This window comes from Rhinopithecus roxellana, chromosome 8, assembly GCF_007565055.1.
Source record: "Rhinopithecus roxellana isolate Shanxi Qingling chromosome 8, ASM756505v1, whole genome shotgun sequence".
NCBI lineage: Eukaryota > Metazoa > Chordata > Mammalia > Primates > Cercopithecidae > Rhinopithecus > Rhinopithecus roxellana.
In genome coordinates this window covers 91,664,153-91,949,561 of record NC_044556.1, presented here as the reverse complement: position 1 = coordinate 91,949,561, position 285,409 = coordinate 91,664,153, and the positions used below count along the sequence as shown (strand labels likewise).

The 285,409-nt window shown below is 51.6% G+C and overlaps 5 protein-coding genes across 13 annotated transcripts; 2 read left to right on the top strand and 3 right to left on the bottom strand.

Moving 5' to 3' along the window:
- Nucleotides 1-5,624: 5,624 nt before the first annotated feature.
- Nucleotides 5,625-12,815, top strand: TRIM17 (tripartite motif containing 17). Its single transcript, XM_030935914.1, has 6 exons — nucleotides 5,625-6,445; nucleotides 7,191-7,286; nucleotides 9,858-10,088; nucleotides 11,616-11,638; nucleotides 11,744-11,847; nucleotides 12,265-12,815. The coding sequence occupies exons 1-6, from the start codon at nucleotides 6,017-6,019 to the stop codon at nucleotides 12,813-12,815; spliced, it is 1,434 nt and encodes a 477-aa protein (XP_030791774.1). The 5' UTR covers nucleotides 5,625-6,016.
- Nucleotides 12,816-14,014: 1,199 nt separating this feature from the next.
- TRIM11 (tripartite motif containing 11) lies at nucleotides 14,015-27,393 on the top strand. Of its 2 annotated transcripts, none has more exons than XM_030935913.1 (6): nucleotides 14,015-14,872; nucleotides 18,865-18,960; nucleotides 19,848-20,075; nucleotides 24,010-24,032; nucleotides 24,122-24,222; nucleotides 25,820-27,393. In XM_030935913.1, the coding sequence occupies exons 1-6, from the start codon at nucleotides 14,465-14,467 to the stop codon at nucleotides 26,365-26,367; spliced, it is 1,404 nt and encodes a 467-aa protein (XP_030791773.1). In that variant the 5' UTR covers nucleotides 14,015-14,464; the 3' UTR covers nucleotides 26,368-27,393. The 2 variants fall into 2 exon arrangements, with proteins under 2 accessions (XP_030791773.1, XP_010367162.1); XM_010368860.2 differs by having other exon boundaries at nucleotides 14,019-14,872; nucleotides 19,845-20,075.
- Nucleotides 27,394-53,935: 26,542 nt separating this feature from the next.
- OBSCN (obscurin, cytoskeletal calmodulin and titin-interacting RhoGEF) lies at nucleotides 53,936-232,217 on the bottom strand. Of its 4 annotated transcripts, XM_030935730.1 has the most exons (112): nucleotides 232,087-232,217; nucleotides 227,488-228,493; nucleotides 226,544-226,813; nucleotides 225,852-226,112; nucleotides 225,187-225,495; nucleotides 224,456-224,722; nucleotides 223,581-223,862; nucleotides 222,996-223,271; nucleotides 220,753-221,028; nucleotides 215,657-215,932; nucleotides 181,761-182,036; nucleotides 178,344-178,619; nucleotides 171,676-171,951; nucleotides 164,533-164,808; nucleotides 159,820-160,095; nucleotides 157,020-157,295; nucleotides 155,704-155,979; nucleotides 155,200-155,478; nucleotides 154,811-155,077; nucleotides 154,414-154,683; nucleotides 153,231-153,497; nucleotides 152,516-152,782; nucleotides 152,183-152,295; nucleotides 151,913-152,066; nucleotides 151,560-151,721; nucleotides 151,368-151,472; nucleotides 150,242-150,508; nucleotides 149,754-150,023; nucleotides 149,138-149,404; nucleotides 148,780-149,046; nucleotides 148,428-148,694; nucleotides 147,060-147,332; nucleotides 145,981-146,247; nucleotides 145,497-145,763; nucleotides 142,991-143,263; nucleotides 142,304-142,570; nucleotides 141,387-141,653; nucleotides 141,023-141,286; nucleotides 140,459-140,722; nucleotides 135,859-136,122; nucleotides 135,060-135,323; nucleotides 134,432-134,695; nucleotides 130,806-131,069; nucleotides 130,013-130,276; nucleotides 129,393-129,656; nucleotides 125,614-125,877; nucleotides 124,986-125,249; nucleotides 124,176-124,439; nucleotides 122,934-123,200; nucleotides 122,486-122,752; nucleotides 122,122-122,394; nucleotides 121,262-121,534; nucleotides 120,331-120,527; nucleotides 120,067-120,142; nucleotides 115,746-116,018; nucleotides 114,552-114,818; nucleotides 113,522-113,794; nucleotides 112,617-112,892; nucleotides 111,752-112,039; nucleotides 111,330-111,611; nucleotides 110,246-110,619; nucleotides 107,033-107,909; nucleotides 105,352-105,630; nucleotides 100,852-100,930; nucleotides 100,473-100,597; nucleotides 100,006-100,203; nucleotides 99,258-99,290; nucleotides 98,889-98,987; nucleotides 98,504-98,722; nucleotides 97,954-98,014; nucleotides 97,535-97,605; nucleotides 96,692-96,814; nucleotides 96,435-96,574; nucleotides 95,688-95,888; nucleotides 95,461-95,543; nucleotides 94,799-94,972; nucleotides 93,721-93,880; nucleotides 93,203-93,319; nucleotides 92,937-93,101; nucleotides 92,572-92,730; nucleotides 92,211-92,388; nucleotides 91,562-91,675; nucleotides 83,812-83,979; nucleotides 82,944-83,046; nucleotides 82,432-82,561; nucleotides 80,100-80,211; nucleotides 70,360-70,539; nucleotides 67,462-67,561; nucleotides 66,983-67,107; nucleotides 66,357-66,469; nucleotides 65,974-66,142; nucleotides 65,670-65,751; nucleotides 65,384-65,584; nucleotides 64,609-64,669; nucleotides 64,129-64,206; nucleotides 63,648-63,820; nucleotides 63,380-63,406; nucleotides 62,558-62,710; nucleotides 62,413-62,458; nucleotides 61,895-61,972; nucleotides 59,604-61,629; nucleotides 58,679-58,759; nucleotides 58,255-58,365; nucleotides 57,934-58,101; nucleotides 56,908-57,030; nucleotides 56,554-56,724; nucleotides 55,854-55,935; nucleotides 55,436-55,675; nucleotides 55,028-55,251; nucleotides 54,754-54,829; nucleotides 54,377-54,526; nucleotides 53,936-54,196 (listed from the first exon to the last, which is right to left on the bottom strand). In XM_030935730.1, exons 2-112 carry the CDS (start codon nucleotides 228,473-228,475, stop codon nucleotides 54,019-54,021), a joined length of 25,647 nt encoding a protein of 8,548 aa, XP_030791590.1. In that variant the 5' UTR covers nucleotides 228,476-228,493; nucleotides 232,087-232,217; the 3' UTR covers nucleotides 53,936-54,018. The 4 variants fall into 4 exon arrangements, with proteins under 4 accessions (XP_030791590.1, XP_030791591.1, XP_030791592.1 ...); XM_030935731.1 differs by lacking the exon at nucleotides 171,676-171,951; XM_030935732.1 differs by lacking the exons at nucleotides 164,533-164,808; nucleotides 171,676-171,951.
- Nucleotides 232,218-242,407: 10,190 nt separating this feature from the next.
- IBA57 (iron-sulfur cluster assembly factor IBA57) lies at nucleotides 242,408-275,655 on the bottom strand. Of its 5 annotated transcripts, none has more exons than XR_004058670.1 (5): nucleotides 275,193-275,648; nucleotides 260,663-261,003; nucleotides 260,402-260,570; nucleotides 248,021-248,102; nucleotides 242,408-242,748 (listed from the first exon to the last, which is right to left on the bottom strand). XR_004058670.1 is itself a non-coding variant. In XM_030935337.1 (5 exons), the coding sequence occupies exons 1-5, from the start codon at nucleotides 275,531-275,533 to the stop codon at nucleotides 242,721-242,723; spliced, it is 969 nt and encodes a 322-aa protein (XP_030791197.1). In that variant the 5' UTR covers nucleotides 275,534-275,655; the 3' UTR covers nucleotides 242,408-242,720. The 5 variants fall into 5 exon arrangements, 4 of the variants coding, with proteins under 4 accessions (XP_030791197.1, XP_030791196.1, XP_030791198.1 ...); XM_030935337.1 differs by lacking the exon at nucleotides 248,021-248,102 and adding an exon at nucleotides 250,388-250,477 and having other exon boundaries at nucleotides 275,193-275,655; XM_030935336.1 differs by lacking the exon at nucleotides 248,021-248,102 and having other exon boundaries at nucleotides 260,328-260,570; nucleotides 275,193-275,647.
- Nucleotides 275,656-281,507: 5,852 nt separating this feature from the next.
- Nucleotides 281,508-283,780, bottom strand: GJC2 (gap junction protein gamma 2). Its single transcript, XM_010380492.2, has one exon. The coding sequence runs from the start codon at nucleotides 283,599-283,601 to the stop codon at nucleotides 282,270-282,272; it is 1,332 nt and encodes a 443-aa protein (XP_010378794.2). The 5' UTR covers nucleotides 283,602-283,780; the 3' UTR covers nucleotides 281,508-282,269.
- Between the last annotated feature and the right edge of the window lie 1,629 nt (nucleotides 283,781-285,409).

The window sequence follows — 285,409 nt, the reverse complement described above, 5'->3', positions numbered from 1 at the left end:
AGTTGCAGACCAGCCTGGCCAACATGAAACCCCATATCTACTAAAAAAAAAAAAAAAAAAAAAAAAAAAAAAAAATCAGCTGGGTGTGGTGGTGCGCACCTGTAGTCCCAGCTACTTGGGAGGCTGAGGCAGAAGAATTGCTTGAACCCAGGAGATGGAGGTTGCAGTGAGCCACGATCACACCACTGCACTCCAGGCTGGGTGACAGAGTGAGACTCTGCCTCAAACAAACAAACAAAAATAGCTCTTACCTTCCTCCAGCCTCCCCGGGTATTCCAGTTGCTGTCTCATAATTACTACCCTTTGTCCATCCAGTGGATAAGCACTTAGGCCTAACTGCTCCTGAGGTCTTCATTTTGCTGTGAAGGCTCCCATATACATGTAAAAGTAAAATGTATATGCTTTCTCCCGTTAATCTGTCTTCTTTCATTTTAGTCTATGCAGGCTGCTATAACAAAATGCTATGGGCTTGGTGGTTTATAAGTGACAGGAATTTATTGTTCACAGATCTGGTGGCTGGCAAGTCCAAGGTCAAGGTGCCAACAGATTCAGCTTCTGGTGAGATCCTGCTTTCTGGTTCACAGACAGGGCCTTCTCACTGTGACCTCATGTGTGCAAGGGGTAAGGGGAAAATAAATCTCTGGAAGGGCACCAATCCTATTCATGAAGGCTCCACCCTTATGGCATAATTACTTTCCAAAGAACCCCATCTCCTAACACCATCACCTTGGAGGTGAGGATTTCAAAATATGAATTTTGGAGACAAACATGCAGTTCATAACAATCTGGATTTGTTTTTCTGTGGCCCAGTGGACTCTTCTGTTGAGGAGTCTGAATTGAAGACATAAAGAGGCCATGGCTCTCTCACCCTATTTTCAGGAGCCCCTCTTCTTTTCTGTTTCATTCAGCACATTTTAACTTACATGAGCACTTAAATTTTGCTCTCTAATCTTTTCTACAATGTTAATAACTTAGTGGGGGCTGCATTCAATAAGGGCAAAAGATATTTACCTTGTAACAGTGTAAGACTTGTGTTTAAAGACTGACATTGCTGATCCTTTGCTTTTTTTTTTTTTTTTTTGAGACGGAGTCTTGCTCTGTCACCCAGGCTGGAGTGCAGTGGCCGGATCTCAGCTCACTGCAAGCTCCACCTACCGGGTTTACACCATTCTCCTGCCTCAGCTTCCTGAGTAGCTGGGACTACAGGCGCCCGCCACCTCGCCCAGCTAGTTTTTTGTATTTTTAGTAGAGACAGGGTTTCACCATGTTAGCCAGGATGGTCTCGAACTCCTGACCTCGTGATCCACCCGTCTCAGCCCCCCAAAGTGCTGGGATTACAGGCTTGAGCCACCGCGCCCGGCCCTCCTTTGCTTAAATAATTAAAAAAAAAAAAAAAAAGACAATCCATAGCAGTGGTATACAATTTAAGAATTCCAAAAGGATATATAGTGAAAATTGAGTCTCCCTCAATTAGAGGGTTCCTCAGTCCTTAATTTCCCTCATCAGATGGAGTTTCTTGTTTTTCAAGAGATATATTTACAATAATTGTTTACCTAAATAGTAGCAAACTACATATATTCTATATCCTGCCTTTTATTAAACCTAACAATTTATCAGGACATGTAACTGCTATCTGATTTTTTTCTTAATGACTTGAGGATATGAAGGTTGTTCCAATTGTTTTATCATGATGATAGATGTCTCACCCCAATAACTAGGTGAGCCTAAAGGAGCACTAATAATGAGCATCTTGGGCTGATGCCACATTTTAACAAGTATTTGTTGAATTCCCCCACATCATGCTGGTATAGGGGGAAGACTGTGAATTAAACTGACCAAAGACAGACAGGAGAAAGGCATCCACATTGTATTGACCTTAATATTTTTATGTGCATGGGGTGTACAGGAAAGAAGTAAAAACCCAAAGAAGTTGTTAGGCTCAGCTGCTTGTAACCCATTTGTAACGAAGGGTGACAAATTGTCAGCAGGTGACTAGGGCATGTGTGGTGCTATGCAAGAGAGAGAGAGATATATATATATATTCAATTTTCCCCCTAATTCTGTGATTCTGTTTTCCCAATTGAAGGAAACCTGCAGCTCACAATCCCCTCACTGATGCAAATGACAGGCAGAGGATTGGGTAGGGGTGGAGGGTGTGAAAGGAGAATAAATCTTGGGCCCCAAAATCACTAACTAAAAGGAAAAGTCAAGCTGGGAACTGCTTAGAGCAAACCTGCCTCCCATTCTATTCAAAGTCATCCCTCTGCTCACTGAAATAAATGTAAATCTGATGGCCTCTTTTGGAAAGGCTAATCAGAAACTCAAAAGAATGCAACCATTTGTGTCTTATCTACCTATGACCTGGAAGCCCTCTCCCCACTTCCAGTTGTCCTGCCTTTCTGGATGGAACCAATGTTCATCTTATATATATTGATCGATGTCTCATGTCTCCCTAAAATGTATAAAACCAAGCTGTGCTTGGACCACCTTGGGCACATGGCTGTGTCATGGGCGTGCGTCCTTAACTTTGGCAAAATAAACTTCCTAATTGAAAGTAGTCTCAGATATTCGGGGTTCACAAGGGTAATTCACTTAATCACCTAGTGTCCACAGTCAGCCCGCACCTGTCAGCACATAGACCCCTTTGTGTGTGCGAGTGATGAGAGACCACAGAAGAAACACTCTACCAAGTGAGCCCAGGGAAAGCCAGCCATCTATGCCTGTGGCCAGCTGTCTACACCTGCACACCCAGGAGACTGCAGAACGGTGCCTCTTAGCCTTCGAGGCCCTGTTTTCCTGTCTGCCTGCATCCCCTGTGTGGGCCAAACCTTAGTTTCTTCATCTGTTCTCTCTCCCCAATCCCAGGACTCTGACTCGGGGCACACAGGCCTCTGGTCCCTTTTCCTGAAAGCAGGAGATGAACCCTACATGTGAAAGGTGCATCCCTCTACTGGAGGATGAAGCATCATGAGTAGGCATGGGGACTCAAGGCCAGGAGAAATGGCCACCATCCAGGACCTGGGCAGGGCTGGGGGCGGCATTTTGGCTGAAACAGTAAGAGACTTTTAAACCAGAGCGACTCCATCTTGTATAGAGGCTGGGTAAGATAAGCCTGAGAGCTGCTGGGCTGCATTCCCCAGAAGTTAGACATTCCAAGTCACAGGATGGGATAGGAGGTTGGCACAAGATACACATCATAAAGACCTTGCTGATGAAACAGCATGTGATGAAGAGGCCAGCAAAACCAAGATGGCGACCAGAATAACCTCTGGTCATCATGACTGCTCATTATACGCTAATTATAATACATGAGCATGCTAAGAGATACCCTCACCAGTGCCACAACAGTTTACAGATACCAAGACAAGGTCACACTTACCCTATATGGTCTAACAAGGGGAGGAACCCTCAGTTTCTAGAATTGCCCATCCTTTTCCTGGGAAACTCATGAATATCCCACCCCTTATTTAGCATATAATAAATAAATAGCCATAAAAATGGGCAACCTGCAGCCCTCCAGACTGGTCTGCCCATGGAGTAGCCACTCTTTATTCCTTTACTTTCTTAATAAACTTGCTTTCACTTTACTCTATGGATTTGCCCCGAATTCTTTCTTGCCCAAGATCCAAAACCCTCTCTCAGGGTCTGGATCAGGACCTGTTTCTGGTAACAAAACCACCTGGGAGTGTCGGCAAGACCCACCCTGTCCCCCCTCGCCCCAGGTGACCTGACCTGCCAGGTGGTCCCTCCAAACCGCTCTGCCCACAGGATTGGGACGCCCCTCTCTGGACCCTCAGCCTGATGCTGACTGCCCACCATGTGGGCAGACCTGGGGGCTGGCTGCTCCTGGGGACCTCCTTCATAGCTTCTCAACCGGCACTCGCTCCTGCTGCCTCACCCCCACCCCAGCCCCCACAAACTCCTCTCCATCCCCTACCCCGACCAACTTAGCCCCCACCTAACCCTCCAGCCTGGGGCTCGTGAGCCCTCCCGCAGCCCCAACCCCAGGTTGAGAAGCCTCTTCCAATCCCACTCCCCGGACCCTGACGCTCGCATGGCTGCCCCTTGCCCCACCAGCTGTCCCCATTCCACTCCTAACCCCCAAGTAACCCCCCAACTCCCACCCCCCTCCACACTCCCTTAACCTCCCCTAAAAGTCCCACCCCAGGACAACAAGACTTCTCCCTTCGCTGGGCTGTGAACCACATCCTCCCCACCGCCCACTAAGCTCCCCGCTGCGCCGTCCCCTGGCCGGTCCTGAGCCTCACACCCCCTGCCGCCTTCCATCCCCAAGTCACCCCCAACCTCTCCTAAGAGGCGCCGCCCCCATCCCGGCCGACGCTCTCTCCCTTGCCCAGCACTCCCCTTCCCCGGCTCCCACCGCCCCACCGCCCCACCGCTGACGCCACAAAGCCCCTCGGCCGCCCGACCCCACGCCCCCACGCCCCGGGCCGGGCCGCGGGCCCCTGGGCTTCGTAGGGGCAGACCCAGCCTTTCCCCGCAGCGAGCGCTCGGCCGGGTGCGTTAGGCGCTGTGCAAGGCCCCCCCGCGGTGAGTACCCGCCCCCCGCCTAGGCCACCCTCCTGTGGTGCCTGGGCCACGACTTAAGCCTAACCCGGTCCTCCTCGCCCTCCAACGCCAAGGCCTTCCCGCCTCAGCCGGCCGCCGCGTCCCTGCAGGGGCTAGCGCGCTTGGACAAGGTAACTCCACCGGGACCCTAGCGGACCAGAGCGGGAAGGACGGCCATCCCAGCAGCCAGAGCCAGAGCCCCACGCCGGCTGACGCTGCCCCTGCCCGGCTTCGGTCCGGGTGGACTGGGTGCCTCAGTTAGGGCTCTTGGGGGAAAGGAGGAGGCTGGCGCCGGGTGGTTGGCGTGCAGAAAGCTCCGAGAAAATGTAAGTGGGACACAGCCGGGGAAGTCTGAGACCCCTAGACACCTTCGCTTTAGGGGATGGCAGAACGGAAGGGGAGACTCGTGTTTGCAGTGTAGACGCGATTTTCAATTCCCTTTGCCACTGGGTTCCCATAGCAACCCCGTGGCGTAGGCGGAAGGCTGTGACTCTCCACTGCCCGGGGTCGCGAGTGTTCAAATTGCAGGGGGCGTCCGTGTGCACGCTCGTGTGTCTGTGCGTGTGTACGCGCACGTACCTGTGTGTACATGCATGCATGTGTACAGATATGTGCATCTGTGCCTGTGTGTGCTGTTTGTGGATGCGTGTTTCTGTGGATGCACGTTTCTGTATGTTTGTACGTATTTGTGTGGTGTGTATGCGTGGGTGTGCGTGTGTACACATGCACGTTTGTATACATGCGTGGGTATGTGTATGGGTGTGTGTTCGTCTGTGCGTGTATGCACGTGTTTGTGCGTGTGGGCACGTGTATGCACACGCATGGTTTTTCTGAACCTCACCTCACTAAAAGGAAGAGAGCTTTTTTCCTCTGATAGCCCATCCCTTTTTCCTTTGGTGAAGGGGGTTTTGTTAAAGAAAAAATTATTCTGACACTTTAAAGGCTCTTTAGTCAGGTTACTTGCAAGGGGAGTGTTGGCCAGCAAAGACCATTGGGGATGTATGTGGTAATGGGAATGGGGATCTGGGGGTGGTTAGTGGTTGGAAAGTGATTAAGGGAAGGCTCCAAGGGTAGGGACTTCTCCCTAAGCTGACCTAGCAGGCTGCTCCAGAAAGGCAGGTTGAAGGCCTAGAGGAGGAACTGATCAGATGTGGAGCTAGGGGTAGCCAGCAGCAGGCAGAAGTGGTCCAGGCCCAGTGGAGAGGAGAGGCAGAGGGGCCTGGCAAGCATTGGTCAGGGAGGGTCTGTGTAGTTTCTGGGGAGGCATCTGTGTCTGTTATTGACAAGGCTAAAAATGATGACTCTGGACCGCAGTCCTAGCCCTCCTCTGTAAAGGGAGGCTGTACAGGAAGGTTGCACACTGCCAGCGCCCAGAGCATCGGCCCGCTTCCTCCCACCTCTCCACAGTCCCTCAACTTGGGAAACTGCCTCGTGTCTCCCAGGAGCCATGGAGGCTGTGGAACTTGCCAGAAAGCTGCAGGAGGAAGCTACGTGCTCCATCTGTCTGGACTACTTCACAGACCCTGTGATGACTGCCTGTGGCCACAACTTCTGCCGCGCGTGCATCCAGCTGAGCTGGGAGAAGGTGCGGGGCAAGAAGGGGAGGCGGAAGCAAAAGGGCTCCTTCCCCTGCCCCGAGTGCAGAGCGATGTCCCCGCAGAGGAACCTGCTGCCCAACCGGCTGCTGACCAAGGTGGCCGAGATGGCGCGGCAGCATCCTGGCCTGCAGAAGCAAGACGTGTGCCAGGAGCACCAGGAGCCCCTCAAGCTTTTCTGCCAGGAGGACCAGAGCCCCATCTGTGTGGTGTGCAGGGAGTCCCGGGAGCACCGACTGCACAGGGTGCTGCCCGCCGAGGAGGCGGTGCAGGGGTACAAGGTGGGCCACATCGGGGCCCAGGTCAAGGGGAGGAGGCATCCAGGGGGAGGTGACCCAGATCATGGGGGAGGGAGAAGGTGTCCAGGGACAAAGTGGCCCAAGTCAGGGGCTGGGGAGGTGGCGTCCAGGGAACAAGGTGGCCTGGGGCTGGGGAGGAGTGTCCGTGGAGACAATGTGGGCCTACACTGTATGATGCAGGCATTGCAAAATCTTAACCTCTCCTCTCTTATAGTATTTTGGGTGGCTCTGAGAACCAAACTGATTTGAGACAGATGAGCAGAAGCAAAACACTGAATTTCATTCCCTATAAGCTTTCCATGACCCGGGAGTCCCTCCTGAGGAGCCGGAGGCCCATGGAAGCATGTTAGAGCCAAACACATACCTGAGGAGGATGAGGGTTAGCTTAGCAGGGTCCCTTTTGCACAGATTTCTCTGGTTTCAGCTTTCCTGCCCTTGGTAAGAACATGGCTTTCCTCCTGGCCTAGGGCAGGCCTATCCGGCATGGTAGCCTGTGCCTTCTGCTCTTAGGAAGGCCGAGGATCACAGCAATTCTTACACCTGCCCTTTTTAAAGTGCTTTTAGCTCAAAATAATCCAAGGTGGCACATTTTGGGTGATGTATTTTGATCCCCTGCCCCTTCTGAGGAGGGTCTCTGGGGTGGGTGCAGTTTCAGCAAGCACAACTGTACTCTAGGCAGGAGGTGGGCAGATCACTGATCCCAAATCCTGCGGTTTGTGTCCCACAGTTGAAGCTGGAGGAAGACACGGAGTACCTTCGGGAGCAGATCACCAGGACAGGGAATCTGCAGGCCAAGGAGGAACAGAGCTTAGCCGAGTGGCAGGTGGGTGCCTGGGGCTGTCCAGTCCCTTTCCTGCTGCTGCTCCATCTTCCTGTGTTTACATGTCTGTGTCTGCCTGTGGGGATATGCTGCCTCAGTGGCAGGAAAAGAAAAAAGCTGCCTCCACCCTTCTAGGTTCTATGGCTGGCCTCAGAATGAAAATGACTTAAGACAGATGAACAGCAGAGAAAAAGATAAAAAGGCAATTTTAAATTACAGATGCACACATAGGGTGGAGAGAAGGGACCTCAAAAATCAGACTTAAAGAGGCAGCCAGAGGGTTGGGGCTCAGTACCACAAAGGAGGCAGCCAGAGGGTGGGGGCTCAGTATCACAAAGGAGGCAGCCAGAGGGTGGGGGCTCAGTACCACAAAGTAGGCAGCCAGAGGGTGGGGGCTCAGTACCACAAAGGAGGCAGCCAGAGGGTAGGGGCATAGGTCGGCACCACAAAGGAACAGGGCTTGGGGCCTCTGGGCTGGGGAGGCAGATAATGTTGGTTAAGTATTTAAGCAAGTGTCTCAGGTGAAGAGTTGTTTTTGGAAATCTCTTCCTGATGTAGATGCCTTGACCACTGGAAATTTCCTTCATGAAAGGGCACTTTTTTATTTTTATTTTTTTGAGATGGAGTTTCACTCTTGCTGCCCAGGCTAGAGTGCAATGGTGTGGTGTTGGCTCACTGCAACCTCTGCCTCCCAGGTCCAAGCAGTTCTCCTGCCTCAGCCTCCCAAGCAGCTGGGACTACAGGTGCCTGCCACCATGCCCGACTAACTTTCGTATTTTTAGTAGAGACGGGGTTTCACCATGTTGGTCAGGCTGGTCTCAAACTCCTGACCTCAGATGATCTGACCGCCTCGGCCTCCCAAAGTGCTGGGATTACAGGCATGAGCCATCGCGCCAGGCCAGGCACTTTATTTTTTTAGGCAGCTAATGGGGGAGGCAAACAGGTTTTCCTGCTTCTGCAGGTTCTCAATGGCCTTTAGTTCACCCTAATCCTAATGCCTGTCAAAACACAAAATCAAAACAGATTTAGAGATGTGGAGCGCAGTGATGCGATCATTGCTCACTGCAGCCTCAAACTCCTGCACTCAAGTGATCCTCCTGCTTCAACTTCCTGAGTAGCTGGGACTACAGGCACTTGCCACCAAGATCGGCCTTTTTTTTTTTTTTGTAGCGACATGGTCTTGCTATTGCCCAGACTGGCCTTGAACTCCTGAGCTCAAACTATCTTCCCGCCTCAGTCTCCCAAAGCACTGGGATTATAGGTGTGAGCCACTGCATCCAGTTAAGAGGAAAGATTTATTTGTAAGGCCACCAAGTGGGGAGGGAGAACAGCTCTTAAATTTGCCTCCCGAGTGATACAGCTTAGGAGTCTTTATGAGCTAGGGAGGCAGGGTGGTCCAGCAGGCCCATTCTGTGCAGGTGTCTCTGGGGTGCATGGCATTTCACAGGACACAGGTACCAGAAATGGCAGCCTTAGCATGATCTGAGGTTGGAAGTTTTGGCCCTCTGACATCAAAAGGCCACCTCGGGCACTGGGACAGGTCCACTTGAAGGGCAGATGGTCTCAACCAGTTTCAGCTGGACAGGAGCTGCCCCACGTTCCTGAAGCAACCAGTCCCATGGGTGACCTATGAATATTATCTATAAAGCAGCCAGTGAAGGTTGGTCAGCATTCAGAGGCACGGCCTTCAGCTTCATGGAAATAGGAAAAATAAAGTAACAAAAAGCAATCAGGGCAGGCTGACCTGATCAATGAACCCCTTGGTTTCATTAGCACCAGTGACTCCATTCTGGTTGGGTCTGGTCTTCTGGGACCTAGCACAGGAGCCTAGTTCAAAATAGTGGCCCCTGAGGATCACTTGAGCCCAGGAGTCCGAGACAGCAGTGAACCACGATCATGCCACTGAACCCCAGCCTGGGCAACATAGCAAGACCCTGTCTCTAAAAAAAAATTAAAAATTAGCTTGGCATGGTGGTAGTGACACATGTCTGTAGTCCCACTTACTTGGAAGGCTGAGGTGGGAGGGTCACTTGAGGCCAGGAGGTCAAAGTTGCAGTGAGTTGTGGTTGTGTCACTGCACTCCAGCCTGGGCAACAGAGCAAGACCCTGTCCCTACACAAAATTTAAAAACTAGCTGGATGTGGTGGTGCATGCCTGTGGTCCCAGTTACTCAGATAACTTGAGCCCAGGAGGTCGAGGTTGCAGTAAGTGCCACTGTACTCCAGCCTGGGCAACTGAGCGAGACCCTGTCTCAAACAAAACAAAAAACAATGGCCACCCATAAATTTTGTTTAACATGCCCAAGAGGCTTATTTGGGGGTGAACATTCTGAACCTCCTCAGAGCAAGGGTGCATGGGTGTTTGGATGTGTGGAAGTTGCAGTTTGGGGCTCAGAGGGTTACACTCAGTGTATCACAGGATAGCAGGGGTGGCGGCCTCTGTCACAGTTCCTGATCCCCAACTAAAGCTCAGGTTGCTGGTGATCTGTGGGTCACCAGGGCCCTGGGGAGAGGTGCCAGCATCCCTGGAGCCAAGCCACCTGCTGGCGACATGCCGGGCTTCTCCACCCTGCAGGGCAAGGTGAAGGAGCGGAGAGAACGTATTGTGCTGGAGTTTGAGAAGATGAACCTCTACTTGGTAGAAGAAGAGCAGAGGCTCCTCCGGGCTCTGGAGAGGGAAGAGGAGGAGACTGCCAGCAGACTCCGGGAGAGCGTGGCCTGCCTGGACCGGCAGGGTCACTCCCTGGAGCTGCTGCTGCTGCAGCTGGAGGAGCGGAGTACACATGGGCCCCTCCAGATGCTGCAGGTGAGCTGGTGGGCTTGGCAGGCAGGGGGGAATGTGAGCTCTGGCAGGCATGGGCAGCGGGGGCTGAGCTTGGGGAAGAGGCAGCCAATAGGAAAGGGCTGTTAGCTCCCCAGTCTCCTAGTCCTGGAGGCTGGGTGGCTGAGGCCAAGGTGTGGGCAGGCCTGGTTCCTCCTGAGCCTCTCTCCTGGACCTGAAGATGCTGTCTCCTCCTCATGTCCTCAGAGCATCATCTCTCTATGCATGGCTGTGTCCTAATCATCTCCTTCTATAAAGACACCAGTCAGACTGGATTAGGGCCCACCCCAGTGACTTCAACTCCCTCCTTAAAGATGCTGTCTCCAAACACAGTCACATTCTGAGGTCCTGAGAGTTCAGGCTTCAACCTGTGAATTTGTGGGGACACAAGTCAGCCCCTTACAGGTTCCAACCTGAGACAGTGTCCCCATTTCCTTCCAAGTCCAGAGAAGTGGCTTGGGACACCTAGCAGCCAGGTGCGGCTTTGGGACAGCGACTCCATGTCTCAGTGTGGGGGAGGCACACCGTCCCAGGAGTGAGTTGTGTGGCAATGGCAGTGGGGAGGTGAAGCAGCCAGCCTGCCTGCCGGGACCAGCCTGTGTGCCATGGCCCTGGAGAGGGGGCTTGATTACGGCTGACGAGACGCCATCTCTACAAAAACTTAAAAATATTAGCAGGGCATGGTGACATGTGCCTGTGGTCCCAGGATTCAGGAGGCTGAGGCAGGAAGATTGCTCGAGCCCGTGAGTTCAAGGCTGCAGTGAGCTATTGCACCACTGCACTCCAGCCTGGGTGATGGTGAGATCACATCTAGGAAAAAAAAAAGAAAGGAAAAGGGAAAACAAAGCGGCCTGTTCACAACTCACTACATTGGTTTGCTGACCAACTGAGGGGAAAAGCCCCTGCAGCTGGTAGAAGAGTGCTCCTATGAACAGAGGGCCAAGCGCATCACCTGCGTGAGAGTCCCTGCCAAGAGTTAGGGTCACACTCTGGAAACTAGAAATATGGCCTTTGGAAAACAAGTCCCTTATAGCTTCCAGGCCAGAGAAGTGAACAGTGATCTCTTTAGGGAACTCAATCCCTAAAGAGGCTACAGAAAATCCCCAGGTGGCTCAGTCTGTTACCCGCCCCCCTCCCTCCCCAAACCGCACCCAATTGCACCCTGACCCCATTCCTGCTGGGTGGGCCACAACCACCTGAAATGGGAGAGGAGGGTCAGTGTCGAGTGGCCACTTGCCCAGAAGGGCTCCCTCCACCTCTTCTGAGTTGCGGGACCTCAGGTGTGTGGCTGACAGGGTAGCTCAGCTTAGGTGAGGCACTGGGGGCTTTGGTAGTAGTGGGAACTAGGGCAGTGGGGAAGGCTCAGGAATTCCATGAAGCTCAGTTGTGGGAAGGGAATGCCCAGGGGACAGGACGGGTCTTGCCCTAAGACACGGACAAGAAGGGAGCAGGGACATTGAGGTGAGCCAGGAGCTTGGCTCACTCCCTGCCCTCTGTCCCCGTCTTTTGCAGGACATGAAGGAACCCCTGAGCAGGTATGTGGTCCCCTCAGGCGGGGGCGGGGGCAGTGGCAGCGGTGGGCCAGAGGGGACAATAAGATTGTGGGACCAGGGGAGTCAATAAGACTGTGCCCACTGGAGGAAGAACAACGTGAGTGTGCAGTGCCCAGAGGTTGCCCCTCCAACCAGACCCAGGACTGTGTGCAGGGTTCCTGGACAGATTGAAGTGCTAAGAGGCTTTCTAGGTAAGTGGGTACCCAGGGCCGGGACCTCTGACCCAGGATCTCTTGGCGATGCCCCACTGCACCCCCCAGCCTTGGAAGCCATCAGTGGGGGGGGTCTGCAAGTGCACTGCCTGATGACGGTGACTGGCTATTCACTGTGCCTTTGTAGGGTGGCATTACCGGTGGTTCTAATTCATGGGCTGAAGCTTGTTGAGTTCCCAGTGGTCCTTCCGCCCAGCCCCCTGTACCTTATTGCCACCAATACCCACACACAGTTGGGGTGTGGAAGCATCAAGTAACCCCAGATTCACAGCAAGGGAGGCCTCTGAGTTAGGGGACCATTTGGCCACATCCACCACTAGGGCCCGGGCGCTCCCACCGTTGACCCTGAATGCCCCACACCTTTCCCCATCTCTCCGCTGCCACGCCCATCTACAGAGGATGTGGTGCCTGATGCCACCTCCGCATACCCCTACCTTCTCCTGTACGAGAGCCGCCAGAGGCGCTACCTCGGCTCTTCGCTGGAGGGCAGCAGGTTCTGCAGCAAGGACCGATTCATGGCTTACCCCTGTGCTGTGGGCCAGACAACCTTCTTCTCTGGGAGGCACTACTGGGAGGTGGGCATGAACATCACCGGGGACGCGCTGTGGGCCCTGGGTGTGTGCAGAGACAACGTGAGCAGGAAAGACAGGGTCCCCAAGTGCCCCGAAAACGGCTTCTGGGTGGTACAGCTGTCCAAGGGAACCAAGTACTTATCCGCCTTGTCTGCCCCAATCCCGGTTATGCTGATGGAGCCTCCCAGCCATGTGGGCGTCTTCCTGGACTTCGAGGCCGGGGAGGTGTCATTCTACAGCGTGAGTGATGGATCCCACCTGCACACCTACTCCCAGGCCACCTTCCCGGGCCCCCTGCAGCCTTTCTTCTGCCTAGGGGCTCCGAAGTCTGGTCAGATGGTAATCTCCACAGTGACCATGTGGGTGAAGGGATAGAGATGAAGGCCGGGAAACTCGGGCATTGCCCCTGGCTCTGCAGAAGGTGTGCGCCTTCTGCTTACTGCAGGCCACCTGCCAGGGTTCTCTGGCATCAGGCTGGCAGCCATTAGACATGCAGGGGGGTTTCTCAAAGTCTAAATATAATTGCGATTAAAACTGTCAAACATTAAGAGGGTATATATTGACAGATGCTTCCTAGAGGAAACTTTTGAAAGCCCCTGCATTCTGAGTGGACCATTTCTAAATCCATATCTATACACCAGGAACAGCATGGTCATGTTTTCTTTAGCCATGCCCCCACCCCCACTTTGGAATGGCACAAATCTGTGGCTCCCAGCCGCCCCCAGGGGTTTAGGTTACTCTGTCAAAGAAGCAGAAACATCCTATGGCGGGGAGGAGCGGGGTTGGTTAGGTTGCTCTGTCAGGAATGGTCCCAGGTTGCCCATGGAAATGTCCTATGCATCCTATTGGGTCCTACGAAGGGGGAAAATGGGAAAGGCTGAACCCCTAAAAAGCCTCAGAGCTGCCCACCGCCATCCCTTTCGACCCCCGAAGCTGCACGAGCAGGGGCAAAATCCCAAAGAGGTTAGGATTTATGTAGGGGCCTCCTTTCCACAACGCCCTTCCCTTTTCCAAGGAACCCCCCACCCACCCCTGCAGGGTCAAGCACTAGCGCGGCAGAATTCCGGAGTCAGCGTACTCCTACCTCGACAAAGCCGGAGTGTCTGCGCGAGGGGCTGCCTGGAACAGCGTGTCCCTTCGGAGTGGTTCCCGCAGAGAGAATGTGGGCCTCCTGGAGGTCCTGGAGGGATGCCCCCGTCGCATCCCCCAACTCCAGTCATTCTGACCTTGGCCTGCCAAGGCTGTGAGGGCCGGGCCTTCCGAGGATACCCGCCCTGGGAAGCACGGGCTGAGGGTTGAGGACGCACTAGGGGTATGGCGAGGGGTTCCAATGCCCCAGGCTGCGGGCTCCCTTAGTCCTTGCAGTTGCTTCCGTGTGCCCCGCCCTGAGCCCCCATCCTTCCTAGCTCCGCCCCCTGTCCCATCTCTCCCCGGTAGCCCATTCTGTGTGCCCTATCCCTCCTCCTTGCCCCGCCCCCTGCTCATCCCTCCCCTGCGCCCCGCCCCCTGCCCCTATCCGCCCTGTATCCCCATCTCTCCCCTGCGCCTCATTCCTCCCCAGGGCAGGGGTAAAGACCTTGCCACAGGAACCGGAGCGGTGGGGACGCCAGGTCAGCAAGTGAACGCTCTCCAATTCCGTCCCGCCTGCGGGCCGCGTGACGGGCAGCGGCCAATCGGAGGCAAAAGCGGGTTGTTCCAAAAAAAAAAAAAAAAAAAAAACAAAAAACCCACCCAGTCGCTTCCTGCTTCCGCCTCGGCTCCTCTTCCTGCCGGCGTCCGGTATCCCTACGTCCCGCGTCCCCCGAGCACCCGGAGCTTACGCGCCCAGCGCTACTTAAATCCAGAGTCCTGCGCCCTGGAGTCCCCGTGCCCCGGAGCCGGAGCACCCGGGAGTCCCAAGCCTCGCGTCCCGGAGTGCCCGCGCCTGCGCCACCGCACCCGGATACCCCGCGTCTCCGCGAGCTCCCGAGTCTCCCCGCCGCCGCCCCGCGGACAGTACCGCCTTCCTCCCTTCGGTCCGCACCATGGCCGCCCCCGACCTGTCCACCAACCTCCAGGAGGAGGCCACCTGCGCCATTTGCCTCGACTACTTCACAGATCCGGTGATGACCGACTGCGGCCACAACTTCTGCCGCGAGTGCATCCGGCGCTGCTGGGGCCAGCCCGAGGGCCCGTACGCGTGTCCCGAGTGCCGCGAGCTGTCCCCGCAGAGGAACCTGCGGCCCAACCGCCCGCTTGCCAAGATGGCCGAGATGGCGCGGCGCCTGCACCCGCCGTCGCCGGTTCCGCAGGGCGTGTGTCCCGCGCACCGCGAGCCACTGGCCGCCTTCTGTGGGGACGAGCTGCGCCTCCTGTGCGCGGCCTGCGAGCGGTCAGGGGAGCACTGGGCGCACCGCGTGCGGCCGCTGCAGGACGCGGCCGAAGACCTCAAGGTGCGCCTGGGCGGGGGTGTCGCGCAGGGGCATTGGGGAGCCGGGGACTGGGGAGGCCTGGGCGGGTGGGAGGTTTGGGGACTGCTCCGGGCGTAATCTGTCTCTGTCTAGGGCGGGGAGCTCAGGATGCAGCCTGCCCTGGGCCGGTGAGGGGGGTATCGTGCAAGGCAGCTGTGGGGTATCGCGCAAGGCAGCTGTGGGGGCTCATGACAGCCTGTCTCAAGCAGACCCCTTGAGGCTGGAGCCATGGCCGCCAATGAGACCCTGCTCTCGGGGGTGAGGGGCGTACCTCCCATAGATAGAGGCTAAGAGAGGAAGGTGGAAGATGGTGGAGTAGGGGCAAGGAAAATGTGGCCATACACTGGCCAGAAAGGAGCCGGGATCAGAGGAAAGTGGGAAAACCTTAGAGGTGGCCGATCCTAGATGGACTCCTTGCAGGGACTGTGTTATCAGGTCAGTACTTAAGTCCTGGGAAAGCCCCAGACTGAGCAGGATGAGGGGGACACAGTCGTTTCCTCTCTAACCTCCCCTCCAGGGCTGCCCTGCATTTCGGGGTGGGGTACTGGGAGCCATCTCTGCCATCTGAGATGCCAGCGCTCAGCCCGCCTCTTCTTCCCTTATCTTGCTGCTTAAAACCCAAACAAACCCCAAGCTGAAGGGCCTGAGGCACACGTTCTCCTGGCCTGCGCTCCCTCCCGCGGTCGTCTTTCCTGGCTGACCTGCTGCAGGTGTGCTCCTGGGAGCCCACGTGTGGGGTAGATGGCAGCATCTTTGGAGCTTTCTTGATTGCACTTTGTGTGTTGCATCATGGTCACTTGTGTGTGCCAGATTAGCAGTTAAGCCAGTGTTAGAATCAGTACTGAGCTTGGTCTATCCCTATCACAGAGAAAACTTCTGGGATACTAGAATAAATCTGAATCTGTCCCCTTCTGCTTTGGATTTTAGTAGAAAGGTGGTTTAAAGCCATATCTGTGGGCTTGTCCAAACACAGATTCTTGTGGGTTTTCTTTTCGTTCTTTGCCCATGCAGGAATGTCTACACCTCAAACATGTTAGCCCAGCAGAATTACCCTTCTGATACCAATTATCCCAATGGGTGCAGAGAGTGCCCAGTAGCTCCGTAGAGCTGATCCGATATAGTCTCATGGGATAGCACTTAACCGTTTCTTTTGCAGGTGAAGAAAAACATTTCCCTCTACCCTGTTAGGTTCAGTGGCTGGGGGCTGCAAATTAAACTGGCACAAGACAAATTAACAGGAAAAAAAATCATACAGTTTGATTAATATTTTAAGTTTTACATGCACAAGAACTTCATAGAAAAGTGTATTTCAGCAAAGGTTTGTAAATTGTGGAGAAGTGACTGGACACAGAGACGGGATTCGGCGTCTAGGACTGATAAATTGTGGGAAAGTGACTAGGAAATAGATGGGAAGAACTAACACAAGATAATGGTCATTGTAGTAAGGTCTGTTTAGGCAGAATATCTCCCGGGATTAGAGTGCTCTCCTCTTCCTGGTGGAGGGAGGGTGCCTTTCTCATGGGGAATGAATACCCTACTTTTAGGCAGATAGGAGTACAGAGAGCTCTTCCTGCATCTGCTTTTACTCAGAATAATACTTATACCACAGCGGTATATTTGGGGATGACATATCCTGTTCCTCTTCACTGCCTTAGGGCCTATGCTGTGTTAACCACAGGAAACTGGTTTTACCTGCCCCCATAGGCCTAGAAAGCTCAGTCCCACCTATGGGGCTGTGTGTCCACTTGCCAGAGTTGGGGCCCATTAGCTCCATGATAAGTTCACTCCTTGCCTGGCCCTGACCTGGGGTCATGACAGATGAACAAGCCCCAGTCCGGGTTGCCCCGAGGTGGTAAACAGGAAAGTCCCAGTAAGATCCAGTTCCAGGAAGCAGCATCATAGGAAAGAGAAGACGGCCCCCAGATCCCTCTGGGTTGTATATCAGATGGCACTTGGGTGGGGAGGGGCTTTGCCACAGGAAGGAGAAGGCCAGGGAAGATCCCAGGCCTGCACCAAGCCCCAGCGTCCCAGTTCTGACTACATACAGGGTAAGAGGTTTCTGTTCTAATCTGGCCAGAGACGCAAAGATGCAAGTACCTGAAATGCAAGATCTTTGCCATGCAAGTACCTTGTGCTCCTTTACAGCCCATTCCATCTGATCAAATGCTGTTTGTAACTTTAGTGTTGAAAACTGAAAATGTTGGCTAGGTGTGGTGGCTCATGCCTGTAATCCTCCCAGCAATTTGGGAGGCCGAGGTGGGCGGATCACCTGAGGTCAGGAGTTTGAGACCATGCTGGCCAACATGGCAAAATCCCGTCTCTAAAAAAAATACAAAAATTAACTGGGTGTGGTGGCGGGCACCTGTAATCCCAGCTACTCAGGAGGCTGAGACAGAAGAATCACTTGAACGCAGGAGGCAGAGGTTGCAGTGAGCAGAGCAAGACTGCATCTCAAAAACAAAAACAAAAACCGAAAATGTCATGTAGGGACTGAGGCATTGAGGGAGAAGTTGAGAGGCGCTGGGCCAAGTGTTTGAGGTAGGGTTGGGGGTCACAGGGGCCAGGTGTGAGTTTTCTGGAACAGGCCGGTAGCAGTGAAGAGAGAGGCGGGGGGACAGGGACCCCCATTTGGGGTTCTTGTAGCTCACATGAAAGCTAGGCCTAGGCAGAGACAATAAAGCAGTTGGACATGTCCTTGGTGCTCCGGAGGTGCCAGTCGTCCCGAATCGCAGGGCCAGGTGGTGAACCAAAGTGAGCACCTGGAGCCAGGCAGCTGGGCCCATGTCCTGGCTCTGCTACCTGGGCAGACTTGTGGATCCTCCCAGCACCTCCATCCTTCCAGAGCATGGATAGAGAGAGATGAGAGCCAAGACTTGGGGTGGCTGAGAAGCAAAGAGGTGTGACCAGCACAGGGCCTGTTGCTGATAAGGGTGTCAGATGGGGTGGAAGTGAGCAGACCCTTCACGAAGTGGGTTCAGGGCATCCCGAGCACACACAGTAAAGCGAGCTTGTGTATAGGATTCTCACTGCTTCCTGGTATGCACCGCATGAGGAACCATGCGAATGAGAATTAAGGACCAAGAAAGCAGAATGCAAGTGTACCCGTCCTGGGGCTTATTACAGTGACAGCTGATGAAGCTGAAAATGCACAAAATCCCAGGTAGCTTGGAGAAAAGATGGGGTGGGCAGCCAGGCATCTCTGTCCGTGCTGACTGTCCTACCAAAACACCATGGCTTACACATGGCAGATGTATACTACTCATAGCTCTGGAGGCTAGAAGCCTAAGATCAAGCCCTGGCAGGTTTGGTGTCTGGTGAGGGTGCTTCCTGGTTCACAAACAATGCCCTCTCACTGTGTCTTCACATGGTCAAAGGGGCGAGGGTTCCTTTATAACACTAATCCCATCGTGGTGGCACTGCCCTCCTGACCTAGTCACCTCCCAAAACCCCTGTCTCCTAATGTCATCACCCTGGGAGTTGGGATTTCAGCCTATGAAATTATGGGGACATGGGGCAGAATTTTTGGACCCCAGCATAGGCTTAGCCCAAGGCCCTTATGTGAGCTGGCAGGTGAGAAGGAAGAGGAGGAGGAGACACTGGCTTGGGAACAGGAGAGCTCGACACCTTCAGAGCCAGCTTGGGGACAGATGGGGTGGGCAGCCAGAACCCTTGAGGTAGCTTTGCAAAGGGGGGTGAGGCCTGGGGTAGGGTAGCAAGGTCAAGGTCTAGAAACACATCTCATATGAGAGAAAGGAAAGAATGTGGCTGGGGCTGTCAGCCTCTGGCAAGAGGCTGCCCACCTACCATGAGGGCTCACGCTCATTGGAGGGCATTGAGTTCCCTCATTCACCAGGCAGATTTCAGTTTGTCCCCATTGTCTCTGAGGAGGAACTCAGGACAGTGTGTCAGGTGCAAAAGGGCAAGCTTCTGTGACAGGACTGATGTCTCATGGCCCTGCCTGGCCTCTCCCACAGGCGAAGCTGGAGAAGTCACTGGAGCATCTCCGGAAGCAGATGCAGGATGCATTGTTCTTCCAAGCCCAGGCGGATGAGACCTGCGTCTTGTGGCAGGCAGGTGCTGGGGCTCCCAGGGTTCTGGGTGGCAGGGCAGGGAGTGAAGGTCCTGTATAAGAGACCCCAGGGGGCAATGCTGGCCAGGCACACTTGTGCTTGGTGTCCCAGGACCAGTCACTGCTTCAGCCTGGCCCCAGTGAGCCCACTGAAGGGCTGGTCCTTCCCCATGTGCACTTGTCCTGCCAGGTCGCAGGCGTGGGCTCCCATACCGCAAGGGCCCCATCCTAGGGTCCCAGCATGCTTGGGTGGCAACTCTCAGGTGGATTTAGGGTCTGGGCCCTGGAAGTGAATTTGCAGGTTTTGAGGGACTAGGTCATAGTTGTGGGATTCAGCCATCCCGAGGAGTAGATTCAGGATCTGTCCAGTTCTGGGGTAGATTTGGGGTCTACCCAAATCACCTAGGAGGCCCTAGGTGGTGGATTTGGGATCTGGGCAGCCCCAGGGGAGAATTTGGAGGTCAGGAGGGACCTGGGTGGTAGATTTGGGGTCCAGCTGGCCCCAGCTGGTAGATGCGGGGTTCTACCAAGCCAATGGGTGGATTTGGAAGTTGGGGAGGGACTAGGTAGCGGATTTAGGATCTAGCCGGCCCTGGGGTTTAGATTTGGGGTCTAGCCAATACTGCGTGGTAGAATGGGATTTGGCTATCCCTGAGTGGTAGATTTGGGGTTTAGGAGGTGCCACAGGTGGGTTTGGGGTCTGGCCAGCACCAGGTGGTAGGTTTGGGATCCTGCCACACCTGGGACTGTGCTTGGGGTTTAGCAGGCCCCGGAGGGGAGGTTGGGTGTGGCCCGGCCTCGGGGTGGGCTTGGGGTCTGACCGGACTTGGGGTCCAGCTGGGCCTGGGGTCTGGCCTCAGCTATCCTTCTCCCTGGGACCCACAGAAGATGGTGGAGAGCCAGCGGCAGAACGTGCTGGGTGAGTTCGAACGTCTTCGCCGTTTGCTGGCAGAGGAGGAGCAGCAGCTGCTACAGAGGCTGGAGGAGGAGGAGCTGGAGGTGCTGCCCCGGCTGCGGGAGGGTGCAGCCCGCCTAGGCCAGCAGAGCGCCCACCTAGCTGAGCTCATCGCCGAGCTCGAGGGCCGCTGCCAGCTGCCTGCGCTGGGGCTGCTTCAGGTGAGCTGGGCGGGGAGCAGCCTGTGCTGGGGCTGCTGCAGGTGAGCTGGGCGGGGAGCAGCCTGTGCTGGGGCTGCTGCAGGTGAGCTGGGTGGGGAGCAGCCATGGTGGCCACACGGGCATGGCCTGACCACACTGGGGGAGGGAGAACCAGAAAGTGCAAGAAGAAGGGGCAGAGGTTGTCTGGGCTAAGAGGTTAATGGCATGGCTGGATGTGCCTGGCTCTTGCCTGTAAAACGCTGAGTCAGCAGCAGGACAGATGTCCCACCCGTCCTACCCCCAAAATCCATGTGCTGAAAAAGGGAAGATCGATTGTCCTCTGTAGATGTAAACAGGTGGTGTTTCTTAAGTGCTTATGTAAGGTTACTCCATCTCAGCCTGACTGATGCTGCTGCTCCCTGTGGGCACAGCAGAGTGGGCGGCGTGTGATTGCCGGGACCACCTCGGGTCTCCCATAGAACTCCCGCCATGGTGTCCCCAGCAGGAAGTCCACTCCCTTCACTCTGTCTTCGCCCCGCCAGCACACCCCATGCATCTCCGTTATCAGGGGTGGTGTCTCCTGCTCTTCTGCTTCTGGGAGATCTCTCCCCATGTTTGTGCTCTACTACCTGAGCCGGCCCCTTGGGCCTGGGCTTTCCTTGGTGTGCCCCCAAATCAGAACCAGTAGATGCCCTGGCCTCTGGCCTGGCGGCAGGTCAGGCAGCCTGGAGTTAGCTCTCCCCCTTCGGCAAGCGTGCACTGATAAGGACTGACGGCACTCCCATGCTGAGAGGCCCCATGTGGGCTGGGAGTGTCTGCTATCATCTTCCTGTGGGGTTCAGCTGGACATTTGTCCCACAAAATAGAAAACGTGTTCCATGCCCAGCGTGGTGTAGACCCAAGGGACCCCAAGATTCACAGGGAAACAGGCCCCTAGGCAGTTCTGGCTCCCACAGAGGAGAGAAGTCTTGTGTGAGTGAATTCGGCCACTGGTGGGGCAGGGCTGCCAGACTCAGGTGGAGCCCACAATGCTGCTGATGTGGCTAGGCAGCTTTGCACGGGGGATGACCTGCTGCCGGCCTCTGGAGCCCAGCAGAACATCAGTCCAGGCACCAACTCCTGGTTTCATTTGTCATTTCTATCGTAAGCTTTTTCTATATATATATATTTTCTATATATATATATTTTAAAATTATTTTTGTATTTTGTATTTTGTATTTTGTAGATTGAAGGGGTACAAGTGCACTCAGAGTGTAGCCATCCCCATATGGTGCACATTGTACCCAGTAGGTAGTTTCCCCCACCTCCCACCTCCTACCTCTGAGTCTGAGTCTACCTCCACCCCTCCACTCCGTGTGCTGCGTGCACCAGCTTGTACATCAACTGACTTTGAGCCTGGGAAGCGGGAAGGACAGTTGGCTAGTGTCTGTAGGAAGACTGAAGAATAAGGAGAGGGTCCTGTGGTCAGAAAATTGTGGGGTGGGGAGGTACCCAGGAGACTGAGGAGGAGCCCTCAGGGAGAGCAGAGAGGACAGGTGTTGGAGAAGCCAGGAAGGGTTTAGAAGGAAGGTGAGTTGACCTGGAAGTGGGGACCCATAGGGTTTGTGTGAAGATGCGATTTGGGCTTTCGGCTGAGACGTTGTGGCATGTGGGTGGGTGGGTGTTGGGTCTCGTACGCCCACCTGCATTCACCCTGCTGAGTGGCCCACCTGTCCATGCCTTGACCAAGCTCCCTGCTGAGGTTTGGCCTGGCTGCAAGGCTTCAGGGAGGTCCCTCCTGCCCCCTGAACCTGCCGGCACAGAGCTGCCCTGGTCTGCATGCTGTGGGGGTCTGCCCACATGGGAGTTGCAGGAGAGCAGCCCCAGCAGCTGTGTGTTGGTGTGAGCTGTGTGCTGATTTGAGAGGGAGAGGTGGGAGTGGCTTTGCACCCTTGGCCCCCGGTTGGGTTGGGGGACCCAACCCGCGTTCCCAGTACCCAGGCCCAGTGGACAGGGGTTGCAAAGTGGAGGTAAGGGCTTGAGTGACTCCCAGGAATCTACCCACTGGGGGCCTGACTGCTGTGGACTCTGGGGCCCTGGCTGCTGTGGACTCTGGGGCTCTGGCTGCTGTGGACTCTGGGGTCCTAGCTGCACCCTTCAGCAGGCCCTGCTTGTAGCCGCAGAGTGATTTTGTTCAAGTCAGTGCTGCGCCTGGAGGGCCCATGTTCCGTGCAGAGACCAAACTCCCTCGTCGAGGCCAAGGTTCTCCTCCACCCCCAAGCCCTTCTCCTGCTGCCCCTGCACCTGGCCTTGTGACAGCCACTGCCTGTCTCCAAATGACACCAGGGGTGGGCCACCCACCCCAGGTAGAATAACCAAGGTGGAGCTGCTCCTAGCTCACACCGGCACCATCTGCCCTTGCCCTGTGCACACCCCTCCCTCATCCTGCACACTTCCCTTCTGTCTACCAACAAATTCCTCTTGGGCTCCAGAACCCTACCAAGAGTCTCCTCTTTATTTATTTATGAATTATTTATTGAGACAGGGTCTCACTCTGTCACCTAGGCTGGAGTACAGTGATGTGATTATGACTTACTGCAGTCTCGACGTCCTGGGCTCAAGCAATCCTCCCACCTCAGCCTCCTGAGTAGATGGGAAGGTAGACACATACCACCAAGCCCAGCTAATTTTTAAAATTTTTTTTAGAGATGGGATTTTGCTATCTTGCTATGGCTGGTCTTAAACTTCTGGACTCAAGTGATCCACCTGCCTTGGCCTCCCAAAGTGCTGGCCTTTTTAAAAATTTTTTGGGGCCTAGAGTGTGTTGTTGTCCCCCTACACAGAATTAACTACCTGTATATGTGGAAATCTTCCTTTGCCATTTCTCCTACATACAGGGAAACCCTTGTCTGGGATTATGTCTTACTGACTTCTGCATCCTGGCCTGGTAGCTGGTACCACATGTGTTAGAATGAACATGGTGTGGGTCATCTATTTGACAGTGTGGGTTAAATCCCTGCAGTGAACTGAAGGCTGCTCTAAGAGATACAAGACCATGCCTCCTAGGAGCTGATGTTCCAATACTTGGGTGTAGTGGGCTGCCACATTGAGTACCACCTGCCAGGAGGCTTCTCCCGCAGAGACTGATTGTCTCCTAGTCCTGCACACTGAAGGACTGAGGTCAAAGCTTGTTCCCCCTGAGGCCTCTCTCTTGGGCCTATAGATGCCTTTTCTTCCCTGTATCCTCACAGGGTCTCCCCTCTGTGGGTGTCTATGCCCTAGTCACCCCTTCTTATGAGATACAAGTTATGTTGGATTAAAGCCCACCCTCATGGCCTTATTTTACTATGATTTCCTCTTTAAAAGTCCTTTTTTCTAATAGTCAAGTTCTGAGGTCCTGAAGTTTCTGGCTTCAACGTACGGGTTTGGTGGGATAGACACAGTTCGGGCCCTAACACGGAGTGAGATGCTGTCATGTATCAGGCAGTGACACAGGAAGGAGGCACGCCCAGTTGTAGGGCTCAGCAGGGAGCCCGCAGGGCAGGCGGAGCTGGGAGAGGGAGCAATGGGACTGCAGGGTTGGGCTCCGGCTGGGGTGAAGGCGCCCCTACACTGAAGGCTGGGATCTTGCCTGTCCTGTCCTTGGCACCCAGGGGCGTCCACTTGGGGCTCTGGGGGAGTGAGCTGACAGCCAGATGCCCTACATCCAAGTGTTAGGCAGAAGTGGGTCTCGGTCCGCAGGACTGGACTGCACCCCATTGGTAATGCCTCCTGGCACATATGCTGGAGCCTCTGTCCAGCATTCCTGTCTGTGGGCCTTGCTGCGGGTGGTTTATGGCCCCCTGTGTGTGTTTTTGCTGCCTGAGGCTCAAATGTAGGAGAGGGGGATGGGGTGAGGCTCCAGGGGCTGGGAGGGGACTCCGGGAGCAGGCGATGATCACTGACATGGAGTGTGCTGTTTCTCCTCCCCACATAGGACATCAAGGATGCCCTGCGCAGGTACGAGCCCAGCCTTTCCTGGAGGGGGTGGGAGTGGGGTGGGACCCAACTCTTGGCCATGGCGATGATATCTGGGTTGTCCCCTCTAGGGTCCAGGATGTGAAGCTGCAGCCCCCAGAAGTTGTGCCCATGGAGCTGAGGACCGTGTGCAGGGTCCCGGGACTGGTGGAGACACTGCGGAGGTTTCGAGGTGGGTGTGGAGGCCCCAGGTGGGGAGATGACTCCAGGAGGGTACCCCGCCAAGGACCTGGGCAGTTAGCCACGTGTTCTGTGTCCCTCCACTGCAAGCTCCAAACTCACAGTGTCATGGTGGTGGGTTGTTGGGAAAACGTCCTCTGCTCATACTTCTGACATCACTTGTGTGGGTATTTTCACACCAAACAATTCTTCAACTTTTGGAAATGAATTGGGTATCAAAGAATTCCATTCAGCATTGAATGGAACTCACTTCAGATGCCAGTCACAACTTTCAGGGGCTGCCCATACTTCTGTTCCCTCAGCCCCTCTGCAGATGTGAGCATTTGCTAGCACAGCCCATGGAACTCAGGAGAGCATTTCACTTACTGTCATTGGTTTGTTGTGAAGGATACCACTCAGGAAGAGCCAAATGGAAGAGACACATGGACAAAGCCTGGGAAAGAGCACAGAGCTTCCCCACCCTCCCTGTGTGTTCCCAGCACCCCAGTGTGTTCACCAACCTGGAAACTCCCCGAGTCCCAAGAACTGTTTAGGTGTCTTTGTGGAGGTTCCAGTTATCATTGATTAAATCATTGGTCACTGGTGATGGGGCTCAACCTCAGACCCCTTTCCCCTTCCTGAGGTCAGGGGCTAGGGCTGAGCATTCCCACCCTCTACTGACAGGATTGGTCTTTCTGGTGGCTGACCCTATGCTGGGCTCTCTCAGGTCCCTACCTCAGCCACTGCAGTGGCATTCAACTAAGGTGTGATGGAAAGGGGTGTCTTATGATAACACTAGATGCTCCTATCACTCAGGATATTCCCAGGGTTCTATGAGCTCTGCCAGGAACTGGGGACAAAACCCAAATCTGATTCTTGCATCACAGTCACCCAAAGGAAGTACTGTCCTCAGTCCTTGCTAGCAGGTCAGGAGCCTGTTGCGTAGGAACTGTGTGCAGGCCTCCAGAGGCGGATAGATCTGAACTCTGGGAGTGGTCAGGGTTGGGACAGCTGCACTTATTCACATCCTTCATCTGGGGATTGAAAGAAAAAAACGGGCTGGATGCATTGGCTTACCTCTGTAATCCCAGCGATTTGAGAGGCTCAGGCGGGAGGATTGCTTGAGGCCAGCAGTTCAACACCAGCCCGGGAAACATAGCAAGAGTCCCATCTCTACAAATAAAAAACAAAAACATTAGCCAGCCATGGTGGCACATGCCTGTAATCCCAGCAGCTTGGGAGGCTGAGGCAGGAGGATCATTTGAGCCCAGGAGATCAAGGCTGCAGTGAGCCATGATCACACCACTGCACTGCAGCCTGGAGACCCTGCCTCTTTAGAAAACAAACAAAAAAGAAAGCAACCAAGATTCCCTCTTGATTTCTGAAGGCAAAACATGGACCAATTTCTAGGATATTGGACGTGGCTAGGTGGGGAGGGGATGTCCACTTGGAGACAGTTACTCCAGGAGGTTGTGAGGCTGCAGGACCCTGGGGCAGACAGCCAGGCCATCCAACTGGGAGGATCATCATACCCACATGCCCAGGACACAGGCAGGTGGCCCCAGCTTGTCTGTGGCTGTGCCTGGGTGACCTTGGGCCTCTCTCTCCAGGGGATGTGACCTTGGACCCGGATACCGCCAACCCTGAGCTGATCCTGTCTGAAGACAGGCGGAGCGTACAGCGGGGGGACCTGCGGCAGGCCCTGCCGGACAGCCCAGAGCGCTTCGACCCCGGCCCCTGCGTGCTAGGCCAGGAGCGTTTCACCTCAGGCCGCCACTACTGGGAGGTGGAGGTTGGGGACCGCACCAGCTGGGCCCTGGGGGTATGCAGGGAGAATGTGAACAGGAAGGAGAAGGGCGAACTGTCCGCGGGCAATGGCTTCTGGATCCTGGTCTTCCTGGGGAGCTATTACAATTCCTCTGAACGGGCCTTGGCTCCACTCCGGGACCCACCCAGGCGTGTGGGGATCTTTCTGGACTACGAGGCCAGACATCTCTCGTTCTACAGCGCCACCGATGGGTCGCTGCTATTCATCTTCCCTGAGATCCCCTTCTCCGGGACGCTGCGGCCCCTCTTCTCGCCCCTGTCCAGCAGCCCAACCCCGATGACTATCTGCCGGCCGAAAGGTGGGTCCGGGGACACCCTGGCTCCCCAGTGACTCGGGCCTTCCTGGAGTAGTCCTGTTGCCTCTCCTGCCCCTCTAGGCCACTGAGTGTTTTGGGCACTTGGAGGACCTGGGAGGAGGGAGTGTGTCCTTTGAGCAAGAGGAGAAACTCCTAGTGCCTTTCTGAGCCTGTGTGGGAGAACCCCAATTCTAGCACTCCAGGAAACTGCGGGAGGGTATGGGGCAGGCTCTGTCCTCTTTGGGAGACCCCTCCAGCCACCGGGTGCTGCTTAATGCCAACAGCCCTTACCAAAGCTGGGAGCCCCATCACCCCGGCAGCTCTGAACTGTGGTTCCAGAAGCCAAGAAAGCTCCACTGGGGCTTGCAGAATCCACAGTCCGCCTAAGCTGCACAGTTCCTGCAGCTTTGCCAGCCCCCCAAAACTACGGTGCACCCCACCTCTGAAGATGCTGGGGGAGGCAGCCAGGATGGGAGCCAGCCCCATGCCTATCTGTGACCCCATAGTGGGTGAGAGCACGTCACAGTCCAGGGTGTGGCCGCTCTGGAAGAATTAGGAGGCAGCCGTCATAAGTCTTCAGATGATGGGAGGGGCCAGTGAGGACGGGAACCAAGAGTAGATGTCTCAGAATAAAGGGGCTTCTGGGAGGTGCCCGGGCACAGATGTCTGTTCAGCAGGTTTGTGGGCCTAGAGGAGACAGCACAGCCCAGAAATGTCTTCTGCAGGCCCACGTTGTGACTTGAAGCTTTCATGGGCATGTCGCCATTGGGTTTTGCCCTTGCAAAGACTTCCTAGGTCTCCAATGGCCCCTCTGGACCCAGGGTCCCAGCTGCTGCTTGGGGATGTGCACTGCTGGCCACCAGCCTTGCAGTCTCCCTACCCTGGGGAGGAGCAGTGGGTGCCCAGAGCCCAGGGCATATAGCAGAAGACAGGAGTTGATTTTTCTGTTGGGTTTGGGGTTTCTTTGTCCTCAAGGTACTGTTCTGCTTCTCTTTACCCCCTGCTTTATTTATTGTAAGCATTCCCACGTTAAATAAACTTTGGCTATTGTCTACAAGTCATCCTGCTTGTGCCTGCTTAGTCCAGGGACAATAGCGGGTGCCCCACTGTGCCCAGCAGAGGGCAGAGCCCCAGGGAGTCTGTTGATGGGGCAGGCGGGAAGCTCAGGCAGAGTAGGGGCTGGGACGGGCAGCCGCTTCCCACACTCAGGCACAGATGGGTGCTCCGCTTTCTTTGCTCAGTATATATGTTCCTTATGTGGAGCTATTGCAGGAATGTTTTTTTGAGCTATCCTGGTAAATGTTAACTGTGTTCCATTGTGCTTAATGAGTACAGTCTCCTGAATATCATTTATTCAGTCATTCTCCCATTCTTGTATTTTTTTTGGCAGGGGCCTGGGGAGGCATTATGTAATACCATGTTGAACAAGATCAGCAGTTTCATCGGCTGCAACAAAGAGAGGTCTGAGTGGAACCCAGGAGTCTGGGCATTTCTCTGTTTTGGGGTGGGGTTTTGTTTGTTTGTTGTTTTTTGAGACAGGGTCACACAGGCTGGAGTGCAGTGGTGCAACCACGGCTCACTCACTGCAGCCTCGACCTCCCAGGCTCAGGTGGTCCTCACACCTCAGCCTTTCGGGTAGCTGGAACTACAGGTGCACACTACAGATGGGGCCATGCCCAGCTAATTTTTGTAAACATGGGGTTTTGCCATGTTACGCAAACTGGTATTGAACTCCTGGGCTCAAAAGATCCTCCTGTCTCAACCTGCCAAGTAGCTGGCACCAGAGGCGTACACCATCACACCCAGCTATTTTTTTTTTTTTTTTTTTTTTTTTTTGGGAGAGGTGGGAATCTCACTATTGCCCAGGCTAGTCTCAAACTCCTGGGCTCAAGTGATCTACCCGCCTTGGCCTCCAAAGTGGTGGGATTTCAGGCTGAGCCACCAGGCCTGGTGGGGTGAGTATTGCCATAGCCTGTTTCCAGGTGGCTGTATCCAGGGCTTCCCTCCAATTGAAGACTCCAGCTGCTGCGTTTGTGCCTCCTGGAGTGAGGCAGCCACCTCAAAATTGCTGATCTTGTTCAATGTGGTATTGTATAATGCCACCCATCCCCCTACCAAAAAAAGGACAAGAGTGGGAGAGTGACTAAATAAATGATCTTCAGGAGACTGTAATGAAGCACAGTGGAACACAGGAAACATTTACCAGGTTATCTCAAAAAAAAAAAAAAAAAAAAAAAAACAATTCCTTCAGCAGCTCCACATAAGGACCACACACCTGAGCAAAGAAAGCGAAGAGCCCATCTGGTTGGTGGTAACAGCCGGGGACAGCCTTGTGGGTGAGACCACAGGGTGCACCCAGGATAGTTCTGGCCATAGCTTTGAAATAAAGCTGCACACTCCATAAGAGAAGGGCAGACTTCATGACTCATCTTTCCAGATGTCCCCCAGCTGACTGCTGGGGCCCTGTGGGTGTCACCCATGCTTCCAGGCAGTGGAGAGATGACAGAACATGGAGGACCCTGAGCAGGGAGCTGGTCTCTCAGAAGGGGTGACAGTGAATGGCCTGAACAACTGTGTCCTGCACTATCAGGGAGCCCCACTCTGTGCAGCTTGCAGTTGACCAAATATTTAGGTTCCCCCAAATTCATACGTTGAAATCCTCACTGCAAGTTCATGTTATGAGGAGATGGGGCTTTGGGGATGTAATTAGTTCATGAAGGTGATGCCCTCATGAATGAGATTAGGCCCTCTGCAATGGGACCAGCTCTGGGGGTCTGTACAGTACATCGCCAATGCACCATCAAGCATGGTCCAAAGACAGGGTCATTGTGCAGGCCACCCGTTGCATATTATCCACACCTGCCGTGCCCACCTAACAGTAAGTGGCCACCCTCGGAGTGCCCACAATGTCCCGAGAGCTGCGGGACATTGTCATGCTGCAGGCTGCGTGCAGGGTGCCGAGCACCACCTGTGCAGCACCCAACCATCCCGGTGCTCCCTGCGCCCTCGAGCCCCCTGCACCCCAGTGCCCATCTTGCATGCTGCACCCTCCCCATCTCACCCTTGCCCACCACATGCTCCCCCTGTGCGCCCAGTGTACCCCCCGCCCCGCACCTGTAGCCTCCCAGTGAGCTCAGACCCTCCAAGCCCAGTGCCTCCCATGTTAGCAGTGCCCGCAGCCTCTGGTCACCCCACACCCAGCCCCATGCACTCCAGGCACCCAGAGAAGCCCCGCACGCCCAGTTTGCTTCCACGCCCCCCATGTCCTGTCCCTTCCCAGGTGCCCTGTGTTCGCTGGAGCAACCCTGCCATCTGGAGGAAGCAGTGCACAGCCACTCGTGAGCCTGAGGCAGCCTTCCTGGTGCTGGTGTGGAGCTCTGTCCCCACCATACCCTGGACCCCTGTGCTCTCCCTGCCCTACCCTGCCCTCTCCAGCCCAGAGTCACCTCTTCCAACCACTCTGACTTTTTGTAACAACTTAATTGTGGTATAGTTTTCACACAGTAATATTCAGCTATTTCAAGTGTACCATTAAAATGATTTTTACTAAATCCACTGTCATCATGATTCAATTTTAGAACATTTTCGTTACCTCAGAAAGATGTCTCTGGCCTATTTCTAGTCTCCTAATATAGCATATTTCATTACCTGCTTTCCCGCCACTGAACCAGTCTTAGGTTCCTGGGGTAAATCCCACTTGGTCCTTTTACTGTCTTGCTCTATGCAGTTCGCTAATACTTCAAGATTTTTACACCTATACTCGTGAGGGATATTGCTCTGCAGTTTTCTAAAAGGACAGACTCTCACTATGTTGCCCAGTTGTCTTGAACCCCCAGCCTCAAGCGATCCTCCCACCCGCCTCCCTGGTTGCTGGGAGTACAGGCCTGAGCCACCCACTGGGCTGTGGTCCACAGTGTTTTCATTACTGCCTTTGTGTGGCTTTGGTACCAGGGTGATGATAGACTCCTGAGTTAGGAAGCACCCTCCCCCACTGTCCTGAAAGAGTTTGGAGGGAGATTAATGCTCTGTAATCTCCAGTGAAGCCATCTGATCCCAGCCTTTCCCTTGTAGGGGATTTCAAATTACTAGCTCAATTGCTTTAATTGTTATGGGACTGCTCAGATAGTTCATTTATAATGTCAGTTTTGGTAACTTTTGTCTTTCTAGATATTTGCTTATTTTCTCTTGGTCAGTAAAACTAACATTAGGTCACAAATGGATCTTTTTTTTTTTGAAACAGTCTTGCTCTGTTGCCCAGGCTGGAGTGCAGTGTCACAATCTCGGCTCACTGCAACCTCTGCCTCCTGGGTTCAAGTGATTCTTCTTCCTCAGCCTCCCAAGTAGCTGGGACTACAGGCACGTGCCACCATGCCTGGCTAATTTTTGGGTTTTTAGTAGAGACAGGATTTCTCCATATAGCCAGACTGGCCTCGAATTCCTGACCTCATGATCCGCCCACCTTGGCCTCCCAAAGTGCTGGGATTACAGGCGTGAGCCACCACACACAGCCACAACTTTTTATTTCATTTAATATTCTCTATTATGTTTGTTTTTTATTTCAATAATTTCCACCTTCCTCTTTATTGTTTTCTTTCTTTTGCATGCTTTGAGTTTAGTTTGCTCCTCTTTTTTCTGAGATAGCATCTCATTCTGTCGCCCAGGCTGGAGTGCAGTGGCATGATCTCAGCTCACTGCAAGTCTCAATCTGCAGCGGGCTCAAGCAGCCTTCCCACCTCAGCCTCCTAAGTAGCTAGGACTACAGGTACGCACCACCATACCCAGCTAATTTTTAATTTTTTTTTGTAGAGACAGGGTCTCCCTGTGTTGCCCAGGCTAGTCTCAAACTCCTGGACTCAAGTAATCCTCCCTCCTTGACCTCCCGAAATGTTGGCATTACAAGTATGAGCCACTGTGCCCAGCCTCTTTTTTTTTTTTTTTTTGGAGACGGTCTATTTCTGTTGCCCAGGCTGGAGTCTAGCAGCATGATCAAAGCTCACTGCAACTTCTATCTGCTAAGCTCAAGCAATCCTCCCACCTCAGCCTCCCAAAGCACTGGGATTGAAGACAGCCACTGCACCCAGCCTTTTTCTGCTTTCTAAAAATTGAAGCTTAGGCTGGGCATGGTGGCTCATGCCTGTAATCCCAGCACTTTGGGAGGCTAAGGCAAGTGGATCATGAGGTCAGGAGATTGAGACCATCGTGGCCAACATGGTGAAACCTGATCTCTACTGAAATACAAAAAATTAGCCAGGTGTGGTGGCACGTGCCTGTAATCCCAGCTACTCGGGAGGCTGAGGCAGGGGAATCACTTGAACCCGGGAGGTGGAGATTGCAGTGAGCCGAGATCACACCACTGCACTCCAGCCTGGCGACAGAGGGAGACTCCGTATAAAAAAAAAAAAAAAAAAAAAAAAATTGAAGCTTAGGTTATTGATTTCTGATCTTTCATCTTTTCTATTTATTTATTTTTGAGATGGAGTCTCACTCTTGTTGCCCAGGTTGGAGTGCAGTGGCGCAATCTGGGCTCACTGCAACCTCTGCCTTCTGGGTTCAAGTGAGTCTCCTTCCTCAGCCTCCTCAGTAGCTGGGATTACAGGTGTGCACCACCACACCCGGCTAATTTTTGTATTTTTAGTGGAGACAGGGTTTCACCATGTTAGCCAGGCAGGTCTCAAACCCCTGACCTCAAGTGATCCACCCACCTTGGCCTCCCAAAGTGCTGGAATTACAGGTGTAAGCCGCCCGGCCTCTTCTTTTCTAAGGCAGGAATTTATGGCTATACATTTCCCTTTAGGCACTACTTGAGCTGCATCCCATGACTTTTAGTATGTCATTTTCATTTTCATTTGGCCAAAATACTTCCTAATTGTGTTTGAGATTTCTTCTTTGACACACAGTTTATTTTAAAGTGCATTGTTTAATTTTCAAATATTTGTAAATTTTCCAACTTTCCTTCTATTGTTGACTTTAATTAAACTCCATTTTGGTCAGAAAATGTTCTTTGTGTGGTGTCAGTTGAGACCGGTTTTATAGCCTGGCGTATTGCCAGTCCTGAGAAGGCTCCATGTGCATTGGGAAGAACATGCATTCTGCTGTTATCCGTTGGAGGGTTCCATTCTGTCCATGACTATACCCACGAGAGTTTAATTTATGGAGATGACTGAATGACAACAGGGAGAGCCTAATGTTATTAAAAGAAGAATTTATGGCCGGGCGTTATGACTCACACCTGTAATCCCAGCACTTTGGGAGGCTGAGGCAGGCAGATCACTTGAGGTTAGGAGTTTGAGACCAGCCTGGCTAACATGGTGAAACCCTGTCTTTGCTAAAAATACAAAAATTAGCCTGGCATGGTGGCACACACCTGCAATCTCAGCTACTCAGGAAGCAGGAGATCACGCGAACCTGGAAGGCAGAGAGGTTGCAGTGAGCCAAGATTGCACCATGTACTCTAGCCTAGGCGAAAGAGCAAGACTCCATCTCAAAAAGAAAAAAAAAAAAGAAGAATTTATCCCTTATGTTTCCCAAGAGAAGGAGCATGCCAGGACACCAGGGCCACACAAGGAAGCACCAGGGTCAGCCAGGGGGTATAAAGGAGCAGGGGCAAGCCTGGGCCAGAGTCTTTGATGGGATTTCTGTGGGAAAGACAAGGCAGGACAGGGTAACACTTAGGACTGGTGACTTTCTATAATTCTGGTGGGCTTTGGGCACAGAGAGTGTCCCTAGCTGCTGGGTGCCTGGCCCTGGGTTAATTTAGGCATATTGTCTTGTGCTGAGGGTTTGATAAAGGAGCTTGTTGGGATCTGGGCTCTGGATTGGTTAGTCTGGAGGTTAAAGGTATGGTTCTGGGCAAGACCCTTGGCTATCTCTGAGAAATGGCCTGCCCTGGGAGGAGGAGGCTGTCTCTCCCCCGCCATCTAGGCCACATGTTCAGAGCAACAAGAATATGGAAAATAAAAATATATAGTGAATACAGTTGGCACTGTGATGTCAGGTTGCCAAATAGACAAATCCAGAATCTTGGAACACACAGTTGTGGCCAGGCATGATGGCTCACACCTGTAATTCCAGAACTTTGTGAGGCCAAGGCAGACAGATTGCTTGAGCCCAGGAGTTCGAGCCTGACCAACATGGTGAAATCCCATCTCTACTAAATATAAAAAATTAGCCAGGCATGATGGCATGTGCCTGTAATCCCAGCTACCAGGGAGGCTGAGGCAGGAGAATTGCTTGAACCCGGGAGGTGGAGGTTGCAGTGAGCCAAGATCATGCCACTGCACTCTAGCCTGGTCAACAAAAGCGAAACTCCATCTCAAAAAAAAAAAAAAAAAAAGAAAACACAGAACATTTATGGATGTCAGTTTTGCCCAATTGGCTGATAGTGTTTTGTAAGTCTTCTATATTCTTGCTTATTTTTTCTAGTTATTTTGTTCATTATTGAGGAAGTGCTATTGGAATCATTAACCATTATTGCTGAATTGTCCATTTTTCCCTTTAGTTCTGATAGCTTTTGCCTCATTGATTTTGAGACTCTGTTGTCAGGTGTGTGTATGTTTATAAGGCGATTCCAATCTTCGTAAATCTATTAATACTTGTTTTGTGGCCTAATAATGGCTTATCTTGAGAATGTTCCCTATGTGCTTGAGAAGAATGTGTCTTCTGCTGTTGTTAGGTAGAATATTTGTATGTGTCTTTTAGATCCAATTGGTGTATAATGTCATTAAAGTTTTCTGTTTCCTTATTGATCTTCTGTCTGGTTGTTCTATTCATTATTGAAAGTGGGGGGATTGAAATCTCTTACTATTATTGTGTTAGAGTTTCTTCCTTTAGTTCTGTTCATGTTTGCTTGGCTGTTAGGTGGGAAAATGCCATTTAGCATCTCTTGTAAAGAAGGCCTAGTGGTGATGAGCTCCCTCAGCTTTTGTTTGTCTGGGAAAGTCTTCATCTTGCCTTTATTTTCAAATGAAAGCTTTGCTAGGAATAAGATTCTTGGTTAGCAGTATTTTTTTCCTTCAGCACTTTGAAAATATTATCCCACTCTCTTTCAGCCTGCAAGGTTTCTGCTGAGAAGTCCCCCAGTAATCCGATTGGAGCTCCCATGTATGTCACTTTCCTCATGCTGCTTTCAAAATTCTCTTTTTGGGCTCAGAGGGGGGCGGAGCAAGATGGCCGAATAGGAACAGCTCCAGTCTCCAACTCCCAGCGCGAGCGACACAGAAGACCGGTGGTTTCTGCATTTTCAACTGAGGTACTGGGGTCATCTCACTAGGGAGGGCCGGAAAATCGGTGCTGGTCAACTGCTGCAGCCCGACCAGCGAGAGCTGAAGCAGGGCAAGGCAAGGCATCGCCTCACCTGGGAAGCGCAAGGGGGAAGGGAATCCGTTTTCCTAGCCAGGGGAACTGAGACACACAACACCTGGAAAATCGGGTAACTCCCACCCCAATACTGTGCTTTAAGCAAACGGGCACACCAGGAGAATATATCCCACACCTGGCTGGGAGGGTCTCACGCCCACGGAGCCTCCCTCATTGCTAACACAGCAGTCTGCGATCTAACCGCAAGGCAGCAGCGAGGCTGGGGGAGGGGCGCCCACCATTGCTGAGGCTTAAGTAGGTAAACAAAGCCCCTGAGAAGCTCGAACTGGGTGGAGCTCACAGCCGCTCAAGGAAACCTGCCAGTCTCTGTAGACTCCACCTCTGGGGACAGGGCACAGCTAAACAACAACAACAAAAAAGCAGCAGAACCTGTGCAGATGCAAACGACTCTGTCTGACAGCTTTGAAGCGAGCAGTGGATCTCCCAACACGGAGGTTGAGATCTGAGAAGGGACAGACTGCCTGCTCAAGTGGGTCCCTCACCCCTGAATAGCCCAACTGGGAGACATCCCCCACTACGGGCAGTCTGACACCCCACACCTCACAGGGTGGAGTACACCCCTGAGAGGAAGCTTCCAAAGTAAGAATCAGACAGGTACACTCGCTATTCAGCAATATTCTATCTTCTGCAACCTCTGCTGCTGATACCCAGGCAAACAGGGTCTGGAGTGGACCTCAAGCAATCTCCAACAGACCTACACCTGAGGGTCCTGACTGTCAGAAGGAAAACTATCAAACAGGAAGGACACCTATACCAAAACCCCATCAGTACGTCACCATCATCAAAGACCAGAGGCAGATAAAACCACAAAGATGGGGAAAAAGCAGGGCAGAAAAGCTGGAAATTCAAAAAATTAGAGCACATCTCCCCCGGCAAAGGAGCGCAGCCCATCGCCAGCAATGGATCAAAGCTGGTCAGAGAATGACTTTGACGAGATGAGAGAAGAAGGCTTCAGTCCATCAAACTTCTCAGAGCTAAAGGAGGAATTATGTACCCAGCGCAAAGAAACTAAAAATCTGGAAAAAAGAGTGGAAGAATTGACAGCTAGACTAATTAATGCAGAGAAGGTCATAAATGAAATGACAGAGATGAAAACCATGACACGAGAAATACATGACAAATGCACAAGCTTCAGTAACCGACTCGATCAACTGGAAGAAAGAGTATCAGCGATTGAGGATCAAATGAATGAAATGAAGCGAGAAGAGAAACCAAAAGAAAAAAGAAGAAAAAGAAATGAACAAAGCCTGCAAGAAGTATGGGATTATGTAAAAAGACCAAACCTACCTCTGATTGGGTGGCCTGAAAGTGAGGGGGAAAATGGAACCAAGTTGGAAAACACTCTTCAGGATATCATCCAGGAGAACTTCCCCAACCTAGTAGGGCAGGCCAACATTCAAATTCAGGAAATACAGAGAACGCCACAAAGATACTCCTCCAGAAGAGCAACTCCAAGACACATAATTGCCGGATTCACCAAAGTTGAAATGAAGGAAAAAATCTTAAGGGCAGCCAGAGAGAAAGGTCGGGTTACCCACAAAGGGAAGCCCATCAGACTAACAGCAGATCTCTCGGCAGAAACTCTACAAGCCAGAAGAGAGTGGGGGCCAATATTCAACGTTCTTAAGAAAAGAATTTTAAACCCAGAATTTCATATCCAGCCAAACTAAGTTTCATAAGTGAAGGAGAAATAAAATCCTTTACAGATAAGCAAATACTTAGAGATTTTGTCACCACCAGGCCTGCCTTACAAGAGACCCTGAAGGAAGCACTAAACATGGAAAGGAACAACTGGTACCAGCCGTTGCAAAAACATGACAAAATGTAAAGACCATCGAGACTAGGAAGAAACTGCATCAACTAACGAGCAAAATAACCAGTTAATATCATAATGGCAGGATCAAGTTCACACATAACAATATTAACCTTAAATGTAAATGGACTAAATGCTCCAATTAAAAGACACAGACTGGCAAACTGGATAAAGAGTCAAGACCCATCAGTCTGCTGTATTCAGGACACCCATCTCACATGCAGAGACATACATAGGCTCAAAATAAAGGGATGGAGGAAGATCTACCAAGCAAATGGAGAACAAAAAAAAGCAGGGGTTGCAATCCTAGTCTCTGATAAAACAGACTTTAAACCATCAAAGATCAAAAGAGACAAAGAAGGCCATTACATAATGGTAAAGGGATCAATTCAACAGGAAGAGCTAACTATCCTAAATATATATGCACCCAATACAGGAGCACCCAGATTCATAAAGCAAGTCCTTAGAGACTTACAAAGACACTTAGACTCCCATACAATAATAATGGGAGACTTCAACACTCCACTGTCAACATTAGACAGATCAACGAGACAGAAAGTTCACAAGGATATCCAGGAATTGAACTCATCTCTGCACCAAGCGGACCTAATAGACATCTATAGAACTCTCCACCCCAAATCAACAGAATATACATTTTTCTCAGCACCACATCGCACTTATTCCAAAATTGACCACATAATTGGAAGTAAAGCACTCCTCAGCAAATGTACAAGAACAGAAATTATAACAAACTGTCTCTCAGACCACAGTGCAATCAAACTAGAACTCAGGACTAAGAAACTCACTCAAAACCGCTCAACTACATGGAAACTGAACAACCTGCTCCTGAATGACTACTGGGTACATAACGAAATGAAGGCAGAAATAAAGATGTTCTTTGAAACCAATGAGAACAAAGATACAACATACCAGAATCTCTGGGACACATTTAAAGCAGTGTGTAGAGGGAAATTTATAGCACTAAATGCCCACAAGAGAAAGCAGGAAAGATCTAAAATTGACACTCTAACACCACAATTAAAAGAACTAGAGTGGCAAGAGCAAACACATTCAAAAGCTAGCAGAAGGCAAGAAATAACTAAGATCAGAGCAGAACTGAAGGAGATAGAGACACAAAAAACCCTCCAAAAAATCAATGAATTCAGGAGTTGGTTTTTTGAAAAGATCAACAAAATTGACAGACCGCTAGCAAGACTAATAAAGAAGAAAAGAGAGAAGAATCAAATAGACACAATAAAAAATGATAAAGGGGATAGCACCACCGACCCCACAGAAATACAAACTACCATCAGAGAATACTATAAACACCTCTACGCAAATCAACTAGAAAATCTAGAAGAAATGGATAATTTCCTGGACACTTACACTCTTCCAAGACTAAACCAGGAAGAAGTTGAATCCCTGAATAGACCAACAGCAGGCTCTGAAATTGAGGCAATAATTAATAGCCTACCAACCAAAAAAAGTCCAGGACCAGATGGATTCACAGCTGAATTCTACCAGAGGTACAAGGAGGAGCTGGTACCATTCCTTCTGAAACTATTCCAATCAATAGAAAAAGAGGGAATCCTCCCTAACTCATTTTATGAGGCCAACATCATCCTGATACCAAAGCCTGGCAGAGACACAACAAAAAAGGAGAATTTTAGACCAATATTCCTGATGAACATCGACACAAAAATCCTCAATAAAATACTGGCAAACCGGATTCAGCAGCACATCAAAAAGCTTATCCACCATGATCAAGTGGGCTTCATCCCTGGGATGCAAGGCTGGTTCAACATTCACAAATCAATAAACGTAATCCAGCATATAAACAGAACCAAAGACAAGAACCACATGATTATCTCAATAGATGCAGAAAAGGCTTTTGACAAAATTCAACAGCCCTTCATGCTAAAAATGCTCAATAAATTCGGTATTGATGGAACGTACCTCAAAATAATAAGAGCTATTTATGACAAACCCACAGCCAATATCATACTGAATGGGCGAAAACTGGAAAAATTCCCTTTGAAAACTGGCACAAGACAGGGATGCCCTCTCTCCCCACTCCTATTCAACATAGTGTTGGAAGTTCTGACTGCGGCGATCAGGCAAGAGAAAGAAATCAAGGGTATTCAGTTAGGAAAAGAGTAAGTCAAATTGTCCCTGTTTGCAGATGACATGATTGTATATTTAGAAAACCCCATTGTCTCAGTCCAAAATCTCCTTAAGCTGATAAGCAACTTCGGCAAAGTCTCAGGATACAAAATTAATGTGCAAAAATCACAAGCATTCTTATACACCAGTAACAGACAAACAGAGAGCCAAATCAGGAATGAACTTCCATTCACAATTGCTTCAAAGAGAATAAAATACCTAGGAATCCAACTTACAAGGGATGTAAAGGACCTCTTCAAGGAGAACTACAAACCACTGCTCAGTGAAATAAAAGAGGACACAAACAAATGGAAGAACATACCATGCTCATGGATAGGAAGAATCAATATCGTGAAAATGGCCATACTGCCCAAGGTTATTTATAGATTCAATGCCATTCCCATCAAGCTACCAATGAGTTTCTTCACAGAATTTGGAAAAACTGCTTTAAAGTTCATATGGAACCAAAAAAGAGCCCGCATTGCCAAGACAATCCTAAGTCAAAAGGACAAAACTGGAGGCGTCACGCTACCTGACTTCAAACTATACTACAAGGCTACAGTAACCAAAACAGCATGGTACTGGTACCAAAACAGAGATATAGACCAATGGAACAGAACAGAGTCCTCAGAAATAATACCACACATCTACAGCCATCTGATCTTTGACAAACCTGAGAGAAACAAGAAATGGGGAAAGGATTCCCTATTTAATAAATGGTGCTGGGAAATTTGGCTAGCCATAAGTAGAAAGCTGAAACTGGATCCTTTCCTTACCCCTTATACAAAGATTAATTCAAGATGGATTAGAGACTTAAATGTTAGACCTAATACCATAAAAACCCTAGAAGAAAACCTAGGTAGTACCATTCAGGACATAGGCATGGGCAAGGACTTCATGTCTAAAACACCAAAAGCAATGGCAGCAAAAGCCAAAATTGACAAATGGGATCTAATTAAACTAAAGAGCTTCTGCACAGCAAAAGAAACTACCATCAGAGTGAACAGGCAACCTACAGAATGGGAGAAAATTTTTGTAATCTACTCATCTGACAAAGGGCTGATATCCAGAATCTACAAAGAACTCAAACAAATATACAAGAAAAAAACAAACAACCCCATCAGAAAGTGGGCAAAGGATATGAACAGACATTTCTCAAAAGAAGACATTCATACAGCCAACAGACACATGACAAAATGCTCATCATCACTGGGCATCAGAGAAATGCAAATCAAAACCACAATGAGATACCATCTCACACCAGTTAGAATGGCAATCATTAAAAAGTCAGGAAACAACAGGTGCTGGAGAGGATGTGGAGAAATAGGAACACTTTTACACTGTTGGTGGGATTGTGAACTAGTTCAACCATTATGGAAAACAGTATGGCAATTCCTCAAGGATCTAGAACTAGATGTACCATATGACCCAGCCATCCCACTACTGGGTATATACCCAAAGGATTATAAATCATGCTGCTATAAAGACACATGCACACGTATGTTTATTGCGGCACTATTCACAATAGCAAAGACTTGGAATCAACCCAAATGTCCGTCTGTGACAGACTGGATTAAGAAAATGTGGCATATATACACCATGGAATACTATGCAGCCTTAAAAAAGGATGAGTTTGCGTCCTTTGTAGGGACATGGATGCAGCTGGAAACCATCATTCTGAGCAAACTATCACAAGAACAGAAAACCAAACACCGCATGTTCTCACTCATAGGTGGGAACTGAACAATGAGATCACTTGGACTCGGGAAGGGGAACATCACACACTGGGGCCTATCATGGGGAGGGGGAGGGGGGAGGGATTGCATTGGGAGTTATACCTGATATAAATGATGGATTGATGGGTGCTGACGAGTTGATGGGTGCAGCACACCAACATGGCACAAGTATACATATGTAACAAACCTGCACGTTATGCACATGTACCCTAGAACTTAAGTATAATAAAAAATAATAATAATAAATAAAAAAAATTCTCTCTTTGTCTTTGACTTTGGCAATCTGATTATAAGGTGTCTTAGTGCAGACTTCTTTGGTTTATCATATTGGGGGCCATTTAGACTTCACAAATCTAGATGTTCATTTGCCTCCCCAGATTTGGGGAGTTTTAAGGCATTATTTCTTTTTTGTTCTGTAGGGCATTATTTCTTTAAATAAGCATTCTTCCCCTTTCTCTCTCTGTTCTAGGATTCCCTTAGGTTTTCTTTATTCCTTTTTATTATTATTTTTTTGCTTCTCTAACTGGATAATTTTAAATGACATGTTTTTGAATTTGCTGACTCTTCTGTTTGGTCAAGTCTACTCTTGAATTCTTCTAGTGACTTTTTCAGTCCACTTATTGTATTCTTCAGCTGAATTCCTGTTTGATTCATTTTTGTATCCTACAAATTTTGACATATTTTGTTTCCATTCTCATTCGGTCTCCTTTGTCATTTCTTCTCTGACTCATGGATTACTTGGAAGTGTATTTATGTCAAACACTTTGAGATTTTTCAGATATATTTAACTGGTTACTGGTTTTCAATTTAATCCTGTTATGGGCAGAGAACATATTCTAAATTATACAATAGCTTTAAATGTATGTATCTAACTATCTATCTTTGTATATCTATCTCTATATCTCTATCTTCTATATCTCTGTATATCTATCATGTCTATCTATTCTATTACATCTACGTATCATGTAACTATCGCTATCTTCTATCTGTAGTATTTATATCCATCCATCCATATCTCTATCTAGCATATCTATCTACCTATCTGTGTCTATCTTCTATCTCAATCAATCCATTTATCTATATCTGTAGATATCTATCTTCTATAGCTCTATTATCTGGTTTTCAATATATCTTTGTCTCTATCTCTACCTATATCATCTATTTATCTTCTCTGTCTTCTAGATCTCTATCATATCCATCTATCATTTCTATATTTATCTGCCTCCATCTTTATATCTTTTTATCTCTATCATATATTTATATCTGTGCATATCTATGTACCTATCTTATCTTTTAGCCCAGTTGCCCAAGGCACCAGTATCCTTATCTGCAGGTGAGCATGTGGACATCTGTGTTGAAGACACATCAACCTTTGGATACAGAATGCAGGGTCTCAGGATATAAGCCAATTATTTGCATTCTGAATGCTATTTGTTTCTGTACCATATAGTAGTAAAAATTTCCATGGTATTTTAAAAACTTGAATTTTTAATTTAATGTTCTAGGTTCTGTAGTAATCTCATTTTCATGTTATCAAAGGAAACCTGTTATGACCAGAATAAATAATTTTCCCAACATTGAACTAAGAATTCCTAGAGCTGGGGAAATAAAGGAATGTCTTTTGCTGCCAGCCTCCTTCCTTCCTCCTTAGGATACCTCTTTAAAATTAATTATTAGTTTAGTTTTCCCATTTAATGGAGAAATTATTTAGGATGTTTTCTAAAATGTCCAAGTGGCTAGCTATAACTTGCTGTTTATTCTTTCATTGACAGGGACTAATGTCATTTCACAGAGGCCAGGAAATGTGGGCTGTATGATCTCCACTTTGAGAGGATTTTGACCCAATGCCTGGTCATTTATGTGGATGGCCTCTGGATATCTGAAAGTAATATGAATCCTTCATTTGCTGGTTTCAAAGTACTGTCTTCCTGTCTATCATGTAAGTGTTTCCAGTGATGCCATCAATAGTTACAGAAATTTATTTTTTTTATATATATAACCTATTGATTTCTAAACACAGTATATTAAAATCTTCTACTATGATTACCAATGCACCAGTTATCAATTTTGCCTTTTATTGCCATAGCTCTTTCCTAGATACTAAGTTATTGTGATTATATATATATGTATGTGTGTGTGTGTATATATATATATATATTTTTTTTTTTTTCACCCACAGTTACTGGCTCATAACTCATAAAATCCTTGGGAGCACCAGAGTGTTTTCTTTAGAATGCCTTTTGTCTGATAGGTTCCAGGGTGGGGCTGGTCCTTGGAAAGATAAAGGCAAGAGTAGAGAGTTGGGACTTTCAGCCCCACACCCAATCTCCAGGGAGGGGATAGGGGCTGAAGGTCAAGTTGTTCACCAGTGGCCAATGGTTTAATCAATCATGCCTATGTAATGAAGCCTCCATAACCCAAAAGGACTGGGTTCAGAGAGCTTCCAGATAGCTGAACATGTGCAGGTTCCTGGGAAACAGTACGCCCAAAGAGGGCAGAGTGGTTCCGCGCTTCTTCCTTCATACTTCGCCCTATGCGTCTGTATCCTTTGTAACATCCTTCTTAATAAAGCAGTAAACCTAAGTAAGTGTTTCACTGAGTTCTGTGAGCCACTCTAGCATATTAATGGAACACAAACAGGGGTTTGTGGGAACCCCAACTTGAAGCCAGTTGGTCAGATGTTCCAAAGGCCTGGATTTTTGACTGGTGTCTGTGTGGGGGGCAGTCTTGGGAAGGGAGCCCCAATCCTGTGGGGTCTGACACTACCTCCAGGTAGCTAGTGTTGGAATTGGACTGAGGACACCCAGCTGATGTCCGCTGCTTGGTGGTGAGGAGAAACCTCAAAAGTTTGGCCACAGAATCTTCTTCTGTGCTGATTGCTGCTGTGGCGTGAGAGCAGAGGAGAAACGCCATTTAAGAGAGTTTTCCCTTGTACGGTTTTGATATATTAGGATAATATGAGTAATTTCCCTGCAGTAATGCCTAAAGCATAACAGGTGCTATAAATGGTGTTAAGCCCTGTTGTTAGTGTTAATTGTTACTATTTACCATCATTTTGGTTGGTTGGTGCCCAGGCTGTGTTGTATTTGTCCTTACTGGAAAGTTACTTGGGACAAGAGACACAGTCCTAATCCATCCTATGTGGCCAGTGTTCTGGTCCTTGAGGGGTTTCAGATTCAGACCATGTTTATTTCACACATAACTCTCTGAGCGGACAGTCCAGCAACTCCTGTGGTGACTCATGCTCATTCCTACGGTTCTTGCTCTGGTTCAGACACATTTTGTCCTTCCCCCTATCCACTGTGATTTTCTGACTCCCCCAAGATGAGTGAGACCTGTGAACAATAAAACAGCCCTGAGAACTATTCGGGAACTCCTGATCGGTCTGAATGTTGGCATTGCACAGCCTAGTCTCTCAGTCAAACAAAACCACCATGGATGAACCTGGAAGACACTATGCTAAGTGAGATAAGCCAGTCACAGAAGGAAAATACCACAGCACTCTACTTATGTGAGGAAATGTAGCAGGACGAGCCGCAGACAAAACCTCTCAGACACTGAGTTGTAGAAGGAAATGCTTTATTCAGCTGGGAGCGTTGGCAAGCTACTGCCTTAAAATCCGAGCTCCCCAAGTGCACAATTTCTGTCCCTTTTAAGGGCTCACAACACTAAAGATTTCACATGAAAGGGTCATGATTGATTTGAGCAAGCAGGGGGTACGTGACAGGGGCTGCATGCACCGGTGGTCAGCGTGAAACAGAACAGGGCAGGGAGTTTCACAATGTTCTTCTATACAATGTCTGAAATCTATGAATAACATCGGTTTCTAAGTTATGAGTTGATTTTTAACTACTGGATTTAGGCCAGGCAGGCCCAGGCCTGGTTTTGGGCCTGGCACCAGGCTGCCTGTCTTTGGTTTTACTTCCTTGTTTTTTCTTAAAACAGGTACTGAGTATAAAACAATATGAGAGGGTCTCTCTCTTTCCTCATTTCCCCCCTTTGAGACTTTCACTTTTTATTAGTGGGAGTTCTCACTCTTATTTTTGCTACTTATGTCTTTTTGTGCAAGGGATTGATAGTGATTTATATATATAGTACACTTGTGCTGAAGCATTTGGTGAACTAAGGTAGCGATGAAGCTTTTTATCATTTGAAGAAGTACAGGTAGCAAACAAGGGAGCAGTAAGCAGGTTCTTATTACTATTATAACTTTTATTATAAGAGTTTTAAATCTTCTCGGTGCTGGGAACTAATTTTCAAACATGGTTTCCGGATTAAGTCCGTGCCACACTTGCATGGGTACATGTGCCAGTTTTGTCACATTTTTAACTATGTCTTTACTTGCCTTTGATTATCTATGTGTAGACAGTAATTAGTAAGGTTACATTTCTTATAGACCTTTCTTTCAGCTGCTAGCAGGTAGTCGAGAGCCAATCTATTTTGATAGATAGCATTTCTTATCTGAGTTTCTTGCTGGGCCAGAATAGTCAAGGCTTGACCGGTTTTCTTAGTAATAATTTCTAAAACAGCTTGTAACCATATGATTTGGTTGAGCATGTAGATGGGGGTCCGATATCCCCATGAACCATCTTGTGCCCAAGTGTTGGGTCCATAGTATTGTATGATTCTTTCAGGGGACCATTCACCATCTTTCTAATTACTTATGGCTATGCTTTGTTTTTCGCGGGAAGCATAGACTGGGAAGCCCAGAAGTTCACCTGTTATTATGGGCAGTAAGAAGAAAGATGGTTTAATAGTGCCAATAACACAACCACCTGTCCACTGGTCAGGCAGCTTAGCGTAGGCTCTATGTCTACATATCCAGTATAACCCGGTGTGGGCAGTCTAGTCCTGGTGGAATTCTGGGTGGGCCCAGACAGTCTGCAACCTTGGAAATTTACTGAATGGATTTCTTTCTGTATAATTGGAACTCCACCATGTAACTGTTTTTGCGGTGCTATTATACAGCTTTTGCCCAAAACAACTAAGCCGCCCTACAGAATGAGTGAATCCTTTTCCTTCTCTAGCTATGCAATACTATCTGATAACTGAGACTTTTAGAACCCAAAAATTGTCAAGGTGGTTCTTTTGGGCCAGGAATTCATCTGGAACTGGGTCTGTAGGAACTAATTCTCAGGCTACCCATGGCCATTGATCTCCTGTTATGGTTCCTCAACAAACATAACATGAAGTGACTTTTAGAGACCAGGCTACATGTTCGGCTAACTGCAAAAACAAAGTTTTAGATTTTCCTGGAATCTCAGGTACTGGCACATTGAGTTCGTCATAGAAAGTCTGAAATACTGGTTCTGAAGAGTGTCTTTGAACCTCTCCTTTTATTAGGATGCTTACGCTAGGATCTAGTCCTTTTCCATCAATGCCTAATGTTACATATTTTTTAAAATTCCATTTTGGGTCTGAGGGGTTTGTGATTACCAATTCTAAAGGGTTGCAGCTCCCACTGGTGCAGGAGGCACTGACTTTTTCTTTTTTTTTTTCTTTTTTTTTTTTTTGAGGAGTCTTGCTCTGTCGCCCAAACTGGAGTGCAGTGGCCAGATCTCGGCTCACTGCAAGCTCCGCCTTTCGGGTTCACGCCATTCTGCTGCCTCAGCCTCCCGAGTAGCTGGGACTACAGGCGCCCGCCACCTCGCCCAGCTAGTTTTTTGTATTTTTTAGTAGAGACGGGGTTTCACCAGGTTAGCCAGGATGGTCTCGATCTCCTGACCTTGTGATTCGCCCGTCTCGGCCTCCCAAAGTGCTGGGATTACAGGCTTGAGCCACCGCGCCCAGCCTGACTTTTTCTTTTTGGAGCCAAACAGGATCTTTTTTATTTTTATTTTTTTTAAGTAGCACAAATGACACAAGACCAGTATTGATACATCTCACCTAAATATGATTCGTGACAGATATACTTATTTTCTGCTGTGTAACTTTTTTCCCAATCTAGAGAACCACATCCCATCTCATGCTGCTTACTATTAATAGCAGCACAGGCGTCAAATTTTAAGGTTACATTTTTGGGGACCCCCTCTTTCTTCTGTTCTAGCTATTACTTTATTTGTGTCGCTTAGAAAAGGACCAGCCCTTAATTATATTTTAAAAACTGTGATCATGGGAGGTTCAGAGGGGCCATAGCACACATAGGGCTGGTCACTTCCTGGATTACATACTTTGTACTGGGTGTCATTATACAAACAAGTTTCTTTTAGAGTCCTGGTACACTTAAAATAACCATAAAATAATAGGACTGTAGCAATCTTTTGTCCTACCTTAGTGACTTCATGTATATACTGGGAACAGCCCTCAGTCTGAGGAAGGTCAGTTGAAGTCCTTACTGTACAAGTCCAAATTTTAAGGAAAATGAGTCCCATGATGAGTTTCCTCGTGCTTTGGCCCTGCGTGGACTAGTCAGCTTCCAGGTGTGACTGGAGCAGGGCTTGTCGTCTTTTTCAGAGTCACTTTGCAGGGTTTAGCAAAGCTGCTCCCATCCATGTACAGCTCCCAGTCTACTGATGTTTAAGGATGGTCTTGGAGGTTGGGCCCACTAGAATAAACTGAGTCCAATACTTATACACAGTTATGTTTAACCGGGTTCTCTGATACCAGGAGCAAGGTGGCAGAGTTTAGGGTGTTGCAAACTTCAATGGTTATGTGGGAATTTTCACAGAGCAAGCTTTGGTATCTGGTTAGTCTAGCATTTATTAGCTAATGGTGTCCTTTGGTATTTATTAAAATCACCACAGCACGGGGGGACTTTATGTTTAGGTTTTGCCTAAGAGTTAGCTTATCTGCTTCTTGTGCTAACAGGGCCATTGCTGCCAGGGCCCTTGGACATGTGGGCCAGACTTTGGAAACCCTGTCTAGTTGTTTTGAGAGCCAGGCCACTGGCCTTGGCCAGGGCCCTACAGTCTGGGTTAAAACTCCAACTGCCTTTTTTTTTTTTTTTTTTTTCTTGACACATAGAGTGTAAAGAGTTTTGTCAGGTCAGGTAGCCTCAGGGCTGGGGCCGACATGAGTTTTTCTTTTTAACTCATGAAAAACTCGTTGCTATTGGTTGTAATAGATGTAATTTATTTAATCTACATTTTTATTGACTGTCATCTACCAAAATATTGACTTAAATCCTGTAACTATTTGATTTCAAGCTTTAAATTGACCTGGTGTTCCTTGCGGGGCTCCAATTGCATCTAAATAGATGTGAGAGTTCAAAGACCTATAAGGGGCTCCTCTCACTTTATGATGTCATTATTATTATTATTATTATTATTATTATTTTCTTCCTCTGGTGATGAAATGCCAGGGTGAAAGGGATAGCCAAATGGACTAAAGCACAAGTGCCACTCTAGTTACTTGGCAGAGTGCCCAGTAAAGGTCCACCACAATACCACCACACATCCACTCAGGGATGAACAAGGGCTGACTGATTGATAAGCTCTTGAAAATTCTTAAGCTCACTGCATCCTTTCAGGTCTCCAAAGAATGCTAAGTCTCCTCCCTCCCATGAGAGATACAAAGTGAACTTAGTGTTGGGAGATGGAAGCCAGATGCCCCTCGGGGGCTGCCCCACAGGGACTTTGGGATATAGCAGAAAGAGCTTGGCATGACTTACTATTCCAGGCTGTAGAATCCTGGAAAAGAGCTACCATGCAGCCCATGCCTGGTCGACTGGAGGACCACCTTAGTGGAAGGGGGACAGTCAGGGCCTCTGGCCTGCCATGTGCACAAGCATAACAATTGCTTTTGTTTAATGTGCAGATGGAATATTTGATCCATTTCAATCAGGCATTTGCATCTTGGTATGCTGTCTTAATTGCCAAAGTTTAAGTCTTTAACTTCTATGATCTTCTAGTAAAATGAATGTTTCCTTTAGCACCTATTTTTATTAGTTTTTAGACCAAAAAAACCCACCATTTTATATTTAATAATGCTTTTTGTATGAGTTTTATATCAGATAAGCTAAATTTTACCTTTATATTAGTGTGTTATTAATGTTAAACTTAATTTTAATAGAACCTTGTAGACATATTTATCCAATTTTTCATGTTTGACCATCAGATAAGATTTTATAGATTATTTTTAACCTTTTATAATATTTGTTAAAGAGCAGGTTGATGCTTTAAGAAAAACCTGTTGCATTTTTACTTTAATGTCCAGTTCACAGAAAAACTGGATGATACCTTTTTAACTTTAGCTAATATGTTTACACACAGATTTTTCTTTATAATTAACATTTTAAAACTTGCTTAAATTTTTAAAACAATCATTTCTTTAACCTTTTAATGTAGGCAAAAATCCACATTCTTATGTCTCCTTATAATCTTTACTAAAGGTATATTTTACTTTTTTTTATACACCTTGCACATAAACTGTTTTTTCAGTAGTACTCAGGAGGCCTTATTACTTTTAAATTATATAACATTTTTTGCATACAAATTTTTTATAACTTTTTTCTTTCACAACTTTTTCAATTTTTTGACATGTCTCAACTTTCTTACTTATTACAAACTTTTTTTTATTTTCAAAAAACCAGTTAATTTATTTCAGGACAAGAATTTACTACATAACATGCTTTTTATATAAATTCTGCCTCCCCTCTTTTTTTTTTCCTTTTTGAAATTTTTCAACATAGTTCCTAGTAGGGTGGGCTTATTTGTGCCTGACCCATGCTTCTTCGAGACAAAACACCACACTCACACAACACGCACACCTCCAAACAAAAAACAGGTAAAAAGAGCACACACACACTTCTGCAGTTGACACCAAACCAAAATCAAAACCAAAATCAGAGTATCCAGAAATCCAAGCCAGCTCAACACCAAAACCAAAGTATCAAGCAATCTAAGTCAAGTCAAAAACAAAAACCAAAGTGCCGGTACAGGCACACCATGGGCGATCAGGCCACGCTTCTACTCAAATGGAGTAGGCAAGTTTGTAAGACCAGTCCTGTCAAGCAATTCAAACCAAGTCAAAACCAAAACCAACACCAAAGTGCCAATAAAGGCACGCCATGGGTGATCAGGCCACGCTCCCACTCAAATGGAGTGGGCAAGTTCCAAAGACTAGTCTTACCAAGTTTCAGATCTCCGGACTCCAAATGCCAGTTCCTTCCCGGTGTTCAGCCACTGTGTTAAATCCTCCGCGGTGGCCTGCTACGCACTGCTCTGGCAAGGTGTTCCACCCGGGGAATTGCCTACCCTGGATCATGTCACTTGGGCTGGCCAGAGTCCCCCACAGAGATGCTCCACAGGGAAGGCCTAAGCCGCCTAAGGGGCTGCCTCAGCCTCCGTCAGTTACCTCGCGTCCTGGTCAGGGAACAAAGAAATGTAGCAGGACGAGCCGCAGACAAAACGTCTCAGACACTGAGTTGTAGAAGGAAACGCTTTATTCAGCTGGGAGTATCGGCAAGCTACTGCCTTAAAATCCGAGCTCCCCGAGTGCGCAACTTCTGTCCCTTTTAAGGGCTCACAACACTAAAGATTTCACATGAAAGGGTCATGACTGATTTGAGCAAGCAGTGGGTACGTGACAGGGGCTGCATGCACCGGTGGTCAGAGTGAAACCGAACAGGGCAGGGAGTTTCACAATGTTCTTCTATACAATGTCTGAAATCTATGAATAACATCGGTTTCTAAGTTATGAGTTGATTTTTAACTACTGGGTTTAGGCCAGGCAGGCCCAGGCCTGGTTTTGGGTCTGGCGCCAGGCTGCCTGTCTTTGGTTTTGCTTCCTTATGTTTTCTTAAAACAGGTACTGAGTATAAAATAATACAAAACAATATGAGAGGGTCTCTCTCTTTCCTCAGTATCAAAGGAAATCAAGTTCATAATGACAGAAAGTAGAATGGGGGCTACCAGGGCCTGGGAGGAGGGAGAATGGGTTTTAATGAGGACAGAGTTTCAGTTTTGCAAGATGAAGAGTTCTGGAGATGGATGATGGTGATGGTTGCACCACATATGAATATAATTAACAATACAGAACTGTACACTTGGCTGGGCATGGTGGCTCATGCCTGTAATCCCAGCATTTTGGAAGGCTGAGGGGGGCGGATCACCTGAGGTCAGGAGTTTGAGAACAACCTGGCCAACACGATGAAATCCCGTCTCTACTAAAAATACAAAAAATTAGCCGGGTTTGATGGCACATGCCTGTAGTCCCAGCTATTTGGGAGGCTGAGGCAGGAGAATTGCTTGAACCCAGGAGGCGGAGGTTGCAGTGAGCTGAGATTGTGCCACTGCACTCCAGCCTGGGCAACAGAGCAAGACTCTGTCTCAAAAAAAAAAAAAAAACTGTACACTTGAAAATGGTTGAGTGATAAACGTTATGTGTATTTTATCACAGCTTAAAACTTTTTAAATTTAACAACTTTTGCTTTGTGAAAGACCCTGTTAAGGTGAGGTAGCTCACGCCTGTAATCCCAGCACTTTGGGAGGCTGAGGCGAGAAAATCTCTTGAGCCCAGGAGTTTGAGACCAGCCTGGGCAACAGACAGTGAGATCTCATCTCTAAAAAAAAGATAAATAAAGTAAATTAGCCAGGTGTGATGGCATACACCTTTAGTTCCAGCTACTCAGGAGGCTGAGGTGGGAGGATTTCTTGAGCCCAAGAATTCAAGACTGCAATGAGCCATGGTTGTGCCACTGCACTCCAGCCTGGGCAACAGACTGAGATGCTGCCTCAAAAAAGAAAAGTCTCTGTTAGGAGGAAGAAAAGACAAGCCCAAAAGTGGGAGAACGTATTTGAAAACCACATATATGGCAAATGGCTGGTCTCCAGAATATACACAGAACTCTTCATCCTCAACATTAAGTAAACAAACCATCCAGTTGGAAAATGGGCAAAAGACATGAATGGATATTTCACCCACAAGGATACAAAACTGGCCAATGAAATGACAACACAACACAGCCGTTGTATTCTTGGGCATTTATCCCAGAGTAATGAAGACTTACAGTCACACAGCAACCTGTACATGAATGATTATAGCAGCTTTATTTGTAATCGCCCAACACTGGGAATGACCCAAATGTCCTTCAATGGATAAGTGGTTAAAGAAACAGTGGTGCATCCATAATATGGAATATTCTGCAGCAATAAAAAGGAATGAACTATTGACACATGCAGCAGCCTTCATGAATTTCCAGAGATGCCAGGCAAAATATACCATATATAGGATTATTCCATGTATAGAATGTTCCTAAAATGACAAAGTTATATTAGTGCAGAACAAATTGTTGGGCACCAGGGTTAAGGAGTGTTGCCGTGGGAGGAAAGTGGGTGTGGTTATTTTTATTCCTTTTTGGGCAGCATAAGGGATTTCTCGAGATGGAAATGTTCTCTGTCCTGACTGTACCAGTCTTAATGGTCGTCATATTGTACTACAGTTTTGTGAGATGTCAGTGATGGGGCTTAGAATGTAATACCCCAAAATATGGCACCTTGACATGCTGAGTATCTCATGCTGAAGGAAATTGTCTCTCTCTGACCTTCTCCTGCCTTTCTTCCTTGAAGGAAGCCATAAGAGAATTATCTGACCTACCTCCCCCAAAAGCAGGTCATAGGATCCTCATTCCAGAGGCCAAGAAGAATCTGAACAAACAGGCCTTGGCAAGTTGCCCCCAGTTTATTACCATTAAGTTACACCTGCTTTTTTTCTAAGCGTATTTTTACATGACTGTTCGTTCTTCATCAAACCCAAGCATAAAAAATAGACAGATTTGCCTGTTTCTTTGGGTTTTTGTTTCTGAAGGCTCACTTGTCACATAAAACCTTTTGTTAAATAGATGTGTGTCATGCTTTATCTTGTTAACCTGTCTTTGTGATTGGGGCCATATATGCAAGGTTCATCCATATGCCTTGCAATGGGTGAGGAAAAGATACTACCTTCTCCCCCACCCCACCCTGACATCAGCATCATGGGAAAGTGAGTGCACAGTGCCTGTGCCCTTTGTGATGCATTGAGTGGTGACACGCTGACTCTCAGGAGGTCGTAAAGGAGGAGGAAGGTAAAGTCAGAGGCAGTGTGGGAGCAGAGGGAGTGAGGGCAGTCAGTTCAAGTTAGAAGATGTTTGGATTTGTTTTCTTTTTAGAGACAGGGTCTTGCTCTGTGGTCCAGGCTGGAGTGCACAGGCACAATCACAGCTCACTGCAGCCTTGACCTCTGGGCTCACCTCCCGAGTAGCTGGTACCACAGGCATGCACCACCACGCCAAGCTAATTTTTTATTTTTTGTAGAGACAAGGGTCGTTGCCCAGGCTGGTCTTGAACTCCTGGACTCCAGTGATCCTCCTACCTCAGCCTCCCAAAGTGCTGGGATTATAGGTGTAAGCCTGTAATCCCAGGCTTGCCTGGCTGATGCTTGGATTTTAATTCAAAGTGTCCTGGGCTTAGTAAGATTTCAGGGGAGGTGTTCAGCATTTGGACACTGCAGAATGAACCCATCAGCATTGGGCCCCTGAGATGAGCTAAGAATCAGGAGGGTAGAGACTGCGGTCTACACCCTGCAGCCCCAGCCCCCCAGAAACGAAGCTGTTGTCCAACAAGTTGGCCTTATTGCTGGGGACAGTGGAGAACATATCCCCACCCCGGGAACCCTGGGGCTGCTCTAGAAGAGGATGCTATGAAGAGCTGAATGTTTTGGTGATTAAAAGGAGTATAAAACAACGGGGCCTCATTCTGGGTTGCATGCTGTCAGAGAGAGCCAGGACAACTCTATCACTGGATGTCTCCATAAATCTAAGCTGGCCAGGAATCACCATGACTCATTTTAGCCAAGAGTGGTCGGTTAGCCTTCTCTCCACCTGTGCTCAGACATAGGTATGAGCGGCCTGGCCTTGTGTCTGAGGGACCTCTGCAAAAGGTTTTATGTGCAAGAGGAGAAGGCCCTCCCTGCCAGCTCCCAGGTCTCCTGGGCTGCACCTATCTCAAGTTCCCTTTCCCACGTCAAAGAAGAATAGGAGAAAGGACGTTCAGGAGCGTTTGAACGACAATGCGCACACCCCACGGCCCTGGCTTCCTGCACTCCTGGCAAGGGGCAGGGCGGGGCTCGGCCAGCACAGTCATTGCCCCTGGAATCTCAAACACTGGGTTGCTTTTCACCGAGGCCACGCGCCAGCGACTCTGAAGCCTCCTCTCCGCCAGTGGATCGTGGCCTGCGGCTCCCCGCCCTCGCTTGCACGCTTTGCCCAAGAACTTTTCCTGGGGCAGAGAAGTTCTGGAAACAAGCGGCTGGCCCGACGGCGAAGAAAGCGGGCTGCGGGGCTGGAGGTCAGCGTGATGGAAGAGAGGAAGGCGCACGGCGGGTGGAATAAACGCGCACGGGTGTGAGGATGGAGACGCCCCGCGGGGCTGAATGCGCGGAGCATGGGAGTGAGGGAGCGACCCCTAAGGACGCCTTCTAAGGGGCTCGCAGGCCCAGACACAGCGGGGCAGCCTGATCAGCGTCCCAGCCAGAAAGGCGGGGACAGAGCCCTCACTCCCTCCCCTTCCCAAAAGAAAATAATGCAAAGAGACGGAAGACTTCTCGCCCGGTTGTGCGTTTTTATTGGCGCGTCTGCAGCGAGCCCTAGCGGGGAGACCGAGAGGTGCGGCCCAGAGCGACCCTCAGCGCACCTGGGCCAGGTTGTGCCTCTTGTACAGCAGCGCCCGTCTCTTCTGGCGATCGCGCACGAAGACGCGCAGTCGCGCGGTAGGGAAGGTCACGGGCGCGGGCCGCGAACACGCCGGGCCCTCCTCTGTCAGCCACGGGCACTGCAGGCAGCTGGACGCGCAGGGCCGGCCCCTGGGACCGACAAACGCTCAGCGCGTGGCCCAGCGGCTGGAGGGGTGTGGGGAAGGGGAGTAGAAAAGGGGAGAGGGACAGGGGGAGGGGAGAGGACGGAGGGGAAAGGGAGTAGCGGGGCGGGGCGGGACGGAAGGAGGAGGGGGAGGGGAGAAGAAGGAGGAGAGGGGCGCGCCTTACCAGGGCTGGGCGCACAGAGTGCTGCGCAGGAAAGCCACGGCGCCCCCGGACAGCCCCGCGTAGCAGCGGCTCAGCCGGACCAGCCCCTTGCGCAGTCCTCTCTGCAGGTCGCGTGCACCCTCGCTGCTCACCGGGTACTCGGCGCTCAGCCTGCACAGGTGGCAGGTGCACGGGCCCTGAGGTCACCCTCCTCGGGTAGACCAGGGCGGAGAGGGAGGGGATGCAGGAGCACGGAGGTCACCCACGGGTGGCCGGTGCAGGGGCCGTGAGGTCACCCTCGGGTGGACGGGGGTGCAGGGGCCGTGAGGGCACCCTCGGGTGGAGGGAGGAGACTACCCCGCCCACCTAGTAACCCCCAGACAGGCTGGAGGACTCACATGATGAAGGCTGTCACACCGATGGCCCAGATGTCTGTCTGCGGAAGAGCCCCCTGGCCCTCCAGGAGCTCTGGAGCTGGGAGGGGCACATGTGGTTGGGCTCAGGTGGAGGGGCACAGGTGGGACAGGTGGAGGCACAGGTGTGTGGGCCAGGTGTGCGGCTGAGTGGGTGGCAGTGGAGCTGGGAGAGGGGACAGCACTGGAGGAGAGGGGGCTTCTTCCTGCCCCCTGCCCCCCGCCCCAGGTGAGTTCCCCCAACTGTCCACACACGTACCCATGGTCTCTAGGTAGTCCTTGAACTTCTCTGAGGGCAGCACCTTCTCCTGGCTGAGGCTCTGTGCATTGCCCAGGTCCACGACCTTGAGCAGGTTGTATTCCGTGATGATCATGTTCTCAGACCTCAGGTCCAGGTGCAGGATGTGCTGGGCGTGCAGGTACTGGGTGGCGCTCAGCATCTGCCACAGGTAGTCCTTCACCTCCGATTCTGAGTAGGAGGCCCTGGGGGACAGAAGCTGCTCAGCCCAGGCTCCAGGGTGGGGGCCACCGGGGCCAGGGCTGAGACACTCCCCGTGGACTGGAAGGGGCACTGGCTGTGCAGAGGGGCCTGGTTCTCCAGCCCCACCCCAGAGGCCTGTGTCCATCAGTACATCAGCTCAACCATGCCACCCCAGGCCACCTTCACCTCTCAGCCAGGCAGGGGAGCAGCTCGGGCCCAGAGCACAGCTCCAAGATGAGCACCAGGTGCCGGGGGCTGAGGTAGGCTGCATGCAACTGGGCCAGGTGCGGGTGGCGCAGGCCCTTGAGGGCCTCGTATTCACGCAGCACTGCCATCTTGTCCTTGGGGCGGTAGGGGATGATCTTGGCCGCCAGCGCCCGCCTGCTGGCCTTCTCCCAGCACTGCCGCACCACACTGAAGCGGCCCCTGCTCAAGGGGACAGCGGTCGGGCTGGTGGGTGATCCCCTCCCATTCCCCGATTCCCAAAACTCAGAACAGCAGGAGCCCAGCTTAGCGAGAAGGTGGGTGTGGGGGCATGGGTGGCCAGCAAGCGGGGGGTCCAGGCCCTGGCCCCACCCGCCTACAGCCCCCGAGGCCCCTGCACCTCCGGATCTGTGTCTGGAATGCGAAGGTCTTTGTGCTGGTCAGGGGTTGGGCTGGCCGCCCCTGGCTCTCCTCCTCAGAGGCTGTGGGAGGAGGGGCAGGCCATAAGATGGGGTGAAGAGGGCGTCCCCACAGCCCCAGCTCTCCCCACCTCTCCCATCACCCTTTCCCAGGTACCCTGACAACTGGGGCTTTGAGCTCCTACATACTCCCACCTTTTGTTCCTCAGGTTATAGGGAGGGGGTACAACAAACAGTGAGAGCCAACCTGAGTGAGGGTGTGTATGAGGGCTGCAGGGGCATTTGAGAATGGACCACCCATAGCAATCATGCCCTCTCTGCCTGTCTTGATCCCAGGACAGACATTACTAATCAACCCCAGCATTCCTCCACCAAAGCTAGAGGCAGCAAGGGGCAGCCACTACCAACACTCACTACCAACACTCACTACCAACATTCAGCATGAAGCAGAATGGACATGTGGGCTCGCCAACAAGTGTATGGAAGTGTAGGTGAGTGAAGGGGGGGGGCTTGGGAGTGAGGTAGCCCCTAAAGTGTGTAGGCCTCGAATGCCAAGCCCAGGAGCAGCTCTCTCCCCAGAAGGAAGTGGACAGCTATGGAGACCCTGCACAGGAGGGAGCATAATCCGGGTCTTCTAGCTGCTGTTCCCACCCTCCAAGCCCTGAGTGTGGTGTGGCTCACCCAGGTGGCTGGGCCCTCCCAGGAGGACTTGCTCCGAGGGGCTGCTGTAGGGGCCCATTCCTGCCTTGCTGACACATGCCGTGCGGAAGGTGTAGGTCCTGCCCCGGGAGAGCTTGCTGGTCAGGTAGCAGCAGTCAAAGATGTCGGAGGCCAGTGTGGTCCAACTGCCGCCTGGCCACATAGGAGCACGTGAGGGGCCACTGAGGCCTCCGCACACCACATCAGTGGGGGTGGAGAAACCCTTCCCTGAGGCCAGCCATGGGCACAGAGCAGGCCAGGCACTTCCCCAAGGGCCCCTCGACATGGCCCCCATGAAGGGTGGCCGGAGCCTTGGGTGCAGGGGCCACCTCATACCTTCTAGGCTGCACTGCACAATGTAGGTCACAGGGCCGTAGGATTCCACGGGCTTCCAGACCAGCAGCACCCCATCCGCGTACACCTCCCCAATATCCGGGCATGGCGAGGATGAGGGGCGCTCTGCAAGGCACTGCCCAATGGTCAGTGACTCCAGGGTGGGCACCCAGCCGCCAGGGGGCAATATCTGGCTGGTCCCTGCCTCACCCTGGCAGCTACCAGGGCTCTGGAGCCCACCTTCCCTGGTCCTGTTCATTCAGGGTCCAATCACAGTGAGGAATGGTAGGAGGGGCCTCTCCTGGCGAGGGGCTGGGGAGGTGTCTGCCCTGCCAGAACCCGCTCCTGGGCTGGCCCATTCACCGCGGTGTGACCAGAACCCTGTGCAGGGGCCCAGGCTCTGGTCAGAGGGGCCCTGGTGGGGCTGCCGGGCTTCACTGGGTTGCCCTACACAGGTTCAGGCAGGCTGGCCCACTCTGGTCATTGGGCCAGGGGTCCCAGAGCTAGGCCTGTAACTTAGTTGTGCTTGGAACTCAACTTTGATTGAGATATGGAACCGGAAGCAGCCCACTCTGCATGGGCTGGAGGGATGGGCATGGAAGGAACGTGGGAAGATGATGCGATGGGTCATGTGCCCAAGAAACTCAGTTCTCCTAGCAAGTGGCCAATGGGATGGGCTTTCTCCCTAGCAGGGAGCGTGGATGAACAGGCTTCCTTCTGAGCCCTGTAACGTCAGCAACTGCATCCGGCCGTCCTTCCCAAGGCTGGTTCCTTCTGCTGGAACCAGCTCAGGACCTCCCGCCAGCCCAGGGCAGCCCATGTGGTCAGAACTCTGTTGACCTTGGCCTCCTACAGCCCTGGCCATGTGCGGTGCCTGGCCCCATAGGGATGTGGGCTGCTCAGTGTCGGGGAGCGGCCGCCTCAGCGGCCAATGCATGGGCCCGGAAGGATTCCATGGAGGATGAAGCTTCCCAGCAGCCCTGGCCCAGCCTCCCTGGCCTGGAGGGACCCCCAGTGTGGCCCACGCACCTGCCTTCCGGAGGACACCCGTGGTGGTCGCTGTCCCCAGCGCATTGCTCGCGCTGCAGGTGTACACACCCAGGTCCTCAGCTGCCACCACCAGGATGGTCAGAAGCTGGAAGTTCTTGAGGGTAGTGGAGATGAGGACACGGCTGCTGCTCTCCAGGGGGGCTCCATCTGCAAAAGTACAGAGCAAGCCTCATGCCACAGCCAGGCCTCACACCTCTCCCTGGGCCTCAGTTTCCCTCCTGACAGCGAGGCATCCTGTGGGGCTGGCGATGGCCACTCACCCGATTTCACCAGCCCCCAGCCCCTGGAACAGCTTCTTACCTTTGCTCCAGGTGGCCTGGGCAGCTGGCTGGGCCGACACCTGGCAGGCCAGTGTCACTGACTGGCCCAGGACCACAGTCTCATCTGATAGCTCCCTTAGGAATGTTGGCGCTGAGGAGGGAGGATGAGATCAGCCTTCAGGGGTGACCTCCAGGCCCCAGAGCATGGCCTGGACCCTGCAGTGGGGACACCAGGAGGAGCCCTGCCCCACCACCCCTGACTCCCCACTCCCCAGACTGGCCCATCTGCACCACCACCTCCTCCTCCAGGAAGTCCTCCAAGACTGCTCAGCTCACCACACCCACCAGGACCCCTCATCGGTTCCCGCACCCCTGTGAGTGAAAGCCTGCTCCCCACCAGTCTGGCCATGCTGGTGGGACCCTGAGAGGCAATGGGGCCCGGTCTCTGTGTTGGGCCTGCTCACCTCGGTCCCAGCTCTTCAGACCTGACGGCCGGAAGGAAGCAAGGCCTGGCTCCTTCCTGGGGGGCCCCTCCTTCTCCAGACCTGCAGGAGGAAGGGGGCCGATGAAGGTCATGGTAGGAGGCCTGGCCCCTCTGGGTAGCACCAGCTGCCTCTGGCTGCAAGGACCCGGAGCAGCTGGGACAGGAAGCAACTGGGGTCGGCTGGCCCGCTGCCCACTCCCCAGACTTCCAGGCCACAGAGGAAACACGAATATCAGGCACCCTCCCCACCTCTAGGCACAGGGTCAGGAGGGTCCAGGACCAGGGAGGACTATGTGGTTGGGGAGAACTATGGGGCTGTGAAGGGTTTTGGGGTTGGGAAGGGTTTTGGGGTCAGGGAGGGCCTGAGGTCAGGAGAGTCTGGGGTCAGGTAGGGTATGGAGTTGGGGAGAGTCTGGGGTTAGGTAGGGTCTGGGATCAGAGAGGACTATGGGGTCAAGGAGGACTCAGGAGGATCTGGGGTTAGGACGGTCTGCAGTCAGGCAGGATCTGGGGTTGGAAGAGTACAGCGTTGGGGTGTCTGGGGTCAGGGAGGGTCTGGGGCCGGTCGGGAGGACTCTGGGGTCAGGAAGGATTCTGGTTGAGGAAGACTCTGGCCCCTTCAAATGCTTTCCCCAGGGGCATACCACCTACAGCCTCCCCAGGCCTCCTCAGCTATGTTAGGTCCCAGGGCTGGGTCTCAGCTGCCCCGTGGGGAGGGTTGTCAGGGCTGGAGAGGTGACCCCAAGATTCAGAGACCTGAGGCAGGGACAGGAGGTGTGGGCAGCACCTGGACACCGGCGGGGGTGCCCCGGGGGCCTCCTGCCATCACCTGGAGTGCAGTAACCCCAGGTACAGAATGGGGGCCCCTGGACGTGCAGGATGCCTGGGGTGGGGTGGGGGTTCACCTTCCGGCCTGCCCTTCAGGATCCGGGAGATGTGCTCCATGGAGGCCTTCACTCTCTCACGCAGCCCCCGCTCCGCAGGCTCATCCAGTGGCAGGTACCTCCCAGGGAAGTGGAAGAGGCTGCGTGACGGTGAGGACCACTTGCACTTCCTGCCCACTGCAGCCTCCGCCAGCAGCGCATCCACGTCCTCTGGCTCCTCTGTGATCTCCAGGCCTGCGTGGGGGCCCATTTCACCTTGCCAGGGCCTCATGGGTCCCGGGAACTCGGCCAGCTCCTCCTCAGCCATGGGGGAGGGTGGCTCTGGCTGAGTGGGCTTGGGGACTTTCCTGAAGATCATAAACTCGAATGGGAGGTACTTGATGTCGTACAGGTCCGAGAGGTTGAGGTAGGCGGGGTCCACCTCGGAAATGTCCAGGGATATTGTGTCAGCCGCCTCTGCATCACCTAACAGGTCCTGGATCTGTACCAGGGAGACCTGCCCAACGTCCTCCCATGGGGTGGGCTCTGGAGAGCTCCTAGAGGGAGCTCTGCTGACCTCAGGCACAGGCCTTGCACTGATCTGAGGCAGTGGGCTCTCAGCCCTGGCCTCCTCCTGCTCCTCTGAGGACTGGGACACAGCCCAGGCTATCCTGGACCACATGGGTCCCTGCCCCAGCATGCCCCCCGCATCTCCACCAAAGGCAAAGGCGCCATAGCCAGCCACACCTGCGTAGCCCCCGCGACATCCCAGGGAGAACTTCCGCGTGGTCACCTGTTCCTGAGGCCGCTGCAGGGTGGGTGTGGAGTCAGACAGATCCTCAGCCTCCTGGGACCAGCCCTCAGCATCGAGGGAGGGGCTAGGCTCTGTGCCCACCCGGGAGGAGCCCACCCTGAGGGAGCTCACTTGGGAAGAGCTCGCCTGGGAGGCTGACCCTGGGGAACTGCAGGGGCCAGGTTTTGGCCTCCCAGGAAGAGAGATGTCTCCAGGCCCCATCTTAGAGTCTAGTGGGGGGCTTGCTTTGGCAGGGGCAGGGGGTACCTGGGGCTGTCCCAAGAAGGGGCTTGAGGGTACTAAGGGGGTCTCTTTGCAAGATCCTAGAGGGAAGGAGCCAGGAGGGCATGGGGCAACTGCTGAGTGGGGGCTGCAGCCCTCCTGGGGGGCAGAACCCTGCTTGGCATGACAGAAAGGGGCTGGCTGCCCCCAAGGGTGGTCCAGGGATGGACTCTCTGGCTGAGCAGTGCCTGGGTGGCCACCAGTGGATGGAGGTTGCTTGTAGCCCTGAGGGTGCCCCATGTCCCTCACAGGGGCTCCCCCAGAGGGGGCTGAAGGCAGTCGCTGTGCCTCACAGCAGGCCTCTGGGGAGCGGCGTGGGGTGCTCGGAGGGTCATGTTCCGTGTCCAGGGAGCGGCTGTGGCCAGGGGCCAAGTGGGTGCCAGACGCAGGCAGCCGGAGGGCAGTCTCAAAGGAGGGGGCTTTGGTCAGGAGGGTGGCCTGCTCCTCCCTGGCAGCTTCCTCCTCCAGCATGCAGTGCTCCATCAGTGGCTCGCGCAGGCCAGGCAGCGCCCCCGCAATGTACCCGCCCTTCAGCAGGTGCCGCCGCCGGGCCAGGTGCCGCCTGCTCCCCGGGGCCAGGGCCCCATGCTCAGGGCTCTCACCCGCCTGCTGGTAGAACAGGCTGTGGATGACGCTGTGCCGGGGTACACAGCCCTGGGCAGCTGGTGGCCCAGCACCCTCAGGAGATGCAGGCAGAGCTGAGGCCTCGGCGGAGGGCACAGTGGCCTCGGCCTCCTCAGGCAGGCTGGCCGAGGGCCGCAGGAAGCCCCGGGGGTGCAGCAGTGGCGAGTGTGTAACCGGGGAGGGTGGCAGTGACTTAGCCCGGGCGAATGGGGCGAGCTCATTGTCAGAGGAGGAGGAGGAACTGGAGGAGCCACCAGTGTCCCTGCAGAGGTGCCGGGCCACACCGAGGGAGGGGCTGTCAGGAGGGCCCCGCAGCAGCTCAGGGATGGAGCGCATCACCAGGATGGACTTGTAGCTCATCAGGGAACGCTGGAACCGCATGGAGGCAGCAGGCATCAGGTGGGGAGACCCAGGAACTCTGGGGTCCTCTGCCCCCAGGGCACAGTCATTCCGCCCTCCTGCACCATGGGACTCTGTGCACCCATCCCCACTGTGCCCAGCAGATGATTCCCATCTCCTTTCAGCATGCTCAAAGGAGCCCAGCCCCACTTCCCTGCACTCCTAGGTGTGCAGCTGGCCCTGTGGGGCCTCAGTTTCCCCTTCACTGGTCCCTACTCAGATGGTCATGGCTCACCTGCCAGCGACTTCGGGCCAGGAGGAACTTGAGCTGCTTGGTGTTGATGAAGTGGGCCTCCTCCGCAGGCATGGATTTCTGGGAGACCGAGGTGGGCAGCCACATGGCAGGGAGACCATGGTACCCTGATAGGGGCCCCTCCCATGATGGAAGCCCTGCTGGGCAGCCCCAGTCCTGGGATCCCCTGGGTCCAGGACACCACAGCCCTCACCCAAGATGTCCAGGTGGGGCAGACGGCAAAGACCAGAGGTCAGAGGTGACAGCGACCCCCTGTCCCTGAGCTCCTCGCAGTTCTCCCTGCCTCCTGCTGGGGGTTGGGGGCTGGGGCACTGAAACGTGGTTCCAGCTTGAGGTTCCCACAGCCCTCTCACTAATGTACAGGGACAAACGTCCTCTGGGCTGGGCAGAGTCCGGGCCACAGCCACAGTTCTGTGCTCACACGCCCTGTTGCCCAGAGGCCCTGCCCCTGTTGGCCTCAGGCTCCGCCTGCATAGTGTGGGGCTGACCCCGATACTCACCAGGAACCAGGGGTGGGAGAGGCACTGGGCTGCACTAGGCCGGGCCCTGCAGGGAGAGGTAGGCTCAGGAGGGGTCAGGTGGTCAGTTGCCCTCTGGGGCAGGGCTGACTGGCCCCGGGCAGGAGAAGCCTGGGGGCGCACTCACTGAGAGGCTCTCTGCAGCGTAGCCTTGATGAAGTCTTTGGCGTCTTCGCTGAGGTGGGCAGCCATGGGGCTGCTCCATGACACACGACCCTCCAGGATGTTCAGGAGGGTGGCACGGTCACTCTCGCCGGCAAATGGGGATGAGCAGGTCAGGCTGAAGGCAGAGGGAGGGTCCAGCCCTCAGATGAGGCCCTGACTGCGGATGGGCTCTTAGTCCCACTCCCATCTAGCTCTGAGAATCCCAGCAAGTTTCTCTGATTTGCCCAGAGAGATCCAGGCTCAGCTTGGAACAGGGACCCAGACCAAGCCTGGGATATCTGGGCAGAAGGGATATAGGGTCAGCTTGGGTGTGCACCAGCCTTAGTCTGAGATAGGGATACAGGCTCAGGCTGGGACAGGGATGTAGGGTCAGCCTGGCTGGGCACCAGCCTTAGTCTGAAATAGGGATCCAGTCTGGGGCAGGCATCAAGATCAGCCTGAATTAGGAATTAAGGATCAACTTGCTGAGGAGGTCCAGGCTATCTATACCACCGTCATCCTCAGGGCAGCAGTGGCTGTTATGAGTGACTGCTGGACAACCCCCAGTTCTCCAGGGCAGTGGCTTGGCTGCCTCGTGACCTGGCACAGCCCTCTGATGACAGGGTGTTTGTGAGACCCTCTGGGCAGGAACCTCTTATCAGGGTTGGCTGACCGCCTGTTCCCAAGATAGTTGGCCCTTGGGTCTCGGGTCTCTGATCTGGGGAGCAGCCAGCGGTGCACATGCCCTCGGTGGGCCTACAAGGGAGGGGTCTTAAGTCAGCTGATGGGGCAGGGCTCTGCTCACCTGAGGTAGGAGATGACACCCATGGCCCTGCAAGACAAAACCACACATTGTGCGTCGCCCCAGGCCTGGCCCTCAGGTAAGAGGCACGCATACACGGAAGTGGGGAGCCCAGGTCTGTAGGAGGAGACGGGTTCAGGGAGGACCCCTTGGCTGACCAGTAGGCTGCCTGCTGCCTCCCTGGGGCAGAGGAGAGGGCCCAGCCATCTGTGGGGACCGGCTTCCCAGAGAAGCTGCAGACCCAGACCCATTGGCCCAGCCACCGACTCACCAGATGTCGGAGGCCTCGCTCACAGGGTTCTGCTGGATGATCTCGGGGGAGACAAACTCAGGGGAGCCGTACTGGCTGAACTGCAGCTCTGCTGGGGTGATGTTCTGGGCAAAGCCGAAGTCGCAGATTTTAATGTCTTCCCGGGCAGGATGCACCATCAGGATGTTAGAGGGCTGTCGGGGAGAGTTGAGAGTGAGTGAGAGCCGTGCCCTAAGGGGGTGACTCCTGGGGCTGGTGGGCCTGGTGAGGACACCCAGAAGCCCGGGGGCAGGGTGGGACAGTGGGGAGCACCTGGTGCAGCCATTTGGGGACAGCCTCTGCTCCACCAGAGCCACACCCCACTCGAAAGGGCTGCCTGGAGGTGGTGAGCTCCCCATCCCTGGAGGCAAGCAAGCCCTCTCAGTGAAGCTGGGAGTGGTGAGCCTGCCCCACTGGCCTGCAGGTCCCAGGCTCTGGGGTGCAGCGATAAGGACATACGAACCTTTATGTCCAGGTGGAGAATGCCGTGGCTGTGTAGGTAGTGCAGCCCCTCCACCAGCTGCTGGATGTAGACCTTGACCTGTAGCAAGGGCTGCTGTTCAGGTGGGAGCCCAGCCCCAGCCTCCCTCTCCACTTCAAGTCCAGCCTCCTCCTGACTTCGGCAGCTGATATGCAAAGCCATCCTGGGTCCTGTGTGCCCCTAAGCCAGGAGATCCCTCAAAGGTGGGGAGGATACGATGGACTTGTGAACCTCAGTGGGGGAGGGGCGGGCTGCGCTGGTCAGCTGGCCAGGTGAGGCGGAGTGGCAGGCCGTGTAGAGCCTGACTGAGGGGTCAACATGCCCTGGAGGCCCTAGGGAGCCCCAGAGCCCCCTGAGCTAGAGAGGGCTGTGGCTGGGACTGTATCTGCAGGGACCTGGTGTCTGAGAGGGGCCTGGGGTAGGGTGCATGGCTGGGGCAGTGGCAGGCGGCGGCCCAGTCACCTCGGCCTCTGTCACCACGCCCTTCCTGAACAGGCGGTCCAGCAGCTCCTCGGATGAGCACCTGGGATCCCATCAAGGAAAAGCAGGCTTGGGAGGCTGAAACCTGCCTGCCCCCAGAAACCCACACTCACAATGAGGTGGCCAGGACTATGGGCACATCTGATCTCTGGGGGCAGCAGGGGGTGATGCTCAGGGTTGAGGAGAGTGGAACGGGGACCCCTCTGAACCCCAGATGGCATGCAGCCCTGAAAAGGGAGGGGCTGCAGGCTGAGGCTGGGGACTGAGGTCAGTCACTGCACTGGCACAGTGGAAGGGGGCATCCTGTCCCCTCTGTACAGAGGCCATCCAGCACCCTCTCCCTGCAAAGAGGACAACAACTTGGGGCAGTGGGGCATGTGTCCGGCTGACACCCTGTTAAAAGCACCGGAGGACAGAGGAGACCTCCAAGACAAGGCCACGTGGGTGGCAGGGTGTGCCCCAGAGTAGCCAGGCCAAGCAGCTCCTTCCTCTCTAAGAGGCTATCTACAGAGTGGGAGCGGACCACCACCATCCCTGCTGAGGGCATCAGGTCATCAGGGCCAGCTAGCCACCAGTACCCCCTGGGGACTCCAGTCACTGCCCCGTGGAACAGAAGACTCCCCACCCAAATTCCCGGCTGGATGGCTGTCGCCACCACCCAGCCAGGCAGGGGACACCAAGCACATGGCTCCTCTGAGCCCTGGCCTGGCCCTGCATGCCCCTCCTCAAGCCCTCTCAGGGGCTGAGGGCAGGATACAGCTCCAGGATGAGGATGAGGGTCTTGCGGGTCTCAAACTGGTCCAGCAGCCCCGTGACCAGTGGGTGGCTCAGCGTGGCCAGGATGTCTCGCTCCCTGTATGCCTGGGCCCGAGTTCTGCTCCGCAGGGGGATGAACTTGGCAGCGCACAAGATCTTGTTTCCTTTGTGCTGCACTCTTTTCACGAAGCCAAACACACCCCTAGGAAAGAGGGAGTGAGGGGAGCCCAGGTGGCCTGGGGAAAGGAGCCATCTGGCAGTCCAGGGGAAAGGGGGCTGGGTGCTACCTTCCAATCTCCTCCTTGACCTCATAGAAGGAGTGCAGCTTCCTCCGGTGGCTTTGCTTCTCTGAGTCCGGCTCATTGTCCCCTAAAGAGTAGGAAGCGGCTGGTATGGGCAAAGGTGACCACCCTGATCCCCACGGAACCCAGTGCTGTGGTGTTAATGGGAGCTGCTTCCTGGACCCAAGACTATGGGACCACACCCACCCAGGGACCACCCATGGGAAGAGAGGTTGCCCCATGGAGACAAGACCTGTACCTGGCCAGCCCAGCTGCAGAGCCTGGGCCCAGGAGGGGTCGACCAACTCACCCCCAAGCACCAACAGGTCTGCCTTGCAGAGCACCTGGCCACCAGCGTTTTGGGCCAGGCAGGTGTAAACACCGGCATCCTTCGAGGCCACATGCCTCAGCACCAGGGAGTATGTGGTGCCTTCTTGCTGCTGGCTAAGCCGGGTGCTGTCCACCAGCTGGACGCTGTCCTGGAGGCACAGGATCGGCAGGGCTGCCATCAGCCCACTCTGGGGGACCCCATCACCCCACCCTTCACTGAGCAGTGCTTCCGACACCTGCTGTGTGTCCAGTCTGGAGGGGATGTGGGAGGAAGTGCACAGTGTGGACTGCACCCATCTCCCGTGGGTCCCCCAGATCCTGGGGCCATCCCTGAATCTCGCCCACCTGGACCTGCACACCTACCTTGTACCAGGTCACTGAGGGCTGTGGGTCGCCCTCAATGACAGCCTCGAATTGGGCCGTTGTGCCTGTCTGTGCCTGCACATCCTCGATGGTTACCTGCATGGATGGGGGCCCTGGGAGGGCAGGGAGGGAACCATGGAAACCACCTCCCCAGCCACACAACCCTGGGTGCCAGCCACAGCCCACCATGCCTGGGTGGTTGTTGAGGCCCTGAGATACACTGTGGGCAACTGAACGCCCCCCACAGCCCAAGCAACAGCACCCCATCTTGACTGCCCAGGCTTCTGACAGTTAGGGGTGCTCCTTCAGTGGAACCACTGCCTCTCCCACTCTGACCTCAGCTGGCCAGGTGATCAGGAGGAGTTGGTGGGGCCAGCAGAGCTCACTAACTTGGCTGCCGTTCTCAGGGACAAGGTCCTATGAACACCAAGTTCACTGCCACTTGCGTCTCCCCAGTGGAGGGTTCTGGCCCCTCTGAGGGGACACAGTGAGTAGAATGTGGGCATCCCAGGCTGAGGCAGGGCTGAGACAGGCTGGGTGGCCTCTGCAGATGTGCAAATGCCCCCCAGCCCTGGGCAGGGGGTATGGGGATCACACTTATAACCCAGCTGGGCCCAACCCCGTACTTGCGGTGTGTGTGTGGATGGCCTGGTATGTGTAGGTCCTCTCTGTGGTCTCCGTGACCACGTGGCTGTGGACATCCCAGAGCAGCTCCCCTGTGCCTGCCCCAGGCCTGGCTGCACCCTCCATCCTGGGGTTAGGAAGTGGGGTGAGGCTCTGCCGGGCCCCCACACATTCTGAGCAGCCAGGCCTCCCGATGAGATAGGGTATCCCTGCTCATCACCACTCGGAAGGGGCTGCAGCAAAGCCTCTCTGGGATGAGATGTACAGACGGGGGCCCAGCCTTTAGTGTGGAGGGGGCCCCCCAACACCTCTCATCCCAAGGGTGGCCTCTCCTCCCAGACCTGCCATGCCTGGGGTGGCTGCTGGCAAAGAGTGGAGGGCTGTGAGGACACCGCGGTAACTCGTGCCCTACCCTGCCTGCCCGGAGATGTCCCCTGGGGGTTGGTCCCCACTGCAGGACCCAGCAGTCTGGGGCGGTTACCGAATGGGCACAGTCCATTCCTGGGCTCTGGCAATGGCCTCCGGCTCCTGCTCTGGGCCTTCGTGGAGGAGGGGCTGTGGCACCCTCTGGGGCACGGCTGCTGGGAGATGAGGGCCTCATGAGATGGAGCCCAGGTGGTACCTGCAGCAGGTCCCCACATTCCCAGGCTAGGAAAGCCCAGGCAGAGCTTTGGGTTCCTGGGGCCCTGGGCCGTGGGTGAGATCCTGGCAAGGTCCTAGGCCTCAAACCCAGTACCCAGCCCACAGCTCAAGCATGTGCAGTTAGCCACCCTGCAGAGCCCAGGTGCCAAGCACCCTCCATATCTGACCTGGTGCCACCAGCCCCGAGGGTCCCCTGCCTACCCGCCAGGCTAACAACTGGATGCGGTGGCCTCTGCCCTCTAGAACACTCCCTGACAGCCAGACAGGGCAGGCAGCTCTGTCTCAGCACCGTGTGTGCCAGGAGCATTCAACAGTTCCTAGCATGCAAGCAATGGTGGGCAGGATCCAGAGGGCCATGGCATCACCCCATGGGGCTGCCCAGAGGTCACAGGTAGGGCCCTTGACACTGCTCCACCCAGCTGTGAGGGGGAGGACAGGAGAGACCCAGGGCAGACTGGGTAGAGGAGTGGGGCTCGGGACAGCCCCGGCCGGCGGCACAGGCAGCGCAGGCAGGGCAGGTGGCTGTGAGAGTACACTTGAGCTTCAAGCAGGTGGACAAGTGGGAAGGGTGTCCGCCACAGGCAGGGCGGGTGGGGTCATGGCCAGAGCAGGCCAACCCATGCCCACTCTGCAGAAGCATCGGGGCAGAGTGAATGAGCATCAGGCCCGTGAAGGAGCCCACGATCTGCTCCAGATGGGCCAAGCGGCACCTGGTTCGGGTTTGTCTACTCAACCACTGTGGCCCTGGCACACATCCCATTGGATGTGGCAGGGTGCACTCCACCCACAAGGCAGAGTTCAAGTGAGGGCCAGGGCTAGTCCTCCCAGACCCCTGCCCCAGCCTCTGCCTGTCCTTCCCTTACGGACACCCGCCTTCGGTCACTGCATGGGGAAGAGTGACAGGCAGAAGAATGAGAAGAGACCATTTCCCAGGGTGACAGGGATGCCGTGCTCCTTCTCCTGGGCCAGGCCTTGTGCCCAGCCAGCCCCGTGATAGGCAAACGGAGCAAATGTACACCAAGTTGGGGCCTAGAGAGACGCCCCTTGGCCCTAGGTGGCTCCAGGGTGCCCAGGCAGCTAGAGGGAGGAGCCTGCGCTCACTGAAGGCCTGGGGGCTTGCGTGCCTCTTGTAGGGAAGCAGACCTGAGGGGCTGGCCCTCTCATCTCATTGGGGAAGGCGGCTTGCTTGCCCTGAACCCTATGCCACCTAGCCCTGCGGGAGGCCACAGAAGCAGCATAGGGACTGTGGGACTGTTGGAGCATGTGTTCAGGGGATTAAGCGTGAGACCATGGTGGGGGACTGTCCTGTGCTGTCCTTGGGGAGGGCACTGAGCCCTGGAGGTCTCATCCTGTTTGGCTCCAGCCTGATGGCCTTTCTCCAAGGTGATGGAACCAGGTAGGGGTGGCCAGGGAGGCTGCATCAGGGAAGGCCCTGCAAGATGGTGTGGGGTGACCAGAGTGGGTAGGCACACAGGATGCAAGGCCGTGATGTTCTTTTGTGTGAAGACAACCAAGGCTGGGGCTGGGCCAAATGAGAAGGAGAAGGGCATGGACCCGAGAAGCCCACAGAAGCAAGATGCAGAGGACGTTGGACGGGGCAGGGGAGGAGCCCGGCTGCCATCCTGCCCCAGCTCTGGCCTCGCTTCAGCCCTGTCCTCATGGCTCTCTGGACGCCTGACTCCAGGCCCCCATCTACCTGCGGTGAGCACCAGGGACTTGGATGAGATTCCACCAACCCAGGCCTCAGTTTCCCCAGATGCACTATCTGTCCCTTTAGGAAAAGTTCCTTGATCGGGGACCTGAGGACCGGGCTGGAGTGAGGCCAGGGCTCGGGCATGTTGGCAGCCAGGCTCACACCCGTAATCCCAGCACTTTGGGAAGCTGAGGCAGGAGAATGGCTTGAACCCAGGAGTTTGAGAGCAGCCTGGGCAGCACAGCAAGACCCCATCTCTACCCCAAAATAAAAAAAATTAGCTGGGCATGCTGGCATGCACCTGTAGTCCCAGCTACTTGGGAGGCTGAGGTGAGAGAATCACTTAAACCCAGGAGGTTGGGGCTGCAGTGAGCTGTGGTCGCACCCCTGCACACTGCAATCCAGCCTAGGTGACAGAGCAAGACCCCATCCGAAAGACAAAAAAAGAAGAAGCGGTTAAAGTGCTTCATAACAGGAGAACCCCAACACCTGGGGGAAGGGGCTTGGGTGATCATAACACCTGGGGGAAGGGGCTTGAGTGACCCACAGAGCTGGCTCTTGTAGCAGCCAGTCTGGTCTGGTCTGTTTTGGGTACTGGTTGCTTCTGCCCCTCCCTCCTCCACCTCCTCCTCCTTTCCTGTCTTCTGCCCCCTCCATCCCCTTCCTCCTCTCCCTCTTCTCCCCTGTCTCCTCCTCCCCTTTCTCACTCTCTGCTCCCCCTCCTCCCTGTCCACTGAGGAGCACAGGGCACCTGAATTTGCCATCATAGGCTAACTATGGGAAGCCTCTGGCTCCTGGAACAGATTCAGAGCAGGAGGAACCTTCCAGAACCCATTCTGTGCCTAGATTCAGATGGGGAAACTGAGGCCAAGCAAGAGGTAGGCTTGGCCCAGGACCCCCAGTGCATGGAGCCACTGGGATTCCAAATCGGAGTCACTGGGGCCTAGCCAGTTCATGCCCATGTGATGGGTACCCTTCACGTTGCACAGCCAGGTTGGGGTCAATCCCTGGGGGTCTTATTGTCAGCATGCGTCTGGGCCTCACCGGGTGCCTCCGAAAATCTGGTGACTGGAGGTTGGGAGCCGGTTTCCTGGAGTGCAGGTGCCCACCCGGGGCAGGGGCCGGGGCCAGTGAGGTCCCCTGTGAAGGGGCCTGGCACCCTGGGGCCCAGCAGTCTCTCCAGGACGGATGTGATCTCCTGGTCCACTCGCTCCAGGGTGGTGTCTGTAGAAGAGGCAGATGAGTGCAGAGCAGGTGAGACCCAGGGGTCTGGGATAGCTGCAGCCTCCAGAGGGGTCTCCAGGAACCCCGTCCCCCTCCTCAGAGACTGCCCAGGTGGTCCAACACTGGGCTCCTCCCCACCCACTCCCCTCTCAGGAGACTGCCTGGAGGTGGAGGCCTGGGACACAGAGAGGAAAAAAACCACAGACCCATGCTGCAGGCAGGCACTTCCTCCTAGACTCCCTGCGAGCTCAGGCCCATCCTCCCCGGGAACCTTCGGGAGAGTGTCACCACTTCTAGGGAGCAGCCGGGCCTGGATACCCGCCCCAGGCCCTGGTTCTGCCAGTGATCGCAACCCCCCACCAGGGCTGGCCTCTCCTCAAACCTGGGCACAGCCTGGTGCCAAGGCGAGAACCAGAGGAAGCTTGGGTTCAGTGGGTGTCCAGGTGGCCATGACCGTGGACCCCTCTCTGGGGATGGGCCCTCCCTCCCAGGGCAGCCCCTGCCTGAACTCGCCTGTCAGGGGCTTTCTCTCCACCTGTTACCCAAATCTGCCCTCCCTTCCGCCTGCAACCCCAGCCCCGGCTGCCCCACCTGGCCCCTTGCTGGCTGCAAGAGACTCCTCTAGAGCCCTGCTGGGCATGGTCCCCACTGGCAGCTCCCCCTCAGCAGCCTCCCTGTCCACCTGGCCATCAGCCAGGCACCTCGCACAAGGGTCCAGCAGGTCACCTGCCCCAAGCCTCCCGCCTTGTTTGTGTCTTCAAGCCCTTGCTGAGGGCCCTTGCTGCATCCCCAGTCGCCAGCCTGGAGAGGAGACCTGGGCTGCTCTCTACATTGCCAGGGCACCCTCCTCTCTACCTTCCTCACTCCAATGCAGTCAGCAGGACCCCTGGGCCAGCCTCGGAGCTGGAGGGCTTGGGGTTGTCCTCTAATGGTGCTGGAATCGTCCGGCCAGAGACAATGAAGGATCCCTGATGCTGAGATCCTGAGCCCCACGGGGTCACCACATCCCCACGTCTGCCATGACAACAGTCCCAGCTGCCCAGGGCTGGGGAAGGCCTGTCTGGTACCCAGCATGCTAGGAAGGAGCATGATTGGCTATTCTGGCCATGCCGTGTGCCCCTGTGAGTGGCCCCTCCATGATGGGAACCAGCTGTCGCAGGTCCACTCAGGGACCCCAGGGTGGGCCAGGACTCCACAGGCAGTGGCCAGCCAGGGGACCTCACAGTCAAGGGCAGATGAGGGTATGGGCTCCCCTGAGGGCTGCAGGTGGAGGGGACCCAGGGCTGCCCAGTGGAGAGGCAAGGAGAGTCAGAGAGGTGTGCAGGAAGCTACTTTATTCTTGCTGAGAGACAGGCTGCTGCCCACACACAGACCCCATGTTCACCCTGCAGAGAAGGCCAGGAGGGCCTGCAGAGCTGGGAAGCACCCACCCAAGGGTCTCAGTCACCAAGACTGCAGAAGAGGCAAGGCCATGCCAGGCCTGGCAGCTGTGGCCAGGAGGGATGGACCAGGCCCATGTGGAACAGGACAAATGCCCAAGGCCATATCCTTCGTCCACAGTCCTGAGGCTCCTGCCAGGCTGAGGAAACAGCCCAGAGCTCAGGTCTTTGAGCCAGTCATTCTGACGTTACAAGCGCCACCCAGTCCTCCAGGCTGAAGTTGAGTGAGGTAAGAAGGGCCCGGGACCAGTGACAGGGAGGCCCTCAGGAGGCTCCTAGGGGCTGCTGCTGAGGCTGGGCAGCATCCTAGGCCTCAAGGGCATGCCCCTCTCCCTGCTGCCCCAAGCTACCACGGCAGCAGCATCAGGGCTGTGCCCCCTCATCCCCATCCTTGTCTGGGCAGATGTGAAGGGTGACCGTCTCCCCCACTGTCCCAAAGTTGACGGTCTGGGTGGAAAGTTCTGTGGTGAAGCTGCTCTGACCATTGTCCACAGAACGCCGGATGCGAGTGCAGAAAGACTGCGTCCAGGGAGCACTGCCCACAGGTCGAGCCGGGGCCTCCCGCAAGAGGAAGGAGGTGCCCTCAAGGCTACGGAGCTGGGGTCCTGGTGGTGATGCCCCACGGAGCTCAGGTCTAAAGAGGCCAAGAGGGCCTCGGGGACCCAGTGCATGCCCCACACTGAGCAGCACAGGCTGCCCCACCGTGGGCTCCCCGATCTCTCTCTGGATCACCGAGACCTCGCAGGGAGGGTCATCAGGGGCGCTGGGCCCAGGGCCACCACAGCAGAAGGTCTCCCCTTCCCCAGGCACGTAATCTTCCAGGTCAGCCAGTGTCAGCACGCGGCCATTGTGCGTGAGGATCTTGGGGTCACGATCCCCAAGGCTGTGTGTGTCCTGGGACTCCTCCGTCACAAAGGCATCTCCGTCTTCCCCCTCTTCCTCTCCCACCTCCTCCATGGTGCACTCCTCCTCCAGGGTGACGCCGGTCTCCTCCAGCTCCAGGCTGCCCACGTCAGAAGCAGCCCAGTCCACACTGCCTCTGGCATCCATGCCGAAGACGAAGGGCTCTCTGACGCTGACCATGGCTGTGCCCTGGTCCCAGGCCTCCTGGGCCAGCAGTTTGTTGTTGGAGTTGTTGGAATTGGGGTGCCCTCTGGGGGTCGCACGGGGCAGCGTGAAGAGATGCCCTGATGAGCTCCTGGGCACCTCCCTGGTGGGAGACACACCCTGCGGGCCCATCTTCTTCACCCGGACTTCAATGGTCTCCTCCACCTCCACCCACTTGGGCTGGGACCCCGAGAGTCTGGGCAGAGCTGGAGAGTGGGCCTCGGCCTCTGTCACGTACAGTGTGGGCACCACGGGTTTCTGGCCTGGCTCTGCCTCAGGCCTGCGGGGCTGGCCAGCCCCTGGCAGGTACAGCAGGTCAGGGGCCAGTAGGCCCGGACTCAGCGGGCTGGCAGAGCAGCGGGAAGGTGAGCGGGAGGGGGACTTGCTGGGGGACCGTCGTTGGCCATGTGGGCTCTTCACCACAGTGGTGATGGTCTCTTCTCTGGGGGAAGGAGGAGAGGGCCCGAGAAAAGATGGGCTGTTACACCAGGGCAGCGTAAGAGCTCAGGTTATTGTACCAGCAAGTGAGCGGTGAGAGTGCGCAAAGAACTCTTACACATGCATGTGAGCCCAACCTGTAGAGTCCCCCACCCCCTGCCATAGAACCAAAGAAACAAAGCACAAGATCCCATGTGGCCAACCTCAGTCTCTGGTGTGCAGATCTGAAAACAAGAGGTGAGGTACGTGGGGAGGCCCGTGCCGCACTGCAAAGGCAAGTGCCTCCAAAAACTGGGTCACATCCTGAGTGCAGTGGCCCCAGTGACAGTCTCCCCTCCAGGTCCATCCCACCAGCAGGCTTTGTGCTTTGTATCATGGGGGACGGTGAGTGGCCAACTCTAAGAGGGCAGGGACTGCACACCCTGAAAATCCTCAGCCAGGGATGCGCTGGACAGCTCATGCCGCGGGGGCGGGGTGGGGGCTGAGCTCAGACCTTTTCTCCTAGCCTTTGGGTCTGAGAGTGTGAGGCCTTGAAAGGCTTTAGGTAGGCCAAGAAAGAAACCTGGCTGGATACCTGGCCCCCAGACTTGGCTTGGCCGTGATGAACCATGTGCCATCAGACAAGCCCTTCCTCCTGCCTGGTTCCATCTCCCAAAATGGGACTGGGGTGGAGTGATGGAGGCAGAATGCAAGGTCGGCTGTATGTGGCTGTGCATGGAGCACTTTGCAAGTTCTCTTGTCTGACTCTGCAGTAACCTGGGAGAGGGTCTGATCCCACTTTATAGGGGACAGAGAGGCTCAAAGAGGCTCAAAATCTGCCTGGGGCCAAGAGGGAGAAGTGCAGCAGTCAGCCCAGGTCCTCCTCTGGTGCCCGGTGTCCCTGACCTTGCTGAGCACTGAGAGCAAACTGAGTAACAGGAAGGGAAGCAGAACGTGCTGAGTAACACACAACACATATCAGTTCCCTGCCTATTACTCATTTTTCCCTCAGCCCTGCACTTCCCTCAAGCTCAGGACAAGGAATGTGGCATGTATGAGGTGACAAAGTTGTCACCAAGTGAGCTACTGCCAGCTGTCTTCTTTGTCCAAGGTACTGCCTCTCTCTTGTTTAGCTTTGCTTTTGTCTAATTCAGGGCTCCATCTGGAAGCAGTTGCTCCCAGGGATGAGCCCAGAGATGTGTGACCACCCCTTGGGGTGCACAGCAATGACAGGTCTTGCCTCCTCCAGCCCTCAGCTATTAAGGAGGGAGTGATGTATTCCACTTAACTGATGGGGAAGCTGAGGCTCAGAGATGTGGCCCACTCATGCCCACAGGCTGCTTTCCTGCCTCACACCCAGGCTCTAGGGCAGTACGCTTGTTGCTGACAGCCTGGACCAGGCCCCATCTGCTCACCTCACATTGCCCAATCTGCTGATGCAGGGTGGTAAGTTGAGTGCAGCCCAACAGGTGGATGGGGATGGGGACTCCTAAATATCCCCCCAAATGCTGGACTCACTGCTACCCCAAGGACACATGGGCATCCTGTACTGATACTGCAAGCACAGCACATGGGGTCTGCCTCCAAGCCCTGTTTCCTTCTCGGGTCTACTGCCTCCCTGGTGCCTCTCCCCGTGTGGTCCACCCTTGGGTTCAGCACTATGCCTATGCAGTTGGCTCCCTCCATTCCTCAAGCTGAGTGGGTAAATTATTCTTGCATGGTGAGGGTTCCCACCTTCCTAAGCCTGGAACAGAGTGGACTTGTATGCTTGTAAATCACCTGGTCCTCCCTTCCCTAGGCATGAGTCGCCTCTGAAGCTTTGCCAGTGGGGCATTCTGGCTCCATCTCTGCTCCTCCATTTTCTTATCCATAAAATGTAGATAATAATAGTGCTCCCAAAGGGACAAAATGTAGAACTAATCTATGTGAGGCTCTGGCACCGTTGCATACCTCTAGGAGTGGGGTGCTCACGAGCATCCAGGCAGTCCCATCTATTGTGGGGTGGCATCATAGGAGCAACTTGCTTTAGGGAAGGAGGGAGAAAGCCAAGGAAGGGTTAACCCAGGATCTCAACAAATGTCTGGCAATGGGATTTTCCTATAATAGGGCCAACTGAAGGCCCCTTTTGGAGGTTGTAGGCCCCTTGAGAACTAAGAGTTTTCCCATGCTGGAGCTTCTCAGCCATCTGGCCTTAGGAAACCACAGTTTTTCCTGCCTCCTGGCTTTTGCAAGCTCTTCCATCACTCCCACCTGCACACACCTTCTATTGGAAGTCCTCTCAGATTATTCAGGTCAAAACCAACCCTACATTTATGGGTTCACCCAGTTCTGGTCCTCTTGTGTTACTTCAGCAGCAGCAGCATGTGTGATTCTGCTAAATCCTTGAGGCACTGAAGGATGAAGAAAGGGACGGTGGGCGTGGCACTGGGGAAGTGGGATCTCCGCTGGCTTCCAATCATTAGCCACCTGGAGCTAACCTCCTCTCTTCCCTGAACTTCAGTTTCTCCATCTTCCAAATGTGAAAATCAGGCTTAGGGGACCTCTAAGGGCCCTAAGGCTGTGCTGTCCACTATGAGTATACTATGTAAATTAAATTCAAATGAACAAAAATTAAAATTTAAAATTTGTCCTTCAATCACACTAGACACATTCCAGATGCTTCAAAAGACGCATGTAGCTAGTGGCTACTGTAGTGGACAGGGGAGATATAGAACATTTCTTTTTATTTTTTTTCGAGACAGAGCTTGCTCTATTACCCACGCTGGAGTGAGGTGGCGTGATCTTGGCTCACTGCAACTTCTGCCTCCCGGGTTCAAGCAATTCTCCTGCCTCAGCCTCCCGAGTAGCTGGGATTACAAGGGCCCGCCACCACACACAGCTAATTTTTGTATTTTTAGTAGAGACAGGGTTTCACCATGTTGGCCAGGCTGGTCTCGAACTCCTGACCTCAGGTGATCCACCCACCTTGGCCTCCTAAAGTGCTGGGATTACAGGCGTGCACCACTGTGCCCAGCCGATATAGAACATTTCTATCATCACAGAAAGTTCTGTTGGACAACACTGTTGTAAATCCCAGGGTGCGGAGGATTAGAATTCTGTCTCTCGCCCACTGAGGAAAGCAGCTCTCAGGCCTAGCACCTGATGAATCCCTGGATGAACCACTGTGAAGTGTGTGGAATAAGTCTACTCTGCTGAAACAGTGGGACCATGGAGTGTATTGAGGCCCTGGAAGAGAGAGCTGTGAAGTGTGGAGGTAATCGAGGCCCCAGGGGAAGGCGCCTATGCAAGGTAACTGCAAGTACCTGTAAGGTGCTGGCAGTCAGAGGGTGAATGTTATGTGAGCAGACAGGCGGCAAGCAGGTAGCTAGGCCACACAGGCATGATCCAGGCAGGTCAGTGGCATGCAGGAGGCACTGCAGTCAGAAGGAAGGTTAGGAACACGCCTGCACTTACATGATGACGGTTTTCTTGGGGACTTTAGTCTCTTGCTCAGTGACTACAAAGAAAACAGTCGGAATAGCGAGGGTTACAGACCAGCCAGTGCCGGGGGCTGAGCTATCTGAGTGGCACAGCATTATAGTCACCTGCTAAGCTGCCCCTGGGCAGGCTGTCTACTCAGAGCCCCAGTTCTCTGGTCTCTGACATGGAGGTGACGATGCCTGTCCTGAGTGGCTGTGGAATGAGGGCTGAGGACAATGTGTTCCCTCGTGAAGGCAGGACCCACTGTCCCTCTCGAGGGTCTTGCAGGGTCTTGAGGGTCTGGGAGGAGAATGAAGACCCTACCTATGCTCCCAGCACAGAAATCCCAGTTTCTCCTTCAACCCATGTGCCAAGGGAGCCCTGTGAATTTGTCAGACCTACAATCCCACTTCTCAGACACAGAAACCAAGTCCTAGAAGGGAATACATGGCCTGTGGCTGCATAGGGAGCCAGCAGCTACACTGAGACTGAGGTAGCTGGGGCCTCTGTTACAAAAAGTCCTCAAGAGAGAGGGACTCTGGAGTCCTGAAAGTGGCACACCTGAGCTTTGTGGCACAAAGCCACATAAGTCCTGCCAAGAACAGCCCCAGGGGATGCCTGGGCAGGGTGCTGAGCTCCGAGTGAGCGTCAGCCCAAATCTCCCTATAGGAGCATCCTCAGTCCACATACTCTATGGTCTCTCCTGGTTTTCCTAGCTGCCTTCCTCCCCAGAGCCAGCAGGATGGGGCCTGTGGTTCCAGATATGGGGTGGGACGCATCTGGGATCAGGCAGTTCCTCCTTCCAGTTCACCTCAAGGACTCCTCCTCTGCAGCTCCCGGGCAGAATCATCAGGACACAAAGATGGCCCTCTCCCAGCCCTAGCCAGCTGGCCAGTGGGCAGTCCACAGGCCACTAGCACCTTCACATCTCAGTGACCCTTCCCAGCACCCTGAGGGAAAAAACAAGCAGGAGGCCCAGAAAAGTCAAGTAACGTAGTAACTTAACTGTGAGGCACACGGCCTCACAGCTCTGGGTCAGGGGTGGGACACCATCTGCTTTGCTAGACTGCCATGTGGAGAAAGGCTTTACACCTGTCTCAGATGAGAAGCACATGAATTTCAGGGACTACCTGCATCTATATGTACACTTGCAAGCCACACGTACTGTGCATTTCTGGGCACATACATGTGCAAGTGTGTGTATGTGCACAGATGTATGTGCATGCACATGTATACATATGTGTAAGTGTGTATTTCACAGGCTCCCCCTGGAGAGAGGAGTGCCCATGGGAGGAGAGAATGAAATCTAACCAAAAGGCTCTGTGTGTTTAGACTAAGCTGACCTCAGAGAAAGCCAAGGTGTCCACCACCTGCAGGCCAGTGATGGAAACTGCAGAGTGATGGGAAAATCCAGGGCCTCCCTACTCATCCTCCCTGTACTTGGGGCTGACAGCCAGGCACCTCTGGGCCCATATACTCTCTGGCACCTTCATTCATGTACCTAAACTGCCACCTGATCGGCTGTGGGCCAGAGTGAGTATTTGCGACCATGGGAGGAGTGCAGCCGTGCGCAGCGTGATCCACAAGCAAGGGGGCAGCGCCCACCCCGCAGAGGCCTGCCAGGGCCTGTTCGGGCTGCAGAGCTGCTGGGTTAAAGATGAAGCAGCAGGATAGGAGTTAGAAGCGGGGAGGTGTTGGCTCCAGCTTCAGGCTCTTCAAGGACCTGCGTTCTCACCTCACCGAGGCGCCAACACCCTGTCCAGCACTGGTGGCCTCTCTCCCCTGCCACCCCCTCCTCCAGACCCAGAGAGAGACTTGTGACAGCCAAGTGAACGACTGTGGAGGACACTCCTGTCACCAGCAACAGGCAGTCCTGGGTGTCCCAGTGTCCCAGCTGGGCACCTCCCTGGTCGTGAGACACAAGACTCATGGGAGGCTGAGGTGCTGGCAGCTCCAGAAGCAGTTGTGTGTGGTGCTGTGGCCACCAGTTGTGGGGCTGACGGAGGTCACAGGGCCCCCAGAGACATGTCAGACATGGGCACTGGCAGTCAGGGGTTGGCCAGTGCCTGTGGCACTGTGTGGGCTGAGGAACAAGGACATTTGCCCAGCAAGGGAGGGGTCTCCCTGAGGGTCATGGAGGGCATCAAAGATGGCCCAGCTCTGTGGGGTCCAGATGGGCAACTGGCTTTCAGGCACTGGGCACTGGGAGAGACAGTTGAGGTGGGGTTGCAGGAGCCAATGTTTAAGACTTGGAGGACACATATTCCAACCCACAGTGGGAGTTGCAGCTCCGCCAGGTGTTGAACCAGCCTCCACTTGCATGTCCCCAGGGATGGGAGGCTCAAAACCTGTCCAGACGGGCAGCCCAACTGGGAGCCCAAGACGGATGCCCGATGACCCCCTTCCCATCCTGGCTGTCCCTGCCCTGAATAAAGCATCTGGGAGCCTGGAGGAATGAGGTGATGTGTCCCACCTCTCCCCCGGCCCATCACCTTCCATCCCTAGTGAGGTCATTCTGCAGCCCAAGGCCCTCCCAGGAACCCAGGAGCAGTCCCAGACGAGGCCAGGTCTCTCCACAACCAGCCCTACCCTCAATGGAGGGGCCAGGCCCCTGACACTTGCCCCTTCTCCTGGGAGCCAAGCTGGGGCCCAGCGGCCTGGCCCTCTGCAGAGACATCCTTCCTACTGTTCCTGCCACAACCTCCCCACTGCCTCCTGCCCACTGCCTCCTGTCCACCACCGGCGAGCTGCCCTGGGTGTAGGCCTGGCCTCTGTGCACAGGCTTTCCCTCTCTGGACCGCAGCAGGGCTTTGGGAACCCCGCTCACCCAGAGTGACCTCTCCAGCCTCCACTCAGGCTCTGGGCTCAGGGCCCACCCTCCACCAGCCCACACAGGTGCGGCCTCCAGCCAGGGGCTGGGACCTGTGCCTGGCCCGCAGCAGCCTCCTCATCTCCCATTTTTGGTCTCCCTGCCCCAAAATGCAAGCCCAGCCCTCCTCCAGTGTCCTCCAGGCAGCAGACCCTGACTGGGAAGGGTGAGAGTCTTGTCCCCCCAGACATGGCCAGGCCTGTGAGGGTCCAGCCTGGGTCTGAGCCGTGGGGAGCTGCCTTGGTGGCGAGGACAGGGGTGGGACTTACCTTCCACTGCCCCCGCGAGCTGCTCCCTGTGGCACTGCTCCCGGGCCTGCAGCGTGGGGTTCTGAATGTGCAGCTCTGCACTAGCTCGTGTGGAGCCCAGCCGGTTCACCAGCTGCAAGGACAGCAGGGCTGGCTCAGAGCCCAAGGCTTCTCACAGGCAGGGCCCTCTCCCTGTGGCCATGTTGGGAGCATGGGCAGCCTCCATCCTGGTGTGTCCCCCACAAGGGGAAGGGCCCCAGCCCAGCCACAGCATCCCTGGGGGACCCACATGGCCCTAGGGTCCCCTGCAGTGATGAGGATGCTCTCCATCTGCCCTGTCCACGTGCAGCTCTGAGCATGGGACATGGGGCCAGAGCAGCCAGGGAACCTAATCTTTAACTGAACTTAACTTCATTTTATGTATGTTTTAAAGCTGGGTCTCACTCTGTGACCCAGGTTGGAGTGCAATGGCACGATCTCAGCTCACTGCAGCCTTCAACTCTTGGGCTCAAGGGATCCTCCCACCTCAACCTTCCGAGTAGCTGGGACTACAAGTGTGCACCATTGTGTCTGAGTAATTTTTTAGTTTTTTTTTTGCCTATGCATTTTCTTTTATTTATTTATTTTTATTATACTTTAAGTTCCAGGGTACATGTGCACAACATGCAGGTTTGTTACATATGTATACATGTGCCATGTTGGTGTGCTGCACCCATTAACTCGTCATTTACATTAGGTATATCTCCTAATGCTATCCCTCCCCCCTCCCCTCTCCCCACAATAGGACCCGGTGTGTGATGTTTCCCTTCCTGTGTCCAAGTGATCTCATTGTTCAATTCCCACCTATGACTGAGAACATGCAGTATTTGGTTTTCTGTTCTTGCGATAGTTTGCTGAGAATGATGGTTTCCAACTGCATCCATGTCTTTACAAAGGACACGAACTCATCCTTTTTTATGGCTGCATAGTATTCCGTGGTGTATATGTGCCATATTTTCTTAATCCAGTCTGTCACTGATGGACATTTGGGTTGATTCCAAGTCTTTGCTATTGTGAAAAGTGCCACAATAAACATACGTGTGCATGTGTCTTTATAGCAGTATGACTTATAATCCTTTGGGTATATCCCCAGTAATAGGATGGCTGGGTCAAATGTTATTTCTAGTTCTAGATCCTTGAGGAATCGCCACCCTGTTTTCCACAATGGTTGAACTAGTTTACAGTCCCACCAACAGTGTAAAAGTGTTCCTATATCTCCACATCCTCTCCAGCACCTGTTGTTTCCTGATTTTTTAATGATTGTCATTCTAACTGGTGTGAGATGACACACCAGTTAGACAAACATAAACCCTGTTTAAGAGACAGGGTTTCAATATGTTGCCCAGGCTGGTCTCAAACTCATGAACTCAAGGGATTTTCCTGCCTTGGCTTCCCAAATTGTTGAGATTACTGGCGTGAGCCACAGCACCTAGCTTTGGATTTAACTTTAGTTGATTTAAATTTAAATTTAAATCCCCATGCGTGGCTAGTGAAGGTATTAGTGCAAATCAAGAGCTCACTTGGGTCTCTGGCTTCCCCAGCCACAGCGGTGTGGGGCAGGCTCCCCACAGGCTCACAGCAGCAGCTACATGGTGGGGGGTGGTGGCTGGACAAGTGCCCCTGGAGGAGCTGGACAGAGGCCAGTGCCTGGGGTCTGGGGCACCTACAGTTGGCACACAGCCACCATGACCACCACAACCACTGCAACCACTGCAGGCTTTGAAGGGCCGGAGGACTGGGACTGGGCCCCACCCTGGGGAGCCCCTGCCCCAGCCCTGCAGACACAGTGGCTGGAGCAGAAGGCAGCTCTGTCCACCTGTAGGCTGGACATCTTCACAGGTAAAAGGTACCTGAGCAGGGCCAGGCTACACTGGATGACTGACACTCCATTTGACATGAATGACAAAATTCATGAGGCCATGCCGGGTCCCCCAAAGGCAAAAACCAAGTGGCATCCTTGAAATGGCCAGGGAAGCCAAGGAAGGCATCCAGATGGACATGGGAGCCGAGGAGAGGCTTCGGGGCAGAGGAAGAATAAGGCCAGGGCATGGGGCAGTAGTGTGGCCAGGGATGACAGTGACAGTGGCATGGTGGCCCCCGCCTGTGACGGGGGGGTGAGAGTGGTATGGTGGCCTCTGGCCTGTCATCAAGGAAAGGTGTAGCAGTGGGTATGGTGTCCCCTGGCCTCTGCCAAGAGCCCTCCACTTTGAGGACAGGGCCTGGGCTCTTAAGCCCCTCCACAATCAGACCCCAGAGGATGGCCGGCACGGATGGCCTGGGCCCCGAGGCAGGTCCTGACTCCTGCAACCCTCACCTCACACTCGTAGAGCCCCAGGTCCTCCTTGCCAGCCGCCTGGATCACCAGCACTAGCAGGCCACTGCGAGGCTCACTCAGTGTCTGGAACTTGCTGCCAGGGGTCAGCAGGGCTCCGTCCTTGTACCACCTGGAATCCACCCGGAGGGCACGTGAGGCAGGCAGGACTCGGGCCATGCTCTACCCCACCGGCGACATCCTCCTATGTCCTGTCTCAGGGCCAAACCTGGCTATGCTACCTGTGCTCACGACCCAGCTGCCCTGCCTTCAGACCCCAGGGGTCCTCAGAGAGCCCACCCTTCCAGAAGCCAAGACACAGCCTGGCCGTGTCCTCCCGGCTGAGGGGTGTCCCACATCCAGAATGAACCAGAGCCCCATGAAGCCCATTCTCAGCTGAAGGCCAGCGGCCATGTCCAGCCCAGCCCTGACACGGGAACACATGGTCCGTGCCCCATGCTCCAGGTGGGAGCCGGCCCCCTCATGCCCCATCCCCAGGCAGGCCTGGGCCCCACCTGATCTGCGGGTATGGGGCGCCTTCGATGGTGCAGGTGAACTGGGCATCCTCTCCCTCCACAAAGGGCGAGGCCCGGACCTGGTTCATGAACCGTGGTGGGACTGTGGGGTTGTGGAGGGAAGAGACAGAGAGAGAGAGACAGATAGAAACATAGAGACAGAGAGACAGAGACAGATATAGAGATAGAGATAGAGACAGAGACAGAAAGACTTACAAAGAAAGAGACACAGAGACAGAAAGATAGAGATGGAGAAACAGAGAGAGATAAAGATACAGAGGAGAGACAGAGAAAGAAATACAGACAGAAAAGTAGAGATAGAGAGATAGACAAAGAGATAGAGATGGAAAAACAGACAGAAAGAGACAGAGAAAGAGAAATTGAGACAGAGATAGAGACAGAAAGAGAGAGAGACATAGACATCGAGACCAGAGATAAAGAAACAGAGACAGAGAGACAGATGGAGAAACAGAGACAGAAAGATAGAGAGACAGAGAGACACATAGATAGAGACAGACAAACAGAGACAGAAGGACAGAAACAGAAAAAAGACATACAGAGACAGGGTGACAGAGACAGAGATCAAAGGACAGAGATAGAGACATACAGATATGGACAGACAAAGACAGAAATAGACACAGTGCATCAGATACAGAGAGACATAGAGATGCCATGACGGAGCTGAGGCTGATGCCAGGGAAGGGGCTGCAGGGTCCCCACCCCTCCCAGTGCCCTCTATGAGCCCCCAGTGATCCCCTCAGAACATGGTTGGATGTCCACCCCACTGTCCCACCACCCCGCCGCAGCTGGGCCTGCCATGGTGGGAGGGTCAGGGTGGCTCCTCCCCCAGGAAGGCCTCCGGGCTAACCTTGCACCAGGATCTTGCCCAGGGTACTGCAGTTGCCAGCGGCGCTGGCCGCGAAGCACATGTACTGACCAGAGTCTACACCGGTCAGGCTGTCCAGGATGAGGGCACATGAGCCATCAGGGTCTTCAATGAGGATGTGGTGGGGGTCCACCTGCACTGGTTTCCCATCTGGAAAGTACAAGCAGGGGCCATCACTCAGGTGGAGACCCAGGGGCTCACTCCATTAGCGGGGAGAAGCTGGGCCTGGCCTGGGGGCTGCAGTCATGGTCGGGGAGGGGACGGAGGGGCCACACTTGCAGCACAAGGGCCAGGCACGGGCTCCCTGCCGGGTCCAGCTTCCAGGTTGACCTGTAACCCTGGAGGGAGAGGCTGACACGAGCTCCCATTCTCTCTGTGTCTGCCTCTCTGTCTCCATCTTTCTTTGTCTGTCTCGGACTCAGCTTCTTTCTTTGTCTCTATCTCTGTGCCTGTTTCTATTTTCTGTCTCTGTCTCTCTTTCTGTCTCCCTGTTGTCTCTGCCTTTGTGTCTGTCTCTGACTCCACGTCTCTGTCTTTATCTGTTTTTCTGTCTGTGCCTTTTGCGCCTTTCTATCTCTCTGTGTCTCTGTGTCTCTGTCTCTCACTCTGTCTCTTTCTCTGTCCACCTTGGACACTAGCTAGAGGCAGGGGGCAGGCCAGGGGATGTGAGCCCCACAGAGGACATCCTCTATGGGCAGCTGAGTCCTTGGTCACCCCAGCTCTCAGCAGTCCTGCAATGTTCCAAGGACCTCTAATGCACTGACTGCACCCCAGCTCACAGCACCTTGATCCCCTCTTCACCCCTGCCTGCCCAGTCTAGGGCCTGCAGCCCCTTCTCTAAATCACTGCCCACAGCCCTCCATGCCTTCTCTCCCTGCAGCTGCTCCTGTGGAGAACACGGCAGCCCAAAGTCTCACCCCCAGCTCCACTCTCCTCTCCCAGGCCACATCCTCATGCCTCCAAATGCACAGCCTTCTAATACGAATATCTGAAGACTGAAGAATGTGAAGTAAATCACCTTGGTATGAACACACAACTGACTACACCTCTCTGGCCAAGGCATGCTTCCTCCTCAGGTGAGGGACCGGAAGGCACAGCCTCTCACTGTGGAGAACTCCTTCCCACATAACGTCTAAATATATAAAACAGCATCGATTCACATTCCAATAGTGTCGGGTGTGCCCCACAGATTGCTTAAATCACAAAGGTCACAACCAGCACTGACTTATGATTTGTATAGCACTATAAGAGATATATATTATATATACACACACATATATACATTATACACACACACATACACACGCACACACATACACATATATATTTGTAGAGATGGAGTCTTGCTCTGTTGCCCAGGCTGGAGTGCAGTGGGGCGATCACAGCTCACTGCAGCCTCGACCTTCTGGGCGCAAGTGATTCTCCCGCCTCAGGTGCGCCACCATGCCTGGCTAATTTTTTTTAACTTTTTGTAGCGACAGGGCCTCACTCTGTTGCCCATGCTGGTCTCAAACTTCTGGGCTCAAGCGATCCTCCCCCCATTGGCTTCCTGAGTAGCTGGGACTATAGGTGTGAGCGACCCCACCCAGCTCAGAAATAATCTTAAATAATTTTTTTCAAAAACCTTCTAGTTACCACCTCAGATCTCTGCACCCCTTTATGGCAACTCCAGAAAGGAGCTGTGCTCACACCCTCCAGGACATCTCTTCCCATCCCCACTAAGCCCATCCCCTGGGCTCCATTTCTCTCCCCCAAAGCTACTGTCAGGTCCGCCATGCTACCAGCAGCTCTGTCCTCATCTTGCTGTGAGAAAACAATTCTCCCTGGAATTCAGATTCCACATTTCAGCCCTCTGAGCAAAGGCACTCACAGCCAGGTTTAGAATAGAAGAAGAAGAGAATAGAGTAGAAAGTAAGGAGAGTGAAGCAGAAGATGCCCGTCTGCCTGGCTGTGTTCCAGGGCAACAGAGACAAAACCCTTCCATTCCTTTCCTGGGAGACATCTCTGCATCCCAGGGTAGGAAGTCATCCACTATCTCTGGAGTGAAGCATGGGCAGATGTACCAGCAGCCCCATAAAAAGAGCTCCAAGCTCCTAAGATTCAGGATTTCTCTCTCGTGGGGCAACCCCTGCATGCAACTAACACCTGGTTCCATCGCCTCCTCACAGAAACGGGTGGGGGCAATGATGAGAGACACTGAGGCACTGCTGGTAAAAAGTCTTTGTCTCTGACCCATGAGTCTTGTGTCTTTTGTCTACATCTGGCTGGCAGGCTGGCTTGCAAGATTGCAAGTGGGGTAAAATTTTGGGCCCTTCACAGTTTTTGATTTATAATTCTGGGGACAGGGAAGTGACACTGTCAGAGGCATGGCCTTCTGGAAGGAAAAGAAGAAGTGGCCCTATGGATCTCTTTCTCTACTTTGTTGTCCTGCTAAGGAGAGAAACTAGGCAGGTAGTTGCAGTCTGAGAACTGAGGAGTGGGTTCAAACACAGACACCTGGGCGGTGCCTTGGTTGGCGCTCTTTCTCCAATCCCTGCCAGGGACTTTGCTGGTTCAGCCTCAGTTCAGCCACTTCACAATAAATGCCAGAGCCAGCGCTGGATCTGAAGAAGATTCCGACCCTGTTCAGACCACAGCCACGGACACTCATGCCTGAACTGAGTGCTCGGGTAGGGCCACCAGCAGCCATGATGGGCGAGGCAGGAGAGGGCTCAGCCCATCTAGCTCCGGCTGGTTCAGAGGGGAAAGGATGGGCACCAAGCCCGCACTCAGGAAGAATGGCCACAGCTTAGGCGTCTTGTGGAGCAGCCTCCTGCATCCAGCATGCTGGCCTTCCATTCTTCTGGGGGTGACAGTGTTTGCGGTAGAGACAGGGTCCTACCTGCATGGTTGGCTGAGCCACGGAGGTGTGTCTTGTTCCGTCATTGTCCTCTAACCCCTTCCATCCCCTCTATACCACAGATCCTTTCCTGGCTCAAGCAACTTCCCTGAGACGAAAGACTCCCCCAAGGGAAGGCAGAGGGGACACAGCAGGGAGTGCATGGACTCCTCCTGCCACAGCGTGCCAAGCAGCCAAAATCACAGGCATGTGACACCATGCCAGGCTCAGAGATAATTTTAAATAGGCTGGCAGGTTAAAGACACCTCTTCCTGGGGCAATGAAGAATGAAGTGAATCAAGGCTGCTGATGGGGACACCCTGGCCAGACTGCCAAGGCTCCTGTGTAGAGCCCCCAGGACACCACATCACTGAGCCCCACCCCAGGCAGGGTACAAACACAGAATCCACATCACATGTCAGACTGAGGACATCCTGGAGAGACATTCTCAAGCCTACAGGAGAGGAGAACACATTGTACGTGGTGAACCCACTCTCCATCCTGGCAGACTGCTCCTATGAACACAGTGTTGGGGCTCAGAAAACAAGACCCCAAAATGAGGGCCTCCCAAGCAGCCTCAGAAGCAAAATTCTCTCTCTGACTTTCTCCTCCCTCCTGTCTCTAGCTCCTCATTCTCCTCCCAGGCTGCCATAGAAACTAGAATCCCTCTTCCCCAAGGCGGGTCATAGAAACCAGAACACCTTTTTCTCTAAAGTCAGCCACAAAGCCTAAAAATAGGACTCCAATTTTCTCTCCATGTTTCTGTGTAAAACTTGGCCATGAAGAAATGATCGGACCTACCTTGTTTGGCTGTAGATCCAAGACCCCCATACCAGCCAGGGTCCTGCTTCTCACTCAGAAGGAAAGGACACTGCTCAGAAGGCCAGGAAGAATCCAGACACACAGGCCTAGCAGGATGTCCCCACTCAGTCTGTTCTCACTAGATCCAACCCTATTTGCCCAATCCTATTTCGGCACAGTTGTCCATACTTTATGGAACCTAAGCATTAAAATAGACAGCTTCTTCTGGGTCTTTGGTCTTCATTCTGAAGGATCCAGTGTCTACACATTCAATAAATGTGTGTGCCTTTCCTCCTATCTGTTTGTCTTTTGCAAGCTGATTGTTCAGCGAACCTGCGGAGGGCCGAGGGGAATGCTCTCCATGGCCCCTAGGCCAGCTGTCCCTCTCCAGGCTCTCTGTGGAGGCCTACCTGCTGTGAGGCTGCTTTGGGTCTCCAGCCACACCATGAAGGCATGTGCCACGCACACCTCCTGCAGTTTGATGTCCTATGATATCTACCACAAGAGCCACTCAGCAAGGGGACGGCAGTCTGACTGCGCCCACCTCCTCTTGGCCTATGGACCTTTGGAAGGCAGTCCAGTCACCAAGGGCAGCTGTCCCCAGAGACGAGCTCTCTCGTGCAAGCTGCCTACTGGTGGTTAGGAAGCAAGGGAAAGGGGAGGGCCTCCATCCACAGGGAAACCCAGGCTCTGCCATGACCAACCCTCGGTGGCAGCCTGGTCCAAAGGGACCGGGGCTCAGGGCATTCAACTGGCTTCTGGCAGGCTTTGATAAAAAAGATTTTGTTCCTCTTGAACCTAACCTCCCGGAGGAGAGGTCTGGACAGGTGGCAGGAGGGAAGCTCCTAAGACCCCAGGGAGCAGGCGTTAACGACCCATCCGAGCCTTCCTCCGGAAGTATCCCAGGGCAGCCCTCCAAGCCACTGTGTTCATCAGCTCTCACCAGTGGACACTGGGATGGCCCCTCCCAACACACCCAGGCAAAACTCCCTGGAGTCCTTCCTCTCAAGCCCCGTCCTCAGTCATAGGCAGACCCGTGGGCCCAGCTGCTGTGGACAGTGAGAACAGGAAGGGCTGAGTGCCTGGATGGTGTCTGCAACACCAGGACAGCACTAGGTTATAAGGACTGAACTGGGGGCTTGGAGGCCGGTTGAGGTTAACCTGACAGCCCAGGTGACCCCCTGGGGGGTCATCTGGGAGGTACCATCAATCAGTACTGATGTGTGCCTTCCTAGGAGTCCCCAAATTGTAAACAATAACTGTGTTCTCAAGACTTCCTGTGTGGGAGCCACACACATGGTGGCTGCTGTCTTGGGGTGGTCCAGGGCAGTCCCACAGGTTGGCATCTCCCCTGCTGAGAGGCTTGATTAAATGCAGCCTGAGTTAGACTGGAAGGATGGCATACCAGCCAGCGTCAGTCAGATTAGCCAGGATGGCTGAGGGCTGGGCACAAGTGTGGGAAAATCCCCGAGGGGCTGGAGCCTGTGGAAATAGGGTGGAGCTGGGTCTCTTGGGGCACAATGCCCCACGGTTGGCCAGCTCCTGCAGCCCAGATGCTCCAGACAGCAGTGCTCACACAAGGAGACATTCCAGGACAGTGGAACAGAGATGCCTCCCTCCCTGGAGACACCCAAGGTGATGAGATGCAGCCCCTGAAATCCATGGTGCAGCACATGCATGTGCAGGTTTCTCCCACACTACCCCTGAGAGCTGTGGCAAGAGCCTGTTCTGGCTGCTGCCTCATGTTGAGTGATGAATCATTTCTGTCTTGGATGTCTTGTGTCTTCTGTGTGTGTGCAAATAACTATACATGTATATATGTGTATATGTAGCATTTGTGCATGTTTACATGCAGATATGTGTGTACCTATGTGTATGGTGGATCTATGTGTATATATGTGTACTGTGTATGTATGCATGCAGACGAGTGTGTAGTATTTATGAATATAAATGTGTGGTGTCTATGTGTGTAGCATATCTGTGCATGTGTATTGTGTATGGTATGTGGCTGTGTATATATGTGTATGTGTGCAGTATTATCTACGTGTGCACATATGTGTGGTCTCTAATATGTATATTTATATATGTGTACAGTGTGTACATACATGTACGTGTAGCTGTGTATAGTGTGTGTGCATATGTAAAGTATGTACTTGTGTGTGTAATGTGCATGTATCTGTGTATGTGTATAGTGCATGTTTGCATGTATCTGTGTATATATGTAGTTGTATAGGTACATGTAGTGTGCACTTGTGCATCATGCATGTGCATGTGGTGTGTGTGCATGTATGTGTACCTGTATGTGTATCTATGTACATATTCATGTGTATGGTATGTATTTGTGTATATGTATTGTATACCATGCATGTATGTGTAGTATCTGTATGTGTGGTGTACATCTATGTATATTACACATATAGTGTTAATGTATATGTGTGTGTAATGCATATATATGTGGTGTGTATGTACATATGAATGAGTGTGTAGCATGTATCTCTGTGTCTCTATGTACGTGTGTGTACAAGTGTGTGTAATGTGTATGTGTGTAAACTGTGACAGGCTGACTTGCACGTGTGTGAAGGGTAGAATGGGAGGTTCCACAGTTCTGGGGACCCTGGCAGCCCTGGATGCCCCTGCCCACTCCCCGTTGGCCTCTCCCTGGCTGGCTTCCTGGGCCCCCACTTCCCTGGCCGCTTCTTCCCCTGGGTTCGCGTCCCCTCATTTCTGCAGACTCTGGAAGTGGGGGCTCTCAAGCCTGGGTGCTTGGGCCTCACCCCCTCCACATGCACTCTGCGTCTGCATCGACTGGCAGGTCAGATGCTCTGTGAGCTGACAACGTCCCATTCGTCGCCTCCGGCCACATCCCTCTTCTGAGCCTTACTTGTACTTCTCCAACCACCCCTCGGCCCCTCTGCCAGCATCACTGCAGGCACCTCGACTCTGCAGTCCTCCCAGGCCTGGTGCTTCTTCCTCCCACCCAGCCCTGTGTGCACACCACTGTGCCTCTCCCCAGCCTTCTACCTTTGCAAACAGAACCACCCTGGTGGATGTCCAGCCCCAACTGTGTGCACATCTGGATGCCAAGCTCTTTCCACATAGCCAGCCACTCTATCAGCAAATCGGGCCAGCTCAGCCTTCAACACGCCCCTGGAATCCACAGCCATCCCTGAGCCCGGGTCCCCAGCTCCAGCACGGTGACTCCCAGGCTGGTGTCCCAGGTCCCCTCTTGGCCCTCCCCAGCAGGTTCCTGGCATTACAGCCAAGGTGACAGATGACAGAGCCAAACTGTGTCCCTCTGCTGCTCAAACCCGACATGGCTCCAGCACAGGGGAGGATCGATGCTCCCCAGGGAGAGGTCCCCAGTTCCTGGGAGGTGATCTCAGGCCTTTAGGATATCCTGCCTGGTAAAAGCATCTGTTCTCCTTGGGATCCCTGGGCCACATGGGATCATCTATGCTGGCCGTGAGATTTCTGAGATTCCTGGGGGTCCCTGGGCCACACAGCATCAGCTTGGCTTCCAGAAGGGCTGGAGCCCAAGGCCCACCACAGAGCAGTGAGCCACGATTCCATGGCTGAGCCTGCAAAACCCTGGACACAATGGCCAGGGAAGCACCTGGTTGGCACCACCCTGTGCATGTCGTCACATGCTGTCACTGGGAGAAATGATGCCCCCGGTAGGGGACAACTGGAAGTTCATGCCTAGTGCCACCTGGACCTTTCCCTAGGTGGCTCTCCCAGCAGCTACTTTAACCTAGGCCCATTGGCCGCAATCAGCCCTGACTATGGGACTAGCAGCTTTGCAGAGCCGAGTCCCCCCACTGAACTCCCTCCTCTCCACGTCTCGGCATCTCCGTGTCCCCAACCATGCTGGCTTTGATTTGGAAGGCAGGTGGCAAGTGAACATATGAGGCCTGTCCCTCATGCCCCAGACTCCCGGCCAAATCCCATACTGGGTCCCCAGCCCTCACAGCCTGTTTCTCTTGGGAGGCTCTTTTCTGTTGCAGGGCCAGCATCTTGGACAGGAAGGCCACAGACCCCGGCCCCGGGGTTTACCTTTGTACCAGCTGATGACAGGCTTGGGTGTGCCCGTCACGCGGCAGGCCAGCTTGACTGTCTCACCCAGCTCGGCTGTGCAGTCGGCCAGCTCCTCTTCAAAGTCTGGGGGCCCTGAGGACACACGTGGCCCTGAGTGCTCTGTGGGGGGACACTGGGCTGCGGCACCCCCAGGTGCATCTGGCAGGTCACCTGCCCTGCACCACGAGCCCCACATCCAATGGTGTGGCCACTATGGGGACTGTCCCCTGTCACCCCTCATCCAAGGTCCCCATCCAGAGTCAGGTGAGTGAGGCAGGCGTGTGTTAAACAGAGAGCAGTGGGGGCTCCGGGGAAGATTCTGTTCTGGTTGAGGAAGCGGACCCTGGGCTGCCAGACCCTTCACAGCCCCTGACATGATCTGGGTGGGTGCCTTGAGCTTGGGGCCCCCATGGTATCCCCGACCTTGGGTCAGGGCCAATCAACACCTAGCCCAGGGGCTCCCCATGAGGCTGTAGTCGTCACATGCCACAGGCTGGTTGAGCCGTCTGTCCTAGGAACGAGCCCACCCCCACACCCACCCAGGTAGGGACTTGTGCGGCTGCAGGAACAGGCTTGGGTGCCCCATCCCGGCTCAGCCACCTGGGCCCCCAGGGAGGTGGACACTCACGCCACACAGGCAGGGCCAGACGCTGCTGGATGCCACAGATCTCCTTCACCCACGAGTTCTTGATAATGGCTGTCCGTGCCTGCAGCAGGTACTTGCGCACCGAGTCCTCTCGCTCCTGCCACACCTCAAAGGCACGGTCATCCCCCTCCACCTGGTCATTCAGGTCGATGCTGCTCAGCTGTGGGTAGGGGAGGGTGTCAGCACAGGGATGGGGACACGGGCTGACCATCCTCAACAGATGTGCGACTCGATGAGGAAACATTCAGGCCACCCTGGACCAGCGGCTGCAGGCGTGGCCACCGGCATCCACCCCGGAGCTGAGGGACAGGGAGCCCCGCCCAGCAGCCCGGAGCCCACATACCTTCATCATGTTCCGGAACACGTAGCTGAAGGTATCGGTGCGGGAGTCTCGCCGGGGCTTGCAGATTACCAGGTGGTTGCGGAAGAGGAACACGTGACGGTTGTGGCCCTTCCAGGGCATTCGGGCCCCTGGCGCACCCTCCCACACGATGAAGTGGCCCTGGGGGAGGGTGTGGACTGCGGTCAGCCTGTGTTGGGCCAGACTGCCCAGAGGTGCGGACCCCACAGCCACCCAAGTACCCAGTGTCCTGCCCAACTCATGCACACACCCCTACTTCCTGGCAGCCCCAGATGCAAGCCCCCAACACCCCAATATCCACCCACCTCACACGCATCTCCCGGCCCCGGCCCCTGCCCCTCCCCAACCTGGCGGATGGGCTCGCCCAGGGCCTCCAGGGTGCCCGGGTACTTCTCCATGAGGGACACGTGCAGCTGGTTCTCGGCGCGCTGCGGCAGGGCAGACACCACGGCATAGGCCTGCTCCAGCAGCGCGCAGTTCTGTCTGTTCCGCGCCTTGTTGCGGATCAGCTCCTGGGGCCGGGACGAAGGTCAGGGTTCAGACTGCTCCACCGGCTGGACCCCAAAAGACCCAGCCTGGGCAGAGAAGGTGGGGCAGGGGAGGTGGTGCCCACCTTCAGCAAGGCCTGGTATCGCTGCACCCGCTCCACCGGCTGCTCCAGGTAGTGTTGTAGAGGTGGCGGTGGGGGCTGAGAGGGGTCCCCTGTTGACAGGGCCTCCTCTGCATATTTCTGTGGGAACCACGAGGGTGGGTTTTAGGGCAGGAATGCAAGGCCCCCTGATGGCTGTGTCCCTGAGAGCTGGAGGGTGGGTTCCCAGAGTGCACACACAAACTGCACCCCAGGTGACAGCCGCCATCACCTACTGACAGGTGACAAGCACAGGACTTGGGCTGCTGAAATGGCCTGCCCAGGAGCACAGGGCTGCAGAAGGAGCTCCACCCGCATTTCTGAACTGAGGCCCAAGGGGACCGCAGGGAGGCTGTGGGCAGTGGCAAGGTCAGGGATGAACGTAGGTTCTGATGTGGGCAGGCCAGGATGAACCTTGGAGGATGCCTGGGCTCAGTGAGCCTTCAGAGGGAGCCAAGGGCAGGCACTGAGGTTCAGGAGTCCATGAGCTCAGGCATAGGCACCTTGTAGAACTCCTGGATGGCCGTGCTGACGACCACCGACTCAGCCTGCACGCGCCCCACCAGGAACTCCAGGTATTGCTCAAAGGCTGCCTGGTTCTTGATGAAGCACATGGCCACGTCGTCGTCCGTGTCACATTGCTGCAGCTCCTGCAGGAAGCTGCTGTGAAGGGGGATGGCATCAGGACTCAGCCAGAGCTCCATAGCCTGGCCCTGAGCCCTCACCTCTGGGAGGAAGCTGGCCCTGCACAAGGGCTGGGGCCTGTGGCTCCTGGGGGTTTGTGAGAGTATGCATGCAGACATGTGTGGACATGCAAAGAAGTGCTTGTGTGCCGTGTATGAAAGCTCATATGAATATTACATGTGTACATGTATGTGGACATGCACATTTGTGGAGGCATGTAAATGTGTATGAGCACATGTGGCTGCATACACAGGCAGGTGGTGGGGGAAGGAGATGCTGTGTGTTATATGCATGTGTGCATGTATTCAAGTATTCAGATGAAAGGGTGGGCATGTACATGCTGGGTGTGCACATGTGTGCAGAAATGCACATGCATAGGTGTGCAAAAATAGTGTGGAGACATACATATGTGTGTCCATGTGTATAACATGTATACATATACACAGGCATATATGTGTATGCACATGTCTATAGGTATGCACTGTGGGCACACAGGTGATGTACACATGTATATGGGTGTATGTGTGTACTGTGTGCATGTGTGTGCATTTACCGATGTGCACATGTGCCATGCGCATGGGTATATGCTGTTAAAGGCTACACCTGTACACATGTGTTCATTTGTGCACAAGTGTGAGGGTGTGCATGCACGTGGGCTTGTGCACATGCCAGTTAGCTGTTGGTGCACCGCAGGGCTTCCCACGAGTAAGCCAGGTACACATGTCTGGGTTTCTGAGGGGAGGTGCGCTGAGGGATAAATCAAGTCAGTACAGGTTCTCTCCCTCCTTGGCTCCAACCCACCTGCAGGAGGCCTGGCCCTACAGTGCGTCTATGCATGGACGTGTGTGTGTGTGTGTGTGTGTGTGTGTGTGTGTGTGTGTGGCCCCACCCACCCACCTGCTGTGAAAGAGGCCGATGTCCCGCACATTGCGGAAGATGACTGCCTTCTGGCCGGCCACAGCTGCGGGCACGTGGGGGCAGTGCTCCAGGTACTGTAGGTGGTGGCTCTGTAGGAACTGCAGCTCCTCCACGAAGGCCTGCTCAGAACTCAGTAGCTCCTGGATCACAGAGCTGGGCAGGAGGGGGCCGCCATAAGGGACCACGGAGTTCCTGCTTCCCATGCAGGGACTGCGGGCCACGAGGCTCCCAATCCCTCAGATGCTAAATGGGAGCGCCTCCTGCTGCGCAGCCTGTCGCCTGCTCATAGGAAGTGGGAGAGCAGGTGGAGAGAGGCTCCCTCTTGGACAACACCAGGAAGCCGGTCCCAACACCAGGAAGCAACCCAGATGGGTCCTGCCAGTGCAAGACTGGGAGGGCAGCTGTGGGAACCCAGGCAGCTCTGGGCCTGCTCTGCTGTCCTTGGCCCCTACCTGTCCCTGACAGGCTCACACAGGAGCACTGTTTCAGAGGCCCCTGCAGAGGAATCAGCATGGCCATGACCCCAAGACCTCCAGGGTTAGGGCCTGGACCCAGAGCCAGGGCAAGCGGCCAGCTCCTTTGGGAGACTGTCCAGTCGGTGGGATGCCAGTGCCACCACCTCCGGCCCAGCAGCCACTCACCTCAGCCTTGACTTGTATTCATCTTCAGACACGGCCTCCCCAGGGAACTCAGGGGCCTCAGCAGGCCCCCACTCAGGTGACAGCTGGTGAGGGACAGGAGTATTTGGTCGGGGTGCTGAACTCTGGCCCTGCCCTGTGCGGATTGGGCTCTCGCCCCTCAAATTGGGACGCCCCTCCTAGGGGCCTCCAGGACCCCGAGGACCCCTCCTGCCTGGCCATTCAGGTACCTTGAGCCTCCTGTCCAGGTAGGCTGGTGACACCCAGCCCTGCCGTGAGGGGCTGGACTTGGTGGGCTTGGTGCGGACGAGCCAGCGCAGTGGGTGGGCTGCATCCAGAACCTCCACGTACTGGCCTTCCCGCAGTGCGATGGCATCCTGCTCAGCCCCCAGGGGCAGGTAATCGGCGGTGACCACGTAGATGTCAAAGATCTGAGAGGGGGGTGAGGGTGCTAAAGTGGTGAGACCCGGGAGGTGCCAGCTGGGCCTGCCGAGATCCCAAGCCACAGGGCAGGGATCCCCAGTCAGCATGCACACGCCTGGTTCCTGTCCCACGCAGAACAGCAGGAATGTGAGAGACCTCCCCTGCCCCATCCCCAACCCTAGAGGTCACCACAGCCCTGGCGTCTCCAGGCCTGGACTGCCTACACTCAGTTACTTGTTTACCTTCTCCCCGTTTCCACACCCACCCCAAGCCCTAACAGGGTGCCTGGTATACTGGAGGTCTGAGACACATTCTCCTTTGAAGGAATGAAGGAGTGAATGAACCAAACAAATGGCTCTCCAGGAAGGCAAATCTCCGCAGGACACCGTGTGGAGAAGATCCTGTTCTCACCAGTTCCTGCAACTTGCTGGGGTCCCACCTCCCTAAAGTCCCATGGGAGTCCTGCCTCCTGAGCCCCTCTCCACCCTTCACCTTCTCTTCAGGAAGGTCAGGGCCTCTCCCTGCCCTGCTCCCAGAGGATTCCAGCTGCCCACCTCGCCTCGGGCGTCGCCATCCTCTGACTCTGAGGAAGACTCCTGGATGCTGGAGGATGGCCGTGATCGGCCATGGCGGGGGGATGCAGATGGTGTCTTGGAGTCATCATCGCTGTCACCTCCAGGCACCTGCAGCTTGGCTGGGGGTGTAAGGATCATGACACCCTGGCCTGCCTCTGGCTCTCCAGGGCTCAGGGGAAGGGCAAACACCCCGGACACATCCCAGTGACCCTGGGACATGGGCCACTGCCCCTCACCCTGCGTGATCTTGGCCGATACCATCTCGGTGATCTGGGAGGTCAGTTTCTGCAGGAACTCCTCTGTGCCCACCTCAGCAAGGGACAGGTGTCTGAGGGCCTCCTTGGCAGCCAGAGGCTCTCCTGGGGATACAAACACTCTGCTCAGGTTGCTGCATGCCCCTCAGATGTGTACCAAGCACCCCATGCTGTAGGCCCATCTTGGGCCCTGGGAGCCAATGGTGAACAAACAGCCAAGCCTCCCCCGCATGGTGCTGATGTCTAGCAGGGAGATGATGAGACTCAGTGGCTGGCAGGGCGGGAGGCCGGTGGCAACTGGCCAGGATGAGGAGTCACTCTGGCTCATTAGTGTCAAGCCGAGGCATGACCAGGGGGCTGAGAATGTCCAGAGACAGAGGGCACAGTGGGGACTGAGAGTGGACAGTGGATGAGGGGCATTGGGGACAGAGTCAGCAGAGGCCAGACTTGGGCATCAGGCTGCAGAAGGGGCCATGGGTCCAAAGCGGGGCTGTGTTGCCTCTGTTCTCAGTGCCCAGCACTAGGAGTTCTACCCAGACCCTGGTATCTACACAGCCCGCTGGATGTGAGCTCTGTGCCCAGGGCTGGCCCAGGGACCCCGCAGGCTCCCAGATCCATGGGGATCAGACATGGTTCTGACACTAATCAAGCCTGAAGTCCAGGCATGGGTTGGTCCTGGCTGTGTTAGCAGGTGTCTCAGTGCTGTGCTGCTCAGGAGGGGCCTCTGAGGCCTGGAGCCACCCCCGGCCAGCCTCCTCCTTGATCCCAGCATCAGGGGATCAGCCACCCTGGCCCCTCACAGGCATGCACCCACCCTGACTGTACCTTTCCTCTGTCCACCAAGGTCAGCAAAACTCGCAGTTTCCAACCCCTGTGCTGAGACGGCTTGTGTGGTCCTAAACGGGCAAAGGGGGTGTCCTGAGAGGCCTGGGCTGGACCCCACCACCCTCTGTCCTTATGCAGAAGCTCCTGACAAAAAGAGGGTCTGGGGACAACAGACCAAGATACTAGAGAAAGGGGCTCCATACCAGAGAGGCCCAACAGAAGCCCTCGCTTTACAATGGGGAAACTGAGGTGCAGAGAAGGAAGAGAGCTGGCCCAAACCACACGGCCTGCATGGGGCAGAGCCAGGACATGCTCTGGGACAGGTGTTCTCCCCAGGGTCAGCGCCGTCCCATCCCCCACTCCTAGAGCATCCTCCCTGGCCCTGACCGGAACAGCCTCCAGGGGCAACCCTCACTTACCCCTGCAGGAAAGTGGAAATCAGTGCTTCCTTCACTTTCTCCTGCTCCTCCACCTTAGACACTGTCAGGAGGACCAGGCAACCCATCAGGACGGTGCTCCCAACCCCAGCATGTCTGATTCCAGATCTGGACTGGGTCCCTCCGAAGCCCTGAGCAAGGGCTGTGCCCAAGCTCACCTCCCCATCCCATTCTTGGCCTGTGGTCACCCCAACAGTGATGGGAGGAGAACAGGGGTTCTCCTGTCCTCAGAGGGGCTGAGCAAGGCCCAGGATGCAGGGGGCTTCAGGAAAAGTCCCTGGAGCCAGCAGTGCAGAACCTCCGGGGCCTGGGCCCAGAGGGGACTCTGAGGCTCAAAACCACCAGCACCACCAGGGCCTGACTCGTCTTGGGGTCTCCCTGGTGCTGTCAAAGAATGAGAAGAGGAAGGAGGGGGTCGCACAGGGTCCCAGCGCAGATGGTGGTGATGGGCAGTGTGCCCCAAGGAGACTCCAAAGCTACCCAGTGCCCACCTCCCATGTCCCAGCCCTCCACCTCCCCGCCCCCCACTCACGGCCCGAGACGCGCAGGCTGGCAGAGCAGAGGGCTTGGCCGGCAGCGTTGCTGGCGATGCACGTGTAGGTGCCCTGGTGCTGCCGGCCCACGTCCAGCAGGACCAGGCTGTGCTGCTGTGCAGAGCTGGCCATGGTGTAGCCTGGCGTGTCAGGGCCAATCCACAGGACACCCCTCTCAGCCTCCTCCCTGAGCCAGTGCACGGTGGGCGCTGGGCGTCCTAGGGGCGGGTAGGAGGTGGTGAGTGCACCCCGCCAGGAGCGGGGCCTCTGGAGGTGGAGCCCTGCCTGTGGCCCTCCCTCAGGATGATCTGAGTTGGGAGGGGGCACCTCTGTCCCATCCCCCAGGGGTGATCTTTCCACAGCAGGGGACAGGAAATGCCTTACCTTCTACCTTCACGGAGAAGGTGATGCTGGAGCCTTTCTTCACTTTCTTGGGGGTGAACCTCTCCAGCATTCGGGGTGGCACCAGCTGCTCATGCACATCTAGGGGGCACAGGGTGGCTGGCAGAGACCTTGGCACAGCCCCCACTGCCTGCCTCCTGGCCCCCGATGATGTCTGCAGGCCCCCAGGTGGCTCTCCACAGCCAGCACCTGGACAGCACCACGCTGTCCTCTCGGCCGGGCTGTCTCTTAGGTGCGCCCTCCCTGAGCCAGCCTATGGCCACCCACACCTCCACTGCGGCCAGCCCTAGGGTCAGGCCCTCGGCACCCATGGCCACCTGGCCTCTCCCTGACTGTCTGGGGATGCCTCACCTGATGCAGGCTTCTCTTCTGGCTCATCGGGGCCTGAAAGAGGCACTAGAGTCAGACACCCAGCACACACAGGCCCCCGCCGTGGCTCCTACCCAGCGCTGTGCGGGAGCCCAGCAGTTCTACCCCCTGCAGTGAGGGAACCCAAGGGCAGCGCTGCTCCCTAAGCAAACGTCCTAACCCCTGCCTGAAACCTGGGCCATGGAGCCCTGCAACTTACACACTCTGGTGACAGAGGCAACAGGCCGCATGGACCAGACCCAATGCCCTACCACCCACCCTCACCCTGCCACGGACTCTGTGGCCCCACACTGGAACCAGCACACAACCAAATAATGCTGCCCAGAGCAGCAGAGGACTCACACCTGGGGATGTTGGGGAAAGCTGCAGCAGTGGCGGGACGGGTTTGAGTGAAACTTGGAATGAACTCTCAGTGCTCAGAACTTTTTGAACAATAAGAAAGTAGGGTCCTCTAGTCCCAAGCTACACCGGCTCTGGCTGTGCCTGGATTTACCTAGAGCCTCAGTGTTTACCCACTTTCTTGGGTCAACTTCAACCTCCAGCCTGCCCATCAGTCAGGACAGAGGGCTGCACACCCGCTCCTTGAAGGGCCAACTTCTGGCCACCTGTGCCACTTTGTACCAGTGACTCCCACTGAGGGCCTGATATGGCAAGGTGTGCAGGGGATGTCAGTCCTGCCCAGGATGCTGCCCAGGGCCCAAGTCTCTGCCTGGCCCCTCGGAGCACCCACCTCGGACCAGCAGCCGAGCAGATGAGTAGGCGGCACCCATGGCATTGCTGATGTAGGCCGCATACTGGCCAGAGTCCTCCCGGGTGACTGAGATGATCTCCAGGGTGTGCAGGGTCTTTTTGTCAGTCATGCGGATGTGGGCAGATGCGGTCAGGGGCTGGCCATCTTTGAACCAGTATAATCTGGGAGCAGGGTAGCCTGGGCCACAGGAGGGGGAGTGGTCAGCCTGGGCTACCACCCACGGGCACTGTGTCCTCCAGATGGGAGACAGATGAAGGCCTGGAGAGAGGGTCCCTCAAAGACCCCCACACCACCAGTGATGGAGTGTCGGCCTCCAGTACCCAGGCAGCAGGGAGAGTGACTGCCTGACCCTGTTGCTGGGGTCTCCTTTCAATTGTAGCTGATGGGGCACGGCTCCTTGGCCTCCATCCTGCCATGACCGTGTCCCCACTCCCTCTCCCTCTCACCTTTCACCTTGAGCTGGAACTTGGCCAGGTGTGTGCCAGGGGCCACCTGGAGGTCTCTCAGTTCCTCCACCACCTGGGGCAGCTGGCCCTCATCAGTGGTGGACTCTGTTCCCTCCTGCTCCCGGCTGACAGGAGAACAGAAAAGGGATCAGCCATAAAGTAGGGCAGTGAGGGGAGCAGGGCGGGAGGGGTGCTGAGGGGCTTGGGCATGGATGACGTTGGAAGCCCCTGTTTGCTGACAGAGACTGCCAGGGCTTGGAGGAAGGCTCCAGGATTGGACGCTGTCAGACCAAGCCCTGCCCTCACCCAGCAGCATCACTCCTCAAGAGGCCCTGCAACGTCAGTCCGTGGGGCACAGCTCACCTCTGGCAGCTCCTACCTGGACAAGTAGCCTTGGGCACTGAAGTAGGATGAGGTCTCCGTGGCATCCGCTGCAGTGTCATAGTCTGTGCTTGTCACTGGGGAAGGAAGAAGGGAACTGGAGCAAGGCCTGCCATCCCGTCTGCCCCAGCACGAGCTCCTGCACCAGGATGGCCTCGGCCCTCAGAGGTCCTGACTACAGAGCCTTGCCTGGAAGCCACTTAGACTTGGGAGCTAGGAAGTCATAGGGGGAATAGTGACATTGTAGTCTCTCCACCCCTAGCTATTACCAGCCCCATACTTCAAGGCCTATAACTAACTACAAGCCTCTTTGATACGACAAACTAATAACGAATGATCCAGAGGCCTCAGAAGAAACAGTGATAGTGGTAGAACCTTCCAGTTCCATCCTACTAGGGAATAATGGGATGAAAAGATACAGGCCTCAAACAGCTAGGACTTGTGTTTCTAGTCAAGATGGAGTGACTGAGGTTGGACTTACCCTCTTTTATGGACTAAATGTTGAGATGCCCCCCAAAGACCATATGCTGAAATATTAACCCCCTATGGATGAAGAGATGGGCCCTTGGGAGGTGATTAGGTGATGAGGGTGGAACTTCCATGAATGGGATTACTGCCCTTATGGAAGGGACCCCAGAGACCTCCCTCATCCTCTTTCTATCATGTCCTTGAATGATGTATTTTTTTCTTCTGTAATATATATATATGTATATTTTTGAGACGGAGTCTTGCTCTGTCACCCAGGCTGGAATGCAGAGGCACGATCTCAGCTCACTGCAAGCTCCACCTCCTGGGTTCACGCCATTACCTCAGCCTCCTGAGTAGCTGGGACTACAGGCGCCTGCCACCACGCCAGCTAATTTTTTGTATATTTAGTAGAGACGGGGTTTCACCGTGTTAGTCAGGATGCTCTCGATCTCTTGACCTCATGATCCGCCCGCCTCGGCCTCCCAAAGTGCTGGGATTACAGGCGTGAGCCACCACGCCCGCCCTCTTCTGTAATAAATTTATAATTTTCTTCTCTACCTGCTATTAATCCTATCCATTGGATTTTTTATCTCTGGAAGTTCTACTTGGGTTTTAAAAATATATTCTGTCTCAACATTACTAATCATCAGGGAAATGCAAATCAAAACCACAATGTGATACCACCTAACTTCTACAAGGATGGAAATTTAAAAATTTAATTTAAAATTTTTAAAATTATTTAAAATAATTTAAAAATTTAAAAAACAGTAGATGTTGGTGTGGTTGCAGTGGTCAGGAAACACTTCTACACTACTGGTGGGAATGTAAACTAGTACAGCCACTATGGAACAGTGTGGAGATTCCTTAAAGGACTAAAGGTAGAACTACCATTTCTTCCAGCAATCCCACTACTGGGTATCTACCCAGAGGAAAATAAGTCATTATTTCAAAAAGACACTTGCATACGCATGTTTATAGCAGCACAATTCACAACTGCAAAATCATGGAACCAACCGAGTGGATAAAGTAACTGTGGTATATATATATAGGATGGAATACTACACAACCATAAAAAGGAATGGATTAACAGCATTTGCAGTGACTTGGATGAGATTGGAGACTATCATTCTAAGTGAGGTAACTCAGCAATGGAAAACCAAACATCATATGTTCTCACTGATATGTGGGAGCCAAGCTATGAGGATGCAAAGGCATAAGAATGATACAATGGACTTTGGGGACTTGAGGGGAAGTGTGGGAGTGGGGGCGAGGGATGAAAGACTACAAACAAGGTGCAGTGTATACTGCTCAGGTGATGGGTGCATCAAAATCTCGCCAATCACCACTAAAGAACTTACTCATGTAACCAAATACCACCTGTACCCCAATAACTTAATGGAAAAAGTAAAGAACTGAAAAATAAATCTTGAGAGATAAAAAAATAAATAAATAAAATATATTCTATGTCTCTACTTTTCTTTTCTTTTCTTTTTTTTTTTTTTTTTTTTTTTTTTTTGAGACACAGCCTCACTCTGTCACCCAGGCTGGAGTACAGTGGTGTAATCACAGCTCACTGCAGCCTCAACCTCCCAGGCTCAAGCGATCCTCTTGCCTTAGCTTCCCAAGTAGCTGGGACTATAGATGTACAGCACCACGCCTGGCTAATTTTTTTTGTATTTTTTTTTGTAGAGACAGGGTCTCACTGTGTTGCCCAGGCTAGTCATGAACTTCTAGGCTCAAGTGATCCTCCTGCCTAAGCCTTCCAAAATGCTGGGATTACAGTCATGAGCCAAAGTGTACCAGGCCAGGACAGCGATTTCTTAAACATGGGAAACAAAGATGAGCCCTATGATTGCTCCAGTTTCCTGCCTTGAATTTGTAGACTCAGGGAAGGGAAACTGAGGTAGGGCCCAGCAGACTCCTTGAGATGAGAAGATGGAGCTCAGAGTCCTGGGAGACTAAGGCAGCTAGAGTTTACAGACAAAGTACTGGAGAAAAGAAAGCAGTACAGAGAAAGGACCTGCCTCAAGGACTCAGCAGAATACTGATTAGCATTTGCATGTGAGGAAAGACCCACTTGAAAGGATTAGGGGAAACAGTACCAGGAATAGCTCCTGGTTCTACCAGTCAGACTAGAAAAATTCCTAACTCAAAGGGCATTGAGTAGAGTACTCAGGAAAGTTCTTGCCTCAGCAGTGGGAAATAATTAGCCCTAGACTGAGCACTGCTCTGGAGCCACCAAAGAAATCATAAAAGCTAGGCCCCAAAGAATAAAATTGCATCCAAGTATCTTCACTGTATCCCAGAACAAAGCTCAAGAAGATCGGCAGAAATACAAAATATCCTAACAGGGTAAAGTTTACAATGTCAGGCACTCAATCAAAGATCACCAGACATACCAAGAGACAGGAAAAGATGACCCATAAAGTAGAAAATAATCAACTGAACCCAACCCAGAACTGATGCAGATGTTAGAACTGGTAGAGGAGACATGAAAACAGATATTAAAATTGTATTCTCTGCATTCAAAAGGTTAAGTAGAGATGTAGAATATATTTTAAAAAACTCAAGTAGAACTTATAGAGACAAATAATAAAATGAATGAGATTCATAGAATGGATATTACAGAAGAAAAGACAGTGGACGTAAAGGCATGAATAAAAACTATGCAAAATGAAAGATACAGGAATTTTTAAAAGTGAAAAGAGCATTAGTGAACTGTACACACTCCATGTGACTTAATATACAGGTAAATGAAGAAAAGAATATTTGAAGCAATAATAATAATATGTCTTAATGTATATGTAATTGAAGAAAAGAATATTTGAAGCAATAATGGTCACAGAAATTCCAAACTTAATGAAAACTCTAAACCCACAGTTCTAAGAGAGTCAACAAAGTCCAACCTCAACAAACATGAAGAAAAGTACACCAAAGAACATCGTAATCAAATTACTCATAACCAGTTATTTTTTAAAAAATCTTTAAAAATACTTAGAGAATTTTTGTGAAGAAAGAGATAAGCTGATCCTAAAATTCATATGAAAATGCAAGGCACCCAGAATAGGCAAAACAATCTTGAAAAAGAAGGAAGTTGGAGGACTTACCCTCCCAATTTCAAAACCCACTACAGAGCTACTGTAATCAGGATAGTGTAGTGTTAGCATAATGAAAGACATTTAGATGAATGAAACAGAATTTAGAGTCCATAAATAAACCCACACATTTAGAGAAAATCAAATTTTGACAAGAATTCCAAGACAATTCAATGGGGAAATAGTCTTTTCAACAAATGGTGCTGAGACAACTGGGTATCCACATTAAAAGAACAAACTTGGGCCCTTACTTCGTATCATATACAAAAAAAAACAAACAAAAAAACAAAACAAAAAAACCTCAAAATGGACCAAAGACCTAAATACATGAGTTACTACAGGCACAGGTGTTTAACTCTTTATAACCTTGGATTAGGCAATAATTTCTTAGAAATGACAACTAAAGCACAAGCAACCAAAGAACAAGTAGATAAATTGTATTTTATTAAAATTTAAAACCTTTGTTGAGGCCAGGAGTTTGAGGTTACAGTGAGCTATGATTATACCACTGCCCTCCAGTCACAGTGCCATGAACCACTCACCATGCCCCTGAACTTCTCCTGAGAGGCTTCCTGATCAAGCCATCTGACAGCCTTCAAAAGGGACCTCAAGGGAGTGGTTGGGGTAGGCTGGACTCACCCTTCTTGACCCCCTCACCTTACTCCATGAGGTCCACTTCCAAACCTTCCTGGGCTTCTGTTCCAGCCAGGATGCCTCTCACAGAGATGAGATCCCTCAACCCCTTACCCCAAGGGGCTCCAGACTGGGGGCCTGTCTTGGCCTTAGCTCCCAGAGAGCTTTCCATCAGCCACAAGACTCTAAGGCCCCAAATCCTGCCTGGCCTGAGACGAATGCTCTCTGAATCATCCTCAAGACCAACTCAGGAGCCCCTACACCACCCACCCTGGAGACACCAAACCAGACGCAGTACTCACAGTCCACACGGAGCTCAGCCTTGGTGGAGGAGACACCCATGCTGTTCTCAGCCAGGCAGCGGTAGACACCCATGTCTGCTGGCACCACGGCTGTGATGATGAGCTGATGGCCACCCTGTTGGTCTTCATTAATCATGTAGTGGTCATCCTCCTCCAACAACTTCCCATCCTTGAACCAGCGCACACTGGGCATGGGCTGACCTCTCACCACGCAGTCAAAGCTCACAGGATACCCATCCTGTACTTCCTGGTTCTGCAACTCGGTCAGGAACACTGGGGCTGGGATAGATGGGTGATTTAGCCCCAGGGAACAATGATCACGTCTGGCTGCCACATACATGCAAGTTGCCACCAGATGAATGGTTTGACAAATATGATGTACAGAGCAATCATTCATATGGGAGCGTTCATAGACCCTGACAGCTTAACAGAAGGGTATCTTTGCCTGCTAAGGTTCTCTCTCTTTCTTGTTCTCTAAGAATTCTGTTTGCCAGCTTGGTTCGCAGGCTGCTCTGAGGCAAAAGCGATAAAGGGCTGGAAACAGGGAGGAAAAGGGAGGTAAAGCAAAGATAAAGACTGTGTGGCCTGTAAGTCCAGGAGGAGCAGGTGAGGGATTTGAAGCAAGACAGAGGCTCAAAATTGGAGAGAAGTTTCAAGAAATAACACTGTGGGTCATTCATCATACCCTCTTTAACATTCCTAGAGAGATACAAGTAAATAAGTAAATGGCTTTTTAATTACTCCTAGATGCTGGAATGGGAAACGGTAGCAGACTGGACCATGAGGAGTGCAGCATTTTATACAGGTTTCAGAGTCTCATTTTTTTTTTTTTTTTTGAGACGGAATCTGGCTCTGTCGCCCAGGCTGGAGTGCAGTGGCCAGATCTCAGCTCACTGCAAGCTCCGCCTCCCAGGTTCACTCCATTCTCCTGCCTCAGCCTCCCGAGTAGCTGGGACTACAGGCGCCCACCACCTCACCCGGCTAGTTTTTTGTATTTTTTAGTTGAGACGGGGTTTCACCGTGTTAGCCAGGATGGCCTCGATCTCCTGACCTCGTGATCCACCCATCTCGGCCTCCCAAAGTGCTGGGATTACAGGCTTGAGCCACCGCGCCCAGCCTCAGAGTCTCATTTTTAAAAAATTCTAGAGAGTGAATACAAATGACCTTTGAACAACATGCATTTGAACTGCATGGGTCCACTTATGTGTGGATATTTTTCAACCAAAGTGGATTAAAAAATACAGCATCTGTGGGATGCAAAACCCTGTATAGGGAGGGCTGACTTTTCATATATATAGGTTCTGCAGGGCTGATTTGGGGACTTGAGTATGTGTGGATTTGGGTACACATAAGGGTTCTAAAATCCATCCTCTGTGTATACCAAGGTAGAACTGCATTCCCATTCTCATTTCACAGATGTGAAAGATGAGGTACAAAGATGCTAAGCAGCTTCCCCCAAAGCACATAGTTAGTAAGAGACAGGGTTGGAGCTCAAATTCAGCTCTATTTAACTTCAAAGTCAGGGCTTTTCACACCTCAGTGGGCTGCACCTACAAAGAACCCAATAGTGGGCACGGGTAACCCCTTAAGCTTGCAGCAGACTCTGGATCCTTCTCCCCTGCCTCTCCCTGCCTCTGCACCCTGGTTCGTGACCCCAGACCGAGGCTGTGTGCAGACTCACCAGCATCAGAAGTCAGCAGGCTGGGCAATGGCTCTGGAGGCACCACAGGGGCGGGGGCCTCTTTGCTGATGCGCATCTCTACCCTCCGAGGCCCCTCCTCCACCAGGTTGATCTCCACCCCGATGCCCAGTGTGGCAAACATCTCCTGGAAGCGAGTTACTGCCTGGCGGGCCTCAGTGAGTGCCTCAAAACGGATGCAAATGAAATGCTCATCTTCACGGTATGTCTGCCAGTCCACGGGCTCCTCTGGCTCTGCAGGGCCCTCATCTGCACTCAGGAAGAGCTCCTCGTCTGAAACCTCAGCCGGGCTTTTGGTGCGGAAGAGCCGGTGCAGCCGCCGGGCAGCCCGGCGGAAGGCATCGTCCAGCTCACCCCCAGAGGAGCTCTCGGCCTCACTCTCTGTCCCACTGACCACCACGCAGGCACTGTGGGCCACCTGGCCAAACTTGTTGCTCACCTGACAGGTGTAGTGGCCAGCATCAGCATGGTCCAGGCCAGTGATCAGCAGAGAACAGGTGCCATCCCCAAGCTGGTCGATGTGATGGTGCCGCCCGTCGGTCAGCTCCACACCATCCTTCAGCCAGCAGGCTCGCACATCTGCCTTGCTGGCCACGACACACTCCAGCCGCAGGGCATCCCCTACCTGTGCCTCAGTGTCCCCAAATGCGTGGGAGAACATAGGCCCTTCCTGCTGCTTCATCTCCTTCCGGACCTTGTAGCCCTTAAAGGCAGCCTGGATCTTCACAGCTGCCTTGTCCATTGAGGGATCAATGGACACCAGGTCTTTGGTGCTCAGGTCTCCCAGCGGTGGGCGCACAGCAGCCAGCGGCTCCTGCTGCTGCTGTGGCTTCACAGAGGGGGCTGCTGGGGCCCCAACCTGTGGGCACAGAGCCTGTCGTCATGGTGAGATAGGGAATTTGAGGCCAGGAACAGGGCATGACTGGTGTGGAATGCATGGCAGGGGCAGCTCCAGGTCTTGCTCCAGTATGCCCTTTTTCCTCCTACCGATTGGACCAACACTAGCTTCAATTTGACCTAGATGTCTGACAGCACCTTCCATAAAGCAAGCCCACTTCCTGGAAATCACTTTACACAATCACTCAGACCACGATGAACAGGGTTGTGAAGAACACCATGAAGAGACCAGTTCCAACTCTTCAGGCAAAAGTTTTAATGGTCAGATGTGTATATGAATGGATGGATGCAGGGTGGATGGAGAGATACATTGATTAATGGATGGTTGAATGGGAGAACAGGTGTATGGATGGATGGATAGATGGATGGGTGGGTGGGTAGCTGGTGGATGAGTGAATGGTTACACAGATGGTAGTATGGGTAGATGAGTGGGTAAACAGGCTGACAGACAAACAGACAAACAGGTGAACAAGTACAGGAATAGATTATGGACAAATGGTGGATGGATGGGTGAAACAGTAGGTGCATGGATGATAAACAGCAGATGGATGGAGTTGTATGGTTGTATAGGTGGGTAAACAGGCTGACAGACAAATGAATGAACAGGTGAACAGGTGCAGGAGTGGCAGATGGATAGTAGATGGATGGATGAATGGAATGGAATGGAATGGAATGGAAGGATGGTGGGTGGATGGTAGATGGATGGATGAATAACAGGATGGTGAGTAGATACATGAATGGATAGTGGGTAGATGGGTGCATATCAGATAGGAGAATGGGTGAATAGATGAAAAGAAGGAAGGATGGAAGTATACATGGGTGGACAAATGGAAGGATGGTAGATGGATGAATGGATACATGCATAGATGGAAGGATTATGGAAAGATGATGAATGGACAGATGGTAAGATGGTGAACAGATGATAGACGGATGAGTATATAGATGGCAGATGGGTGAATGCATGACTAGATGGAAGGAAGAATGTGTGCATGGATGGATAGATGGTGGATGAATAGATGGAACAAAGGAAAGAAAGATGAACATATGAATAGATGGCAGATGAAGGAATAGATGAAAGGAAAGAAAGATGGACACATAAATAGATGGGTAGATGAAAGAAAGAATGAATGCATGAATGGATGAATGAATGAAAGGAAGAATGGATACATGGATGGATGGATAGAAGGAAGAATAGACAGACGCATGGATTGAAGGATGGATGGTGGACAGACAGAAGAGAATAAATGCATGCATTGATGGATGGATCGTGTATGGAGGGATGAATAGATGGATGGATGGTAGATGGATGATCCATAAACAGATGAAAGTAAGGAAAGACAGATGTATGAATGGATGGATTAGGTAGAAGGATGGAAGGACGGAAAAACGGATGCCTGAATAGATGGATGGGAGTTGGATTGAATAGATGGATGGCAGCTGGATGAATGAAAGGATGGGTGGATGCATGGATGGATAGATGCATAGATGGATGAATGGTGGATGGGTGGATGGAAGGAAGGATGGATGGATCGATGGATGCACAGATGGGTGGATGAGTGGTTTAGATGGATGGATGCATGAATGAATGGATGAATGGTGGATGGATGCATAGATGGGTGGATGAATGGTGTATGGATGAATGTATGCATGAATGAATGGATGAATGGTGGATGTATGCATGTATGGATGGATGGATGAATGGTGGATGGATGGATGCATGGATGGGTGGATGAATGGTGGATGGGTGCATGAATGGATGGATAGATGAATGGTGGATGGATAGAGGAATGGTGGATGGATTGATGCATGGATGGCTGAATGAACGGTAGATGGATGCATGGATGGATGGATGGATAGATGAATGGTGGATGGTTGGATGAATGATGGATAGAAAAATGCATGCATGGATGGATGAATGGTGGATGGATGGATGCATGGATGGGTGGATGAATGGTGGATGGATGCATGGATGGAGATAGATGAATGGTGTATGGATGAATGGATGGATAGAAAGATGCATGGATGGATACATGGAAGGAAGGAAGGAAAGATGGATGAATGGATGCATGGAAGGAAGGAAGGAAAGATGGATGAATGGATGCATGGAAGGAAGGAAGGAAAGATGGATGAATGGCACATGAGTGATGAATGGAAGATGGATAGATGAGTAGATGCATAGATGGGTGGATGAATGGCGAATGGATGAATAGTGGGTGGATGGATGGATGGATGGATGGATGGATGGATGGATGGTGAAGGTCTCAGACCTCTCCTTGCAGGCCAAGTTGGGGGGCTCACCTTGCTGGCCAGTGGTGAAGTGCCTTGCCTCCCAGCCTTCTTGAGGTAGGTGACCAGGGAAGGGGTGCCTGCCCGGGACTCATCATCAGAGCTGGTGTGTGAGAGGTCAGCCTCTCCAGTGCGTGCCAGCTCATCAGCCGTGGAGTAGCCTTCGGAGAGATCAGGTGCCACCTCCTCTGCCTCCTGTGGCAGGTGCTGTGAGCGGCCATCCTCCTCAGGCAGCTCGCTAATGGAGTCTAGCGTGGGCTCACGGCTCATGCGACGTTTTCGAGCCAGGGCCTCCCACAGTTGGTGCAGGTCGCCCTCCTGGGCTGCCTCGAGGGGCAGGCTGGGCTGAGGAGGGGCCTCATCCACAGAGGCTGGGCTCAGTGCCACTGAGGAAGGGAAAAGACTGGTCAGTGGGCTAGTTCAGAGCCGTCAGCCCAGACCTCAGTTGCTTATCAGTATGTAGCTGGGCTGTGGCCTTGCTAGGCCTCTACCCCCACCTGGCACTAGCTACTTCAGATGGCACAATCTTTGCAAGTCTCAGAGCCCCTGAGCCTTGGCTCCCCGACTTTGAGTGAGGCCACAGTCTACCTCCCTGCACAGGGTATGTGATGACCGGAACAGGAAAGGACTCTGCAAAAGCAAATTGGGCTGATTTGAGCCTTTCTGGTCCTGCTTCTGGGATAGAGTGCCTAGACTCATGGGGGTGCTGGCTGCCATGCAGGGAGGATCAGGCTCAGAGTTCAGGGGACAGGCCTCAGAGTGTGGGAGGGCTCGGAGCACTGGGGTTTTCAGGGGGTTCAGAGTACAGGGGATGTCTGTGTGCAGGGGCCCAGAAGCTTAAAGGGACCAGAATAGGAGAACCAAGGGCTGTACCACCCAGGACCTGCTCAGGGACAGGCAGGCTGGCCTAGGCCATCAAGACTCTGCAACATGGGGTTTACCACATCTCCCTATGCAGCCTCAGTCTCTCCTATGTGATGGGATCCTCAAAAGGACCCTCAGCCCTTCCCTAAGAGAGCCTGTGAGAGGAAGGCCAAGCTGCACCCCCACACCAAAGCCCCCCACCCTGGAACCTGGAAGGACAGGGATGACACACCCTGGAAGGTGGCAGCCGTGGGGCAGGCGGAGCCCTGGGCTGGGCCACAGTGGTACTCGCCCTGGTCTTCTGCCGTGAAGCCCCTGATCACCAGCATCTGTCGCCGACCCTGGGAGACCACCTCGAACCGCCCACTGGGCTGGATGCTCTCCGTGCCCTTGTGCCAGATGACCTCGCCAGCCTCAGCTGCCACCTCAAGCTCCAGACAGACATCCTCACCAGCTGCCACCTGCCGGCTCTCAGGGGCAGAGGGCTGGGGAGGCACAGGCTTCGGTGGCTCTGCTGGGGAACAACATTCATGGACAGAAGACAGGCTCCATCAGCAAAGATGCACCCAGGGTGCAGGCCCCACCCCTGGGGAACCCTCCCTCCTCCAGCTTGTGGGGGCTGTGAACTCCCCAGGCCCCAGTGAAGCAACTCACCAAGCCGCACAGTCTGGGGCAGGTGAACCGGTTCCCCAGCACCCACTGGGCCCACAGCTGCCACACGGAAGCGGTAGGTCTCCCCGGGGGCCAGGCCATCCACCACACACTCGGGTCCAGGCACCAGCTCATGGCACAGCTGCCACTGGCCCGTGGCCCCCTCCTTCACTTCCACGCGGTAGCCACAGAGACCACCGCCTCCATCACTCATGGGAGCTGCCCAAGACAGTGTCACAGTGTGGCTGCTGCGAGCCACCACTTCAGCATCCTCTGGGGGGTCAGGGAGGCCTGGGGAAAAGGGGAACCAGTCAGGGGGGTGGCTCCCTGTGGGCACTAACAGCCCCTCTGGAAGCCACTGGGCTCTGCTACTGGCTGCAGGTGGTGTGGCTGCACCCGAAGGCAGCGTGCTGCTGTACCCAGTGGCCTAGCCCATCTCAGGGAGGGATGCTGTCCAGGCCCCGTGGTGGTGCACTTGCGTGTCACATGGAGACTATATGTGCCCAGAGCCCACCCAGTGTGGAGAGCCCCTGGCGGTCTCTGCACCTCCTGTCTCCCCAGAGCTGGGCTCAGATCTGCATTAGGAGTTGAGGGAGCTGAGGGGGAGGTGGAGCAGAATGAGGGGACTTTGGCCTTATGAACCCACAAGGTGGTAGACTCATGCATCGTTATGCCTGGCCAAGGGCAGCCTCCCAGACTCCCACGGTCAGGCCCACATCTGCAGGCAGTCAACCCCAGGCTCTGCAGTGGGCAGATACTGCAGAATCCAGCCCGGGATGGTCACCTACGGACCCGCAAGCTCTGGAAGCCGGGCGGGCCCCAGACCCGACCTGCAGGGGAGGGAGAAGGGAGTCCGCCCACCACCCACCCAGGACGGTGAGTCGCGCAGAAGACACGGCGTCGCGGCAAGCGAAGGTGACCTCCCCGGCGTGGAGGAGCTGGGCGCTGCGCAGCAGTAGGGTGTGGTGACTGCCGTCGGCGGTGACAGTCCAGTCGGCGTCATGCGGCTGCACCGCCGCACCATTGATGTACCAAGACGCCTCTCCGACGGGCACCACCTCGCTGAGCGTGCAGGTGAAGAGGGCCTGCGCGCCGGCCCGGACCGCCGCATTTTTCAGCGGCTCCAGGATCTCCAGGCGCCAGCCTGTGGGTGTGCCCGAGGAAGGGGTGTGAGGGCAAGGGCCGGAGCAGGGCCTGGACTTCAGACCCTCGCTTCATCCCACCTGCGTGGGTGGGAGGGGTCTGGGAGACCGAAGCTCCCCACTTGCGGCCCCAGCAAATCCTTCTCCCAAAGTCAGCCCAGCCTCTCGCGGGAGACACCTCTCATCTGGCCCCCAGTCATGCCTGCCTTCAACCCAGCCTCCTGTGGGTCCCAGAGACTAACACGTCCCCCTCCTGGCTCTCGGCGCACGGCGAACACACCGTGCACCCCTCCTGAGCCTCGGGTCCCTGGGCTTCTACCCACTGCGGAGCGGGTGGCTCCCAGCCTCAGGTGGGAGGGGCCGGCCCCTGGCTAACCCTGCCCCTTGTGCCGCTCCCTTCCCCGGCCCTGCCAGCAGCACCAGGGCCTCAGCGTCTCTGCAGCGCGGGCGGCCCAGCTTCCTGCAGGAGGGTCTTGGAGACTGATGTCCCCTCTGCAGCCGCAGCCCCCCAGCCCCGCCCCCTCTGCCACCCCGCCCGCACCGCCCGCCCCACCCCCCACCCCCACCCCCCCCACCCCCCGCAGCCTCTAGTGGGATCTGGCCCCGCCCGGCACTGGCACAGCGCAGTCACCTCGGACCGTGAGGAACGCGGAGGTCACCATATCCCCAGCCAGGAAGGTCACCCGGCAGCTGTCTTGCGGCTGCAAGTTTTTGAGCAGCAGCAGGTGGCGCAGGCCGTTCTCGAAGTAGACCACCTCGGCGTTCTCCGAGGTACGCACGGGTTCGTCGTCCAGCAGCCAGGTGTGGGCAGCCACCTCAGGCTGAGACAGCTGGCACTCGAACAGCGCCTCGCCGCCCTCCAGCGCCTCCACGTTCTCCAGCCCCCGCACCACCGTGTTCTTGGCTGCCGGAAGAGGGAGGCTCAGACCATGCCTGTGCTTCCAGGATCCCCACATCCCTTGGGAGTGTCCTGAAAACTACAAAAAGTCAAACAAAATGCCCCCTCCCCAGAAGCTATGTGGAGGGAGGCACTCAGTGTCCAGGGTGGAGCCACCATGCCTGCCTCTGTAGTCACCCAGGCCCCCCCCACCATGCCCTGCCCACTTTGGCACTGGGTTCCTGACCTCACAGGTGAGAAACCTCACAGGTGTTCACGAGACTAGAAACTCGCCAACTGCAAAACTGGGCTTAAACACAGCCATGAGGCTCAGAGCCATGCTTTACCTGCCATGGCCCCACTGCAGCTTCAGTGTCTGGAAACATCCCCCTTTCTCTGCACCCCCAAAAAGAGCTACTAGACCTGCTGTCTAGCCCCTAGGATGCCATGCTCAGACTCACAACAACCAGAGACCTCCTCCCTAATCCACTGCCCTCCGCTCTCCCCTCCCTTTCTAATTCTCTTGTGGGTTCACGTGTAGGAGTCTCGAATTTGGCCACACATTCTTCATGGAAGCCACAAGTGCAGCAGCTGTGCATGCCCTGCCTACCCACAGCTCAGCTCCTGGTGCAGCGAGCTTGCCACCTATGTGGCCTGTTCCCACCTGTCCAAGCCACCTGTGTCCCAGCGCCACCAGACACTGCCTGCCATTCCACTATCACTGCACAGCCAAAGCTGTGCCAAAGCTGCCCCGGGCCTGGGGCTGCCCACCAGGCGGCCTCACCTTGCACTTGCAGCAGGGCCACTACACGGGTGCCTGCAGCCTCACAAGAATAGATGCCACTGTCACAGGGCAAGGCCGGCCTGAAGGTCAGCCTGGCCACGTTCCAGTCCTGCTCTATGATGACACGGTGCCCATCCGTGCGCACCTCCCGCTCGTCCATCTTCCATGTGGCCTGCACGGGCCGTGAGTACTGGCAGAGGAGCTCAGCTGAGCTACCCTCCTCCACGGCCAAATCCTGCATGGCACTGACCACCTCCACCACGGGATCTGTCGGCCAACATGCCGGACACATATCAGTCCCTGGAGCTGAGCCACCGCAGCCATCCCACCCTCTGCTGTCAGCATTAGAGGCTTCAGCGGCAGCAAGTGCACAGCTGTGGCAGGAAATGGCAGAGCAGTGACCGCCTGGCACACAGCCCAGGGAAGGGGGCCCACCACAACAGCCCAGGGCTATCCACTGCAGACACACCTCACCCCCACCCATGGGAGACAGCACTGTCGGGCTTGGTATCTTTCCAGGGGGACCCCTCCTGGTCCCCTTTGCCTCTACCTCCCTCTGGCCCTGGGCACACTGCCCCAACAGGGACACAAACCCTCCAAAGTCCCCCCACCCCATGCCCTCTGGCCCTGGCTCAGAAGCCAGAGCCCCAGCCCAGCTCGCCCCTTCTGCAAGGACTCTGCCATCTTTCTTGGGGTCTCTGTCCCATCTCCACTGTACAAATCCTGCTCCACAAATGGTTGTTTGCCCCGGGACCCAGGTGAACCTTCCACATTTTCTTTGAGGACACACAGGGGGCAAAGCCACCATGTAAGTCACTGGGAGGGGACTCCCATATGGCCAGCTCTTTCCCAGAAGGGCATAAACCCAGCCTAAGCCCACAGCGGAGGAAGCAGGTGACAGCAGGGGTAGACTCGGCAGGGGCTGCTTTTGGCTACACAAGGGACTGGGTTTCATGGCTCGGCACGTGCGGCCAGCAAGGTGATAGCCAGTAGGGCATGGGTTGGTGTCCAGCTACACCGCTCCCTAAGCCCAGACTTCTCATCCACCCTCCATGCCCACCTATGCCACTGTAGGCAGACAGCATGCATAGAGTGGTGCCTACTCTGTGGCCCTGGGGGCCAATCCCTAATCCCAGGAGCCCGCAGGAAGCATACCAAAGTGCCAGCATGGCAGGGGTTGCCATCGGCCAATACCTTTCATCAACAACTTAGCCGTGGAGACCAGGGGCCCTGCGCGGAAGGTGACAGTGCCGGAGTCGGCCACCCCCAGGCCTGAGAGCGTGAGGGAGTGAAAGATCCCGTCTCGCACAGTGATGGCACTCTGGGGGCCATCCTGTAGCAGGGTCCCATCCAGCCACCAGCAGGCCTCCGGCCCACCCGCGTGAGACACCTCACAGGAGAACGTGGCCACCTCCCCCGCGAAGACATCCACATTCTGCAAGCCACGTACCAGGCACGGTGCTGCCTCTGCACAAGAGGGTAAGAAGGAGGGCAAGGCTGGGACACCTGGGAATCCACAGGACCGGGCCACTTTAGGGTTCACTGGTGTGGGGGTGTGGCACAAGAATAGATTGTGTCTCTGCTCCTAAAGCCCTCAGAAGTTCCCAAGTGTTCATAATGTACTCCTTTGACTACACCTGAGTTTATGCTAATGAGGTGGCTCAGGTAGGGGTCCTGGACAACATCAGAATGGACCTCTAGAAAGGCCAAGTGTTTAGAGGGTTGGAACTTTCCTACCCTCCCACCTCTAGGAAAGGGAGAGGGGAACAGAGATTATGCTCTATAAAAGCTCTTGAATGAGATTTGATGAGTTCCCAGGTTGATGAAGACACGGAGGTGCTAGGAGCATGGCACACCCAGAAAAGACATGGAAGGTCTATGCCCACCCCCACCCCCATCCTTTGCCCTTCAAATCTTTTCCACATGGCTATTCCTGAGCTGTATCCTTTATAATAGCTGCTCAATACAAGTGTTTCTATGAATTCTGGGAGCCGTCCTAGCAAGTTAATCAAACTCAAGGAGGAGAAGTGGGAACCCCATTTCATAGCTGTTTAGTCAGAAGTGTGGGTGGCGTGGGACTTCCCACTTGCATCTAAAGTGGGGCAGTCTTGTGGGACTGAGCCCTTAATCTATGAAATCTGACTCTCACTCCAAGTAGAAAGTATCAGAATTGAAGTGTAGACAGCCAGTTGCTGTCTGCTAGAGAATCGCTTAGTGTATGGCCCCCACACATCTGGTCACAGAGTGTTCTGTGCTATGAGAGTATAATAGGAGAAAAACAGTGAGTGTGTTGTTCTGTAGAATTGGCGTCAGAAGTGGGACTTGGCCAGGCACAGTAGCTCATGTCTGCAATCCCAGCACTTTGGGAGGTCAAGGTGGGAGGACTGTTTGAGCCCAGGAGTTCAAGACTAGCCTGGGAAACATAGTGAGACCCCATGGAGGCATGTGCCTGTAATCCCAGCTACTCACCAAGTTGAGGTGGGAGGATTGCTTGGGCCCAGGGGGGTTAAGGCTACACTAAACTATGTTCACATCACTGCATTCCAGCCTGGGCAACAGGAGACCCTGTCCCCTCACCCCCACCAAAAGTGGGACTTGCTAGAACAGCCTTGGGGCTAGTAACTGGTACTGGGGCCACCCTGGGGTCTGCCAGAGCAGGTATCACCCAGACCAGGAGAGTGACCTAGGATTATGGAATAGAAATCCACCCAGGCAAGCTGGCCCACCCTGATCACAAAGGGAGACACAGAGGCCACCCAGAGTGAGCCCGTGGAGAGTGGTTCAGCCTCAGCTCATAGACCTGCACCCCCACACACCCCTTCAGAACATGCCTGGTTTCACCAACAGGAGGCTGATGACAGGCACACATGCCCTTTTCAGAAGGCAGAATGGACAAGCTCCAAGCCCCATGGCTGGGGTTTTCTGGCATTTGGTGCTTTATCTGACCCAATGTGGATTGGGTAGGAGAAGCCACAGGGCCTCCTACTGTGAGCAGATGGGAGTTGGCCTCAGAAAGTGAGTTCCCTGTCCCTGGGGGTGTGGAAGCAGATGCTTCTCCCATCCCAAGAGGGCATTTTGTCCAGATGTCCTCCAAGGCCCCTTCAGCCCAGAATTCCAGGGCCCTTATGTGGAGTGGCAACTGCTCCCTGCCTGATCACACAGCAGGGCCCAAACTCAAGGAGCTGCCCAGACATGTTTGTGGTCACTGCCTGGCCTGTGCCTTCCACACTCTCCTCCTCCCTCCCATCCACCTCTCAGATGGAAACTCAGGGCGGTCATGGCAGATAGGAGAACTTGCCCAGGCTACTGCTGCCCACACAGTTGAACTCCACACCACACAGGCAAGGGAGGAAGACAGAACCAAAGGCTTATTCCACCACCTGCTGCCTGAAATTGGGCAACGGAGATGTCGCCCTCCATCCTTGCTTGCCCCTGAGTAACTTCCCGAGACTATCCTGTGAGCCTCCTCACAAAGAGAGAGAAACTGCAGTTGGCAAAGCCCAGACAAGAGACTTCCATCCCATGGGGTGAGGAAGTGTGGGTGGGGAGAACTTACAGAGATACTAGCCACCCACCAGGACAACACCAGGCAAATCAGCCCCTGTGCCCACCCAAGCAGGCCCTCCGCTGGAAGCCTCTCCATGCTCTTCCTCATGTGTACCACTGACACCCCACCACCAGCTCTAGGTCTTCCCTTGACTGTCTTCCCCAAGTGCACATCTGACCACCTCCTCATCTTGCCCCACCAACTCTTCATTCTTGTCTCCAGCAAGTTCCCAAGCTCTTCCACCACGCCACCTAAAACCTACCTAGGTCTGAGATGGGCACCCATTTACACACCTGTGCCAGGGCCCTCACCACAAGGTCACAGCCAGATGTCTGTGAGTCAGCTCACCCAGGCTGAGAATACCTCACCTAGAGAGGGGCCAAAGCACAGCCCAGCTCCATGCTGCTCCATACAGTTGCCCACTCTGATGAACATACCAGGCCCCTGCTATCCTGCCCCTGCTCAGGACACCTGGGAAACTTCCTGTCTTCATCATTCAATTTGAGGGTACTGGCATCTGGAACCTTTCCCAAACCCACAGGTGACAGAACTGACTGCATCTGTCTCCTTTTAAAGACTTGGGAGTGGTAGGTGGCACCTAGGATGAAGGACACTCTATCTCCATGTCCAACTCCTCCAACAGATTGGGGATCCCCTGAAGGCAGACTGCATCTGGCCCATCATGAGGTTCAGGACTTGCTAAAGGGTAGGAGCTTAGAGGGTATATTCTATGGTGAATGAATGGATAGCAGGTGGATTGTGAATGTATGATGGGTGGTGGATAGATGGTGGATGAATGGAAAGATAGCTGAATAGTGGATGAGTGAGTGATGAATACATGAGTGGATGGGGAAAGGGTAGATGGATGGTAGACAGGTGAATGGATGGATGGATGGGTGGATGGTAGATGAATGGAAGGATGGGTGAATGGATAGTGGATGGATAGATGGATAGTAAATGGACGGATAGCAGATGGATCAGTGGGTGGGTGGATGGATGGTGGGTGTGTGAATGGATAATGAAGAGACGAATGGAGGATGTATAAATGATGTATGGATGGTGAATGGGCAGATGGATGGATGAATGGAGGAACAGCGGGATGGATAGATGAATAGTAAATGGATGGATGGTGGATGGGTGGATGGTGAATGGATGGACGGTGGATGGTGAATGGATGGATGGTAGCTGTATGGATGATAAATGGATGAATGGATGGATTATGAATGGACTGATGGACAGATGATAGAAGGATGGATGACAGATGAATGGACAGATGATGGATGGATGGTGGATAGCAGATGGATGGAAGGTGGATAGGTAAATGGATAAATGGATGAACAGATGGATGATGAGTACACAGATGGGACTTATTTGAGACCTAAAGGCAGGACAGTAGGGGAAGAACACTCAAGGACAAGCACTCAGGGAGGACCAGCTCTGGGGGCAAAGTATGACCCAGGCTGAAGGTTCCTAAAATCTTGTTTGCATGCTTGCCCAAATCCATACACTTGTCATAGGCATGCTTTTGTATCTGCACCTTTGAGCCTGTCAGGCATGCAGATGTGTGTAAACATAGATGCGCTGGCATGTGTGTGCATCCGTATTATAGGAGTAGGCTTTCGGAGGATGGAAGTCAGGAAGGTCCTGCCTCCACCGTAGGGCCCAAGCCTATGGCAGCTGGGCCCCCATCTCCCTCCCGCAGGTGGCATTAATCCTGGACAGGGACCCCCAACACACCCTGGAATTTCTCAAGACTACCTTCACCAGCCTACTCGCCAGTGACCTCTCTGGTCCTTGGCTTCAGTGGCCAGGGGTTGGAAAATTGCCAGCCCCAAGACAAGATCACTGTAGGAAGTCTTGGGTTTCTGCCCCCTGCCCGCTGACAGCTGCCAATGGGTAGGACATTCTGGTGCCCAGGAAGCTGGGCATCTGCAGGCAGAGTGACCGGTGTGGAAAGGGGCTGCCCACCTGTGACTTTCAGCTGGGCCTCAGAGCTACACGTGCCCACGTGGAAACTGACAGTTCCAGCATCTTCAAGGGTCACCTAGGAAGCAGGGAGAGGCATGCTTGGCCCTGAGAGCCCCCATCCCGACCAGAAGGAGCCCAGCCAGTTTGCCAGACCTCAATGACAGGGGGTCATCACTTCCCCAACACAACCCCCTGGTGGAAGACCTTCCTGAATGGAGTTGGAAGCATTCCTGTCCTGGTACACTCAGGTCCGGGAAGCCTCACCTTGTGCAGGGTAAGCAGGTGGAGTGTGCCCTGCTCCACAGCGATGTCATTCATCTCGTTGACCTGCAGGGGCACCCCTCCTAAAGCCCAGCAGGCTTCCTGGCCTGAAGCTCTGGATAGCCGGCACTGGAAGCTGGCATCCTGGCCCTCACTGAGCTGTACGTCCTGCAGGGGCTCCAGGATGGTCACCTCAGGAGCTAGACACAGGGGAGGCATGGGTATCAGGCTCAGCGTCTGGGGTGTCAGCCTCAGCGTCTGAGGTGCCCCCTCAATCAGCACGGTCTCATCGTCCTGGGAGTCCATCCCTGGGTATCCTCCCCCACGCACAAAGACATGCACATGGGGGCCTGTTCTCAGCTCCCCACTCCAGTTGCAGGCAGAGTCTGCTCTAATGGACAGTGGATGGGTGAATGGAACAATGGAGGAATGAATGGATGGATAATGGGTGGATGGATGGATGGCTGATCAATGGATAAATAGATGGATTGTGGATGGATCGATGGATAATGGATGGATGATGGATGTATGGATAGTGAATGGGTGGATGGATGGGTGAATGGATAAATGGATGAATGAAAGGATGGATGATGGGTGGGTAAATGGGACTAGTGTCAGAACTAGAGGAGATGGTGCAGATGACTGAGGGCTGGGAGTGGGCTATGGTTTGCAGTGGCCCCGCCACGAGGGCCAAGACGCAAACTCCAACACTGTGTCAGCCTATTGGAAGCCCACAACCACCTGCCTCACCAGCCTGACTCAGCCCACTCTCCTCTGATATCCTGGGGCCACCCTGAAATGTCAGCTCACAGGTCCACCTCCCTGCCAGGCCCCAGCCTCCAAAGGCAGAAACCTTTGCTGTCTGGCTCCGTACCCAGCAGGGCCCAGACATTCTAACCCCGTGCAGTCACTGGTGGGGCCTGCCTGTGGCTACCTCTGATGGTGAGCTGGGCGGAGGAAGCATGGTTGCCCAAATGGAAGGAGACAGTGCCAGCATCCTCAGGTGTCACACCCTTCAGTCGCAGTGTGTGGATGCGGCCATCCCGCACAGTCACTTCTGTCACCTCATTGCTTTGCAGTGGCAGGCCTTGTAGGCACCACTGCATGCCTGTGGCTCCAGCCCTGGACACCTCGCAGCTGAACTCAACATCCTCATTGGCCGCCACCTCTGCATCAACCAGCCCCCGTACAATGGTCACCTCAGGCTCTGAGGGGTGGGGCGAGATGGTTCCCTTTACCAGCCAGGTAAAAGAGCCTAGGCCAAGCTCCCATGCCTCCTCCTCCAGGAAGCCTTCCTAGGCACCCTCACACTCTTCTGCCATGGCCCATCTGTCCCACATGGCTTTTGTTTCCTGATGTGCTCACAAGCACAGATCCCGCCATGACACTGAGCTCTTTGGGGACAGAACCTGGGCTGGAAGTGTGGGCCAAGAGGGCAGCTGTGTCTGAGGAATGGGAAGGGGTTGTGGGACACCCGACTGCCTGTCAACTCCCACAACGCAGCCAGCCCCACCCTGGCTAGCACAGCAGGGAGGCAAGGCTTGCAGGAGAAATAGGTGGGGGCTCAGCAGCGCACCCTCACACTGGCCTCAGGGGTGGGCTTGAGGGGCTGCAGCCTGTTTCCTTGCTGCCCAGGTTCTCTCAGAGAGCCCTGACAGGGACACTGGGAGGTGCGGGGGTGAGCAGGAAGACAGCGTGAGAGCAGGGGACTCAGGTGCACCCAGAAGGCAACGATAAGTGGGTGGGATGGCAGGGAAGGGCTCACCCTCTCCTCTGGGAGGCCCCACAGCTCACCTGTGACCCTGAGGGAGGCAGTGGTTTTCTGGCTGCCTGTCACGCAGGCATACTCGCCCGTGTCCTTGGCCTCCAGTTGGTGGATCAGCAGCTCCCGCATGGCCCCCTGGCTCCGCATTTCGTACTTGGGGCCTGCATGCAGCTCCACACCCTCCTTGAGCCATTGCACCGTGGCCCCCGACTCTGCATCGCTCAGCTGACAGCACAGCCTGGCTATGTCACCTGTCTCCTGCTCCAGGCTCTGCAGCCGGGTCTTGAACTTGGGCCTGGGGACTGCGGGGGATGCAGGAAGGGATGCTTAACACTCCTTGCCTCTGACCAAGAGTGAGGGGCTGTGGGAGGCAGGGGCTGGTGAGCAGCTCACCACGGACAGAGAGGCTGGCCATGCTGTGTGTGTGGCCCGTGTCGCACATGTAGTCACCCGCATCCTCCTGCTCCACTCCGCGTACCAGCAGCTCCGCAGCTGCACCATCCTGCACCATCTGGTACTTGGCACAAGGGAAGAGCTGCAGGGAGCCCTTGCGCCACTCCACGCTTGCATCTGCCCGGCTCAGCTCACAGCGTAAGTGTGCTGTGCCTCCCTCATCCACCTCCTGGGGCTGCAGCTCTTGGAGGAACCGCACAGGGGCAGCTGCAGGGAAGGGAGCAGGGCGTGAGGGCAGGTCCCTGAGGAGCTATAAGGGGGAACGAACAAGTGTGATACGGTGCAAAGTGGGGAGGGGGAACCGCACCAGAGCAGCTTCCAGGAAGGAGGCAGGCCCAAAGCACTGGAACTGCGCTATATCCTGGGCCAGGCCAGCCTGGGTTCCCACCTGTGACAGTGAGGGTGGCACTGGTGGCCTGGGAGCCACAGGTGCAAGTGTATTCTCCAGTGTCTTCACGTCGTAGGCCCCATAACACCAGCTCCGCAGTGCAGCCCTGAAGCCGTGGCTCCCGGCGTCCATTGGCCTGCAGCTGCAGGCCACCCTTGCTCCAGACCACTGTAGCAGTGGGCTCAGACAGCTCACACTGCAGGGTGGCTATGGAGCCCTCCTCTGCCTGCAGATTCTGCAGCGGCTCCCGGAACACTGGCTGTGGGGCTGCAAGGGGCAGGGGGCAGGGTCAGCTCCAGATCTATACCAGGCATCGCTCTCCAGGCTGGCAGATGAGGGCCTGGGCTCCTCCCAGCTCCCTGGCCTGGCTCCACAGGCGGTGCTGCCTCAGATGGTACCACCAGTCTGTGATTCAGGAGTGAGGAGGCAGCGTGGTGGGAAAGCAGGGAAGGGCTAGATCTACCCAGGGCTTAGGAGGCTGTCCTCTCACCCAGGACCCCACTCCCAACCCCCGCAGAGCCACACCCCCCAGAGCTCAGGGCAAGGATGTGTACTTCAGAACCCAAGGTGAGGCCCTGCACCCCATACCCAAGGGCAGAGCTGAGTCCCCCAGATCCCAGGGCGAGGCCAGGGCCCAGGGCTATAGGTTCCACCTCCCCTCCGTGGGCACCCAAATCCCAGGGCAAGGATGTGTATTCAGACTCCAGAGTGAGGCCATGTCTTCCAGACCCCGGGACAGGTCCATGTCCCCCAGACTCCAGGGCAGGGACCGGGTTCCCTTAGACACTCAGGTGTCATGGGGGCTGTTTGCCCCACAAGGCTACACTGAGAACCAGGGCCAGCCTGCAGGGCCCAGGTCTCTAGGTCCTGCCTCCCTTTCCTGGGCACCAAAGGCCTCCCTCCGAGAAGGACATGAGACCCTGTGGCTAAAAGACTTCAGGTCTCAAATGAAGGATGGCAGAAAGTTGGATTGATTAGGTAGTGATGGGAGGCAGGGGGAGAGAGACAAGGTGGGAATTCCTTCCCTACAACCATGACTGGTACACAAGGTCACATGGCTGAAGCTCAGTATAGATACCAGGGCACGGGATAACGTTGGAACCCATGAGCAGAGGGGACAGAGGAAACAGCAGGAGGAAGTGGAAAGGAGCATCCACAAGGAGAAGGTGTGCTGTCCCTGGGACTGCACATGGAGGAAAGCACACACCCACATCAGTCCATGTGGCCACATGTGGTCATTACCCTTGACAATGAGAGTGGCCAACGTCTTCTCCTGCCCACATACACACGAGTACTCCCCAGTGTCTGCCACGGACAGGCCATGAATCTGCAGCTCACATCTGGTCCCGTCCTGCCTCAGGCTATATCTGTCCCCATCTCTGAGGGTTTCAGGTCCCTTCCTCCACTCAACAGGGGCCGCCTTGCTCAGCTCACATTGCAGCATAGCTGTGGCCCCTTCTGTGGCCTCTTCATTCTTCAGACCCTTTGTGAACTTGGCAGGCAAGGCTGGGGAGGTCAGAAGATAAGGACACAATCATGCCTCTGAGCCCACAGAAGAGACAGGACATGGATGACAGAAAAGACACAGAAACCAAATGGACACGAGCCACATCGGGATGTGCTGAGCACAGGCTGTGCACTGTGGCTTCCCTCAGTCCAGGCTGTACAACACATGACCATGGCCCCTTCTGTGGCCTCCTCACGCCTAGGTCTTTGTACTACTCTGGCACATACAGAGCTGGAGACAGACACACATGAAAATCAGATCATCTGGAGCACTTTGGTGGACACAATATGAGAGAATGGAGGACAAGACATAGAACCCAACAGGGCAACATGACTGAACCCATGCTGGTACACAGGTGGGAGCTGGCTGGAGATGCTGTTTTCCCCTGGTTTCTGCAACAGCCCAGGAGGCTGGAAGGGATTCTGTGGAATTATGGGAACAGGATGACATGAACACAGGGAGATGACATGGAGAGGAGACGGAGAACATGAAATCAGTACTGGCACACCAGAACATGGCTTTGCTTGGCCACATGTGATCTTTACCCCTGATGGTGAGTGTGGCTGAGGTCCTCTCCTGCCCACAAATGCACGAGTACTCCCCAGCATCTGCCGCAGCCAGGCCATGAATCTGCAGCTCACACCTGGTCCCATCCTGCCTCAGGCTGTGTCTGTCTCCATCTCGGAGGGTTTCAGGTCCCTTCCTCCACTCCACTGGGGCCGCCTTGCTCAGTTCACACTGCAGTGTGGCTGTGGCCCCTTCTCTGGCCTCCTGGTTTGTCATGTTGTCTATGAATCTGGCTGGCAGGGCTGGGAAGGACCAAACAGTCACTGAGATCATCAGACTATCTGGACAACTCTGTGGACAGGACACAGACACACACAAGGAGCCACACAAACCACCAAAGGACCATGGCAGAATGAGCAAACGAATGTACGGAAGGCGAGAAAGCACCTGGCCCAAGAGGAACAGAGAACATGCAGGGATGGGGATGAACAGGAGGACATCACCTGATGAAGAGAAGGGGAGGCAGGAGATGCCCAGAGGACCCCAGTTAGAGGACAGACAACTTCAGGGTTCCCACAGGGATGCCACATTTGGAAGTAGAAAGTGGTGACACAGAGACACATAGATCCCAAGCCGCAAGTCCATGTGACCACACGGGATCTTTACCCCTGACGGTGAGTATAGCTGAGGTCCTCTCCTGCCCGCATACACACAAATACTCTCCAGTATCCTCCACAGCCAGGCCACGAATCTGCAGCTCACACCTCGTTCCGTCCTGCCTCAGACTGTATCTGTCCCCATCTCTGAGGGTCTCAGACCCCTTCTGCCACTCCACAGGGGCCACCTTGCTCAGCTCACACTGCAGCACAGCCGTGGCCCCTTCTGTGGCCTCGTGATTTCTCACATCTTCTATGAATCTGGCCGGGAGGGCTGGGAAGGACCAAGCAGTCACTGAGATCATCAGAATAACTAGATGACTCTGTGGACAGGACACAGACACACACAAGGAGGCACACAAACCACCACAGGACCATGGCAGAATGAGCAAATGAATGTACAGAGGGTGAGAAAGCACATGACCCAGGAGGAACAGAGAACACAGTCCCCATCTCTGAGGGTCTCAGGTCCCTCCTTCCATTCCACAGGGACCACCTTGCTCAGCTAACACTGCAGTGTGACTGTGGCCCCTTCTGAGGCCTCCTTGGTCTTCAGATCTTGTGTGAATTGGGCAGGCAGGGGTACGAAGGGTCACATGGACAGAAGCCATCAAGCCCTCGGGAGGATCTGAGGGACACACCTGAACATCCAGGAAGAAAACAGAAGCAGGAAAGCTGGAGGGACTTGGGATGAGGTGGACCAAAGTGCATCTGACAGTGAGGACTTCCTACATTCTGCCTGTGAGGTGCAGATTGGGTGGGAGATGGGCTCCATCCTGGGTCTCTTCTCAGAGGGCATCTTGTCCTACCTGTGAACTTTCATCATGGGGAAGCAAGACAGGCTCCTCCAACTTGCAACCCACATATGCAATAATGTGATGGACATCTCTCTATGATGACATAGGAGGCACCTTCAGGTCCCAACATCCACTGCTCCCTTGTCATCCCTCACACAAGAGACAGCCTGACCAGACAGGCCTTCCATCCAGCACTGCCCATGCTTAGATCTACCTCAGCTCACTGTACAACATCCCAGCCCACACAATGCCCTGCTACCTCCATCTAACATGCTCTTGGACTGACTCTACGAATCCACATTCCTATATATTACCCTGATTCATATCACCTAGATCATGAAGACACCAGATGTGGCCTCAAACCACACCTCTGAAGCTACAATCTACCATTCTCTCTTGCCTCCTGACTCCAGGCAGGGGGCTCACAAGTTAGCAGAGCAGAGCCTAACCCAATTACATAGCCATAGCCTGCTATGGGTTGTGTTTCTACAGACGTCAAATGTTGAAGTCGTAACTTCCACTATTTCAGAATATGACTGTTTTTGAGATAGGGCCTTCAAAGAGCTGATTAATGCTAAATGGGATCACAAGGGTGGCATCTAATCCAATATAAATGCTGTCCTCATAAGAAAAGGAGATTAGGACACAAACACAGAAGGACCAGTGAAGACACAGAGAAAATGGCTGCCTACAAGCCAAGGAGAGAGGCCTCAGAAGGAGCCAACCCTACTGACACCTGGAACTCAAACCATCTAGCCTCCAGAATGGTGAGGAAATACATTTCTATTATTTATACCACCCAGTCTATGATACTTTCTTTATGGCAACCCAAGCAAACAAATTCAGACTTTGGTACCAGGAGTGGGGTGCCAAAGGAACAAATACCTATAAATGTGGACGGGGCTTTAGAACTTCGTAATAGGAGGTAGCTGAAAGATATTTCAGGCGCATGTCAAAAAACTGTGTTTGCAGGCAGCAATTGTTGGTGAAAATATGGGTGTCAAAAGTGATTCTGGTCAAGCCTCAGATGACAATGGGAGACATTATTATTAAAAACTGGAGAAAGACTATCATTGTTATACAGTGGCCAAAAACCTGGTCAAATTTTATTCTAGTGTTCTGTGGAAGGTAGGACTTGCAAACAACAAAATTGGATATATTTACCTGAGGAAGTTTCTAAGCAAAGAATTGAAACCATAGCCTGGTTTCTGTCTAATATTAAAATGTGAGAGGAGAGAGATAAATTCAAAAAGGATTTGTTAAGCAAAAAGGAACCAGAACTTGAAGATACAGAAGAATTTTCAGGCTATACGTACTATGGAAAAAAAAAATTGAGAAAGCATTTTTCTGGGAGAGTATCAATGCTGGACAACCATTTGCTAAACAGATCAGGTGTGTGGTTTATGGATCCATTCAGCTCTCTCAGCAGAAGCCAGTAATAAAAATGATGTCATCAAGGAAAGATCTGTGGAAAACTTTTGTCTGGTGGCTTTGACCCACACGGATCACATGAGACAAAGTTTTTTTGAGACCTTTATACCAGAGGAAATGCTGTGCTAGCTTGAATTGATTGGAACAGAGATGGGACAAAATGAACAAAGGATGTCAGACTTCTGAGAATCCACAGGATAGGCCAATAGAGCTACATGGATATAAACATGATATTCTGCAAGAAAAAGGAATAATGACCCCAAAATTGGTTCAGGGGTTGACAGGAATGGCACTATAACCAGGGGGTAGAGGGCACAGGCTCCGGAAGTAAGGCGCTGTCTCCTCCTCAGTTACAGAGAGCCAGACACCTCCACTCAGGGCTGAGTGGGTAGAGTTGCAATCCTATTGGGTCCAGAGGAGAGGGCATTAATCCAAAGCCTTAAAACCTAATGATATTTGTCCTGCTAGGGTTACATCTTGCTTGGGACCCATGACCCACTTCTCCTTTCCAGTTTTTCCCTGATTAAGAATGTCCATCCTATGCCTGTCCCACCATTGTGACTTCAAAGCAAATAACTTGTCTGATTTCTCAGCCTCACAGATGAAGAAAAATTTTGCCTCTGGATGAGTCACACTTTGTCTCCCTCATAGTTGACTCAGATTATATTTAGAGGTGAATTGGAATAGTTGATACTGAAATGGGCTAAGATTTGGGACTGTCAGGAAGAAGTAAACATATTTCGCATGTGAGAAAGGCCATGAATTTTGAGAATCCACATGGTGGAGTGTTATGGTCTGAATTGCACCTCAGAAAAAATGCGTATGCTGAAGTCCTAACCCCCAGTACACTTCAGAATGTCACTGTATTTAAAGACAATCATTGAAAGGTAAAATGAGGTTGTTAGGGTGGTTCCAAATCCAGTATGACTGGTGCTCTTATAAAAAGAGGTTAGGACACACATATGCACACAAAGGGATAACCATATGAAGACACGGGGAGAAGACAGCAGTCTACAAGAAGAGAGGAGTTGACACCTTGATCTTGAGATTTCAGCCCACTTCTGAGAAAATAAATTCTGTTATTTGAGCCATACTGTCTGCAGTGCTTTGTTATGTTAGCCTGAACAGATGAAGACAATACTCCTTTAGAAGCTTGGAATGACCACAAGGATCAATCAAAACACTCTCCAGACTGAAGAGGGGCCTGGCCTAAGCCATCGCTATGTCTGTCAAAGGACATACATTTCCTGACCTTCGTGCCTGGGGCCCAAGAGCTGGTGGACATCCACAGGCCCTTGCAAGATGGCAGGGGCCCCAGATAGCTCTCCTGGACCCTGACACCTGTCTGCTGCTCTCCCTGTCCTGACCCCTGGGGTCTGTATGCCCAGGCCTTAGATTAGGCCATCCAAGTGGGTTCTCAGTGTGCATTTGTGGGACAGAACACACAGATGAGTGACTGAATAAAATGTCAACGACATTGAGAGACACCGGGAGAGCACAGACCATGTGGGTTAAGTTGGGGAAGACAAAAGTCATTCAGGTGGTCACATGTGGTCTTTACCCGTGATGGTGAGCGTGGCCGAGGTCCTCTCCTGCTCACATATGCACGAGTATTCTCCAGCATCTGCTATGACGAGGCCACGAATCTGCAGCTGACACCTGGTCCCATCCTGCTTCAGGCTATATCTGTCCCCATCTTTGAGGGTGTTGGGCCCCTTTCTCCACTCCACGGGGGCCGCCTTTCTTAGCTTACATTGCAGTGTGACTGTAGTCCCTTCTGTGGCCTTCTGACTTCTCATATTCTCTATGAATCTGGCAGGCAGGGCTGAGAAGTACCAAATAGTCACTGATATCATCAGACTGTCTGGAGGATTCTTTGGACAGAATATGGACACCAATAAGGAGCCACACAAACCACCAAAGGACCACAGCAAGATGAGCAATATACAAACAATGAGAAGGCAAATGGTCCAGGAGGCACAGAGAACACAGAGGGACGTGCATGAGCAGGACATCTCCTGATGAGAAGGGGAGGCAGGAGAAACCCAGAGGGCCCCAGTTAGAGGACAGACAATCACAGGGTTTCCACAGAAGCTCTGCCACATTTGAAGGCAGAAGGTGGTGACACAGAGAGGTGTATACACCAAGCCACAAGCCCACATGGCCACAGAGGATCTTTACCCCTGACAGTGAGTGTAGCTGAGGTCCTCTCCTGCCCACACACACATGAGTACACCCCGGTATCTGCCATAGCCAGGCCATGAATCTGCAGCTCACACACAGCCCCTTCTTGTCTTAGGCTGTATTTGTCCCCATCTCTGAGAGCCTTGAGGCCTTTCCTCCACTCCACAGGGGCTGCCTTGCTCAGCTCACATTGCAGTGTGGCTGTGGCCCCTTCCATGGTCTCTTCATTCCTCAGACCCTCTGTGAACTTGGCGGGCAGGGCTGGTGGAGGGATCAGAAAGACATGGACACAATTATACTGAGCACATGAAAAAGACAGGACATGGATGGCACAGAGAAGACACAAACCCCAACTGGACACAGACCACAAGCAGGGTATGCCAAGCACAGGCTGTAGATTCCCTCTGTTCAGCCTGGTAACATCACAGTCATGGCCCCTTCGTGGGCTCCTCAGGTCTCAGAGATAACGTGAATCTGGCATGCAGGGCCAGAGAGAGTCAGAAAACACAGAGAACATTAAACTCCTTGGAAAGTGCTGGTAGACAGGACATGACAAGATGAAAGACAAGACACAATCCAACAGGACAGGGCCCACAGTATCACAGGAGTGGGAATCTGGATGTAGATGAGTTTCTTCTGGTTCCTTCAGCAGCCCAGGAAGCTGGAAGGGATAGTGTGGCATGATGTGAAGAGTGTGGCAGTCTGGGGGAGACCATGCAATGGGCAGAGATTGATGGCAGGAAGTGAACAACTGGACATCAGAACGCAGATCTGGACACATGGACTTTACCCCTGATGGTGAGTGTGACCGAGGTCCTCTCTTGTCCACACACGCATGAGTATTCCCCAGCATCTGCCACAGACAGGTCATGGATCTGCAGCTCACACTTCGTCCCATCCTGCTTCAGGCTGTATCTGCCCCCATCTCTGAGGATCTCAGGACCCTTCTTCCATTCCACAGGGGCCACCTTGCTCAGCTCACACTGCAGTGTAGCTGTGGCCCCTTCTGGGGCCTCCTTGGTCTTCAGATCTTGAGTGAATCGTGCAGGCAGGGCTAGGAAGGGTCACATGGACAGAAGCCATCAAATCCTCTGGAGGATCTGAGGGACACAACCTGATTATCCAGGAAGGAAACAGAAGCAGATCTCGAGGATATGGGATAAGGTGGACCAAAGACTGTGCGAGACTGAGGTCTTCCTGTGTTCTGCCTGTGAGGTGCAGATTGACTGGGAGATGGGCTCCATTCTGGATCTATTCTCAAAGGACATCTTGTCCTACCCATGTCCTATCATTACTAGGAAGCAAGACAGGCTACTCCAACTTCCACATATGCAATAATGTGACGCATCTCCCTCTTCTCTCTCTCCAGTCTCACAGGAGGCACCTCCTTATCCTGACACCTGCTTCCCCATTCTCATACAGGAGATACCCATCCCAGGCAGGGCTTCCATCAAGCACTACTCATGCATGGGCATACCTCGGCTCACTGCCAACCATACCAGCCCACACAAGGACCTGCTGTCTCCACCTCACTGCTCCTGTCCTGACTTTACTGGATACACATTGCCTTGGCTCAATCACCAAAACCCCCAACAGACTCCAGATATGGCTTCTACACCACACCTCTGACCCTTCAACCTGCTGTCCTCTCTTGCTTCCTGACTCTAGGCAGAGTGAGAGCTCACAAAGTACAATGGAGCAAGCCCCACCCTGGTTACCCCCTGTTATGGTCTGACTGTGTCCCCCCAAATTCATATGTTCAAACCTAACCTCTGGAACCTCAGATCGTGACTGTATTAAAGATAGGGCCTTTAAAATGGTAACTAAGGTTAAATGAGGTTGTTAGGGTGTGCCCAAATCCAATATGACTGGCGTCCTTATAAAAAGAGGATATTAGGACACAGAGACACACTGAGGGGTGACCACGTGAAAAAACAGAAGACTGCATCAACAAGCCAAGGAGAGAAGCCTCAGAGGAAGTCAACCTAATAACACTTCACCTCAGACTTCTAGTCAGAAATCTAACAGAAATATTGGTACCAGGAGTAGGGTGCCATTGTAACAATTATCTAAAAATGTGGAAGTGGAAATCTAGATTGCTGTGAACAATGTGTTCATGTAAAGATGGACATTAAAAATGCTTCTGGTCAGACCTTAGATGGAAATAAAGAACATGTTATTGGAAAGTGGAGGAAAGGTGATCCTTGTTATTACGTGGCAAAGAACTTGTCCAAATTGTGTTGTTGTGTGTGGAAGGTAGGACTAAGAAACAATAAAATTTTGCATGTTTAATTGAGGAAATTTCTAAGTAAAGTGTTGAAGGTGCAACCTGTTTTCTCTTTGCTGCTTATTGTAAAGTGCAAGAGGAGGGAAACAAATTGAAGAAGGAATTGTAAATAAAAAAGGAACCAATACTTGAAGCTTTGGAAATTTTTCAGCCTAACCACATGGTAAAAAATGAGAAACTGTGTTCTGAAGAGAACATTAAGGGTGTGGCTAGACAACCATTTGCTAAAGCACCAGGTGTGCAATTTATGGATCCAATTAGTCATCTCAACAGAAGCCAGGAATAGAGATCCAGTTATCTGGAAAAGCCTCTTGTCTGATGGTGTGGACCTCCATGAACTGCATGGGAGGCCAACTCAGTTTTTGATAATCTTATACCAGCAGATTGGAGTGAACTGGACTGAGGTGGGATAAAATGAAGGAAGACTATCAGACTTCTGGAATTCACCAGGATGAGCTATTATCACTATATGGCTGCAAACATGTCTTATCCTTCAAAATAAAAGAATGGCCCCAAAGGCATCAGCAGGGCTGTCACTGCCATTAGAGGTCCAGGGATCAGGACCACCTCTTCCCAGAACAGAGGGGGAAGTGGTTGTTACCCAAGGATGACTGGATAAGATATTACCCAGGTCTGACAGATTGGGGACAACACTCTGGTTGGCATGCAGGACTGGAATTAAGTCAAAGAGAATTATTTTTCAGGCTTTAAAAAAAAAAGTAAAGATGGGGTCTCACTGTCACCCAGGCTGGAGTGCAGTACAATTATAGCTCACTGCAGCCTCAAACTCCCAGGCTCAAGTGATCTTCAAGCCTCAGCCTCCCCAGTAACTGGAACCCCAGGTGTGCACCACCACATCTAATCCTTTTTTTTTTAGAAAAAGGGTCTTGCTATATTTTCCAGACTGGTCTAGAACACCTGGCCTCAAGTAATTCTCCTGCCTCGGCTACCCAACGTGCTAGGATTATAGACGTGAGCCACTGTACTAAGTTACCAGCCTTAAAATCTAGTGAAATTTGCTCTGCTAGGTTCAGACCTGCATAAGATCCATGACCCATTTTTTCTTTCCAACTTCCTCTCTTTTGAACATGAACGTCTATCCAATGCCTGCACCACCATTGAATTTTTCAAGCACAAAACTTGTCTGGTTTCATGTTTCACAACTGAAGAAGAATTTTGCCTCAGAATGAGTCATACTTCACCTCCCTCATGCTTGAGTTAGATGACATTCAGATGAGATTTTGATTTTGAGTTGATGCTGGAACGGGTTAAGATTACGGGCTGTTAGGAAGGAGTAAATGTATTTTGCATGTTAGAAGGTAATTAATTGTGGGAAGCCAGAGAGCAGAATGTCATGGTTTGAATTGAGTCCCCTCCCCAAATCTGTATGTTGAAATCCTAACCCCTAGTACTTTACAATGTCATGGTATTGAAATAGGATCTTTGACAGGTAATGAGGTTGTTACGGTGGGCCCAAACCTATATGACCAGAGAGTATCTACAAGCCAAGAAAAGAGGCCTAAGGAGAAACCAACTGAATGACTCCTTGATCTTGGAATTTCAGACTCCAGAAGTCTGAGAAAATAAGTATCTGCTGTGAAGTTACCCAGATGTAGTGCTCTGCTGTGTCCACCGAGCAGACAAAGGCAGCAGTCCTTCAGGAGCCTAGCATGACCACAAGAACCACTCAAACACTCTCAGCAGATTTAGTGGAGCCTGGCCTGACCACCTCCTCAGTAAGCCCCCAACCCTACTGTGCATGTCCATCAGCAGAAACACAGGCCCTCACCTCTAGGCCTGGGTCCCCAGAGCCCGCGCACATGTGCGAGACCCAGCAAGATGCCAGTGGCCTCAGACGGTTCTCCTGGACCCTGACGTCTGTCTGTGGAGCTCTCCTTTGGGTCCCTGCCCTATTCACTCTTGAAGTCCATATTCCCAGGCCCTAGATTACGTCATTCAAGTGGGTTCCATGTGCATTTGTGGGATGTATCACACAGGGGAGTGACTGAATGAGTCACTTGAGGCATTGTCTTGAGGCAATGACATCAAGAGGCATTGGGAGAGCACAGAACATATGGGTGAGGCAGGAGGAGACAGGAATCACTCAGGTGGCCACATGTGGTCTTTACCCCTGATGGTGAGCATGGCCGAGGTCCTCTCCTGCCCACATACACACGAATACTCCCCAGTGTCTGCCACGGACAGGCCACGAATCTGCAGCTCACATCTGGTCCCGTCCTGCCTCAGGCTGTATCTGTCCCCATCTCTCAGGGTCTCAGACCCCTTCCTCCACTCCACGGGGTCCGCCTTGCTCAGCTCACACTGCAGCACGGCTGTGGCCCCTTCTCTGGCCTCCTGGTTTTTCACATTTTCTATGAATCTGGCAGGCAGGGCTGGGAAGGACCAAGCAGTCATTGAGATTATCAGACTGTCTGGAGGACTCTGTGGACAAGACATAGACACCCACAAGGAGCCACACAAACCATCAAAGGACCACACGTGAAAGAGCAAACAAACATACGCATGGGGAGGAGGCAAATGGCCCCGGAGGAACAGAGAACACACAAGCAGAAGGCTATGAGCATGAGGACACCTCCTGGGTAAGAAAGGAGGCGGGAGATGCCCAGAAGACCCCAGTTAGAGGACAGACAACCATGGGGTTGCCACAGAACCATGCCACATTTGAAGGCAGAAGGTGGTGACACAGAGATGTGGAGACAGTAAGCCATGGTCCACATAGCTACACACGATCTTTACCCCTGACAGTGAGTGTGGCTGAGGTCCTCTCCTGCCCACACACACACGAGTACTCCCCGGCATCCACCACAGCCAGGCCACGGATCTGCAGCTCACACCTGGACCCAACCTGCTTCAGGCTGTGTCTGTCCCCATCTCTGAGGCAGTCATGCCCTTTCCTCCACTCCACCGGGGCCACCTTGCTCAGCTCACACCACAGTATGGCCGTGGCCCCTTCTGTGGCCTCTTCATTCCTCAGACCCTCTATGAACTTGGAAGGCAGGGCTGAGGAGGTCAAAAGACACAGATATAATCACATTCTCTGAGCACATGGAAGAGATAGGAATGACACGGATGGCACAGACAAGACACAGAACCCAACTAGGCACAGGCTGCATGGGGGTGTGCTGAGCATAGGCTGTGGACTGGGACTTCTCTCAGTACAGGCTCTACAGCACATGGCCACGGCCCCTCCTGTGGCCTCCTCACATCTCAGCCTTTATAGGAATCTCTGGCACCCAGACCCAGAGAGGGTCAGAAACACATGAAGAACATCAGGGGACAGAATGTGACAGGATGGAAGACACAGAATCCAATGTAACAATGTTGACAGAGTCCTCAGAGGCACATAGTGGGAGCCGGCTAGAGAGGCTGCTTCCTCCTGCTTCCTACAACAGCCCTGGAGGCTGGAAGAAGCTTGTGCAGTTACACAGGCAGGCACAGACATGGGGAGAGAACGCAGCATGGGCAGAGACAGATGGCGTCAAGTCAACACGTGGACACCACAGCATGGCGCTGCTTGGCCACGTGTGGCCTTTACCCCTGACGGTGAGCATGGCTGAGGTCCTCTCCTTCCCGCACATGCACAGGTACTCCCCAGCGTCCTCTGCCACCAGGCCGCGGATCTGCAGCTCACACCTGGCCCCATCCTGCATCAGGCTATGTCTGTCTCCATCTCGGAGGGTCTCATGCCCCTTCCACCACTCCACAGGGGCCACCTTGCTCAGCTCACACCGCAGCGTGGCCGTTGCCCCTTCTGTGGCCTCTTCATTCCTCAGACCCTCTGTGAACTTGACGGGTAGAGCTGGAGGAGGATCAGAATATATGAACACAATCATGCTCTCTGAGCACATGGAAGATACAAAACATGGATGGCAAAGAGAAGACACAGAACCCATTTGGACACAGGCCACATGCGGGGTGTGCTCAGCACAGGCTGTGGACTGGGGTTTCCCATGCTCCAGCCTGTCAGCACTGTAGCTGTGACTCCTTCCATGGCCTCCTGAGTCCTCACACTTTATGTAACTCTGGCTGCCAGAGCCAGAGTATGTCAGACACACACAAGGACCATGAGAGCCACTGGAGCACTCTGGGGGTGAGGACAGGACAGCATGAAGGGCAAGGTACAGAAGCCAACAGGACAACATGATGGAGCCCATCCTTGTAGGCACATGGGGTGGAAGCTGGCTACAAGGCTGGTTTCTCCTGGTTCCCACAATAGCTTTGGAGGCTGGAGGAGACCCTGCAGAGTGATGGGAACAGGGTGGCGCAGATGCAGGGAGAGCACATGGGGTGAGTACAGACGGCATGACATCAATACATGGACACCAGAATATGGCTCTCCTTGGCCACATGTGGCCTTTACCCCTGACGGTGAGCATGGCCAAGGTCCTCTCCTGCCCCCACACACACAAGTACTCCCCAGTGTCTGCCATGGACAGGCCACGAATCTGCAGTTCACATTTGGTCCCATCCTGCCTCAGGCTGTATCTGTCCCCATCTCTGAGGGTCTCAGACCCCTTCCTTCACTCCACAGGAGCTGCATTGTTCAGCTCACACTGCAGCATGACGGTGGTCCCTTCTCTGGCCTCCTGGTTTTTCACATCTTCTATGAACCTGGCAGGCAGAGCTGGGAAGGACCAAGCAGTCACTGAGATCATCAGACTGTCTGGAAGATTCTGTGGACGGGACATGGACACCCACAAGGAGCCACACAAACCACCAAAGGACCACACGTGAAGAAGCAAATAAACATTCACATGGGGAGGAAGCAAATGGCCTGGGAAGAACAGAGAACACAAACGGATGAGCATGAGCATGAGGACACCTCCTGGACAAGAAAGGTAGGCGGGAGACAACTGGAGGACCTCACTTGGAGAAGAGACAACCCCAGGTTGCCACAGGGGCTGTGCCACATTGGAAGATGAGAATGACACGGTGACATGTAGATACCAAGCCACAGGTCCACAAGGCCACACATGATCTTTACCCCTGATGGTGAGCATGGCTGAGGTCCTCTCCTGCCCACACACACACAAGTACTCCCCGGCATCCGCCATGGCCAGGCCACAGATCTGCAGCTCACATCTGGTCCCCTCCTGCCTCAGGATGTATCTGTCCCCATCTCTGAGGTTCTTGGGCCCCTTCCTCCACTCCACAGGGGCCACTTCACTCAGTTCACACCACAGCATGGCTGTGGCCCCTTCCACAGCCTCTTCATTCCTCAGACCCTCTGTGAACTTGGCCAGCAGGGCTGGGGGATCAGAAAGAGATGGCCACAATCACACCCTCTGAGCCCACAGAAGAGACAGGACATGGACAACACAGAGAAGACAGGGAAGCCATCTGAACACGGGCCACTCCTGGGGTGTGCTGAGTACAGGCTGTGCACTGCGGCTTCCCACGGTCCAGCCCGTTAGCATCACGGTGTGGCCCCTTCTGAGGTGTCCTCAGGCCTCATACTTTCTATGAACCTGGCTGGTAGGGCTGGAGAGGACACAAAGACCATGAGGCCCTCTGGAGACACCTTGGGACACTCAGCAAGGACACACTCCAACTATGGAGGAAACTAGGAATTAAAGCATAGACACGTGGATGTGAAACAGTGCCCTGGGAGCAGAGAACAGATTGGCCATGGACACGCAGAGGAAAGCTGCCCAGGACACAGAGGAGCTGGAATCCTAGTGGGAACCCCAAGATGATGGCAGACACATGCAGTGGCCACAAGACCCATGAGATGGAGAGGAAGAGATAGAACCAAACAGGATCTCCTCATCCCCAAGGTCTTCTGCAGCCCATCCTGGCTCAGAATGAATCTGTCATCACGCTCAAGGGCCCAAGACCAGCCTGGTGGCTCAGTTACACTATACTGTGGCCCAGGCCCCATTCTGTGGCTCCCTATTTTATAGCTCCTTCATAATTTTTTTTTCTTTTTCAGACAGGGTCTCAGTGTTGCCTAGGCTGGAGTGCAGTGGTGCCATCGCAGCTCACTGCAGCCTCAAACTTGTGGCCTCAACCAATCCTCCCACCTCAGCCTCCTGAGTAGCTGGGACCACAGGTATACACCACCACAACCAGCTAATTTTCATATTTTTTGTAGAGATAGGGTCTCCCTGGGTTGCCCAGGTGGGGCCTGGAACTCTTGAGCTCAAATGACCCTCCTGACTCAGTCTCCCAAAGTGCTGGGATTACAGGTGTGAGCCCAGCCTCATGATCTTGATGAATAGCTGGAGGAAAAAGACACAAAATCAGCTGCCTAAAAATCTCCCACAAAATCATCCAGGCTCCTGCTTCTCATCAGTTCCTGCTGCTCCTGTGGCCAGAGCCCAGGGCAGACAGGGAATAAAAAGCCTGCTGCTGGGAGAAAGGAGGGTGCTGCCCTCCACCTTGACTGTCACCCTGTGTTCATGATGCAAGCAGGAACCCCACGCAGCAGGTGCCTTGGTGCATGGGTCCAGCAGATAAGAAATGACCAACCGAATACATGAAGGAACCATCCACCCAGACATGCCCTGCATGCAGGAGATGGCCATGGATCACAGGGACAGACGAGGGCCACTGTCTCCTGTGCACTGAAGCTGGGTGGCTTCCCAGCCCACCAGATGGAGACTGGAGCCTCAGAGTGCCCAGCTGCATCCCCTGGACACCCCCAGGGAACTGCAGCTCAGAGCATCCTTGGGGCTTCGGGGTCCAGTGGAAATTTCCAGCATGCCAGGGTGCCCTCTAAGGAGGCACAAGAGGGGGTCCAGCAGGGAACCCACCACCTGAAGCTTTTCTGGAACTCGCCCACTTCTGGAAGCAACTGCCTCAGGCAGCCGGCAGGGGTCCACTCTGGTCATCTGCTCTTCAGCCACCGGTCTGAGGAGGCACTGGCATCCAGACAGCCATGCCTGGCCCCCAGAACCTGCCCCTTCACCAGCCTTCACCACCCCTTGCAGTGTGAGGGGAGCCCACCAGAGTCCTGGGCAAGAAAGTCCTCAAGCTTGGGAGAGTCCTTCCCTGCATTCCCTCTAAGGTGCTCGGGCCCTCCACCCGGGCAGGCTTTATCCCATGTGCTTTCCCTGACAGAATCGAGCCAGGCCAAGGCCCCGAGCACCTGCACACGTCGCACCACACCACCAGCCACACTGGGCCATGGGTCCCAGCTCCACAGACACAAGAGGCCAGGCCTGCAGGGCTCTGTCCCTTCTGCTAACACTGGTGGCTTGAGGCTGGAATCCTCTCCTTGCTGTGACTGAGAGGTTCAGGGCCCAGGGTGAGTTCTGCAGCCTCATGTCCCTAGGGGACCCAGCCATGGCTGAGATCCACTCCCACCCCCCACACATGACGACACCCTAGATCTACCGCAGGCAGGCCACAGGGCTCTGGATGTCTTGTCCTGGTCAAAGCCCCCATCTTGGATCGTCTTGGGCCCCTTCCTCCACTCCACACAGATGCTCTGCTTGGCTGACACACGAAGAGTCACTGTGGCTGCTCCTCCCCACAGTGACCCCCATCATCTTCTCCCCACAGTCATCCCCACCACCTCCTCCCCACAGTCATCCCCACCACCTCCTCCCCACAGTCACCCCCATCACCTTCTCCCCACAGTCACCCCGTCACCTCCTCCCCACAGTCACCCCCATCACCTCCTCCCCACAGTCACCCCCATCACTTCCTCCCCACAGTCACCCCCATCACTTCCTCCCCACAGTCACCCCATCACCTCCTCCCCACAGTCACCTTGCCTCTCGCCTCCTCACAATGGACCCTCCCCTCCCTGGCTGTGCACTCCAGCCCACGTGCCATCTCCCCACTCCTTTCTGTGTTCCATTCCTGGGGCTCCTCCTGATTGCCTTCCTGCCTTCCTGGTGTTAACCCTGGAGAAGATCTATGATCTCACTTTTGTAATGATTTGGTTCTCCCCATATCCTCTGTCTCTGCCTACAACCCCACAGGGCTCAAACAGCCCTCTCTTCTCTGCTGTCTTACTGCTCCTAAGACAGGTAATACGCAGCAGGTGTGAGGAATCCCTACCGAAGGAATGAAGGAACCACATGCAGAAACAGGGAAGGCCATAGCGCAGACATGGGCACAGGGCAGGAATACGCACACCCACTCGGACACAGCCACCCATGCACGTGGCCAGAGGCAGTCATTACCCTTCACGGTGAGAGTGGCGGAGGTCCTCTCCTCCCCACACACACAGGAGTACTCCCCAGCATCTGCCACGGCCAGGCCACAGATCTGCAGCTCACACACAGCCCCATCCTGCCTTAGTCTGTGTCTGTCCCCATCTCTGAGGCTCTCACGGCCCTTCCTCCACTCCACGGGGGCCGCCTTGCTCAGCTCACACCGCAGCGTGGCTGTGGCTCCTTCTGTGCTCTCTTGGTGTCTCAGTCTTCCTATGAAGTGGGCAGGCATGGCTGGGGAGGGATGGACAGACAGACATGCAGATCAGACTCTGGGAAGCACAGGGGGACAGGCCATGGCGAGATGGAGGATAAGACAGACTCCCACAGGACAGGTCCCAGGGTGCCTCGAGGGTGGGAGTCTGGCTGCAAATGCCAGGTTCTCCTGGTTCCTTCAACAGTCCAGAGAGCTGGAAGGGACTCCATGATGTGCTGGGAAGAGCATGGCACAGTTGGGGGAGACTGGAATTGGTGCAACTGACAGCAGAGGTAAAGAACTGGACACCGGACACAACTCTGGACACATGGTCTTACCCCTGATAGTGAGTGAGGCCGAGGTCCTTTCCTCTCCACACACACACGAGTACTCCCCAGCATCCACCATGGCCAGGCCACGAATCTGCAGCTCACACATGGCCCCGTCCTGCCTCAGGCAGTATCTGTCCCCATCTCTGATGGTCTCGGACCCCTTTCTCCACTCCACGGGGGCTGCCTTGCTCAGCTCACACCTCAGTGTGGCCGTGGCCCCTTCTGTGGCCTCCTTGTTTCTCAGTTTCCCGATGAACTGGGCAGGCAGGGCTGCAGGAAGGTCAGACACAGAGAGCATCGTCTTTGCTCCCCTGCATTGGAGGAAGTGGCATCTTTGGGCCACATGGGCAGGGTGAACAGAGACGCTTACCAGTCACCGTGAGGGTGGCAGAAGTAGTCTGGTCCCCGAAGGAGCATGAGTACCGCCCGCTGTCCTGCGGCCGGAGGTCGCGGACCACCAGCTCCAACACAGCACCCTCCTGGCGTAGGCTGTATTTGTCACCTGGCCTCAGGACATTGTCTCCACAGCACCATTCCACGGGCGCAGCCACAGACGACAGCACACAGCGCAGTGTGGCAGCACCACCCTCTCGCACCTCCAGGTCCTTCAGGGCCTCCTGGAACCGCACTGGCCGGGCTGCAGACAGGCACAGGCTCAGCTCGCCCTCCCCTGACTGGTCCACTAGGGGTCCCCTAAGGTGGTGGAGGGCTGGGGACATCAGCTGCAGGGTCCCCCTTCTCCTTTGGGGCCTGTGGCAGGGACCTCGAGACTTCTGGAAAGGGGCAGCTCTGAGGGTGAGGGATAGAAAGGGTGAACCAAGCAGGAGAACAGAAGGGTGGGGTGTCAGGGACCTGTGCCCCCAAATTCACAGTTGGAGGCCCTAGCCCAGACCTCAAAGCATGGCTGTGATGAGGGAAGTAAGGTCAAATGAGGTCACGGTGGGCCCTAAGCCACTGTGGCTGGCGCCTCCTAAGATGGGAGGTCAGGGACACAGGCATGCACAGAGGGACAGCTCTTCAGGGACGCAGGGGAGACAGCTCTGCAGGGCGGCTCCTGTGGTGTGGCAGAGGCCAGAGCGGAAGCCAAGCAGGGTGGATGAGGTGCCAGGGAGAGCCAGGAAGGACACAGGGAGCCGTGGGCACCCCATACAGGATGCACGGGAGCCTGGGTCCTCCCACCTTGGACTCTTTGTGGGCGCACATGCCCTGCCCTGAAAACGGTGCTGCCTGAGAAGAGAGCTGTAGGCACCTGGCCTGTGGCTGGGCTTTGGGGCTGCTGGGGCTCACCGTGCACCCTGACAATGGAGCTGCTGCAGGCGCCCCTAGTCTCACACTTGTAGCGTCCGCTGTCCTGCAGGGTGGCCCCAGTGATGAGCAACTGGGCCCGGTGGCCCTCATGGCTCAGCTGATACCGGGCAGATCCCCGCAGGGTCTTCCCATCCTTGGTCCAGCACACAGGGCTGTCGCAGGCACTGGTCTCGCACACCAGGGTCAAGTCCTCACCCTCTGTGATGGTGGCATCTGTGAGCTCCCGGGAGAAGACACTTGGCTTACCTGGGGGACAGAGAGAGAAGCAGGAGCATGTGGGATCCTGTCGTGCTGCTGCTGGAGGGGCCAACAGGGACAAACCCTGGGTCTCACTGCGGACCAGGCAACACCCTGGCTCCGCACCCACCAGTCACCCTCACGCTGGGGCCACATAACAGGCTGTGGAGGGAACAGGGAAGGCTCCGTGCGGCTCCTGCCCCAGTGGGGATGCAGCCTGGCCAGCGCCACACCAAGAACAGTTCTGCAAACCATGCAGAAGCATTCATCCCGAAAGCCCAATTCAGCCTTCCGAGCCCCCACCCCACAGTCAGCCAATGGTGCTTTCTCTGTGTGCCCAGGGATACTAGGCACATGGCTGAGCTGCCATCTGCCTCTCCACCTGTCTGCAGCTCTGAGCAACATATGCAACGTGGGCATGTGACCCACCAGTGACCCGCAGGGCGGCCGAGGCCCGCTGGTCACCCGCCTCGAAGTAGATGGTGCCCGAGTCCTTGAGCGCCAGCTGCCGCAGGGTCAGCACGTGGTAGCCCCCAGGCTGGGCCTCGATCTCATTGAGCTCGTTGGTATGCAGGGGTGTCTTATCCAGGAACCAGTGCACAGGCTCGTAATTGGCCGGGGAGATCCGGCAACGGAAGGTGGCCGAGGAGCCCTCCTGCACATCCACGTCCTCCAGGTCCTCGATGATGTGCACTCTCAGGCCTGCAAAGGCACAGCGTCCTGGGCAGGCTCAGCTAGCAGTGCTCCCCAGGACAGACACTTCCCAGGACAGAGCACGGTGGCTGTGTTTTAACAAGTTTGCAGGGACAGAACTCCGAAAACAGTAAGTGGCTCAGAGTTTGAACGGTCCAAAGATACTTGTTTGAGGGCACCTTGGAGGTCCTTCTGCAAGGCTTGCTGGGGGAGTCTGCAGCCTGCTGAGAACCCAGGAGAGCACACTTCTGCCCCCTATCCAAGCTGTGCTCCCAAGAGCGGTTGGCTCCCAAACCTGCTTACACAGCTGTGTGTATCATTACAATTGTGCCATGAAATTAACTCTTGTAGTAACAGATGAAAGAGGAGTGTGAAAAAAAATGGCTATAGTTATGCTGAAATTGAAATCAAATGCTTGGAAGATAGGAAATGTGAATTCCTAGAAACGAGGTTTTTTGGCTGCTGAATTAGGGATGGTAAGAGATGAGCATTTATGAATATTGAGACAGGTCCTGCATTCAGATTCCTTCTGCATGCACGAGTGTCCTGCAGGCATAGCTCCACCTCAAAGAAGGCGACCCCAACCTGGGCAATCCACATGGATGAAGAGCTCTCATCAGTGGATGGCACACAAGGAAATGGCTTGGGCCCCTGACATCCTCATACGTTAAACTTATTTTATTTTTTTAGAGATGGAGTCTCACTGTCTCCCAGGCTGGAGTGCAGTGGCACGATCTTGGCTCACTGCAACCTCCGCCTCCCGGGTTCAAGCAACGCTCCTGCCTCTCAGCCTCCTGAGTAGCTGAGATTACAGGCATGTACCACCATGCCTGGCTAACTTTTGTATTTTTAGTAGAAATGGGGTTTCACCATGTTGGCCAGGCTGGTCTAGAACTCCTGACCTCGTGATCCAACTGCCTCAGCCTCCCAAAGTGCTGGGATTACAGGCGTGAGCCACCACGTCCAGCCATGCTAAACTTTTAAAGAGCATCTTTTGTTATCTTATGACTCTCACTCTTGATGGCTTTTAAAAAAAATTAACTATGGGTACCAACTTTATTAGATCATGGGGCTTTACTGTGTTAACAGAATGCTTTCACCAGGGTCACCAAATCCATTGGAGAGGAAAAATCAGTGATGATTCCTGCTTTACATTACTTCTGATGATCATAACTGGGGCCTTTCAAATACTGAACCCTGTGAACACCCGGTGGTCAGACCCCAGTAAGGACCCCCTGCAAACTCAGCTCTGGACACACCAGCCTGGGACTTCAGAGCCAAGTGAAGGCTGCGGTGAAGGGGCTGGGCCTCTCCTGCTCTGATCCCAATGTGTCTGATGACCTTGCCCTGGCCATGGACCCACTAAAGCTTCAGTTTTCTTATCTACAGAGTGGGGAGAATGACAGCTATCACTCTGCCTGCCACTCAAATGTGGAGCCAAACAGTAAGATCAAACAGCCACCTGCTATGATCTGAATGTCCCCTTGGAAACTCATATTGAAACTTAATCCCAATGTGGTAATATTAAGAGGTGGAGCCTTTAAGAGGGGATTGGGTCCAAGGTGGGAATGGGTTAATCCATTCATGGATCAGTGGGTTAACACGTTAATGTGTTAAAGTGCTTTCATGCGAGTGGTGGCTTTAAAAGAAGATGAAGAGAGGCCTGAGTTAGCACACTCAGTCCCCTCCCCATGAGATGCCCTATGCCACCCCCTGGGGACTCGGCAGAGAGTCCCTGCCAGCAAGAGGGCTCTGGCTCTCACCAGATGTGGCCCCTCGACCTTGAGCCTCCAGAGCTGTAAGAAGTAACTTTATTTCCTTTATAAAGTACCCAGTTTCAGGTATTCTGTTGTAAACAAGAAAAAGACTAAAATGCCACTGTAACTCTCAATGACAACCCTAATGACCATCAGTTCTTCCCTGGGAGCACCTGAGGCTGCCCGGCACAGCTGAGTCAGGCTGTCCCTCTGGGATAAGGGTGACACATTGTATGTACAGATACACACTGAGCTCACGCATGGGGGCCAGGCACACAGGGCATGTGGGAGAAATACACAGTGACCAAATCAACACACAAGTAAGTGAGCACCAGCAGCTCATTCACAGCCATGCTGGGGAGCCTCAGTGACCACCCAGCGTGCACCCCTCTACCCTTATGATAACAAACTGAGGCTGGGCCTGTCCACCTCCAAGTCTCCAGTGCCGTTCAAAGCCTAGACCCGGGCACACTTGGCTGCCTCACCTTGCACTAGGAGCTGGGCCTGGGACTGGGCCTGGCCAATGTCGCAGGTGTAGGTGTCGCTGTCTGCCTTCTCCAGGGCACTGATGGTGAGCTGCAGGGCCAGGCCATCCTGGCTGGGCTGGTGCTTCCTTGAGGCCTGTAGCTCCAAGAGGCCCTTGCGCCAGGTCACTGTGGCCGCGGGGCGCTCCGTCTTGCACGTGAACACAGCTGTGCCTTTCTCCTCCACCTGCAGGTTGGTCAGCTCCTCTGTGAAGCAGTTTGCTTTTTCTGGGGCAGGGAGATGGAGGCAGAATAGGTGGGGCATGAGGCCTGCACAGACCCCAGGCCGGCCCTGTTATATTCCAGGCCTGGCTGGGGAAGCTCTGGGACCTGGGTGAGCCCTTTCACCTGGGACAGAGGAGCTCAGGTTCCACGGGTGGCCCCGTGCCCCGCTAGGGTAGAGACGCCACTCCAGGGCCATGCGTGGGGCTCCTGCAGCATTTACCTTCCACACAGAGGCTGGCTGTGCTCTTGGAAGCCTCCGCCTCACACGTGTACTCGCCCACGTCCTTGAGCGAGGCCCCGCGGATGACCAGCACAGCCATCGTGCCCTCACAGACCACATCGTACTTCTGGCTCTTGCAGATGGCCTTTCCATCCTTCAGCCAGCGCACAGGCGTGCCCGCCCGTGACAGCTCACAGCGCAGCTCCACGTCCTCCCCTGGCGCCACCCGCTGGTCTTCCAGGGGCTTCATGATGGCCGCCGGCCTCTCTGAAGAGAGCAGAGACAGCTGCCCTTGAAGCACAGCCACAGCCATGGAGCCAGCCACAGATGACTGCAGTCACGGCCCCAGCCACCATCCTGACTACAGCCATAGCTCTACGCACAGACCCAGCCAAAACCCTACCACCTTCACCATGACCAGGATTGGGGCAAGGACAAGTATTTGAGAACATTGACTCTCTGGTGACCAAGACAACAGAACCTGCAACCCCCAAACTCTGGGACCTCGGCCCTCAGGAGCTTCAGAGTCCTGAAATGTTAGTGTCCCCACTGTCACCAGGGTGGGACTCAGGAGGCAGGAAGATCAACAACTACAGAATTTTATCCTCTGGCATCTTTCAGGCCCACGCCGGCATCCTCTGAGTGTGCCCCACCGAACTGCACCAAGTGTGCTCGTCAGGGGCGCGAACTCGGGCGCTGCCGGTGATGTCAGCGGAGCAGGTGGCTGGGCCCTCAGGCCAGTGCTGCCAGACTGGCCCTGTGAGCCACAGTTCTGGGAGCTACCAAGTGCTCAGGGTACTCAGAACAGAGATTGGAAAAGAATCCAGGCCTGTATCAGAGCTCAGAGAAGAGTGCAACCCCACTTCCACACGAGAACCACCCCCAGCATCCAGCAGGTGCCTCAGGCCCTGTGGCTCCTAGAAGGGGTGCTCTGCAGCAGCTGGGGGAGGCAGGCCCCAAAAGCACCCCCACCGGCTTCTGCAGTCACTGGGGCCCAGCTCCTGGACTCCTGGGGACAGGCCCAGGGTCCCCACTCCTCAGCCCAGGTGATAAGCCCCCGTCCGGCAGGCCCTGCCCACCTTTGACAATGAGTGAGGCCTTGGAGGTGAGGCCCCGCACAGAGAAGACCACTTCCCCAGCATCACTCGGCGCAGCCTCCCGGACCACTAGGATGTATTTTCGGCCCTGACGTGTGGCCTGGAAGCGGCTGGAGCTGCCCACCGTCTTCCCACCGACTGTCCACATGGCTGGGTCGCTGGCACTCTCATGGGACAGGATGCACTCGAAGCTGCAGCTCTCCCCCTCCAGCACCTCCACTGTCTTCAGCCTCTTGGTGATGCCCACGTGCAGATCTGCGAGCCATCGGAGACTGTCAGGCCAGGCGAGAGGACAGCACTGCCCTGGGCCAGACCTAGGAAGGGCCAGACCCTGGGAGGGATCAGAGCCCAAGGGACCAGACCCTGGAAGGGATCAGAGCCCACAGGGATCAGACCCCAGGAGGAGCTGGATCCCTTAGAGGGACCAGACCCCACAGGGATCAAACCCTGGGAGGTGTCAGACCCTGGGAGAGGCCAGGCCCTGTGGGGGCAGGGTGCCACACTGCACCAGCCATTGAGTAGACACCCCTCTGCTGGAGCTGGCTGTCCCCTGGCATTTGCATAACCAACAACTCTGAGCTCCAATCAGGGTAGCAGGGAGAGGGAGGACCCATGGTCATCACAGGGAGGAGAGGAGGCACAGGACCCCGTAGTCCCAGCTCCAGGACAAAATCGCCATGCCTCCTGCCCCTTCCCCATCTCGTTACAAGACTGTCAAGGACCAGCAAACAGGCTGGTTATGCCGTCTGTCACCCACACCAGGATGCCACTGGGACTGGGCAAACACACACAGGGGGCCAGGTAGCCACCCTGCAGTTGAGGGAACTGCCCCTGAAAAGCAGGACAGACTCCAGGGCACGCACACCCCCAGTGCTGCAGGGCTGGGTTCAGGGATGGCTCCACCCTGTCAGCCCAGTGGCCCTGGGGCCTTGCTGGGGCCCCATGAAGGACAGAGACATGGCCTACTCACAGCCCCTGCCTGGCATCTCGGCTTCTCCCTGGCCATCCCCATTGGTGTCCCCACGCGGGCCTGGTGGCTTCTTTGCACACATCCCCTGGTACAGGGCAACATCCCGGGGCTACGTCGGGACCACCAGGCAGGGACAGCACAGCCTCCAATCCTGACTCCGGGACCCATCGTCCCCAGGTCCACCTGCCTGCACCCAGGCCTCACAGGACCATGTCAAGTCATGGCTCCTCTAGAAGGCTCCCCTGACCTCCCCAGCTCAGCAGGGCAGCCCTTCAATCTCAGAGAATGACGTGGGCCACCCAGGTAGTGACCAGCCCCACATCCATGCCCATCCAGCACACCTCCCTTCCCCGAGCTCCGCCATGCCCACAGCCACACACCGTGCACCCTGACCCGGGCTCGGGTCTCCTCGGAGCCCACGTGGCAGGTGTACAGGCCGGCGTCCTCGGGGCTCAGGTCATGCACCACGAGCCCCCGCGTGCCCACCGTGTGCAGGAAGTCATACTTGTCGCTGGGGCCCAGCTGCACGCCATCTTTGTGCCACACCACATGGGCCTCGGGGTCAGAGACCTCACACTGCAGGGCCAGGGTGCTGTGCTCCTCTGCGGACAGGTCATCCAGCGCCTTCAAGAACACCACCGGCTTCACTGCAGGAGGAGTAGGAGGGTGAGGGGAGCCGAGCACCAGTCCCATCCCTAGTGGGGAGCCCCGAAGACTGGTGGGATGGCTCACCTCGGACCTCCAGGTGGGCAGAGGTTGACACCTTGGGGGAAGAGGCGCATACTATGCCTGCATCAGTCCGCCGGACGCTCTTCAGTACCAGCGTGTGGCGCCGGCCCCTGTGCGAGATCTCATGGAAGCTGTCGTTGTACAGGGGCATCCCGTTGAGCGACCACTCGACCTCCTCGTCCTCATGGGACAGCTCACAGGAAAAGCTGGCCCGGCCCTCCTCCATGGCCTCTGCATCCTGCAGCGGCCCTGTCACTGTCACCTCCCGCGCTGCAAGGGACACACCGGGCCTCAGTGCCCACATCACCAGGCAACCCCTCCCCAAAACCCTCTCAGTAGCCCCGTGCCCCTCATGTCCCACCTTCCACAGTGACCTCAGTACTGCTGTAGGCGCTGCCCGCCTGGCACCGGTAGACACCAGCATCGGCAGGCATGAGCCGGAGGACCCGCAGCTCGGCCATCTGACCCTCCAGGCTCATCTTAAACTTCTCAGAGGGAGACAGGGGCGTGTCATCCTTGTACCACTGCACAGCCTTGGGGGCTGGCCGGAAGTCGCAGGACAGGACCACTGACTGCAGCTCACGCCCTGTCTTGGGCTCCAACGGCCGTGTGAGGACTACGGGGATGTCTGCAAGGAGTGGAGACAGGCTGGGCCACGGGGCCACAGGAACCAATCACCCTGTCCTGCCTGCCAAGCCCTGAGCCTGCTCACCTATGGCCCTGAACTGTGTCCTCCCCTGGCCCTGAGCCATGTCCACTGTTCCCTGAACTATGCCTTCTCCTGGCCCTGAGCTGTGTCCTCTGTGGTCCTGAACTGTGTCCTCCCCTGGTCCTGAGCGACACCCATCTGTGGCCCTGAACTGTGTCCCGTCACTGCACTGAGCCTTCTTCTCCCATGACCCTGCCCTGTACCCACCCACAGCCTTGTCCTTTTGTGTCTCTGCCTCGTGTCCACCCACCGGGACAGGAGTGCTCACCTGAGACCACCAGGCGGGCAGAGGAGCGAGACTTGCCGATGGTGAAGTGCACGGGCCCGGTCATGGTGGAGCAGGTCCGCCGCAGCATCAGCCGGTGCACCGTGCCCTCCTGCTCCAGGCCCACGTTCCCCCCAGCCTGCAACACTGTCTTCCCCAGGAGCCACTTAGGTGGCCGCACTGAGGGGATGGAAGTCTCACACTCAAACCAGGCAGGAGCGGGCTCCATCACCGTCACGTCCTGCAGACCCCGCACAATGGTGATGGATTGCTCTGTTGGGGAGAAGCAGTTGCTGGCGGATCCCATGGATAGGACAAGTTGCCCCTCTGGCAGGGTTCCTTCCTGGGAACAAGCCCTGCCCCACTAGATGCATGTTAGCATCCTCCTGAGCTACCCAGACCCAGCATCTCCAGGAGTGTAGGGCAAACCATGGACCTAGGAGACTCCCCCCAACAAAAGCAACCTGCAGAGCTGCCCTCCCTGCCTGCACCTTCCACAAAGAACTGTGCACTAGTCTTGACATCGCCGGCGTCGCAGGTGTAGGTGTCCTCGTCCTCTGCCTGGACGTCACTGATGATCAGCTTGCGGTAGAGGCCATCACTGACCAGCTCGTACTTGGGCCCGGGCCACAGCTCCTGAATGCCCTTGAACCACCGCACCTGGGCGCTGGCCCGGGACACCTGACACTCCAATACACCGCGGTGCTTCTCCATGGCAATCTTGTCCCGCAGAGGACGCACGAGGGTCACTGGCAGCTCTGTGAGCGTGGTTGGGGCACGGGGTGGATCAGAGATAGTGCTCCAGGCTCCCAGGCCCAGGCTCCAAAAAGGCACTGGGTGTTTTGGGCGACCAAGGGCCCGGACCCCACTAGGCCCCAACAGCCCATGTCTGCCCGGCAGGGGACAGCAGGTGGTGAGGCCGAGTATCCCCCTTGGAGCTGTGCTAGGACCTGCTCCACAGAGCAGACCACCAGCAAGGGGAGTGTGCCTGCCTCTGCCTACCCTGCCCTCCCATATCCCACACTCCCACTTCCACCGCCCAGGTCCTGCCCGCTGTCCCGGCCCACCAAGAGCAGGGTAGGCTCTGCCCCATGTAGCCCCACCCTCTGCAGTCATCTCCCCAAGCCCCCACTTCGGAACCATAACCACATACCCTAGTCCAGTCCCAGGAACTCATGTCCCCTCCCCGCACACCACTGACTTAGCCCTACTGGCCCGTCCCCACTCCACCTGTCTGCAGAGCCTCTCCCTCTGCCGCCCCAGCACCACTCTCCCTGATCCTCCTCCTCACTGCCACCAGGTAGAACTCTCCGCCCCCGACAAGCCTCGCCCCCACAAGCCCCCCTGCCAACAGGGCCTCACGCCTGGCCTCTGCAGCAGGTGCTGCAGCCAGAGGGAGGATTCATCAGGATCTCGGTTTTAAGGAAGGGAGAAGCCCCTCATGGCCGCTTCTCTGGCCTCTATCTTCCTGCCAAGGAGGTGACAATCCCTTCCCTCCTCGTGAGTCCCTGCTGTCCTGGTCCTGAGAGCGGGCCTGGGGTGTCCGGGCCTGTGCTGACCCAGCTGGCCACACATGCACACTGTCCAGCCTTGCCCTCCCCTCAGCCCCCACCTCACCCTTCACTCGGAGCTGGGCGCGCGATTCTGCATTTTCAGCTACAAATTTGATCTCTCCTGCATCTTCCGCCAGGACCCTCCGGTAGATGAGAGTGTATGTCCTTCCTGGGGACAAAGGTGGCTCAGTATGGGCGGGGACAGAGGAGGACCTGGGGGTTGGGCCATGCCCACCATAGCCGCTTGTCCTCGCACCTTCCTGGCGGATGCGCACGTTGTCACTGGGCCGCAGTTTGCTGCCCTCCCGGAACCACTGGCCAGACACTTCGTCGTGGGAGACCTCACAGGAGAAGGTGGCACCGTCCTTCTCCATCACTTCCACATCCTCCAGGGACCTCACGATCTGGATATTGCGGCCTGGGGTGGCAAGGGAGGCCCTGCCACACCTGGACGCACAGAGCCACCCCCAGCACCCCCCACCCAGTGCCCCAGTGTGCCAAGGGTTGTGAAGGTGAAACCAGAGTGGCCAAGCCCCTGGCTGGGGGACATGGAAGACAGGAGGAGGTGCCCACACTTGCCATGCCCCACGTGCCCCACGAAGCCCTCACCTTGCACCTTCACAGAGGCAGAGCTCTGGGCGTCATGGGCATCACACACATACATGCCCTGATCCGCGAACTCGCACCGGTAAATGGTGAGGCTCCTGCAGGTGCCCTGGGCCGCGACGCCCACCGTCTTGCCTGCCCGCAGCTCCACACCATCCTGTGGAGCGCAGAAGCCCGGTCAGGCATACAGGTGGTTCAGCCCTGGGGTTCCACTTGGGCCTGCCCCCATGAGAGGAGGGAAGGAGGCAACGGAGTGGGGTCAGGGGGAGGCACCTTTAGCCAGCGCACATCCACATTAGGACGCGACAGCTCACACTCCAGGGTAACCTTCTCCTTCTCGGTGGTCACCACATCCTGCAGCGGGCGGCTGAAGTTCACAGGCAGCTCTGGGGAGGAGGAAGTAGGAGGTGGGAGGAGAAAAAGGGCTTGGAGGAGCCTTCAGGGTGGGGACAGGGACAGGGACGAGGGTGGGGCAGTGCCCGAGCTGGACAGAGTTATACGGAGCTGGCTCATCCAGGTCCCCAGAGTCCCCACCAACCTCCCCGGGGCTCCCTCGGGACAGGTAGGCATGGTCTGTGCTGTGCCCTGCCGGCCCCCCCAACGCACCGGTGACCACGAGCAGTGCCGACGTGTGCACTCCTTCAGCCTTAAAGACTATAAGGCCACTGTCCTCTGGCCTCAGCCGGGAGAGCGTGAGGGTGTGTGTGGGGCCCCGCACAGCCAGGTGACACGTGGGCCCCTGATGGAGCCGCAGGCCGTCGCAAGTCCAGCTGCCCTCCACGTCCGCATGCGACAGATGCACCTCCATGGTAGCCGTGCCCTGCTCCTGTGCCTCCACTGCCTGCAGGCCCCTGACCAGCCGTACCTGGCGCACTGCGGTGCACATGCGGGGTCACGGGTCAGCTGCTGCTCTGAGACCACCGCCTTAGAACCCTGGGGTACAGCCAGCTTCCCCAGGAGCTCAGGGAGGGCCGCAGAAGCCACCCCACGCCCACCCCCAGGGCTAGCCCCTCCAGCGGGAGACCTGCCCCTCCCCCAGCCCTAGGCCCCGTACAGAGGGCCCGACCCTCCCCTCAGTGTACCGCCTGGCTCCTCCCTCCTCCCCTCAGTGCTCCGCCTGGCTCCTCCCTCCTCCCCTCCGTGCTCCACATCCCTCCTCCATCCTCCCCTCAGTGCCCCACCTCCTTCCTCTTTCTTCCTCTCAGTGCCCCTCCTCCCTCCTCCCCTTAGTACCCCGCCTACGTCCTCACTCCTCCTCAATTCCCCGCCTCCCTCCTCCCTTCTCCTCCTCAATGCCCCTCCCTTCCCGCCCGTGGCTCACTCTCCACGGTGAGTTTGGCCTGTGTCTTGTCATCCGGAGTCTCGCAGCCAAAGAAGCCACGGTCGGCAAAACCTACGTTGTGCAGAACCAGGCGGTGGCGGGCGCCCTCGGCGTGGATCTCCACGTTCTTTCCCGGTGCCAGGGCCGCTGCGTTCCGTGTCCACCTCAGCTCCGGCCACGGCCGCGTCAGCTCCACCTCCAGGGTCACTGAGCTCCGCTCCTCCACTGTCTGCGGCTCCAGCTTCTTTTTGAACAGCACGGGCGCCTCTGGGGTCACAGGAGAGGGGAGGTCATGGCGGCCCTCGCCCTCCTCCACAGGCAAGCCAAGGTACAGAGGGCCCGCCCAGCCCAGGCGCCTGCCCTGAGCCGCGCCCAGGCAGAGCTGCCCGCACCACGCCCGGAGATCCGAATCCAAATGGCGGCGCGGCCCTGGCCACACGTGGGCCGGGCCGCAGCTGCGCACCCGGGACTTTAAGCGAGGAAACCGGGAAGCTTCCTTAATCCCCGCTTCTACCTCCAGCTCCCCTGTTCTGAACAAGAGGCCAGGCCCTCGTGTCTCGAAATCCTAGGCGTAATCCCCACTAGTAGCACTGGCGGGAACTGCAAAGGCGGGAAGACAGAGCTCCCCCCGGTGCAACGGCGGTTTAGCAAAGCCCAGGAGTCCTGTGCAGGTTGAGGAAGAGGCGCTGGCGGGCCTCTGCCTTAGGCCACCCGTGAACTCCGCATAAGGTGAATCTACTGCATCACTCCCTTACTCCAGAACCTGCCATGACTCCCACTTCCCTTCAGGGAAAGTTCTGGCTTCTGGCTTCAGCAGCATGGGAAGCCCATGTCACTGCCTGCACTGGTGCTAACCCCACTCACTCTTCCCTGCCATCCATCAGGCTAAGTATGCACCCACCTACTCCAGAAAGCCTCCCTGGATTGCCTCAACCTCCACCCATTCCCCACCAGGTGCATCTGCAGGATTGCATCTTCTTTACACCAAGAGAAGGCAACTGACCCATCCAGCCTACCCCAATCTCCTCTCTGCAGTCCACACACCCTGTGTCTCCTGAGATCAGCCAGACCAGCCGTAACAGGACAGCAGTTCCAGGTGCCCACTCAGAACCAGCCCACAGGGGAGGTGCCTGTGCAAAGAGCCCTGGCCAGCCAGGCAAGTCCTGCTGCCCCCTACACTCACCTCGGACCCTCAGGACAGCAGAGGATGAGACGCCCTCAGCCTCCACAGTGATCTGGCCTGCGTCCTCCAGCACCAGGCCCGAGATAGTCAGGCTGTGACTGGTGCCACTCTGTGATATGGCAAACTTCTCGCTGGGCTGTAGCAGGGCACCGTCCCGGAACCACACGACTGCTGCATCACTGGGGGACACCACACACTGGAAGGTGGCCTTGCAGCCCTCCTCTGCGACCACGGCACTCAGCCCAGACATAAACTTCACCACTCGGGGTACTGCAGACAGGAGCACTGCTTAAGAGGCTGGAGCGCAGGACCAGCAGAGCCCCCACACTGCAGGAGTGCCAAAGGCCACCTCCTCCAGGAAGTTGCCCTGGATAGGAACACCCGACCCCTTACATACCACTGACAGTGAGCTGCGCACTGGTGTGGTCATCACGGCTCTCACATACGTACTCTCCCGCGTCCTCTGCACGCAGCTCCAACACAGTGAGCAAGCGCACAGGCCCCTCGGCCACCATCTGGAAGCGCTTGCCCACCTGAAGCTGCGTGCTGCCACAGCGCCACACCACCTCTGCACACGCTGAGCTCAGCTCACAGGCCAGTGTCACTGTGCCGCCCAGCTCACCGCACACAGGCTCCAGCGGCCGGCAGAACTTGGCAGCCACCTCTGTGGGCACGAAGGGGACATCAGCCAGGTTCCTAACAGATCAGACTTGAGCCCCAGCTTTGCCCCTGCCCAGCACTGGGACAGAGGGGTCTGGAGGAGTCCCCGCCCCGTGCCCAGCTCACCTTCCACCTGCACTGGGAAGTCCTGCCCCTCTGTGCCCACACGGCAGCTGTAGACGGCACTGTCCAGCACCTGAGCGCCATGCACAGTCAGGGTGTGGGTGTCCCCCTGGCTGGCTGTCTTGTGCCGCTTGCTGCGGCGAATCTCCACACCATCCTTAAGCCAGGTCACCGTGGCCACAGAGGGTGTGGCCAGCGTGGCAGTCAGGACGATGTCTTCATGCTCCTTGACCACCAGAGGCTCCCTGCGGTAGGGTCTCTCTGAAATTTGGGGCTCCGGCCCTGGGTAGAGGTCAGTTGGCATGAGAGGGACCCTGGCATCCCTGGACCGGCCCCGCTCCCCTTCAGGGCCACCCTAATGCCACCTGGCACCCCTGATACCCATTGCTCTTCAAGGATGGCCCAGTGCAGTCCTGAGCACCATCAACCACCATCCAGAATCCCAGGGGCCATACAGTGTGGCCATCAGCTCCAGGTGAAGCGGATTTGCCACCCCAAAGCACTGACCTGCCACGTGCAGGTGGAAGGAGAGCATCTGGCCCCCCGCCTCACAGCTGTACTCCCCAGCGTCTGCCTGGTCCGCCTGCTGCACCACTAGCCTCCGTGTGCAGCCCTCGGCCTCCACGTGCACTTTCGAGCTGGAGCTCAGCTTCTTCCCATCCTTGTACCACGTCACCTCCATCTGGCCCTGGGCCACCACACAGCTCAGTGTGGCACTGGCCCCCGCCTCCGCCTGCACTACCCTGCATGCCGGCTGTTCCTTGGCAAACACCACCTTGGGCTCTGGGGATAGACGAGGAGGGATGTAGGGTTAGAGGCTCCAGAGCAGACGCAGCCCATGTGTTAGACCAGCGACAGCCAGGCGGGGCTGTCCATCATTGAGCAGTGCACCGTGACATACAGAGCCCCCCCACCCGGCACTACCAGAGCCAAAGGTCTAAGAGTGTCCATCATGTCCCTTGGGAACAGGATGTGGTCCCTTCCCTGCCCCGGTCTTCCAGGGCCCTGGGGCCCTCACCCATCGCCAGCCCTCCCCACCACATGGGGCCACAGGCAGCAGGACATGAAGGGTCAGGAGGGATGGACCAGCAACCTGGGCTGGCCCAGAGGCAGCAGAGTGTCGGGCAGGGCCACCGGAAAGAGGGTGCCAAGCTGAGTGTGGTCTGTTGTCCCTGGCTCAGGGACAGGGTGGAAGGGGTTGGATGTCAGAAAGACAGGTGGACACATGGTGATGACCAAGGGGCCCAGCACAGGCTTGCAGACATCTAGGGCCCAGAGCACAGAGACAAGCCCCCCACCACCCAGGACACGCTCTCCAGTCACTGCAGGGCCCTCCCATAGCCCAGCACCCACAGAGGAGTCAGCAGATCACATTAGACCAACCCAGACCCCAGACCCCCACCCCAAGGACATCACACCACTGTCCCCACCACCCAGACAGAGGTCATCACATCTGACTACACCTGGACCCCAGACCCCTGAGGACATCACACTACCGTCCCTACCACCCAGACAGGGGTCCTCACATGAGACCAGACCCCAGACCCCCACCCCAAGGACATCATGCTACTGTCCCTACCACCCCCAGCTCAGCCACTGCAGGGCACACACCATGGTCAACTCAGTCCATGGGCCTGCTCTGGTCTCATGATATAAGGACACTGGCCTGAGAACCGCTGGGGAGAGCTGGGGACACAGATTCTAAGGCCTACAGAGAGGGAAGGTGCCAGGGCCCACAGCACCTTGGGCCACCCAAACATGTCCTTGTAGTTTCACACCTGACACTTAGGATCACCTCTATTTCACCTAACCCTGGCACCCACCAGCCACATGTAGGTGGAAGGAGAGCCGCTGGCCCCCAGCCTCGCAGCTGTACTCCCCGGCATCCGCCTGGTCTGCCTCCTGCACCACCAGCCTCCGTGTGCAGCCCACGGCCTCCACACGCACTTTCGAGCTGGAGCTCAGCTTCTTCCTGTCCTTGTACCACATCACCTCCGTCTGGGCTTGGGCCACCTCGCAGCTCAGCATGGTGCTGGTCCCTGCCTCAGCCTGCACCTCCCTGTGTGCCAGCTGCTCCTTGGCAAACACCACCTTGGGCTCTGGGGATGGACAAGGAAGGATACATGAGGTCAAAGATACAGCCTAGGTCAGGAAGACCACCCTAGGGTAGGAGGGCCCGGATGAGGAAGTAAGAGAAACATAACCTTCCTCAGGCTCTGCACTGGCTGTGTGGCTGGGAGAAGCCCTGTGGCCTCGCCTCACAAGAATCACAGTTTGTCTATCCACTGTGCATGGCGCCATAGGCTATCACAGGTGGGGCAGCTATGACAAACCCTCCATGCATAAGCACCTCCAGGGCAGGGACTGGGGTGTCTACACATGTGGCTCTTCTTCAAGCATGTATGGGGCTTTAAATCCACTTGTCATTTTTCAACCTCGCATCCTCCAAAACCACATTTGTTTGGATTTTGACTGAGACTGAATAACTTTCATTCTTCCATGACTTTTATCCACTTTAGATCTTTACTGTCTCTCAGAAGTGTTTCACAGCTTCCCCCCCAGAGCCTCTGGACATCTTTTATTAGACTGGAATCATAAACATGATGCCTTTGAGGCGTCTGTCAATCTTTTACGTTTTCGTTTTCCAACTGCTTGCTGCTAGTCTACATGTATGGAAGTTTCTTCACATAGATCTTGCAAGGGTTGATCTTTCTCAACTCTCTAATAATTTATCTTCTGGGTAAACCATATATTCTGTCAGTTCACCTTTTTCTAAGTTTTACACCTTTTGTTTTACTTTCCTCCTGTGTGTCCAATGTTGGATGGAAGTGCTGACCACTGGCTTCCTCATGCTGTCCCTGGCTCAGAGGCAAAGCTTACACAGTCTCCCTTTGTGATTTTTGTGTAATACCCTGTGTCAAATTAAGAAAAAAAAATTTTTATTTATACTTTGTTAAGAATTTTATGGCACGATGGATGCTAAATTTTGCCAGACATTTCTTCTGAATGTATGAGGTTAAATTTTTATCAAATATGGTACTTTATTCAGAGTTTAAGATAATTACATTGTTTTAAAATTTCAATCACATAATACCATGATTTTCAAATGTTTTAACATGAAAACAGCCCTCATTCCTAGACTATGAATTTCATCATAGTGTATGATCGTCTTGATGTATTGCTGAATTCAGTTTACCAATATTTTGTTTAAAAAATTGGCCATGATATCCATAATTGTTTGATCTACAATATGCAAACTTCCTATTTTCTGGCCAGATTTTAGTCATGGCATTAAGCTATCTGCATATAATGAATTAGAGGGTATATCTTCCTTTTTCCATTCTCCAGAAGAATTTCCATGAACATAGAAGAATTTCTGGCCAGAATGTTTGGAAGAATTTCTCAATAGGGCCACATGGTTTAGATATTGTTTGATAAGAAGATTTTTTGCTACCGGTTCTAGTTTTTACTAGGTTGTAGTAACTGCAGATAACTTCGGTAACGGTAGATAACTGCATATAGGTTATCTGTTTCTTAAGTCTGTTTTTGGTTTCTAGAAATTATATAATTTAACACTTTTCAAATTTACTTGCAGTGAGTACTTTTGGTATCTACACATCTGTAAGCCATTTTAGACATACATAACACCAACTGTTATGTGGCAGCACTCAGGGCTCAGGGTTGGAGTTTGAAGTTAAATTCTCCTAACAAACAACAGGAAAGTAAAGATCGTTCTCAGACTTCCTATGAATCAGCCAGAGAGGGCAGGCACAGGACTTGTCAAGGAAACAGGATGATGTAAATATGGCTTCCCCAGTCAGCAGCTGCTACCACCGTAACTTAATTCTACCAGTGTGTGACTGTGCCATAAGCTACTTATTCCTATCACTTTTAAATCTATCCGGCCGGGCGCGGTGGCTCAAGCCTGTAATCCCAGCACTTTGGGAGGCCAAGACGGGTGGATCGCGAGGTCAGGAGATCGAGACCAACCTAGCTAACACGGCGAAACCCCGTCTCTACTAAAAAATACAAAAAACTAGCCGGGCGAGTGGCGGGCGCCTGTAGTCCCAGCTACTTGGGAGGCTAAGGCAGGAGAATGGTGTAAACCCGAGAGGAGGAGCTTGCAGTGAGCTGAGATCCGGCCACTGCACTCCAGCCTGGGCGACAGAGCGAGACTCCGTCTCAAAAAAAAAAAAAAAAAAAAAAAATCTATCCAAAGGGGAATTTGGACACAGAACATTTTAACATAATGCAAAAGGAAATCCTGCAGGATCATCCCCGAGGGAGGGATGTCTGGCCTACCACCAGCTCATGCATTAGATAGGACCAGAGTCCTGGACACTTCGGGACATCAGTGGTTTGGAGAAGGTACTGGGAAAATGTGACCCAGCATGTCTGCATGGAAACACCACCCAACATGGACAAGGAGGGCTGTGACCCTTCTGTTCACCCCCTTCCCACTAGGCAGCCCAGCTCCACCACAGGCATAAAAGTAGGAGGTGAGAGGATGGGAGAAGTTGAGGGATGGAGTCTAATGGAAAGCACACTGAGTCAGCAGTGGTTCTACTCCAGTCACAGCAGCAGCTCCAAACAGGGCTCACTCAGCATCCCCAAAGTACTGACCTGTCACATGCAGGTGGAAGGAGAGCCGCTGACCCCCAGCCTCGCAGCTGTATTCCCCAGCCTCTGTCTGGCCCACCTGCTGCACCACCAGCCTCCGTGTGCAGCCCACGGCTTCCACGCGCACTTTTGAGCTGGAGCTCAGCTTCTTCCCGTCCTTGTACCATGTCACCTCCGTCTGGGCCTGGGCCACCTCGCAGCTCAGGGTGGCACTGGCCCCCACCTCAGCCTGCAGCTCCCTGTGTGCCGGCTGCTCCTTGGCAAACACCACCTTGGGCTCTGGGGACGGACAAGGAGCGACACACAAGGTCAAAGATACTGCCCAGGTCAGGAAGACCACCCTAGGGTAGGAGGGTCTGGATGAGAAAGTAGGAGAAACAGAACCTTCCCAAGCTCTGCACTGGCAATGTGGCCAGGAGAAATCCCACCACCTCCCAGCACAAGAATCACACTTTCTCCATCCACTCTGCACGGTGCCATGGGCTGTCCCAGGCAGGACAGCAGTGACAGACTCCGTGCACGAGCTCCTCCAGTGCAGGGACTGGGGTCCTGATGCCTGCACAGCTCGCTTCACGGATATACCAGCGTTTCCCCACGGGACTGCAGGGCATGTCCTCACCGCAGGGCCCCAGAATACTGAGGTTCCCAGTCCTGCCACTGTCAGGAGGGTCAGCGTTGGCCTCTGCGGGGAAGGCCTGGGCTTTGTCATGCATTGCCTGGTGACATGCAAGGTGGAGCCCTTTCCACCACTTCTGGTCGTTACATCAGCTCTTCTGGGGTGTCACTCTTCAGGCTTCTGTCCAATTTTCAATAGCCTTTTCTGTCTTTTCCTTCCTTATTTTTAGGAACTCTTTATATATTTTAAATGCTAGCAAATGATAACTGTGTATTTGTAAACATCTTACCCATGTCCTTGACCTGCCTTTTCACTCTCAAATGATGTCTTGACAAATTAAAGTTGTAGTTTTAATGTAGTTAAATATACCATTGTTCCACTCTGTAGTTTTAAGAAATCTTTCCTTTCCCTGAAGTTTTCAGCAATCTATGTTATCATCTAGGGGTTTTATGGTTTTACCTTTTATACTCTGTGGCCTCTAACCTCCCTGGAACTTACTTTTTAGTGTGAAATAAGTTACTAGTCTAGATTTTTATAAGGTTAAAAAATCAAAGAACCATTTTTTTTTTCAGAAGATCATCATTTCTCCACTGCCTGTGCAGGTGTGAAGGTTAAAAAAAAACACACACACAAAACACAAAAACAAAAAAACAAGAAACAATAGGCCAGGCGGGGTGGCTCAAGCCTGTAATCCCAGCACTTTGGGAGGCCGAGACGGGCGGATCACGAGGTTAGGAGATCGAGACCATCCTGGCTAACACAGTGAAACCCCGTCTCTACTAAAAAATACAAAAAACTAGCCGGGCGAGGTGGCGGGCGCCTGTAGTCCCAGCTACTCGGGAGGCTAAGGCAGGAGAATGGCGTGAACCCGGGAGGCGGAGCTTGCAGTGAGCTGAGATCGGGCCACTGCACTCCAGCCCCGGCAACAGAGACTCCGTCTCACAAAAAAAAAAAAAAACAAAAAAAACAAAAAAAAAACAAGAAACAATAAAAGGGAGAATCCAGGTATTTGGGTCTGATCATGAGCTCACAATTCTGTCCCTTTGGTCTGACAACTGTCCTTGTGTTGTGCCTGGCTGTCTCCATTCCTGCAGCTGATTGGTTCTTAATATCTGGTAGACAAATGCTCACAAGTGGCTCTTCAAGAGTGTGTTACTCCACTTGGCCTTCAGAATCTGCTTCTCAACCTTCACCTCCCCAAAGAAAAACATTTGCTTGGGTTTTGACTGGGTGTGAACATATTTGAGTCTTCCATGGGTTTCTATCAATTTATTTAGGTCTTCTTACTGTCTGCCAAAAATGTTTCACAATGGCCAGGCACAGTGGCTCACACCTGTAATCCCAGCACTTTGGGAGGCTGAGGTGGGAGGATTGCTTGAGTTTGAGCCCAAACTGGGCAAAATAGTGAGACCCTGTCGCTACCAAAAAAATTTCCTAAAAAATTAGCTGGACATGGTGGTGCATGGCCTATAGTCTCATCAAGTCAGGAGGCCAAGGTGGGAGGATCTCTTGAGCCCACCCAGGAGGTCGAGGCTGCAGTGAGCCATGATTGTACCACTGAACTCCACTCTGGGTGACAGAGTGAGATCCTGACTCAAAAACAAAAATGTTTGACAATTTTCCTCCACTGAGATATTAAACATCTTTACTATACTTGATGCTTTTCATGCTCTTGTAAATCTTTTAAAATTTCACAACTGTGTTGCTAGTGTGTGTGTGTATGTGTACATACATACATATATACGTGTATTCTGCATGTTGAATTTCTATGTGATGTTTCTCAACTCTCATATTATTTGTTATTACTTATTATTTATCTCTCTATCTTTTGGATTTTCTGAATTGACACTCATATCATCTGTGAATCCCACTTAGGTTTTTCTCCAAGTGTTATACCTTTTCTTTTCCTTTCCTCCTTCCTCTGCTGTACAGTGCTGAATGGAAGTGGGGATGGTTGGTTTCCACGTGCTGATTCCTATCTCAAAGGCAAAGCTTTCAAGGTGCTCTTTAAATATGCAGTTACCTGGTGTTTTCTGCAGTACCATTGACCAAATTAAAGAAGGACACTGTATAATTTGTTAAAAATTTCATGGCATGAATTGATGCTGAATTTTATCAAATATTACTTCTAAACTTTAATATTAAATTTAATCAAACACTGTACTCTGTATTTATTAAGATCACATAACTTTTTCATTGCATCCAATTACATCATCCTTTATATAGATTTGCATGTTTCTAAAACTAAACCAGCCTTGCATTCTGGGACTACATCCTTCCTTAGAGGGTCTTGAGAGATAGCTAAATTCAGTTTGCTAATATTTTTTCTTGATATCCATAATGGATTGGTCTAAAATTTTAATTCTTGTTAACATTCCTTGTCATATTTTGATATCCATATTGTATTTCTTATTTTTCTTTTTTTTCTTTTTTGAGACAAGAGTCTCAATCTGCTGACCTAGCTGGACTGCAGTGGCGCCATTATAGTTCACTGTAACTTCAACCTCCTGGGCTCAAGCAGTCCTCCCACCTCAGCCTCCCAAGCAGCTAGGACTTACAGGCACCCACTACAACACCCAGCTAATTTTTAAATTGTTTTTCAGAGACAGGGTTTTGCTGTGTTGCCCAGGCTGATCTCGAACTCCTGAGCTCAAGTGATCCTTCTACCTTGGCCTCCCAAAGTGTTGAGATTACAGGCATGAGCCACTGCCCTAGGCTATATCATGTTTCTACAAGACTATCTGGAGAGTATATCTGCTTTTCTGTTCCCTAGTAGAAGAATCTGTATGAACATAGAATAATTTATTTCCTAAATATTTAGTATAATTTAGCAGTAAAGCCACCAGGCTTATGTCTTTTACTATGAGCAGATGGTTTTCATGGTTCCATTTTTTTAAGTTTCTAGGACTACTAGAGTTATCTATTTCTCTTTGTGTCACTTTTGATATATTTCTAGGAACTGGCCAAATTGTCAATATTTTTCAAATTTATTACTACAAAATTTATTACCACAAATGTATTTCTATAAAATAATTTGTCATATTCTCTTAAAATCTGACAAACATACAGAGTGAGGTTTTGGGTGTATATACAACCCCCAAACCACTCTATGCTGATGCAGTAACAAACTGTTATATGGTGGCACCTAGAGGTCAGTGTAGGATCTACAGCCGGGGTTACTAAGACTATCTTAGTGAAAGGAAAATAAATTTGTTTCTCAGACTTCTCTATGAAGCAGCCATGGAGGCTCAAACACAGTAACCATTAGGAAATTCTATAAAATAAATACACATAACAAACAGAGGCTGCTACGAAGGGAACTCGCCTTTGACAAAGTGTGGTGGTGTCGCCTACTCTACTTATTCTTTTCTATTTCTGAATCAAACTACAAGGAGAACACTGACACCAAATACTCCAACTGAGGACAAAAAGAAAACATGCTTTGTCTTAGAAACAGTATTCTAAGCCCATGGATGCACTGCACAGGCACGTCTCCACTGGGGCACCACTCCTTACGATTCACACAATCATAGCAAGTCAGGGATCTACATTTTGTAACATATGGGAAGAGGGAAGAGTGTCTCTCCTCCTCTAAAACTATGATAAGCCAAATTTTAGTTTTGGGAAAATTCCAAGGACAATCTGGTGACTGAAAACTCCCATTATCTTGTTTGAATGAAATGGAGGCAGCTCCCCTTCCCCTGGTGAGAGCCCTACACTCTGTGGGGTGAGGATGCGGGAGCTGCCAGACATCCAACAACAGCACATTCACCTCTGTGCATGTGACAGACGCCGGGTTCACCTCAACCCCCAGCTCCAGGGGCAGTGAGACTCCTTGGACACCAAGAAAACCAGGAAGGTGCCCGCAGGTGTGACTGAGAACTACCAAGTACAAACACGTCTCCCGTTTTGCAGGAATAGGCCCTCTCCCACCCAGGCACACCCCTCCCTTGGCCCAGCCACAGGGGTGGAGATGGGAGTGGGAGGATGGGTAGCCCAAGACATGAAGGCTGAAGGAAAGTGCACAGAGATATGCTAGGACTATGAGCCAGAACCACCATCACCTCTAAAGAGGCTCCTAAGGCCCCCAAAGCACTGACCTGCCACGTGCAGGCGGAAGGAGAGCCGCTGACCCCCAGCCTCGCAGCTGTACTCCCCAGCGTCTGCCTGGCCCGCCTGGTGTACCACCAGCCTCCGTGTGCAGCCCACGGCCTCCATTCGCACTTTCGAGCTGGAGCTCAGTTTCTTCCCATCCTTGTACCACGTCACCTCTGTCTGGGCTTGGGCCATCTCGCAGCTCAGCGTGGCACTGGTCCCCAAGTCGGCCTGCACCTCTCTGCGCACTGGCTGCTCCTTGGCAAACACTGCCTTGGGCTCTGGGGAAGGCAGGGATGCACAGGGTGACCACCACCATCTAGATCAGGAAGGCAGCACTGGGGAGAGAAGGCCTGGACAGGGAGGTGGGAGGGAGACAACTTCCCCAGCCTCAGGTTCTGCACTGGCCGTGTGGTCGGGAGAAGCCCCACCACCTCCCAGCACAAGCAACACAGTTTCTCCTTCCATTCTGCACTGCACCATGGGCTGTCCGGCAGGGCTGCCATGACAGATCCTCCAGGGCAGGGACTAGGGTCCTGACACCTGCACAGCTCCCCTCATGGATGTGCCATGGTCTCCCCAGGGGACTGTGCAGGGCATGTCCTCACCCCGGGGCCCCAGAGTCTAAGACTCCCACTCCTGCCACTGTCAGGAGGGTGAGCTCTAGCCGCTGAAGAGAGGGCCTGGGCCTCCTGTGGCTTCCTGGGTCCCTGTCAGGAGGACTGTCAAGCTGAGTGCCTTCTGATGGTTTGGGGATGGAGTCTTCGCTCTTCTGTGGTGTCACTGTTAAAGGGTCTTGCCCAATTTTCTTTTCTTTTTTGAGACAGGGTCTCACTCTGTCACCCTTGCTGGAGTGCATTGGTGTGATCATAGCCCACTGCAGGTTCAATCCTTAGGCTCAAGACATCCTCCCACCTCGGCCTCCCAAGGAGCCTGAGACTACAGACATGCATCACTATGCCTAGCTCTTTTATTTTTTATTTTCTAGAGGCAGGGTCTTGCTATGTTGCCCAGACTGTTCTCAAATTCCAGGGCTCAAGCAATCCTCCTGCCTTGGCCTCCCAAAGCGTTTGGGTTACAGGCATGAGCCACCACGCCCAACCCCAATTTTCAGTAGCACTGTCTTTTACATATTTATTTTTAGGAACTTCATATACTTATAAGCTATGTATGTTACAAACATCTTCTCCATCTCTGTGCCTTGCCCTTTCACTCCTGTATGAAGGTTCTCTGATGAAATAAAGTGATCAGTTTTATTGCAGGCAAATAATCATTCATCCTGTGTGGCTAGTGCATTCATGTTCTGTTCAAAACATCTTCTATTACCCAGAGGTCACCAGATAATCTATATTATCTATATTATCTGGTAAGAGCTGTTCTACCCACACATTGAGTTGATTTCTTGTATGGGAAGGTAGACATTCAATTTTATTTTATTTTTGCGAACAGTTAATTGTCTTAGCACCATTTGTGAGAAGATCACCCTTCCTCTACACCTCCTCCTAGCACCAGGGTAAAAAATAAAGAAAGGGAGGAGGAATCTGGTTCCATCAAAGCTGTTTGGAGCTCAGTATTCAATTATTTTGGTCTGTTGATCTCTTTCTGCCTTTGGGTCCAGGTATCTGGATCACCACTGCTTTAGAGGACACCCTGCTGTCTGGTACAGCAAAGGCCCTCACACTGTGTTCTTCAAGGGTAGCTTGGCTCTGCTTTGGCCTTTGCTATGCGCTTGTCAGTATTCTCTCACCCAACAGAACTACGGTTGACTGGGATTTATACTTTCAGGTCTTCCACAGCCTTCTAACCATTTATTGAGATATTTTTTACTGTCTCTCAACAATGTTTAATAATTTCCCCCCCACAAACCATCTAAAGATCTTTTGTTAGGCTTGCAATTGGTAACTACAAGACTTTGGATGGTACTGGAAATCTCTTAAAACATTATTTTCCATCTACTTGTTTCTGGTACATGGATCTAGAAGTGTTTTCTGTATATTGATTTTTTTATGTGATAACCATTCCCAAATGTCTTACTAATAATTAGGGTTTTTTTTGACTTTCTAAATTAATAACCATATCGTCTGTGAGGTGCATGTTTTATTTTCCAAGTTTTACACCTTGTACTTTCTTCCTCCTCTGTCTGCTATACAGTGTTGGAAGAAGTGGTGATGGATGGAGTCCTTGTCCTGTTTCCAATCTCAAAGGCGACACTTTCAAGGTTTCATGTTTGTGTAATGTTAGCTTGTTTTCTTTATACTATTGCTTATGAAATTAAGGAAAAATGTTTTTATTTAGAGTTTGTTAAGAATTGTATGACATGAATTGATGCTAAATTTTTCCAAATATTTTTTGCATATTTATGATGTTATATTTTATCCAATGCTTTTAGTCTCCTTATTGCGGTAATCACATTCGTTTTTCTTTCAATCTATTAATGTCACATTTTGTACTGATTTTCAAATGTTTCTCATGTTAAACCAGTCTTGCATTACTGGACTATGACTTTTGTCATTGTGTGTTATCCTCTTGATAAATTGCTGAATTCAGGGTGCTAATATTTAGTTTAAGATAATGAGCTTTGATACTGATAAGAAATTGGCCAATTTTAATTCTTCATATTCACCCTGTCAGAGTTTGGTATTAATGATATTTACCTACATAAAACGAGATAGAGCACTGAGGTCCTTTTTCAATACTCTAGAGGAATGTCTATGAACATGGAATAATTTCTTTCTATAATATTTGGTACAGTTTACAGTAGAGCACTGGGGTAATCTTCTATGAGAAGATTATTTGTTGCATTTCTATAAAAGGTTATAGGACTGTTCAACTTATCTATTTCTACTTTTGATACAGTTTTGAAGAAATTGATCAATTTGCCAAAACTTTTCAAATTTACTTGCATAAATAATAGGGCCGGGCATGGTGACTCACCCCTGTAATTAGAGCACTTTGGGAGGCCGAGGCAGGTGGATCACCTGAGGTCAGGAGCTCAACATAATGGTCAACATAATGAAACCTTGTTTTTGCTAAAAATACAAAAAAATTAGCCAGGCATGGTGGTACGTGCCTGTAGTCCCAGCTACTCTGGAGGCTAAGGCAGGAGAATCACTCGAACCCAGGAGGCGGAGGTTACAGTGAGCCAAGATCACACCACTGCACTCCAGCTGGGGTGACAGAGCGAGACTCCATCTCAAAATAATAATGGCATGTTCTCACATAACAACATTTCAAGTACCTACAAAGTGGGGTTTCTGGCATCTATACACCCCCACAAACTCCTAGATGCTGATGTGACATCAGTGTTAAGTGTCAGTACCTATGAACAAGTATGTGACTGCACTCCATCTCCATCCAACAAAAGACTCTCTTACTAAAGGAAAATAAAGCTGGTTCTCAGATTTCTCTATCAACTAGCTATGAATTATTAGAACGGTATGAAACACATACTGCTTTATCTGTCAGTGGCTGCTGTGTAGTAATTCATCTTTAAAATGTGTGTTGATGTAGCTTGATTTGTTTATTCCTCTTCAGTTTTAAATATACGAAATTAAACTAAGGGAAGTTCAGTCACAGAATGTTCTGACATAAGAGCAAATGAAAACAATATACACTTTCAGAAGATACTTCCAAACCTCACAGTGGTGTATCGCAGTCCAGATCCACCAATTCCCAGCTCTGTATTTATTCTGTAGGCAGTATAATAAAAACAAGCCGGGTGTAGTGACTCATACCCGTAATCCCAACAGTTTGAGAGGCCAAGGCAGGTGGATTGCTTGAAGCCAGAAATTTGAGACCAGCCTGACCAGCATGATGAAACCCCATTTCCACTGAAAATACAAAAATTAGCCAGGTGTGGTGGCAGACGCCTGTAATCTCGGCTACTTGGGAGGCTCAGGCAGGAGAATTGCTTGAACCCAGGAGGCAGAGGTTTCAGTGAGCTGAGATCGTGCCACTGTACTCCAGCCTGGGTGACAGACTCTGTCTCAAAAACAACAACAACAACAATAAAACAAAAAAACCCAGGATATAGATTTTGCCACATGTGGGTGCACAGAGATCTTTTATGCCCATAAGAAAGATGAGAAGAGGGTCCCCGAACACCTAAAACTTGGATAATCCAAAGTTCAAATCATGAGATAATTTCAAGAATGATTGTGTGGCTGAAATTTGCCCTTATCCTGGTTCAATGGAATTCAACCATCTCTCCATAGGGAGAGCCCTCAGGTCGTGCTGATGAGGCTGGGTGCAAGCTCTCAGATGGCCTCAGGTGAGAGACATCTGGTCTACTTCAGCCTCCTGTAGCAGCCTCCTCAGTTCCATTGAGCCAAAGGGCTGGACACCTGGGAGCACCTGTGGGTTCTGACTGGGTGCTGGGAATATGTGAACAGCATTACTGCCTGGAAACACAACTCACAGTGTCTCCTGTACACGCTCATCCCTTCTGGCCAACTTCGGGCCAGCCATGGGTAGGAAAACGGCAGCTAGGATTATGAGAGACTTCCAGAGATGAACTCTAATGGAAAGAGTACTACGATCTATCAGCCAATCTCATCATCACCTCCACACAAGGTAACTCAGCATCCCCAAAGCATTGACCTGCCATGTGCAGGCTGAAGGAGAGCTGCTGGCCCCCAGCCTCACAGCTGTACTCTCTGGCATCTGCTTGGCCTGCCTGCTGCACCACCAGCCTCCGTGTGCAGTCTGCAACCTCCACATGCACTTTCGAGCTGGAGCTCAGCTTCTTCCTGCCCTTGTACCACGTCACCTCTGTCTCGGCCTGGGCCACCTCACAGCTCAGTGTGGCACTAGCCCCTGCTTCAGCCTGCACCTCCCTGTGCGCTGGCTGCTCCTTGGCAAACACTGCCTTGGGCTCTGGGGAAGGCAGGGATGCACAGGGTGACTACCACCATCTAGGTCAGGAAGGCAGCACTGGGGAGAGAAGGCCTGGAAGGTGAGGTGCGAGGGACAGATGCTCTCCAGGCTCTACACCACCGCCTACCAGCACAAGGAACGCAGTTTCTCCATTCATTCTGCATGGAGGATCTGTCATACCCCCAGGGCACCCTGCAGAACAGTAGCATGTTCCTGTCGTCCCTGCTGCTTGGGAGGCTGGTCTCGAATGCCTGAGCTCAAGCCATCCTTATGCCTGGCTCAGCCTCTCAAAGTGCTGGGATTACAGGTATGAGTCACTGTGCCAGGCCTGATGCTAAATTTTATCAAAGAGCTGTTCAGAATTTATGATGTTAAATTTTATCAAACTTTTCTTCTGCATTTATTCAGATAATCATATTGTTTTTCTCTGTCAATCTGTTTGACATTTTCTGATGTTTTGAATATTGAACCAGTATAGCATTTCTAAATTATGCCTTTTATCATAGTGCATTTTCCTTTTGACATACTGATCATACCACTTTGAAAATATATTGTTGAAGCATTGGCCTGCATATCCATAATGATTGGCCTGTAATTTCAAATCTTTATACTGTTCTTATCATAATTGGTATCTATGTTATGCCATCCACATAAAACAGATTCAAGAGTGTATCTTCTCATTCTATTCTCTGAAAGGATCTCTAAGAACATGAAATAATTTGTTTTGAGGATATCTGGTATAATTTATCAGTAGATCCACTGGGCTTAGATCTTTTATAAAAATATTTGTATCACTGGTTCCACTTAATTAAAAGCTACAGGACTATCTGAGTTGTCTGTTTCTTCCCGTGTAACTTTTTCATATAGTTTTCTCTAAGAAATTGGCAATTCTCCAAAACTTATAAAATGTATTACCATTAATTTATCACACTCTCTTAACACAATATTTTAGAAAGATACATAGTGGGCTTTTTTGGTATCTATACACAACTACAAATGACTATATACTGATAGAATGCCAAGCTCTCAAGGGTTGGCATTTGGGAGTCAATGTAGTACCACAATCTTTTTCTCTCTGATATTTAGCCTGGTTTTTTTGTTGTTGTTGTTTTTGTTTTTATTTTTTTTTTCCAGAACAGGGTCTCACTCTGTCGCCCAGGCTGGAGTGCAGTGGTGTGATCATGGCACACTGCAGCCTGGAATTCCTGGGCCCAAGTGATCCTCCTGCCTCAGCCTCCTGAATAGCTAGGACTACAGGCATGTGCCACTTCATCCAGCTAATTTTTGTATTTTTTTGTAGAGACGAGGTCTTGCTATAGCGCCTAATTTGGTCTCAAACTGCTGGGATCAGGCAATCCTCCTGCCTCGACCTCCCAAAGTGCTGGGACTACAACAGTCTTGAGCCACTATGCCCAGGCCAGACTCTCTTAACAAAATATATACATATCTTAGGTGTGCTGAGATAGCTTAAGCTCTTTCTTCCTTTCCACTGCTAAATTCATAAATCAGACTCCAAGGGGGAATTCTGACTCAGAACGCTGTAACTAGAGACAAAAGGAAAGCCAGATTACCCTTAAGAAGAGCACTTGGAATCTGCAATTGTATCCCAGGGGCACAGTCACCAGCCCTCTGGGCTGGGATTTTTTGCACAGACACTGCAAGAAAACAAGGACCGAGATTTTGCTACATATGGGTTCACAGTGAGCTTCTAAAGCTTCTAGGTCCATGAAAAAAAAAGGAAAGAGTCTCTGGGGACACCAAAAGCTTTGATGCTCCAAAGTTCAGTCTGGAAAGAATTCCAAGTGGGACTGCTTGGGCAGAATTTCCCCTTATGTGGTTCATATGAATTCAAAATGTCTCTCATGGGCTAGAAGCCCCACATGGTGCTGAAGGGAGGCAGGCGGAAGATACTGGATGATAGAAAGGACACCCCACTTTCCCAAGGGAGGTACCTGGTCCACCTCAGACCACAGGGCCAGACAGCACCAGGGGCCTGGACACCAAAGAGCATGGGGGTTTGGGGTAGGGGCTCAGTGTGATGAGGCTGCACTGCATGGGAACGCCGCTCCAAGTGCACCACAGGGCCTGGCCCTCCCTGTACCCTCCCATCCGGCCAAGCCTGGCCCAGCCACGGGCATGAAACTGGGAAGTGAGGGCATGGAGAAGTGGAGAGGTGGAGTCTCATGGAAAAGGCACTGGGGGTCGTGAAGTCCATCAGCCAGTCTCATCATCACCTCCACACAAGGTCACTCTCCATCCCCCAGAGTACTGACCTGCCACGTGTAGGTGGAAGGACAGCCGCTGGCTCCCTGCCTCGCAGCTGTACTCCCCAGCATCTGCCTGACCCGCCTGCTGCACCACCAGCCTCCGTGTGCAGCCCACGGCCTCCACATGCACTTTCGAGCTGGAGCTCAGCTTCCTCCCGTCCTTGTACCACGTCACCTCCGTCTGGGCCTGGGCCACCTCGCAGTTGAGTGTGGCGCTGGCCCCTGCCTGGGCCTGCACCTCCCTGTGTGCCAGCTGCTCCTTGGCAAACACCGCCTTGGGCTCTGGGGAAGGCAAGATGCACAGGGTGACCACCACCATCTAGGTCAGGAAGGCAGAACTGGGGAGAGAAGGCCTGGAAGGGGAGGTGCGAGGGACAAGATGCTCTCCAGGCTGCACCACCACCTCCCAGCACAAGGAAGCTTCTCCATCCATTCTGTACAGTGCCACAGGCTGTCCTTGGTGGGGTGGCTGTGACAGATCTTGCATGCACGAGTTCATCTGGGGCAGGGATTGGTGTCCTGATGCCTGCACCCTTCCCCTCATGAATGGAGCAAGGGTCTCCCCATGCGACTGTGCAGGGCGTGCCTTCACCACAGAACCCCAGTCCTGAGGCTCCCGCTCCTGCTACTGTCAGGACGGTCAGCTTTGGCCTCAGTGGGGTGTGTCACTGTGGCTTTCTTCACTGTTCTATGGCTCACAGGGCTGAGCATCTTTCTAGAGGATTGGCCATTCCTGTTTACTCCTCTGTAGTGTCACTACTCAATTCTATCCCATTATTAACAGCACTGTCTTGTCTTTATTCACTTTAAGGCAGCAGTCCCCAACATTTTTGGCAGCGGGGACCAGTTTCATGGAAGACAATTTTTCCACAGATGGAGGTCTGGGGGACAGTTTCGGGATGAAACTGTTACACTTCAGATCATCAGGCATTAGATTCTCATAAGGAGCACAACCTAGATCCCTCCCATGCACAGTTCACAATAGGGTTCATGCTCCTATAAGAATCTAGTGCTGCTGCTGATCTGACAGGAGGCAGAGCTCAGGCAGGAATGCTCACCTGCCACTCACCTCCTGCTGTGTGGCCCAGTTCCTAACAGGCCACAGAACACTACTGGTCCACAGATTAGGGGGTGGGGACCCCGGCTTTAAGGTCTTCTTTATATATTTAAATGTTAGAGAGGTCAGAATTATGTACTTTGTATCTTCCCTACCTGTGTGACTTGGGTTTTCATCTTTTATGGCTTCTTCTGATGAATCATACATTTTAGTTTTAATTTACTCAAATACATCGATCTTGTCCATTGTGGTTAGGGCATTCGTGTACTATTTAAACACTTCCTTAAACCCTAAATTCTATAGATAGCCTATGCTTACCGTCTTGGGGTTTATGGTTTTACCTTTTACCCTGAGGTCTCTAACCCACCAGGAGCTGACTCTCACACATGCTATGAATTACCAATATGCTTTAATTCTTCCCATATGTTTAAATGGTCCACACACTAGTTATGAAAACACTATCCTTGGCCAGGTGCAGTGGTTCACACCTGTAATCCCAGCACTTTGGGAGGCCAAGGTGGGCAGATCACGAGGTCAGGAGATCAAGACCATCCTGGTTAACATGGTGAAACCCCGTCTCTACTAAAAATACAAAAAAATCAGCCAGGCGTGGTGGCAGATGCCTGTATTTCCAGCTACTCGGGAGGCTGAGGCAGGAGAATGGCGTGAACCCAGGAGGCGGAGCTTGCAGTGAGCCCAGATTGCACCACTGCACTCCAGCCTGGGTAACAGAGCTAGACTCCATCTCAAAAAAAAAAAAAAGAAAAGAAAAGAAAAAAGAAAACACTACCCTTTCTCTATTTCTTGCACAGATGCCATGGTTGAAAAAAAAAAAAAGGGGGGGGGGGATGTCCAGAGATCATCGATGCATGGGACTCTCTGAGTTCACTATTCCATTTCTTTGTTCTGATACCTAACCATTCGTTGAAATCCATTGTCTTAATTACTGTAAGTTTATAATAATTTTCGACATCTGGTAGAGTCATGTTCATACTTTGATTTTCTTTTCATTCCCCCACAAAAAAAATTGTTTGGATCCTGATTGTTAATGAACATATTTTAATTTTTTCATGAATTTCTATCCATTTAATTAGATTTCTTAATTGTCTTGTAAAACATACAATAATTTCCTAGCCCCTCCCCAGGCTTTAAACATCTTTATTAGACTTTGAATTAGAAACATTGTAATTTTGATGCTACTGTCTTTTCCAATTTCATTTTGCAAACTGTTTAATGCTGTATATAGATACAGAAGTGTTTTCTGTGTGTTGATTTTTTTTTTTTTTTTACAGGATAATCATTCTCAACAATGTTACTTAGTCTACTAAGTTCTCTATTGGATTTTCCAAGTGGATGGTCATATCATCAGTAAATTTCACTTTTACTTTTTCCAAGTGCTATGCCTTTTGCTTTATCTTCCTCCTTACCCTTATGTACAATGTTGGATACAAGTGGTGACACCGCCCTGTCTCCTCTGAATCAAACCTTTCAAGGTTCACTCTGAGTGGGATCCTAGTGGTGCTTCTGCAGTATCATTTATCAAATTAAGGAAGAACACTTCTATAAAGTTTGTTAAGAATCCTATGATAGCGCTAAATTTTCTCAAATATATCTTCTAGATTTTATCAAATACTTTTAATCTGCATTTATTGAGATAACTACATCATTTTTCATTCAATCTGTTAAGGTCAAGCTTATTATACTGACCTAATGCTTCTAAAGCCAAACTAGCCTTGCATTCTGGGACCAAGATCTTCAACAGAGTGCATTGTCTTCTTGATACGTTGCTGAATTCCATTTGCTAATACTTTGTTTATGATTGTGTTCTTGATATCGATAATGACAAATCAATACAGATTGGTCTACAATTTAGTTCTTCCTACTTCCTTTGTCAGATTTTGGTATTAATGTTACACTATCTACATAAAATGATGGCCTGGACGTGGTGGCTCACACCTGTAATCCCAGCATTGTGGGAGGCCAAGGCAGGTGGATAGCTTGAACCTAGAAGTTTGAGACTATCCTGGGCAACATGGCAAAACCCCGTCTCTACTGAAAAAAAATACAAAAAAATAGCCGGCACACATGCTATTTTTGTGCTGGTGGTGCATGCCTGTAATTCCAGCTTCTTGGGAGGCTGAGGTGGGAAAATCACTTGAACCCAGGAGGCAGAGGCTGCAATGAGCCAAGATTGTGCCACTGCACTCCAGCCTGGACAATAGAGTGAGGGCCTGTCTAAAAAAAAAAATAAAAATAAAAAATACATAAAATGGCATATGGAGTCAATCTCCTTTTACTATTCTCCAGAACAATATTCATGAATATGGAATAACTGCTTTCCAGAATATTTGAAACAGTTTACTAGAAAATTCTTGGATTTAAAATATTTTTTTACTACTGCCTCCATCTATTTAAAACTTATAGGACTATTTAAGTTTTCTGTATCCTCTTATGTGAGTTTTCATGTAATTTACTAGGAATTATCCAAATTGTCCCAACTTTTCAAATTTATTACATGAAATATCTTGTCATATTCTCCGAAAATAACTTCACAAATATATACAGTGGGATTTCTGTTATCTATACACATCCACATAACATTGATGCTGATGTAATACCAAACTTATGTGTTAGCACCCAGAGGTCACCATGGGACTTCAGCCCACCCCTATTTGGCATCAATACTCTCCCTTTTTTTTTCTGAAAGAAAATTAATTGTATTTATCAGGCTTCCCTATGTACCAGCCAAGGGAACACAGACATACACAGCAGCAAACACACTGGACTTACTGGTGAGACATTTGCATTTCAGAGGATGGGAAATAAATCTGACTAAAATTCAGGGACCTTCTACCTCAGTAAAATGTCTAGAGGTCCAGTGGTGTGGGGTCTGTCAAGATAGTCCTTCTAAGGTGAAGGATAAGTTGCTGCATTTGGCCCCTCCTACAACCAAGAAAGAGGCACAATGCCTATTTGGATTTTGGAGGCAATACATTCCTCATCTGGGTGTGTTACTCTGGACCATTTATCAAGTGACCCAAAAGGCTGCCAGTTTTGAGTGGGGTCCAGAACAGGAGAAGGGTCTGCAACAGGTCCAGGCTGCTGTGCAAGCTGCTTTGCCACCTGGGCCATATGACCCAGCAGATCCAGTGGTGCTTGAGGTGCCAGTGGCAGATATGGATGCTGTTTGGAGCCTTTAGCAGGCCCTCACAGGTGAATCAGAGTGGAGGCCTCTAGGATTTTGGAGCAACACCCTGCCATCTTCTGCAGGTAACTACTCCCGTTTTGAGAGACAGCTCTTGGCCTGTTAATGGGCTTTGGTGGAAACTGAACAATTGACTACGGATCATCAAGTCACCATGTGACTTGAACTGACTGTCATAACTTGGGTGCTTTCTGATCCATGTAGCCATAAAGTTGGGCATGCACAGTAGCATTCTATCATCAAATGGAAGTGGTATATACATGATAGGGCTAGAGTAGATCCTGAAGGCCCATGTAAGTTACATGAGGAAGTGGCTCAAGTGCCCATGGTCCCCACTCCTGCCACCCTGCCTTCTCTCCCCCAGCCTGCCCCAGTGGCCTCATGGGGAGTCCCCTATGATCAACTGACAGAGAAAGAGAAGACTAGGGCCTGATTCACAGATGGTTCTGCATGATATGCCGGCACCACCCAAAAGTGGACAGCTGCAGCACTACAGCCTCTTTCTAGGACATCCCTGAAGAACAGTGGCTAAGGGAAATCTTCCCAGTGGGCAGAACTTCAAGCAGTGCACCTCGTTGTGCACTTTGCTTCAAGGAGAAATGGCCAGATGAGCGATTATACACTGATTCATGGGCTGTAGACAATGGTTTGGCTGGATGGTCAGGGACCTGGAAGAAGCGTGATTGGAAAATTGAGGAAGAGATATGTGGATGCACCTCTCTGAGTGGTCACAAATTGTGAAGATATCTGTATCTCATGCGAGTGCTCACCAAAGGGTGACCTCAGCAGAGGAGGATTTTAATAATCAAGTGAATAGGATGACTCGTTCTGTGGACACCACTCAGCCTCCTTCCCCAGCCATCCCTGTCATTACCCATGAACAAAGCGGCCATGGTGGCAGGGATGGAGGTTACACGTGTGCTCAGCAGCATGGACTTCCACTCACCAAGGCGGACCTGACTAAGGCCACTGCTGAGTCCTCAATTTGCTAGCAGCAGAGACCAACAATGAGCCCTTGATATGGCACCATTCCTCAGGGTGATCAGACATCTGCTTGATGGCAGGTTGATTATATTGGACCTCTTCCATCATGGAAAGGACAATGGTTTGTCCTCACCAGAATAGACACTTACTCCAGATACGAGTTTGTCTATCCTGCACACAACACTTTGGTCAAGACTACCATCCATAGATTCACAGAACGCCTTATCCACCGTCATGGTATTCCACACAGCATTGCTTCTGACCAAGGCACTCTATGGTTAAAGAAGTGTGGCAGTGGGCTCATGCTCATGGAATTCACTGGTCTTACCATGTTCCCCATCATCCTGAAGCAGGTGGACTGACAGAACAGTGGAATGGCCTTTTGAAGTCACAATTCCAAAGCCAGCTAGGTGACAATGCTTTTCAGGGCTGGGGCAAAGTTCTCCAGAAGCTGCGTATGCTCTGAATCGGTGTCCAATATATGGTGCTGTTTCTCCCATAGCCAGGATTCACGAGTCCGGGAATCAAAGGATGGAAGTGGAAGTGGCACCACTCACCATCACCCCTAGTGACCCACTAGCAAAATTTTTGCTTCCTGTTCTCATGACATTACCTTCTGCTGGCTTAGAGATCTTAGTTCCGGAAGGAGGAATGCTGCCACCAGGAGACACAACAACAATCCCATTAAACTGGAAGTTAAGAATGCCACCTGGCCACTTTGGGCTCCTCCTACCTTTAAGTCAACAGGCTAAGGGAGTTACATTGTTGGTTAGGGTGACTGACCCAAACTATTAAGATGAAATCAGTCTACTACTTCACAATGAAGGTAAGGAGGCATGTGTGTGGAATATAGGCAATTCCTTCGGGCGTGTCTCAGTATTACCATGCCCTGTGATTAAGGTCAGTGGGAAACTACAACAGCCCAATCCAGGCAGGACTACAAATGACCCAAACCCTTCAGGAATGAAGGTTTGGGTCACTCCACCAGGAAAAAAATTAAAATATCTCTCGCTGACCAGAACCCAGTATGTGCTGCTGGGTGAGGGCATATGGTAGCTGCCAGAGCATATACTGAGAGGATATTCACAGAACCCCAGGAGAGAGACGCCTGGTCAACCTCAGAACCCAAGACAAGGGACATCGAGAGTCCCAGATGTCAAGGAGCACCAGAAAGGTTCTGGGCAGGTGCTGGGAACAAGTGACTGAGCATTAAAAAGTGCAAACATGCCTCTGGGTTTGCAGATACAGCCCCTCTGCCTCCCATGTACACCCCTCTCTCGCCCCAGCCACAGGGATGGAAATGGAAGCAGGAGGATGGGAAGCCCGAGACGTGAAGGCTGAAGGAAAGTGCACAGAGATATGCTGGGGCTATGAGTCAGAACCACCATCACCTCTGAAGAGGCTCCTCGGTGCCCCCAAAGCACTGACCTGCCACGTGCAGGCGGAAGGAGAGCCGCTTGCCCCCGGCCTCGGAGCTGTACTCCCCGGCGTCCGCCTGGCCCGCCTGCTGCACCACCAGCCTCCGTGTGCAGCCCACGGCCTCCATTCGCACTTTCGAGCTGGAGCTCAGTTTCTTCCCATCCTTGTACCATGTCACCTCTGTCTGGGCCTGGGCCACCTCGCAGCTTAGCGTGGCACTGGCCCCCGCCTCGGTCTGCACCTCCCTGTGTGCTGGCTGCTCCTTTGCAAACACCACCTTGGGCTCTGGGGAAGGCAGAGATGCACAGGGTGACCACCACCATCTAGATCAGGAAGGCAGCACTGCGGAGAGAAGGCCTGGACAGGGAGGCGGGAGGGAGAGAACCTTCCCCAGCCTCAGGCTCTGCACTGGCTGTGTGGTCGTGAGAAGCCCCACCACCTCCCAGCACAAGGAACAGTTTCTCCATCCATTCTGCACGGTGCCATGGGCTGTCCCAGGCAGGGCTGCCATGACAGATCCTCCAGGGCAGGGACTGGAGTCTTGACGCCTGCACAGCTCCCCTCACAGATGTGCCAGGTTCTCCCCAGGCGACTGTGCAGGGTGCGTCCTCACCCCAGGGCCCCAGAGTCTGAGGCTCCCGCTCCTGCCACTGTCAGCAGGGTCAGCTCTGGCCTTGGCGGGGAGGGCCTGGGCCTCCCGTGGCTTCCTGGGGCCCCGTCAGGAGGACTGTAAGCTGGGTGCCTTCTGATGGTCTGGGGATGGAGTCTTCACTCTTCTGTGGTGTCACTGTGCAAGTGCTTTGTCTGACTTTCAATAGCACTGTCTTTCTTTTACACTTCATTTTAAGATCTCTTTTTACATTGAAATACTAGAGCAGTGACCATTAGCATGTTAGAAATATCTTCCTTTTCTGTGTAGCTTGCCTTTTCATTCTCTTATGGTATCTTCCAAAGAATCAAAAATTTTAATTTTAATGTATTCAAATATATCAAATGTGTTTCATTGTGATCAGGGCATGTATGTTCTGTTTAGGAAATCATGCTTTATTGTGAAGTCACCAGAAACATCTCTGTTTTCCTCTAAGACTTGTATGGGTTTCCCCGGGATTCTGACATCTCTAACCAACTGGAGTTGACTTTGTGTGTGGTTGAGATCCTGGTCTGATTTATTTCCCATATGGTTTACTGGTCCAAAATCTTTTTTTTTTTTCCTTTTATTTTCTGAGACAAGGTCTCACTCTGTCACCCAGAGTGGAGTGCAGTGATGCAATCATAGCTAACCGCAGCTTCAGTCTCCTGAGTTCAAGCCATCCTCCCACCTCAGCTTCCCAAGTAGCTGGGACTACAGGTACATGCCACCACAGCCAGCTACTTTTTTTTCAATTTCTTTAGAGATGGGATCTTGCTTTGTTGCCCAGGCAGGAAAGCAGTGGCGTGATCATAGCTAACTGCAGCCTCCAACTCCTGGGCTCAAATGATCCTCCTGCCTCAGCCTCCCAAGTAGCAGGGACTTACAGGTGCACACCACCATGCCTGGGTAATACGACTTTCTTCATAGCATACTATTCTCTTAGTATATTGCTAAATATATATTAATAATATGTTGTTTAAGATTTTGTCCTTGCTATCCATAATAGGTTGGCCTATTTTTAATTCTTCCTACTTTGTATCAACATCATGCTATCTACATGAAACAAATCAGAGAGTGCATCTCTTCATTGTATTCTCTAGAAGAATCTCCATGAACATGGAATAATTTATTTGCAGATTGTTTGGTACAATTTACTGTACAGTTATTAGATATTGCTTAGAAATTTCTTGGTGAAAACATTTTTTGTTACTAGTCCCATTTATTTAAAAGTTATAGGACTATCTGAGTTGTCTATTTCTTCTTATGTTACTTTTTATATACTTTTTAAGCAATTTAACAATTTGTTGAACCTGTTCATATTTATTACCAGTAAATAATTTGTCATACTCTCCTAAAATAGCACTTTAGAAAGACACATAGTGGGTTTACTGGCATCTATAACCACCCACAAACTACTGCCCAGTGGTAATACCAGACTGTCATGTGTTGGCCCCCAGGCATCAACATGGGGCTGCAGCCCACAGATCTCTGATGTGAAGATTCTCTTAATGAAAAGAAAATAAATGTAGTTTCAGAATTCTCTATGACCCAGTCAGGAAAAGCCACAACATAATTACTGGGAAATGCCACTGAATAAATACTTCTTTTGTCAGTCAGGGCCTGCTTGATATGGTTTGCCTCTGTGTCCCCACCCAAATCTCACCTTGAATAGTAATAATCACCACGCTGCAATGGTGGGACCAGGTGGGGGTAATTGAATCATGGGGGCAGTTTCCCTCATGCTGTTCTCATAATACTGAGTGACTACTACCAAGATCTGATGGTTTTATAAGGAGCTCCCTTCTTCACTTGGCACTCATTCTTTCTCCTGAAGCCCTGTGAAGAGGTGCCTTCCACCATGATTGTAAGTTTCCTAAGGCCTTGCAAGTTTCCTGAGGCCTTCCCAGCCATGCAGAACTGTGAGTCAATTAAACCTCTTTCCTTACCCACTCTCGGGTATGTCTTTATTAGCAGTGTGAGAACAGACTAATATATGCTACTATTGCATCTCAGTTGTATCAGTGCCTGGTGATGTCATATAAGCTACTTATTCCTTTCCAATTCTCAATTTAAAAATCAAGCTCCAAGGAGAATCTGACATGTTCTAACTAAAAACAAAGGAAAACAAGAGTTGTTTTTGGAAGAGAATTCCAGACCTCATGGGTGCATATCACAGGCTCGTATGTACCAATCCATGCTGCTGTTTTACTTGACACAGACATTGCAACAAACATGGATCTAGGTTTTGCTACCTGTGGGTGCACAGGCAACTTCCAGGTTCATGCAAAAGAAGGGAGAAGGTCCCAGGACATCGAAATTCAGATAATCCACAGTGTGATATTGAGATAATTCCATGTATGGCTGTGTGGCTGAAATTCCCCTTTCTCCCAGCTGAGTTAAATTCAAACATCTGTCACTAGGGAGAACAAGCATGCGGGCATGTGGGAGCTGCCAGACATCCAACAGAGGGAAATTCACATATCCCCAGGTGGAGACACCGGGTCTAACTTGACCACAGGGCCTGGTAGAGACAAGACGAAACACCCAAGGTTCTAGGCAGATGATGGGAACATATGGTCGAGTATTACTGCATATAAACACCATTCCAGGTATGCAGCAACAGCCCCTGTCCCTACACACATACCCTTCCCATCTGGCCTCGTTTGAACACACCAGTTATGAAATAGGAATTGGGAGGATAGGAAACCACAGAGGTAAAGGCTAATGGGAAGAGCACCAGAGTATATCAACCAGTATCATAACCTCTACAAAGTTAGTACCCCTAAAGCACTGACCTGAAACATCCAGGTGGAAGGAGAGCCGCTGGTCCCCGGCCTCACAGCTGTACTCCCCAGCATCTGCCTGGCTTGCCTGCTGCACCACCAGCTGCCGCATGCAGCCTGTGGCCTCTACACGCACTTTCGAACTGGAGCTCAGCTTCTTCCCGTCCTTGTACCATGTCACCTCCGTCTGGGCCTGGGCCACCTCACAGCTCAGTGTGGCGCTGGCTCCTGCCTCAGTCTGCACCTCATTATGCACTGATTGCTCCTTGGCAAACACCGCCTTGGGCTCTGAGGGTGGACAGGAGGGGTGCACAGTCAGAAACACAAATCTGGGACCAACCCATTTCACAGGCACTGAAGATTCAGGATTCAGCAACAACAAACAACTAATGAAAGATATAAACCCACAGACTCAAGATGTTCTACAATCCCAACCAGGATAGAGACAAAGGAAACCACACCTACGTTCATAAAAGAAATACTGGGGCGGAGCAAGATGTCCGAATAGGAACAGCTCCAGTCTCCAACTCCCAGCGCCAGCGACACAGAAGACCAGTGATTTCTGCATTTTCAACTGAGGTACTGGGTTCATCTCACTAGGGAGTGCGGGACAATCGGTGCTGGTCAGCTGCTGCAGCCCAACCAGCGAGAGCTGAAGCAGGGCAAGGCATCACCTCACCTGGGAAGCGCAAGGGGGAAGGGAATCCCTTTTCCTAGCCAGGGGAACTGAGACACACAACACCTGGAAAATCGGGTAACTCCCACCCCAATACTGCGCTTTAAGCAAATGGGCACACCAGAGGATTATACCCCACACCTGGCGGGGAGGATCCCACGCCCACGGAGCCTCCCTCATTGCTAGCACAGCAGTCTGCCATCTAACCACAAGGCAGCAGCGAGGCTGGGGGAGGGGCGCCCGCCATTGCTGAGGCTTAAGTAGGTAAACAAAGCCGATGGGAAGATCGAACTGGGTGGAGCTCACAGCAGCTCAAGGAAACCTGCCAGTCTCTGTAGACTCCACCTCTGGGGACAGGGCACGGATAAATAACACCAACAAAAAAGCAGCAGAACCTCTGCAGATGCAAATGACTCTGTCTGACAGCTTTGAAGAGAGCAGTGGATCTCCCAACACGGAGGTTGAGATCTGAGAAGGGACAGACTGCCTGCTCAAGTGGGTCCCTGACCCCTGAGTAGCCTCACTGGGAGATATCCCCCACTACGGGCAGTCTGACACCCCACACCTCACAGGGTGGAGTACACCCCTGAGAGGAAGCTTCCAAAGTAAGAATCAGACAGGTACACTCGCTGATCTATCTTCTGCAACCTCTGCTGCTGATACCCAGGCAAACAGGGTCTGGAGTGGACCTCAAGCAATCTCCAACAGACCTACAGCTGATGTTCCTGACTGTCAGAAGGAAAACTATCAAACAGGAAGGACACCTACACCAAAATCCCATCAGTACGTCACCATCATCAAAGACCAAAGACAGATAAAACCACAAAGATGGGGAAAAAGCAGGGCAGAAAAGCTGGAAATTCAAAAAATAAGAGCGCATCTCCCCCTACAAAGGAGCACAGCCCATTGCCAGCAACGGATCAAAGCTGGTCAGAGAATGACTTTGACAAGATGAGAGAAGAAGGCTTCAGTCCATCAAACTTCTCAGAGCTAAAGGAGGAATTACGTACCCAGTGTAAAGAAACTAAAAATCTTGAAAAAAGAGTGGAAGAATTGACAGCTAGACTAATTAATGCAGAGAAGGTCATAAACGAAATGACAGAGATGAAAACCATGACACAAGAAATACATGACAAATGCACAAGCTTCAGTAACCGACTCGATCAACTGGAAGAAAGAGTATCAGCGATTGAGGATCAAATGAATGAAATGAAGCGAGAAGAGAAACCAAAAGAAAAAAGAAGAAAAAGAAATGAACAAAGCCTGCAAGAAATATGGGATTATGTAAAAAGACCAAATCTGCGTCTGATTGGGGTGCCTGAAAGTGAGGGGGAAAATGGAACCAAGTTGGAAAACACTCTTCAGGATATCATCCAGGAGAACTTCCCCAACCTAGTAGGGCAGGCCAACATTCGAATTCAGGAAATACAGAGAACGCCACAAAGATACTCCTCCAGAAGAGCAACTCTAAGACACATAATTGCCAGATTCACCAAAGTTGAAATGAAGGAAACAATCTTAAGGGCAGCCAGAGAGAAAGGTCGGGTTACCCACAAAGGGAAGCCCATCAGACTAACAGCAGATCTCTCGGCAGAAACGCTACAAGCCAGAAGAGAGTGGGGGCCAATATTCAACGTTCTTAAAGAAAAGAATTTTAAACCCAGAATTTCATATCCAGCCAAACTAACTTTCATAAGTGAAGGAGAAATAAAATCCTTTACAGATAAGCAAATACTTAGAGATTTTGTCACCACCAGGCCTGCCTTACAAGAGACCCTGAAGGAAGCCCTAAACATGGAAAGGAACAACCGGTACCAGCCATTGCAAAAACATGACAAAATGTAAAGACCATCGAGGCTAGGAAGAAACTGCATCAACTAACGAGCAAAATAACCAGTTAATATCATAATGGCAGGATCAAGTTCACACATAACAATATTAACCTTAAATGTAAATGGACTAAATGCTCCAATTAAAAGACACAGACTGGCAAACTGGATAAAGAGTCAAGACCCATCAGTCTGCTGTATTCAGGACACCCATCTCACATGCAGAGACATACATAGGCTCAAAATAAAGGGATGGAGGAAGATCTACCAAGCAAATGGAGAACAAAAAAAAGCAGGGGTTGCAATCCTAGTCTCTGATAAAACAGACTTTAAACCATCAAAGATCAAAAGAGACAAAGAAGGCCATTACATAATGGTAAAGGGATCAATTCAACAGGAAGAGCTAACTATCCTAAATATATATGCACCCAATACAGGAGCACCCAGATTCATAAAGCAAGTCCTTAGAGACTTACAAAGACACTTAGACTCCCATACAATAATAATGGGAGACTTCAACACTCCACTGTCAACATTAGACAGATCAACGAGACAGAAAGTTCACAAGGATATCCAGGAATTGAACTCATCTCTGCACCAAGCGGACCTAATAGACATCTATAGAACTCTCCACCCCAAATCAACAGAATATACATTCTTCTCAGCACCACATCGCACTTATTCCAAAATTGACCACATAATTGGAAGTAAAGCACTCCTCAGCAAATGTACAAGAACAGAAATTATAACAAACTGTCTCTCAGACCACAGTGCAATCAAACTAGAACTCAGGACTAAGAAACTCACTCAAAACCGCTCAACTACATGGAAACTGAACAACCTGCTCCTGAATGACTACTGGGTACATAACGAAATGAAGGCAGAAATAAAGATGTTCTTTGAAACCAACGAGAACAAAGATACAACATACCAGAATCTCTGGGACACATTTAAAGCAGTGTGTAGAGGGAAATTTATAGCACTAAATGCCCACAAGAGAAAGCTGGAAAGATCTAAAATTGACACTCTAACACCACAATTAAAAGAACTAGAGTGGCAAGAGCAAACACATTCAAAAGCTAGCAGAAGGCAAGAAATAATGAAGATCAGAGCAGAACTGAAGGAGATAGAGACACAAAAAACCCTCCAAAAAATCAATGAATTCAGGAGTTGGTTTTTTGAAAAGATCAACAAAATTGACAGACCGCTAGCAAGACTAATAAAGAAGAAAAGAGAGAAGAATCAAATAGATGCAATAAAAAATGATAAAGGGGATAGCACCACCGACCCCACAGAAATACAAACTACCATCAGAGAATACTATAAACACCTCTACGCAAATCAACTAGAAAATCTAGAAGAAATGGATAATTTCCTGGACACTTACACTCTCCCAAGACTAAACCAGGAAGAAGTTGAATCCCTGAATAGACCAATAGCAGGCTCTGAAATTGAGGCAACAATTAATAGCCTACCCACCAAAAAAAGTCCAGGACCAGATGGATTCACAGCTGAATTCTACCAGAGGTACAAGGAGGAACGGGTACCATTCCTTCTGAAACTATTCCAATCAATAGAAAAAGAGGGAATCCTCCCTAACTCATTTTATGAGGCCAACATCATCCTGATACCAAAGCCTGGCAGAGACACAACAAAAAAAGAGAATTTTAGACCAATATTCCTGATGAACATCGACGCAAAAATCCTCAATAAAATACTGGCAAACCGGATTCAGCAGCACATCAAAAAGCTTATCCACCATGATCAAGTGGGCTTCATCCCTGGGATGCAAGGCTGGTTCAACATTCGCAACTCAATAAATGTAATCCAGCATATAAACAGAACCAAAGACAAGAACCACATGATTATCTCAATAGATGCAGAAAAGGCCTTTGACAAAATTCAACAGCCCTTCGTGCTAAAAACGCTCAATAAATTCGGTATTGATGGAACGTACCTCAAAATAATAAGAGCTATTTATGACAAACCCACAGCCAATATCATACTGAATGGGCAAAAACTGGAAAAATTCCCTTTGAAAACTGGCACAAGACAGGGATGCCCTCTTTCACCACTCCTATTCAACATAGTGTTGGAAGTTCTGGCTAGGGCAATCAGGCAAGAGAAAGAAATCAAGGGTATTCAGTTAGGAAAAGGAGAAGTCAAATGGTCCCTGTTTGCAGATGACATGATTGTATATTTAGAAAACCCCATTGTCTCAGCCCAAAATCTCCTTAAGCTGATAAGCAACTTCGGCAAAGTCTCAGGATACAAAATTAATGTGCAAAAATCACAAGCATTCTTATACACCAGTAACAGACAAACAGAGAGCCAAATCAGGAATGAACTTCCATTCACAATTGCTTCAAAGAGAATAAAATACCTAGGAATCCAACTTACAAGGGATGTAAAGGACCTCTTCAAGGAGAACTACAAACCACTGCTCAGTGAAATAAAAGAGGAGACAAATAAATGGAAGAACATACCATGCTCATGGATAGGAAGAATCAATATCGTGAAAATGGCCATACTGCCCAAGGTTATTTATAGATTCAATGCCATCCCCATCAAGCTACCAATGAGTTTCTTCACAGAATTGGAAAAAACTGCTTTAAAGTTCATATGGAACCAAAAAAGAGCCCGCATTGCCAAGACAATCCTAAGTCAAAAGGACAAAGCTGGAGGCGTCACGCTACCTGACTTCAAACTATACTACAAGGCTACAGTAACCAAAACAGCATGGTACTGGTACCAAAACAGAGATATAGACCAATGGAACAGAACAGAGTCCTCAGAAATAATACCACACAGCTACAGCCATCTGATCTTTGACAAACCTGAAACAAGAAATGGGGAAAGGATTCCCTATTTAATAAATGGTGCTGGGAAAATTGGCTAGCCATAAGTAGAAAGCTGAAACTGGATCCTTTCCTTACTCCTTTTATGAAGATTAATTCAAGATGGATTAGAGACTTAAATGTTAGACCTAATACCATCAAAACCCTAGAAGAAAACCTAGGTAGTACCATTCAGGACATAGGCATGGGCAAAGACTTCATGTCTTAAACACCAAAAGCAACGGCAGCAAAAGCCAAAATTGACAAATGGGATCTAATTAAACTAAAGAGCTTCTGCACAGCAAAAGAAACTACCATCAGAGTGAACAGGCAACCTACAGAATGGGAGAAAATTTTTGCAATCTACTCATCTGACAAAGGGCTGATATCCAGAATCTACAAAGAACTCAAACAAATATACAAGAAAAAAACCCCATCAGAAAGTGGGCAAAGGATATGAACAGACATTTCTCCAAAGAAGACATTCATACAGCCAACAGACACATGACAAAATGCTCATCATCACTGGCCATCAGAGAAATGCAAATCAAAACCACAATGAGATACCATCTCACACCAGTTAGAACGGCAATCATTAAAAAGTCAGGAAACAACAGGTGTTGGAGAGGATGTGGAGAAATAGGAACACTTTTACACTGTTGGTGGGATTGTGAACTAGTTCAACCATTATGGAAAACAGTATGGCAATTCCTCAAGGATCTAGAACTAGATGTACCATATGACCCAGCCATCCCACTACTGGGTATATACCCAAAGGATTATAAATTATTCTACTACAAAAACACATGCACACGTATGTTTATTGCGGCACTATTCACAATAGCAAAGACTTGGAATCAACCCAAATGTCCATCTGTGACAGACTCGATTAAGAAAATGTGGCACATATACACCATGGAATACTATGCAGCCATAAAAAAGGATGAGTTTGCGTCCTTTGTAGGGACATGGATGCAGCTGGAAACCATCATTCTTAGCAAACTATCACAAGAAGAGAAAACCAAACACCGCATGTTCTCACTCATAGGTGGGAACTGAACAATGAGATCACTTGGATTCGGGAAGGGGAACATCACACACTGGGGCCTATCATGGGGAGGGGGGAGGGGGGAGGGATTGCATTGGGGAGTTATACATGATATAAATGATGAATTGATGGGTGCTGACGAGTTGATGGGTGCAGCACACCAACATGGCACAAGTATACATATGTAACAAATCTGCACGTTATGCACATGTACCCTAGAACTTAAAGTATAATAAAAAAAAGAAAAAAAAAAAAAAAAAAGAAATACTACCACAAAGCAAAATCAAAAAGAAAATCTTAAAAGCAACAGGATGAAAAAAGGTACATGACCCTTAAAATATCCATAACAAATTTCACAGTTCATATTTCAAAGAAAATATGGACACCAGAAGATAACGGAATGATCTCTTAAAAATGTTAGGGAGTGGGGAGTAGCTGCTAAACTGTAATGTTATACCCAGATAAAACAGCCCTCAGAATCAAAGGGAGAACGAATATGTGTTCACAAAGGAAATAAAAAGTAAGAGAAGGTATATGACCAGCTGACCTGCTAACATCAATACTGAAGACATAGTTCTACAAGAAGAAAAAAGAATAGTAATCCCAGAATATTGGGTCCAAATTCTGACTGCAATTTTCTGGCTTTGTGAACTGTGGTGAGTTACTTCCCTGTGTGTTATTTTAAAATGAGAATAATCAGAGTTCCTCCTCACAAATTGTTTTGAAGTTTAAGCAAGCAGAAAGACAAGAAGCACTTCACAAAATCTAGGTCCTCAGCACACAATTAATACCTGCTAGTTGTTATTATAGGGGAAGCTTTATGAGAAAAAAGGCCCTTGGGTGGGACTTCCATACACACCCTAAGTACACAAAGATTATCCTAAAAGCATAAGAAAGACCTCAAAAACTCACCTGTGACGTGCAGTTGAAAGGAGACCCTCTGGCCCCCAGCATCGCAGCTGTACTCCCCAGCATCTGCTTTGCCCACCTGCTGTACCACCAGCCTCCTTGTGCAGCCCTTGACCTCCATGCGCACTTTTGAGCTAGAGCTCAGCTTCTTCCCATCCTTGTACCACTTCACTTCCATCTGAGCCTGGGCCACCTCACAGCTCAATATGGCACTGGCCCCCACCTCAGCCCACACCTCATTATGCACTGACTGCTCCTTTGCAAACATCATCTTGGGCTCTGAGGGTGGACAAGGAGAGATGCACAGTTAGAGACACAAATCTGGGACCAACCCATTTCACAGGCACTGAAGATTCAGGAGTCAGTAACAGCAAACAGCTGATGAAAGACATAAACCCACAGACTCAAGATGTTCTACAATCCCAACCTGGATTCAGACAAAGGAAACCACAATTAGGTTCATCAAAGAAAAAAAGGCCACGAAGCAAATTCAAAAAGAAAATCTAAAAGCAACAGGATGAAAAAAGATACATGACCCTTAAAATGTCTACAATAAATCTTACAGTTGATATTTCAAAGGAAATATGGAAGCCAGAAGACAATGGAATGACCTCTTTAAAATGTTAGGGAGTAGAGGAATAGCTGATAAACTGTAATGTTATATCCAGATAAAACAGTCCTCAGAATCAAAGGGAGAACAAATATGTTTTCATATGAGAAAAAAAATGATGGAATATATATAACCAGCAGAGCTGCTAACATAAATACTGAAGATAGAACTCTTTAAGAAGAAAAAAAGAATAATAATCCCAGAATACTGGGTTCAAATCTTGACTGCAATTTTCTGGCTTTCTGAACTGTGGTGAGTTACTTCCTTGTGTGTTATCTTAAAATGGGAATAATCAGAGTTCCTCCTCACAGAATTGTTTTGAAGTTTAAGCAAGCAGAAAGACAAGTAGCATTCACAAAATCTATGCTCCTTGGCACAAAATTAATATTTGCTAGTTATTATAGGGGAGGCTTTGTAAGAAAAGAGGCAATTAGGTGGCACCTCCATGCTAATGTCACCAAAAACTATCCTAAGGAACACAAGAAAGATCTCAAGAAACCCACCTGTGATATGCAGGTGGAAGGAGACCCTCTGGCCCCTGGCCTCGCAGCTGTAGTCCCCGGCATCCATCTTGCCCACCTGCTGCACCACCAGCCTCCCTCTGTAGCCCTTGGCCTCCACATGCACTTTCGAGCTAGAGCTCAGCTTCTTCCCATCTTTGTACCACGTCACCTCTGTCTGGGCCTGGGCCACCTTGCAGCTCAGTGTGGCCCTGGCCCCTGCCTCAGCCTGCACCTCACTGTGTGCCACCTGCTCCTTGGCAAACACCACCTTGGGCTCTGGGGACAGTGTGACACACAGGGTCAGACATATTCCAATTACTAGAACTGAATGATCTCAAAACTCTGATGGTTCAGCCACAAGCCTGCCCTCTTCCTGGATTTCTCAACAAAAAGAACTTTATATTTTGAAGATGCACAGGGCAGACGATAGGTTAGTTATCAGAAACTGAAGCCTCCCAGTTAGATAATTTTTAGACTGGTATATGTTGCAATTCAGGCTTTCACATTTATTTACCAGCTGTGATCTCCTAAGTATACAAACAAAGAGAAGCACAATTTGTGACCTACACACCAAAGTATAGGTATTTTCAGAGATAATTCCTTAAGCAATACTGGCAGAATGGGCAGTAGCCCTGACTCACACAAAGGACTGCTATTACAGCCTACAACTTCTAGAGGGCCAATTACCATTGGTATAATCTAATCCTAGGCCTTGGGATTGGATCTTTTCATTATTTCAGTTTCCTCATATCACTACTTCCAGTACCTATTCTGTTACTTTAGATGACGTTTTCCTCTTATGAAGTGTATCTATTGGTAACTCTCTCAGGAAGGTTTTGTGAATGGTAAACTTTGTCAGTCTACTTCCTGAAAATGTCTTTATTTCACACTCGCTTTTGAATGATAGCTTAGCTGGGTGCAGAATTCTAGGTTGACAGTTGTTTTCCTTGCTAATTTGGACATTATGCCATCATTTCATTTCTGGGCTCCTCATTGCTGCTGAGAAATCTATAGGAGGGATAACTGTTGTTCTGTTAATATATTCTTCTGTGTGGTAGTTTTAAGGCTCTCCTCTTGGTTTTTTGGCCTTCTACAATTCACTATGTTATGTCTAGCTGAGAATTTATCTTCTTTACACTTACAATGATTTCTTGTGAATCTATAAATTTTAGGACTCATGTTGTTTATAATTTCTGAAATTTTTCTGCATGACCTCTTTTATTATTGCATCTTCCTCACTCTGTAGTTTATCCTAAAAGTCCTTTTTTAACTTTACAAAAAAGTATACGTTTATTATGAACAATGTGTTTTGAAATATGTATATACTGTGGAATTGCTAAATTGTGCTAGTTTACATATGCATTACCTCATATATTATCATTTTGTGGTGAGAACACTAAAAATCCACTCTCTTAGCAATTTTCAAGAATACAATACATTGTTATTAACTATAGTCACCATGTTGTACTATAGATCTCTTGAACTTATTCCTCCCAACTGAAACTTTGTACAGTTTGACCAACATCTCCATGACCTACCTCCTCCCCAGGACTCTGGTACTCTACTCTCCATTTCTATGAATTCAACATTTTTAGATTCCACATATAAGTGAGATTGTACCGTAACTGTCTTTATGTCTTAATTCACTTAACATAACATCCTCCAGCTTCACCCGTGTTGCTGAGTGGCAGCTGAATAGCATCCCCCTGCATACTATAATATACAACACATATTTTTCATCCATTCATCTGCTGTTGGACACTTAGGTTAGATTTTTTAAAAATTTTTTTAAAACATATTTGTGCCCAATATACAAAAGGTGGTGTTTTTATGTTGTAAACTAATTTTTACAAAGGAAATAATGATGCATTCAGCTGCCTGCCTTTCACTAGCTCATCCTTGTTGACCTGGTGGCTCTGCTAGGGCCGGCAGATGGACAGCAGCAGGTGGTGAGGTTCTGACACCCCCTCATGACACACCAGTAACCAGGGGCCACAGGGGACAGAACCAGCCCTGCATCTTACCCCTCTCTCTCTCTTGCCCTTCAAAGGCTGGCTTGGGGAAACAGCCATAGACACCAGCTGTGTCCACATCCTCATCTCAGATCTGCTCAGTAGCCATGGAGCCGTTGCTCCTGTTAAGGTCAGCTGTGCCCATTGGAGTTGCAGTCCTTCAGCCCTTTCCCCGTCGCTCCTGTTTCACCATGGCATTCACGCCTGCACATCACCTGTGCATCAAAGTCTTCACTGACCCCAAAACACAACTCTCTAGATTCTTCTCCTGCTCCTTTGGGCCTCTTCCTTGGTGGTCTCAGCTACCTCAGTGTTGCCCCAGGGCGAGTCTTGTTATCAGGGTCCCTTGCCCACAGTGTCCCAGTGCACGACATCCTCTCCTGCCATTGACATGCCAACAAATCCCAAAGCTCCCTTGTCAGCTCAGCATCGACCGAGGTCCAACCCAGAGAGCCACTGCCTCCTGGATGTCCCACATAGGCTAATATAATATCTCCCGGCGCCCCCAGCACTTTCTTTATCTGTCCTGACCCACCTGCAACTTTTCCCTTTCAGGCTTGAACCAGATATGGATAAAGGTATTTAGGTTGTTGCTCGAGACTCTGAGAAATCAGCCATCTTGCTAAATACAGAGAAAGCCACCCTGCTTGGCCCTGAGCCAGAGTCCTCAACCCTGAGATAAACTCCATACCCTGATCCCTCATGGCAGACATACCTGGGTGGGACATCTGCCTTCTTGCTGTTTGTTACAAGCATATGCTATGGTCCTCCTCTGTAAACAAGTTCCTCTAATAAAGCTCTGGACTGATCACCCTGGTGTTTGGTGCTTCTTTCTGTGGAATCCTAACCATCCCATTGTGGGATGGTTTGGGGCACTCCCTTGTGGAAACTCCTTTCCACTGCCTTTGTGGCAACTCCAGCTCCAGGTTGGACAGGACGGAACAGCTCCTCACCCGTTTCTCCCTGCACACCTACTCCTTGCCTACTGCCCCATCTCAGATATAGCCCCTGCATCTATGCATCTGCCCAAGCTTGCAGTTCACCTCCCATCTCCTCTGTTCTCAACCCTGAACCCGCCTGGCCACAGCTCCTCTTTTTTTTTTATTTTTCTATTTTTTATTTTTTTGACAGAGTCTCGCTCTGTTGCCCAGGCTGGAGTGCACTGGCGCATTCTTGGCTCACTGCAAGCTCCACCTCCCGGGTTCAGTCATTCTCCTGCCTCAGCCTCCCGAGTAGCTGGGACTACAGGCACCTGCCACCATGCCCGGCTAATTTTTTGTATTTTTAGTAGAGATGGAGTTTCACCATGTTAGCCAGGATGGTCTCGATCTCCTGACCTCGTGATCCACCCGCCTCGGCCTCCCAAAGTGCTGGGATTACAGGTATCAGCCACCGCACCCAGTCTGTGCTCCACCTTCTAAATGGCTCTTGAGCCTATGGCCTCCTCTCCGCCCTCGGGACCTCGGGCCCTCTGCAGGCCCAGCCCTCTTCTCCACCCTCGGGACTGCTGTCCCTCTGCAGGCCCGGCCTTCTCCTCCACCCTCGGGACCGCTGTCCCTCTGCAGGCCCGGCCCTTTCCTCCACCCTCGGGACTGCTGTCCTTCTGTAGGCCCGGCCCTCCCCTCCCTGGACCAGGCAGGGCAGAGCCTCCTGCCTCTGATCCCCCCTCATCCTAATCTAGTCTCCATGGTGCAGTCAGAGTCTAACTGAAACTTCTATGTTTTCATCCCCAGGAATTAAGGACCAAAGTCCACTTTCAAGGTGTGCAGGATGGCCCAAGTGAGTGGACACCAGCTTTCAAATGCACCTCCAAGTCCACACCTGTCTTCAAAACGATCACTAAAAGAGTTGCTGTGTTTTTAAACTGAGTTGACTAAGTGTTACCGCCTCACTGAGCATGCTGAGGAGTCCCAGAGCCGAACCTCTGCAGCCAAATGTTCTCAGGGACCCGGATATCGATACAGGCACTGCGAGTATCTTGCAGGGACCCACATAGCGACCTGTCAGCAACATGTCTTCAGCAGCAGTGCTAGCACTGGGCACATGGCAGACTGGCACCCTGCATGAGCACCTCTAACATGAGCACAGACGCAAATCCAGTCACACAGCCGCAGTGTGTTCAACCCAGCTGGGTAGCTGCATCTGCCACTCATTCCATGGCCCTCGAATCAGCCTGATCACCAAGAAAGGGCTTCCCCAAGCTCTTTGACATTTTTTATGTTTGCTTTACAGAAGGACTCACAAAGTACTTTCAGGGAAACTGGGTCTCTTTGATATGCACTTCACAAAATCACTCACAATCACACTGCGTGTGATGTGTTTGAGAATGGGAATGTGTTTTAATGGGTGTACGTAACATGTACAAGTGTGTGTGTATGTTTAAGTGTGTTTTCATGTATGTGTATGTATGTGTATCATGCATGTATTTGTATGTGTGTATGAGAAGATGAAGCATGTGTATGCACATGTGTTTACATGTTTGTGTACATGTGTGTTTAGATGTCTGTGTGTGCAGGTGTACATGTGTTTGAATGTATGTATATAGTGTAAGTGTGTATGGGGGGATATACGTGTATATGAGTGTATATGAGAGTGAGGTGTCTGTGCATGTATATATGTAGGTAAGTGCATATGTAGGTATTATGTGTGTATTACGTTTAGGTTTGTGTGTGTCTATGTATGTGCGTGTATATGTCTTGTGTGTTGTTTGTGTGTATTTAAATGTATGTATGCATATGTAAATGTGTGGTTGGGGTATGTATGCATGTATGTGCAAGTATGTGTGTGAGTTCATATGTGTGTGTGTTCATATGTATGGGTGGTATACGTGTGAGTGCACGTGTGCATGTGTATGTTGTGCAAATGTGTGTAGGTGCATGTGAGTGCATGTGTGCATATGTGTGTACATTCATATGTGTGACTGCATGTGTGTGTGTAGGTGTGCATGTGAGAATATGTGTGTGCATATGAGTGCATTGTGCACATGTATACGTGCATATGTATGTGTAGATGTGTGTGAGAGTGCAAGTGTGTGTAAGTGCATGTATACGAGTGCATGTGTATGTGTAAGTGCACTGTGTGCATACATGTGTGTGTGAGTGCCCACCTGCAGCTGCACTAGGGAGGAAGCCTGCAGCAGTCTCGGTGGCCCCTCAGTGCAGCTGAGCCACTCCATCAGGTCCCCAGCTACCTACCTGGTGGTTTACCTGCCACATTCGCCTGAATGAGATACAAATACCCTCACAAGGATGCTTAGACTTGTCTCACAAGAAATGCCAAGGTTTGGGTTTATTTGCATATTTATAATAAAACTTGCAGTTTTCAAAAGCACCTACTGGTGGCTCCACTCCTGGAGGTGCAAACCCCCCATCTCACCCGTGAGACCAAGGAGCTGCTATCTGAACACTCAGAAAGGAGAGCAGCAGGTGGATGGGGGCAGCAGAGGAACAGCATTCAAAGTCCCAGCACCCTTCATCCCATGACCTGTGCACCCAAAACCCAGAGGCGGGCATTTGTGCAGACAGAACAGGCTCCCAACGAATCCTGCAGCCTCCCTCAAGGTATAGAAGAGGGAAGCACAACTGCTCAGAGAGGACAGAAGACACCCCTGTTTCTTCTCCTTTCTCTCACACCCCAGACCATGCAGGTGTGAACAACTAAACTGATAAAGGAAACACTCTGTCCAGTCACAGTGGCTCACTCCTGTAATTCCAGCACTTTGGGAGGCCAAGGTGGGTGGATCATTTGAGGTCAGGAGTTCAAGACCAGCCTGGCCACATGGTGAAACCCCACCTCTACTAAAAATACAAAAATTAGCCAGATGTGGCCAGGCACAGTGGCTCACGCCTGTAATACTAGCACTTTGGGAGGCTGAGGCAGATGGATCACCTGAGGTGAGGGGTTCAAGATCAGCCTGGCTAACATGGCAAAACCCAGTCTCTACTAAAAACACAAAAATTAGCCAGGCGTGGTGGTGCATGCCTGTAATCCCAGCTACTTGGGAGGCTGAGACAGGAGAATCACTTGAACCTAGGAGGCGGAGGTTGCAGGGAGCCAAGATCGCGCCGCTGCACTCCAGCCTGGGCAACAGAGTAAGACTCTGTCTCAGTTAAAAAAAAAAAAATTAGCCAAGTGTGGTGGCAGGTGCCTGTAGTCCCAGCTACTTGGGAGGCTGAGGCAGGAGAATCACTTGAACCTGGGAGGTGGCGGATGCAGTGAGCCAAGATGGTGCCACTACGCTACAGCCTGAGTGACAGAGTGAGATTCCATCTCAAAAAAAAGAAAAAAAAAAAGGAAACACTCCTCTTCAATGGAAGGGGTTCTGATCTCAAGAAAGCAGGGTAAGCACTGCTAATTTTTTTTTTCTCTGTCCTCCTGGCGCTCAGCTCTGGCACATACAGTTGCAACCATAAGAAGCAGTATCAGGGCAGCAAACACAAAGCTCCAGTTTTTTGTCTGTAGAACTGAAAAGGAAGCCCCAAGAAAGTAGAAAGTCCTGGAGAGGGTCCTGGAAAGGGAGACGCTTGAGAAATACAACATAAAGTCGTTCAGGAACTCCAGGGCTCCCCCTAGAGGCACACGTCACTGAACTCAGGACAAACCACTGCCCACACATGACCACAGGAGGTGCACAGACAGGACAGATCAAACCGCTCAGGCTTTGAAGACATCAACCCACAGAAGTCAACCAGGCTGATTTCCAGCTTAAAAAAAATCAACATTACCCTACGATGTAAAGAAGACCTGAAGTCAAGTAACATAGTCTTCAAAATACCCAGCACACCATCTGAAATTACTGGGCATAGGAAGAATCAAGTAGCATGCACCTGAAAAGACTACTAACAGATACCACTGTCAAGATGACACCAATACTGGAATTATCTGACGATTTTCAAGCAGCTAATACAAAAATGCTTCAACAAGTAAAAGCAAATACCCTTGAAAGGAATGGGAACATTAAAAAGTCTCAGCAAAGAAACAGAAGATATAAAGAAGAACTGAGTGGAAAGTTTATAAGAAGAAAAGATAGTAATTGAAATAATTCAATGTATAGGCTCAATAACTGAATATGAATAACAGAAGTAAGTTAGTAAAATTGAAGATAGGTCAATAGAAATTATCCAATCCAAACAACAGAGAGAAAGGGATTTAAAACAAAACAACAACAACAAAAAAAAAAACAGAGCTTCAGGGACTTGTAAGATGATTCTGAAAGATCTAACATTGAAGTCATTATCCCTAGAAGCAGAAGATAAAATACAGTTCAGAAACAATCATCTGAAGAAATAATGACTAAAAATCTCCTAAATTTGGAAGAAGACATAAACCACATTAAAAGAATTTGGCAAGCCCCAAACAGAATAAACCCCCCAAAAAATCCACACCTACATGTATCATTTTAAATGAGTTAAAAATTAAAGCAAAAAATTTTGAAACCAGGCAGAGAAGACCAACACATTATTTGTAGGGGAACAGTTTAAATGACTGTTAATTTCTCACTATGTGTGTGTGTGTGTGTGTGTGTGTGTGTATAAAGTCATGATGTTGTGCAGCTTAAATATATTCAATCTTTATTTGTCAATTAAATATTTTTTTAATCATGAAGGCCAGAAGGAAGTGGAACATTTTTTCAAGTGCTAAAAGAAAAGAGGCATCAACTCAGAATTCTCAATCGACCAAAAATATCTTTCAGGAATGCAGGTAAAATAGACACATTCTGAATAAAGGAAAACTAAGAAAATACATCAATGGCAGAGCTGCTCTAAAAGAATTGCTAAAGGATGTCCTTCAGACCGAAGTGAAATGATATCTCAGGGAAACCTGCAACAGCAGGAATGAGGGAATGGTTACAGAAATGCTGAACATCTAGGCAAATAAAACAGACTATATTCCTCCTCTTGAGTTCTTTAAAATAAATTCTATAGTTAAAAAACAAAAATTATATTATCTGATGAGGTTTTCAATGAATATAGAGTAATACGTAAGATAACTACCATAATAACTTAAAGGTCAGGGAGTAAAAGAGACCTATGTATGTAGGAGTTCTATATTCCAATGGCGGTGATAAAATACTGATCTCAAGTAGATGATGAAGAGTTAAGTATGTTAAGTGCAATCCCTGGGTGACCAAAAAAAATCACAATAGATAAATTAAAAAGAAATACTAAAAAAAAAAAAAAAATCTAAATAACCCAAAATGGGCAGAAAAGTTGAAACAGAAGAACCAAAAAAAGAGGGGAAAAACGGAAAAACATAATAAAATAGTCAACCTGGATCCAAACGTATTAATCACAACATAAATGAAAAAGGACTAAACATATCCATAGTAGCACAGAGATTATCAGTTGGAAAATAGTGAGCCAACTACATATTATCTACAAGAAACTCACTTCCAATATAATGATATGGGCAGGTTCAAAGTACAAGAATGGCAAAATACATGTAATACAAACACTAATAACACAAGTCTGCAGTGTTTGTTCATATTAATATCAAACAATGAAAATTTCAGAACAAAGAAAATTACCAGGGAGAAAGAAGGACATTACATACGTATCAGATGTCAATCTGCAAAGAAGACAAAATGATCTTCACAATGGAACTTCGAAACACATGCTGCAAAAATCAACAGCACTGAAAGTAAAACAGACAAATCTACAATCATAGCTGAGAATTTCACTCTTCTCTTAATAACTGATAAAACTGGCAGACAGAAAAGCATCAAGGATACAGATGAACTGAACCATGAGCCACCATGACCTAAGTGACACTGGTAGGATCTACCCAACAACAGGAGAAAACACATTCCTTTCCAGAACACATAGAATGTTCACCCACCTAGGACATATTCTGGTTCATGAAATAAATGTAAGAGAATTGAAATGTTTCGAAGTTATGTTATCTGATCAAAATGGAATTGGACTACAAATCAATAACAGAAAGGTAATAGTAAAATCTCTGAACACATGGAAATTAAGCACACTTCTGAATAATCCACACATTTAAGAGGCAGTATCAAGGGACATTAGAAATTATCTTCAACTGGACAACAATGAAAATACCACATCAGGGCCGGGCGTGGTGGCTCCTGCCTGTAATCCTAGCGCTTTGGGAGGTGAAGGCGGGCAGATCACCTGAGGTCAGGAGTTCAAGATCAACCTGGCCAATATGGTGAAACCCTGTCTCTACTGAAAATACAAAAATTACCCACGCATGGTGGCAGGTGCCTGTAATCCCAGCTACACAGGAGGCTGAGCCAGGAGAATCACTTGAATATGGGAGGCGGAGGTTGCAGTGAGCTGAGATTGTGCCATCGCACTCCAGCCTAGGGAATAGGAACAAGACTTTGTCTCCAAAAAAAAAAAAAAAGAAAGAAAAGAAAGAAAGAAAGAAAGAAAATACCACATCAGAATGTTTGTGATAAAGCTAAAGCAGTGCTTAGAGAAAAAAATTGCTGTATGAAATATTTATATTAGCAAGAAGTATTTCAATCAGCAAACTAATAGTGTATCTTAAGAAATTAGGAAAGGAAGAGCAAAATAAACCCAGAGCAAGAAGGACAGAAATAAAGATAAAAGCAGAAATCAATAACATTGATGAAAATAGAGAAAATCAATGAAACATAAAGCTGGTTCCTTGAAAAGATCAATAAAACTGACAAACCTCTACCAAGACAAAGAAAAAAAGAGAGAGCAAAGACAAACTAACAATATCAGTAATGAAACAAGGGTATCCCTGCAGACCCTACAGACACTATGGTAATAAGGAAACACTACAAACAACTCCATACACCACGCACATAAATTAAATCCATTTGATCAAATGGACCAATTCCTCAGAAACCACAAATTACCAATACTCACCCAAGATGAAATAGACTACTTGTACAGTCCCACAGCTATTAAATAAATTGTCTTGGTGATTTAAATATTCCACAAAAAGAAATCTCTAGGCCAAGATGGCTTTACTTGCTTTGTCAATGAAATAACTTAAAAAGATATTTTAAAAGTAACAGAAATAATATCAATTCTACACAATATCTTCTTGAAAACAGAAGAGAAGGGGAATGCTTTCCATTCCATTTTTTTGAGGACAGCGTTACCCTGATATCAAAACCACACAAAGACAGTATATGAAAACCACAAACTGAAATTCTCCATTAACATAAAAATAAAAACACCCAGCAACATATCAGCCAACTGAATCCAGTATGTAAAAAGAATAACACACCCCAAACACAAACACAAACACATCCCAACAATGCAAGGCTGGTTCAATCTTCAAAAACCCCTGGCAGAGATGTTAGCAAAAATGACAAAATAATAACTTCTGAAAAACCTCTCCTCCACAAAAGAAAGAAAAGCACTGGCCAAAAACATATGTTGGAATCAACTTTTCAGAAGTCTGAAAATTAATCAAAGACTTGCAGCAATCTGGGGAGCATTCATCCAAGAAAAACCAGTGCATCTCAGTAAGAACAGCTAGATGTGTGGTGTTTTAACTCGCCCAACTCTTAAACCTATCAGCCTCCAGCTCTGAGATAACTGTGAAAACTGACAGTCCACAATCAGGATGAAGACCAGCACCCTGGAAACCAGCAGAGAGGGCCATTCCTAGAGTACTGTCATTATTTCACCAGTTTGGTAGCTCCCTGAAAAAATTGCTCACCACAGCTGCATTTATTTGACCTGAGTAGTTCACCCAGTGCAAAAGCATTTTCGCCAGAAGCATTTGTTTAAAAAATATCAGAGGTGATCTTAGTGGGGGGGCGGAGCAAGATGGCCAAATAGGAAGAGCTCCAGTCTCCAACTCCCAGCGCCAGCGACACAGAAGACCGGTGATTTCTGCATTTTCAACTGAGGTACTGGGTTCATCTCACTAGGAAGTGCGGGACAATCGGTGCTGGTCAGCTGCTGCAGCCCAACCAGCGAGAGCTGAAGCAGGGCAAGGCATCACCTCACCTGGGAAGCACAAGGGGGAAGGGAATCCCTTTTCCTAGCCAGGGGAACTGAGACACACAACACCTGGAAAATCGGGTAACTCCCACCCCAATACTGCGCTTTAAGCAAATGGGCACACCAGAGGATTACACCCCACACCTGGCGGGGAGGATCCCACGCCCACGGAGCCTCCCTCATTGCTAGCACAGCAGTCTGCCATCTAACCACAAGGCAGCAGCGAGGCTGGGGGAGGGGCGCCCGCCATTGCTGAGGCTTAAGTAGGTAAACAAAGCCTCCGGGAAGCTCGAACTGGGTGGAGCTCACAGCAGCTCAAGGAAGCCTGCCTGTCTCTGTAGACTCCACCTCTGGGGACAGGGCACAGCTAAACAACAACAACAACAACAACAAATAAAGCAGCAGAAACCTCTGCAGAGGCAAATAACTCTGTCTGACAGCTTTGAAGAGAGCAGTGGATCTCCCAACACGGAGGTTGAGATCTGAGAAGGGACAGACTGCCTGCTCAAGTAGGTCCCTGACCCCTGAGTAGCCTCACTGGGAGACATCCCCCACTAGGGGCAGACTGACACCCCACACCTCACACGGTGGAGTACACCCCTGAGATGAAGCTTCCAAAGTAAGAATCAGACAGGTTCACTTGCTGTTCAGCAATATTCTATCTTCTGCAGCCTCTGCTGCTGATACCCAGGCAAACAGGGTCTGAAGTGGACCTCAAGCAATCTCCAACAGACCTACAGCTGAGGGTCCTGACTGTTAGAAGGGAAACTATCAAACAGGAAGGACACCTACACCCAAACCCCATCAGTACGTCACCATCATCAAAGACCAGAGGCAGACAAAACCACAAAGATGGGGAAAAAGCAGGGCAGAAAAGCTGGAAATTCAAAAAATAAGAGTGCATCTCCCCCTGCAAAGGAGTGCAGCTCATCGCCAGCAACGGATCAAAGCTGGACAGAGAATGACTTCGACGAGATGAGAGAAGAAGGCTTCAGTCCATCAAACTTCTCAGAGCTAAAGGAGGAATTACATACCCAGCGCAAAGAAACTAAAAATCTGGAAAAAAGAATGGAAGAATTGATAGCTAGAATAATTAATGCAGAGAAGGTCATAAACGAAATGACAGAGATGAAAACCATGACACGAGAAATACGGGACAAATGCACAAGCTTCAGTAACTGACTCGATCAACTGGAAGAAAGAGTATCAGCGATGGAGGATCAAATGAATGAAATGAAGTGACAAGAGAAACCAAAAGAAAAAAGAAGAAAAAGAAATGAACAAAGCCTGCAAGAAATATGGGATTATGTAAAAAAGACCAAATCTACGTCTGATTGGGTGGCCTGAAAGTGAGGGGGAAAATGGAACCAAGTTGGAAAACACTCTTCAGGATATCATCCAGGAGAACTTCCCCAACCTAGTAGGGCAGGCCAACATTCGAATTCAGGAAATACAGAGAACGCCACAAAGATACTCCTCCAGAAGAGCAACTCTAAGACACATAATTGCCAGATTCACCAAAGTTGAAATGAAGGAAACAATCTTAAGGGCAGCCAGAGAGAAAGGTCGGGTTACCCACAAAGGGAAGCCCATCAGACTAACAGCAGATCTCTCGGCAGAAACGCTACAAGCCAGAAGAGAGTGGGGGCCAATATTCAACGTTCTTAAAGAAAAGAATTTTAAACCCAGAATTTCATATCCAGCCAAACTAACTTTCATAAGTGAAGGAGAAATAAAATCCTTTACAGATAAGCAAATGCTTAGAGATTTTGTCACCACCAGGCCTGCCTTACAAGAGACCCTGAAGGAAGCACCAAGCATGGAATGGAACAACCGGTACCAGCCATTGCAAAAACATGCCAAAATGTAAAGACCATCGAGGCTAGGAAGAAACTGCATCAACTAACGAGCAAAATAACCAGTTAATATCATAATGGCAGGATCAAGTTCACACATAACAATATTAACCTTAAATGTAAATGGACTAAATGCTCCAATTAAAAGACACAGACTGGCAAACTGGATAAAGAGTCAAGACCCATTAGTCTGCTGTATTCAGGACACCCATCTCACGTGCAGAGACATACACAGGCTCAAAATAAAGGGATGGAGGAAGATCTACCAAGCAAATGGAGAACAAAAAAAAGCAGGGGTTGCAATCCTAGTCTCTGATAAAACAGACTTTAAACCATCAAAGATCAAAAGAGACAAAGAAGGCCATTACATAATGGTAAAGGGATCAATTCAACAGGAAGAGCTAACTATCCTAAATATATATGCACCCAATACAGGAGCACCCAGATTCATAAAGCAAGTCCTTAGAGACTTACAAAGACACTTAGACTCCCATACAATAATAATGGGAGACTTCAACACGCCACTGTCAACATTAGACAGATCAATGAGACAGAAAGTTCACAAGGATATCCAGGAATTGAACTCAGCTCTGCACCAAGCGGACCTAATAGACATCTATAGAACTCTCCACCCCAAATCAACAGAATATACATTCTTCTCAGCACCACATCGCACTTATTCCAAAATTGACCACATAATTGGAAGTAAAGCACTCCTCAGCAAATGTACAAGAACAGAAATTATAACAAACTGTCTCTCAGACCACAGTGCAATCAAACTAGAACTCAGGACTGAGAAACTCAATCAAAACTGCTCAACTACATGGAAACTGAACAACCTGCTCCTGAATGACTACTGGGTACATAACGAAATGAAGGCAGAAATAAAGATGTTCTTTGAAACCAATGAGAACAAAGATTTTTACAACATACCAGAATCTCTGGGACACATTTAAAGCAGTGTGTAGAGGGAAATTTATAGCACTAAATGCCCACAAGAGAAAGCTGGAAAGATCTAAAATTGACACTCTAACATCACAATTAAAAGAACTAGAGAAGCAAGAGCAAACACATTCAAAAGCTAGCAGAAAGCAAGAAATAACTAAGATCAGAGCAGAACTGAAGGAGATAGAGACACAAAAAATCCTCCAAAAAATCAATGAATCCAGGAGTTGGTTTTTTGAAAAGATCAACAAAATTGACAGACCGCTAGCAAGGCTAATAAAGAAGAAAAGAGAGAAGAATCAAATAGATGCAATAAAAAATGATAAAGGGGATAGCACCACCGACCCCACAGAAATACAAACTACCATCAGAGAATACTATAAACACCTCTACACAAATCAACTAGAAAATCTAGAAGAAATGGATAATTTCCTGGACACTTACACTCTTCCAAGACTAAACCAGGAAGAAGTTGAATCCCTGAATAGACCAACACCAGGTTCCGAAATTGAGGCAACAATTAATAGCCTACCCACCAAAAAAAGTCCAGGACCAGATGGATTCACAGCTGAATTCTACCAGAGGTACAAGGAGGAGCTGGTACCATTCCTTCTGAAACTATTCCAATCAATAGAAAAAGAGGGAATCCTCCCTAACTCATTTTATGAGGCCAACATCATCCTGATACCAAAGCCTGGCAGAGACACAACAAAAAAAGAGAATTTTAGACCAATATCCCTGATGAACATCAATGCAAAAATCCTCAATAAAATACTGACAAACCTGATTCAGCAGCACATCAAAAAGCTTATCCACCATGATCAAGTGGACTTCATCCCTGGGATGCAAGTCTGGTTCAACATTCGCAAATCAATAAACGTAATCCAGCATATAAACAGAACCAAAGACAAGAACCACATGATTATCTCAATAGATGCAGAAAAGGCCTTTGACAAAATTCAACAGCCCTTCATGCTAAAAACGCTCAATAATTTCGGTATTGATGGAACGTACCTCAAAATAATAAGAGCTATTTATGACAAACCCACAGCCAATATCATACTGAATGGGCAAAAACTGGAAAAATTCCCTTTGAAAACTGGCACAAGACAGGGATGCCCTCTCTCACCACTCCTATTCAACATAGTGTTGGAAGTTCTGGCTAGGGCAATCAGGCAAGAGAAAGAAATCAAGGGTATTCAGTTAGGAGAAGAAGTCAAATTCTCCCTGTTTGCAGATGACATGATTGTATATTTAGAAAACCCCATTGTCTCAGCCCAAAATCTCCTTAAGCTGATAAGCAACTTCAGCAAAGTCTCAGGATACAAAATTAATGTGCAAAAATCACAAGCATTCTTGTAACAGACAAACAGAGGGCCAAATCATGAAAGAACTTCTATTCACAATTGCTTCAAAGAGAATAAAATACCTAGGAATCCAACTTACAAGGAATGTAAAGGACCTCTTCAAGGAGAACTACAAACCACTGCTCAGTGAAATAAAAGAGGACACAAACAAATGGAAGAACATACCATGCTCATGGATAGGAAGAATCAATATCGTGAAAATGGCCATACTGCCCAAGGTTATTTATAGATTCAATGCCATCCCCATCAAGCTACCAATGAGTTTCCTCACAGAATTGGAAAAAACTGCTTTAAAGTTCATATGGAACCAAAAAAGAGCCCGCATTGCCAAGACAATCCTAAGTCAAAAGGACAAAGCTGGAGGCGTCACACTACCTGACTTCAAACTATACTACAAGGCTACAGTAACCAAAACAGCATGGTACTGGTACCAAAACAGAGATATAGACCAATGGAACAGAACAGAGTCCTCAGAAATAATACCACACATCTACAGCCATCTGATCTTTGACAAACCTGAGAGAAACAAGAAATGGGGAAAGGATTCCCTATTTAATAAATGGTGCTGGGAAAATTGGCTAGCCATAAGTAGAATGCTGAAACTCGATCCTTTCCTTACTCCTTATACGAAGATTAATTCAAGATGGATTAGAGACTTAAATGTTAGACCTAATACCATAAAAACCCTAGAAGAAAATCTAGGTAGTACCATTCAGGACATAGGCATGGGCAAGGACTTCACGTCTAAAACACCAAAAGCAATGGCAGCAAAAGCCAAAATTGACAAATGGGATCTAATTAAACTAAAGAGGCTCTGCACAGCAAAAGAAACTACCATCAGAGTGAACAGGCAACCTACAGAATGTGAGAAAATTTTTGCAATCTACTCATCTGACAAAGGGCTAATATCCAGAACCTACAAAGAACTCAAACAAATTTACAAGAAAAAAACAAACAACCCCATCAAAAAGTGGGCAAAGGATATGAACAGACATTTCTCAAAAGAAGACATTCATACAGCCAACAGACACATGACAAAATGCTCATCATCACTGGCCATCAGAGAAATGCAAATCAAAACCACAATGAGATACCATCTCACACCAGTTAGAATGGCAATCATTAAAAAGTCAGGAACCAACAGGTGCTGGAGAGGATGTGGAGAAATAGGAACACTTTTACACTGTTGGTGGGATTGTAAACTAGTTCAACCATTATGGAAAACAGTATGGCGATTCCTCAAGGATCTTGAACTAGATGTACCATATGACCCAGCCATCCCATTACTTGGTATATACCCAAAGGATCATAAATCATGCTGCTATAAAGACACATGCACACGTATGTTTACTGAGGCACTATTCACAATAGCAAAGACTTGGAATCAAGCCAAATGTCCATCAGTGACAGACTAGATTAAGAAAATGTGGCACATATACACCATGGAATACTATGCAGCCATAAAAAAGGATGAGTTTGTGTCCTTTGTAGGGACGTGGATGCAGCTGGAAACCATCATTCTTAGCAAACTATCACAAGAACAGAAAACCAAACACCGCATGTTCTCACTCATAGGTGGGAACTGAACAATGAGATCACTTGGACTCGAGAAGGGGAACATCACACACCAGGGCCTATCATGGGGAGGGGGGAGGGGGGAGGGATTGCATTGGGAATTATACCTGATGTAAATGACGAGTTAATGGGTGCTGACGAGTTGATGGGTGCAGCACACAACCATGGCACAAGTATACATATGTAACAAACCTGCACGTTATGCACATGTACCCTAGAACTTAAAGTATAATAATAATAATAAAAAAGAAAACAAAAAGAAAAAAAAATTCCATCTTAGTGATTAATGCATGTGAATATACTTTATAAATTCTAATGCATCACATAAATGTAAAATGTAAATATGAAAAAAAAAAAGAAAAAATATCAGAGGTAATTACAAACACCATGACTGCTTGAAGCAGTGGAGAATGGTTGCAATGAACAATAATCTAATCAAAAGTCTCTAGCCTAAAAGGAAATGCTGGAGAACAAGACATCCACAGGAGGCTTTGGAAAGATCCAACAACACACTCCTGGGCACAGAGAGGGTCATACATATACAGAGGCTGTGTGAACACTCAGGCAACATCTGAGAAGACCTAACACTCACACAGCTGGCTAGCCTTGAGGTTCTGTGAGGCCAGAAGTAAAGGCACAGGTAGAGCTGTCGTCTCCCTAGCTGTGTTGAATGCATGGGCCAATTCCCACACACAGGCCCCAAAGACAGAGAGACTTATTGTTGGAGACATCTAATAAAATCACTGTTCTTTTTTTTTTTTTTTTTTTTTTTTTTGAGACGGAGTTTCGCTCTGTCGCCCAGGCTGGAGTGCAGTGGCCGGATCTCAGCTCACTGCAAGCTCCGCCTCCCGGGTTTATGCCATTCTCCCGCCTCAGCCTCCCGAGTAGCTGGGACTACAGGCGCCCGCCACCTCGCCCGGCTAGTTTTCTGTATTTTTTAGTAGAGACGGGGTTTCACCGTGTTAGCCAGGATGGTCTCGATCTCCTGACCCCGTGATCCACCCGTCTCGGCCTCCCAAAGTGCTGGGATTACAGGCTTGAGCCACCGCGCCCAGCCGTAAAATCACTGTTCTAATCATCAGCTGGCTAGTAAGCTCACTGAGCAGAGGCTTCAGTGGCCACTCATGATAAGGAACATAGACTTTAAAGAATTAGTTCAGAAAAGTCACTAAACATACACAAATAAAAGCAACAGAAACAGCAACAAAAATGAACAGCATCTGTGATATGCTGTGATATATACATCCAATGGAACACTATTCAGCCATAAAAAGTAATGAAGCACTGGAACATGTTATGCACTACTTGGACGAATCTCGAAAAGTTTACACAAAGTAAAAGAACCAGATACAAGGGACACATATTGCAAGATTTCTATTACATGAAGTATCCAGAACAAACAAATCTACAGAGACAACAAGCAAAATGTGGGGTGGCCACATGATGGGGGGAGGGAAGAATGTAAAGGAATAACCCAATGACTATGGGGTGTTCTGGTGAAAAATTTCTGATGAAAAATTTTGAAACTAGACAGAGGTGGTGGTTGCACAACATTGAGAATGCATTAAATGCCACTGAAGTGTACACTTCAAAATGGTTAACTGTATGTTATGTGAATTTCAGCTCAATTATAAAACTAATTCTTAATTAAAAAGTCATTATCCATCTATCTATAAGACATACACTTTAGAGCCAAAGACAAACAGGTGGAAGGCTTGAAGATGCTCCATAAACCACAGCAGCCAAAAGAGAGCAGGAACGGCTCCCAAATGCCAGGCAAGGCAGACCCCGAAACCAAACCGCCAGAAGAAACAAACAACATTACACACTGTGAAAGGGCCAATCTCTCAATAAGATATCACAATTATAAACATATACTCACCTAAAGCAGAGGGCAATATATGAGAAGCAAAAATCAACAGAATTACAAAAAGAAAAAATGTCTACAATATTGGAGACTTCAATACCCCACTTTCAATAATAGAATGACTAGAAAAAAGATCTATTAAAACCAAGAGGACTTGAACAACGCTATAAATCAACTAGACCTAACTGATTTATACAGTCAGCCCTCCAAATTCACAGGTTCCACGTGTGCAGATTCAGCCAACCGAGGATCAAAAATATTCTGGAAAAAAATTGATGACACAACAATAAAAGTAATATAAATTTTTAGAAATATATGTAACAACTATTTATATAGCATTTACATTGTATTAGGTACTATGAGTAATCTAGAGATGATTTAAAACATAAAGAAGGATATGCGTAGGTTATATGCAAACACTACACCATTCTATATAAGGAACTTGATGATCCATGGATTTTGGTATCTACAGGAGTCCTGGAACCTATCCCCCACAGGGAACACTGTATAGAATATTCCAGTCAACAAAAGACTGTATAGAATATTCCAACCAACAGGAGAAAAATACACATTTTCCTCAAGTGTGTATGGAACTCTGTCAGGACAGACCATCTATTAGGCCACAAAATAAGTATCAATACATTTTTATGAGTTGAAGTCAGGCAAAGTATATTCTCTGACCATGATGGAATAAAGCTAGAAAACAGAAAGAAAACTGGAAAATACATAAATATGTGGAAATAAAGCAACACACTTTTAAAAAAGAAATTAAAAGAAAAATTAGAAAATAAGATGAATGAAAATGAAAACACAACATACCAAAACTACAGGATGCAGTGAAAGCACTGCTCGGGGGACATGCACAGCTGTAAATGCTTACACTTTAAAAAGAAGAAACGTCCCAAAGTAGGAAGTAAAACTGTCTCTATTCAGAGATAGCACAATCTTGTGTACAAAAAATCCTCAGGAATTCACAAAAGAACTATTAGAGCTAATCAACAAGTTCAACAAGGTTGCAGGATACAAGACCAACATATAAAAGTCAATTCTATTTCTGTACCTTAGCAATGGCACTCCAAAACTGAAATTACGAAAACAGGTCCAAGGAGAGTAGCATCCAAAATATTAACTACTTAGCAATAAATTTACAAAGGAACTGTAAACTTTATATGTTGACAATTAGAAAACACCATTGAAAGAAAACTTAACAGACCCAGATAAACAGAAATGTATCTCATACTCATGGATTACAAGAAATGGCAATACTCCCCAAATTGATCTACACATTCAATGCAAACCCTATCAAAATCCCACCTATCTCTTTTCCAAAATTTGAAAAGCTGATTCTAAAATTCATATGGAAATGTAGTAGACCTTGAATAACCAAAACAATCTTGAAAAAACACAAAGTTGGAAAATTCACACTTTCTAATTTCAAAACTTACTGCAAAGATATGGTAATCAAGACTGTGGTATTGACATAAGGATAAACTTAGAAATCAATGGAATAGAATTGAGAATCCTGAAATAAACCCTTTACATTTACGGTCAAGGGTGCCAAGAAAATTCAATGGAGAAAAATGTCTTCAACAAATGATGCTAGAACAACTGGATTTCCACATGCGAATGATGAAGGTGGACCACTATTTCACATCATATTCAAAAATTAACTTAAAATAGATCAAAGTCCTAAATGTAAGAGCTAAAACTACTAAAATCTTAGAAGAAAACAGAGGTGTATATCTCATGACCTTGGATTGGGCAATGGTTTCTTAGGAATGACACCTAACACACAAGCAACAAAAGAGGACAAATTAAACTTTATTAAGAACACATTTCTTTTTTAGACAGGGTCTCACTCTGTTGCCCAGGCTGGAGTAAAGTGGTGCAATCATAGCTCACTGCAGCTTCAATCTCCTGGGTTCAAGCAATCCTCCCACCTCAGCCTCCCAAGTAGGTGGGATTACAGGCGCACATCACTATGCCCAGCCTAAACTTTATCAAAATTAAAAGCTTCATGCAGCAAAAGACATAATCAAAAAAATGAATGAAAGAAAATATTTGCAAATCATTTATCAGAAAAAAAGGTCGAGCATCATGGCTGGGCATGGTGGCTCACGCCTGTAATCCTAGCACTTTGGGAGGCTGAGGTGGGTGGATCACTTGAGGTGAGGAGTTCAAGACCAGCCTGGCCAATATGGCGAAACCCCATCTCCACCAAAAATACAAAAATTAGCTGGGTGTGGTGGTGCCCACCTGTAGTCCCAGCTCCTCAGGAGGCTAAGATGGGAGGATTGCTTGATCCCAGGAGTTCAATGCTACAGTGAACCATGATCACACCACTGCATTCCAGCTTGGGCAACAGAGTGAGATCCTGACTCTTAAAAAAAGAATAAATAAAATATAAATAAATAAATAGAAAACAAGAAGAGTTGGTGAGGATGTAGAGAAACCTTCATACATTGCTGATTAAAGAATGTAAAATGGTGCAGCCACTCTAGAAAACAGTCTGACAGTTCCTTACTAAGATAAATAATATTACCATATGACCTGGCAACCCTACTCTTTAGGTATCTACTCAAGAGAACTGACAACATACATTCACACAAAAGCCTGCATACAAATGTTTATAGCAGTATAATACAGTTGCCAGAGTGGGAACAATTCAAATGCCTGTCCACTGATGCATAGATAAACAAAATGTGATCTGTTCATACAATGGAATGTGACTCAGCTATGAAAAGGAAGTACTGATACATGTTACAACATGATAAGCCTTGAAAACATCATGCCCAGTGAAAAAAGACAGACATAAAAGGCCACATATTATATGATTCTGTTTAAATGAAATGTCCAGAACAGGCAAATCCAGGGAGACAGAAAGCACGTTAGCGGTTGCTAAGTGCTGAGGGGAAGGGGAATGGGGAGTGACTACAAAGGGGCATAGAGTTTCTTTTAGGGTTGATGAAAATATTCTGGAATTAGACTGTGGTGTGTTTGTGTAACCTAGAAACCACCAAATCATACACTATAAAAGGGTGAATTTTATGTTACGTGAATCACATACTTTAAAAAATCAATTAGGTCTGGTGCAGTGGTTCATTCCTATAATCCCAGCACTTTGGGAAGCTGAGCTGTGAGGATTGCTTGATCCCAGAAGTTTGAGATAAGCCTGGGCAACATAGCAAGACCCCATCTCTACAAACAAAAAAATTGAGAAAATTAGCCAGGTATGGTGGCACGTGCCTATAGTTCCAGCTACTCAGGAGGCTGAGGTGGGAGGATTGCTTGAGCCCAGGTGGTCGAGGCTGCAGTGAGTCATGGTCACACCACTGCACTCCAGTCTGGGTGACACAGCAGGACCCTGTCTCAAAAACCAAACAAATGAAAAGGTGCCGGCAAGTTCAGCTGCCTGGTGAGGGCTGCTCTCTGCTTCCAAGACAGCGCATTATTGCTGTGTCTCACATGGGAGACGGGATGGAAGTGGTGAACTCGCCCTTTTATAATCTAAGGGTACTCATCCATTCACGAGGGTGGAGCCTTCGATGCCTAATCACCTCCCAAAGACCCCCTCTTAATACTGTTGCTCAGGGGACTAAGTTTCAACATGAACCGTGGAGGGGACACAATATTCCAAGAATAGCAGATGGGCATGATACAATATATTAAGAAGTCAATTTAACAAAAGCATTTACGCAGAGAACATGCTAGCCTGCCAGTCCTGCCTTTGGGGTAAAACCCTGAGAGCGACACAAAACCTAGCACCCACATTCTCACTGCTATGGTTGGAATGTCTGTGGCCCCCAAAATTCCCACATTGAAATCCTTATCCCCAAGGTCATGGTGTTAGAAGGAGAAGCCTTTAGGAGGCAGTTGCGTCATGAATGAGATGAATGCCCTTATAAAAGAGACTCCAAAAGCTCCCTCGTCCCTTCCACTGTGAAGACTCAGTGAGAAGGCACCGTCTACGAACCAGGAAGTGGCCTCCCCAGACACCGAATCTGCTGGCACCTTACTCTTGGACTTCTGCAAGCAGCACGCTTCACACTTCTGTGGATTCTGAGCTACCCAGGCTATGGTGCTCTGCTCTAGCAGCCCTCATGGACCAAGGCACTTGCTGAACATCAGCATTCCTCTGTGTGGCCACACAGGACCTCTGGCCCATGCTGCAGACATTGTCTGCTTCCCTACCTGGTGCACAAATGTGACAGAGCCCTCAGATGTGCAAGCCTGGGCCCCCTAGTGTCTGAGTCATGCGTCACCCCAGGGGTAAAAACAGCAGCAGGAAGACAGGATGAAGCAATTAGTGTAGCCCCTGACAAGCACCATCTCATGTTAATCCCCTCTCCTGACCTCAGAGCCAGGTGCACTTGGGATCCGCATTTTACAGACAGGGAAACAGGCTGGATGAGCCACTGCCACTGAGACGTTTCCAGAGACCCTGGTGCCCACTCTGCTGGCAGCTAGTGCCTCTGAGCTCCTGCAGCCTGGCACACCTCCATCCCCTCCCACCCCGCACCATGGCCCTCTAGGGTGAAGGCTAGCCAGTGTCTACACTACCAGGCTGGCCATGCCCTCCTTCCTTGACCTATTTATCACCCAAAATCCAATTCCAGCAGCTATAATTCACAGTGCACTGCACAGGCACAGTCCCCAGATGCCACAGTCATGACTCCCATGTTATAGATGAGGAAACTGAGGCACAGAGAGGCCAACTGTCTGAGTTTATGGGGGCTGCCATAAGAGCTCACCACAAGATAAATGGCTCAGAATGACAGAAAATCATCCTCTTACAGTTTTGGAGGCCAGAAGTTTGAGATCAAGGTGTACCAGGGCTGTGCTCCCTCAGGAGGCTCTAGGGGAGGACCCACCCTGCCTCTCCCAGCTCCTAGGGGCTCCTGGCATCTCTGGGCTTGTGGCCTCATCGCTCCAGTGTCAGCCTCCGTCTCTCATGGTTGCCTCCTCTGTATGTGCCTCTGTCTGTCTAAGGACACTGCCACTGGACTCAGGGCCCAGCCTAGTCCATGACCTCATCACAAGGTGCCTCACTTAATTATATCTGCAAAGACCCTGTTTCCAAATAAGGCCCCATTCTGAGGTTCCAGGTGGATGTGAATTTGGGGATGAAACAACATCAACAACTCGCCCAAGGTCACTCAGCAGACAGACAGGAATGAGACACAAGTGGCAGTCTGACCCCACACACACGCCGATCCCACCGCCAGCCTGCCTCAGAAAGAGGTGGAAACCCAGGCTATGGGGTATGAGCTGCGGGGCCAGTCCCAGGCCAGCTTCTGCCACCACAGGTCCACCTCCTCCTCCTCCACGTCCCCCTGCGAAGGCTGTAAGGCCAGGGGCACATTCTCCAGGTTACCTGGAGCTGAGCATGGCTGCAAGACCCCACCAAGTCAGGGAGGCATGGGGGTTGATGTACTCCCTACTCCAAGAAAAGTTTTTGTTTTCCAAACAGAAGAGACAGCCAGAAACATCCACAATGAGGGAGGTAGAATTCTAAGAATGCCCAAACACTAAATCTAGGTGCTGCTGTGAAGGAAACCTGCAGATGGAATGGGGCCTCAAATCAGTTGACTTTAAGTTCCTCGAAAGGAAGATGATCTTGGGTAGGCTGGACCTAATCAGGTGAGGCCATAAATGGGAGAGGTCTCTTCCCTGGCAAAAGAGATTTGAAGTCTGAGAGTGACATGACACAAGGGAGATTATCCATTACTGGCCTGATGATGAAGGCCACATGGCAAAGAATGAGGTGGCCTCTAGGATATGACAGCAGCTCCCTGGCTGACAGCCAGCCAAGAAATAGGGCCTCGGACCCATGGGTTCACAGACCCACAATTGCAAGGAATTGAATTCTGCCAACAACTTGGGTAAGCTAGAAACAGGAACCAAGAGAACTAATCAGCAGGCACCTGACTTCAGCTTCTGAGACCCTGAACAGAGAACCCAGGCGAACCATGCCTGTACTTCTGACTTACAGAACTGTGAGCTACTCAGTGAGCATTGTTTCAAGCCATTAAGTTGGTGGTAATTTGTTGCAAAGCAGTTAAAAAAATAAGCAGAAAACAAAAAAACTAATACACACCCTTTCTACATCTTCCCATCTTGAACATGATGGCTGGAGCTATGGAAGCCACCTTGTGACCATGAGGCAAGCATTTGAAAGAAAAAGATAACATGTTCAGGATGGCAGAGAATTAAACAGAGCCCATGTCCTTGTGATAAACTGTTAAAAAGGTTGTGATGAGTCAAGATGCCCTGGGTGCACAATGTTCTACAACAGGACATGCCACTCCCCCACTGACAGTAGGGTCTACTTCCCTACACCCAAGTTCCTGCAGACTAGGCTGGCCTTATGCTTAGCTTTGAGCAACAGAACATGGGGGAAAGTAACACTCTGGGACTCCTGAGACCCAGGTTAACAAGCCTCATAGTTTCTACCATTCCCTAGGAGAAGAATCCAGTCACCATGGAAAGAAGCCCAAAAAGAGAGTGACCACGGAGGAAAGAATGAGGTTGCAGGTATGGGAGTGAGGCCAGCTGACACCAGAAGAAGAGACAGGCCTATCATCCTGGCCATCCGCCATCCACTGGAGCCATCCCAACTTGGACCTCGGTCAGGTGCACCAATGAGGCCAGTCAGATCCCCCAGCCCCAGCCAACACCGCATGAAGCACAGATGAGCCACCCCTGCTGAGCCCTGACCAAATTCTCAACCTGTAAAATGGTGAGAGGTAAACTGATCATTCTTTCAGGCCTCTAAGTTTGGAGTGATCTGTTACTCAGCAGCAGATAACTAGCTGAAACAGGCCCTTAGGAGGCCACCAAGCACTGTCCCAGCCTATGCTGAAACACTGCCCCCAGGCCTGCTCCCATGAGATGCTCAAACGTCTGCTCGATCAACTGACCTTTGACGTCCAGATGGAAGGACAGCCTCTGGCCCCCAGCCTCGCAGATGTACTCCCCGGCATCCGCCTGGCCTGCCTGCTGCACAACCAGTTTTCGTGTGCAGCTTGTGGCCTCCATGCGCACTTTCGAGCTGGAGCTCAGCTTCTTCCCGTCCTTGTACCACATCACTTCTGTATGGGCCTGGGCCACCTTGCAGCTCAGTGTGGCACTGGCTCCTGCCTCTGCCTGCAGCTTCCTGTGTGCCAGCTGCTCCTTGGCAAACACCACCTTGGGCTCTGGGGATGGACACAGAAGGATGCACAGTCAGAGACTCCAGCGCACAGAAACTGAAGTTTCAGATGCAGAGGCTGCTCAGGCTGGAGCCCACTGATGACGGGCTGTCTGTGGCCCATGAACAGTGGCCTCACTAACCGCCAGCCGGAGGGTTTGAGCAAGAGAGAACACATATTGGAAGCTTCAAGCATCAGCATGGGGAAGAATTTCCCAAGGCCTATCAGCAACATGTAGCAGATACTCTGGAGTCCAAACATTCCGTAACGCCTTAGAAAAAAGCACCACCCTGGCAGAGTTCCCCTTTGAAAGGAAAAGCTGCTGGTACTGTGTGAAACACCCACATCATGCCCTCAGCACTTATGAAAACTCTGCCTGAGAACCCAGAAAGCCTGGAGAAATAGCAAACGCAGACACCCTCTTGGGTTCACGCTGAAACTCACAAGACATGTGGGAACCTCTCTGCCACAAAACCATGACCCAAACAGATCATCCCCCGGCCACTTCTCCCCTGGTTTGCACTAAAGCCAGAGCTGCTCTGTATCTGTCTGGGGTTTCCCTCAACACAGAGAGGAAACTCATACATTGAAAAATTGCTTATGAGGCCGGGCACAGTGGCTCATGCCTATAATCCTAGCACTTCGGGAGGGCAAGCTGGATGGATCGCTTGAGCTCAGGAGTTCAAGACCAGCCAGGACAACATAGTGAGACCCTGCCTCTACAAAAAATTAAAAAATTAGCTGAGCACAGTGGTATGCGAGTACCCAGCTCCTCACGAGGCAGAGGTGGGAGGATTGCTTGAGCCTGAGAGGTCAAAGCTGCAGTAAGCCCTGACTGCACCACTGTACTCCAGCCTGGGCAACAGAACAAAATCCTGTCTCTAAAAATGAAAATCCCTTATGCTACCTCTTAACTAGGATAACATGTACACATAGTGATATGCACAGATCTGGTGCACAATTCTGTGAGTTCTGACAGATGTGTGCACCTATGTAACCCACACTCCACACCCACACAGCTCCCAGTTGCCTCCCCTACAAAAGCAACCACCATTCTCATTCCTAACCGTAGAACCTGTCTTCGAACTTTGAATGTATGAAATCAGACAGAACAGTTTTCTTTTTAGGTGCTATCTGTGCCCACTAACTAGCTACAAATACACATGCAGACAAAATAGTATTAAAAACTAGAGTACCACAAAAAAATAAATAAATAAAAATAAGCTAAAACATACCAAAACACCACACCCTACCCCTCCACCTGGCCCCACACCATACCTAGCTCTGCAGAAACTCCAATTTAAAGTCCTTTCATTTTTCCCCGAGTTCTGCCTTCCTATTTCTAAATAATATGTACATGCTGTTGATCAGTGGGTAAGAAAGAATATGCAGAAAATAAAGAAAACATCAATACAATGAACACCCACACACTCCCCACCTGGGAAAGAAAGAAGAACGCCATCACCACTAGTTCCCAGCCCCTCAGAGGTAACCCCAGCCTGAATCCTGGTTTTGGAATCTCCTTTTATTGTCTCGGTATGTGTGTTTATTGAGGGTGAATGTGCAAGTCAGGCTGCTCTGTTCAACCGTTTATCCATGGTGTGACCTGGGACAAAGTGACTTCACCTCTGCACATCGACTTCCTGCTGTCTGGAATAGAATGACCAAGGATTCACACAGGTGAGAGGTGTGGCACTCTAAGAAGAGCATCTCCGGACATTCGAGGCAGGAGACAAACCGCAGCTGCCATGTGTTGCTGCCACTGCGTGTTGTTAACCACTAAACACAGAACGTTAAGCTGTGCTTTGTAACCTGCTTTTCCAGCACAACGCTGCGTGCATCGATCGCCCTTCTTCAGCTGCAATGCGCAGCCCTATGCTCATTTTGACTGCTCTATGGTACTGCAAAGTACACACAGACCCCAACTTCACCCAGTCATTCTTTTTTTTATTATTATTATTATTATTATTATTATTCTACTTTTTTATGTTTTGTAAAGGCAGGGTCTCACTATGTTGCCCAGGCTAGTCTTGAAATTTCTGTCTCAAGTGATCCTCCCTCCTTGGCCTACCAAAGTGTTGGGACTACAAATGTGAGCCACTGCACCCATCCTACAGTTCCCTCTTATTTTTTGGTCCCTGGACAATCCCTTTTTTCAAAGTTCCTTATACATTTGATGTCCCATTTCAAGTCATTTTGTAGAGGGTGGGTTTCTGAACATTTCAATGATGTTCTAGAAAAGACACAACTGGGCCAGGCGCAGTGGCTCACTCCTGTTATCCCAGCACTTTGGGAGGCCAAGGTGGGTGGATCACGAGGTCAGGAGATCGAGACCATCCTGACTAACACAGTGAAACCCTGTCTGTACTAAAAATACAAAAAAATTAGCCAGGCATGGTGGCAGGCACCTGTCGTCCCAGCTACTCGGGAGGCTGAGGCAGGAGAATGGCATGAACCAGGGAGGCAGAGCTTGCAGTGAGCTGGGATCGCGCCATTGCACTCCAGCCTGGGAGACAAAGTGAGACTCCATCTCAAAAAAAAAAAAAAAAAAAAGAAAAGAAAAAGAAAGAAAGAAAAGGCACAACTGACCTATGGGGAGAGAATCAGGACAGCAGTTGCCTGGGGCAGGGTGGAGGGGAGACTGCATGAGGGAACTTTCTAGCAGGACAGAGATGCTCAGTACCTTGATGCGGACATGGTGATGCACGGTATCTACATTTTCCAAAATCCCTCAAATGATACACTTAAAATCTGTGCATCGATTACATCTCAAATGTCATTATTAAAAACTTGTTGGGCCAGGCGCAGTGGCTTATGCCTGTAATCCCAGCACGTTGGGAGGCCGAGGCAGGTGGATCATTTGAGGTCAAGAGTTCAAGACCAGCCTAGTAAACATGGCAAAACCCTTGTCTCTACTAAAAATAAAAAATAAAAAAATTAGCTGGGGGTGGTGGCGGGCGCCTGTAATCCCAGCTACTCGGGATGCTGAGGCAGGAGAATCGCTTGAACTTGGAAGGTGGAGGTTGCAGTAAGCTGAGACTGCGCCACTGCATTCCAGCCTGGGCGACAGAGCGAGACTCCACTTCAAAAAGAAAAAAGAATTGTTGGTCACGTGCAGTGGCTCACACCTGTAATTCCAGCACTTTGGGAGGTCAAGGCAGGGGGACTGAGGCCAGGAGTTCAAGACCAGCCTGGGCAACACAGCAAGACTCCATCTCTACAAAAAATTGCTTAAAAAATAACCACGTGTGGTGGCACATGCTTGTGGTTCCAGCAACTCAGGAGGCCAAGTCAGGAGGATCACTTGAACCCAAAAGCTTGAGGCTGCAGTGAGCCAAGATCACATCACTGCACTCCAGCCTGGGTGACACAATGAGACTCCGTCTCAAAACAAAACAAAACAAAAAAACTGTTGGCACCAGAGCTTCCTTAATTTCATGATAACAAAGACAACTTTATATGTGCAATCAGATATTACACTGGAAATTTTAACTCAGGGACCAAGACAAAGTAGATATGATACTCCAACACAGGAAGCCAGGAGAGACAAATCTTGAAAGAAATCAGCAAAAAGAAAAAAAACAACAAAAAATTACCAAAAAAAACCCAACCAGTTTTGCTGATTTGACCCTCTCCCTGCACACAGGGTAGCAGCCACAGCAGTATGGCAGCTACAGAGGAGGGTCTTGGGAAAGGACCTCACTGGATAAGGACGTGCTGCGGGTCCCATCCCCCACCCACGGAGCACTGAGAGGAGAGGGCTGCTCCCCCTACAACCAAGACCAGCACCTCCAGCGGACACACGGAGCACCAGGGCACTACGCTCCTGAGAGCCACCACCATCTTTCCCAATCCCAAACTCAGCAAAGCCACGTGTGTAGCTTGAGATGGGCAGGGGTGGGTTCATTTACCCCATTGGGAATGGCGCCAAAGCTGTCCCAGAGCTGGTCACCAACCACCGGGGCATTCTGCCTCCCACCAAAAAGCCTAAACACTAAGGTGGGAGTGGCCAGAGGCCTCCCCGAATCACACAAGCGACAGATGCACAGGATTTCCTCGGCCAGGATCGGGCTGAGCCAAGGCAGAAGAAGGGGTGTGCAGGAGCGACAGGACTGCCCAGAGGTTCCAGCGTCCTCTGCAGGAAGAAGATGATGTCCGGTGTTTTAGGAAGCAGAGGAAGAGAATGAGGTGGCCCCGAGGAAAGCATGACCTCAGCAGGGCACATGCATGTGGACCCTCAGAGACAGGTGATGGGGCTGCCGATGAACCCACCAGGGGGGCTTACTGTAAAGCCCTGGCGGGGCCCACACAAGGTCATCTTAAGGCAACTCCAGTCAAGCGTGAGCTTCCGGCACCTTCCTGGTTCCTTCTACTCTAGAGGCAGAAGCTGCAGGCAGCAGTGCGGCCAGGAGGGGAAGACAAGGAATGCCGTCCCCACACACTGAGTCTGGGAGCAGAGGGGACACACCAAGGGTCCCCACGGGAGAGGAGACTCCATGGTCAGCTGAGACTGCAGCGCCCTAAACAAAAGGCACAACTGCAGCTCCCTCAGAACAAAGACAAAAGCCACTGGTCTGCGCAAGGTCTCAACCAGGAGCAGAAAACAGGCTTCTGAATAAACATACAAGGGATCCTGCCTAGTGCAGCACGGTGCTCTGTGGGTGTGCACAAGAATGCTGGATTTTCTAACAGAACTGCTGCAGGCAGCACAGCCTTCCCTTACAGGCCAGGAACAGGAGATGCAGAGAGGGGCAGAGGTGCTGAGTGCCAGTGCAGCACACACTCCACCACCTGGACAGGCGCTGACTGTGCCACTAGGGACCCACCTGCAACATCCAAGCAGAAAGAGACCCTCTGTCCCCTGGCCTCACAGCTGTACTCCCCAGCGTCTGCCTGGCCCGCCTGCTGGACCACCAGCCTCCGCGTACAGCCCACGGCCTCCACATGCACTTTCGAGCTGGAGCTCAGCTTCTTCCCGTCCTTGTACCATGTCACCTCCGTCTGGTCCTGGGCCACCTCACAGCTCAGCGTGGCACTGGCCCCCGCTTCGGCCTGAACCTCCCTGCGAGCCGGCTGCTCCTTGGCAAACACCGCCTTGGGCTCTGGGATGGATAAGGGGGAAGGTGGGGTCAGAGGCCCTTCCAAGTGAGGTTTGCAGGGCCTGCTTCTTGGTTATCAGATTCTGTACCCCAGGCATGCACAGTCCTGCCACAGGCTCCTCCATGGTCCGTGTGCTCAGGCGTAGCTCTTCCCATGCACAGGCAGCTGTGATGCCCAACCCCTGCCCAGTGAAGGCCCTAGCATGTGCCAGGAGGGCGGGGCGTGTGCCTACGAGAAGCTGTCAATAGGGCCTTGTGGCCTGAGTGTCCTTCGCAGACCCAGCATGCTGTCTCTCTCTCCCCTAAACTCCCGCCCGTCCTGGAGGTCCACCGCCTATGGACACAGGCCATCATGTGGACCAAGACAGAGAGAAGGTTCAGCTTCACAGATGCTCCCGATTACTCAAACGACAGAGAGCAGGCACAGGGTGTGTTCTGCATTGTGAATGAATTGGCCATTGGACTGTGAAAGTTAGAGGGCTGGGCTGGCATGATTTTTAAACTTTTATATATTAAATGCCCACATACCTCCCCCTGGAAGCCAGCAGGATAGTTTTCCAGAGCCTGGCCTTTGGGCCCTCCCTGTCATGGCATATGTGAGCGGGACCCAGCCCACGGAGGTCCCACAGCCATGCTCCCTGAGAAGCCCTCTGTGTTCCTCCTTCAGCCTCCCAGCCAACATCTCTGGGCCCAGGAGGCTTCCAGAAAGAGCCAGGGCTCAGAGCCACCTACATTCAAATCTTAACCTGTCAAAGACACTCCCATCTGTGGCTCCGCTCAGCCTCAGTCCCCTCATCTTAAAAACGAAGAGAAGGGCTTTAGAAACATTTTTGGCCCAAGCACTTTGGGAGACTGAGCCAAGAGGATTGCTTGAGACAAGCCTGGGCAACATAGCAAGACCTCATCTCTACAAAAAATACACAAATTAGCTGGGCTTGATAGCGCGCGCCTGTGGTCCCAGCTACTTGGGAGGCTGAGGTGGGAGGATTGCTTGAGTCTGTGAAGTTGAGGCTTCAGTGAGCCGAGATGGCACCACTGCACCCAAGCCTAGGCGGACCCTGTCTCAAAAATATAAAATAATAAAATAAATAAAATACAAAATAAGATAAAAACACATTTTAAATGAAGTGCCCAGCCCTAAGCCTGGCCCACAAACACAAAATACACCAAAGCGTCCGCAGAGCTGTGAGTGAGCCCCAACAGCAACAATGAAACACAACAGAAGACAGAGGCCCAGGTGCAGATGGAAAAGATTCTCCTAAAGCCTAAAAAAACCAAGTCCATGCCCACTTTCCACAATTTCCTTCATGTTATCTTTTCTTATTTTCCACATTTAGATTTTTTACCCATGTAAATATCAGTTTTTCATGTCATTTCTTTTCCCAAACAGAGAAGCAAATGTCCTCTGGGACAAGGCAGCAAACATAAGAAGCTATGTTTGCTCATCCTGGTCTGCCAGCAGAATTCACCAATCCTGGCCCAGTTAGTGAGCACAGCCCTGGGGGACAGAGCGCAGGTTCCCATGTCTCTTGCCTGAAGTACTGCAATTTTAGGAAAGGTAAGTTCAATGATGCAGGCCCCTTCTTCTCCCTGCATGTGAGATAACATCTGGCAGTATTCACGACTGTGCCTCTGTCATCTGTAACCAGCTGCACCCAAGCTGTGAGGAGCTCTGGCTCTACAGGTACCTTCTGAGCAGCTGCAGAGCCTTCCACACCTATGTATGACCTGCAAAACTCTGCTTTGGAGCAACTTAATAGAAAGTTTGAAAGACTCTCTTGGGCCACAATTCTCAAGCCTTCTGAATAAAACTAATTCTTTTAAAACCTTGATTTTTTTTTCAGTTGACACCCTGAACCATTTGCTGGAGAAAAGAAGGGTCAGGAAGATCAATCCGGCTGTGCTGGAGGCAGCCAGATCTGCTCCCTACCCCGCATGGGCTGGGACGCATGCACGCACAGTGTGCTCACCAGAGACGCGGAGCCGGAAGTCCACAGAGTCCTCGCCCACACGGCAGGAGTAGGTGCCCTCATCCTGCCTGGTGACTGTGGCTGCCACCAGCCGGTGCCACGTCCCCACATCCTCCTGCAAGAAGCGCTCACCGGAGCAGCCCAGCTCCATGCCATCCTTGTACCAGTGCACGTGGACATGGGCTTCGGAAGTCTCACACTCAAACTGCACCGGGCCCCCAGCCAGGGCATCCACACAGCTGCCTGCCATGTCCTTGTGCAGAAAGCATGGGAGGCCTGCAGGACACAGGGCGGGTCAGGGACTGCAGAGGCCCTGAGCACAAACTCAGCCACAGTGCTCACAAGCTGGAGCTGCTCCGGCTTCTGGGACCACACAGGACACCCAGGCTCACCAGGCCAGAGGGACCCTGCTGGGCAAGCAACCAGCTCGGCCTGCTGACTCTAACCTTGGGACTTGTGCCCACCAGAGCAACCACCCAGTTACAGAGTCCCTTCTCCTACCAAGCTGGGCTTGCCCCCACTGCCCTGTCCCTCACTCTCCCCACAAAGTCAGAGAACCCCGCAGAGGCTGCCAGCTGCCCCCACCTTGCACGGACAGCTGGTAGGCAATGCGGCCCCCGCAGCTGACGCACTCATAGAGGCCTGCATCTTCCCGGGCCACATCTCGCACAAGGAGCACCCGCCTCCCGGCCGATGCCTGCACCTCATACTTGGGGCCTGGGGGCAGCATGCGACCATCCTTCAGCCACGTCACAGCCGCAGCCTGATCTGACAGCTCAGCCAGCAGCTGCGCCTCCTCATGCAGCCGAGCCAGCACCTCCCGGGCAGCTGCGGTTGGCGGCTTGTGGAGAGTCAGCCCTGGTGCCGCTGGGGACCGGGTATGCGTGGCCAGAGGGGAATGGATGGAGGGGCACAGAAAGGTGGACAGAGGGGAATGGACGGAAGGGGAGACAAGGAGAGACAGACACGGGGCAGAGAAAGAGATAAAGGGAGGGACCCAGGAGAACAGCACACGAGGAAAGAGAGGGAGAGGCAGGCAGGGGAGAAAATGGCAGAACAGAGGTCACAAATATACCAGAGAAGCAGGGGAGACGGAGGTGGAATAGCCAGGCATGGGACAGCAGAGACAGAGAGAAGCAGGAAAGAAACAGAAGGGAAAAGATGAACAAGAGAGAGGAGCGAGGAGTGGGAAAGGAGGGAAGGAGGGAGACAGACATGAGGCTCTGCCCAACAGGATCCCTGCAGCCCCAGGCCTTCACCCAGACGCCAGGGACCAGTGCCACCAGCCAGCCTGGGTGAGTCCTCGCACGCCCACCACCCTGTCTGCTTCATCCCGGTGACCTGCAGGCTGAAAGGGTGTCCTGGGGCCCTCAGACCTGTAGCAGCCCTACCTGGAGCCCTGACCCAGCCCACTCTGGAGAAATGAGGCTCAGGGTCCCAGGCTGGGACCCTGCACCTACCCCGGACCTCCATCCGGATGCTGCTCTCAATGCCATTGGCCACGAACTTCAGCTGCGCCCCATGCAGGCTGGCAGGCACCTCCCGGATGGTAAGCATGTGCCAGGTGCGATCACAGTGGATCTCAAACACACTGCTGGCCTTCAGAGCCTGCCCATCCAGGAACCACTCACCCGCTGAGGCCACCGTAAGGTCCACGGAGAAAGTGACCTCGCCACCCTCCACTGCCCGCACTGCCTTCAGCGGTGTCCTCACGGCCAGCTGGGGAGCTGTGGGGCGGGCAGCGTCAGAAAGGGGCCAAAGAGGAGTAGGGAGTGCTGAGGGGGTCTCTGCCTTCCCCTCCTCTTCCTACAGAGCCTGGACCCAAATGTCCCTCCTCCAGGAAGCCCGGCCAGCACACAGAGTGACCATAGCACAAGTCAGGCTCATGAAGGAACAAGGACAAGGTACAGCCACCCCGAGACCCCTCTAGCATCCCCTAAGCCTCACCAGAGTGGGGCAGCCCTGGAGCCCTGTCCCTTGGGTCTGCTGGAGACAGGCAGGCTCCCGGGGGCCCTGTCGTGGGGTCACCTCTCCTTCCCACCATGGAAACTGCATCGGGGCAAGGCCTTGGCAGCCCCCCTCCCCACAGAAGGTCTTCATGAGGCCACTCTGACCTCCCCTGAGGCTGGACCTGGGGCATCCCAGGGCAGGTGAGCAGTCCCGTAGGTTGTAACAGGAAGGCCCCACTTACCCAGGTGGACAGTCCCCGGGAACTCCAGGTAGGGACTCTGACCAAAGCTGTTGAGAGCTGACACTCGGAACTGGAAGTCCCCCTCCTCAGCCACATCAGCCACGGTCAGCTCAGGTGTAGCCACCCATTCAGCATCATGGCACCTCATCCACGTGTAGGTGCCAAGTTTCTTCTTCTCTACCAGGTAGCCGTCAATGGTGACGGGGCGCTCCCCATGGGGTGGTGGGGACCAGCTGAGGATCACGGAACTCTCTGTCTTGGCCTTCACCACAGGATCCACAGGGGGCTGCAGGGGAGGCTTCCTGGGGCCTGTGTGGAGGGTGGGCAGAGGTCACCTACTGGGAGCCTCTTCCTAGCCCTGGGTCTGGAATCACCTGGAGGGGTATCACAGGATCCCCAGCTCTCTTGGGGCTGCTCTGGGAACCTGGACCACTAACCACAACCTCCATCCCTAGACCTGCAGCCACTTCTCTGGCTGCAGCTGAAAGACTGCAGGGGCTCAGGGAGTCTAACCTTGGAGGGCCAGGACTATGGTCTTGCCCCGGCGGCCCTCTGTGCAGCAGCAGGCTGAAGCCCACAGAATTGAGCTAATGGAGGGCAGGGGACTGGGACCAGGGAGACAGCAGGGAACCAACGCCATCCTGGGAGCACCCTCTGGCCCTCACCCGACACGCAGAACTGGGTGGACGTCCAGCAGTCGCCAGCCATAAAGACCACCTGGCCCACATCCTCCAGGCAGCACTGGGAGATGGTCAGTGTGTGGCGCGTGCCCTCTGCGGAGATGGCTACGCGGCCCCCGGTCACCACCTCCTCCTGGTTCCGCACCCAGCGGACGGGGCCCACCGGGACCGCCAGCTCCACGCAAAACATGGCTGTGTCGCCCACGCGCACCGCCGTCTTCCGAGGGAGCTTTCGGAGGAGGTTTCCTGGGGTGGAGGGAGCCCGGCCGGTCAGACCAGCCCCTGCACCCTCCGCTCCAGACTCGCTCCTCCTTCGCCCCCGTCTCCCGGCTGCCTCCAATTCACTCCTCCGCTCAACCCCTTTCCTGTCCCGCCGCCTCAAGTTCCAGCTCCGTCCCGCAAGACCCCTGCCCACTACATCTCCCATTCCCCCTAATCCCCACCCCGTGCCCCGCCCCAGCTTGCTCCTCCGCCCCCACCTTACCTGCCCTTCCCGCCCCAGTCCCGCCCCTGCCTGCCCCGTCCCAACTCGTACCTCGCAAGCCCAGCCCGTCCACACCCTGCCCGTCCCCGTGCCCGCCCAGCCCGTCCGGCCTGGCTCCCCCCGCCTCCCTCTTCGGTGCTTCCTTGCCCCCGCTACCTCCCCGAAGCTGCCCCCCGTGCCCGGCCCCGCCTGCCTTGGACTGCGAGCTCCGCCACCGTGCGGCTGCCCTCCTGCGTCTCGCAGATGTACACGGCGTCGTCATCGGCCGAGACATTGCGCACGGTTAGGCGGCGCTCGGTGCCCTCCTCCTCGATGCCGTACTTGGTGCTCGCCCACAACCGCGTCTCCTCCTTGAACCACGCGGCCTCAGTGGACGGCTGGGGCACCTCGCACAGGAACGTGGCCGACTCCTTCTCCCGCACCTCCAGATCTTGCAGCCGCTTTTTGAAGGGAACCGCGGGCTCTGCCAAGAGAGGAGACTGGTGAGAGGGGCGGGGCCGGAGAGTGCAGGACGAAGGCGGGGTGGAGGGGGGGAAACTGGGGGATTGTGGGCGGGAAAGGAGACTGGAGGATGCAGAGGTGAGGGTGTGGGAAGGAGTAGGGAACAGGAGCAGAGGGGCTGGGAGGCTGGAAAGAGGAGGGTGCAGGGTAGAGGAGTGGGGTGGGGAGAGGAGCTAGCAGGAGGCAGAGGGGCCACGGGTTGGGGAGGGCGCAGGGGAGAGTCGGGAAGTTGCGGGGCGGGGAGTAGAAGAGCAGAAAGCAGAGTGGTGGAGGTTGGAGAAGGAGCAGCGCGAAGGAGAGGGCAGGGCTGAGGAGGTGGGATCCCCTGCGGACCCGCCCCCTCACGCCTCTCCCCCCCGTCTGTGGGCCAATGGTGGGGTGGGGTGGGGTGGGGTGGGATGGCACGCGGAGGGGGCGGGGCGGGCAAGGGACTGGGTTGGGAAAGCGGGTTGCGGGTCATTAAGGCAGGTCATGGGGCGTCGCCCGCATCTTGCGCACCAGGAACGGACACCTGCAACCCTGGATTCCACGACCGGACAGACGCGGGTGGGAAACTACACCCGCAAGGGCGAAAGGACTCAGGTGCAGGGGTTGGGGAAGAGCCTGGGCCCGCGCGCCCCGCACCCAGGAGCTCACCGCGCACTACGACCAGCACGGAGCTGTAGGTCTGGCCCACGAGGTTGGACGCCGTGCAGGTATAGAGGCCGCGGTCCGACTGCTTGCAGAAGAGGATCTTGAGCACGAAGTTCTCCTGCGCGTCCTCGTACACCACGTGGCGCCGGCCCTCGGTCACCAGCTGGCCGTCCTTCTTCCACACCGTCTCGGGCTTGGGCTCGCCGGTCACGTAGCAGCTGAGGCGCGCGTGCTTGCCTTCGGTCACAGTGCAGGTGCGCGTGCCGGTACTTGGCGGTGAGGCCGGGGCGCCCTCGGCGCGCATGGCCTCGCGCCGCCGCTGCAGGTGCGCCAAGAGCGCAGCAGTGGAGGTCCCGGGAGGGCTGGCAGTGTCCGCGGCGTCCGAGTCCACCACGAGCGCAGCAGTGGCGCTGGCGGCGCCCAGCGGGTTCTCGGCGCGGACCTCATAAGTGCCGCCGTCGCGCGGCCGCGCCGCCCGAATGCGCAGCGCACTCGCCTCACCGAGCTCCTCCACGCGCACGCGGGGGCCGTCGGGCTCACCCAGGCGCCGCCCGTCCTTGGACCAGCTCACTGCCGGCTTCGGGGAGCCACCCACGCGGCAGCGGAAGGTGGCCTCTGAGCCCTCGCGCACGCGGATGGACGTGGGCCGCAGCAGGAAGTGCGGCGCCTGCTCGGCGCAGGCGGCCTCCGCGTCCACCTGCAGGCCCACAGCGGCGAAGGCCTCGCCTATGGCATTGCGCGCGCGGCACACGTATTGCCCACTGTCGCCCAGCGCCAGGTCCAGGATAGTGAGGCGGTAGAGGTCGCCGTCCTGGGCCAGACGGAAGCGCGCGCCCGCCGCCACCGGCTGCTGGTCCTTCTCCCAGCTCACCTGTGGCGTGGGATTCCCCACGATCTGGCAGCTAAGGGTGGCGTCCTTGCCCACCGACACCACGAAGGCCTTGGGCCGGGTGAGGAAGCGGGGCGCCCCGCTGAACTGTGGCTGATCCATGAGGGTGGCGGCGGGGACCTGTGAGGAGGTGGGGACGCCCTTAGTGGGGATTGGAATGACGCCCGGTGCACCCCACCGTGCTGCCTGGGGAACCCAGTTCAACACCTCTATACATCCTATTTCCAAACCCCCACTACCCCCCCGCCTCGCGCCCTGAGGAAGCATCACCGGTTCGCATCGTGGCCCAGGAGTGCCGACTTGCCGCTTTCTGGGCATTTGGGGTTTGGTACCCTCACCTGCAAACGGCTTTTCTAGCCGCTGAGAACATCTCCTTCCCTCTCCCTACCTACAGGGACCCACTGTCCCAGCTACAGTTACTGGAGCACATGTCCTAAACCTACACCCCCCAGCAACCAGGCAGGGCCCCCTCCGTCGCCCTCCCTCGCAATGCCCGCTATTTTCAGTTGCTCCCAGCCTACAAGCTTTGCAGCACCTCCCTGAGGCACGCAGACCTGCCTGGTGCGGCGGGTGTCCTGTCCTACACACTGCTGCCTTTGGGGCCTAAAACTTCAGCTGGCCTGTGTGTCCCCCACACCAAGAAGGGGAGGCTCGCTGAGCCCCAGCAGGCCTGGGTGCAAGAGGCCCACCATGGACACCGGTCTCATGCCCATCTCCTCTGCCTATCACACAACGAAGTCACCGGTTCTCCACCCTGGCAGGCTCCCCTCTGAGCCTCTTCTAGGTGAGCTGCATTCTCTGCCCTGGGCAACGCCCTTACTCCCTCTTCTTCCCCACCCCACCCCCACCCCTAGGGCAGCTCTCCTTCAGCAGCCCCTCCAGGTTGCACTGAGGGGCCAGTCCCGCCTGCAGCTGCCCTTGCTGCAGAGGGTCCTCACCTCTTCTGCAGGGTCACACACCTCCCTCCTCCCCAGGGGCATGCTCATCCATGAGCCTGAAGGACTGGAAACCACTTAGCTGCTTGCTCCCAGGCCCCTCCACTGAGCCCCAGGGTCAGATTGGGATGCAAGGGCAGCAGTCAGATATCTGGCTGGGGAGCATAGCTGGGGGACCCCAGAGTCTGGAGCTGGCAAGGCCAGTAATATCCCCCTGGAAGAGCTGGAGACCTCCAGGCTGAGACCAGCTGGGCCCAACTTGGTCACCCCACAGTTCTCAGCCACACTAGCCAGCTGGACATGCTGTAGGGTTGAGGGTGGACACCTGGGTCCTCCGGGGCACCTCAGTGCCAAAGGCCCCAGGTGACGCTGTCCTTTGACCACTCCAGGCCAAGCCCGGAGGCCAGCCACCCCAGTACAGATCCCCCCATATAGATGGTGTGGGGTGACACTACCCTGCCTGTGCAGCTCTTCTGTAGGAACAGCAGGTGTGAGTGGGCCCCGCTGACACTGGGCTGGCCCGGGGTGCCTTGACTCCCTCCAGCCCTGGCAGGCACAACCACCTCATGGTGGAGAGGCCCCTGCCAGGGCACCTTGCCTGCACTCTCCCTCAGGCCAGAGCCACCAGCTTCTGGGCCTGGGCTGCCCACTGTGGGCTGAGCCAGGGTGACTCTCCTGGGCCCTCCCCCTGGTCCTGCGATTCAGGTAGTTAATCTCCCTTAATCCCCTTGGGCAGTCTGAGGCTGGAGCAGGGCTGGACTGCGGGCAGCGGGTACCAGTCTGCTGACTCACTGTGCAGTCAGCACCTCTGCTGCAGCCCAGCCTCCCCACCCACAGCAGGGCTCTGGGGCTGGGGAGGACCTGGGCAGGGGCCCGCCCACAGCAGGGACTGGGGTCCGAGTTTCACCCTTTCTGGGAATTTGCCTCTATGGGTTCCTCCTAGGACTCAAAGGGTTACTTTGACATCAACTCTCCAGGGCCCACGAGCTCTGGGCTGTCCCCAGCACTCTCCAAAGTCATACAGTCAGGCCAGGTGTAGTGGCAAGCACATGTAATCCCAGCACTGTGGGAGGCAGAGGTGGGAGGATCCCTTGAGCCCAGGAGTTCCAGGCCAGCCTGGGCAAAATGTGCGACCCCATCTCTACAAAAACAATTTTTAAAAAAGTTAACTCAATGTGGTGGCAGGTGCCTGCTGTCCCACCTACTCAAGAGGCTGAGGCAGGAGGATGGCTTGAGCCCAGGAGGTCAAAGCTGCAGTGAGCTATGATTATCCACTGCACTCCAGCCTAGGCAAAAGAGCAAGGCCCAGTCTCTTTAAAAAAAAAAAAAAAAAAAAATCATATAGCAGGTCTGTGGGTTCCCCAAAAGCAGAACGGGGTGTTCTCTCCCCCACCCTATGTCACACCCAGAGCCCCAGCTGGCCCTGCCAGGGTCACAGTGGAACAACAGATGAGGCAGCATGTGTGGGTAACCTCTCTGGGTCTAGAGGACTGGGACAGGTCAGGGAGCTCCCGTTACTGCCCATGCTAAAGGGACAGAGGGGCACAGGCTGACCTTGGCCTGGGAAGAGCGGGTAGACACTGAGGTCCTCATCAGCTGCCAGGAACGGCACCATGGCCCTGGGGCCTGCATTCTGTCACCTGGTGCAGACCCAGGAGGCCGACTGCAGGGTCTGGGGGGCTCGTGGCAGCCCCGTCAGGAGGCGTCCCTGCCAGTCAGCAGGCCTGGGGCCAGAGAGGGGCTCACCAAGCAAGGACACTTGAGGATTCAGGAGCCATCCTCCTCCCTGACAACCCGTATCACAGATGAGGAAACAGGCCGAGCAGGAAGGGGGCCATCACGGTCACCCCTGGGGCTCCCAGGAAATCCATCAGGCACTGAGACATCTGCAGAGGCTGTCTTCTTTCTCTGCCACGTTTTGGGTCTGGGCACCCCACGAGCTTCCCCAGGAGGGGCAGACCTCAGCCTCCCAGGAAAGCCTTTTACCCACCATGGACCACACTTGGGCTCCTCAACCCCTCAGAGGCGTCACTCCAACCCCGTGGGACCCCCCCCCTCCGCAACCATGTACCTGGTGACAGGCCCTGTCCACAGCTGCCCACCCCTCAGCAGCCCCTCCACCCTGACTGTTGCAGAACTTTGCCACTCTGGTCCTCCAGGGGCCCCGGAACCATCATCAGGAAGAATCCAGAGTGGGAGGCAGCTCCCAGGGCGCCACCTTGCCGGCCCTCCCCACCCCTACACAAACAGGCAACCTGGGCAGCCTGTGCTCCTGCGCCCTTCCAGCATGAAGTTCCAAGGGCAGTGTCCCAGGGCTGTGCCTCACCTTAGACCCCACTGGAGGCTTCAAGCGCTCCGGGGAAATTCTTTCCTGGAGTCAGGTGTCAGCGCCCCTCTGGCTGTCCCCTCTGCTGAGCCAACAGGCCCAAAATAGCCCCAGCTGTCAGCAGGCATCTATCTCAGCAGTGCTGGGGGCAGGGCCAGCCAGACCCCCAGGCCGCTCTCTGAGCGAGGGTTAACTCCGGGGTAGAGGGCACGGTGGGTGTAGGGCACTGCCCCAGCTACCCCGCAGCCCCAGACCAGCTTAGTGGCTCCATCCCTATGTGAAGGGCCCAGCTCCGGGGCTGAGGGAGCAGAGGCTGGAACCCCAGCCCGGCCACAGGGAGCTGCACTGTGGCCAGACCCCAAAAGCTTCCCCACTCCCCAGACGTGACCTTTAGTGGAGCCACCCTCCAGGGCACAGAATGGCCCCCACCCTGCCCGGCTCTGTCTCCTCACCTTTCCCTGGGGGGCTCTGGGCAGCACACAGGCCGGGGGTGCTGGCTGGGAGGCAGGAGCTGCCGGGTCTCACCTCCCTCCGAGGGCCCAGGACCAGCAGGCTGCCTACCAGCAGCCCACACTCCAGCCGCTCCTCCAACTGGACGGGGACAAAAGGACAAGCAGACACTGTCAGTTGGAGAAGGCTGGGCCCGCCCCCACCCCACCCCCTGTGCCGGCCAGGCTGGCCCAGCCCAGCTCCAAAATAACCCAGGAGTCACCGTCCCGGATTCAGTTTTACCCTTGGCCCTGTGGGAGGCAAAGGGCAGATGCTCGGGGCCACAGCCAGGGAGGGGGGCCTGTGTCCTCAGCAATGATGGAGGCCAGGGGTCACAGCCAGGGATGCAGGACCCTGTGTCCTCAGCAGTGATGCCAGCCGGGGGGCAACGGCCAGGGACAGGGAACAGACACCTGTGTCCTCAGCAGTGATGGAGGCCGGGGGCCACGGCCAGGGACTGGGAACACCTGTGTCCTCAGCAGTGATGTGGGCCAGGAGCCACAGCCAGGGACGGGGAGACCCTGTGTCCTCAGCAGGGTTGGAGGCCAGGGTTGCCTGTGTCATCAGCAGTGATGCGGGCCGGGGGCCACAGCCAGGGACAGGGGTACCCTTGTCCTTAGCAGTGATGCAGGCTGGGGACCACAGCCAGGGAAGGGGGGACCCTGTGTCCTCAGCAGTGATGCTGGCCAGGGGCCGTAGCTGGCCTGCTCCCCTCACCTCAAACCAGCATCCTGGAGTGTGGGGCAGGAAGGAGCCTGGGGGACCCAGGAAGGCTCTGAGGGAGACAAGGGAACATCCCAAGGGGAGCCCAGGATGGATCTTGAGGCAGCCCCAGTACTGCCCCCAGAGGGGACGCAGGACCACCCCCTAGAAGGACCCAGCACCCACCTGAGGGCCAGCAGTTGAGGGATGGGGGCAGGAGCCTGGTGCACCCTGCTTGGCCAGGCCCAGGCCTGTGGCAGGCCGCTGCCCACCAGGGGCCCTCCTAGAGGCCTCAGGTGGGTCTCAGAGTCATCCTTACGTGGGAACAGTGGGGTGTCCTGTGAGAACTCAGCCTGCCCGGGGGGAGGGACCAGCCCTGGGGAGAGATGCTGATGGCACCCTGCTTCATACCCAAGAGGGGCTGACCCCGTCCCCACGGCCCTGGCCAGGAAGAAGTGTGGACCAGGCACTAGGCAGGCCCCACAGGGGGAGGAGCAGCCAGAGAGGGTCGCCCAGTGGGAGCCCTGTGCCAGGGTGGGCCCAGGTCCAGAGGAGAAGCTGAGGCTCTACCCACAGGGGCCTCCATGGAGGGAGGAGGGAGCCTGCACCCCGCACCTGGGGGCACCTATCCTGAGGTGTGCTGCCAACAGCTGCCAGCACCAGGGAGCCAAAGAAGGGGCCGGCCGGCCAGGGTCTGAAGCTGGGCCTAGGAGGACAGCTCAGGCTGTGGCAGGAGGGAGGGTGGGGAAGACAGGGGTGCTCGGAATCTGCTCTGTGCCTCCAGGCTTCGCCCCATCCCTGATCCAGTGCCAGGCCTCTATGTCCTCACAGGGTACCCCAGGCTCTTCCAGGTAATGGCCAACATCTCTCATGTGTCCTCAATCGGAAAGAGGGCAAGGGTCTCTGGAATAACGGTCATGCCATTATGCAGCCTTATCTCATGACTGATCACCTCCAAAAGCTCACGTTCTAATCCTGTCACCTTGGGGGTGAGCATTTCAACGTGTGAATCTTCAGGACACACATTCAGACCACAGCACCAGGAAGAAAGGAAAGGCTGGAAAGAGAGCCCACTCTCCCACAGGAGCTTGGCCCTGAGCTGCCTCAGCCATGCAGAAGTGTTTGTGCATCATGTATGCTCCAATACATGCCCCACTCCCTCCTGGACAGGGCAGTGGAGGGTGCAGAAAGGATGGCTGTGCGGGCCAGCCCCCTGCAGGTCCTCCTGGACCTGGGAGAAGCGATGCCCCCACAGCCTCCCGGAGCGGCCTGCCCTCCTGATACTCTTCACTGCTGCCTGCTCCGCTGCATCTCCAAACACCACTGCTAGCCATCAGGCTGGATTTTCTGCCTCCTTCACAGGACCTCTGTTGTTCCTTATTTCCCTGCAATGTATTTGTTGAAGACAGTGGGATATTTGCACAACAGAGCTTCTGGAGGCACTGCGCCCAGGGTGTCCTTCATACCATGGAAGGCCACGGGACGCAGTGGCTGGCCATGGACCTTGCCTATTCCTGGCTGGAATCCACTGCAAAGAGAACTTTCATGGAGCTGCTGTCTGTTCAAAGGGGTACAGGTGAAGAAGGAGCAGACACAATTTCCTGAGGGAAGCAAATGTCACTGTGTCCCTTGAGTTGCCAGCTCCCACAGAGATGTCCCGCGATGAGCCCTCCTCCCAGGGACTTTCGCAGCTGGGTGGGCTGGCATCCTGGGTGCAGTTTAACTGAAGGGGGTGTTCTCATAGCCACCTCCCAAGGCCTGAGGGATGGTGGGTCTGGAGGCCTCAGACCTGCGTCTGAGGCCTAGGTGATGGGGTGGCTGGACCCCGTGTGCCCACGAATTATAGGCAAAAAAAACTAAGTCCCACAGGGTTTCCTGAACATTTTATGATCCCCAAGTCATATCTGAACATGTCAAGAATCTCTGGTGTCTTGGCTTGGGTATAAAGATGAAGTTCTTTCCTCCTCTGTATTCTAGGAGGAAAGAGGGTTTTCATTCCCTTCTGAATGTTAGGAAGGAAGGCATTCTCCATCCTTAACCAGCTTGTAGATGACACACATTCAGCAAATGCACACTCCCAGCAGCACTGAAAGAACACACAGGTGTGCCACACTTTTGTGTTCATAAGGCCTTTTCATGTCAGCATCTTATTAGATATTCCCAAACAAGGGTGTTTTTTAATCTTATAGAAGAGGGGCCTGAGGCTCACAGGGTGAAAACAATTTGCTTAAGCCTACACAGCAGTTGTGCTGGCAACATTTCTCCAAATGAGAAGCAGCCTTTGTGGTCACAGAGATGTGACTGCTAAGCGCATTGTCCCACCCTGAAGGAGATCCTTCCTCAACAAGAAGACATTAGCACAAAGACTGATGAAGTCTGTAGTTTCGTTTTTTTTTGTTTTTTTTTTTTAAGCATAAGGGGTTAAATAATCTTGTGAGGATGCAAATTGCAAATGCCAAGTTTGAAAAAAGCTGCCCAGATGGAAATCTGCTTGCATTTGTGCAAGCAGATAGGTGAGGGGTTTTTATTATACTGCCGCGTCCCCTACCTGCCCCAGCTTTATTGAGTTATAATTGACAAGCAAAAATTGTTTATACTTAAAGTGTACAATGTAATGTGGCTTTTTTTTTTTTTTTTTTTTTTTTTTGAGACAGTCTTCTCTATCACCCAGGCTGGAGTAAAGTGGCGTGATCACGGCTCACTGCAGTTTTAACTGCACAGGCTCGTGATCCTCCTTCCTCAGCCTCCTGAGTAGCTAGAACCACAGGTGTGAGCCACCATGCCTGGCTAATTTTTTAATTTTTTTTTTTTTTTTTTTTGAGACGGAGTCTCACTCTATCGCCCAGGCTGGAGTGCAGTGGCTGGATCTCAGCTCACTGCAAGCTCTGACTCCCGGGTTCACACCATTCTCCTGCCTCAGCCTCCCGAGTAGCTGGGACTACAGGCACCCGCCACCTCGCCCGGCTAGTTTTTTGTATATTTTTTAGTAGAGACAGGGTTTCACCGTGTTAGCCAGGATGGTCTCGATCTCCTGACCTCGTGATCCGCCCGTCTCGGCCTCCCAAAGTGCTGGGATTACAGGCTTGAGCCACCGCGCCCGGCCAATTTTTTTTTTTTTAAGATACAGGGTCTCCCTGTTTCCCAGGCTGGTCTTGAATTCCCGGACTCAAGCAATCATCCCATGTTGGCCTCCCAAAGTGATGGTATTACAGGCATGAGTTACTGTGCCTGGCCAGAAATGAATTATAATTAAAGACTTCTGTATATTTTAATGGAAATATCTCCTTTCATTGCAGCTGGGTTGCTTACAAATACACTACTTCAAAGTAAACTTTCTCTAGTAACATATCAGGAGCAAAGTAAAATCTGTTTGGAGCAAGTAAATCTGACTGCTACCCCAGTAAGTTATTGCTTTAATTTTACTGACTTGTTATTGATACATAATTGTACATATTTACAGGGCACACGTGATGTCCTGATGCCTGCACACAATGTGTAATGATCAAGTCAGGGTTTATGACACCATTCCCTCAAACACTGATCATTTCTTCACACTCCAAATCTTCTCTTTTAGCTATTTTGAAGCATACACGGGAAGCTGGTTCCTGGACCCCCACATATACCAAAATCTGTGCATACTCAAGTCCTACTGTCGGCCCTGTGGAACCCAAGTATAGGACAAGCCGGCCCTCCCTATACACACAGGTTTGACATCCAGAGAACACTGTTGATTCCCTTCCCATTTGGTTCCAGAAAATCTGCGTATAAGTGGACCCAGTGGTTCAAACCCATGTTGTTCAAGGGCCAACTATATATGATGAATTATTGTTACCTACAGTCACCCTACCATGCTACTTAACACTAGAACTGATTCATTTTCTCTGACTGTATGTGTCTACCCATTAACCAGCCTCTCTTCATCTCCCTTCCCGCTTCTCTCCCCTCCCCAGTCTCTGGTAACCATCATTCAACTCTCTACCTCCATGAAATCAACATGAGTGAGAACTGGTGAAACCCAAACATTGTCTTGAGTTTAGATTTTTTTTTTTTTTTTTTTTAATGTTTAGCCCTGTAAGAGGCTAAACATTGAGAAGGACACCAAAAAAGTGTGAATACAACTGCCCAGATGAGAATCTTGCACTTGCACAAGTAGAGAGTTAGTTTTTATACCATTGCATCCCCAATCCCAGCTTTGATACATAACAAATAAAAATTGTACATATTTAAAGTGTACAATGTGATGTTTTGATATATGTTTACACAGTGCAAATTAGCTCCCACAAAGGAATGACAACATGCGATATTTGCCTTTCTGTGCCTGGCTTATTTCACTTAACATAATGGCCCCCAGTTCCACCCACGTTGCTGCTAATGACAGGATCTCATTCTTTTGATGGCTGAATAATACTCCATTGTGTATATGTACCATGTTTTCTTGGACATTCAAGTTGATTCCATATCTTGGCTATCATGAATAGCTACAGTGAACATGTACCCTAGTAACATATTGGATAGACACCACACACTTAGGTAGCATAAAACAAAGGAAAGTTATTTTCCTTATATATTAGAAATAGACTAAAGCTGTTTTGAAAAACACCTAATTTACAAAGTTATTCATGTGTATTAAATTACACCATAAAAATAACAGGGCCTTTGTCTTTCTGGGATTTTTCTCCTGGGCCTACCTCAGCACCTTCCTCTTTAGATCACGCGTTAGGCTACTTTGTAAAGCTTGTCTGACAACAAAAAATGCTATTATGGAGGAAAAGATCTCTTATTTCAATTATCTTGTTCTCCTAATTTGAAATGGGTTTGTCCATTTTGTTTATATTTCAAGACCAAGGGATAGAAGCTCTTGGTTTTTCTGTTTGTGCTACTAAATATATATATATATATATATATATATATATATATATATATATATATATATATATATATATATATATTCTATGGTGACAAAATATATTTTTAAAATCATCTATTACAAAATTAGGCAGTCACACCAAAAATGGGAAATAAAATGGAAAATGCTACCTTTTTAGATAAGGTAAATTATAGAGGAGAAAAATGACAATTACTAAATACCATCATTTATTTCACTTTTACATTGTAGAAGGTTTATTAAAATAAAGAGTTGGTGCATAGCCGCTGTGGAAAACAGTATGATGGTTCCTAAAAAACTAAACATAGAATCCCTATGTGACCCAGCAATTCTATCAGTATGCACCCAAAAGAATTGAAAGCAGGGTCTCAAAAAGATATTTGTACACCCACTTTATTTTTAATTTAAAAATATTTTTTAACAGAGATGGGGTCTCACTATGTTGCCCAGGCTGGTCTTGACCTCCTGGGCTCAAGTGATCCTCCTGCTGCCACCTCCCAAAGTGCTGGGGTAACGGATGTGAGCCACCGCAGCCGGCCCACCCATATTTATTGCAGCACTATTCCCAACAGCCAAGAGCTGGAAGCAACCCAAGCGTACATCAGCAGATGAGTGGGGCCGGGCGCGGTGGCTCAAGCCTGTAATCCCAGCACTTTGGGAGGCCGAGACGGGCGGATCACGAGGTCAGGAGATCGAGACCATCCTGGCTAACACTGTGAAACCCCGTCTCTACTAAAAAATACAAAAAACTAGCCGGGCGACGAGGCGGGCGCCTGTAGTCCCAGCTACTCGGGAGGCTGAGACAGGAGAATGGCGTGAACCCAGGAGGCGGAGCTTGCAGTGAGCTGAGATCCGGCCACTGCACTCCAGCCTGGGCGGCAGAGCAAGACTCCGTCTCAAAAAAAAAAAAAAAAAACAGATGAGTGGATGAACAAAAGGTGGTGGATACACACAAAGGACGGCTATTCAGTTTATTTTATTTATTTATTTATTTATCTATCTATCTATCTATTTATTGAGACAGAGTTTTACTCCTGTTGTCCAGGCTGGAGTGCAATGGCGCGATCTCAGCTCACTGCAACCTCCGCCTCCCAGGTTCAAGTGATTCTCCTGTCTCAGCCTCCCAAGTAGCTGGGATTATAGGCATGTGCCACCACACCCAGCTAATTTTGTATTTTTAGTAGAGATAGGGTTTCACCATGTTGGTCAGGCTGGTCTTGAACTCCCGACCTCAGGTCATCCACCCACCTCAGCCTCCCAAAGTGCTGGGATTACAGGCGTGAGCCACCACACCCGGCCCTGAATGTGGTCTTAAAGGCCATATCTCTAGCATGTCACACATGCATAGGAAGAGTCTGTGCCTCATTTTTAAATCCTACCTGTGCCGGAGAAGGCCAAGTCTGAGATGCCTGTCAGCTTCACTCCTAAGATGGTGTGAGAGCCTCATGAGCAGAGGGCCTGGCCTTTAGTGACACCCAGCCCTATCCCTTTTGTGGGGAAGTCAGCCATGCCTGGCTCCCGCTCAAACAGGTACATGTGTGTCTTTAGAAAAATAGTTGCAGAATCTTACTGGAAACCGACTCTGCATACCACCAAGCCTTGTCACAGAGCTCCCAGTCAGATACTCCATAGCTGGGTTACTGGAACAGTTCAGGGTCTATGGAATCATAGGACATGTGTATCTGGTCTTTGATGCAAACCATGAAGACCACAGGCTGCCACTGCCCAGAAAACTGACTCCAAGATTTGCCAAAGGGGAAAAGAAGTTCGTAAGAACAGAAAGTTCTAAAGCACTCCCCATAGGAACTGACTATTTGAAATAGCACATGGGAAAAGAAGTTCAACCCTAAGGGTACTCTTGAAAACAACTGTTCCTCTTACCTAAGACCAACAAGCTCAACCTCAGGCCAGCTAGCTCACCAGAGGAACTTCAGCAGGATACAGCTAAGAAGAATGTCCTGGGTCAGAACAAACCTCAAAGACCGAGTCAAAATGACCCCCATGCCTGGTTTATTTGCTCAACAAAATAACCTCCAGTTCCATCCATGTTACTGCAAATGACATGATTTCATTCTTTTTGATGGCTGAATTACATTCCGTTGTGTATATATGCCACATTTTCTTTATCCATTCAGGCACTGGTAGACACTTAGGTTGGTTCCACATCTTGGCTATTATGAATACTGCTGCAATAAACATGGGGGTGCAGGAAGCCCTTTGATATACTAACTTCCTTTCCTTTGGATAAATACCCAGTTATGTATCAATACAAGTAAATTAAAAAGAAAAACAAAACAAAAATGACCCCCTGACCAAAAGACAATGGAGGAATTTATGTTCCCAGGGCATTACTCAAAACAGTAGATTAATCAGCCAATATTAACAGCTGTGGGCGGCATTAAATAAGACAGTTTAACAGAGGGACTAGGGAAAGAGACGGTCAAAGAGAGCTCTCCTGGCTGGGAAGAGTGGCTCATGCCTGTAATTCCAACAGTTTGGAGGCTGAGCTGGGAAGATTGCTTGAAGCCAGCAGTTCAAGACCAGCCTGGGCAACATCATGAGACCCCATCTCTATAAAAAAAAAAATGTTTTTAAGGACCACTTGGGCATGGTGGCTCACACCTGTAATCCCAGCTACCTAGGAGGTTGAGGTAGGAGGATCATTTGAGCCTGGGAGGTGGGGGCTACATTGAGCCATGATCACACCACTGTACTCCAGCCTGGCCAGCAGAGTGAGACCCAGTCTAATAAACGAGAGAGAGAGAGAGAGAGAGAGATCCTAAAATCACTGTCATCCCAGGGTGACTCTGTGCATGCTAAAGACCACACCTTCTGAGGAGTGTCACACTGCAGGGTAAATAGCCAAGTCACTAAACAAATACATAAGCAAACAATTGAAAAAGAAATCCAAGAGAGGGAGGAATTGAATCAGAATCCAGAGTTGATACAATATATTGCCTAAAATATCCAGTTTTCAACAAAAAATTAAAATTACAAGGCATGTAAAGAACAGGAAAGTATGACCTATAATGGAGGGAGAGGGAGAACAGACAACATAAACTGTGAGAGGATCCAGATGTTGGACTTTGCAAAGATTTCAAAGCAGCTATTATAAATATGTTTGAAGAACTTAGGGAAACCACACTTAAAGAAGCAAAGGGAGGTACAATGATGATGTCTCATCAAATACAGAATAAAGAAACAGAAATTATAAAAACAACCAAATGGAAATTCTGAAGTTGAAAAGTACAATGTATGAAATAAAACATTCAATAGAGGAGTTCAATGGTAGGTTTTTAACTGGCAGGGAAAAAAAGAGTCAGAACTTAAGGATAGATTGATAGAGATTCTGCAATCTAAAAAATGGAATGAAGAAAATGAACAGAGCCTTAAAGAAATGTGGGACACGGCCGGGCGCGGTGGCTCAAGCCTGTAATCCCAGCACTTTGGGAGGCCGAGACGGGCGGATCACGAGGTCAGGAGATCGAGACCATCCTGGCTAACACGGTGAAACCCCGTCTCTACTAAAAATACAAAAAAACTAGCCAGGCGAGGTGGCGGGCACCTGTAGTCCCAGCTACTCGGGAGGCTGAGGCAGGAGAATGGCGTGAACCCGGGAGGCGGAGCTTGCAGTGAGCTGAGATCCGGCCACTGCACTCTAGCCCGGGCAACAGAGCAAGACTCCGTGTCAAAAAAAAAAAAAAAAAAAAAAAAAAAAAAGAAATGTGGGACACCATTAGGCACACCAACATACACATGAGAAAACCAGTTCCTCACATACAAGGGCAGCCCACTGAGATTAACAGCTGATTTCTCATTGGAAACAATGGATACCATGAGACAATGGGATTTTAAAAAAAAACAAGGCAGACTGATTCAGCATGTAAACGTTTCTTGTCCAAAACAAAATTAAATGACTCTGATGATCTGGAATTCCCATCTTTGTGCATTTAACTGCTCATCTTTCCCTCACCCAACCTTAAGCACCACGTGGGTACAGGTAACAAAGTACAGACCTCCTGAATCATTTCTTCTCACCAAAACAGCAATTAAAACAGAAGCTTTAAAAATGTTCAATCACAACATTAAGTGCAACATGCTTAAAATTATGTTAACATGATTCATGTTAGTGACCATCATTAAAACTGATTTCGAATTCTGAAAGATGCTTTAAACCACCTGCTGGTGAGGACTGGGATACTATTGGTTGACTTCTAAAAATTCTCTCATGGGTCCTTACTGTTTTCTCAATGTTCAAGATGAATTCAGTTGCAATTATCAACTCGGGTGAAAATCAAAAAATAACCAAACAATTTGATAAAGGGTTTCATGAACCAAAGCCTGTATAAGAATTTTTTTTAATGTAAAGTAAGTGCAGGAATTTTAATAATCTATTCCACATCCACTGAAATAAATGCCAAAAAATGCATATAAAAATTGGCCCACAGTATTTGCCAAATCTTTGAAAAGGCTGTGCAAAGTCTTTTTGCCATGTCCAAGGAAAATGAATCTCTGGGAACCCTTGTCTCAGTGTCAGCAGCATGGTTCTCAGCCTTCTCTCTCCCTGTCATAATTTAAAATTAGAGCCTGTAGAACCTGGTGGTCACATGGAACACAGTGATTCCTCCTGCCCCCAACAGCTGCCATGTCTCCCTGGAAATGCTAAGATTAGGACAGCACAGATTCCTAGAGTAAAATTAAGGGCCACAATTAACTGGGTGACTTAATTTGGCAACTTGCAATTCCATCATGGTTAGAGAGTGGCTCTTCTCACTGTCATGACTGCTACAGAGTGACTCAGGGCCACTGCTCACTCTGATCTTTCTGAAGAACTTCAAGATCCCAATTCATGTTCATTCTCCTGGATACCAGGTTCTGAGGGTCAGTTCATGCAACATCTCGTCATTGTCTTCTTGTCCCACTGCTGTGCTGGGGGACGCTCTGGACAGAGTCATTTGTAGGGCACACCACTAAGCTGTCCAGGGCTTCCATGTGGCCACTGCTAGCTCTTCAACAGCCAGCGCCAGGGCTAGCCCATCTAGAAGAGTCAAGAGAACAGGGCCATTAAGGAAAATGTGCAGAGAAAACGGTCCCAGCAAGAAACAGTCTCTACTCTCTAAGCATTGACTCTTGAATGTGCTAAGAACCTACACAGGAAGCTGTTCTTTATTTCTTCTAAAAAGAAATAAAACTGGAGTACTACTTCACATTTATCATGGGTTGACTGGTGTCCTCCCAAAAAGGTATGTTGAATTCCTCATTCCCAGAACCTGTGGATGGGACAGGGAGCTATGCAGATGCAGTCAAGTTAAGATGCTGTTCTCAGGGTGGGCCCTAATCCAACCACTGGTGTCCTCACGAGAAGGAGAAATTTAGTCCCAGAGACAGACATACACAGAGATGAGACAATGAAGAGACACACAGGAAGAGAGTGGCCATGTGAAGACAGAGGCAGAGACTGGAGGGATGTGGTCACAAGCCTAGGGGCACCTGGAGCCACTGAGAGTCAGAAGAGGCAAGGAAGGATCGTCTCCTGGAACCTCTGGAGGAACAATGACCCTTGCCACACCTTGATTTGGGACCTCTATGGAAGAATAAAGTCTATTGCTTTAAGTCATTCAATTTGTGGTTATTTATTACAACAGACCTAGGAAATAAATACAATGCCATACACAAAACTCAAGCTGATTAAACATGGAGTTGCCATATAATCCATCATTTCTACTGCTTGATAAATACCCAAGAGAATTGAAACATATGTCCACACAAAAATTTATACATGCTTGCTTGTCCACAGCAGCATGATTTACAATAGTCAAAAGATGAAAACAACCCAAATGTCTGTCAACAGACAAATGGATAAACAAGATATGGTAGATTCATGCAATGGAATATTAGTCAGCCACAGATGGGAATGAACTATTGATCCATGCTACAAAATGGATGAACCTTGAAAACATGATGCTCAGTGAAAGAAGCCAGACACAAAAGGCTATATGTATGGTTCCATTTATATGAAATATCCAGAATATGTAAATCCGTAAAAACAGAAAGTAGACTGATGGTTGTCAGGGTCTGTGGGGGGAGTAGGAGATTTTTTAAAATTAAGCTGAGATAAATTTTAAAACTCTACTGAAAAAAAAAGTAAAACAAACACTTTTAGAATACAATTGAGAACATTTTCAAGAAAGTATTTCTTCAAGACACACCAAAAAAGCACACATCCCAAATAAGGAAAAAAAATAAATTTAATTACATTAAAATGTAAAATGACTATCCAACAAAAGATATCAAAAACAAATGTTGAAAAAGATGTCTGCTACACAGGTGACTTACAGAAATTCTTACCCATGCACTATGATACAGATACAAGAATATTCAAGGCCAGGCACAGTGGCTCATGCCTGTAATCCCAGCACTTTGGGAGTCTGAGGCAGGAGGATTGCATAAGGCCAGGAGTTCCAGACCACCCTGGGCAACATGGGGAGACTCTTTGTCTCTACAAAATAAGGTTTTTAAAAACAGAATATTCAAGACAGCTGATGGTGGCAAAAAAAAAAACAAACTGGCAACAAACTCAATCACCAAGGGAAGAATCAAATGAATCACAGGACAGGTCTGTCAAAGGTGGGGGCAATCACAGAAAAAAATGCAGTGGACCCTCATGCACTGATCGGGGATGACACCTGTATTAGTCCGGATTCTCCAGAGAAACAGAAACAACAGGAGACGGATATAAGTGTCTCTCACTGGTTCTGTATGAACCAGTAAGATACATGATACATGAGATGGATGGATGGATAGATATGATAAATAGATGATTGACAGGTAGGTACAGAAGACTGATAGATGGATCTAGATAGATTGGATACATGGATGGAGATGGATGACTGATAGATATTGATAGATAGATGACAGACTGATAGACTGAGTGATTATAAGGAACTGGCTCACATGACTATGGAGGCTGAGAAGTCCTAAGATCTGCAGTCAGCAGGCTGAAGACCCAGGCAGCCCACAGTACCATTCTAGCCCAAAAGTCAGCAGGCTCAAGACCCACGAAGAGCCAATGTCTCAGTTTGTGTCCAAAGGCAGGAAAAGACCAATCAATGCCCCAGCTCAAAACATTCAGGCAGGAGGAGTTCCATCTTACTCAGCCTTTCTGTTCTATTCAGGTTTTCAACTGATTAGACGAGGCCCACCCAACTCTGAAAAACCAATCTGCTTTACCCAGTCACTGACTCAAATGCTAATTTATTCCAGAAACATCCTCACAGATACACCCGAAATGATGTATGACCAAATGTTTGGGCACCCTGTGGCCCAGTGAAGCTGACACGTAAAATTCACCATCATGACAACTGTACCCAACATGGAAAGGCAAGCTGCAGAACATCGAGGGTGCAACCCCAGCTAAGATGGGAAAAGGGCCACTTGAAGGTGGTGTGTGTGGATATAAGTGTATGAGTAGAGACATCTGTGTCTGCACACACAGAGGCATTTGGAAGTGAGCACAGACTGCTGACCATGGTGACCTTCAAGAATATGGAAAATGGACAGGCTTTTTACTCCATGTGCTTCTGTACTGTTGTTTTATTCAACAAATACACATCCCATTTGCAGTTAAAAAATAACAGGTCCCAGCTGAGTTGAGGACAGGAGCAGCCTCAAACACTTACTGAGCAGCAGGCCTAGGATTCAGGCATCCCCCTTCATCCTGAACTTTTCAGCCTGGCTCCTGAATCCTACTTTAAAACAAAATCTTAAACAGAGCCCAAGTAAAAGGAGCTGATCAGAACAGCAGAGCTGTGGTTCTCAAAGTGTGATCCCAGCAGCTTGTGGGTCCCTGGGGCCCTCTTATGACTCTGGAGGTCCCAGTGGTTTCCATGGTGATGTTGAGGTATTGTTTGCCTTTGTCATTCTCACTCCATCATGAGTGTGGGGTTGTCTCAAGGATGCAGGACTCCAGTTCAGAGGATCAAAGCTAGGTGTTAAAGAGATTTGCCCTCATGATCCAAACACCTCCTACCAGGCCCCGCCTCCAACACTGGGGACTACATTTCAATGTAAGATTTAGTGGGAACACAGATCCAAACTGTATCAAATTTATAAAAGTAAATTTGAAAACAGGTGATATGGACAAGTTCCTCAAAAAACATAATCATCATTTCAATTCATACTTCCCAAAACTAATAAACTTCAACAACCATTTGTGATTTAAAAAAAAAAAATTCTTAGCAAACTAGGATTTCCAGTTACAACAACTTTCTCAACCTCAAAAAGAGGACCTACCAAGAAATGTCAACAACCACCAGACCAAGTGGTAAAACAATGATGAACTTTCCTTTAAGATCAAGAGCTGAGTGAGGCACCAGCACCCCCATTTAACCTGACCCATCAGAGAAAGGAATGGGAAAAAAACTAAACATTTACAGATTACCAGAAACAAACAAAACTGTCATTAATTTAAGATCAGATGATTGTCTAAAGTAAAAGCCCGAAGCTACCTATATAGAAAATAATTACTAAGAACATTTAAAGTTTAGCAAATTTACTTCTAAACATCAGTAACAAAAAATTAGATAAATGTAATTTTGCAAGGATGCCTTTTGCCACATATTAAAATTATTTTAAATAAATACATTTAACAAAAGATATATAAGGACTTCAGAAAAATTATACAAACTTTGTAGAATTAAAGTAGGCATAAATAAGCAGAGAGATATGCACTGTTTTTAGACTTGAAAACTCAGTAACACAAAGATGTCAGTTCTCCCCAACTTGACCTACACATTTAATGCAATGCTGACCAAAATGCTATTGTATGTGTGCATGAGTATGTGTGTAAACAGACTGTAAAAAATCTGACTCTAAAATTCACAGATAAGTCAAGATGTTATTTGAAGAAGACCTTAGCTTGTGACAGCATTATGCCAGTTACTAAGAACGATCCTCATGGTACAGTAATTAAGACATCATGGTATCAGCACAAAAGTAGACAGACAGGGTGGAGCAGAATGAGAAGTCCAGAAACAAACTCACACAGGTGAACGCATGGAATCTGAACAAAGTGGCACCCTGGATCAGTGGGGAAAGATGAACTTTCAGTGAATGGTGTTAGGGCAGCTAGTTATGTCAACCAGAAAACCACATCACACCATACAGGGACACCAACCCCAAGTAGATCAAAAATCTACAGAAGAGGCCGGGCGCGGTGGCTCAAGCCTGTAATCCCAGCACTTTGGGAGGCCGAGACGGGCGGATCACGAGGTCAGGAGATCGAGACCATCCTGGCTAACACGGTGAAACCCCGTCTCTACTAAAAGTACAAAAAACTAGCCGGGCGTGGTGGCGGGCGCCTGTAGTCCCAGCTACTCGGGAGGCTGAGGCAGGAGAATGGCGGGAACCCGGGAGATGGAGCTTGCAGTGAGCCGAGATTGCGCCACTGCACTCCAGCCTGGGCAACAGAGCGAGACTCCGTCTCAAAAAAAAAAAAAAAAAAAAAAAAAAAAAAAAAAATCTACAGAAGAAAGGTCCAGGCCAGGCACCGTGGCTCACACCTAGAATCCCAGCTCTCTGGGAGGCTAAGGCAGGCAGATTGCTTGTGCCCCAGAGTTCAAGACCAACCTAGACAACATGGTGAACCCCCGTCTCTACAAAAGCTACAAAAATTAGCCAGGCATGGTGGTGCAATGCCTGTGGTCCCACCTACTTGGGTGGCTGAGGTGGGAGAATTGCTTGAGCCCAGGAATTTAAGGCTGCAGTGAGCCATAATCACGCCACTGCACTCCAACCTGGGTGACAGAGCGATACCCTCTCATTCATTCATTCATTAATAGAAAGGTATAACTACAGAAGTCTTAGAAGTTAGTATCATGAGATCAGGGCGGGGAAGGAATTTTTAGGCAAGGCACAAAAAGCACAAACCTTTAGAAAAATAAATAAAAGTTCACTGCATTGGAATTAAAAACTCCTGTCCCAAAAGACACCATTAAAGAAAGTGAAAGACAAGCCTCACACTGACAGAAAATACAGGCAATACATAGAATTGACAAGGATACACAGATAATGCCTACAAAATCAGCAAGACGGACAAGGGACTTGGAAAGGCCTGCGACAGGAAAGGAATAGGTGTGGCCAATACACAGAGGGGGCTCAACCCATTCCCAGTCGGGACATTAAATCCAAGAAAAGCCTCTGCTGACGCGTCCACCTGGCACCCGGGCCGCAGGCCATGTGTCCACAGGCCATGTGCCCGCAGGCCGTGTGCCCGCAGGCTGTGTGTCCGCAGGAGGAATGCAAACCCTCACCTCTTGGAATCCCCTCGCAGTGGGACAGCCCACCCAGGCTCAGCCAGCCCTCCATTCTCTGCAGCAGAATGCTTACTGGGGCCTGCAGGGAAAAAAAGCGTCATTTTCCTCCACTAAGGACAGTTTCTGAACAGTACCCCTGCCCTGACCCACAGTGGAGACTGCAGACCCAGCACCCTATGGGCCCCCACCCGGGGGTCCTTCCTGGGCTGGTTGGATTTGGCCTCAAGTACGTTGCGACGCTGTGAGGAGGGCCAGTTGCAACACTGTCAGTGACTACTTGAAAACAGAATGAACTGTCTGTCCACCCAGGTGATGTGAGCAGCACTTCTCACAATGGACACGAGGTGGAAGCAGCCCAGGCATCAGATGAATGGATAAACAAAATGACACGCAATCTGATCTCAAAACGGGCAAACGACTCAAATAAACACTTCTTCAGAGAAAACACACAACCAACCAAAAAGTACATGGGAAGGTGCTCAACATAATAACTAGAGAAATGCAAATCAAACCACAATGAGAAATTACCTTGTACCAGGCCGGGCACAGTGGCTCACGCCTGTTAATACCAACACTTTGGGAGGCTGAGGCAGGTGAGCTCGAGCTCAGAAGTTTGAGACCAGCCTGGCCACATGGTGAAACCCTGTCTCTACTAAAAATACAAAAATTAGCCAGGCATGGTGGTGCACGCCTGTAATCCCAGATAGTCGGGAGGCTGAGGCAGGAACCTGGGAGGCAGAGGTTGCACTCCAGCCTGGGCGATAAGTGTGAGACCCAGGCTCAAAGAGTAATAATAATAAAATAAAATAAAATAAAATAAAAGAGAAATTACCTCATATCCATTAGGATGTCCAGCATCCAAAAGCAGAAAATAACAAGTGTTGGCAAGGATGTGGAGAAACGGGAATGCTTGTACACTGTTGCTGGGAATGTAAAATGCTGCAGCTATCATGAAAAACAGGATGGAGGTTCCTCAAAACTCCATAATCCAGCCATTCCACTTCTGGATAGATATCCAGAGGAATTTCATTTTATTTTTGTAGTGATGGGGGTCTTACTATGCTGCCTGGGCTGGTCTCAAACTCCTGGCCTCAAGTGGTCTGCCCATCTCAGCCTCCCAAAGCATTGGGATTACACGTGTGAGCCAACATGCCCAGCCTTGCCCAGAAGAATGGAAAGCAGGGTCTTGAAGAGATATTTACACACCCATGTTTACAGCACCACTATTCACAGTAACCAAAGGTGGAAATAACCCACGTGTTTACCCACAGATGAATGGATAAACACAATCCGGGCCATCCACATGATGGAATACTTGAAAAGGAAGGAGATGGTGACACAGGCTATAACAACAACATGCTGAATGAAATGCAGCAGACACAAAAGGACAAATCCCATGTGATTCCACTCATAAGAGGCCCCTGGAGTCGTCACAGTCACGGGGCAGAAGAGAGAATGGTGGTTCCAGGGGCTGAGGAGGGTATGGGGAGTTGGCGTTTGATGGGAACAGTTTCAGGCTGGGAAGACAAAGGAGGTCTAGAGATGGGTGGTGGCTGCACAACCACGTGAATGTACTGAATACCACTGAATGAGACATTTAAACATGGTTTAAAAGGGTACTTTTTGTGTGTATTTCACCATAATTTTTAAAATAAAAATTTTTTAAATTCATTTCTCATATTTCATCAATTCTGAGAACCCTTCTTCTTGCATTCCAGCCAGGCACATGGGACACGCCTCTGTTCAATGCCACCCCATGGTCACCATTGGACACAGAGGGCTCCGTTCTCAAGGGCACTTGGGTGTCGCCACCCAGAGGCCACCTCAAGTGACCCCAAGTGAGCTGAGACCACAAAGCTGGGCTCTGACTTGCAGGGACTCGTCGAGAGAACATGGCTGCTCCCTGGTGACCACAGCCTCAGAAATGCAGCCAAATGCCTGGGACTCATGTCCGGGACTCATGCCCAGGAAGCCCATCCTGTTGTATCACAGCAAAATGAACCAGAGAAGCCACTGGTTCAGAAGACGCTGCTCTGAGATTTCTCAGAAGGGTCAGGGGAGGAAGATCAGGGTTCACATTAAATTAATTCTCCCAGCTGTAACTGTTGGTCCTCTGCTGGACCATGGCCATGCCTGTTATTGTCCCTGATCTGAATGCTGGGTGATCATGCCCACACTGCCTGGGCCCCACAGGTTGGCTCTCCCAATGCAGAAATAATAAGCAGGGCCATGAGGCATGAGGACCAACTCTGGGGCACGTGGCCAGGACATAGGCCACAGGGATCCAGAGGACGTCCTGAGAGTTGTTGAAGCCCTGTGGCACTCTAGTTCAGCCACGGCCACACAGCCCCAGTCTTTTCTTACCTAAAGACCAAAATATGGTCACAGAGGGGCTCTGTTGGCAAGGACCCCATAGGGATGCTGCCTATCTGGTAGCACTTCAAGAATCGGAGCCTAAAAGAAAAGGAAGACCGTGTCATGAATCTTGGGATTCCACCGGGGCCACACGGGAGCCACGAGGGGCCATGACTATCGCCCATTTCACAGAATAAGCCAGTGCTCCCCAAAAGGATCTACACACTTAATTCAATTCCTATCACAATTCCAGCAAGGGTTTTCATGGATATAGACAAGCTACTTCTAGAACTTATATGGAAAGGCACAGGCACAGCAGTTGCTAAAACTATTTATTTTTTTGTTTCTAGGTTTTTTGTTTGTTTGTTTTTCCTGAGGCAGGGTCTCACTCTGTCACCCAGGCTGGAGTGTAGTGGCGCAATCTTGGCTCACTGCAGCCTTGACCTCCCAGGCTCAAGCGATTCTCCCACCTCAGCCTCCTAAGAAGCTGGGACTACAGGTGTTTGCCACCATGCCAGGCGAATTTTTATTGTTTTTGTTGTATTCTTTTTGTAGAGATGGGGTCTCACTATGTTGGCCAGGCTGCTCTTGAACTCCTGGGCTCAAGCAATCTACCTGCCTCAGCCTCCCAAAATGCTGGGGTTACAGGCGTGAGCCACCACCACCCCCAGCAGCTAAAATCATTTTGAAAGAAAAGAAGGAAGTGGGAGGAATTGCTGTACCTGCTGGTGAGTCTTTCTACCGTACACAGCCACAGAAACAGGGCAGTGTGGCATCCACTGAGGGACTGACACACACATCAATGGGACAGAATAGAGGCCAGAAAAAGCTCCCTCAAATATGCAAGACTGATTCCTTTCTGTAAAGGTGCAGCTCCAATGCAGTGGAGAATGGCAGCCCTTTCAACAAATGGTGCCAGAGCAACTAAACAGTCACAAAAGGGAAAAAGTGAACCTCAGCCTAAACCTTGCACCTTATACAAAAATTATCTCCACATGAAGCATGGCCAACAGCAAACAATCTGAAAAAGAAATCAAGAAAACAATCCCATGGATAATAACAGCTACAAAGAACATAACATACCTAGGAACTGATTTTACCAAAGTGAAAGATCTATACAAGGAAAACTATAAAACACTGACGAAAGAAACTGAAGGGGATACCAAATAATGGGAAGATATTCCCTGATGATGGATTGGAAGAATTAATATTGTTAAAATGGCAGTACTAGCCCAAACAATTTACAGATTCGATGCAATCCCTATCAAAATACCAATGACATTCTGCCTACCCCCAGCTGGGCATCCAACCGCTATCCATACCTCCAGTGCCCTCATACGCCCCATCCCTGTCTCCACCTCAAACACTCCACCCACCACACACCCTGTCCCCCCCACACACCCTGTCCCCCCCACACACACCCCATCCCCCACACACACACCCCATCCCCCACACACACCCCGTCCCCACCATACACAACCCATCCCCACCACACACCCCATCCCACCACACCCCGTCCCCACCACACACACCCCGTCCCCACCACACTCACCCCATCCCCACCACACACGCCCCGTCCCCACCACACTCATCCTGTCCCGACCACACACAGTCCCCACTACACCCCGTCTCCACCACAAACACCCTGTCCCCACCACACACCCTGTCCCCACCACACACACCCTGTCCCCACCGCACACAGTCCCCACCACACACACCCTGTCCCCACCACACAAATCCCGTCCAGCTTTCCTGCTTCATTTTTCACCATAGAGCCTGTAGCAATAAAATATACCGTGTATTTTATTTTCATTGGCTGTAAGCATTCAATACACGGTTGAATGAATGAAGAAATGAATCAATCAATGAAAGATGGACCAGAGCTCAGCCATCTCCCAGTTTTTCCTCAGCAGGATCCCCTGCTATTATTGTCCCTGAGAACTTCTCACTGTGAGAGAGTCTGACATAAAACAAAATGTATTAAGTAATCCTTCATTTCTCCCACAAATGCCAGTGTGCACAAACTAAGCTAGCATCATTGCCAGGGAAATGAAAGACGGGGACACTGGAGATGGCCAGGTGCCCACAGCCCAGTCACAGTCCTAGCTTGGGCTCCCTGCCCCAGGGTTGGCACATGGAGCACTGCCCTGGGTCTCCACAGCCCATAGCCAGACAGACCCTTCTCCTCACTTTTCCCAAATCAAGGCGTTCACCCAAGATGTTCAAAACTTAAACACTAAATCTCTAAATGGAAACTAAGAAGACCTACAGCACCAAGTGCTGTCGAGGACGCAGGACGACAGAAACCTGGCACATTTCTGGTGGGAATGTAAATGCTGCACTCATTCTGGGAAAATGTCTGGCAGTTCCTAGCAACACTGAGCTTTCCTGCCCTGTGGCCCAGAGTTCCACCCCAGGGGTTTACCAGAAAGACCGGAAAATGTATGTACACACAATCTGTGCAAGTATGGAGATGCAGAGACCCCTGAATGAGAACAGGCAAACACTCCTTATTCCCAGATTGCTAAAGCAAGGGAATCAGCCACCATCACTCATATTGGGTGGAGATGCCCAGGCTGGCAGAGGAGTGGGAGAGCTTCCAGATGAGACAGAAACAGCTCCAGGTGAGGTCTGATGGAGTCTGTGGCCTGGGGAGCTGGAGGCAGCTCACAGGAGTGGGCCTCCCATGGGATTGGTAAAGGAAGTGTCTGCCTCCATTTGTGCTGCTACAAGAGAATACCTGAGGCTGACTCATTTATAAGGAACAGAAGTTTATTGGCTCACAGTTCTGGAGATCGGAAAGTCCAAGGTTCAGGAGCTGGCAGACTTGGGAATTCTGCCTCCAAGATGGTGCTTTGAACACTGGAGGGCAAGAGAGACACAAGTGGGCTAAACTCACCCTTTCATAACATTAACTCCACCCTTGAGAGTGGAGCCCTCACAGGCCAATCACCTCTTACAGGCCTCATCTCTTAACACTGTTAGAATGGCAATTCAATTTCAACATGAAGTTGGCACAGTGCCTCATGCCCCAATCCCAGCTACTTGCGGACAGGAGTTGAAGACCAGCATTTAAAAACAAAAAATTTTAAAAATTAGCATGCCCCTGTGGTCCCAGCTACTCAGGAGGTGGAGGTGGGAAGATCACCTGAGCCCAGAAATTCAAGACCAGCCTGGGCAATGTAGTGAGACCCCCATTTCTACAAAAAGTTAAAAAAAGAAAAGAAAAGAAAAAAAAAATTAGTCGAGTGTGATGACTCACACCTGTAGTTCCTGCTACTCACGAGGCTGAGGCAGGAGGATCACCTGAGCCCAGGAGGTTGAGGCTATAGTGAGCTGTGTTTATGCCACTCCACTTCAGCCTGGGCAAGAGTGAGACCCTGTCTCAAAAAAAAAAAAAAACTCCCAACTACAATTGTGAGTTTGTTCGTTTCTCCTTGAAGGACTGGCTTTTAAATTCCATGGTCTTCCCTCTATAGTTTGGAAGATACATTTCCATTCTTTTAGAGATTATCTGAAAACTTTGATAAGCCTAGTAACAGATGCTTAAGTCAGTGTCCATGCCCTCCTTCTGACCAGTAGAAGGACTATAAAACACTGTAGGTTTGCGCACCTCTCTCCCAACTCACATGTGGCATCTTTTTTATAAACTCCAAAAGTAGGTATTCTAAGTAGAAGCTTCTAGATGTGGTGTTTTAGACATGCCCACAAATCTACCCTCCTGCCTATTCATTCCTTCTTCCATCACCAGCTTCCCCACAGGATCCCTTGCCAGAAGCCCAAACATGCCTTAGATGCTTTAGGCTCTGCTGGCAGCAAACTCAGGAGCGAGGGTGGTTTCCTGGTATGAAAATGCCTTTAGTTCTCTTTTTTTTTTCTTTTTTGAGACAGAGTCTCATTCTATTGCCCAGACTGGAGTGCAATGGCACAATCTTGGCTCACTGCAACCTCTGCCTCCTGGGTTCAAGCGATTCTCCTGCCTCAGCCTCCCGAGTAGCTGGGATTACAGGCATATGCCACCATGCCCAGCTAATTTTTGTGTTTTTAGTAGAGACAGGGTTTCACCATGTTGGTCAGGCTGGTCTTGAACTCCAGACCTCAGGTGATCCACCTGCCTCAGTCTCCCAAAGTGCTGGGAATACAGACACAAGCCACTGTGCCTGGCCCCTCATTCTTTTTTTTTTTTTTTTTTTTTTTTTTTTTTTTTTTTTATTATACTTTAAGTTCTAGGGTACATGTGCATAACGTGCAGGTTTGTTACATATGTATACTTATGCCATGTTGGTGTGCTGCACCCATCAACTCGTCAGCACCCATCAATTCATCATTTATATCATGTATAACTCCCCAATGCAATCCCTCCCTCCTCCCCCCTCCCCCCTCCCCATGATAGACCCCAGTGTGTGATGTTCCCCTTCCCGAGTCCAAGTGATCTCATTGTTCAGTTCCCACCTATGAGTGAGAACATGCGGTGTTTGGTTTTCTCTTCTTGTGATAGTTTGCTAAGAATGATGGTTTCCAGCTGCATTCATGTCCCTACAAAGGACGCAAACTCATCCTTTTTTATGGCTGCATAGTATTCCATGGTGTATATGTGCCACATTTTCTTAATCCAGTCTGTCACAGATGGACATTTGGGTTGATTCCAAGTCTTTGCTATTGTGAATAGTGCCGCAATAAACATACGTGTACATGTGTCTTTGTAGTAGACTAATTTATAATCCTTTGGGTATATACCCAGTAGTGGGATGGCTGGGTCATATGGTACATCTAGTTCTAGATCCTTGAGGAATTGCCATACTCTTTTTCTTCTCAGCACCACATCGCACTTATTCCAAAATTGACCACATAATTGGAAGTAAAGCACTCCTCAGCAAATGTAAAAGAACAGAAATTATAACAAACTGTCTCTCAGACCACAGTGCAATCAAACTAGAACTCAGGACTAAGAAACTCAATCAAAACCGCTCAACTACATGGAAACTGAACAACCTGCTCCTGAATGACTACTGGGTACATAACGAAATGAAAGCGGAAATAAAGATGTTCTTTGAAACCAATGAGAACAAAGATACAACATACCAGAATCTCTGGGACACATTTAAAGCAGTGTGTAGAGGGAAATTTATAGCACTAAATGCCCACAAGAGAAAGCAGGAAAGATCTAAAATTGACACTCTAACATCACAATTAAAAGAACTAGAGAGGCAAGAGCAATCACATTCAAAAGCTAGCAGAAGGCAAGAAATAACTAAGATCAGAGCAGAACTGAAGGAGATAGAGACACAAAAAACCCTCCAAAAAATCAATGAATCCAGGAGTTGGTTTTTTGAAAAGATCAACAAAATTGACAGACCGCTAGCAAGGCTAATAAAGAAAAAAAGAGAGAGGAATCAAATAGATGCAATAAAAAATGATAAAGGGGATATCACCACTGACCCCACAGAAATACAAACTCATTCTTGAAAGATGGATTTTTCTGGGTACACAATTCTAGGCTATCACTATTTTCTCCCAGGACTTTGAAGATACTATTTACTTTCTTTCTGGCTTCCACTGTTGCTTTTAATAAACCACTTATTTTCTTCTTTCCAGATAATCTCTTTCTTTTCTGCTTTCTTTCAAGATCTCTGTCATGAGGTTCTGTACTTTCACCAAGACATGACTGTTTGGTAGAGCTTCTTAACTATGCTGCTTGGGAGCCACTGGATTCCAGAACCTAAGGAGCAGGGGCTCCTGTCGGTTTGGGAAAGTTCTCAGCCGTATTTCTCTGAATACTTGCCTCCACCCCATATTCTCTTTCCCCTCCTTCTGGAATTACTCGTAAATTGCGGATGCCATACTAAATTCTCCGTTTTCCTGTCTCTTATCCCATCTTATATTTTCCAGCTCTCTTTCTGTGCTGCACTTTGGGGTCATTTCTTCAAATAGTTCCCAACTCTTCAGGAAACACACCATGGATTATTTTTTAGAATATTCTATTTTTATTTCAACAAGTTCTCTTTTTAATATGCTTGATCATTTTTATAGTCTCGTGCTTCCTGTGCATAATATCTTTAAATATATTTAAACATCCTCATTCCATGTGATGTGTCTGCTTACTCTAGGATCAGAATATTGGTGTGTGTACTTCTGTATGTCTTTCTGCTGGGCCTTGTTTATGGTACTGTGTGTGTGTGTGTGTTTACAATTTCTTTCCTGTACCTTAGGATGTTTTGATAACTTAAAAAAAAAAAAAAAAAAACTTTCTCTGTTTTATGGCAGTCTCATTTAAAAAAAAAAAAAAAAAAAAAAAAAATTCCACCTTCTGGCTGGGAGCCTGCCCCTCCCAGACCAGCCAATCCTTACAGATAAGGGCCCAGCTGGGTACAGGCCTCTGTGATGCAACCTCATCAGTCCAGAGCCCACCTCTATCTAGCCAGAGCACTCAGGCAGCCAGGGACCACTTCTACAGCTTGGAGCCCATGGAAATCACTCCAGCTCGCCGGCCGCACACCTGCCCTACCTTGCATTTCCTGGGGAAGCGCCAGGAAAGGTCTGGCAGAAGCCCTCCTGGGCTCCTGCCTCTCCTCTCAGGCTGCACTTGACTGACCGTCTCATACAAGAACACAGAACAGGGAGCTTGTCTCCTTGGGGATTAGAAGATGATGATGATGATGATGATTTTACAATGAACGTATACTTCTTAGGATGTTTTCTACCAAAGGCCTGATTTGGAGGTGGGTTTCTCACAGTTTCTACACTGTCTGCTGGGCTCTGGAAATACTACCAACTGCAACTTCTTTTTTATTCTTTCTTTGTTTTAAGACAGGGTCTTGCTCTGTTGCCCAGGCTGGAGTGCAGTGGCACAATCACAGCTCACTGCAGCCTCAACCTCCTGGGCTCCACCATACCTGGCTAACTTTTTTTTTTTTTTAAGAGACAGAGTCTTGATATGTTGCCCAGGCTGCTCTCAAACTCCTGGGCTCAAGCAATCCTCCTGCCTCAGCCTCCCAAAGATCACTGTCATGAGCCACCATACCCAACCTTATCTGGCTTTGAAAAGAAAATAAAAGCATGCTTTCTTAAAGATGCACTACACACTGTGTTAAGTAAAACAACTCAGAAACAGAGTCAAACACCACATGTCCTGACTCATAAGCAGGAGCTGCCCAACAGACAATGTGGGCTCAGAAAGTGGAAGGTAGAAGGCGGACATGAAGGACTCTTAATGAGGGGTGGCAGGAGAGGTGAAGGTAAGAAGCCCAGACTGCACCACCATGCACTATACCCACATAACACAACTGTACCTTATGCCTTGAATTCACACACACACACACACACATGCGCGCGCTAACTTCCTACGTTTTTACAACACAAACTAAAGCAGACAGAAGAGCAGTATGCAGTTTTGGAGCGGCTGCACCAGCTCTCAGCAAATCCCAGTGTTCCTGAACGCAAAGCTCTGACCCTGCTGATGCGCTTTACGGCCTGCTTCCAAGGTCCTAAAGGCCAGGCCTTTCTGAGAGGATTAAGGACATTTTCGTGAAAACTGATTTGGTTTGTATGACAGAGGGGCTCTTTTGTTGACTGATACTTTCCTTTGTAAAGACACAGAAAAGGCTGGGCACAGTGGCTCACGCCTGTAATCGAGACCATCCTGGCCAACATGGTGAAACCCTGTCACTACTAAAAATACAAAAATTAGCCAGGCATGGGGCATGTGCCTGTAGTCCCAGCTACCCAGGAGGCTGAGGCAGGAAAATCACTGGAACCTGGGAGGCGGAGCTTGCAGTGAGCCGAGATCATGCCACTGCACTCCAGCCTGGGCAACAGAGCAAGACTCCATCTCAAAAAAAAAAAAAAAAGGACACAGAAGAACACGGAATGTGTTTGATATGAACCAAGTATTTTGAGATCCTGACACCTGCAGAGACCTGAAGACACTGAGGGGGCACAGGATGGCTCAGGCAGCACCTCACTCTGGAGTGGCGTGCTTCCTTCCTGGCTCACCACCCGGCCACACCCATGGGACAGGCTAGGATGCTCCCAGATGCTGCAGCACTTAAGGAGGTCCTGCTGGGAACGCCAGGCAACCTCAGGCAGATAAGGGAGCCAGGGCACTTTGAGCTTGAGGCACAGACCCTCATTCCAGGGGTGCATGCCCCTCATGCAGGAGACACCAGCTCTTGGTGACACGGGCCACAGGCACCCACTCCTGGCTGAGCTGGAGAGAAAACTGGCCGGGAAGCTGATCAAATGTCTCCATGCCAGTTTAAAGCAGCAGCCGGTGGGGCTGGAAAGGTTGCAGGGATGCTGGTCTGGAATCCATCCTGCACTGGGGGCTTCCAGAGCATGACCTGTCCAAGAGGGGCTGAAGGCCACCGGCTCTCAGGACCCCAGGGGTCAGAGCCACCTAGTTGTTTCCTTGCCCACAGGAGAGCTTACCACAGCAGGTGGGACTGGACAGCCTTCCTCTTCCCTTCAGCTACAGCCACTTCCTCCTGTGCATCCACTCTACACCCTTCTCCGGGGTGATGGCAAACTACACTGCAGCTCAGAGCCGCCTTTAGACCCCGGCCCCAAAACCGCCATGGCTGAAGATTTCTAGAGAGCACCTGTGGCCCTCTAGGATGGCTGCACAGGCTCCCTGCCTGCTTGGCCCTCCGTGACCGCCCGAAGGTCCAGCTTGGTGGCCCAAATGCCTGCGCCCCAGGCCCTGTGCCCTGCAGCCGACAGCTCACAGCCATGGGGCTGTCCTTTGCAGACTCGGCACCCACACGCCCAGCCTGGGCCTCTGAGGCCTACCCTGCTGGCCTGCAGCCATGCCAAGTGCTTCATCTGGTAGGTCTAGGCATTCTCAAGGGACAGCTGTTCCCGGGGTCCAGTCAGCCAGATCCCAGAAACTAAGCCCCCGCCTCCCTCTCCCCCAAATGAAACCAGAGCTCCCAAGGGGCTGCTTGTGGCTCACTCTTTAATAGATGCCCTGAAACATGGAGCTCACACTTCAGTGGGAAGGGGGAAGCCAGTGGGTGAAGAGGAGGCTGTACCCCACAACTGACAGCAAGTCACTCTCACTGCAAACACAGGCTATGCCGAAACCCAGCACACACATGCAGAACTCTGCCCTGCTGGTTCCTGAGCCCTGTGCTGGCCCCACCCCACGCTCCTGGAGGGCTCTGAGGAGGAACAGAGGTGGGGAAACATGGACAATGGGCACAGCCTTCCACAAGCCTCCAGCATGGGATAGCTGGTGGCTCAGCCCTGTGTGCTCCTCCATGCACAGAAACCCACATGCCACCTGATCCAATGTCCCAGACCCCTCTAGACCATACACAAGCCCACCCTGAGACATGCTGGAAACAAGCACGGTGAAACAACTCCCAAAGCCCGAGCCCCAGCCTGTAGACCCCGGACACTGCCCAGCTTTCAGGCACAGGGACCAAGCCCCCATGAGGCTCATGCTGGGCAGAGTGGGGTGCAAGGCACAGAAGCTGCCAGTGCTGGCCAGAGACACTGTCCCATCCTCCCAGACAACCCTGTGTGGAGCCACAATTGGGGCCCGGCGCCACCTGGAGCTCAGCACTCACACAGTGGGCTCCTCTGGGGCCACAGGAAGCCCAGCGAGAAAACAACCCACGTGCCTGGGGCCCTGGGGCCCTTGAGCATGGGTGGGGCCAGGCAGGGGGACTTTCCCAGATGGGAACCAGGGCTCCCACCCAGTAGGCACAGCAGACAGACAGGATGGGAAGACCCCCGACAGAGGACAGAGGCCCCAGGTCCCAGCCTCCCCATCAGCCTGCACCAGCCAAGGCTTCGGGCTACTTGGAGACCGTAGGCCACCAGTCTGGCACTGATGCAGCTAAGGCCACCTGAGCACCCTCAGAGGCTCTGATGTGCAGAGGACCCTTGATCTTCTCTGACCACAGCAGGGCCAGCCCCACGTTGCCCTGGCCGGCCCTGAACTTGCCCACAGTCTGTCCTGATGCAGTCAGCACCGTGGCACCGGGGGTGACGCCACTGGCAGGAAGGGGGTCCAAGAACCTGACAGGGAAGAGGCGCTTGCGGATGACGCCCATGTGGTGGGTGCGGGCTGTCAGCTCCTGGCCGATGTAGCAGCCTTTGGTGAAGCTCACGCCGTTCATGAAGGCCAGGTTGGACTCCAGCGGCAAGGCCACCCCAGGAGGCAAGTCTCCGACCCCCTCAGGAACGCCTGCAGGGATCGGAGGAGGGAAACCAGCGAGAACTGAACATCGTCTAGCCCCACCCGTGCAACCCAGTCCTGCGCGCCCACCCTGCCCATACCTTGCAGGTATCGGTGCTGGTGATAATCCCACAGGTCCCCGAGCCGGCTCTCCGACACCACGGCTGGGCCTTCGTCCTGGGTGAGGAGCCGCCACCCCATGCATGCTGTTCGCGGGTCGCGGATGAGGATGACAGCAGCCCCTGCACTCTGCTGCAGCGGTGTATTCCCGCAAGCCTCAGGGGAACTGGGCAACACCGCCCACACTCGCAGCTCCGGGTGCGGCTCCACCGTGACCTTCCGCCGGATCCTGTACAGCGCGAGGTGCTTCTGCAGCGCACCCTGCACGGAGCTGTCACACTCCAGGAGAAAGCCAGACACCTCCTCCGAGTGTTCCTGGAGCCTGCAGGGAGAGAGGCAGGGGTGCATGCCAGCTCACCAAATGGGTGGGCCATAAAGGGCTGCATGACGGAGCTCTCCTTACCAGGGCAGAGGAGTACACCGTGGACCAACGAAAGGAGCCCTGCCCTTAGCCACAACGGACTGCACCTTCAAGGTAAGCGCCTGGGTCACCACAAGCAGGGAGCCACGCCCACAGCGAGCCACGCCCATAGCCACACCCCGCAGCACCTCCCAAGGCACGCATCACAGCTAGATGCGAGCACCACGGAGACCAGCGCAGAGTGCCACGCCCACAGCAATGCGAGGATACGTGCAGACAATGCACATCAGGCCAGGCAGGGCACACCTGGACCAGCGCATGGAGATCCCTGCCCACAGCCGCGCGGAGCTGCGCCTCCAGAGCTCTCCTCTAAGCAGGCAGAGACAAGCTCACAGGGGCCAGCGCAGACAGACCCCGTTTGCCCAGGGACTGGCAGAACTACAATAGCCTGCCCAAGGGCATCGTCTGGAGTAGTCCCAGAGCCTAGGGAAGAAATGACAACAGTCCACTGGATGCGGGAGCAGGGACGGGCAGGGTCCCGCAGACGAACGGTATGCACAGCCACTGAGAACCAGACCTGCCTGTTCCAGCCCAGGGAAGCCATCGAGGAGCCCAAGGGTCCTCAGGTGGGCAAGAGGGAGGAGTGAGGAGCCCAGGAGGAGGTCAGGGAGGTACAACATGCCTGAGGACCACTCTGCCCATGTCCACCACCTGCCTCCCCAAGTCAAGTCTCAGAACCCTACCCCAGAGCCATTCTGACCTGCACTCAAGGCAGCCCTCCTCAGAGGATTTGGGCAGGCACCACACGAATGACCCCTGACCAGATGGATGGTGGGGAGAGGAGAGGCCCGGGCAGTGTGGGGCATGTCAGGTGGGGGGCACTAAGTGGAGACACCTCGGGTGCAGCCACCTACATGGCTAGGGTTGATTGCAGGTGTGGACTGCACAAGGCTTCACAGACCGGTGAGAGCTGAGACAGGGAGGTAATAAGACCCCCAGAGGGCCTGCCAGAGAGGAGCCCACAAGCTGGTGGCCCAGCCCCTTCCAGCCAGGAGAGGGCTCAGTCCTTGCCAGCTGCCCAGAGCTTCACGTGCCAAGCAGGGGCCTGCTGCCCTCATCTCTGCAGTCTCACTCTACCCTGTGGTCATGCCCACGTGCCAGCAGCCACAGAGAATGTTCATACTCATCACCCAGAACCAGTGGGCACAGGTCTCACTGAGGACCCTGATGCAGGGAGGGTGGGCATAGCCAGCTGTGACAGCCAGTGGAGCTGGCCCGCCCTTCAGGACAGTGGTCACACGACATCAAAAACAACACTGGCAAGGGAGGGGAACATACGTCATTTACACATGTGGGGCTAAGATGATGGGAGGAACAGCAAGGACAGCACAGAGGGGCAGCCGCAGGTGTGGTGCGAAAAGGTCACCACACCACCAGGGAAACACAGGCAATGTGTCCCAGACAAACGCAGTGGCGAACCCCAACACTGGCCAGCACGAGGAGAAACGAGGTCACTGGCATGCTGCTGGTGTGGAGGCAAAACGGGCACCCCTCTGGAAGACAGGGTGCAAGTCCTCACAATACCAAACAAGCAACTACCCTGTGACCTGGCTCTCTCACTCCCAGGCATGGATCACTGAGAAATGAACACTGAAGCTCACACAAAACCTGCTGCAGTGAAAGCTCACAGCAGCCAGCTCTACTAGTAACGGCCAAAAGGAGAGAATCAAGGTGCCACCACAGGACAGGGGACTTCTCAGCAAGAACAGGGAGCCGGAGATGGACAGAAGTGGGTGAATCTGACAGCACTATGGTGAGGGAAAAGGGTAAGGCCAAAAAATAACAGGCTGGTGCATCCATCTATGACACTCCTGAAATGACACAATTTTACAGCTGGAGAACAGGTTTCGGGGTGTTGGGGGTGCCCATTCAGGGGCAGGAGTAGGAAGCCACATGGGCCTGATCATGGCCACAGGTATTCGCACGTTAGAAAATCGCAGTTACACACATGCATGCACACACGCACAAAGTAAGACACACAAATCTGGAAACCCTAGATGTGCCCTGTGTGTGCAATCAGGGGAACTGGGGAGGGGTCTGTGCGATCTCCTCCCACAGGTTTTTTTTTTCTTTTTTTTTTTGCAACTTCCTGCGAATCTGTAAGTATTTCAAAATAAGAAGTGGAAAAAACAAAAACAAAAACAAAACAAGGAGCTTCCCCTGCAGAGGTGTCCGAGCACTACAAGAGGGAAGGCAGCAGGCAGTCCTTTCATCCCAGCCATCTGACATTAGCAAGTTTTTAATCACGTGCATGCGTATTTGTATTTTTTTTTTTTTTTATTTTTTTATTATACTTTAAGTTCTAGGGTACATGTGCATAACGTGCAGGTTTGTTACATATGTATACTTATGCCATGTTGGTGTGCTGCACCCATCAACTCGTCAGCACCCATCAATTCATCATTTATATCTTGTATAACTCCCCAATGCAAGCCCTCCCTCCTCCCCCCCCCCTCCCCATGATAGGCCCCAGTGCCTGATGTTCCCCTTCCCGAGTCCAAGTGATCTCATTGTTCAGTTCCCACCTATGAGTGAGAACATGCGGTGTTTGGTTTTCTGTTCTTGTGATAGTTTGCTAAGAATGATGGTTTCCAGCTGCATCCATGTCCCTACAAAGGACGCAAACTCATCCTTTTTTATGGCTGCATAGTATTCCATGGTGTATATGTGCCACATTTTCTTAATCCAGTCTGTCACAGATGGACATTTGGGTTGATTCCAAGTCTTTGCTATTGTGAATAGTGCCGCAATAAACATACGTGTACATGTGTCTTTGTAGTAGAATAATTTATAATCCTTTGGGTATATACCCAGTAGTGGGATGGCTGGGTCATATGGTACATCTAGTTCTAGATCCTTGAGGAATTGCCATACTGTTTTCCATAATGGTTGAACTAGTTTACAATCCCACCAACAGTGTAAAAGTGTTCCTATTTCTCCACATCCTCTCCAACACCTGTTGTTTCCTGACTTCTTAATGATTGCCATTCTAACTGGTGTGAGATGGTATCTCATTGTGGTTTTGATTTGCATTTCTCTGATGGCGAGTGATGATGAGCATTTTTTCATGTGTCTGTTGGCTGTATGAATATCTTCTTTTGAGAAATGTCTGTTCATATCCTTTCCCCACTTTTTGATGGGGTTGTTTGTTTTTTTCTCGTATATTTGTTGGAGTTCTTTGTAGATTCTGGATATTAGCCCTTTGTCAGATGAGTAGGTTGCAAAAATTTTCTCCCATTCTGTAGGTTGCCTGTTCACTCTGATGGTAGTTTCTTTTGCTGTGCAAAAGCTCTTTAGTTTAATTAGATCCCATTTGTCAATTTTGGCTTTTGCTGCCGTTGCTTTTGGTGTTTTAGACATGAAGTCCTTGCCCATGCCTATGTCCTGAATGGTACTACCTAGATTTTCTTCTAGGGTTTTTATGGTATTAGGTCTAACATTTAAGTCTCTAATCCATCTTGAATTAATCTTCGTATAAGGGGTAAGGAAAGGATCCAGTTTCAGCTTTCTACTTATGGCTAGCCAATTTTCCCAGCACCATTTATTAAATAGGGAATCCTTTCCCAATTTCTTGTTTCTCTCAGGTTTGTCAAAGATCAGATGGCTGTAGATGTGTGGTATTATTTCTGAGGACTCTGTTCTGTTCCATTGATCTATATCTCTGTTTTGGTACCAGTACCATGCTGTTTTGGTTACTGTAGCCTTGTAGTATAGTTTGAAGTCAGGTAGCGTGACGCCTCCAGCTTTATCCTTTTGACTTAGGATTGTCTTGGCAATGCGGGCCCTTTTTTGGTTCCATATGAACTTTAAAGCTGTTTTTTCCAATTCTGTGAAGAAACTCATTGGTAGCTTGATGGGGATGGCATTGAATCTATAAATAACCTTGGGGAGTATGGCCATTTTCACGATATTGATTCTTCCTATCCATGAGCATGGTATGTTCTTCCATTTGTTTGTGTCCTCTTTTATTTCACTGAGCAGTGGTTTGTAGTTCTCCTTGAAGAGGTCCTTTACATCCCTTGTAAGCTGGATTCCTAGGTATTTTATTCTCTTTGAAGCAATTGTGAATGGAAGTTCATTCCTGATTTGGCTCTCTGCTTGTCTGTTACTGGTGTATAAGAATGCTTGTGATTTTTGCACATTAATTTTGTATCCTGAGACTTTGCTGAAGTTGCTTATCAGCTTAAGGAGATTTTGGGCTGAGACGATGGGGTTTTCTAAATATACAATCATGTCATCTGCAAACAGGGACAATTTGACTTCTTCTTTTCCTAACTGGATACCCTTGATTTCTTTCTCTTGCCTGATTGCCCTAGCCAGAACTTCCAACACTATGTTGAATAGGAGTGGTGAGAGAGGGCATCCCTGTCTTGTGCCAGTTTTCAAAGGGAATTTTTCCAGTTTTTGCCCATTCAGTATGATATTAGCTGTGGGTTTGTCGTAAATAGCTCTTATTATTTTGAGGTACGTTCCATCAATACCGAATTTATTGAGCGTTTTTAGCATGAAGGGCTGTTGAATTTTGTCAAAAGCCTTTTCTGCATCTATTGAGACAATCATGTGGTTCTTGTGTTTGGTTCTGTTTATATGCTGGATTACGTTTATTGATTTGCGAATGTTGAACCAGCCTTGCATCCCAGGGATGAAGCCCACTTGATCATGGTGGATAAGCTTTTTGATGTGCTGCTGAATCCGGTTTGCCAGTATTTTATTGAGAATTTTTGCATCAATGTTCATCAGGGATATTGGTCTAAAATTCTCTTTTTTTGATGTGTCTCTGCCAGGCTTTGGTATCAGGATGATGTTGGCCTCATAAAATGAGTTAGGGAGGATTCCCTCTTTTTCTATTGATTGGAATAGTTTCAGAAGGAATGGTACCAGCTCCTCCTTGTACCTCTGGTAGAATTCAGCTGTGAATCCATCTGGTCCTGGACTTTTTTTGGTGGGTAGGCTATTAATTGTTGCCTCAATTTCGGAACCTGGTGTTGGTCTATTCAGGGATTCAACTTCTTCCTGGTTTAGTCTTGGAAGAGTGTAAGTGTCCAGGAATTTATCCATTTCTTCTAGATTTCCTAGTTGATTTGCGTAGAGACGTTTATAGTATTCTCTGATGGTAGTTTGTATTTTTGTGGGGTCAGTGGTGATATCCCCTTTATCATTTTTTATTGCATCTATTTGATTCCTCTCTCTTTTCTTCTTTATTAGCCTTGCTAGCGGTCTGTCAATTTTGTTGATCTTTTCAAAAAACCAACTCCTGGATTCATTGATTTTTTGGAGGGTTTTTTGTGTCTCTATCTCCTTCAGTTCTGCTCTGATCTTAGTTATTTCTTGCCTTCTGCTAGCTTTTGAATGACTTTGCTCTTGCCTCTCTAGTTCTTTTAATTGTGATGTTAGAGTGTCAATTTTAGATCTTTCCTGCTTTCTCTTGTGGGCATTTAGTGCTATAAATTTCCCTCTACACACTGCTTTAAATGTGTCCCAGAGATTCTGGTATGTTGTATCTTTGTTCTCATTGGTTTCAAAGAACATCTTTATTTCCGCTTTCATTTCGTTATGTACCCAGTAGTCATTCAGGAGCAGGTTGTTCAGTTTCCATGTAGTTGAGCGGTTTTGATTGAGTTTCTTAGTCCTGAGTTCTAGTTTGATTGCACTGTGGTCTGAGAGACAGTTTGTTATAATTTCTGTTCTTTTACATTTGCTGAGGAGTGCTTTACTTCCAATTATGTGGTCAATTTTGGAATAAGTGCGATGTGGTGCTGAGAAGAATGTATATTCTGTTGATTTGGGGTGGAGAGTTCTATAGATGTCTATTAGGTCCGCTTGGTGCAGAGATGAGTTCAATTCCTGGATATCCTTGTTAACTTTCTGTCTCGTTGATCTGTCTAATGTTGACAGCGGAGTGTTGAAGTCTCCCATTATTATTGTATGGGAGTCTAAGTCTCTTTGTAAGTCTCTAAGGACTTGCTTTATGAATCTGGGTGCTCCTGTATTGGGTGCATATATATTTAGGAGAGTTAGCTCTTCCTGTTGAATTGATCCCTTTACCATTATGTAATGGCCTTCTTTGTCTCTTTTGATCTTTGATGGTTTAAAGTCTGTTTTATCAGAGACAAGGATTGCAACCCCTGCTTTTTTTTGTTCTCCATTTGCTTGGTAGATCTTCCTCCATCCCTTTATTTTGAGCCTATGTATGTCTCTGCATGTGAGATGGGTCTCCTGAATACAGCAGACTGATGGGTCTTGACTCTTTATCCAGTTTGCCAGTCTGTGTCTTTTAATTGGAGCATTTAGTCCATTAACATTTAAGGTTAATATTGTTATGTGTGAACTTGATCCTGCCATTATGATATTAACTGGTTATTTTGCTCGTTAGTTGATGCAGTTTCTTCCTAGCCTCGATGGTCTTTACATTTTGGCATGTTTTTGCAATGGCTGGTACCGGTTGTTCCTTTCCATGTTTAGGGCTTCCTTCAGGGTCTCTTGTAAGGCAGGCCTGGTGGTGACAAAATCTCTAAGCATTTGCTTATCTGTAAAGGATTTTATTTCTCCTTCACTTATGAAACTTAGTTTGGCTGGATATGAAATTCTGGGTTTAAAATTCTTTTCTTTAAGAATGTTGAATATTGGCCCCCACTCTCTTCTGGCTTGTAGAGTTTCTGCCGAGAGATCTGCTGTTAGTCTGATGGGCTTCCCTTTGTGGGTTACCCGACCTTTCTCTCTGGCTGCCCTTAAGATTTTTTCCTTCATTTCAACTTTGGTGAATCTGGCAATGATGTGTCTTGGAGTTGCTCTTCTGGAGGAGTATCTTTGTGGCGTTCTCTGTATTTCCTGAATTTGAATGTTGGCCTGCCCTACTAGGTTGGGGAAGTTCTCCTGGATGATATCCTGAAGAGTGTTTTCCAACTTGGTTCCATTTTCCCCCTCACTTTCAGGCACCCCAATCAGACGTAGATTTGGTCTTTTTACGTAATCCCATACTTCTTGCAGGCTTTGCTCATTTCTTTTTCTTCTTTTTTCTTTTGGTTTCTCTTCTCGCTTCATTTCATTCATTTGATCTTCAATCGCTGATACTCTTTCTTCCAGTTGATCGAGTCGGTTACTGAAGCTTGTGCATTTGTCACGTATTTCTCGTGTCATGGTTTTCATCTCTGTCATTTCGTTTATGATCTTCTCTGCATTAATGAGTCTAGCTGTCAATTCTTCCACTCTTTTTTCAAGATTTTTAGTTTCTTTGCGCTGGGTACGTAATTCCTCCTTTAGCTCTGATAAGTTTGATGGACTGAAGCCTTCTTCTCTCCTCTCGTCCAAGTCATTCTCTGACCAGCTTTGATCCGTTGCTGGCGATGGGCTGCGCTCCTTCGCAGGGGGAGATGCGCTCTTATTTTTTGAATTTCCAGCTTTTCTGCCCTGCTTCTTCCCCATCTTTGTGGTTTTATCTGTCTCTGGTCTTTGATGGTGGTGACGTACTGATGGGGTTTTGGTATAGGTGTCCTTCCTGTTTGATAGTTTTCCTTCTGACAGTCAGAAGGACTGTCTGTTGGTCTGTTGGAGATTGCTTGAGGTCCACTCCAGACCCTGTTTGCCTGGGTATCAGCAGCAGAGGTTGCCGAAGATAGAATATTGCTGAACAGCGAGTGTACCTGTCTGATTCTTCCTTTGGAAGTTTCCTCTCAGGGGTGTACTCCACCCTGTGAGGTGTGGGGTGTCAGACTGCCCCTAGTGGGGGATTTCTCCCAGCTAGGCTACTCAGGGGTCAGAGACACACCTGAGCAGGCAGTCTGTCCGTTCTCAGATCTCAACCTCCGCGTTGGGAGATCCACGGCTCTCCCCAAAGCTGTCAGACAGAGTCGTTCGCGTCTGCACCGGCTCCCGCTACTTCCCCTGTTGGTCTTCAGCTGTGCGCTGTCCCCAGAGGTGGAGACTACAGAGACAGGCAGGCTTCCTTGAGCTGCTGTGAGCTCCACCCAGTTCGAGCTTCCCAGCGGCTTTGTTTACCTACTTAAGCCTCAGCAATGGCGGGCGCCCCTCCCCCAGCCTCGCTGCTGCCTTGCGGATAGATCGCAGCAGACTGCTGTGTTAGCAGTGAGGGAGGCTTCGTGGGCGTGGGACCCTCCCGGCCAGGATTGGGATATATTCTCCTGGTGTGCCTGTATGCTTACAGCGCAGTATTGGGGTGGGAGTTACCCGATTTTCCAGGTGTTGTGTGTCTCAGTTCCCCTGGCTAGGAAAACGGATCCCCTTCCCCCTTGCGCTTCCAGGTGAGGCGATGCCTCGCCCTGCTTCAGCTCTCGCTGGTCAGGCTGCAGCAGCTGACCAGCACCGATTGTCCGGCACTCCCTAGTGAGATGACCCCAGTACCTCAGTTGAAAATGCAGAAATCACCGGTCTTCTGTGTCGCTCGCGCTGGGAGTTGGAGACTGGAGCTGTTCCTATTCGGCCATCTTGCTCCGCCCGACGTATTTGTATTTTTAAAGTCTATGTTAAGGTCAGCAGACAAAGATGGACTAAAACACAGGTGAGCAGGGGACCCAGGCGGAGAGACAGACGTTAGGTCATGGGCACAGGGTGCTGGGCACTGGACAGGCAGGGAGGAGCTGAGCAGCGCCAGGCAGAGTAGAGGGACAAAGTAAGGGGACTAGAGTGGAGCTGAGGGACCGCAGGTCCAGGGTCTAGTAAGCTGGGCACACAGGCACAGGGGAGGCCGCAGAGTCCTACAGGGCAAGAGCAGGAGCTGGGGCAGGACAGGCAGGGTGGGGCCAGGGTGCCCCATGGGTCCATCAGTCGAGAGTGGAGCCCAGAGAAGATTAAGCTGAGGGCCCCTGCACTCTGAGGTGGGGCTGGCTCAGCTGCCTGCCTTGGCTAGAACTCCCACCCATGCTGAAATCCCCTGCTGCCCCCATCTGCTGAGCACTCCCTGGCCTCCCACAGGGTGGATGTCCTCACAGGACCCAGGTTCTGGGGTCAAGGGCACTTTCCAGCCCTCTGTGCCGGTGACTGTCTACCAAACAGCTTCTCAGGACCAACTGAGATGGGACATGACCCCCAGGCCCACCCCAACCCCTGCCACACCTGAAGACTGCCAGGAGACTAGCTGCAAAGGAGAGCCCTGGCCTGGGGAGCTTTCTCAGCCTCATCATTCTCCATGGTGGGGGCTGTCCAGATGCTGAGCAGCACCCCTTGCCTGTACCCCACCCCAACATGACAACCAAAAATATTTCCAGATACCGCTGAAGGGCGCAGGGGACAGGGTTGCCAGGGAAAATACAGGGCACCTGGTTAAATCAGAATTTCACATCAACGACCAATGACTTTTTTTAGTGTACCCCAAATACCGCACAGGATGTACCTACAGATCATCCGTTGCTCGTCTGAGATGGACCTGGGTGTCTTGTGCTTTTGTTTGCTGAGCCCAGAAGCCCCAGTGGGAGTAAGAGTGCAGGAAGTGGAGGGAGGTCAGGGGTGGCTCTGGCCCAGCCAACTGAAAGGGTCACCTGGCCATCAGACCCAAGAGTTTCCAGTCATGTTCAGGAAAACACTGCCCTGGGGCCCGGCCTGACTCCTTCCCTTCTCTCTCCTTCCTCCTTCCCAGGCCACCAGAGGCCTAACAACTCTCTCCTGCCCCTCAGTGCTGGACAGACACAAGGCCACAGCTCTGACACTCTTGCGCCTGCTGAGCCCTGCACTGAGTCCATATCCTTGCCCCAGCCAGATCACAGCAAGGGCACTGGACCACAATCCCACCTGCGACATGACCCTACAGCCTCTCTCTGTCTCCTACATGAAGAGAGATCAAAACCAACTGATAGAAAAGGACCCCAAGGAGGCCAGACACGGTGGCTCATTCCTGCAATCCCAACACTTTGCAAAGCTGAGGCAGGAGACTCGCCTGAGCCCAGGAGTTCATGACCAGCCCGAGCAACATAGTGAGATCTCAACTACCTGTAGTCCTGGCTACTTGGGAGGCTGAGGTGGGAGGATCACTTGAGTCCAGGAGTTTGAAGGTACAGTGAGCTACAACTGTGCCACTGCACTCCAGCCTGGGCGACAAAGCAAGGTTCCATCTAAAAACAACAACAAAAAAAATGCCGGGTGCAGTGGCTCAAGCCTGTAATCCCAACACTTTGGGAGGCCGAGACAGGCAGATCACAAGGTCAGGAGATCGAGACCATCCTGGCTAACACGGTGAAACCCCGTTTCTACTAAAAAAATACAAAAAACTAGCCGGGTGTGGTGGCAGGCGCGTGTAGTCCCAGCTACTCGGGAGGCTGAGGCAGGAGAATGGCGTAAACCCAGGAGGCGGAGCTTGCAGTGAGCTGAGATCCAGCCACTGCACTCCAGCCTGGGCGACAGAGCGAGAGTCCGTCTTTAAAAAAAAAAAAAAAAAAAAAAAAAAAAAAAAAAAAAAATTAGCTGTCAAGCTATGAAAAAACATGGAGGAATCTAAACGCATATTACTAAGTGAAGGACGCCAATGTGAAGAGGCTATAGATGCATGAGTCCAACTACAGGACATTCTGGAAAGTGTGAAACTATGGAGACACTGAAAACATCAGTGGTGGCCAGGAGTTATGGGAGATGGATGGATGGGCAGGGAACAGAGGATTTCAGGGCAGTGACACTACTGTATGTGATGCTACAATGGTGGACATGTGTCATCATACATTTGCCTAACTCATGAACGCACCAAGCCAAGAGTGACCCTCATGAAAACTATGCACTCCAAGTGATGATGGTACGTCAACAGAGGTTCATCAATTGCGGCGAAAACAGCACTTTGGTGGGGGATGTTGATGATAGGGGAAGTTGTGGGGTAATATGGGAAATCTCTGCACATTCTGCTGTTTTGCTGAGAACCTAAAACTGCTATAAAAAGCAACTCCTATTAAAAGACAACAACCAAAAAACTATAGCTTCATCTGAAAGAAGGCACTACATCCAGGAAACAAGAATAGGGGGCTTTAAGGAAGCAATGGCTCAGGATGATATATTAGCAAGTATCAGAGTTGAAATAAAAAATCCTACAGTCAGAAAAAACCCACAGAGGAATGATGGGCAGGGAATGACCAGAGAAGCAGGAACACACGGAGGCTTCCAGGGAGAGGTGGCCCCTGACCTATAGGCTGCCCTCTCCCCAGAGGAGTGACCAGAGAGGGCAAACCACAGAGAGAGAGGTCAACAACCAACAGCAGCCCGACAAGGAAAAGAGTGTAACCTCATGAACTGAACTAAATGTGCCCAATGAGCGCAGCCCTAAGCCCACCCATGACACAGAGCTGGGAGGGGTGGCATCTGGACACCTGTCGCCCACCACCCCTGGGGAGCCAGTTGAGGAGGTGACCTTGTCGTGTCCTTCTTCTGATGGCTGAGGAGAAACAGGGCCATGAATTCCAACAGAACTGAAGCTAGAGGGTTTCAAGTATTATTACACGGATGCTGAATCCCATGGAGGATGGTCCCGCCCCACCCAACCTCTCAGAGTGGAGCTCCCTGGCCTGTGACTTTGTGTCACATCTCAGAAGCGAGACCAGAGGTGGATGATATCACCCTTTAGCGCTGAGCTGGGGAAGAACAGAGCCACCTCCAGTGCCCTCAGCACTCAGAACAGTGGCGGACACACCAGACACCCAGCACAAGCGAAGAAAATTAACTCCTCCTGCAGACCTTGAGGACAGAGACCCCTACAATGAGAGCAAATAGAAAGCCACAGAAAAGCCACCAAGCATATGCTTGGTAAGGGGAGCTAGGGCCCAATAGATCTACAGACAAGCTCTAGACTAGGCAAGAAAGGATGAAGAGGAAAAAACCCTGAGACACAGAAAGGACACACAGTTGACCCTTGAACTATGCAAGGGCTAGGGGCACTGGTCCCCACACAGTTGAAAACCCACCTTTAAGCTTTGACTCCCCAAAGCCTTAATTACTAACAGATTCCTGTTGACTGGAAGCCTTATGTATAACATACGCAGTCAAGTTGTACTTATTTTCTATGTTTTATGCTATTATATACTGTATTACAATATGGTAAGCTACAAATCCCAGGAAGAAAATCCTAAGGAAGAGGAAATGCAGTTCCTCTTCACTGAATGGAAATGGATCACCATAAATGTCCTCATCCTCATGATCTCCATGTTGAGTACGCTGAGAAGGAGGAAGGAGAGGAAGGGTTGGTCTTGCCGTCTCAGGGTGGCAGAGGTGAAGGAAAATCCATGTACAGGTGACCTACGCAGTGCAAAGTCAGCTGTACTTTATACCATAGAACACTTATTAAGAATAGGAATTCAATGGAACTAGGACTCAAAGGGAAAAGGATAAAAGAGGACTATAGAAATATGGAAGGGAATTTGGGGACCAAAAACAACATCATTGTAAGGCTAACATGTGAACAGCAAGTACTGACATAGAAGGCTCAAGATAATCAAAGACTGTAGTTCTTAAGATGAAGAAATTAAAGTAGCTAAACAAAACGTAATGAATACATAAGACAGACAATGATGACTACATCTCTGAACTGGGACATGAAGATTTAAGCCTATTGAGCTAGGGTGGGCACACTTTTTCTGTAAAGGGCCAGTGAATAACTTAGGCTTGAGGGCCACACTCATGCCACAACTCTGCCACTGTAGGCAAAAGCAGCCCCAGGCCGGGTGCAGTGGCTCATGCCTGCAATCCCACCACTTTGGGAGGCCGAGGTGAGTGGATCACCTGAGGTCAGGAGTTTGAAACCAGTCTGGCCAATATGGTGAAACTGTCTCTACTAAAAATACAAAAATTAGCCGGGCATGGTGGCAGGCGCCTGTAGTCCCAGTTACTCAGGAGGCTGAGGGGGGAGAATCTCTTGAACCCTGGAGGCAGAGGTTGCAGTGAGCCAAGATTGTGCCATTGCACTCCACCTGGACGACAAAAGCAAAACTCTGTCTCAAAAAAAAAAAAAAAAAAGCAGCCCCAGACCACATGGAATCCAATGGGCGGGGTTCCCAGAGAATTTTATTATAAATACAGGTAATGGGCTGGGTCTGACCTAAGGGCCATATTTCACCAACTCCGGTTCTAGATTTAAAGAGCACACTAAGTGCCCAGCAATGTGATATGGAAAAAGACCAAACTAAGATACATCAGCATGACATTTCACGACATCAAAGATAAAGAAAAGTTTCGAAAAGCTTCCAGAGAAAAACACAGTTCACATACAAATAAGAACGGCACTAGACTTCTCAGAAAAGCTGGCAGCGAGAAAACAAAGTTGTGATGTGAACATTCTCGGTGACAATTTCCAAGCTAGATTTTCACACCCAGCCAGGATATCACTGGACACAATGAGTCCAAAAATTCACCCCACGTAGCTCAGGAAGTCATTAAAAAGGTGCCCATCCCCTGAAACCAAAACACAGGAGTAAGCTGAAGAGGACAAGAACAGGAGAGACAGCAGGCAGGTGGCCGCAAGCCAGATCCACTGCACCCGGTGGAGGTTTCAGGGATCCAGGTCCCTAGAAGCTGGGCAAGGGAAACCCCACGCTGTAAGCTGTCACGGCCCTGACCCGGCATGAACATCACCGACAGTCGTGATATCAGCACAGATGACAGAACCAAATGCCAATGTCACCAGCAATGGTGAGATCTGGGAGAGGACACAGGGAAACACAAGGTAAACAGAACCCACGAGTGTCACCACAAGCTGTCACTCAGAAACACAGCTCTGCCACCAGGCGGGGGCCTTGAACCCCTTGTCCCTGCGGAGGGAGAAGGGTCACTAGGTGGCCCACTTGGGAGGTGCCCACCTAGAGACGCCTCTGCTCTGATATGGTAGGCGGGCACCCAGGCCTCCCCTGGATGAGTCGCTGAACCATCCCTGGCTGTCGAGCCGAGTCCTCCTCTGGGTGCTGGGCCCTGGGTAAGCTTCCCCTGGGTGTCTATCCCAAGCGGAATCTCCTGGGTGCCTGACCCTGAGTGCCAGTCGCTGGCCCACCCTCCCTTGAACTTCCACACCATCCCGACCCTCCCCGGGTGCCCACCTCCCACGCCTTCTGCAGGCCCCGGACGCCCGCCTTTCCCCTGGGTGCCCGCCCCCAAGCGCCCTCCCAGCACGCGCTCACCCGTACAAGATAACATCATAGAGTGTCCGGCCCTGCACGTTCAGGAAGTGGGCGTAGCCCGCACACGCAGGAGGCGGGGCCCCCCAGGCAGCGGGACCCGGAAGCGGCAGTTCATTGGTCAGCAGCCCTAGCAGGAAGGGCGCCGCGTCGGGGCCGCGCACGCGCAGCAGGGTGCGCCCATCCAGCCGGAAGCAGGCCCAGGTCGCTCCGGCCGTTGGGTCGCCACCAGGACTGCGGAAGCTGTGGGCCAGGCGGCACCTTGGGGCCGCGCGCAGCCACCAGCGCCAGGCCGGGCCGCCGCGCCCCGGAGCCGCGCCTCGAAGCAGCGCCGCGGCCGCCATCTTGGACAAGAGTGCGGCAGCGGGAAGGGCCCAAGGAAGCAGGAGGGGCGGGTGCCACAGCGGCCCCTGGCGGCGGCCGCCGGAGGGAGGCGGGAAGGGGCGGGCGTAGAGTGCGTGCGTGAGGGGTGAACGAAACGTGCGTGCTTGAGGGGCGGAGCAGTGCGAGTCGGGGCCAACAGAGCGTGCGTGCGTGAGGAGCCGGTCCGCCCGGACTGGAAGGGGCGGGCGGGGCGAGCGTGGCTGCTGGGTGGGTGGGGCATGCGTGGGGGGCGGAGCATCGTGCGCGGGGTGTGTTTCGGGGCGGGGGGCTCGGCCCATCCGTTAGCACGCAGGCTCCACCCTCGGTAGGTAACGAGATTTCTGCCCACCTCTTAAGCGCCTTCCTGTGTCCCATTCGGTGGCATGGCTCGCTTTCACCCACCCGTGTCGGGCACCGCCACCAATCTCGAGAACCTCTTCATCCTCCCAACCTGAAACTCCCCGTTAAACACCCACTTCCAGCCCCATTGTACCCTCTGGTTCCATGAGCATGCCTCCTCTAGGGACTTCACAGGAGTAGAATCCTACGGGATTTGTCCTTTGCGACGGCTTATTTAACTCAGCATAGTATTCTCAAAGTCCATCCACGGTCTAGCATGTGTCAGCTTTTTTTTTTTTGTGAAGACAGGGTCTTGGTTACGTTGCCCAGGCTGATCGCAAGCTCCGGAACTCAAGCAATCCTCCCGCCTCAGCTTCTTGAGTAACTGGAACTACAGGCGCGAGCCACCAGGCCAGCTAATTTTTGTGTTTTTTTTGTAGAAACGGTCTCCCCATGTTGTCCAGGCTGGTCTTGAACTCCTGGGCTCAAGTGATTGACTGGCTTCGGCCTCCCAAAATGCTGGGATTACAGGCGTAAGCTACTGCGCTTGGCCGCTTCCTCTTTTTATAAGGGTACCTACTAGTTCGCCAGCTGTCCACATGTGATTGTTGTGTCATTTTTTCTTCTTTATTTGCTGGACAATTGGGACATCAGCTGCAGGTGGCAGGAGACTCCATCCCCAAGTGACTCCACGGATAAGGACAGGCACCATCCAGCCCACAACCCCTCCACACCCCTAATCAATGTGACATGACGAGACACAATCACAGCTTCCAATCACATCCTTGGTAACTTCCACTTTTTTCAGGCCAGGGTCACCCCCATCATGTGTCTATAGTCCTCTTTTAGTGCAGGACTCCAAGCTCCCACGGAGCCCAACCTGTCCTGCAGGACGTCCTTCCAATGATTCTCATCTTCTCTTCACACCTGAACTCACAGAGGACAATTTAGGCAGGAACTGCACACTGCTATGACATATCCACCCCACTGTGCTTTCTTGAGGAGTGATGTCCCATGCCCCCTGCTGAGCAGCCCTGTACAGTGGCCACTTTCCCTGGTAGTAGGTGATGCATCTACACGGTGGCCCCAGCAGCCTTCAGCCCTAGAGTCTGCCCTAGCCCAAGCCATTCCCGTCTCTCTGGCCTCCATGGGCCCATGCACCCTGTTGCATTCCCCCCTCCATAGCCCTCAACTCAAAGCACCAAAGAAACTTTATTCAATGTGTCTTTATGGTGCAGAGTCCCGGCAAGCAGAGGTCTTTGTATAGCTGTTGAATAAAAAAATTCCTCGTGATGCATAGTAACATCAGTGAGGAAGATTGCACCAAGGCGCATCATGTGGTATGGGGCCCTGCCTGGCAGCCTTGGTGGAGATGGAGCTCAACCCCAACACACCATGGGAGGGAGTGGAGAAGCCGAGGAGCAGCGTGGGGTCAGTGGGTGGGAATGACTAAGGATACATCAGGGCTGAGGGGTCTGGCTAAACCCACCTCACAGGGTCCTTGCTCTAGGCAGGCAGGGTGATCAGACGTCACCAGGGGACGGTGGAGGATGAGGGACCCAATCAGATGTCATGGAGGGTGAGATATCCAGGGTGTGGTGGTCTGGCTAAACTGATTCAGTAGGGCTCTTACTAAAACTGGATTTTCCAAGCAAGTGCCCACACATGGGCCTAGGAGAAGGTTCCGGATCCTGGCAGGAGTTTGGCCAAGCAGAGAATCCCTGCCATAGCTCCCTGCCATGTCCTGAGGGCCTGGGCCAGCACCCAACATGCCTTAGGGGCTCAGGTGACATTGGGCAGTCAGCGAATTCCCGCAGGCCCTGGACATGGCCATGGAGGCCCTGCTGTTAGTCCACTCCCTTCACTGCAGCTTCCTCGTCCCTGGAGCTCCTACTTGCCCTTCTGAACCCTCCTCACAGCATCCCCACCTGCCCCAAGCCCTGTGAGGCCCCGGATCCCTGCCTGCCCAACCAGGCGAGGGTCAGGGCATGGTGAGGGGCCTGGAGAGAATCAGCCAGGTCCCCCAAGGTCCCTGGGCCTCAGTCCCCCGCCAGCCGCCAGCTTCCTGACTGAGATAGGCCAAGCCTAGAATGTGCTCCCTAGCCACTGGCTATAGCCGCCACCCCTTCCTCTGTCAGAGCCTGGCGTTCCTGAGGGTGACCCGGTACCCCCACCTCCCCCGGGCAGCCCCATATGGACAGAGTGGAAGGCAGGCAGGATGAAACCTGGGGCAGGGGGTGGCGCGAACAACACTCACAGGTGGGGGTCGAATTCCTCTAGCCTCACGTCAGCCTGGTCCTCAGCCAGAGGAGGAATTTGCTTCCACCCCTGCACAGGCAGCAGGAAAGGCGTGTGGCAACCTGGTGCCCCGGGCCGGGCCCACTGGCTTCCAATCCGTCCTGCCTAGGCCCCCCACCACAAGGAAGCTGCCACCACTATCAGGGGCCCCTTCAGTTCAAATGGACTCAAAGGAAACAAAAGAGAGCTTTCAGATCCAGAGTCCCAGGGGCCACATTCCAGTGCCAGAACCATGTGAGGCCATAGCTCCAGGCCACCTCCAAGAAGCCTTCTTGGACCCTCTACACCAGCCTGGCCAGCCACCCGGGCTGCTGTTCCCCTTATCAGCAGGCAGGGGACTGGGGCCTGGCACCTGGGGGAGGAAACCCCACCCCTGTCCTGGCTTCAGGGACCAGGCTGCAGCTGGGGCCAGGGGAGTGAGAACTGGAAAATGTCTGGGCGTGAGGGTGGCAGCCCCTGCTTCCCAGGTACTGTGGGGGTGGGGGTAAGGTGGTTTCCTGTTATTCTCGCCTCAGGGCTTCCTCCCTTCCTAGAGGAAGGAGAGTGCCACTGCCCTATTCTGGGGGAGTCTCTGAGCAGATGGCCCCTCACCCCACTATGCACACCCATGAGCAGCCGAGAGTTTTGGCTGAGGTTGTGGAAACGGATGGAGGTGAGACGTGGAGTCCCATCCCGCCAGCCTGCTCCAGCACTGCCTGCTCTGGCTCTGTCCTGCTGTGTATAGGGCTGGGCCCACCAGTGACTGGCCCCCCCTGCCAACCTGCCCTAGAGCTCAGAAGATGCAGAACAGAGGAGGGAGGGGGACTGTGGTGTCAGCAGTGCCAGGCTCAGCTCATCACCGTCGTGGCCACCTCAGGTGGCTGGGGAAACCAAGGCATGGGTTTTCTAAAAGTGACTGATAAGCGCCAGGAGTGTGGGATGGGTTTAGCCTTTGGGGGTCCGCAGACTGGAGCAACTAAGATATCACATCCCGCTGTAGTGGGAGATGCCGGCCCTGCTTGGTGGTGTGGGGCTCAGGCATGACATTGTGGGAATGTCCAGATTATCAAGGACTTGGTCTTAGAGGGAGGACTAGCAGATGGCGTGGAGGCTGGGGCTTGCACAGCCTTTCCTGGCTAGGGCCGTGCCACTGGGAGGGTGTAGTAACAGAGCCTAAGCCCACCAGCAGATGCTCACAAACCTGACATGGCCCACCTACCCCCAAGTCTCCAAGAAGGGAGCTCTGTCCCCAGGGTCCCGTCTCCCCTTCTCTTGTGACAATCCAGCTTCCCAGGGGGCATATACCCTCTAATACTGGCAGAATTGTCCCCTCAAAACTCCTGTGTTGAAGTCCTAACCTCCAAGAACTTCAGACTGTGGCTATAATTGGAGACAAAGCCTTTAAAGAGATGATTAAGTTAAAATGAGTTCATTGGGGTGGGTCCTAATCCACGGCGGCTGGTGTCCTTAAAAGAAGAGGAGATTAGGACACAGATGCACACAGAGGGACAGCCGTGTGAGAACACAGCGGGGAGATGGCATCCATGGGCCAAGGAGGGAGGCTGCAGGAGGAACCAGGCTTGCCCTCACCTTAATCTTGGCCTTCCCTTTTAGGACTGTGAGATAATCAGTGTCTGTTGTTTAAGGCACCCAGTGCATGGTGTGGTGTTATGGCAGTCCCAACGGGCACACCCTCCAAGTTAGAGATCATTTCCAGCTTCCCTCAAAGCTGGGGTGCCCTTTGAACAGCTCTGGCTGAGGGATGTATACTAGCCAGGGTTCTCCAAAGAAACAAAACCACAGGAAATATAGACATAGATACTATATACTATTTTTATATCTATATTTAGATATATAGCCAAAGACTAAAGTTTCCGAAAGAAGAAGCAGTACTGCCTCCAGTCCACCTGTGATGGCTAATTTTATTTCCTTTGAGACAGGGTCTTGTTCTGTTGCCCAGGCTGGAGTGCAGTGGTGCAATCACAGCTCACTGCAACCTCTACCTCCCTAGCTCGAGTGATCCTCCCACCCCAGCCTCCTGAATAGCTGGGACCACAGGTGCACACCACCACGCCCAGCTGCTTTTTAATTTTTTGTAGACATGGGAACTGTGTTGCTCAGGCTGGTTTTGAACTCCTGGGCTCAAGTGATGCTCCCACCTCAGCCTCCCAAGGTGCTGGGATTACAGATGTGAGACAGTTCCTGGCCTGTGATGGTTCATTTTATGTGTCTATTTGACTGGGCCACAGGGTTCCCAGATATGGGGTCACACATTATTCTAGGTATGTTTGGGCATTTCTAGATGACACTAAGACTTGAATAGATGGACTGAGGAAAGCAGATTGGCCTCGCAATGTGGGTGGCCTCATCTGATCAGGCAAAGGCTGAACAGAACGAAAGGTGGAGGAAGGGTGAGCCATGCACAGTTGCCCAGCATGGCTGGACACCACAGCTCCCCCCCCCAGGGACCTGGCCTCCGCCGTGAGGGCACCACCAGCAGCACAGCCCCAAACCCTTCCTGTCTTGAAGAGGCTCCTGGTGTGTCCCCACTGGAGTGGACACCTGTTGGGGTTGGTGTTTGCTTTTCTTCCCTGAGGCTGCACTTTCAGCATTGCTGTCCGTGGCTCCATGAGTCGGGGCTCACCTGGGGCCAGAGGTCAGCCAGGCAAGCCCCAGAAAGGAGAGGGACTCAGTTTGCAGTTGGCATCTGCCTGGAGTCGGGCTTAGGTGAGACTCAGGGCTCAGCCTGGGCTTGAGTCTTGGCTGGGGGACAACACGGAGAGAGGGGTATGCAGCCCAGGAGGGGCAGCTGGCCAGGCTGCACCAGGCCTAAGGGAGGCTGGGGGATAGCCAGTCACCTGGAGTGTGCTCCAGGGACTAATAAGCCCCCTGGCCCCTCGCCAAAGCCACCCCTGCAGGCTCTGGCCGACGTCCTGGTCATGACGGGGCCTGAGACAGCCACCCTCCATCCACTGGGCTGCATGCAGCCCAACCTGAGGCTCTGAGTGTGTTCTTTCTTTCTCACTATCAGTGCACTCCACCCAGTCCCACCCACCCCTGCCCCCAGCATGCTGCCTGGCACCCAGCAGGCTCCGAGTGTTATCTGACAAGCTACAGGGGCTCGTCTGTGACCATACTCCCCTGCCTGTCCCTGGGGAGGGGTCTCTTCTCCCAGCCAGCCTGGAGCTAAGCCATGTCTCCCCATGTGGTAGCCATGCACACACACCCATGCATACACACATTAGCATACACCCAGACATGCACACAATGCACATATGTGTGCATGCAGTCACACACATAGCCACACGTGCACATGCATACACATGCGCACACACAAGGTTATAAACAAGTTAGTTTTATTTTACTCCCTTTCTTCTTGAGGCTGGGTCTGAATTAGGGAGGAGGGCAGACAGGCCACAGACAGGAACCCCAGAGCCCCATTCCCACAGCATGGAGCCCCCGGGCCCTGACCACCACCCACTGGGTCCAAGCTGCCGGGCATGGTCAACATCTTTGCAGAACTTCAAGTCTCTCAGAGGAAGGGAAGGCCAGCATCGCAGAAGCTCAAAGAGGGTATGGTCCTGCCCACCCCAGGCTCCCAGCTCCCAGTCTCTCAGTTTGGGGCTGGGAGGGGGAGGGCTGAAGGAGCCCCGTTCCTTGTTCAACAGAGCCCTCCCTGTCGCAGGGAATGGGGACACGCACCCCCGCACTCCCACCAACTGATGCCCATACCAGGCACCCTAGGGCCTCCATGGCTTGCTGCAGGGAAGCTCAAAGGGAAGAGCTGGCATCCCAGAGGATGTATTCCAGCTCAGGACAGGGGTGGAGTCAATGCCCCAGCCCCCCTGGGGTTCAGACCACAGCAGAGGGTCCTTCCTGGCTCCTAGACCCTCTCTCCAACCCACCTTGGCCCCAGTGGTGAGCAAGCCAGAGCACTCCTCTGCTGCTTTCAGCCCCTTCCCTGAGCAGCCTGGCTGTCCCTCTGGGCAGAGTCTGCCTGAGACCTCCGGCTAAGGAGAAAGCTGAGGAGAAGGGGTCACAGATTTCCACCGGAGCCCCCCAACCCTCCTCCTCCCTGGCCCAGCTCGCAAGCCAGCGCCCTCAGATCCACACGGTGGTCTTCCCGTCCCTGCTGCTGGCACTGCCCTTCTCGGAGCCAGCCCTGGGCTTGGCTCCTGGCCGCTCGTGGGTGCCAGGCCGGCCCTGCTCCCCCACGGTGCCCGCAGAGGTAGCACTGCCCGTCCCGGACGTGGGGGCGCCTGCCCTGGGGGGCCCCCGGGAGGCCGCAGGGAGGCCGACACAGGGCGAACTGTCCCGGTCGCGGTCTCCAGCTGCTGCCCCGTCGCGCAGCGCCTGCAGGGCCAGGTTTGCCAGGTTCTGGTCGTGCGCCCGAGCGCGCTCGGTCGCCCGCACTACCAGGCTGTAGTCGGGCGGGCAGGCCAAGCCAGCTGCAGCAGCAGGGAAGGCGCAGGGCGGGGGCCGCGGCGCGGGGGCGGGGGCGGGGGCGGAGGCCGGGGGGCCGCGACGGCCGCGCACAGCGTCCTGCGCGCTGCCCAAGCCCAGGTGGGCCATCTCGCAGAGGTTGAGGAGTAGGCACAGGCAGCTGACCACGTACATAACCAGGAGGAAGACCGTCTTCTCAGTAGGGCGCGACACGAAGCAGTCCACCACATGCGGGCAGGGCTGGCGGCTGCAGGGAAAGAACGGCCGCACCTCAAAGCCGTACAGCAGGTACTGGCCCACCAGGAAGGCCACCTCGAAAGCTGCCCTGGCCACCAGCTGGGCCACATATACGCGCATCAGGCCCTCCCGCTGGATGCGCCTCCGCCCATCGTGTTGCCCGGCCGTGCCCCGGGTCCCCGTCGCCTTGCAGTCAGCGCCGGCCCCCTTAGTTAAGCACGCCTCTTCCGCGCCGGCTTCCTCCGCTTCCTCGCCGGCGCCCTCGGCTGCTCCTGTCTCCTCCTCCTCCTCCTCCTCCTCGCCCAGGCCCAGCATGGGCTCCTCCTCGCCCAGGTCGGCGGGCTCAGGCCAGCCGGCGTGCGGGGGCGGCAGGTGCGCTCGGGGCGCGCGGCGGGGTCCCGGGCGGCGGCGGAGGGCGCGGCGCCGCTCCTGCTCAGACGCACGGGCCAGGCGGTGCACGGCGTAGCCCAGGTACATGACCGAGGGCGTGGAGATGACCACGATCTGGAAGACCCAGAAGCGCACGTGCGACAGGGGCGCGAAGGCGTCGTAGCAGACGTTGTCGCAGCCTGGCTGCCGCGTGTTGCAGGTGAACTTGGCCTGCTCGTCCGAGTAGATGGCCTCGCCGCCCACAGCCGTCAGCACTATGCGGAAGACCACTAGCACCGTGAGCCACACCTTACCCACGAAGGTGGAGTGGTTGTGGATCTCCTCCAGCAGCCGCGTCAAGAAGCTCCAGCTCATGTTGGTCATAGGGGCAGGCGGGCGGGTCCTGTGGGGCGGAGTGGGGGTCAGCCAGGGGCCTGCACTTAGGGACCCATGGCGCTCAGAGCTCAGAGCTGGGCTCCAGGCTTGCCTTGCGGCTGGCCCCTCTGCTTACACAGCCGATGACGTGGAGCTTGCCACCTTAAACGGAAGTGGAAGCCCCCACCTGATCCACCCCTGCTTGTGCAGGGCCCCAGCTGGGTGAACTGCCTTCAGGAGGCAGATGGGGACACTGAGGCAAGCACCACTCAAGTGTGGGGACTGGTGGTCTCAGTGTCCGCTGCACCCATGGCCACCAGCCCAGCCCCAGCCGCATCCAGGTTGTTGGAGAGGGTCCCACAGGCAGAGGGTCCCCAGCCTGCCTACCTACTCAATCCTTCCTGGCCCCTCCAGCTCCCTAGACCCCAAGACCCTGTGGCTCCATTGGCTCCCACCCTGCAGCCCCATCGGCCTTCAGTCCTTCACAGCCCCCCGTGCCTGCCCCACCATCAGATCCCAGACCCCAAAGTGCCACCAGTCCACAATTCCCATAGCCCCTCGGCCCCCAGAGGCCCTGCTCAGCCTCCCTCCACACCCTGGACAGGGGTCGTCAGGGTCCCTCCGCCTCCGCAAAATCCTTCATCCTCCCTCCAGCCCCCGGCTGGTCCCGCTGCCCTTTTCAGGTGCGCAGGGTTCCAGGACCCGCCCAATCTAGGTTCCTAGTCCTCCATGATCTCAACCCAGACCGTCCCCAGCTGGGGTCAGGATGAAGCCAGGCGTCCATCCAGGAGGGACGGTGTCCAGCGAGGTTATATACCCAGTGATGCAAGCCCACACTCAGCACCTGCGACCCTCAGAGACAGCTATGCCGCAGGTCAGCCAAGCCCAAGGTGGGCAAGTGCCCCCAGGAGAGGGCTGTGCAGCAGGGACTGTGCTCCAAGGAGGGAGAGCTCCTACAGCTCCCCTGCCCACCCTCTCCTGGCGGTTTCCCCGGGGCCAGTACCTGCTCCTGGGTCGCTGGGGCAGGAGACCCCTTAGCTCCCTCTGCCTCTGGCCCTCTCCCTGTACCTGGCCTGGGAGGCAGCGGCGGCAGGTGTGGGACCAGCAGCAGTCGCTGGTGAGGCTCCCCGCCTCTTTATGCAGCTGAGGCCTCCCCACCCGGGGCAGGAAGAGGGGGCAGTCAGGGTTCCTGGGGAAGTGGCCCTGCTTCCTCACATCTGTGCAGTACCCCTTCAGAGCCACACACATTCACATGGGCACACACACTCAGATACATATCCACAGACACATGTACACATGCACACACATGTGCACATGCATGAACACGCACAATGCATATGCAGATACACAGGCACACACACATGCATACACATACACATGCACAGTCAGATACACATGCAAACAGGGTTAATGCAAACACAGATGTGTATGTGCAAACTATCACCAGTGTACATCCACAGACATGCCTATTTGCACTCACATGCAGACACACATGCATGAAAACACGGTGGCACATACACACTTGTGCATATGCACACATACGCAGACATATGTATGCACAACCACATACACATATATGCACACACATGCAAACAGACCCGTGCACTCACACACACATGTGATCAGGCACACACATATGCACAGGCTGGCACACTCCAGCCCTGGGGCCACCTCCCCTATCCCCCTGGCTCTGGTAGGCAGGGCACCCCTCCCTCCCCGCCTGACCCATCACAGCAGGCTGAGGCTCACTGATTCCAGCCCGACAGGAACCTGAGACAGAGCAGGCTCAAAGGAGAGATGGGGCAGGAGGCCTTCGG

Excerpts from the sequence above, each read along its gene's own strand:
- GJC2 (XM_010380492.2), bottom strand. The coding sequence starts at position 283,601 with ATGACCAACATGAGCTGGAGCTTCTTGACGCGGCTGCTGGAGGAGATC.
- OBSCN (XM_030935730.1), bottom strand. The coding sequence starts at position 228,475 with ATGGATCAGCCACAGTTCAGCGGGGCGCCCCGCTTCCTCACCCGGCCC. Across the intron at positions 96,575-96,691 it reads ATCGGCCAAGATCACGCAGG|CCAAGCTGCAGGTGCCTGGA; the intron begins GTGAGGGGCAGT and ends TTACACCCCCAG. Across the intron at positions 83,980-91,561 it reads TGTCATCAGCTGGTACAAAG|ATGGGAAACCAGTGCAGGTG; the intron begins GTAAACCCCGGG and ends TGTACTTTCCAG.
- TRIM17 (XM_030935914.1), top strand. The coding sequence starts at position 6,017 with ATGGAGGCTGTGGAACTTGCCAGAAAGCTGCAGGAGGAAGCTACGTGC. Across the intron at positions 10,089-11,615 it reads GGCCCCTCCAGATGCTGCAG|GACATGAAGGAACCCCTGAG; the intron begins GTGAGCTGGTGG and ends CGTCTTTTGCAG. Across the intron at positions 11,848-12,264 it reads AGTGCTAAGAGGCTTTCTAG|AGGATGTGGTGCCTGATGCC; the intron begins GTAAGTGGGTAC and ends GCCCATCTACAG.
- TRIM11 (XM_010368860.2), top strand. The coding sequence starts at position 14,465 with ATGGCCGCCCCCGACCTGTCCACCAACCTCCAGGAGGAGGCCACCTGC. Across the intron at positions 14,873-18,864 it reads ACGCGGCCGAAGACCTCAAG|GCGAAGCTGGAGAAGTCACT; the intron begins GTGCGCCTGGGC and ends CCTCTCCCACAG. Across the intron at positions 24,223-25,819 it reads GACACTGCGGAGGTTTCGAG|GGGATGTGACCTTGGACCCG; the intron begins GTGGGTGTGGAG and ends CTCTCTCTCCAG.
- IBA57 (XM_030935334.1), bottom strand. The coding sequence starts at position 275,533 with ATGGCGGCCGCGGCGCTGCTTCGAGGCGCGGCTCCGGGGCGCGGCGGC. Across the intron at positions 261,004-275,192 it reads TATGATGTTATCTTGTACGG|GCTCCAGGAACACTCGGAGG; the intron begins GTGAGCGCGTGC and ends CTCTCCCTGCAG. Across the intron at positions 260,571-260,662 it reads CCAGCACCGATACCTGCAAG|GCGTTCCTGAGGGGGTCGGA; the intron begins GTATGGGCAGGG and ends CGATCCCTGCAG.